We start from the raw sequence: 288,358 nt of genomic DNA on the forward strand, positions 1-288,358 counted from the left end.
TACAGTGTGGGGACTGACAGTTCCATACGTTTATTTATTCCCAGGGAAGTGGGACCCCCGATTCACCGAGGGCCTTCTCCCACCTCCTCCTACTCTTGGATGTTTCTTCAGCTACCTACTTCATTCCTTAGGAGAAATCCCCTTTTTCTTTCCCCTTCCTATCTATCCAACCCATTCTCTGAGGATAGAGCAACCACTTAACCAGAGTCATGCCCCACCCCTCATTCAAATCCTTTTTCTGGCAAAGCGCTCTAAAACGGTGGGCTAGGAATCAATTTTTTTTTTTAAGATTTTATTTTATTTTTAAAGATTTTATTTTTCCTTTTTCTCCCAAAGTCCACCCCCCCCCAACATACTTGTGTATTTTTAGTTGTGGGTCCTCCTAGTTGTGGCATGTGGGACGCCCCTCAGCGTGGCCTGATGAGCAACGCCATGTCCGCGCCCAGGATTCGAATCGGTGAAATACTGGGCAGCCAAAGCGGAGGACACGAAGTTAACCACTCGGCCACCCGGCGGCCCCAGGAATCAATTTTACGTCCAGACCGACTAGAAACCAAACCCTTCCTTATAGGATTGCAGTATTTTATTTAAACAAACTACAACATAAAATAGTTATAACGAATCCCTCGCGTCTAAAGAAAAAGATGCTAAGCTCGTCTGCCCCAGTTCTGGGGAATTCTTCGGCGGGCCGGGCGGGTGGAGCAAAGCGCCAGCCCAGTGACCGGCCGGTAACTCTCAAATCCGAGACCCCGGCGGCGAGCGGCGGCGGCGCGCGCGCGCATTGGTCGCCGGGGCGCGCGGATTGGTCGCCGGGGCGCCCGGATTGGTCGCTGGGGCTCCCGGCCTGTGCGCCTGCGCCTTGCTTCGCCGCACCGCCCATCCCACCGTGCCGTCGCCCCTCCGTGGCCTCAGGAGTGATCGGGCGGCAGCCGCGAGCGGACGGACGGCCGGGCGGGCGGACTGGGGGCCCGGCGTGCTCTCTGAGGAAGAGGGAGGGGGCCGTTTCCCCGGCCTCCAGAAGCCCCCGAAACCCCGCAGCGTGCCCAGCCGGCGAGGGAGAGGCCGCGGAGCCCCTGACGCCCCGCCCGGGGCCGCCGCCATGGCTGCCATGATGAATCGGAAGTGAGCCTCAGGGCAACGGCTGCCGGCGCCGGCGCTCCGAGTCCGGGTTCCGCTGCCGCTCCCGCCGGGGGAACGCGCCACGCGGCGCACCAACTTCTCCTGTCTCGGCCTTCGCAAGCCCAGACCCTCAGCTCGGGCCCGCTGCCTCCAAGGCTGAGCGGCGGGGAGTGGCTCCCGGCCTTCGGCCCCGGTAGCAAGGAAGATGGCGGACCCGGCCGAGTGCAACATCAAAGTGATGTGTCGCTTCAGACCTCTCAACGAGTCTGAGGTGAACCGCGGCGATAAGTACGTCGCCAAGTTTCAGGGAGAAGACACGGTCATGATCGCGGTGAGTGACCCGCGCCGTCCCGCTCCTCGGACCTGGCAGGGCTTGGCGTTCGGGGAAGTGGCAGGCGCGGGAGGAGGGAGCGGAGGGGCCGTAGAGCCCGGGGAGTCGGCCGGCGCCGGTTGCCCCCACCCCGGGCCTCCGCGCCGGCAGCCGCCGGGGACACGCCCCGCCTGGGCGCTGAGGGACTGTGGGGAGCGAGCCGGGCGCGCGCGTTTGCCGGGCGCGGGTGCCGGCGCGCCTGGTGGCGCGGGTGCGGGCGGTGGCTGGCCGCGCCCCGCGTCTGCCGGTCGTGAAGTGGGCAAGGGTCAAGTTCAGCTCGGAGCCTGGAGCTCCGAGACCAGCCAGCCCTCCGGCGCCCTCGACAGTCAGGAGCTCGGTTTATAGAGCCGGCGCTGCGTGCCGAGCTGTGTTGTTCCCCGCGGGAGGGGGAAGAACGGCCAGACCACTGCGAATACCCTGCACCCCCGAGGTGTGCGCACCGCCACTCGAGTGATGAAGGCAGTTTCATGTCACCAGTTAAAAGTGACTAATTGACGACTGTAGAAAGAAATCGTGAGTTTTCTTTTAAAATCTGAGTGATCAGTGTTGTCTGATCTTCCAGCAAATCTAGCCAATTCAGTTTGAGTCAAGTGTGTGCCTAGGGAGGAGTGATAACTTTTTGTGTGTACATCAAAGTGTGGTAAAAGCAAGCTTTTAAAAAAAGATAAAATTTGACCAGTAAACTAGATTTGTTGTTAGTATTAGATTTCTACTTCTACAGTTAAGATCTGTCTTGAAGAAGGTTGATTTTGGTAATCCCAGGCGTGGTGCCATATTGTCCCTTCGTAGTACAGAACGTAACAACCGGAGTTGGCTGGATCGTGGTCAGGAAGACCAGCATGTAAGGTTGATTTTTTTGAAGTCTGAGCTCTGGTATTGAGAGATCTCTGAAAAGAGCATCCCCAGTTCAAGGAGATTGCAATGGACAGTAAGAAACTGCATACAGAACAGGGAACAGTGACTAAAACGTAAGTTCATCTTTCTTGGTAGATGCCATGTGGCAGAACTTTTTTCTACATTGCTTTCATGGTTAAAAAAAATTTAATGTTTTTTTCTCTCATGGCATTCCACGTTTAGCGTATTGTTTGTGGAGAGTTTAATTCGGAAATAGGACAGAGGGGTCACAGGAGATGGGACATTGATGATTAAAAGTATTGATGTCTGAGATAGGTGAAAGTTCTTTAGAGTTTTTATGTGAAAGTTTCCAAAGCTCAGCTTTAGAAAATGAATGTCACAGCGTCAGAGTTGCTCTGTCGGCTTTTGGCAAACGAGTCGTTAGGTTACTAACAACTGTGAGCTCCTCCTGTGAAGACTGTCAGGCTGGTTCTTTGTTAACAAGTCCGCAAAAACTCTGGCTATAAATGACATCGTAGTGAGGCCAAGAAGTTAAGCACAGAGGCAGTCCTTTCTCTTTAGGATGACATGCTTTACGTGAATCAGAGGAAGCTTGCAAGGCCTGCGTTGTTAGTGGGCAAACTAGAGGCTGCCAGTATCTCACCACGTTTCTCTGATTACTCGACCTCAGCAGTGGTTGACACATCAAAGCTATTTTCCTTTTAGATTTGTATCAGGAATATCATATTTCTTCAGACTTGTATGTATGTATTTACACAAATCTATAAGTATCACTAAGATTCATTTGTTGGAATGCTAGAATTTAGAATTCGCAAAATGCATAAAGATTGGGTTAGAAAGCAACCTTCTGATGCAGCCCAAATATGACATATAATATGAGGAAAGAGTCAAATGAAAATGAATAGTTACCACAGGAAGCACACATTTATTCTAGGTTGTTTCCTTTGGATAAAGTTGTTGTAAGTTCGTTACATAAGTTTCTTTAGTAATATAAATAAATTGAAATGATAATATTAGAAATAATGGATAGGTAGTTGAGTTGTGAGTCAGTAATGCACAGTTAGTTGGCCGTTAGGTAAACTGATAAACATTTTAGTCTGGTTTTTTTAAAAAGTATAAAAGCAAAAGTACAGCTGAGTAACATAGCATTAAAAAATGTAAGGCAACATGTTTAGTTCATTATTTGCAGGAACTAATCTTTTGCATATAGTAAGTCTCATTCATTTTTTTAAATGAACTATTTTATTATTATAAAAGGTTTGGGAATTTATAAGGGCAGCTCAGAGGAGTAAAATTAGAAAGTCTCTAGGTAAAATTGTCTGTTGGTTTGTTTTGTTCGTTTTACTGGATCCTGATTGTGATTCAAAATAGTTTAAGAAGGAATTGCTGCAATGCAGCATTTAAAATTAAATTATTTAAAAACCGTGTTCTGGTTAAATCAAAATTTGAAGAATAAGTTTTAGTTTATAATGTTACCAAATTATAAGTATAATCAGTGCTCATGTAGAAAATAACTTAAGCATTCTGGTTTTCATCTAAGTTCAGTTTCCAGTATTTTGTCCAAACTTGTTTCTTGTTATGCATGTAACAGGATTTTAATATAGTGTTTTATTATATAAATAATAATAATAAATAAGTTAATATAGACTCCTCTGTGTTTTGTAGTTAGATTTTTTTTGAAATTATGTTCTTGGTGAAGTGCTATGAATAATCACATATTGCATGAAATAAGTGAATTATTTTCTTAAAACCTTTAGGTGATGCAGGTAGAATCTATTTGCTTTAAATAAGAGAAGTTTTTATCCTCAAGAAAGAGGGGACAAAGGAAACACCTTATGCAGTTCAAGTGAGCCTGCTGAAAACATCGGGGAAAATATCAATAGAAAAAATTACTCCTGTATCTATCTATGCGTCATAAAAGTGGAACATGCACTTTTACATCATTAGGTGTCTTTACTAATGATTGTTCCTCATATGGTGTGCTGTAGAGGCTGCCAGGACCAAAAACAGGCTGTTGGAGTTCATTGAAATTAGAGGAGAATAAATTTAATTAGATCATCTTACCTAGTTCCTTGCCTACAGCACAACATGATGTCCCTTTTCAAGTGAATGATGATTTGGTGTTTGATCCTAATTTCCTTTACAGTGATATTGAAAGAGAAGGAGCCATCATCACAGACCTTTACAATTGTGGAATGTTAGCCCACAATCAGTGTCAAACTAAGGAAAATTTAATATGATATAATCCCATGTGATCTGAAGATCACTATTCAGAATTCCAGAGAAAGGCATATCCCTGCCAGAAGGGTATCCTTCATAACCAAATTTGGTGTTCAGCCTGGTCTGTGCAAACTCCAACAGGAACCACTTCACTTAAGAAATCTAAGATATGGTTGCAGTTCAGATAAACTTATTCTTATTTGGTTTTGTCCTCTTAAAGTCTAAGTTAGATGTGAATGCATCTTGTGACCTGGAGTATCCCTGAATATTCATAGAAATAAAGGCTACATAATGTACATTTCAAGGCCAGGTTTTTAAAGAACCAAGGTCTTAAAATATAGGTATCCAGATATTGTTTTCCTTTGTTTAATTTATTTGACAGATTATTAGTTACGAGATGTGCCTTAATTATAGACCATTAGAAATAGTCTTTATGTTTTAGAAGTCTTGTTTTCATCCCAGAAAGCCAGGGTCGGTTAGTAACTTTATGGCTAGATCTCTAATCTAAACATTTGCCTTATTTAATAAAGTTATAATTTAGTTTCGGGATTAAGACAGTTTTGTCAACTTAATGCTAAGCACTTAATTTTTTATTTAACGGTGATGTAACACCTTTAAAAAATCACTCAATACCTGCTTGATTATTCTTATTTTTGCCTGTTCATATTCTTATTTTAGTAAGGTTGTAGTGGTGGTTTGTGTATCTGCTGTGGAGTGGTGCTAGAGTGAACAGCTGCATAAAGTACTTTTGAGGCAGGCTTGATTATTGCCCATTATTTTTGGCTTATCTCTTTCTGAATGGTTTATGAGCGTTGTTTTTTATTGATGTGAAAATGGAGATATGACTTAAAGCTCAGTAGTCTATGTTCTTTCTACTCTTTAAATGTTTAAGAAAATTTTATTATTTGGCTCATTTTGGAGGGATACAGTTGTACTCATACTTTTACTTATTTTCTATTGATTAACTTGTTTCTTGCAAGCAAAATTAGAATTAATCAGTTTAATTGTTGTTTTCATACTATTTTTTTACACATCTGTTATTAAACATATATTTTGGCTAATTGCAATCTCTTCTTGACTGTTTACCAGGTTGTGAGTTCTTTAACGCTAGAGGCTATCTCCATTTCAGTTGGTTATCGTTACTTGATCACTTATATTAGATCCTAGTATACATCTTTTTAGCTTAGTACTCAAGACTTTCCCAGCTTTATTTTCTATTCTTTGAACTCTACAGTCTCTGTTAGTTAAGTATAATTTCTAAAATTGTACTTTTTTTTTTACTCATTTACAATATCTAATACTTTGTAAGTGCTAAATATATGTTTGCTGGATAAATAAAGAGGGAAAATTAACTTTCTTTTTGCATAGAAAAAATATTAGCATGATTTATGTCTGGGTGGTTATTGTTCTTTTGATTGTATTTGTTTTTAGAATTGTTTATGATGAACACATCTTGTACAATCAGTGAAAGAATGGACTGTCTTTTTTTAGCCACACCTGTAGTGTTAAATATTAATGTGTCAATAGCATCTTAGCAAAAGGACACTTTTATGTATGTTATAGCCAAAGAATAATTAGATATTGAGACACCAAAGTGAGGTCATCTTAGTATATCCTTCAGGAATGTGCTCAGCTGCAGAAGGAAAACAAACAACTAATAGCAATTTAAATAAATAAGAGGTTATTTTTCTCATATAAAAAGTCTGGAGATGAGCCTTTATATTGCTATTACTTACTAACTCGTTATCGTCTGTCATTCTTAGTTAGGACTTTTCATCATCATATTTGTCATGTTTGCAAGATGGGTGCTACAGCTCCAGGCATTCATTCCCCAAAGGAGAAGGGCAGCTTCAGCTGAGATGGTCCTTTTTATCAGGAAAACAAAACCCTTCTCTGAGACCTCCCAGCAGACCATCACTTACTTGCTAGTATCCAGAACTGGGTCATGTGGCCACTAGTTGCAAGGAGACTAGGCTTAGCAGGTGGTTAGCTTTCCGAACTATCTAGTGGTCCGTGGCAAGGGGAAGGGGAATTGGGAATGGCTTTGGATAGCCCTTTGAGAGTGTCGGCTTCATTCTTACTGTCGTTCCAAGCTTTGGGAAGGGGATTATGGCATATAGCTTCTAAAAAGATCTTTTTTAGCTGAAAGCTAGGAAGTGTTTGTATAATGTAAAGGATTTTTTTTTCTGGAGTCATGATTGTTTTGTATTTTAGAGCCCAGCTTCCTTCCTTTCCTTTAGAAGAGACTAGAGAGCAGGGAGACACTTAATTTTAAATACCCAGAACCCCCTTGCCCCTCTCTCTCATCTTTACATGCCCACTTTCTCTCTTAGATTACGAGATTATTCCTGTAAGCATGTAAACTTACTCCGGTCTTGCCCATCTTTAAAAAATACCTCCCTTAGAGTGACAGCCAGATTTCTGCTCTGCTTGGTTACCTCCCATTCTTTTTTCAACGCATTCCAATCTGACGTTTGTCATTGGATATTTTTCAGTTTTGCCTTGACCTTACAGCTATATTTGGCACAGTCACTCCCTCCTCAAAAATTCTTCTTTGATTTGCATGCATGCTATACTCTATAGTGTCTGTAGTGATTTTTTTTTTTTATTTTGCACCTCTGGGCTCCTTCTCAAACTACATCAGCAGTTCCTTAAATGCATCCCCAAGGGTGGAGGCCCAAAATCCTTTCAGGGGGCCCACAAAGTGAAAACTATTTTCAAAATAACACTAAGATGTTATTTGCCTTTTTCACTGTGTTGACATTTGCATTTGATCTTTGCTCCTTATACTTCAAACTTAACTTCCTTCTATTTCTTGAATGCTACAAGCTCCTTTCTGTCTTAGGATCTTTAATCATCCTATTCCCAATGCCTAGACTACTTCCCACACTGACCCTTCCTCATGACTAATACTGAAGAGAACGACAGTGGGCTAGGTGCTACTTATTCTTCAGATCTTAAACATCTCTTCTCCAGAGTATCTCCCTGACATTCTTCTGCCTCTCCCCAGACTCAGGCTCTCCTGTTAAGTGCTCTCATAGCACCCTGTTCTATGAGAATTCGAAGTCAAAATTCGAGTCACTTAATTGTTTGTCTGATGTCTGACCTGCTATTACTTATGTTCCACTAAAGTCGAGAGTAAATTTCTCTTGGTCATTCTATCATGGTGTCTGGCAAAATAGGCATCCCATAAATATTTGCTAATTGAATTAATGATTGAAAAGCTGTTGGAATAAACTGAAAAGCTGAATGGAGTGATGGAAGGAGCCCTCAACTGAAAGGAGATTTGGGTTCTAATTTTAATTTTGTCGTTAACGACTTTTGTACCTTTCAAAGACTGTTAGTTTCCTTATCTGCAAAGTGCTATTAGTATTGAAAATAGTCTCAAGACCTGCCAGAGTAGATGCTCATTAAATAAAAACTCACTGAGCAAAACTTGAGGGCCTAGTATAGTAGTGCTAGTTACTGTGCCAGGCCCTGGAGCTGCATCAGAGACTAAAACAGACATTCTTGGTTTTGTGGAGTTTATTCTAGTGGATTTGTACTTGGTGATCCCTAAGATCTTTTCCACAAAGATTCTATGACATGAAGTGATGCGTAGTAGGTATCCTATTTTGAAGGTTAAATATCTGATGACATCTTTAAAGGAGCTTAAAAATATTCATTCACCTTTAATTTGTGTAGTTGAAACTTCTGTTTCTGTTTTTCAGTCCAAGCCTTATGCATTTGATCGGGTGTTCCAGTCAAATACATCTCAAGAGCAAGTGTATAATGACTGTGCAAAGAAGATTGTTAAAGGTAAATATACGTAGCCTGCTGAGTTGTCCCAGCAATAAGTAAAATTTTGTTTATGCTCTTTCCCATTTACCCAACATCTTATTTTTCATTTTAATGCTCCTTCTTAGTTAATTGCGGAAGAAAGTTTAAATAATAAAAAGGTAAATACCATTAGTGAACATACTATTGCTCAAATTCCATGATCTAGTTTATATACAGTACCTAGTGAAGGGTATTATAAAAATTATAGTGTTACATGCTTCTTGGAAAATGCATTTCTATTAGATATTCCCTGGAGAGTTTCTAAGGTAGCAATTCTAGAAATACAACAGCATGAGAATGAAGACAAAATGGCTAGACAGGTTTTTAAACGGTAGTAGAAAATGGCAGTCTATCATTCTTCCATTCCATTGTTATTCCTTCCCCAAAGACTTATCTTGTAGTCAACAGAGAAACCCTTGAGGAATTTAACAGGGGTTGCCAAGGGTGAGAAAAGTATGTATATCCTAGTTAATGCTATTAACTTATTCTAGGATTTTTTTTTTTTTTTGAGATTTTATTTTTTTCCTTTTTCTCCCCAAAGCCCCCTGGTACATAGTTGTATATTCTTCGTTGTGGGTCCTTCTAGTTGTGGCATGTGGGATGCTGCCTCAGCGTGGTTTGATGAGCAGTGCCATGTCCGCGCCCAGGATTCGAACCAACGAAACACTGGGCCACCTGCAGCGGAGCGCACGAACTTAACCACTGGGCCACGGGGCCAGCCCCATTCTAGGATATTTTTCATTTTATATTTTCTAAAACCATAGACTCCTAGAGCTGCGAGGGGTGATTTTCTGCACTTCCAGTTACTACAGAAATCTCTTTTATCAAAGGGATCTTATAGTTAAATAGCCATTACTTTATGGTGCTTTATTCTGTTTTTTGACAGATCTAATTTTTAAAATGTGCTTCTTAGATTAAGGCCATATCTGTCTTTATGCAGCACCAGAGTATAGGGGTTGGGATTCAGTATAAAAGTGGATAGGTTAAGATTAAGGAGCACAGACAGTTCATCCAGTAACAGGAGAAAAGATAGAGTTTATGGATAGAAGTAGGTCTGTAGGTGTGATGAAGGGAAAATGTAGATGTTCTCTTCATATTAATTCATTTTGTCTGTGATTTGGGGAGCACAGTCATGAGAGTGAAGCTGGAGAGGAGGTTCTAGGAATAGATATGAAGTCATTCAGCAATAGAAGTGAATGGATTAGGGAAATGGGGCAGTATTGCCAGGTGGCATTAAGGGCTCACTTGAGGTTAGCTGCCAGAAGAGTTGAATTTTACCCAGGTGGGGTTTTGCCAGACGAGTACAAAAGAGGGAAAGAAGGGCAAGAGAATTGAGGATGTAGTCAAGAGAGTAAGAGAGTGATGATAATGGTCAGTCATGGAATGGTGGGTGAGGGGAAGGAGGACATGGGGGCTTGGAGGTGGGTTTGAGGGACAGTGAAAAAAGGTGTAAGATTAGTATGATATACTCTGAGTGGACTCAAAAGTTTGTTGGCATTAGGGTACTAGAAGGCGTAATGGGAGGTGGATACTTGAAATTGAGATAGAGAGGCAGTACAGTTAGTAATGAAAAGGTCTAGAGTATGACCATGGAGTTGGCATCTGAAGGAGTAAAGGACAAGTTCATGGAGAAAATTAGGTCAAGGATCTGAGAGGCAGGGTGTTTTAGTGGGATCATCTACATGGACATTGAAACCACCAAGAATTAGAACAGGAATGGTATTGGTGAGAGACAGTGGACTGGATGCTGAAATCTTCATAAAATGAGGGAGAATTAACTTGTGATTCTGTAAATGATTGCAACAAAGAGGAATAGGCAGTGTCATGTTTTTTGTAAGCATCAAATCATTTTCCAAAGGGTCTGTCCATCGTGAAACACAGTTATATTACATTCTTTGATTGTAACGTACTTTTGTTATCAGTACAGCCTAAGATTACGTTAGCATTTTTAATAATATAAAGTTAATTGATTCATGAACTCATGGGCAATTTAAATATACAGATCTTTTTCACATCTGCTGTAGCTAACATTAAACCCCAATCCATACTTGAATATTGAAGTTTTTAAATTTTTAAAGCAGGCCTTTAAAATGCAAATTCCATATTGTTGATTTTAGCTCTAGATCATATTTTGAGTTTTGATTTTATATTTATCTTACTAGGGATCTAAGTTGGCTATCAGCATATTTGATAAGTCTGTTGTGTCAAGAACATTGAAGGTTTTGTTTTAAAGATCTTTATTTAAAGACATCGAAGTTTGAAAAATATTACTCTAAATCATTTATAAAATGCTTAAAGGGCCATGGTCCTTCGCCTGATCTTTTAAAAGCCGAATAAGATTGTTGGTAATTAATGAAATTGCACTGGGCGTTCAACCAACTTCAGATTCTCTTACCTATATAGTTGTATAGTTCTTAGCTTGTCAGCATCATCCATATGATGAAACTTGGATCCTTTTATGAAATCTTGGTGCATGACTGTGGTATTTCCCCAAAGTATCAGTTGAGTGACCCTCTCCGAACAGGAAATGAGGTTAGTTCAACGATAGCTTTTCCTTAGTGAAATTTTGGTATACTTGTCTGTAGTTCCAGGAATCTATCATTTTTCCCTTTTAGAAAATAAATATAACATTTACAAGTTAGTCATCTTCTGTTACCTTTGTTCTCTATGGCTTTTTGTTTCGTGAGGAAGATTGTCCCTGAGCTAACATCCATGCCAATCTTCCTCTACTTTTGTATGTGGGATGCTTCTACAGCATAGCCCAAGATCTGAACCTGCCAACTGTGGGCTGCCAAAGCGGAGTGTACAAACTTAACCACTATGCCACCAGGCCAGCCCCTTTGTGTGGCTTTTACAACTTACCTATGGTAGCTGTGGGATTTTTATCCATGAAATATAATTCTCTTAGAACTAGAAACTTGGGCTTATTTAAAACCATTCTTTGGCTGTCCTACCCACCTCAACCTTAAAGTCTCTCTTGTCAGTGTTTATTCTGTTGTTCCGTTCTAAGGATAATGTTGAAGAAGATGGTAATAAAATAGGAATACCTCTGTCTTACATCATCTGTTAACAGTGTATCATTTTTCTAGGCAATGCAGGTCTACTCATTCATTATTCTTTCTCTGAATATTTTAAAAGCTCTTTTTAAGGCCTTAGTTTTTGTTTTGTTTTTGTAAGACTTAACTTATCCTAAGCTTTTACCTTTCTCATGCTTTTCCACTGATTTTTATCTCTTGTACATCCTTGGTTATATAGTCTTTTAATAATAGATTCATACCTCCCTGTCTCAGACCTCTTTGAAATCTATTGTCCTGAAGTCCAGGTTTCTACTACCTTTTGTTCTGTTTTATTACTGTTTACAGTTCTAAGGTGACGTCATTCTCTTCCTCCAATTTCCCTCCTTTTCTCAAAATTTTGGTCGCTTTTACTTCACCAGCAAATTCCTGCTTTACTGTTGGGAACCAAGTTCTGAATAGCAGTTTCGTTCTTTGCCATATGGTTAAGAGCACAGGCTTTGGAGTCACACAAACCTAGATTGGATTCTAGGCCCTGACACTTTCTAGCTATTTGACTTTAGCAAGTTACCCAACCTCTCTAAGTCTCCGTTTTCGTTTCTGCAAAATAAGGGTACTGTGAGGATTCAAAAATATGATTATGAAGAGAAATACTTCACCCAGGGCGTGGTAGAAAGTAAGCACACAACAGGTATCAAGTGCTATTTGTTTCCTCTATTTTCTTAGAGAATTATTTTCTTAATGTAATCAGCCATAATTGTACTTTGGATAACTTCTAGCCTAAGATATTTTTACTCTACAAAATTAGACTCCAAGCAGTTGTTACAGTAGAAGCTTTCTCTCACTGTCTCTTTCCTGCTTCTGTGCCAGCTTTGTGGTTTATGTTAGAAAAATATCACCTGACTATGATGTCGTCCTTTTATCTCACCCAGATGCTGTCTACCATTTTGGAGGAGCTTGGATGTAGTAGTTAATGGGTCTGGTCCTGGGCAAGGATGTGAACGTGGGAGAGTTACCAGTAGAGACATAGATTTAAGGAGAGAGATGAGGTGGGAATGGGTGCCTGGTGTGGTGTGAGAACAGGAAACCAATTAAATACATGGCAGATTGGATTTTAGACAGTCATTGGCAAACAGATCTGGGGGAAGACCGTGGTTAGAAAAACTGTTGGGAGGCAACAATCAGCAAAATGATGGGCCAGCTGGTATTTCTTCTGCGATGTGGATTTGATGAGCAAGCTGCCAGGAATGACCTGAAGGCAGCTAGTACTCTCTGGGCCCTTGACAGTCCACTGAGGTTGCATTGCTTTATAAATTTCTATACAACTGCATAACTTTATTATATATAGGGGCTGTTGCCTTTCCCTTTTCATAGATGCATTAGATAGATTTTTTTCTTTTGAACAAGATTTACCCACCTGTATTCTCTTTTGAATTCTGAATCTGAGTAATATATGCAAGTTTGTTTCCCCTGTATTAAGTAATTGTTATATATTCAATACTTCCTTTATGCCAGGCATCAGACCAGGCCTTCATAGATCTCTCAGTTTCCCACCCTGGCTTCCTGACCTGGACTGTCTTCCACGGTATCCACCTCTAACTTTTTCAGATGTAGCCTGCCATATATTTTAGTTCTTGGTTTTCTTGAGAATATAGTATAGTGGTTAAGAGCATGTCTTTGGACCCAAGACTGTCTTAGGTTTGCATCCCAGCTCCATCTTATTATTTTACCCTCTCCCTGCCTCGGTTTCCTCATCTGTAAAAAAGGAACTAAAAAAGTGTCTTGTGTAGGGTTTTGTGAGGATTAAATACTTTAATATATGAAAAGTTATTAGAGCCTGGGACATTGTATGCTCTCAGATGTTAACAATAATAATTTTATATGATGTCTTCTAATTCTCACAGTCTTCCCCTAAGCAGACGTTTTGCCGAAGTTCAGAGAGATTAAGTGACTTTCAGAAGGTGTTGTGCAGTTGTCTCACTTATTAAATATGTTTTTCTTGTTTACAAAGTGTGGCAGAAGTACTATTTATCCATAGTTGTTCACCTCCGTTTCTCACAAGAACAGCAAAAGTATATTTAAAAAGGAGATGCTGTGTGTTAGTGATCGTAGCAAGCATTTGAGTACCTCCTAGGGACCAGGCACTATGCTAGGAGTTAACACAGTCCTGGCCTCAAGGAGTTTACAGACTGTTAAGGAAGGCAGACAAGTAAATTGACTATTGCAATACAAGTGATAAGTATTATGATTAGCTGCAGATGCTATAAGAACACACAGGTGGGACTGTTACTCAGATTCATTTGAAAGTGGGTTGTGGAGTTGGGTTGGAGGAAGAAGAAAAGCCTGAGTTAGTCTCTAAGGATGCACAGAGTAGGAAGGAGAGGGAGGGATGCCTACCAGGCAGAGAAAAGACACATGGGCTAGGGCATGCCCCCCTGAGAGTACTGTTGTGTACATACTTTATGGTATGACTGAAATTGAGCCATATGAAATTGTCAGATTTGATCATTTTTACCAACCTATACAGCAGCGTAAGAAGAAAGGTAGTGGGAGATGGAGCTGAAAAAGCAAACGAGAGCCAGGTTGAAAAGTGCCTAATTTTGTCTGCTTATGGATGTGTGCTCTCTAGGATTTTCAAATAGATGAGTATTATTTGTATTTTTTTATAGGTTTGTACTTAAAGTATATGCATTTCGTTATATATTAATTTTACCTCAGAAATAAAACTGTGAAAGACCGAATTCTAGTTAAGGGTATATGCATGGTGAAGTATTTAGGTGGAAGTCTGCAGTTTACTTCGAAATGCATTAAAAAAACAAGATGAATAGGGGCCAGCCCGGTGGCGCAATGGTTAAGTTCGCACAGTCCTTTTGGCGGCCCGGGGTTCGCCGGTTCAGATCCCAGGTGTGGACATGGCACTCTTTGGCAAAACCCATGCTGTGGTAGGCATCCCACGTATAAAGTAGAGGAAGATGGGCATGGATGGACGTTAGCTCAGGGCCAGTCTTCTCAGCAAAAAGAGGAGGACTGGCAGTAGTTAGCTCAGGGCTAATCTTCCTCAAAAAAAAAGAAAAAAGATAAATAGATAGATAATTAAAGCAAACACTAAAATGATCAAATGTTAATGGTAGAATCTTGGTAGTGGTTATAGGAGTGTTCACTGTAAAATTCATTCAGTTTTTCTGTATGTTTAGATTTTTTAGTAATAAAACGGGGGTTAAATCATTATAGAAGGCAAAGTCAGGAATGGATTTGAAGGTAGGCAAGAAGGGATTATTTTTCTAAATGGTTAAATTTTATTATTTTAGTGATAAACTTGATGTATCTAGAAATCACCTAATCAGTCACTCTTATCTCCCCCGCACCCATAGTGGGTGCTCAGTAAATATTTGAATGTTGGATATTCCATAATCTCTGTAAACATAGGAGATTTTTAAAGTTATGCTTGAAATCCCAAATACGAATGTGTTGCTTACATTTATTAACCTGGGAGCCTTTGTATAATATAGTTTCACATAACACAGATGTACTCTGATATCATATAGATATATGCTGCTAATAGGATCTTGGGAAAGTTGCATGTTCATTCACCTACAAATGTTTTTTAAGTACCTATTGTGCTAGTTGCTGTAGATAAGGGGATCATATCATGAATGGACCTTTTATAGATTTAACAAAAATTTGGAATTTATGCTTAGGTTTTGTGTGATTGATCCAAAGATCTTAAACAGGGTATGATGTAGACATTCTGAGAATGATTATGTATACAGAAGGTGAATTGGAAACCTCTAGAGCTTTTTTCTCTAGATGATTTCTTCAGCATTGCTGACAGAAGTACTGTAATCCCATCTATTTTAAATGTGATTCTTGAAATTATTTTGCTTCCCTTCTTATAAAACTGAAAAGATTTTAAAGGAAAGTTTCAAATGTTCGAGTCTGTTAAAATCTTCCCAGGGAAGTAAGTACTGATGCCTTCTTTTCATGTTAATAAATGTTTCTGTAGGAAATCTATTATCTAGTTAGTTGTGCCCAAAGTTGAGATTGTTCTTGCTTTTCTTTTCTTTTTTAAAGATTGGCACCTGAGCTAACATTTGTTGCCAATCTTTTTTTTCCTTCTTCTCCCCAAAGTCCCCCTAGTACATAGTTGTAGGGCCTTCTGGTTGTGCTGTGTGGGACGCCACCTCAGCATGGCCTGATGAGCATGGCCAGGTCCGCACCCAGGATCCAAACCAGTGAAACTCTGGGCCACTGAAGTGGAGAGCACAGACTTAACCACTCGGCCACAGGGCTGGTCCCCTTTTCTTTTTTTTTTTTAAATCATCAATTAAAAAAACAAAGATTGCTTGCTTGCTAATTTACCTTCCACTGTTACCGTTTGCTCTTGCCAGTAGAGGCTTCTCTTTTTACTGAGGTTTCCTCTAGAATGGAATGTAATTTCATAGTACCTTTCTTGTTAGCAAAAACAAAACAGAACGGAGCCCCTGAAAGATGGCAGTCAAGTCACCTTCTCATTAACTCACATTCCCTTTTTTCCCCTTCAGCCTAGTACAGGAAGATACTTAAATGTTAGTGGTTGTTCTTGTGGTACACAAAGGGCTAAAAAAGATATTTTTTAATTTCACAGGAACTTTCTGATGATTGATTTTATGGTAGGACTGGGCTTGTTACATTGTGTGTAGGGAGGAAGGATGGGTTTGTGAGGTTTAACCATGAGTTAACCGCAAATCAGTAGTCCTGTTTCTAAAAGCTAATTTGTATGTATATGTAAATTAGCAGAGCATTTTTTTCTTTTAGATCACATAAAGCTTTGTAATACAGATGTAATGTTGTTTGAGATGTACATTGACATAAGAGATGATTATAGGCTATGGAATTTAAAATTTGTTTGCTATTAATCACAGAAAATAATCTGGGCTGGAAGGAAAGTAATTGCTTACATGGATCATCACTAAGAAAACTACTATTAAATATAGTCTTATTTATTTCCTTTACTATCTTTATAAATCTTTTATGTACCAAACTTTGGTTTTGATGGAATCTTTCATATTAGTGTAAAGAAAATCTAAATCTTCCTCACCATTCTTCCTGCAAATATTTATGCAAATTTGATTATGCATGGATAAGAAACAGGGTTAATGTGTGTGTGAATTTTTTTAGTGTTTTCTAACATTCTTAAGTAATTTCTTATGAATCTTGCTTGAGGGAAAAAAAATCCCCTGAAATATAAAATCCCTTATTTTCTCAATAGACGTACTTGAGGGATACAATGGAACAATATTTGCATATGGACAGACATCTTCTGGGAAGACACACACAATGGAGGTAACATTTTATAATCTGTACTTGGAGGTGATTTGGAGTACAGACAGTACATTCATTCATTATTTGTGAAATTATTTTACCATGCTTAAGAACATCTTTGTTTATTCTTTGTTTCTCTTATACGACTAATATACAGGTAACGTTGGAATCTTAATTAGTTCTTGAATTTGAATAGTGAAATTATATCTAGCTTTGTTTTATCAGTTAGCATAACCACAAAATTATGAATATTTTAGAATTAAATAGGAATTTTCTGTCACTTTATAATGATAAATTTTGAAATTTTGATTGTTTATATTTTCACTTCTATTCAGAGCAGTTAAAATTTTCTCCTCCTTTCCCTGAAACTCCCCCCACCCCCACCTTACCTGCCACTCTTCTCTGGTAAGACTGTCTGCCCAATTATCGGTGCCACTGTTAATAATAGATGTTGACCTGATCAAGCTTTGCTTCTGGAAAACAGCCTCTGATCGTCTGCCACTGCTACAGAGCATCTGCTTTTACCGTTTATCTGAGCGTACTATCTAAAGTAATGCTATTTTAGTGTAACTCACGTTACTCATGTTCATAAAGTCGTAGAGAAAGGACATTCCTACCATTTCTGTGAATTTGACTTCAAGTAGAAGGAATAATTCAGGTGTATATGGAAGGAAGCCAAAGCATTTTCCTAGAATGTTTCATTTACAAGCGTGAATAATCTAAATCTAATGATTAAATAAAAAGCTAAGATCAGTTCGTAACCCATGTGGTGGACATAGACTATTTATGTGTAACTTAACAAAATATGTAATAGTTGAATTGGGTTTTCTAGATATTTGTAGAGCCATTTTCTCCCCAAAATGGCAGTAATTAGAATTCCCATCTTCTATTGATTGTAAATTGTAGATTAAAAGTTTTGAATTTTAATTCGTACTTTCTAGTTTGTTTAAGAAGTCTAATTTTGTTTTCTCTTTAGGGTAAACTTCATGATCCAGAAGGCATGGGTATTATTCCAAGAATTGTGCAAGATATTTTTAATTATATTTACTCCATGGATGAAAATTTGGAATTTCATATTAAGGTAAAATCTTTGGGGAAAGATTATATTTGTTTTGTTCCAAAAAATAATAAATGTTAAGTTCCTTTTAAAAAATATTTTTAAATATTTTCAAAATTATTTTATGGACAAATATAGTGAAAAGATCATTAGAGTTAGTAAACATGGATTCTTCATCTGCCGTTAGTTGACCTTAAATGTAAAATAAAGGAGTTTGTTTTAGTGTGGAACTCAAAGGTTCTTGCTACTTTAATTAATTCATTTTAGGTGAATATATTTGTAGTGAAAATTGCTTTTTAGTTGTGTAAGCTAATTTAGGACTTCCCATTAGAATATGAGCTATGGCTGTGTTGTTGGTAACTCTGACCCCCTGGCAGTTGGACCCCAATAAATATTTACTGAATAAGTGAATAAATTATTTTATAATTTTAATTGGTTGAGCTTTTTTCCTTTTGTTTCTTTGTCTTTTAGGTTTCGTATTTTGAAATTTATTTGGATAAGATAAGGGACCTCTTAGATGGTAAGTTAAATTCTTGCTCTTTGATTGTTTTAGAATATCACATTACTTTTTTTAGTAGTGGATGTGAGACCATTTCTTGGTAAACTATATGAAATTGACTTGAATTATAGGAAACAGACATTTAAAATTTTTTCTTTTAAAGTTTTAGTTGAATGCCTTTTGACATATAGAATAATTATTATTTAAAGCACATATTTATGAGTCCTCTTAAATAGTAATTTAGAGCATTGGACTGGAATTAGAGAGCTTGACTCCTGAGTTCTAGTCTTCTCTCAGCTGTCAATTAGATATATATTGTCCTTGGGCATTGAACCACTCTGGCTTAATGTTCTTATTTCCAATTGTTGGTGGTAGAAGTTGGACTGGACCTAAAATTCTATATTGCTTCATTGTTTTGTCTTTAAATCTCCTACTGTTTTTACAGGGTCTTACTTTAATAGTGATGTTTTCATATTTTTAAAGTTTGCCTGTTATTAGGCTGCTCAGGAAAGGAAACAATCAATTGAATTAGCTATTTCACAGCCAGTGTTAGAGTTTAGGAAAATAATACTAATTTATTTATTTTTCTTTTTCAGTTTCAAAGACCAACCTTTCAGTTCATGAAGATAAAAATCGAGTTCCCTATGTAAAGGTACTTAAAATGTAGAATGATTGTTTAGAAAAGCCCTCTAGTAAAATTTTTTAATAAAATATCCATACTTAAAAAAATTATTTCACAGGGGTGCACAGAGCGTTTTGTATGTAGTCCAGATGAAGTTATGGATACCATAGATGAAGGAAAATCTAACAGACACGTAGCAGTTACAAGTAAGTAGAATATTTTTTAACGCTAGTTTAAGTTACAAAACTGCCTTAAAATATCTTTATCAAGTTGATTAATTCTAAGACTTTCCTTTGTAAAATAATGCTTTAGAGATTATTAGTAAGGCAAAAAAATCTGGCAACTGTTATTGAATTCTCTACCTTTTCAAGTCCTGTTTAAATCACTTTTTCCTGTTTGTTCACCTAACGTTCCTCAAATTACACCTTCTCCTCTATCTCCCTGAAGCAGGAGCCTTATTTCCAGCTGTAATGATCTTGCCTAAACCATGCAGTAATTTTGAAGTAATCTTCCTGCTTAAAGTCATCCCCCATCACATATATTTAAAATGAACTTTCATGACTTCCCTGTTCTTATGCAGTAAAGGTGAAACCACATACTGTGGCACATGTGGCCCTCACTTATATGTCTCTGCACATGCGGGGTGTTAGCTTTTGCAGCACGTACTTTGTTATCTCGGCACCACCATCTGCTTTTACCTACCCAGTATTCCAGGCATTCTGAATGACTGTTTTTCTGAACATTCCAGTCTTCATTTACTAGTTCATTGTGATCCTCTCTCTGGAAGGACATTAACTAATGACTTCCACCATTATTTCCAACCACTTGTCCATCTTTTAGTCTCAGCACATATATTTTCTGATTATCTTAGACGAATTAACCTCTCAGTGAAAATACAAACATATGTCGTATGCCACCCCAGGAAGATACAAGTATCTGGCTTAGAATACCTAAGAGAGGAAATTCACTGTAATGGTTAAAAGATCAGAAAATAAGCCAGATTTCGAAGTCCACCCTCTCGATTTACCAGTTGTCTGACTTGAGCAAATTATTTAACTTCTCTTTGCCTCAGTTCTCCCCATTTATAAAGTGGACGTAATCATAGCAGGTATTTTTGTTAGAATTTAATGAGTTAATGTATGTTAAAGTGTATAAGTTTTGTTCTTGTTAAAAATAGCCATCGTCCATAATTGAGTTGAAAGTAGGGGCAGTGTCGTGTGTGTGTGTGTTAGCACATAGCAAAGTTCTCTTGTGCATAGTATAACAAATATTTGTTAAATAAATGAAGGAATACTGGAAAGAAAAAGTACTTGGAAAAATCAATTTTTTGTTCTTAAGCACTTTTTCTTTTTACTTTGTGTATGTTAATTCCAAGAAATAAAATTAAATTTTTATGTTGTTTTGGGTGAGTGTAAAACTTAGTTCATATGAGGATGTGAGGAATTCAAAGATGATCTCTATAAAGAAAAGGAATATTGCTGTTTATAAGTTAAGAAAAATTAATTGCTTAAAACTGAAACACTAACTTAAAAGAGTTCTATGATTTTTATTTTTAAACATTCTGCATCACCCAGCTGGGCAGCTGAGAACATTCCCTTGGAATGCATCCCCAGCACTATCAGAGGAGTGCGTAGAGAGCCGTGGTTCAGTGTGTGATGCCTTTTTATGTCCTAAAAGAAAGAAATGCATTTCTCTTTTCAAAAGAAAAAAAAGAAAGAAATCATTAGTAAGAGCCATGTTTGCTTATAGTTGTTTGTGTAATTTCATTGCAGATATGAATGAACATAGCTCTAGGAGTCACAGTATATTTCTTATTAATGTAAAACAAGAGAACACACAAACGGAACAGAAGCTGAGTGGAAAACTTTATCTGGTTGATTTAGCTGGTAGTGAAAAGGTAAAATGTTTATATTCTGATAGATATTTAAGCATTTTTATAAACTCTAGCTTGAGTTTGGACTTACACATTAGTCATTGATACATCCTGAAGACTTTTATGAAATTGGATTTGGTAATATTTTTGAGAATTAACGAGCAGTGTTGTCAGTGCTTTATGATTATTTAAACTGAGTAATCAGTTCCGAATTATTGTTATTTGGGACATAGTTGGGCCAATTCAACTAACAGGGATTACCTTTGATTTAAGATGTATGTTTTTATTGAGAACTTGTTTGGCATGTGTCATTATGAATTTTACTAGGTCTCCTTGTCGTAATTTTTGGTATATGTTTTATCCATATTGGCAATAGGTTCCCTATGAAAACTTTCTAGTTTGGTTGTATTTCTTTCCTTTGGATGATTATTTCATTATTACAGTCCTTTACAATCTGATTCTCTTTATCTCAAAATCAAAATAAGTTCAAATGTTTTAATATTGAACCTCTGTGACTATTTGTGCTGTTCTGCTAATTTTGTTTCTTATTAGAATGACACACCTATTCCCTTCAACTCAAAAGTCTTAGATGCGTCCTTCAAAGCCTCTCTCTAATTTTGTGAATTCTGAGAAGCTCTTTAGCCAACTTTGCTACCATGTTGCTATCCTATCTTTAACGTATGTATTTTACATTTTTTAAAAAGAAGCAAGTTTGCTTAAATATTTAAATTCCATCTTTGTTTTCCAAAAGTTACATCATCAACATTATGCTTTAGCAAATTTTGAAAGGTTCCTTTTTTCTAATGTAGTAAAGAAGACTAACAAATTAGTAAAGTACAAATGTAAACGTGGCAAAGAAAATCATCTTCAACTTGTAATTTTGTTTCATTCTTTTGAAATCGTATGTATAGGTGAGTAAAACTGGAGCTGAAGGTGCTGTGCTGGATGAAGCTAAGAACATCAACAAGTCGCTTTCTGCTCTTGGAAATGTCATTTCTGCTTTGGCTGAGGGTAGTGTGAGTATATATGTCTTGTCCTTTCCTGTTGTTATCTTGTGGGGAATTACTTAAATACAGATGTGTGGATATGTATGCATGGATGTGTGAGAGAGTGAGTGAGGGAGAGAGATTGACTACATTTAAATCAGTATGTGTGAATTAGTTGTCTTTTAGAAAATTTATAGTGTTAGTGTATATGTTGTAGTTCCCATTTTAATATAAGTAGTTAAAGTAACTGAAATCACTTTGTAATTTATTTAAAGTAGTATATATAATATGCTTTATTATTTAGAAATCCATTGGTCTTCTGTGCTTTTCTGTTTGTTTTTGTATGTAGACGTATGTTCCCTATCGAGATAGTAAAATGACAAGAATCCTTCAAGATTCATTAGGTGGGAACTGTAGAACCACTATTGTAATTTGCTGCTCCCCATCATCGTACAATGAATCTGAAACAAAATCTACGCTCCTGTTTGGTCAAAGGTTTGTTTTTAAAAAAATGCGAAGTCTAAAACAGGCCTTTTGTTTATTAAGTTTAGGAAAATATCAGTTAGATATTATTCAAATTAGTGCATATTGTTAGTGCACTAATACAGCTTTTTAATTGAGAGATAAAGCAAGGTCCATTTTTTAGGCTGCTTGGGTTTGAATTATGTTTATTGCACGTTAAAGTCAAATGTTAACTTTAGTCACATTTATATGAGAAGCTTTAATTCAGCATTAAAGAAAAGAAACATTTGAATGAGATAATAAAGTCCTGACAAATAGAATCCTATGTTAAGCCTGGTGACATTTGTGACAGCTTCAAATAGTGAGATAACCATATATGAGATGGTTAGCCTAGGAAAATCAATAACGATAACTTTTAGACCTTCAACAATAATTTTTTTTCTTAGTTTGGCCTTCCAAATGAATTGGAAAAATATAGGCCCCTGTTTTTTACCTCATCAGGTTGTTGATTTTTTTTTAAGCTATTCACAGATGTAGGGGCTGACCCAAACCTATTTGGGTTGTGAATAAGCACTAAGCCAGTTATAACTTAGTATTTAGTCAGATAACTGGACAGGAATAAATTACGTAACCATATAAACATAGATTACATAGGGATATAAATACCAGTTGAAAATCATTTCAGTCACATTCTTTTTTCCTCCAATTACTTACTTCTCTTAGGGCCAAAACAATTAAGAACACAGTTTGTGTCAATGTAGAGTTGACTGCAGAACAGTGGAAAAAGAAGTATGAAAGAGAAAAAGAAAAAAATAAGACCTTGCGGAATACCATTCAGTGGCTTGAAAATGAACTCAACAGATGGCGTAATGGTAATAACTTGAGTTTGTCATTTTCAGATTGTTGAATACAGATTTAGAGCTGTTTTATAAATTTGACATTCTCATGTGAGTATAAATAAGAAAAATAGATCATATTCATTTTCACTTTTTAGGCATTAGGGATTGTCAAATAAAAATGAATGAAATGTTTTACTTGAAGTTTTGATTTTACCTGAAATATTAAATAGGCACAAAGGCCAACTGGGAAGCCATAGCAGTCACAAGATGGCAAGGTGCCTAGATTAGAGTGGAAGCAATAGAAATTACAAGATTGGTGATTGAACTTAGAAGATGGGGTAGAGTCAGAGGTAATTCTAGCTTTTCAAATCTCAGGGACTGAGCTGATGAGTTGGTAAGAGTTGCTGAAATTGAATCAAAGTTAGAGTAGTTTTACAGGTGAGTTTTTATTAACCATTCTATTGTCTTATTTTAGGAGAGACAGTGCCTATTGATGAACAGTTTGACAAAGAGAAAGCCAACTTGGAAGCTTTCACAGTGGATAAGGATATTACTATTACCAATGATAAACCTGCAGCCACGATTGGAGTTACTGGAAACTTTACTGATGCTGAAAGAAGAAAGTGTGAAGAAGAAATTGCTAAATTGTACAAACAACTTGATGACAAGGTTGGTATTGTTCATGTTCTATTTTGTTTTAGAATATTTTTGACATGGGTATTTTTATTTACTAATTTCCATATTATGAGTTCTTGTGACCTATATACAGCTCCCTTGATATCTCTTAACCTATTGAAAATCATTACTTCCTTGATTTCTCTTTACCTTTTGAAAATCATTGTATTAGCAGAACATGTAGAATTAGAATTTTCATCTCTGTAGAAACTATGTAGGAGGCATATCCCTCTGCCCCCCTTTTTTTCCGTCTTAAAGAACTTCCTAAAGGACATTTGGTATTGGGTCTTCAGAAAGCCTTAATGAACTGGCCTCTTAGAATCAGGGATATGAGAACTCTAATAAAAGATAAGGCAAGAGATTAGATCGAGGGAACAGAATAGAGTGGAAATAGTATCTTCTGCTTTGATTATGTCAGTCTGTAGTGTGAAAAATGACAAATTATGAACTAAATAGAGAGGAAGGGAAAAAAGAGCAGGACGGGCCTGGTGGCAAAGTGGTTACGTTTGCGTGCTCCACTTCAGCGCCTTGGGGTTCGCAGGTTCAGATCCTGGGCACAGAGCTAGCACTGCTCATCAGGCCACGCTGTGGCGGCATCTCATAAGATAGAGGAAGATTGGCACACATGTTAGCTCAGCAACAATCTTCCTCAGGAAAAAAAAAAAAGACTGGAAGAAAATAGTTCTGGTTTTGTTTTTGTCCTTTGTTTTTAGGTGGTATTTTTTATGTATTTTAAGCAAAGATGGCAGGTTTGACGTGGCTGCATGGCCATTATTTTCAATAATAGCTTTAAACATTATTTCTTAGCATTTAAAATATTTAATGACTAGCTTTCATGAACATAAACTTTGTTTCTTATTGGATGATAAATGTTACAATTGATAATTGAAAGAAATTCCATCTGTTTTCAACATTTTCTTAAGAAACAAGATCATAATAAGCTATGTTGAACTTGGAGAAACAGTTTTGAAATATTGGGGGTGGGTAGTTATCTTAAAATTTGTGTTAGGAAACAGAACCAGGTTGTGAGCTACTTGGTTAACATGTTACTTTAAAATTCTAGGATGAAGAAATTAATCAACAGAGCCAGTTGGTAGAGAAACTGAAGACACAAATGTTGGATCAGGAAGAGGTAAATTGAATACCTTTCATATTCCTTCCGGAAAAGCTTTATAGTTTGTCATTAGCATTTAAACATAAAAGATGAAGGAATCCACATAGCTCAGAATATACTAGAGTACTTTTTAAAAATTTTTGAATATGTCCATGCTTTACTATGGATGTCTTGTGACACTGATATATGCATTGAAGGAAAGATTGACTTCCTCTTAAGATTTTGGGTTTTTTAAAGTTTGAATTCTGTCTAACTAGAGTGGAGGGGATCACTTTTTAGTATTTATTCCTTAACACACATCTGTTGGACTTTTTAACACTGTCTTCTACTTCCCCTGCTTGAAGTACAGTGCTATTTTATCTCCTTATTCTCCTTAAAACATTTTTTATTGGCCCTTGGGAAAGACTTATACTGAGCTGGAGTAACCTTAGACTCCCCCTCCCTTAATGAGAAGTATTTCCACATGGAAATGAGGGAAAGGACATAAAAAGCACATGTTTTATTCTCCTTCATTTACTTAAACACACTAAAGGGTCTGAAGGGATTATTAAAGAGAAAATATTGGTTTCTGAATTGCATGACTTTATCTTTAATAATTGTATAATTTTGAGTATGGCTAACTGTGGGAATGAGAATGTCAGTGAATAGAATCATTTTTTACTCCTTCACCATTTCTACCCTCTTGTAACCTGTTGTTCATTTCTGCCATCTTTACATTCATCTTAGTTCTTCCAAGTTTCTCCTCTCTAGTTTGTCACCTAGTTTGGTCCTTCATTTTATCTCACCTGGTAGAGCAGGGGGATGATTCAAAAATGGTCTTTCCTTTAAGGTTTGTTTTGGGGATGGGCCAAAGACTGTATAGCTTCAATAAGAAAGAGTTATCCAGGGGCTGGCCTGGTGACGTAGTGGTTAAGCTTGTGCACTCCACTTCAGCCCAGGGTTGTCAGATTCCGATCCCAGGCCCGGACGTAGTACCACTCGTCAAGCCTTGCTGTGGCAACATTCCACATAAAATAGAGGAAGATTGGCACAGATGTTAGCTCAGCAACAATCTTCCTCACAAAGAAAACAAAAAAGAGAGATCTATCATCAGTCAAATTAGTCCTGGTCATATCATCTTTATCCTTATTCCAACTATAACATTGTTTCTCAAAGGGTACTAGTAGCGTTTGCATAATTCTTCATTATATTGTTCTGTCCTGTGCTTGGAGGACATTTAGCATCCCTGGCCCCTACTTCTAAGTGCCATTAATGTTCTGCCCGATTATTAATACTCGCACATCTTTTCAGATGCCCCAACTTAAGAGTTACTGTCCCTGAATGATTGCAGTATCCTCCTAACTAGTCTCTTGGCTTCTCTAGCTAAAATTTTATATGCTGATACCAAGTTTTCCTGAGCATAGCTCAAATGCCATCCCATCCTGACCAAAGAAAATCTTAACGTTTTTGTGTAGGGTGGGGGGGGTGAGGCAGATTCCCCCTGAGCTAACATCTGTTCCAGTCTTCCTCTTTTTGTATGTGAGCCACTGCCACAGCTTGACCACTGATGAGTGGTATAGTTCTGTGCCTGGGAACTGAACCCAGGCTACCAAAGCAGAGCATGCCGAACTTAACCACTAGGCCAAGAAAATCTAAACTTTTAAGCATATCTTCTAAACATGTACTAATTTCTTTTTCTATGCACACTGTTTATGAACCTAGAATGCCTTTTTCTTTCTGTTAACATTAATTTGCAGATGACTAAAATCTATCTATCCTAGCCACCTTCTCCATAAATACCCTACAAAAGTATCCCCCTATACTACCAAACACTTTGTCTATGTCCTGTCCCTCCTTTATGGCTCTTATATTCATTCCATCTTGTAATTTGTTTATGTACCTGTCTGTCTTCTGTTCGATTCCTCAAAGGCAAAGGCGTTACTTGATTTCCTTTGTCTCCCGCAGTGCCTGTACATAGTAGGCATTCAGTGAATCTGTTGAATTAATGTTAACCACACTTACTGGCGTCCGCATTTAATTCCCTTTGTGTTTAGCAAATGGTAAAGCAATTAGACTTTTTGAAACCTGTATACTTTTGGCAAAAATGGGTGTTTTACTCTTTTCGTGTAGCTTCTGGCATCTACTAGAAGGGATCAAGATAATATGCAAGCTGAGCTGAATCGCCTGCAGGCAGAAAATGATGCCTCCAAAGAAGAAGTGAAAGAAGTTTTACAAGCCTTAGAGGAACTTGCTGTCAATTATGATCAGAAGTCTCAGGAAGTTGAAGACAAAACTAAGGAATATGAATTGCTTAGTGATGAACTGAATCAAAAATCAGTAGGATATAGTTTTGTTTTCCTTCTTAAGGCTTTAGTACAAGCATTCATCATTGAAAAATTACTGAAGTATACAGAAAGTAGATAAAACATGCCAACCATCTAGAAAACTGTCAGTTTTATTCTAACATTAATTTGTTCAGATTCAGTTTCCAAAAATAACCCATACTCTGGTAATAAGCAAAAATCACATCTGATTAATTTGGAAGTTACCCATTTCTAGACAGAAAGTATTACCCAATCTCAAAGATTAGGGAAATAATAAAAACTACCCGCTCTTAATAGAGTACGATACGGCTACTTAACATAGTCTGTCAAGTCTAAAATACTTTTTAAAGTTTGAGCTGGGAGCTATCCCAGAACTCAGTAGAAGTTTGAGAAAATGAAAGCAGAAAATAATGGTTTTGCGACTTCTAGATGAAAACTTGAAATACCTGTCAATATTTAATTTGTTCATTTAATAGATTTAACTGTACCTTTTGTTTTTGGTTCTATTAGGCAACTTTAGCAAGTATAGATGCTGAGCTTCAGAAACTTAAGGAAATGACCAACCACCAGAAAAAACGAGCAGCAGAGATGATGGCATCTTTACTAAAAGACCTTGCAGAAATAGGAATTGCTGTAGGAAATAATGATGTAAAGGTAAATATAATACCCCAAATATTATGACGTGTACATAACTCATACTTTTGTTTACTGTTTATTTTTTACAAAGTCCTTTTCATACCCATTATCTCATCATCACAATAATCATGTGTAGTAGATAGTATTAACTTCATTTTAACTAGATGAGAGAAAGAGGAGAATAAGGGGTACTCAATAGACATAGTAAGTAGCATTTATTTGGACCCCATGTTTCGTTCTTTACTGCGTAAAGATTTTACAGTTAGAAACTATGTTAATAAATTTCCATACATAAAAGTATGTAATTGAAACAACAGTGAAGATTAGTTCTGTGGGTAAACTCATAAATGAATTGGCCTGTAGTTGCTTTAAATGTTTAAAAAGACAAAAGATGAGTGCTGCTAATTAATTCTTTTTTAAAATTTTATTATGAAAAAATTCAAATATATGGCATTAGAGGGAATAGTATCATGACACCTCAGAGGAAGCAGTTATCAAAATTTTGCCACCCTTATTTTATCTGTGATTTTTTTCTAATAATCTTTTCCGGGATACTAATACTGGTTATAGGCAGTATTAGGCACTAGTATCAGCCCCTAGGCACATGGTAAAAAATTTTAAGGACCTGGTAGATTTTAAAACTTACACCAACAAAGCAAGCTAACACTCTCAACTGCAAAAACATGCACGTAACATGAAAGATTTGTATGTTGCAGTAGGTATTTGGACCTTACCTTTTTGATTAAAGCCTAATTATAGTAACAAAGAGAACAAACTTATACTTGGGTTTATAGTGAGAGCCTCCTAAGAAGCCCGGTTTATCAGGAACTAGAAATGAAATAAAAATTTTCAATATGGAGTGCACATTCCTTCTGTCAGTTGTTATTCAGAGCTGCTGTTTGTTGATGGAGGCAAGGATTCTTGTAACCATTCTCCAAATATTGTCATTTCTTACTGTTGGCTCTTTGTTGAAACAAAGTAAAGCTATTATTGTTAAGTACTGGGTGACCTCTTAACCATCAGTAGGAACAGTCTGCCCTGTCCCTGTTTATGGTGAAGTCATGTGAGATGTTAGAGCCATATAGGAATTTTCTGGGTGGAAAAGTAGATTTACTTCGTATCACTGAACACTAGAAAAGTGGTGGTCAAAATTTGCTTTGTAGATTTGCAAGTTCTTTTTAGAAAAATCTTTCCGTTTCATGTTCAAATAATCTTAAGTGAAAACGTGGTGAAGATGGAGAAAATAAAGAGTGCAGAAATGGCTTATGTTTAGTGGCAGAGTAGGTTCCCTGACTCCTAGACTGCTTTTTTCAGTACACCATTATAACATTTTGAAAACAAGTCAGCCTTGCAAATAGTTTCTTTTTTTAAAAAAATAAATCTATGGATTCCTCAATATTTTGGTTGTTTTCACATAATTCTTTTCCTGTTAGATCATCAGTAAGCACTGCTTGAGCTCCACTTAAATTGTTTTGTGTTTTTTCATTACAGTTCATTCTTTGTGTTGTACAGTTCTGTGGATTTGACAAATGCGTAATATAGATCCACCAGTACATAGAGTACTTCCACTGCCCTAATGAAGCCTTTGTGCTTTATCTGTTCATCCCTCTCCCCTGAACCCTTAGCAACCACTGATCATTTACTGTTTCTGCAGTTTTGCCTTTTCCAAAATGTTATAAAGTTGAAATAATATAGTATATAGCCTTTTCAGACTGACTTCTTTCACTTAGCAAATATGCATTTAAGGTTCTTTTAAATCACTGAATAATATTCCATTGGATGGATGTACCACTTTGTTTATCCATTCACCTATTGAAGGATGTCTTGGTTCTTTCTGAGTTTTGACAATTACATACATTCATGTGCAGGCTTTTCTGTGAACATAAATTTTCAATTCAATTGGGTAAAAATATGTAGAAGCATCGTTGTTAGATTCTATGTTAAGACTATATTAACTTTATAAGAAACTGTCTTCCAAAGTGGCTGTAGCATTTTGCATTCCCATCAGCACTGAATGAGAGTTCCTGTTACTTCACATCCTCACCAGTATTTGGTGTCATCAGTTTCCTGGATTGAGCCATTCTAATAGATATGTACAGTGTCTCTTGCAGAGCAGAAGTTTTTAATTTTAACCCAAGTCCAATGTATCCATTTTTTCTTTCATGGAGTGTGTTTTTGGTGTATCTAAAAACTCATCTCCAAAACCAAGGTCATCTAGATTGTCTCCGGTTATCTTCTATGAAGTTTTTAGTTTTCATTTATATTTAGGTCTATGATCCATTTGGAGTTAATTTTTCTGAAAGGTATAAAGTCTCAGGATTCATTGTTCTACATGTGGATGGCCAGTTGTTCCAGCACAATTTGTTTAAAAGACTATTCTTTCTCCATTGAATTGCTTTTGCCACTTTGTCAGAGATAAATTGATTGTATCTGTGTGTTTCTATTTCTGGGCACTCTATTCTGTTCCAGTGACCTTTTTGTCTTTTCTTCTGCCAATACTATACCATCTTGATTATTGTAGCTTTATAATAAGTTTTGAAGTTGGGTTGTGTCAGTCTGCCAACTTTGCTCTTCTTCAGTACTGTGTTGGCTCTTCAGGGTCTTTTGCCTTCCTGTATAAACTTTAGAATTGTCTATATTCCCAAAATAACTTGCTGGGATTTTGATTGAGATTATATTAAATCTATAGATCAAGTTGGGAAGAACTGACGCGTTACCAATATTGAGTCTTCCTATCCATGAATATGAAATATCTCCATTTATTTAGTTTTTCATGGATTTCTTTCATCAGTGTTTTAATGTTTCTTTATATAAATCTTATACGTATCTCTTACATTTATATCTAAGTACGTTTTTTTCTTTTTGGCATTAATATAATTGTCACTGTCTTTTTAATTTCAAATTCCACTTGTTCGAGCTGATATATAAGAAAGTGGTTGACTTTTGTGTGTTAACCTGGTATCCTGCAGTGTGACTATAATGGATTATTAGTTCCAGGAGTTTTTTTTAACAATCATGTCATCTGCAAACAGTTTTATTTCCTCCTTCTCAAACTCCGCTTAATTTTGACAGTGATTCTTATACTGGAATTTTATAATGAAACCCAAAAGTTAGGAATGTACAGTGATCACAGTTCTCCTTGATGGGCTTCAAAGTCATTCTTTCCCTGACACCTAAAACATCATTATTTGTTTAGTTTTTTTTTTAATATTTTCTTTTTTTTTTTTTAAAGATTTTATTTTTGTCCTTTTTCTCCCCAAAGCCCCCCGGTACATAGTTGTATATTCTTTGTTGGGGGTCCTTCTAGTTGTGGCATGTGGGACGCCACCTCAGCATGGTTTGATGAGCAGCACCATGTCCGCGCCCAGGATTCGAACCAACAAAACACTGGGCCGCCTGCAGCGGAGCGCGCGAACTTAACCACTCGGCCACGGGGCTGGCCCCATGTTTAGTTTTAAACTAGACTTACACATGATTAACAATGAACTTACTGAAGAAGGCCTATGAAAAGGAGATCCTTTTTTTTAGGTTTACGTTCTTTTGCCTTTCCTTGTAGGTGTGTGTTAACTTCTAGAAAGGAAGGAAGGTAAAAATTAAGGTCTATTTTACTTGCCCTTTATTAAAAACAATGTTTAGTAAAAAATTCCAGACTTCCTATGAATATTGAGTATGTATTTAATTTTGTTATAAGATTTTAGAGTCTTAATTGGGTAAACACACACTGAACATTTTTCTCTTGAATTATTACTATGATTTATTACTTTTTTTTTGGTGAGGAAGATGGTCACCAAGCTAACATCTGTGCCAGTCTTCCTCTGTTTTGTGTATGGGATGCTGCCACTGAATGGCTTGATAAGTGGTAGGTAAGTCTGCGCCTAGGATCCAAACCTGCGAACCCCAGGCCACTGAAGTGGGCTGCACGAACTTAACCACTATGCCACCAGGCCAACCCCAATCTTGAATTTTTTTATTTCACTTTTTTTTACAGCAGCCCGAGGGAACTGGCATGATAGATGAAGAGTTCACTGTTGCAAGGCTCTACATTAGCAAAATGAAGTCAGAAGTAAAAACAATGGTAAAACGCTGCAAACAGTTAGAAAGCACACAGACTGAGAGCAACAAAAAGATGGAAGAAAATGAAAAGGAGTTAGCAGCCTGCCAGCTTCGCATCTCTCAAGTATGTGTTGCAGAACAAGGTTTCTTCACTTTTTTGAACAGCTGCATGTAAATTTTATTGTAGTAAGAGTTTTAAGGCAAATGAACTTCCATAGTTTGAGTTAATGACTAACGAGGTTAATTTGATCAGTTTTTCCTAGTCTAGCTGCAGTATAATAACATTAATGATTTAACAGGATTATATTTGCTAACATGTACTTGTTAAGTATAGAAGTTTACTAGAAATATGTGACTGTTGAAGACTCTGGAAGAATTCTCTGGTGGAGAGAACTGCAGAGCCAGTTTTCTGGCTTTAGCAACTGTGAGTAGATGAGGTCATTAACCAAGACAGGAATTGTAGGAGGGAAGAGGGTAACATCAGATGGAGATAACAGTAAGAATATCTCATTTTAGCCTTCAGTGCCTTATTTTTGGAAGTGTTAAAAACTATACAGCTGACTATTTCATTGATAAAATTCTTTTTCATTGCAAAATCTGGCCCCTGAACGTTTTAGGTTTAAATATCTTCTCCTTTAAATGTATTATGTGTTTAGCTCTATTGATAAAACTTGCTTACTTTCAAATAGTCTTAACAACAAACTGTGTGCGTGAGATTTTTTTCCCCTTCAACTCAGTACGTTTTTCCCAAAAGCATGAAGCCAAAATCAAGTCATTGACTGAATACCTTCAAAATGTGGAGCAAAAGAAGAGACAGCTGGAGGAATCTGTTGATTCCCTCAGTGAAGAACTAGTCCAGCTTCGAGCACAAGGTATTAGCTTCTAATTATTTATGAGTCTCATCTACATTATTTCATTCTTTATGTATAACTGTAGTAAACTGACATTCACACTGGTATAAGATAGTAGGAATATGGATAGCTTGCAATAGTAAACAAATAATATGCCCTTATTGTGGCTTTGAAATATTTTTGAAATTGTTTGAATGTGGAAGTGGCCAATTTGGGAATTTCCCATAAAGTTATGAAGTGGTGTATATACATACATAGACACACAGATCTATATAAATCTTGACATAGGGGACTTTTAGGAAGCAATCTCATTTCCCTACCATTCCCTAATGCCTCTATTCTGAGGTTAGGCTAGGAAAATAAAGGAAACCCTAATATCAACACAAATTAAGTATACTAGTCAACATGTCATTGAGCTTGGAGAACAAGATTTTTACTATGTGGCTTGTGGATAATTTAAAGTCAAGTACTGCTAAGAAACATAGCCCTCATATAAAATGCATTTGCCTCTTGGTTTATATGAAGAATTTTAAGGTTTATTTCATCTCTTCTGTTTTCTTTCCCTACACCAACAGAGAAGGTCCATGAAATGGAAAAGGAGCACTTAAATAAGGTTCAGACTGCAAATGAAGTTAAGGCAAGTTTGATATAACATTGGCTTCTAATGGCTTTAATCCATCCTTACTAATCTTTATTAGTCTGACGTAACATCCTTTTCCCCCTCATACTTTTAGCAAGCCGTTGAACAGCAGATCCAAAGCCACAGAGAAACTCATCAAAAACAAATCAGTAGTTTGAGAGATGAAATTGAGGCGAAAGAAAAACTTATTACTGATCTTCAAGAGTAAGTATACTTTTCTTTTCCTCTAAGATATTAGAAATGAACTCAAAAAGATTGACTCTTTAGACAAGAGGAAATAAGCTATTGATAGATAATATGTCCTATTGGAAACCTGCATTTTTCAGTGAAATTATAATTATTTTTACTTAAAAAATAGAGAACCTTTTCATTTATGAGTATAACATCTAAGTTCCAAGTGGAATTTTTGAAAATTTTTCTTAGGTCTTTGATGTTAACCAATCAGTAAAGGGAAAAAAAATCCCCGTCTTCAACTATTATTGCATGTAGACACCACAGTCTCCTCCAAATCATTTTCTTAAATTCCTTTTTAAAAATATTCTTAACTGAGAAAAACTTTATTGGAAATTGTGAGTTAAAAAAAATTTTTTTTAAGTAGAGATTGTCGTCTTAGTTTATCTAGATGACATTTTCTCCTCTTCCATGTCGTATGCATGTAGCATAAAATTTATAGAAATTGGAAGTCTGCAACTAAATCGTGATTTGATTAGGAAGCAGAGGAGCCTAATAAAAAATGATGACAAAGTTTGTGACACGGGTCTTAAAGTTAATACCCGATGGATTTAGGGACAAGGAATCAGGGAGATGAAAGCTATAGAAGAAGAAAACCATGGTTTCAAACCAAAATATCAAAGTATTGTATGGCTGAAAGTAGCCAGGTCCTCCTCATCGCTCCCTCTGTAGGACAGGATAACAGAGGACGCCTGGGGTATTTGAATGGTGAGATTTAGAATTTAAGAGTTTGAAAAATTTTGACAGACAACTTTCAGAAAGTGATGATGTTGGTATTACATTGTTTTTTTTTTTTCTTTTGTCAGCCAAACTCAGAAAATGATGTTAGAGCAGGAACGTCTGAAAGTAGAACATGAGAAGTTGAAAACTACAGATCAGGAAAAGAGCAGAAAATTACATGAACTTACGTGAGTGAATGTTTTAATTCAAGTTTAAAATTAAAAATTAAATTAGAAGACTGCAGGTATTGCTATCAGATCTATCCAGTGGATACATTTTTCACTTTGTATAGGTTAAAGAGTGTTTTTCTTAAGCCCTCTGAGTTGGTTTGATGTATGCCTAAAATCCTGCATATATTCTCGTACTTCAGTGAAAGCAAGCTCTTCTATTCCAGTGCTCGTCAAGATTCACATTCCTGCTTGTCAACCTACTTCTTGTTTCTCTCTCTGTGCCACCGTATTAGTTCAAGATCCTGCATAAAAATAAACTTAAAACATGACGTTGAGTAATTTAGAAGATTTCAGGATCTGCCACAAAAACTGAATTTTTGTTAAATTTGATCTTGAATAAAAGAACATTATTGTTTTAGCCTTGCCTTTTGAACAGAGGCTTTTACCATTTACTTTTTCCGATTTACTAAGTATAGTGAATACACAGTTTTCTAGACTCTGAGTAGTTAGAAAACTCATGATTTTAATTTTTCACATACCTTGAATTTATGAGAGCTAATTTATAAATGAACTGCTATTGTTAGGATGGACTCACCATCAGGACCAAGTCATAATTGATTTATGAAGATTCTGCTGAATCTCACCCATAATTTTGTTTAGAATAATTTTAATGTAAAATGTGTAAAATGTTTGAGTTTGCAATAATTTATAATCTCTAATTCCCAGTTAACCAGAATTATTTTGGATAAATAGCAGCATGCCATATGTGGCATATTCTAAAATATAAATAAGAACCAATCCATATTCTTTGAATTCTGCCAGATTTTCTCTCTTCCATTTCTATACGAGGAGAAGTTTTTTCCTAATAAACTATAGATTTAGAAGGAGATTATAAGGCACATAAAAATTTCTTTGAAAGACACAACATGGGTACACGTAGTAAAAAATAAATAGCTTTCGTTTATTTGAATTTAAGACTTGATCCTTTCAGATAAAAAATATTTGATTCAATTCTTGTGCTAAATAAAACTAGAATTTTATGGACTCAAAGTTGAAAATGTATGTATATTCTACTCTTTAGGGTTATGCAAGATAGACGAGAACAAGCAAGACAAGACTTGAAGGGTTTGGAGGAGACAGTGGTAAGAAAACTTGAAACTAAATAGGATTGGGGAATATTGAATGGGTTTTTTCCCCTTGGTTATACTAAATTTGAAGTCTGAATTTTAAAAAATACTGCACCTCTTAATTCAAGGCAAAAGAACTTCAGACTTTACACAACCTGCGGAAGCTCTTTGTTCAGGACCTGGCCACCAGAGTTAAAAAGGTAAGAAAGCTATGCTGAGGTGAGTGTTTCTATAAATGGTGCTCTCTCTGTTTAATTAATTGGACATTGTCATAATGTATGTGTAGTTAGGCTTAGGGTTTTTTGGTCATTAAATTTTTCGCAGTATTCATAAACCTTCTTTTCTTAGAGTGCCGAAATTGATTCTGATGACACTGGAGGCAGTGCTGCTCAAAAGCAAAAAATCTCCTTTCTTGAAAATAATCTTGAACAACTCACTAAAGTGCACAAACAGGTAATAAAAAGTATATTTTGTGGTAGCTACAGCATTGTAAGAATGAAAAATTGAGTCCTGGCAAGTATTTGAATCTTTCAGAGTCCTAAGGAATTTTCATACCTTTACCCATTCCATTATTTTATCAAGCGATGATATAAAGAAACCACTAGCAATTTTTAAGGGAGATTATATGTATGTATTTTTTTCCTCTTTTTCTCCCCCAAAACACCCAGTACATAGTTGTATATTGTAGTTGTAGGTCCTTCAAGTTGTGGTATGTGGGGCACCACCTCAGCATAGCTTGATGAGCAGTGCCGTGTCCACGCCCAGGATCCAAACCGGCGAAACCCTGGGCATGCAAACTTAGCCACAGGGCCAGCCCCAGGAAATTATATTTTTAACAACCCTTTTATCCATAGAGGCCAATGAAAACATGTATTCTTTCCTATTTCCTTTCTAGGATTTCAGATCTGTCAGTTTTGTTAATTTATTTATGGTAATTTTAAAATCTCTTGTAGACAAGTCTTGCAGTTAAAATACAATTTTTTAATGTCTTTTTACATTTAATGCCTTGAGGGTGAAATATATCATGAGACAGTTCATATTTTTTTTTTGAAAGAAATGCTTATTATGGATTTTTTGGCTTATTTTTTATAATGGCTTGGTAAATGACTGACTTATTTAAAAAATTCCATGGCGCACTCAGTTGATATCTTTGTTATTGTAAACCTGATACTTGTACTACAGTAAAGTTAAAGAAATTTTAGACTTTATTGCTTTCAACACTTACTAAGGGGCTTGCTAAATTTTTGTTTACTGTGGGTCTTACTGGGTCTAAAACCTAAAAGTATATGCATTTCCACTAGATTAGTGTCTTACTGAAGAGACATAACACTGTGTTATGACTTGTTGTTGCCTAGTAGAGGGAAAGAACAATCTCCTCCCCACCAAAAAAATTTTTTAATGAAACTGTATCTTTGTGAGAAATATATATGTGTGTGACATATATGGATGTATATATTCCTTGCATGTTGCTGCCTAAATTAAATTAGCTAAATGGAAAACATTGATATAAATATAGTTTTACTTTTCTAAAGAAAAATTATAACGTGTTGATACTTTCTCAAATCGTCTTGTTAAAGCCAGAATCCTTATTTTCTTCATGTACCTGTAGTTGGTACGTGATAATGCAGATCTTCGCTGTGAACTTCCTAAGTTGGAAAAGCGACTTAGAGCTACAGCTGAGAGAGTGAAAGCTTTGGAGTCAGCACTAAAAGAAGCCAAAGAAAATGCATCTCGTGATCGCAAACGCTATCAGCAAGAAGTAGATCGTATAAAGGAAGCAGTCAGGTCAAAAAATATGGCCAGAAGAGGACATTCTGCACAAATTGGTTAGTAGAACACATTAAAATCTTTAAACCTTGCTCAATTTGAGTGTTTTCATTTACCTGAAAACATGATCTGATTCATTTTCTGTTGTCGTGGTGGTAGTATTTGTCTGTTTTTATTTTCTAACTTACCAAAGAGCATGTGGCGTTGTTAGGGTAAGAACGAAGTTGAAGAATAACCACAGTAACAGGACAAGAAGATAAATAAGTAAGAATGGTCAGGGGTAGGAGAAACTATATAGAGCAATGTTATTAAAGCAAAGAGAGAATTGCAAGAAAATAAGTCATCAGCAATATTTCATATTTTGGAGTAATCATTGATACACAGTAGGATTTTTAAGAGGTTAAGGATTGTATAGATCCTGGAAAAAAGGATGTAACTGAGAAGAAAAAGATAAAGGAATTTGCTGAGCAACACAAAGGCAAAGAAAAGCAAAACGTTTGGGAATTTGTTGTGAATAAAAGAGAGAGACCTAAAAAGTCATTACAATCATGTGTTAAGATTTATTCTAAAGTCAGTTTTTATTTTTCATATTAGCTAAACCTATTCGTCCTGGGCAACATCCAGCAGCTTCTCCAACTCATCCAAGTGCAATTCGTGGAGGAGGCGCATTTGTCCAGAACAGCCAGCCAGTGACAGTACGAGGTGGAGGAGGCAAACAAGTGTAAGCCTCACACATTGGCCACAGGTTTGTAGTTTATGTCTGACTTTTGATCATAACTATAAATGGAAAGGTTTAGCCATTATTTGCTGAACACTTCTTTGGATTCTCACATCAGTGTTAATGAGTCTCTTTCTTTTTTCCTTTGTTTCTTTTCTTTTCTTTCTTTCTTTTTTTTTTTGGTGAGGAAGATTGGCCCTGAGCTAACACCTATTGCCAGTCCTCATCTTTTTGCTTGAGGAAGATTGGCCCTGGGCTAACATCTATACCAGTCTTCCTCTATTTTGTATGTGTGATGCAGCCACAGCATAGCTTGATGAGCGGTGTGTAGGTCCACACCTGGGATCCAAACCTGTGACCCCTGGGCCACCAAAGCGGAGCACATGAACTTAACCACTATACCACTGGGCAAGCCCCATGATTTTCTTTTTTTTTTTTTTTTTTTTGTAATGCACGTAATTATGAAAGTAACTTGGCACAATTTCTTATCTTTTTTTCATAGTTCAGATCATCCTATATATTCAAATTTGTGTTTATATTGTTTTTAACCTAATATTGGATCATTTTTAAAAGCTCTTCGTTTTCTAATGGGTATACCATGGTTTGTAAGTTAGTTTTTTCCAAAATTGAAATTTCCATATATGAAGTTTGAAGTGCGAAACATCTTTTTATACCCCTTGCTTTTTAGATTATTTCCAGAAAATTCCCAGAAGTGGAATTACAAGAAAATGTGAACATTTTTTAAGGCTCTTGATACATGTTAACATACTGCTCTCCAAAAAAACTATACCAAATTGGATACAGTGCATTTTGTTGCGTCTTTCCCAGCGCCAAGTATTAATAGTGTTTAAGCTTCTAATGGGTGAAAGTAGGCATCTCATTGATTTATTAATGAAGTTGGGTAGTTTTTTCATATATTGGTCCACTTATATTTCCTTTTTTTTTATGAGTTATTTCTGTGTCCTTTTTCATTTGCCTGTCCTGAGTGACTTTTCTAACAGATTTATGAGTTCTTTTATTTATTTTTAATTATACAAGTAATATCTGTTCATTGTAGGGAGATAAAGAATATCACAAAGTAGAAGATAAATATCCTCCAGAGATACCACCCAATATATTGTGTGTATCTTTCTAGAGCACTCTTTACATATTATAACTTCTAAATTAAAAAGTTTAAACTGTTATAAATATTCCAGCAACATACTACCCTATTCTACTCCATGTGCTCCTTTGTAGCCTGCTTTGTTAACTGAGCAATATAGCCTGGACATTTTCTTCTCCAACATGATTGGTTAGTTAATAGCTGCCTATTGTTTCATCATATGGCAGGAACTCATATTTTAATTTTTTTAGGAAGTCTCAGATGTGTTTGTAGGTGCATTGGAAACTAAAAATACTAGATAATTATGGTATGGTTAACTGTTGTTTCTGACAAATACTAAAGCCAGTTGATTTTACTGTTGTTTTTACTTTGATCTGTTTTTACTTTGCATTTTGTATAATGTTGGCTCTCAATTTGAGTAGAGAATTAAGTAGTAGTCTTGAGAATTCACATTTCCAACAATTTAAAATATTTTTTGTCCACACAGTGTGGGATTTAAGAGAGTGATATAGTGCAAAGAGCATGGGCTGTGGAGTTCTAAGAGTCTGGGCTTTTCTGCTTTTATGAACTTGAGCAAGTTACTTTTTTATATTTAATTAATATGTTATATATATATTTAATTATATTTATTTATATATAATAATTAAGTATAATTAATTATATTTAATTAATTATAATTAATTTCTCATTTTGACTGCTTTTAAAATTCTTTAGCGTAAAAGTAAATTATGGATTCATGACCTATTTAATGTATCTCTAACACATAATTTTTTTCTTCATAGCCACAATAATTTCACACCTAATAAAATACTTTTAATATTATCTAATACCAATCCATATTCAGATTTCTCCAATTTTTTTTAAGTCGTTTACAGCTGATTTCTCTCAACCAGGGTACAATCCAGGACCACTGTTTGCATTTGGTTATATCCCTTAAGTCACTTTTGAAAATCTAGAGTAGCCCCCCTTTGTAATGACATTGACTTACTGAAGAGACTAGGCCAGTTGTCTTGAGCATATGGTGCCTTCTGGATGTGTTTTGAGTATTTCTATGTGTAGTTGCCTTGTTGCTCTATTCCCTGTATGTTGAAAGCATTCATGAAACTTAGTGTAAACATTTTTAACAAGACTGACATGGTAGGTAGTATGTGCTTAATATTGTGACAGGTCAGTTGACATACAATAGCTAGTTTTCCTGCCAGTTAAAGATGGCCTCTCTTTTTCCCCCTTTGGAGTAGTAACTTTTTGAGTCCTTTTTATTAGTTAAATGAAAGTCATTCTTGAAAAATACGGAAGTTACAATACAAAAGAAATACACAAGTCGTTAGCTAGTACAGAGTGAGGTTCATTAGATGCAGGTTGCTTTTCCTCTGGACGTGGAAGGTGGAGAAGGAGATTTTCAGAGCATAAATATAGATACAGATAAAAGTTTATCCTTTTTGGATATTGTTCTCTCAGTAAAACTCATATGTAAACTTTGAACACATATCTGGATTACAAAGAGGATAGACCATGGCCTTTGTTAAATATAGCTAGGTTTTAGCTTGAAAGTAAAATGCTGATCCCAGTGTAATGACAGCAGTTTAGCACATGAGGGAGATAGCTAGACTAGGTTTTCAAGACTTGAAGTCATTATAAAAGTGTAGTTGTTTACAGGTTTGCTTTATCACTGATCCAAAGGATAGTTGGTTCTTAATTTTTTAAACTCTTGTATTACTCTTAAACCACGATTGAGGCGTGTATGATCTACTTAAGTGATAAATTGTTGAAAAATTAAATATTTTGTAGAGAAATTTTTAAATTATTTTTTAATTATTAAGAAAAACATTTCAAAACTGATGGTTCGTTTTTTCGAAAAGATGACAGTGTATTAATAATACTGATACCTTTAGTACCCAGTTTTACATGGCTGGTCTTCTGCCTTGCATAATACTTTGAACAGGGTGAGTTTTTCTAAACCCATAGGTAACTAGGCAGTTTAATACAAGCATGCCTCCAGGTAACAACTGCCTAAATTGTTTCACTGTCACTTTGCCTACCGTACGTACCTCTCGTTTATCCCTGTTCCTCCACTCCTCTCCTCCTCTATCCTTCCTGCTACCCCCGAGCTCCCAGGTATGTAACATTGCTAGTTAGTGATCTTTGGTTTAGGAATGTCACTGACACTGTTTGCTGGCTTCCATTTTATTAACCATCTTTTTCTTTTATAAAAAAATATAATTCATACATCAGCTCACTTGTCACTCTTTTGAGGAGTGTAAAAAATGCAGGGCTGACCTCTTTTTAAACATTGTACTGCTCAAAATCAGCTCTGCTTACAAGATGAATAAAAAGAGAAGAAATCAAATCATTTAATGGTGCCATCTTTTTAGTTTGGGGGAAAGTGGTCAAAGCTGTTGGCTAAAATGTTTTTTAAACTATTGGTCTGCTTTATTTACCTTTTTGCTTCTTTTCATGATTGTCTCAAACACGTTTTGTTTTATAAGTAAAAATATTTTCTGTCTATGCTTTCTCTCATTTTCAGGTGTTGAAAGTAACTGAAGTATGAAGAGGACATACTATCTAGCAGGGTCATTCAGTGACTGTAACCTCTACCCCCTGGGAATTGTAGAATTATAACTTTTTTTTAATGTATAAATTCTCCCTGGCCTGTACAGCTCTTTCCTACCCACTCTTCTTGTAAACTCTGCTGCTTCCCAACACAACTAGCGTGCAATTTTGGCGTCTTAGGAGGGGAAAATGACAGTTTACAACTGTGGCCCTATTTATTACACAGTTTGTCTTCATGTCTTAAATTTAGTCTTCACTGTGCCAAGCTAACTGTATCGTATAGGATTGTGCTTTTTGTACTTGTTCTTTGTGTGTATGTTTTTTAAAATCTCAGTTTAAATTACCTAGCTGCTACAGCTTCTTGTTTTTCTTATTAAAATGTCTTCCTTATTTTAGAAAAAATGGAACATTTAGATTAAATGTCTTAAAATTTACCACTTACAACACTACATGCCCACAAAATATATCAGGTTAGTACTGTACTTTAAAATCCCTTGAAATGATTTCAAAGTGAAAATTACTTGCATCATCTCTGAAGTTTGCTTCTGAAAACTACGGTTTGAGCACTGAAACCTTAAAACTGCCTAAGTGGGCATTTCGAGACTGAGCAAGGCTACTTAATTGTTATCTCATGAAATGCCTGTTGCTGTATTTTCTTGAATAGAAATGTTTTACAATTTCAAAAGCAAATCTCAGTTTAAGAAAGAGAGTTTGGAAAAGGAGTTGTGTTTCTCTGCTTCCCAATCCTGTAATCAACATAGCTCGATGGAGTGAAAATACCCTGCTTCGTTCTGGTGAGCCTGCTAGTTAATATGAGAATTGGACAGATACTAATTTGTCATCTTAATATAGTGAGATGAGTTAAGATATTATGGGATTAAACATGATTTTATACTGTTAGTACTATATTAGTTGAATTATAGACTATGGAAATTGAGAAAATGTGGAAGAACAGGACAAATATATAGTGAATTTATCAATATGCAGGTAAATTTTGGTCTGAAATCCCGGAGGTGTTTTTAACCTGCTACACTAAGTCATACACTATAATTTATTTCTCATTTAGTCTAGACATAGTAAATGGTTTGCAAGTCACTAATAATCCTCAAAATTACTTTGTTGGCTGTAGCCCATAATTTTGTAATTAGTACTAAGTGTATCTGTTTTTGCCACTTCTTCCTCAGATGATTAAACTTAGTCAACAGTTTATTTTAGGGAGATATAAAACTAATAGGGAAAGATTTCAATATTTGCTTCATCAATGGGGGGTGACTGCAACTGTCTTAGCAGAAATTTGCGGAGATTGGGGATATAAGGTTGAAACTTAGAAAGTTCTGTCTTAGGATCTGGCTGGCAGAATTAACTTTTTGAAGAAGTTTTATACACAGATATTTGTATTAAATTTGGAGCCATAGTCAGAAGACTCAGATCATAATTGGCTTATTTTTCTATTTCCTTAACTATTGTAATTTCCACTTTTATAATAATTTTCATTTAAAAGATGAATTTATTTATTTATTTTTTTAACAGTCAAAAATCCTTGCTGTTGTAGTCTGCAACCTTTAAAATGATTGTGTTGCTTTTAAGATTGATCAAAAGAAACAGTCCATAAACTGAGGTGAAACTTTGGTGCAGCAAGATTGAAGTAATGCAGTTGACTAAAAAGGAAAGTGCTACAGCCTGTTTATGACACTTTTCTAAGTGGAGAAATATTTGGCTGCATTCACACAGACATTTGTATTTTGTTTTCAAATGAAAACTTGCTTCTTTGGCAATATTCATAAATGAGGCAGAATTTTTTTTCTCTTTTGTCTGAATATGGTAATTCATTCTTGTAAGATGTATCACGGGTATTGGTGCTGTGTAACAATGAATGGTTCAGAATACACAATGTTAGGTTTTTCAAAATATCTCGGTGGTTCTTTTCTATTTATAATTTCAAACTTTCAAAAAGTGTACAAAGAATTTCATAAATTTGTTTTCTGTGAACTGCTCTTTTTGCTATGGTAGGTCATTAAACACAGCATTTACTCTTATAAATGAAAATTTCTGATCATCTAGAACGTTGACACTTACTTCAATTTGCAGTGTCTTTTTTTGGACTGACTATATTAACGTTCCTCTGAATGGTATTGATAAATGGTTCAGAAGAGAAACTCAGTGAAATAAAAGAGTAATATTTATTCATGGTGATCAATTAAGTTATTTTCCTAACTTAAGAAAACTACTGTGCGTAACTCTCAGTTTGACATGAGGTGATAGAAAGAGCCTGAGTCTACCTGTGGAACATGTCGGTGCATTTTCAGTGCTTGAAGATACAGTCAAAGATAATTGGTTTGGGAAGACGCCATATAATTTTAAGTTTTAAGTTAACCTGCATGCTGTAAATGTGTTTTATGTTTAAATAAAAAGGAAAATTTTTTTGAAATGTAATGACTTTCTTAAATCTTATTCAGTGGAGCATTAGGTTGATGTATATGACTAAGTGGCCTTCTGTCTTGACAGAATAGCGACCAATGTGTCATTATATTCGTATTTTTTTCTAATACATTGGCTACTCTTTGGACAGCAGGTGTTAGTTAGATGTGTAGGCTGAAGAATTAAGAGCTGGAAGTCAATTCTCAATGTCCCCATGTCACTTTAGTCTACATAGTTGGGTTCAGTTGAGCCTGATTGTTTTATTAACCAGTATAAGAAATGTTACTTTGGCTTCCCTAATGGTCATTCAGGGCTAGCTGGAAAAAACAAAGGAAAGACTATTCCTAAATTCTGGTGGTGATTGGCTTTTCATCTTTTAAAATTATTTATTAATGGAAATTTTTAATCATATATAAAAGAGTAAATAATGAACCTCCAAGTTCCTATCACTCAGTTTTTACAATTGTCAAGAATTAACAACTCATGGCTAATCTTGTTTCATCCATAACCTCATTCATGCATTATCCCCCCCCCCCCGTATTATTTTGAAGCAATTCCAGACCTATGCTTTTATCCATAAATATTTCATTACGCGTTTTTAAATACACACTCCTTAAAACACACACCAAATACCATTATCACACCAAAAAAATTAATTTCCTAAGCAAAATTTTAATTTTGGTGAACAGTTTTATTTGAATCAAGATCCAATTAAAAGAGGCTGGCCCTGTGGCCGAGTGGTTGAGTTCATGTACTCCGCTTCGGCAGCCCAGGGTTTCACCAGTTCAAATCCTGGGCTCGGGCATGGCACGACGCGTCAAGCCATGCTGAGGTGGCATCCCACATGCCACAACTAGAAGGACCCACAACTGAAAATACACAACTATGTACCAGGGGGCTTTGGGGAGAAAAAGGAAAAATAAGATCTTTGCAAAAAAACAATCCAATTAAAATTCATACATTGCAAGCCAGCCCTGGTGCCTAGTGGCTAAAGTTCGGCACTGGCCGCTCCAGCAGCCTGGGATCACTTCCTGGTTGTGGAACCACACCACCCGTCTCTGGTGATGGTGGCTCAAATAGAAGAACTAGAACAACTTGAAACTAGGGTATACAACTGGGGCTTTGGGGAGGGGGAAAAAGGGAAGATTGGCAACTGGTGTTAGCTCAGGGTGAATCTCCTTACAAAAAAATTTAATATATTGCAATAGAGTCCCCTTTCATCTCTTTCTCATTTTTTTCCCTGCAGTTAGTTTATGAAGAAAACAGGTTATTTGTCCTGTTGAATTTCCCAGATTTTGCTGATTGTGTCCTTTTGATATTATTTAACATATTCTTCTGTCCTTTGTACTTTCTTTAAATTTGTTTGGGATCCACAGACTTAATCAGATTCAGAGTTTTGTTTTGTTGGTGAGAGGCAGTATTACGTCATAGTGGTGATATTCTTCCATCAGGTGGCACATCATGTCTGGTTGTCTCTTTTTGGCTTATTAGCCAGCACTGATAATCAGTGCCTAGATCCATCACTTTATTAGGGGTTACTGAATGCCGATTTTCTAGTTCTGTCATTCCTTCATTTGTTAGCTGCAGTAGAGAAACTTGTCCTCGTCTACTATTTGGTTACCTAGTGGTGTAGTTCTATAGGAAAAATGATAAATGCGTGATTCTTTCCCTTTATTTGCAAGTTTCAAATAATGAGTTGCTTCACTACTGTCTTCTAGTGGTGACCAGTGAGTTGTGTGTTTTACTCCTTTTTTAAATTTTTTATTATTTGGTTATTATCTTTTAAGTGTGCTCTGTGGCCACTTCTTTGACCAGCAAGTGGGCTCCCAAAGTCCTCACTCCCCCTGTGAGCCTGCCCACCAGCTTCACAGAGGGGCGCATTTCCTGCCCACCTGCACTCTGAAGGGCTCTGCCAGCCTTGGCCCACTTGTACCCCAGTGAGGTGTCTCCTTCCCAGTCCCAGCCATGGTTCCCTGCTTGCCAACCTCACCTTGACTGCCACAGAGGGATGCCTCCTGCTTGCCCAGCAACTGTGCCCAGCTCTGGCCCGGGAAACCTAGCAAACTTCTCTGCCATCCAGTGGGCTGCAACCACACATTTGCCAACAAGATCTGAATCCCAGACATCGGGAGGGGACCCCTGCCACATTTCTTCCTTCGTTGTGTACTCTCTTTGTCCTCAAGTATTCTTTAAAGTTCTTTGTACCCATTTGTAGTTAATCCTTTGGACCCTGACTGATGCAGAGGGTAATATCAAAGTCTATAACCAGAATATTTAGAACCTCGGCTCTTGTCCCCTTACTTGGCTACCTGAATGCTGGCAGCCAGGCTTATGCTCTCCAGCCAGGAGATTAGAAGATTCTTCCCTGAAAAACTTGACAGCTGATGGGTGTGCCCATGGAAGCAGTATGGTTACAGAAGTGCCACAGTCAACAAGTCCTACTCAGATCAACCTTCTGCTTCAAGTCGGCTTCTTCGTGTCCCCATCTTGAATATGTGTAGACAGCCAAGGGTCACCAGGCATTTGAGGAAAGCCTTTAAGATAAAAGGATCAAAATAAACAAACAGAAAAAAAGCAAAATGATAATACAGAGGGAAGTGGGACCATGAAGGAAGGAGAAAACGTTTTAAAGAACTACCACAAATATCCTCAGCTTTTGAGATAGTAAAAAACTTTGTCTCCACTGAAAACAAGGGGCCGTAAGAAAGATCAGAAAACAAAAAAAAGTCTTGAAAATAAAAACTCAATAGAAGGGTTAGATGATGAAGAAATTGCCAACAAAGTGGTACCAAAAAAAACCCTGGAAAATAGGAAAGAAAAAGTAATTAGAAGACTGGAGCAAACGGCCTCAGATCTGAATAATAAGCATCCCATAGAAAGCAGAGGAAATCACCAATGAAATAATTCAGGAAAATTTAACAAGGCCGTCAGTTTCCAACGCCCAGCACAATGGATAAAAATAGACCCACACGAAGGTACATCACTGAAATTTCAGTACAAAGAAGACCAGAAACAGATTTTGCACAAAGGATTGAGAATCTGAATGAATCAAACAACACTAGAAAAAAGAAGAAAATGGATCAATACCTTCAAAATTCAGAGGGAAAATTATCTCCAACCTCAATTGGTGTAAAAGTAGGTAAAATAAAAAGGTTTCCAGACATGCAAGTTCTCAAAAACTTTACTTCTTATGCACACGTTATTGGGAAGCTGTTGCTCAACCAAGATCAGGGATTAAACTAAAGAAGTGGGACATACAAAAGAAGGCTCCAACAAAAGAGGGGAGTCACCAAGGGGACCACATAAAGAGCCACCAGTCCAGATGGGAGCCGGGCCATCAGAGGCCACCAGAGAGATGTTTCCAAGACAAAACAGACAGAGGAACTGATGTGTCTGAAGATTTTGAGACGAGGTTTATATAACCAAGGAGTTTGGGGTTGACTAAATGACTAGTACATAGAACACTAAGAAAAAAGTCACTGATTCAAAAAAAAGAATCCTGTAATAAGAAAGGAAAAGTCGCCATAGTCTATTACATAGCTCAGGTGCGATTGGCATATTTCATTGTCATAGTAAACATGGATTATTAATCGTGATGCGACCTTACTGAGAGCAAGAGGGATTGGGGGTGTGTCTGTGTGTCGATGGTGAAAGAGTGCTCAATCCTTCTGTAGTGACAAGGCCACAGATAATGCTTCAACGTGAATAATTGAGAAGTAGCAGAGATTCGAGGATGAAAAATAAAGAACGTGGATGTTCTGGAGAGTAGGAAAGAGGTGAAGTGGGGCAGGAGAACCACTGTTTTTCGACACAAGTTTTCTAGATCATGTTTGACTTTTCAGGGCTCAGCTTTGTTCTGTCGGCGAGCGGCTCGCCTTTGAAGATGGCTTTGGATGTTGGTCCCAGGTTCTTGCTCTAACCCTAGAATTCAGCTTGCTCATTTGTAGATCCAAGAATGGTCATTTGAAAACCTCAAGGTGACTCTTAGGTGCCTTGTTGCTCTGTAATTCTGTGATGCTGAGCAATCTTTTCTAGAGTTATAACATTGGTTCTCACTTGGGCAGCACATATGCTAAAGATCGGGATGACACAGAGAAGATTAACATGACATGTTAATCTGTGCAAGGATGACATGCAAATTTGTGAAGCATTCCATATTTTTAAGTAAAATGTTTCTCTGAGTTCAAAATATATATTATACATATTTGTATATATAGAATATATACAGTAATTATATATAATTATATATAATATTCTCTATATATTTGTATGTATATATATATATATAAAACATCTGAAGCTCTTTTTTGTTAAAGATGGCACCTAAGCTAACACCTGTTGCCAATCTTTTTTTCTTCTTCTCCCCAAAGTCCCCCAGTACATAGTTGTATATTCTAGTTGCAGGTCCTGGTTGTGCTTTGTGGGACACCGCCTCCGCATGGCTTGATGAGCAGGGCCGTGTCCATGCCCAGGATCCAAACCTGCGAAACCCAGGGCCACCAAAGTGGAGCACACGAACTTAACCACTCAGCCGTGGGCTGGCCTCAGAAGTGTTTATTTTAAATTAAGCCTTCATGATTACTGACTTTATGTGAAAACAAACCCACATGGTCTCTCAAACTGAAGTAAACAGCTATTAAAAATACTTCTTTTGCACAACCAGAAGGACCTACAACTATGTACCAGGGGCTTTGGGGAGAAGAAGAAGAAGGAAAAAAAAGAATATTGGCAACAGATGTTAGCTCAGTTGCCAATCTTTCAAAAAAAAAAAGTACTTCTTCATTAAATGAATGCTTCCAAATTTTGAAGATCTAGAAGTGGTTTTTTAAAAATTGTGGCAAAATAAACAAATTAAAATTTACCATCTTAACCTTTTTTTTTTCTTTTGGTGTGGAAGATTGTCACTGAGCTAACATCTGTGCTAATCTTCCTCTATTTTGTGTGTGGGATGCCACCGCAGCATGGCTTAATGATCCAAACCCATGAACCCTGGGCCACCAAAGTAGAGCATACAAACTGCCACCAGGCTGGCCCCAGTCTTAACCGTTTTTGAGCGCACGGTTCAGTAGTGTTGGAAGAGAAGTGATTTTTAAAATAAACACAGAAGTTAGCTCAAGACTGGAAGTATTTGTGTCATGATCTACATCAAAATATTTAATGTTTTTGACTTCATATTAGCTTACCAGAATAATGTTAACATAATAACTTTGAAATGTTTCCACTGTAAGTAAAATCAGAACCTATGCAACTATTTAAAATATTCAAGAAATCAACTCACTTTTCACCCACTTAGCAGTTGAGAGCCATTTGACATGAAAGATACAGTAGTGTAACTAAATCTAAGCAATCCCAAATAAACGCCCATTGTTTCTCAAGAGAGAGACAAGACAGCACCAGTCTGAGCTACAGAAACTCCCACACTCACATCTTGCATATGTTATTTTCTTGCTGAATAAAAAGTTAGGCACACAGCTTTTCTATACAATAACTGGAATTGTGCACAGTCCCCCTCCACGCTGCTCTGAAAATGAACTTGTGTTTTATGCAGATGCAGACAAATTTGAAAGAACAAAAGGCACACATTTTCAGGCTGAGAACATCCAACTGAAAATGTGAAGCGGATTTTTCCTCCGCTAGACAGGAGACTGAGTGGAAGCCTTTTGCAGCACACAGTTAGAGGCGGACCTGAGCTCTTCCTGTTGCTCCCTCTTTGAAGGTGGCTGTCCACTGGCAAAGTCCTTCCTAAACGCTCCTGTCAAGGGTCCCGACATGGCCTATCTCCCGGAGTAAATAGGAAGAAGTCAACACCTCTTTCTGGCCTCCTCTGGTCCAGTATGAGTGATGAGGACCAACTTCTTCCCGCACCCACCATTGTAGTACCTTGCTCATTTTAAGGTCTGAGCCACCTGCTAGAGGGCTGGGCCCACAGAGATCTGATGGGCCAGGGAAACTGCCACAGCCGCTTGAACAGAACTTTTACAGCAGGGGAAGCCTGGAGACCCACTCAGGAGGGCTGATGAAAAGATGCTTGGTTATTAAGGAACGTTGAGGTCCAGATCCCTGAGCCTGAACACAGAGGCAACCAGCAAAGACCCTTCCTACCCCACCCCCAGCACACGCCCCAGAAGGCCAGGCTCCCTGATCCCTGACAACAGCTCCACTGAGAACTCAGACGCCACCAAACTCCGTGCGTCTTCCATGGCTGCCGTCATCGGTTCTGGCCCAGCATGATCACACCTCAACTCTGCTCCATAGTTACCCTCGCCACTTTCCCCGTCATCCATCCCTTCACTCCCTTATTCATCTCTTCAACACTGATGTCCCATTGCTTTTCTGGCAATTCATGCTTTTTCACATGGACCCTCATGCATTAAACTATTATCTATAAACTGATATATCCAAAATCTGCTTTTCCATCCTTATTCTCTCCCATCAATTTCTAACTCATATATCCAACTGCATGTAAGCCATATCCACTTGAAAGGCCTACAGGCACCTGCAATAAAACACGTCCAAAAGGGAACGAAAAAGAATGAACATTTTGTATAAATAAAATCCACAATATCTTACTTGAAACCCTTGAGACAAATGTTTTATGGAATTTTGAGTTCTTTAGGATTTAGAAAAGATGATAGTATATAAATAACACTACCAGTCAGGTCTAGGCCTTATAATCAAACACAGTTTTTTTTCTTCAGCAAAATGTACCACTCTTCATATTAAGTGGAATATACGAAGGCTAAAGGTGCAGACCTACACACTGCTCATCAAGCCATGCAGTGGCGGTGTCCCACATACAAAATAGAGGAAGATTGGCACAGATGTTAGCCCAGGGCCAGTCTTCCTCAAGCAAAAGGAGAAAGATTGGCAACAGATTGGCTGAGGGCCAATCTTCCTCACACACAAAAAAGAATGACAACTCAGAAGGAAAATTGACCACGAACATGAATAGACCATTGAAAGACAATATTTTTTGAAATGTTCAACCTTACTAATTCTCAAAGAAATGCAACTTGAAATAGTAAGATATTTTCTGCTTATCAGACAAGTAGGATAAAATAAGTTGGCAAAGGAATAGAGAAACAGGCACTCACATATACCATTAGTGAATTAATACTTGTGAAAACCTTAGAACAGCTGCTTAGTAAGCACATAGTAGGCTTACATAAGTGCTTGTGAAATAAATATTGGTGGAAGTTTATGCAAACTTTGGGGAGGACAAATTATCAATAAAGAGATGTATTAAAATTGTAAATGTGTATATCCTGTTATTCAGCTCTTCCAATTCTAAGAATTTATTCTACCAGAAGACTCACACAAATGTGCAAAGATATATTGTATAGAAAGATGTTCCATGAATCACTGTAATGATGAAATTTGGAAACAAGACCGCCATCTGCACTGGTGTGTTTCTCCACAGGCTGGTGGGAAGATGGCTGCAGCAACTCCAGGCATGACATTCAGACACAGAGGAAGAAGAGTGTCTTCCTGTGGCTCTTTTCTGTTATTTTTTTGGTGAGGAAGATTGGCCCTGAGCTAACATCTGTTGCCAATCTTCCTCTTTTTGCTTGAGGAAGATTGTCGCTGAGCTAACATCTGTGCCAATCTTCCTCTGTTTTATGTGGGGCACCACTATAGCATGGCTTGACAAGTGGTGCTAGGTCTGCGCCCAAGATCCAAACCTGCAAACCCCAGACCGCCGAAGCAGAGAGTGCCAACTTAATCACTATGCCACAGCGCTGGCCCCCATACTACTGTTTTGAAGAATGAGGTAGACCTATATGTACTTCCATGAAAAGATGACCAAGGCATACTTGTATCAGACACAACAATACAGGTCTTCTCAGTTCCCAGGCACCAGCCACTTCCCAGACCCTCAGCTTCTTGTCCACCTCAGCACATGGTTCTACCATCTGGGCCCAACAAACCCCTGGGCCTGGGTGAGCAAGACTCTCCTTTCACTGCCACTCCTTAGACAGGCCGACCACACGCCCAGAGCTTCTACCTCCTCCTGCTACTTCTGGACTTGGATGAAACCACATGGCAGGGCGTGGGTTCTGACATCCTAAATGTCCACACAAAGTACAGATGATGCAGCTTGGAAGCGTGGGGGATTAACAGCCGCAGGAAATCTTTGCCCTTGTGGAGTACTTCAAAAAGCTTTTCTTGATGCGCTTTACATCTATCCATATTTATCATATGAGAAGTTAAAAGTGAGAACACTTTAAAGTATTTACTAGTTGATTTTAAACATCAATAAAAACATTATATGCAAACATAAATAGCATATTTTACATGAAAACAAATATATTTTCCAAAACAAAAAGAATTAAGCAGGAAGAGTGGTATTGCTTTACACTTTTGCAAGTCTCTTTAATATCTGGTTTAAAAGAAAGCTCAGTTCTCACATCTGCTTCTGCATGCAGCCTGTCGCAGTATCTTGTTCTGGTTTATGCAGATAATCTGGATTCATACAGATGTGGAGTTGAAGAGGGAGCCTAGCTTTTTCAGGTACCCGGATGTTCTTTGATACTACACCAAAACTTGGCAAGTAGTAGTTTCTGAGACGTTAATTGCAACATGGAATCTGAAACCATATCAATGAATTCTTTGTATTCTTTTTTTTTTAAAGATTGGCACCTGAGCTGACAACTGTTGCCAATCTTCTTTTTTTTTTTTTTTTCGCTTTTTCTCCCCAAATCCCCCAGTACATAGTTGTATATTTTAGTTGTGGGTCTTTCTAGTTGTGGTATGTGGGACACTGCCTCAGCATGGCCTGATGAGCGGTGCCATGTCCACACCCAGGATCCAAATTGGTGAAACCCTGGGCCGCCGAAGCAGAGCGTGCAAACGTGACCACTCGGCCATGGGGCCAGACCCCATTTGTATTCTATTATACTAAAATCCATTGTTCATTCGTACTTTGAATGGATGTTTTACTCACACATGATATTGATCTTGCAGACCCCTGAAAAGGTCTTGGGGATCCCCAAAGGTCCATGGATCACACTTTGAGAAGTGATGATTTATTTACTTGTTTATAGTTTGTTCCTCCAAACCCTACCCTCTAGAAAATAAGCTTCAGAGGGGCAGGAATCTTATCCTGTATCCCCTGCACTTAGAACAGTGCGGAGCTCACCGAAGGTACTCAGTGATCACTAGTTCAATGAACGGACCTCAGGGATTCTAGAAGTCAGGCATCTCCTGAAGGTATCCTGTCACGCCACAGGGGTGGTTCACGGTTCTCCATGACCCCGAGACTACATTAACGTATTTCCCCAAGATTTTTTTAAATCAGTGTCATAAAGATAAACTAATTTAAAACTAAATAGCTTTAAAATTCACAAATTTTGCCCTTAAGAAACAGATTTTGACTTCCAATAACAAATATTTATTTCCATAAACATTCAATAAAATACACTATAATACAATGTCCAGTAGCCTTTATGAAATATGTGGCACAAAATTCTATATGTGAGGTATAGATCTATCTAACCAAAGCTTTAGGAAGCAATTCTTTCTTTAAGGGTATTATGGAGAGTAAATGAGATTAGGCTAATAGAATGTGGTAAGAAAAAGAAAGATGAAACAAAAAAAAATAAGAAAAGAAAATTATATGACGTCTTTCAAGAATATCCACAGTATTCATGTATCCACGTACGCGTCTTCTGTCTACTTCTACAACCATCCAAAGTATCTATATAATAAAATTTGGCTTCATTAAGCCATCCACACCCTTGCTGCTCAAAGTGTAGGCTCAGCATCAGCAGCTCTGGTGTCCCCTGGAAGTTAGAAATCAAGAGTATCAGGCCCCACCATACCTTCTGTGCGGATGATATTTTCCAAAGACAGCCACTACAATCTGTTCCACCCCATATGCTGTGAAACTGGCCCTCCTCCCATCGAGTGACGGGGAATGTCCCCTTCCCTTCAGCATGGGAAGACCTTTATAACTGCATCTACTTGAGCATGGCAGAAGTGATGCTGTATGACTCCTGAGGCTAGGTCATAAAAGTGCCAGGCACTTCCACCTTGCTTTGTTAGGACCCTTGGTGAAAGCCAGCTGCCGTGCTGTGAGGAAGCGAAGCGTCCATGTGGAAGGGATGCCTGCGGGTTTCTTGTTGAGCCCCGCCTGGGGTCTCAGCCAACAGCCAGCATCAACCACCAGACTGAGGGAGGAGCCTTCAGATGATTTCAGCTCCCCGCCATTAAGCCACCCTCCTTATCCAACCTTCCCATCTAAGGATGTGTGGGGCCAAGACAGCCCCACCAAGCCCTGCTCAAATTGCAGGTTTGCGAACAAAATAAATGACTAATCATTTAATGGCTGCTTTAAGCCACTAAGTTTGTGATGAGCTGCTGTGCAGCAACAGACAACCAGAACACCCACTGGACTGTATCTGCACGTCAACGGGACCCCTCAATGATTCATATGCACATTAAACTGTGACAAGTATTGATTCAAAGTAAAATTGTGTAACTTAATTTCCCTACTGCCCTTAACAACACTGACTGCAAATTATGAAAAACTGGATAACCAGTGAAAATCATATTTAGAGTAATCGTTCCCAGAAAGCTGGATAATTGTATTCTGTTAAATGTGTTGTGTTCTCTCAATGTCCAAACTTGTCCAAATCTTGGGTCAGACTCACAGTTGAAGTGTATCTTCTCCATGAGAGAGAGAGAAAGCTGGCAAAAGAATTGAGGCAAGCCAAGGGATTTTAGAAGTGAACACTCCTAAAACACTGTAAAAACGAGGACTGAGGATGTGTGACTAATATCTAGTAAACCTACTTGTATCAAGGGCAGTAATTATTTTAATAGCAGATGGCTTACAGAAAACTTTTGAAAACAAATGGTGTCATGCTACCAAAATTAAGTGTAGATGGATATATGTATGTGTTTGCTATTGTTATAGCATAACACCAAAGCTATAATTCAAATCATTCTTCTGCAGTAAGGTTTTAAAAGTGTATTAGCTTAAGGTCTATGGTCTCATAATGCCATATATGGGGTAGCTTTTGTACCTACAGTATACGTGGTTAATTAGCACCATGCTTAAGGTCTTTGTTCATTTTAGTTTAACCTTTCCTTTATAGTGTTCTAAATTCTAAATCAATGCAATCACAAAGATCAAAGAATAACAACCATCAGCTGCACATGATGTCAAACAACTGGACATTTGGAAACATCTAAACTTTATAATGAATTTTTCCAGTTTTCAACCAGATGTCTGGCATCCTGTGGCCACTGCCAGGTCATGTAGCATTTCCTCCTAACCCTCTCAGCCTCACCTGGGCTTCAATATTCCTGCAAAGAATGGCCTGTAGCTGCCATTACATTAAGTGCAGCTCGCTTTATTCATTTTGCAGTTATCAAAAATAACTTATTGGTAAGAGTTTTTGGTTGCAAGCAACAGTAATCGATTTGGGCTAACTTAAGCAGAAAATCATTTCTTGGAAAGCTAATAGGGGCTCATGAACACAATAGGAGGAGGCAGACCAGGCTTGGGAAGAGGCAGAGGTCAGGGAGGTCCCAGCCCCACCCACGTTCCCATCCACAACGCCACCACCACACTAAGACTGTCCTCCACAAGATCCACATTCCTGGGGCACTGCCTCCAAGGTCAAAGCCCTCTTGGCTTCCGTAAGTGAGAGGTGGACGTGAAATGTGGAAGCTAAAAGTTGCCCTCCTGCTGAGACTCCTTGCACAGGTAGGAAGATTACTCCCCATAAGAAGACTGGGATGTTATAAGGAAGTAAAATGATGCTGGACATCCAAAATCATATATGTCTGCTATAAATAATATGTAGGGTTTGGTTAAATTATAAAATAATGCATGCTCATTGTCTAAAATATATAGCATTGTCTTTCTATGCTTTCTTTTGCTAAAATTTGGATTATATTGAATATATCACTTATGACCAACTTTTTTTCACCTAACAATATATTGTGGTCATTTTCCATGTCCATAACTATTCATATGCAACATGATTTTCAGTGATGGTATGGTATTTAGTCTCTGTATTTATTTTAAACCTCTTAGGTAATTTCTATTTTACTTTTTACCACTGTAAATAATGCTGGGCTGAACACACACTTCTTTTTTTTTCTCTTTTATGTGTATTGAAGCCTTCCCATGTAGCAAGCACTATGCTATGTGCTTCGTGTGGATTTTCTCAGTTACTCCTCACAATGTCCCGGGAGGTAAATCCTATTATTATCACCATTTTACAGATGAGGAACATTCGTAGCCTGCATGGTGGCTATAAATAACTTGCCTAAGATCACACAGCCACTGACAGTCACTAATTAACCTTCGGGTCACACAGCTAGCCGATGGTAGAACCAGCCTGTAAACGCAGGCTTGTCCGACTCCACAGCTCTGGCTCTGAGCCTCTTAGCTTCCTTCCGATGTAGAGATTGTTGGGTAATCCAAAAATATGTCTTTAGGATAATAAATCAAGAGAAGTGGAATTGAGGGAGTCAAGGCTTTGGAGACATGGTGTCAACTGACCTCCTGAAAGTTTGTGTTAATTTATACTGCCTACAGAAATAGATAAAGTGCCCACACCCTTGGACCATACCTGCTGGGTACTATCTTTATCAGAGAACCTTTGCCAATCTGGCTGGTGAAAGAAGGTATCTTGGTTTTTAAATTGTGCATGTTTTGTATTATGTTATAATGCTAGCTACCTTTTATGATCGTTTACTATGTGTCCGTAGAATGCAAGCCCCAAGAGGGTAGACATGGCTGTCTGTTTTGTTCACTGCCGTATCCCCAGCACCTAGCAGAGCACCTGGTACACAGTAGTCACTCAATAAAACTTTGCTGAGTAAATGAATCAATGAGTGCATGTGCCGGGCACTGAGTTTAGCACTTTACATGGATGATCTCATTGAGTCCTCACAACACTCTCCGTTTCAGCCAGTGTCAATACCATTAGTGGCCTAGCTGTATGTCTGACCCAATGGGCACTCCCAAGGGCCTAGCTTTGAACCTCAGGTTCAGCTGCTCTAAAGTAGGACTGCTCACCTTCCTTGGTTTTCCTCAGGGTCCTCCCAAAGGGACCTCTTGTACGACACATAGACTATATTTCAAGTCAGACCACTCCAAATATAGCTCCATATTTGGTGAAGATATGCCCATCCATTTTCCCATGATGTAGTAACAGAAGGAACTTAACCTTTTTTAGGAGGCTTTTGATTTTTTTTATTATTTCAAAAATCTCCATTTTTAATCTAGCTTTCTGACTCTGTGCTTGTGCCTTCAACACTTTCACAGTGATTTTCTGCTCTTCCATAAGAAAAAGCATACTTGATCCTGTCACGGACACATTTAGCAACCATGGAAGTATCATAGGCCTGGATGACATGATTTTTGTTTTAGACAGTCTCATAAGAACTTTAGATCTTATGGCACAAACTCCTTGAAGCTGACCTGGGCACGTGTTACATGTGGATTTTGGTGTCACACCCTTCTTAGTATAAAGGTAAACAATTCTAATACCGGGGCTCAGGACAGCCCAGCATTGTTAGAGCCTGTATTGTAAGATAGCCTACAATGGTATGTCCAGTGCGGGACCGTTCTGAACACTATCCTCAGAAAAGGAAAAGAAACAGAAACTTAATTTTATTTATAGAGATTAAAAAGACGTCTCTATGTATTAAAAACATTATCCCTAATCCTTTGTCATATATTTTGCAAATACTTTCCATTATTTTCATTTGCCTTTTAATTTACAGTATTTTTTTCACTTGCAAACATTTTCCCTTTTTTGTAGCAAAATCTATCAGTCTTCCCTTTACTGTTTCTTTCTTTGCTGTTATATATAGAAGTCTTTTCTACTTTGAGTAGGCAAATAATCATACATAATAACCATTTCTCTGTGGAATTATCTGGAGTTGGAATAAAACCTTGGCTTTCCAATGTGACATTAAGGTGGTGGTGCACAGAATCCTCCATTTCCACGTAATGGCACCAGATTAGCTCTGCAGCAGCTCCAGGGGGAGCTCCACCTCTCAGGGGCCTGAGGTGTGAAAGTGCTTGACCCTGGGAGAGAAGATGGGAGCATCAGTTCTGTTTCTTCTCCAGGTCCCATGGACTTTGCTCTCTGCAAACACCATCATCACAAATACGACTTCAGTATCTTGGGGTCAATAACTTTGGGCATTACCTAGCATCATAGGTAATAAGGAGGTATGTTTGCATGAACATGTGTGTATTCATACAATTTTCCTCATTAAACTTCAAAGGACTGAACCACAACAACAAGAATTAAATAGCTTCAAAACAGTCCTCCACAGTAGTAGAAAGTTATAGAAGGAAAGAAAAAAACTCAAGCAAATGTAATATTATATTTTAAAACATGGAATTTTCTATGCGCAAGAGTGAGAATTGGTTAGGATGAAGAAATTTGCACTATAACATGAGTTAACCGGTAATGAGTGATGAATTCTAAGCATTCATTGAATTCCAATGAATTCCAAGTAAAGGGCCCTGCTTCCAGTCCCTTGCAAGAAAACCTGGAGCCTATAAGAAGGTGAGAGGCATATTATAGGCTCACTTTGAGACGCTGGCCTCCCAAAATACACAAGCAAATCAGCTTTGTTTTGGCTCTACATTGAGCGCACTGGCTGTCTGCACACAGTTACATCTTACAGAAATACTAGCAAATGTGGTGTTGCTCCCTGTGCTATATAATCATCAAAAGCACCTTCAGAACTTGTTGGAGTCTCCCTCTGTCATCGCTGAAGAAATAAAGTTACAGCAGCAGCAGGGGGTTGTGTGATGACAGGGTGGAATGGTAATTAGTTGCTAATTAGAATTTTGTGAAATATTAGGGCAATCATCAGAGGAAAAAAACCACTCAATGTTACACGTAAGTTAAAAATGCCCCAGGGTAGCTATTAACTTCTGAAAATAGTAGCAGGTATAAGCACTTCGTTTGAGATTAATCAACATTTCTATCACCTACCCGGTTTTCAAAGGTTATGACTTGATCATTTTTATGGAACTACATTAGCCTGGTGTTTATACACAGGTTTATGGATTTATAAATTTTAAAATACCTTTTATTTTCTTGTAAGCCTGCTGCTAAGGAAAATTGGCTTTAGTAAACATTCTTTTGCTATTGGACTCAGTCCTCTTTCTTTTTCCCCGGAGATTCTTGTAGACTTTTCATCAGGGAGAGGTACTTAGGTAACCTACAAACACAAAGACGTAAACAGATCTCAAAGACAAAGTCACATTGACCTTATATGGACCTTTCCTTTATGGTGATCCATGTCTTTAAACAAGGAGCCAAAGGAAACTTGGCAAAATGATTCTTTTTAACTTCAAATTACAATTGAAAACCTCATTTGAAGCATGGAAAAATTAGAGAAACAGTCCAGAATATAGCCAAATAATGTAGTCTAGACTTTAACTAGCTACAGAATGCTGTAATTGCTGTATCTGGATTTAAGATCTTTACTTAATAAGATACAATATAGCTGCTATATATTCAGTCTGTTTATAGATAAAAATAATACTCAATAGTTTCATCTACGGGGGAAAAGTTCATTTTCTTCATGTTCAACACAGAAAATATTCAAATATATGACACAATCACATGTGCTATTTTAACAGATTTGTTTGTCTGATCCTGTATGTATTTATCTATCTTTGGTCATTTGTACATAAATATTACCTTATTGTACCAACCCCAGTGTAGTAGTTATTTATTGCTATTTAACAAATTGCCCCAAAGCTTCGTGGCTTATAATGATAAAAATGTCTGATCTCAGTTTTGTGGGTCAGGAATCTGGGCACAGCTCAGCTGGGTGCCTCTGGCTCCAGTTCTCTCATGAGGTTGCAGTTGAGCTCTCGGCCAGGTCTGCAGTCTCATCTAAAGACTAGACTGGGGAAGGATCCACTTCCAAGCTCATACACCTAGTTATTATCGGTCTCAGAAAATCCACTTCTGAGCTTATTCTCTCCATAGGACCTACTCACAGCCTGGTAGCTGGCTACCCTAAAGTGAACAATCAAAGAGAGAGCTAGAAAAAGTCACAGCATCCAAGATAGAACCTGCAGTTTTTTATAACCTAATCTCAGAAGTGACGTACCAACACTTCTGCCATATTCTTTTCTTTAAAAGTGAGTCACTAAATCTCCCACATCGACAAGGAGGGGATTATACAAGGGTGTGAACCGGGAGGCAGGAATCAGAGGAGGATTATTTTAGAGGCTCCCAGCACAGCCGTAATCAGTCTATGATGACTCAGAGAGAGGAAGTAGATAGTGGTTCTCTCATATTTCTTGTCTGCCTCCCATATATTTGGGAAATGACTTCCTCCTTATTCTCAGTCTGTGTGGTTCTGGGGGGCTGATCGCTTCCCCTCCCCCTGGCTCTTGCGGTTGGCAGCTGTGGGGTCCTTGGCCTGGCCAGTAACAATCAACTTCAAACTTCTGGCCACAGTGAGTGGTTCAGGAATGGGCCATTCACTGTCCTTTTTCACGAATTCACATGGGTGCTGGGAGAAAAAGGGTCTCCTAAGATCACAGGTGCTGTGGAACACAGAAAACTGGAATTTCTTCCATGCCTATATATAAGCCTCCTTTGCTCCCTGTGAAAAAAGTCTTAGAATGAAACCAACAGAATAACACAGAGCTGAGAGATGGAGAGTGAGTGAGCTACACCAAGGTCTCATGGCATCTGCTGCCTCTCCATACCCAGCTATGCCTGCAGGCAGGCTTACCGTTTTTTTAGTTAGTTTTGAATTGGGTTTTTGTTACTTGCAACAAAAAATGGTCCTAACACACCCAGATGTTATGGATGTAGCCCCAAATATTCTAGCTTCCCTTAACAGAACCATCATATCGGTCCCTTTTAGGAGTATATTTACATTTTGCAATCTTATCAACTTAATTCTTAGAAAACTAAACTCCACGTGTTTCCTATTAAATTTGCTCTTCTTGAGATTCAGGAAATACCTTCTTGTTCCATTTAAGTTCTCCAAGAGCAGGGAGAAATGCCTTCTTAATTATTATTTTCTCCCCAACTTGTTGCACAATATCTGGCCACATTGTAGATCCTCAATAAGTATATAATGAATTAATGAGTAAATGAATCTTTTAAGTATACTTTAGATTATTTTTCCCTAAGTTCAATACTTTATTTTTGCCATATAAAAGACCAGTTCAATATTTTATGCCCATTCACATAGCCTCATACTAACATCAAGTTATTCCCATATACTTGGGCTTTTCATAATCAGAAGAACGTAGTGTCATTGTACCTTCTTTCCTCCAAACAAGTCATAAAAATATTAAACAAGGGTAGTCATAGGGGAATGCCAATGGTCACACTTCTTGCGCCAAGAAGTGCCCTTTTATCCTAAACCATTGTTTCTTGTCTCTAAGCAACTTTCCTGTGTATTACACCGGTCTGCATCACACTTTGATGACTCAAGTTTTAAAATAGCCTTTTGTGCGTAACTTTGTGAAAGGCTTGTTGAAATCTAAATAGACACCATTCATGAGCTTTTGTCTATATGCATATGTGCCTCCTAAAAGAGCTTTAATAATTGATGAGGTCTGCTTTCCTCTTATGGAAACCATAAGTTCCCCTCCAGCTCCTTTCTTGCCTCCCCCAGTCCTACTGGCATACAATTGTCTTTCTGGGGAGAAGGGTTCAGCTCTTCTCTGTTCATCTGCTTTGACTGAGTCTTTAATCCTTGTCAGGTATTGTCAGTAACATAGGGTTAAGATCGCCAAAATCAAACTGTCCTAAAGAGATTGATAACTATGGTTACGTGAGCATGTTGAAGTGAGAAAAGGAAATATGGACTCAGGTGTGGCAAATATGAGCAGCAAAAATGAAGTAAGGTTAGCAATACAGGGAGTCAGTGGTTGCCAGTCGAGGGACAGGAATGTCTTGGGTCCTTTAGGAATCTGACAATGTTATCAATTTCTTTTCTTTAGATTCTCCCTTCCTTTGATTTCCTCAGCATCATGCTCTCATCCTACCTTGATAAACATTCCTTCTCAGAGTCTTTCTCTCGATGCACTTCTGGCCTCTTTGATGTGGTTGTTTTCCAGGTCCCATCTTCGGCCTTACTTTTGTCTCCCTCTGTATGTTCTCCGTTGTCAATTTCATAGACTCTTATGGATTTAGGTAGTCTATTTTTTCTATAGACTGATAGAATAAAAATGTAAATTTAGGGTACATACTTATTCTCTGAGCTTCAGATAAGTGTATTCACCTGCCTAGTGGACATTTCCATGCTGACATCCCACAGACACTCCAATTGTGCGTCCAACATCAAATGCATCACTTCTCTATAATTTAAGGCCTTTTTCATTATATGTGACAAAAAACCATATTTCACGGAATCTAAGGAGAAGCTTTACAGGTCAGGAGTATAACAAAGCTCAGAAACAACTGGAACCAGCACCCAGAAAACTCAATGATTTCTCCCTCCATATTGTATACCTCTGTCTACTTGGTGGGGAACAATGAAAGTTTCTGTGTTCCTGCTTCAGTCTCAAGAGTGAGACTAGCTTGATTCTCTCTGGGTCCTAAGTTCAAAATCTCAAGGAAGAAAGTCACTGTTCCAGCCATGGTCAATGTGTCCACCCATAAATCAATCAGCTTTAGCCTCAGGTACAGGGTTACAGCGCATGCAACTTGAAGATGTCCCACAGCTCACTGCTGCTCTGTTCATTCTACTTTTTTCTCCGTGTGTTTCATTTTGGATAGTTTCTCTTGCTATGCATTCAACTTCATTATTCTTTTCTTCTATTGGGTCTAATCTGCTGTTAATTCCATCTAGTATATTTTTCACCATAGACATATTTTTCATGTCTATTATTTCAGTTTGTTTTTTAACTTCTTCCATTTCTCTATTTAACAGGCTCAATCTTTCCTTTAGATTCTTAAACAAATGGAATATAGTTATGGCAACTTTTTAGTTTCTTTGTCTACTAATTCTACCTTTGTCTAATTTAACGTCTGTGTCATTTCTGGTTATGTTTCCATTGACTGATTTTTCTCCTCATTATTCATTGTATTTTCCTACTTGTTTGTGCACCTGGTCATGTTTCACTTGGATGCCAGACACTGTGAATTTTACCTTCTTAGGTGCTGGATATTTTTCTATTCCTATAAATATTTTCTTGAGCTTTATTCTGGGAAGCAGGAAATTAGTTGGAAGCAGTTTGATATTTTTGAAGCTTCTTTTAAGCTTCCATAGGCGGCACGAGAGCAGCCTTTATTCTAGAGCTAATTTTGCCACACTGCTGAAGCAATGTTCTTTTAAACAGCCTATCTGATGCCCTGTGAATTACCAGGTTTTTCTTTCAAGGGCTATTCCCTCTGATCCCATCTAGTGGTTCCTTCTTGAGCCTTGAGTAGCTTCCCCACACACTGGTGCTGAGCGGTACTCCCCTGAAGACTCTGGGGGCCCCCGCAGGTCTCTAGAGCTCTCGCCCTGGCAGGGCGCCCCTCCCTAGTTCTCTGCCTGAGCTGAAGAAGCCATGGCCTCCGTGGACACTCAGGCTCCACGTGGGGGCCCCCTGTCTAATGCACCCCGGAAATTCTGTTCAGGCAGTCAGTAAGGATAACCACAGGTTCACCTCATTGATTTCCCCTCTCTCAGGGATCAGTGTCTTCACTGCCTGGTGTGCAGTGTCTGACTCTCTCCAGGCAGTCGGCCAGGATAATCATGGGCTCACCTCATCAGTTTCCCCTCTCAGGGATCAGTGTCTTTACTGACCAGTGTGCTGTGTCTGAAAACAATTGTTTTCTATATTTTTGCCTGATTTTAAGTTGTTTCAGATGAAATGGTAAACCCAGTCCCCATCGTTCCATCTTGGCCAGAAGTTGGAGTCTAATTCAATCTTTTGGAACTATCTGTCGTTTTTTAAAACTTTGGTCTCTTGCATGTCTCTCAGCTTTTGCGTCAGTTTGAAACGTCCTTCCTTTCCACTCTGTCTGGCAAGACTGGGTTCCATTCCCAACCTTCCCAGCACAACCTGCGCCCACACCAGCATCCCTCCTCTGGGCTCCATGGCATCAAACACACACCATACAGGTTGGCCCCCCTCATTGACCTCTAAGCCCTGTGTGCACAGATCACAGCTTACTCATCTTTCTGTCTTCAAACTTAGCAAAGCTGAAACATAGCAGGTATTCAACATATGCTTGGTCAGACAAATTGAAACATTGCATGTGATTACACTGAAACAGAAAACAATCTTCACTGTTTATTTCAGAGTATTTTACAAGCTCTTAACCTGCAAAAATTGGCTGTGAATTTCTATATTCTGAAGTTCTGCTATTGTATTTCTTTGAATCAAGTATGCCATTAGCAAAATTCTCAGCCATTAGATGAGATGATTCTCAACCGAAGTGGTTTACTTAGAAGTGTGTCTGTTTGTAGCCTCCCTTGAGGCGGGTGGCAGATTGTTTGGCACGTCTGTACATTTGGTTTGGATGCTTATGTTGAGCATGAGATCTTTTCAATGTATCATAGATTATGAAAAAGGGCTTGTGTATTTACAGCTCATCCTGAGCAGAATGTAACTGTAAACTGCCAAGCAAACAATCTCATCATTTGCTCCTCATGTAGTGACATCTTTTCTTGACTCAAAACAAGGCCACACTGCAATCTGCAGCAGTGCATTACATCCTGTGTAAGTTCAATAGCTGCCCAGTGGAAAGAGGTGCTAAACTTTGACAGGAGATTTGTGAAGACTTAGATCTCTGAGATTCCATCCTGGGTCCTTCATGGAATACACATTCTCTTAGGCTAAAATGTGCCGCCACTCCCTCTCCAGATCTCTAGAACACTTTGTGTAGTTTGAAGTTAAACCTACTTGAGGCCTCAGTGCTTCCTTTTTTGACCTAAATGATTAACTTTCTAAAAAACTGACATAAATAGTACATGTTTACTGGAAAAGAAACAAAATATGTACATCAGAGCAAATAAATAATAAAAATCACCTAGAATCATACCACCCAGAGTGAATTATATATCACATGTTATACACGAAGCGTATAATATACATCTTATATTGTACCTACTATTTTGTAAATTGCAATCTATTTTCCCCCTCATATCTTTCCAGTCAATTAATATCTTTTCTAATTCCCCAAAGTAATAACATTTAAAATAAACTCTTTACCAATATTACTTTTTGTTGTGTTCTCTGTCTCTCTATTTCTCTCTGGAATATCTGCATTTTAATAAAAAAAACTCTTGAAGACATAATGCCTACCCAAAGGAATTACTCTCAAGTTCTTGAATTTCAGGCATAACAGGAATAAATATTTTTAATGCTTTCAAGTTGCTATACTCATTTCATTCATGCATAAGTGTAGCTCTGCCATATTATGGACAACAATAACAGTGTCACTAAATAGGAAGAATAGGACCAGAACAGATCATTTTTAAAACTCCAAATGTCATGTTTCACTATGTCCTAAGAGACAGCTACTTCTAGTAAAAGCAATGATATCTGTGAAACTTTACTCCCTAAAGGAAAGGAGAAAAGAAAAAGCAGTGGCTCGACATCTCCATTATTTTCTAACAACCTTGCAAGCCAACAACGACCAGTTTCATTGATTTCATTTAATTTATTTTCATTTAATTTAATTTTATATTTGTATCTTGAGTTGTGACAGTCAACAGCCATTTCCTTCCCTCTTTTTGGGAAAATATCACACTGTGAAATAGTTTAATTTAGGTTCATAAAAAAGTTAATGTTCAAGTCTCTTTAGGAAGATATACTAAGATTCATGATGGCAGGAATGACGTCTACCCCTAGCGTCTAGCATGGTGCCTGGCAAAGAATATGTGCTTAATACATATTTATAGAACATTAGCAAGTGACATTTGTTTGGAAGCAATCAATTATAATTGAATGATAAAGAATAAAAATTTGCATTTGATAACAAAGTATCATCTAAAAATTAATTTCTTTTTGTATCCCTATGTTTTAGAATGACATTGTTATTCATACATCTTACACACACACATATCAGAGTTTGTCCACCTTGATGCTATTGATATTCTTTGTTGTGGGGACTGTCCTGTTCATGGTAGGATGTTCAGCAGCATCTCTGGCCTCTACCCACTAAATGCCAGTAGCACCTCACTCTCCTCCAAGTTGTAACCATCAAAAATGTCTCCAGACATGCCCAATATTCCCCAGGTGGGGAGACTGCCCCCAATTGAGAACACAGACACACACACAAAGTCAAGACTCTTAAGAAACAATTACAGGGGCCAGCCCAGTGGTGTAGTGGTTAAGTTCGCAGACTCCACTTTGGTGGCTCAGAGTTCGCGGGTTTGGATCTCAGGTGTGGACCTAGCACCGCTCATCAAGCCATGCTGTGGTGGCATCCCACATGAAATAGAGGAAGAATGGCCAATCTTCCTCACAAAGAAAAGAAAAGAAACAATTATGAGGACTCTTAAAAAAGATCATTCAAATGATATATTACTGGTAACATATCAATTCAAAGAGAGAATAAGAAGTAAGAATATTTACCTCAATTTGCAGAAAAATGGCTAGTTATCTTGATGATATTAACTGAGTTCTGAAAAAATTTTTAAAAACATACCATGTAAAAAAACACTCCTTTTGAAATCGTCCTGCATTAATTTTACACATACAGTTATTTATGTACTTGAACTTTAAGAAAAATATCATCTGAAATCAAATTGGCACTAATATCCTAGTGGTTCAAACAGATTGCATTTAAATTCCTTCAAATTAAGATTGTTTGATAGGAGCTCTACCAGGTTCTCACAGCGAATACTGGAGGAAAAATCCTTTCAAGCTTCTGGCCGGGGGAGGGGAAAAGTACTCATTTTGAAATACCCCAGGGCATTCAGTTCTTCATAACAAGTCTGCCCTCAGGAGAAACTATTTTACCAAAGACTAACCTGATGCTGTTTTATCACAGCCCGACCTACAACTATTTCTGGCTAGTTCTAGCCCAACAAGTGGGAGAAGGGAAATACCCAACTCCAGTCTCCTCTAGCTATGCTGTCCCACCTAAGGAGGACGGAAAAGCCCTTAAGAAGCACTAGTAGAGTTCACAGTCCAAGGGCACAGGTGCTCCAAAGGACAGAGACATAATCGTACTGCTATAGAATGCTTCTCCCCCAACACCTTACCACTACATTAATGGCCTATTTACAGTAGTTCCTTTTACCCATGTCCACCTTTCAACAAAAAATTACAAGGCATGCTAAAAGGCAAAAAACACAATTTGAAGAGAATGAACAAGGATCAGAAGCAGAGTCAGATACAGCAGGAATGTTGGAATTATCAAACCTGGAAACAAAAAAAAACCTATGATGAATACGATAAGGGCTTTAATGGAAAAAGTAGATAACCTACAAAAACAGATGGATAATGTAAGCAGAGAGATGGAAATTCTAAAAAATCAAAAAGAAATACTAGAGTTCAAAAACACTACATTCAGAAATGAAGAATGCCTTGGATAAGCTCATTAGCAGATTGGACAAAGCAGAGGAAAGACTGTCTGAACTTGTGGATACAACAACAGAAATTTCTAAAACTGAAAAGCAAAGCAAAAAAGAAATAACGAACAAAACAGAACAGAATACCCAAGAATTGTGGAACAACAAAATGGGTAACATACACATAATCGGAATATCAGAAAGAGAGAAAGGAACAGAAACAATATTTAAAGCAATACTGATAACATTTGAAGCAATAATGACTGAGAAGCTTTCCAAGTTAATGTCAGACGCCAAATCACAGATCCAGAAGCTCAGAGGACACTATTTGGCAAAAAAAAAACTACACCGAGGCATATGATATTAAACTTCAGAAAATCAAAGATAAGACAAATAGATCAATAGAACAGAATAGAGAGCCCAGAGATAGACTCACATAAATATAGTCAACTGATCTTTGACAAAGGAGCAAAGGTACAACAATGGAGAAAAAACAGTCTTCTCAACAAATGGAGATGGAAAAACTGGACAAATAAATGAATCAAGACACAGACTGCAAACTCTTCACAAAAATTAACTCAAAATGGATCATAGACCCAAATGCAAAATTCAAAACTATAAAACTCCTAGAAGACAACATAGAAAATCTAGATGATCTTCGGTATGGTGATGACTTTTTACGTACAACAGCAAAGATGCAACCCACGAAAGAAAGAATTGGTAAGCTGGACTTCACTAAAATTAAAAACTTCTGCTCTGTGAAACACAATGTCAAGAGAATGAGAGAACAAGTGACAGACTGGGAAAAAATATTTGCAAAAGACATATCCGATCAAAGACTGAAATCCAAAACTACACAGAACTCTCAAAACTCAACAATAGGAAAATGAAAAACTCAATTAAAAATATAAGATAAAGACCTGAACAGACACATCATCAAGGAAGATACACAGATGTCAAGTAAGCATGACTTGACATGAAAAGACGTTCAACATCATATGCCATTAAGGAATTGCAAATCAAAACAACAATGACATACGGCTACACCCCTATTAGAATGGCCAAAATCCAAAAAACTGACACCACCATATGCTGATGAGGAGCTCTCATTCCCTGCTGACGGGGAATGCGATGGGCTGCAGCCACCTTGGAAGGCAGTTTGGCATTTCTCGTTAAACTGAACATACTCTTACCACTTGATCTATAAATCATGCTCCTTGGTATTGAAAATTTATGTCCACACAAAAGCTTTACACAGATGTTTATAGCAACTTTATTCATAATTGCCAAACCTTAAAAGCAACCCAAATGTCCTTCAATAGGTGAATGGATGAGTAGACTGTAGTATATCCAGATGATAGAAGATTATTCAGTGCTGAAAGGAGATGAGCTACCAAGCATTGAAAAGACCCAGAGGAAACTTAAAGGCATACTGCTAAGTGAAAGAGGCCAGTTTGCAAAGGCTACGTATGATGAATGTACAACATTCTGAAAAAGGGCAAACTATGGAGTCAGTGAAAAGACGAGTGGTTGTCAGAAGTTATGGGGGAGTGAGGGATGAATAGGCAGAGAAGAGAGGATTTGTAGGGCAGTGAAACTATTCTGTATGATACTACAATGGTGGATATATGTCATTATACATTTGTGAAAACTCAGAATGTACCACACTAATAGTGAACCCTAATGTAAACTATGGACTTTGGGTGATGATGTATCAATGTAGGTTTGTCAATTGTAACAAACGTACCACTGCACGCACGATATTGATAGGGGGGGAAGTTGTGCATGTGAGGGGACAGGAGTATATGAGAATGCTCTGTACTTTCCACTCAATTTTTCTGTGCTTCTAAAACTGCTCTAAAAAAGTAAAGTTTATTTTTTATAAAAGCGTAATGTAAAAGATCATTAACATAAAACCCCAACCCCCTCCCAAGCAAATAACAAAGAAAATGAGAAATGACAAAACATGTCATTACAAAAAAATCAGTAAAACACAAAGGAAGGCAGTAAAAGAGGGATAGCTCCAAGACATACAGAAAATAATTAACAAAATGGCAATAGTAAGTCCTTTCCTATCAGTAATTATTTAAATGTGACTGTATCAAACTCTCCAATCAAATGACATAGATTTGCTGAATGTATTAAAAAAAATTATATGCTATCTACAAGAGACTCACTTTAGATCTAAGAACACACATAGGCTGAACAGGGGGCTTTGGGAGAAAAAGGAAAAATAAAATCTTTTAAAAAAATTGTCACAAGAGACAAAGGACATTCTATAATGATAAAAGTGTCAATTTACCAGGAAGATACAATAATTGTAAACATATACAGGCAAACCGTGTTTTATTGCACTTCACAGATACTGCAATTTTGCAAGATCCTCCACCAGCAAAAGATTATGACTCACTGAAGGCTCAGATGATGGTCAGCATCTTTTAGCAGTAAGGAATTTTTTAATTAAGATATGGACATTGTTTCTTTTAGACATACTGCTATTGCGCACTTAATAGACTACAGTATAGTGTAAACATAACTTTTATAAGCACTGAGAAACCAAAATATTTGTGTGACTCACTTTATTGTGATACTTACTTTATTGCACTGCAATAAAGTAACCAAACCCACAATATCTCCAAGGCATGGCTATATTCACCTAATATCAGCACTCTTAAATATATGAAGCAAACACTGACAGAATTAAAGCGAGAAATAGCAACACGATAATAGTAGGAGTTTTCAATAACCCATTTTCAATAGTGGATATAAAAACCAGACAGAAGGCCAATAAGGAAAGAGAGGACTTGACCAACACTATAGATCAACAGTACATAACACACACATATAGAACACTCCATCCAATAATAACAGAATATACAATCTTCTCAAGTGCACATGGAACATTCTCCAGAAAAGACCATGTGTTAGGCCACAAAACAAATCTTTAAAAATTTAAGAATATTGAAATTATACAAAGTACCTTTCTGAACACAGTGGACTGAAAGTAGAAATCAACAGCAGAGGGGAAACTGGAAAATTCACAAATATGTGGAAATTTAACAATGCATTCTTAAACAACCAATGAATCAAAGAAGAAATCACAAGGGAAATTAGAAAATATCTTGAGACAAAGGAAAACAAAATGACAACATACTGAAACTTATGGAATGCAGCAAAAGCAGTTTAAGAGGGAAGTTTATTGCTGTAAATGCTTACATTAAAAAAGAATGGGGGGGGGCCTGGTGGTGTAGTTGTTAAGTTCACATGCTCTGCTTCAGCAGACTGGGATTCATGGGTTCAGATCCTGGGTGCAGACCTACGCACCGTTCATCAAGCCATGCTGTGGCGGCATCCCACATACAAAGTAGAGGAAGACTGGCACAGATGTTAGTTCAGGGACAATATTCCTCAAGCAAAAAGAGGAAGATTGGCAGTAGATGTTAGCTCAGGGCCAATCTTCCTCACCAAGAAAGAAAGAGGGAGGGAGGGAGGGACGGAGGGAAAGAGGGAGAATGAGGGGGGAGGGAGAAAGAGAGAAAGAAAGAAAGAAACGAAGGAAGGAAGGAAGAAAGAAAGTTAATTTTTAAACACACACATGCAAGGCTACACAACACATTGAAGATACAAAGACACTCACCATGAAGGATATAAACATGAAAGTTCAAATGCCAGATGGAATTAGTAATGGACATATGATCCCATAAATGAAAAATCAAACACTCAAAAACCTATAAACACAAGAAAATCCTACTGCTTCTTCAAGAAGAATGGATAATATTATCAGAATGTATGTAGACCATGACTTATGCCTTTCCCACTCTTTGTACTTCCAATGTCTGAAAAATGTGAAATGCTATTTTTATGAAGTTTTCTAAAAATGAAAAAAAGAAAACGACAAAATTAAACACCTTTTATGATAAAAACACTCAACAAGCTAGGAATAGAAGGAAACTACCAGATCATCATACAGGTCATATATGAAAAGCGCACAGCTAATATCATACTCAATGAGAAAAGAAAGCAAGCTTCTCATCTAAAACCAGGAACAAAAGCAAGGATGCCCACTCTAACCACTTCTATTCAACAGAGTCATAGAAGCTCTAGCAAGAGCAATTAGTCAAGAAAAAGAAATAAAAGGCATATAAATTGGAAAAGAAGAAGTAATATTATCTGTGTTTGCAGATGACTTGATTTTATATTTAGAAAACCCTAAAAAATCCACATACAAAAAAAACCTGTTAGAAGTGGGGCTGGCCCAGTGGCGCAGCAGTTAAGTTTGCACATTCTGCTTCAGCGGCCCAGGGTTTGCTGGTTCAGATCCCGGGTGCAGACATGGCACTGCTTGGCAAGCCATGCTGTGGCAGGCATCCCACATATAAAGCAGAGGAAGATGGGCACGCATGTTACCTCAGGACCAGTCTTCCTCAGCAAAAAGAGGAGGATTGGCAGCAGATGTTAGCTCAGGGCTAATCTTCCTCAAAAAAAAAAAACCTGTTAGAAGTAATAAATTCAGCAAAGTTGCAGGATGAAAAGTCAGCACACAAAAATCAGTTGTGTTTCTATACACTAACAATGAACAATCTGAAAAGGAAATTAAGAAAATAATTCCATTTAAAATCACATCAAAAAGAATAAAAATATTTAGCAATTAATTTAATCAAGGTGGTGAAAGACTTGTACACCGAGAACTGCAAAACATTGCTGAAAGAAATTAAAGATACAAATAAATGGAAAGACATTCCTTGTTCATGAATTGGAAGACAATATTAAGATGTTAATACTACCCAATGTAATCTATGGATTCAATGCAATGGCTATCAAAATACCAATGAAATTTTTTTGCAGAAACAGAAAATTCTATCATAAAATTCATATGAATTCTCAAGGGATCTCGAATAGCCAGAATAATATCAAAAAAGAACAAAATTAGATTCCTCACATATCCTTATTTCAAATATATTACAAATTATAGTAATCAAAATACTGTGGTACTGGCATAAAGACAGACATAAAGACCAGTGAAGCAGAATGGAAAGCCCAGAAGTAAACTCTGAAGTGTATGGTCAAATGATCTTTGCTTAGAGTGCCAAGACTACTCAACGGGAGAAGGAAAATCTCTTCAACAAATGGTGTTGGGAAAACTGGATATTCACATGCAAAAGAATGAAGTTGGACCCTTACTTACACGCTATACAAAAATTAACTCAAAATGGATGAAAGACCTAAACAGAAGACCTAAAACTCTAAAACTCATAGAAGAATACATGGGGGAAACACTTCATGGCATTGGATTTGACAATGATTTTCTTGATATGATACCAAAAGCCGAGGCAAAAAAACCAAAAATTGACAAAAGGGACTACAACAACCTTAAGAACTTCTGTGCATTAAAGGACACAAACAGGGCCAGCCCAGTGGCTGAGTGGTTAAGTTCGTGCACTCCGCTTTGGTGACCCAGGGTTTTGCCTGTTCGGATTCTGGGTGCAGCCATGGCACCACTCATCAAGCCATGATGAGGCAGCATCCCACATGCCACAACTGAAAGGACCCCAACTAAAAATATACAACTATGTATTGGGGGGCTTTGGGGAGAAAAAGGAAAAATAAAATCTTTAAAAAAAAGTACACAGACTAAAAGTCAACCTATGGAATGAGAAAAAATATCTGCAAATCATATCTCTTATAGGGATTAATATCTAGAATATATAAAGAACTCCTACAGTAAAAAATAAATAACTCAATTAAAAAATAGGCAAAGGACATGAATAGACATTTCTTCAAAATATACAAATGGCCAGCAAGTATATGAAAAGATGCTCAACATGACTAATCATTAGAGAGATGAAAAATCAAAACCACCATGAGATGTCACCTTACACCTATCAGGATAGAACCTATCAAAAAACAAACAAACCTCCAAATCCAGAAAAGAACAAGTGTTGACAATGATGTGGAGAAGTTGGAAGCCTTGTGTACTGTTGATAGGAAGGTGAAATGGTGCAGCTTCTAGGGAAAAGAGTATCGTGGCTCCTCAAAAAATTATTAATTTTTATAAATTCTTATAATTTTCTTCTATAATTTCTTCTTCTTATAATTTCTTCTATGATTTTTATAAAGTCTATTTAAATAGAATTATCATATGATCCAGTAACCCCACTTCTGAGTAAATACCCGAAAGAAATGAAAGCAAGATCTCAAAGAGATTTGAATACTCATGTTCACTGCAGTATTCTTCACAATAGCCAAAAGGTGGAAGAAATCTAAAGGCCCATTAAGAGATGCATGTATAAAGAAAATGTGCTATTTTCATATAATGGAATATTTATTCAGCCTTAAAAAAGAAGGAAATCCTGTCACATGCTACAAACTTGGTGAAACTTGAGGACATTATGCTACATTAAGCCAGGGACAGAAAGACAGATACTATATGAGTCCACTGACATGAGGTATCTAAAAGAGTCAAACTTAGAGAAACAGAAAGTAGAATGGTGGTTGTAAGGCAATAGGGAGAGTAGGACATAGAGAATTATTTAATGGGTATATAGTTTCAGTTTTACTGAGAAGTTTTTGTTATCATGAAAAGATATTTAATTTTTGTGAAATGTTTTTCCTGCATCCATTAAGATAATCATATGGTTTTTAATTTTTAGTGTCAACATGGCAAATTATATATATATATATATTTTGTGTGTGTGAGGAAGACTACCACTGAGCTAACATCTGTGCCAGTCTTCCTCTATTTTGTATGTGGGATGCCACCACAGCATGGCTTGATGAGCGGTGTGTAGGTCCATGTCCAGGATCTGAACCTACGAACACCAGGCCACTGAAGTGGTGTGCATGAACTTAACTACTATGCCCCTGGGCCAGCCTCAAGATTTGACTGTTTGATCAATCTTGCATTCCTAGTATTAACACCACTAGATCTTGATATATTGCTTATATATATTCTTGGATTCAATGTGCCAAAATCTGTCTATAAATTTTTGCATTTATGTTCATTAGAGGTATTGGTGTGTTTTAAAACTTTTCTCGTAATGTCTTTGATTTTAGTTTCAGCATATTGCTGGACTTGTAGAATGAGTTGAGAAATAGTCCCTCCTTTTTAATTTTCTGGAAGTGTTTGCACAGAATTGGAAAGTTTCTTTCTTAAGTGTTTGATAGAATTCACCAGTGAAGAGATGTTGGCCTGGGGTTTTCTGTGGGAAGGTTTTAAATTACAGCTTCATTGTCTTTAATAGATGTAGGGCTAATGAGGTTATCTGTTTCTGCTTGAGTAAACTTAGGTAGTTTGTGTATTTCAAATAATTAGTCCATTTCATCTGCATTGTAGAATTTATTGGCATAAAATTTTTCATTATATTATCCTTAAAATCCTTTAATGTCTATAGGCTCTGTAATGATGTCTCCTCTCTCATTCTGATATTCCTAATTTGTGTCTTTTCTTTTTTTTCCTGACTACTCTGGCTAGAGATCTATTAATTTTAGTGATCTTCCCAAAGAAGCAGTAGTTATTTCATTGATTTTCTCTCTCTTTTTTTTTTATATCCCATTGGCTTCTGTCTTTATTATTTCCTTTCTTCTGCTTACCTTGCATATAATTTCCTTTTCTTTTTCTAGTTTTGAAGGTGGAGAGTTAGAGTTTTGCTGTAAGATCTTTCTTTGTAATAGAAATGTTTAATGCTATACATTTACTTCTCAGCACTGCTTTAACTGCATCCCACAAATTTTAATGTCATGTTTTCATTTTCATGAAACCTAATTTCAAAATACTTCCTACTTTCTTTTTGATTTTTTAAATTTAACCTGTAGTTTATTTAGAACTATGTTGTTGATTTTCCAAAGATTTTAAAATTCTCGAGCTATATTTCTGTTATTGATCTCTAATCTAATTCCACTGTGGTCACAGAACATCTTTGCATGATTTGAATTATTTTAAATTCACTGAGATTTGTTTTATGCCCTATGATATAGTCATTTCTTGAGAAATGTTCCATGTGTTCTTTTAACACACGTTTTCTGCTGTTGTTTACTGTACTGTTTTATGAACTAGGTTAAGTTTGTTAAAAGTGTTGTTCCAGTGTACTATATCCTTACTGCTACTCTCTTTCCTTGTTCTATCAATTAGTGAAAGATGAATGTTGGCTATGGATCTCTGACTGTAGTCAAGAATTTGTTTATTTCTTCTTGCAGTCTGTCTGTTTCTTTATATATTTTGAAACTCTGATATTAGGTGCATCACATTTTATGTCCTCGTGATTAATTGACCCCTTCATCATTATGAAATGACCTTCTTTATTCTTGGTAATATTCTTGATTCTGTAATCTACTTTGTCTGACATTAACATAGTCACTTCAGATTTCTTGCGGTCAGTGTTAATATCATTTTTTTCATCCTTTTAATCTATTTGTGTGTTTATATTTAAAGTATATACAAAGACTTTATATTAAAAACTCTGCCTTTTATTTTGCATGGTTAGAACATTTACATTTAATGTAATTTAAAAAATATGTTGGGCTTAAATTACCTTCTTGCTACTTGTTTTTAATTTATCCCATCTCTTCTTACTCCTTTTTCCCCCTTTTGAAATTAACTGAGCATTTTTTATCATTCCATTTTATCTCCTTTATTGGCTTATTAAAATAGCTCTTTCTCTTGTATTTTTACTGTTTTCTATTAGAGTTTACAATGTACATCTTTAACTTATCACAATCTATCTTTATATAGGGTTTCAAAAGAATTTAAGAATCTTACAACAGCGGGCCAGCCCCGTGGCCGAGTGGTTGAGTTTGCACACTCTGCTTTGGTGGCCCAGGGTTTCACTGGTTTGGATCCTGGGTGCAGACCTAGCACCACTCATCAAGCCATGCTGAGGTGGCATCCCACGTGCCACAACTAGAAGGCCCACAACTAAAATATACAACTATGTACTGGGAGGCTTTGGGGAGAAGAGGAAAAATTAAAATCTTTAAAAAAAAAAAAAGAAGAATCTTAGAACAATTTATCTACGTTTGTTTTTTCTCAATCTTTCCACTACTGTGTTATTCATTTTATATGAACATATGTTATAAATTCTTTATCACTTCTTCTTTAAAGAGTAAAAAATATGAACAAAATATTTTAAAATATTTACCCATATATTTACCATTTCCTGTGCTCTTCATTCCTTTGTGTACATCCAGATTTCCTGTGGTTTCATTTTCCTCTGCCTGAAGGGCTTCCTTTCACATTTCTTGAGACATTAGTCAGCTGGTGATGAACTCTCAGCATTTGTGTGTCTCAAAATGTCTTTATTTCCCCTTCAGTTGTGAAAGATATTTTCACTAAGTAAAGAATTCTAGGTTGGCTGGTTTTTTCACTTTCATTAGTTTAATGATATTGCTTTACTTTTTTCTGGCTTGTATTATTTCCAATGAGATGTCTGTGTATTTAATGTGTCCTTTTTCTCTGGCTGCTTTTAAGATTTTTTTCTCTTTATCACAATTTTAAGCAATTTGGTTATAAAGTCTAATAAATTTCATCATGTTTCTTGTTCTTGGGATTCACTGAGCTACATGAATCTTGCAAGTGTATAATTTTCATCACATATGGAAAATTTTTAGTCATTATTCTTTAAACAGTCTTTCTGCTTTCACCTGCCCACCCCACATTGCTCTCCTTCTGGAACTCTAATCACATTTATATTCGGTTGCTTGATGTTGCCCCATAGCTCACTGAACTGTGTTCATTTTTATCTGTAATCTTCTCTGTGTTTCATTTTGGATAGGTTCTATTGCTTTGTCTTCAAACTCACTAATGTCTTCTTCTGTAGTGTCTGATCTGCTGTTAATCCCACTCAGCGTAATTTTCTGTATTTAGAAGTTCAATATGGATTATATCTTCTACATATCTCTTTGTCATACTTCTTCAACAGATGGAGTTTATTTATTTATTTACTTTGATTGTCAAGTGATCCTTTATCGAAGTATTTTCCTTGCTGGATCTTAACTAGCTGGGCATCCCACCGCACCACTCTTGATGTCATCTATGATGTCATGAGGGTGGTGGCCATCAACGTTTCAACCCACAGACTGGGCAGTCCCCAGGATCTCTTCAATGGTTCCAGAGAGTCCTTGGCCAATGACTGGCACCACATCTGTCAGGCAATGTTCACAATCTCATCGAAGGTGATATTTCCACTATGTTTCACGTTTTTCTGCTTCTTCTGGTCTCTTGGTGGTTCCTGGAGGGCTGTGATGATCAGGGCAGAGGCAGAAAATACCGCCTCAATCTGAACCTGTTGATTCTGGATCGTCAGTTTCACCGTGATCCTCAGACCCTTCCAATCACTGGTTGCCTTTGTGATGTCATCAAACACCTTTTTTTGGAGACAGAACCAGGAGGCCAGTCTTGGGGACCAATCTTGGTGGCCAGGGCTGACGAAGCACCAACTTCTCCAGTGATGCACCTCAGGTACATGACTTTGATCTCAATGGGGTCAAACTTAGGTGGCACGGTGGAAGCGGCTGGTGTTAGATGAACCTGGATTCAGGATGACTGAAGACAGGTACATCTTGGCCTTCTCCAAGCCAAGAGATGAAAGCTGGAGTACATTTATAATAACTGTTTTAATGCCCTCATCTACCAATTCTATCGTATGTTTCATATGTAGGTCTGTTTCTATTGGTTGATTTTTCTTCTCACTATGGGTTGTATTTTCCTTTTTCTTTTTATACTGCAATTTTATTTAGATGACAGACTTTGTGAATTTTACATTGTTGGCTGCTGGATTTTTTTTTTTGTATCCTATAAATATCTTTTGAGCTTTGTCCTGGAATGCAGTTAAGTAACTTGGAAACCATTTGATCCTTTCAAGACTTACTTTTACACTTTGTGAGGTAGAAACAAAACAGCCTTTAGTCTACAGATAATTTGGTCCCTCTCCTGAGGCAATACCCTTCTGAGTAGTCTATTTAATGTCTAATAGTTATAAGGTTTTCCCTCTGGGTGGTGGGAAAACAAATGATTCCTAGCCCTGTTGGGTCTCTGAGGATTTTTTTGCCTCTTCCCTTCTGGTGGTACTTTCTCCAGCCTGAGTTTCCTCACAGGTATGTGCTGATCAATACTCAGCTGAGGACCTGGGAGAACCCTCTGCTCTCTGAAGCTCTCTTTCTGTACAGTTCTTTCCTCTCCAGTGCCCTGCCCTGCAAATTCTAACCACTTTCACCTCAAGTCTGTCATTTTCAACTTTGTTTCCTCAACTCAGGGAATCCATTGGGCTCTTTTTAGGTTTCCCGTTCCTTGAGCTGTAGCCTGGAAACTGAAGGTGGTAAGCTGGGACAATGGTGGGGCTCACCTCATTTGTTTCCCTTTTCTTAGGGAACACTGTCCTGAGCCTCCTGTTGTACAGTGTCGGTGAACAAGTGTTTCATATATTTTGTCCAATTTCTTAGTTAGAGAGTAAATCCAATTCCTCTTCCATAATGGCTAGGAGTAGAAACTTCTTGATGTTCTTTGATCCTACTAAATGACCTTACTCATAGTCTGACATCTAGTAATAAGACAAACAGGCCAATAATTAGGGTAATACACTCAGTCAATTATCCACTGGGTACTGTGACATTTTGTATTACGTGCCGACAGAGAAGCATTCCTCTCTTTAACGCTTTTTGAAAGACTATTCTCTTTGGTTTTGGTTTTTTCCTTCCAGTTTTTATTTTGAAAAATGTAAAGCATACAGAAAATTTGAAAAAACTGAACAATAAAAATCCATAAGGCCTTCATTTAGATTCACAAATTGTTAATATTTTGCTACATACACTGTATCACTTTCTATATATTTTTCAACCAATTAAGTTTCACAACAAAATAGTTATCCTGGGGCTGGCCCCGTGGCCGAGTGGTTATGTTCCCGTGCTCCACTGCAGCGGCCCAGGGTTTCGCTCGTTCGGATTCTGGGCTCGGACATGGCACCGCTCATCAGTCCATGTTGAGGTGGCGTCCCACATGCCACAACTAGAAGGACTCACAACTAAAAAAAAGATACAACTACATACTGGGGGGATTTGGGGAGAAAAAGCAGGAAAAAAGAAGATTGGCAACAATTGTTAGTTCAGGTGCCAATCTTTAAAAAAAAATTATCCTGTATCTTTCAAGAAAAGGACATTCTCTTACATAACCACAATAGCATTATCTTACCTAAGAAATTTAATACTGATACAATAATATTAGCTAATACATAGTCCATATTCAAATTTATCTAATTATCCTTTTCTTATTCCAGAATCACAATTCAATCAAGAATCATTCACTGTGTTTGGTGATTCCATCTCATTAATCTCTTTTTACCTGAAACAACCCCCCGGCCATTTTTGTCTTTTATAATGTTGACAGTTTTGAGGAGCTCAGGCCTGCTATCTTGTTTAACTTAGAATTTTAAAAATTGTGATAGTGTTAGTAAATTTTATGACAGTTTGGAAAAGAGAAACTCCTCACTATTTTGAAATCATATTCATTCTGTCACTTTGAAGACTATGCTAAACTCTGAATATGAATAAATCTCATTTTAAGAGCTAATATACCCGAAAATTGCTCAATGACTCAAATGTGCTATTACAGAACTTACAAGTGGAAAATATCTAATACTGCATTTCTCCCTGGTGAAAGGAAAGGCAATTGAGACATTTTAGCTCTGTTCCGTTCTGTCACTTTTGCCCTATAGTCATACAGTTACTTAAAAATGTGGCCCATGGGGCCGGCCCTGTGGCGTAGCAGTTAAGTGCAAATGTTCCGCTTCAGCGGCCCGGGGTTTACCGGTTCGGATCCTGGGTGTGGACATGGCACCACTTGTCAAGCCACACTGTGGCAGGCGTCCCACATATAAAGTAGAGGAAGATGGGCACGCATGTTAGCTCAGGGCCAGCCCTCCTCAGCAAAAAACAGGAGGATTGGCGGCAGATGTTAGCTCAGGGCTAATCTTCCTCAAAAAAAAAAATGTGGCCAATTTTTCATAAGCACTATTCTTGTGTGATCATTAGAGAAAGTTAACTCTTTCATCTATGCAGCAGCTGAACTTGTCGTATAGTCCCCCAAGTGAAATGCAACAGGAAAATGCTTGTCCTTTTAGAACCCCAGAATACGCATGAGAAAAACAAATGCATTTTTCCCCTGATGAAAACTATTTCACTTTACTTCCGGAAATTTCAAAACAACCATCTGGTAGTCAACCCTGTTTTTCCACCAGATGGCAATAATCCATAATGGGTGAGCAGGATGAATGGAATGTACACAAGGGTGTGAGCATTAAAAGGGCTGTGAGCTCTCAATGTGGTAATGTAGGAAAAATGATTCGTCTCAGAAGAAGAGGATAAATACTGGGTTGCTAAATCTGGTAAGCTAGGAGATAATGACAAATATCATAAAAAGGGATTACATCATTCTTCTTTATTAGTGTAAAACAAGTTGCACCATTTGTTACATTTTTTTGGGTTTCCAGAATCACATTAAAGAACAGCTGACAGAGTGAAGTTGTTGATATTCAAGTAGGATTAATCAAATTCAGCACCAAAAAGACACTGTGTGTTCATAACAGAAGTCACAGATTCAGAGAAAGTATTCCAAGAAAAAAGAGGGGGAAGGGAATCTGCAGGACCTGCTGATGCCATTTCTCTTCCCCTCCACCATGACTTGATGAGGATTCCTGTTGACACTTCTTCCTGGTTTTTCAAAATCTGTCTAATTGAGTGCGCCTACTTGGTTTTGATTTTAGGTGGTATCATACAAACCCAACCCAATGCTACACTACCGCATGCAAATACCCCACAGTGTGCTATAGTCCAAATTCTGTTCCTTCCACATGACAGGTTCCATGTGAAAGAACTTCTTCCCCCACTGAATAGCCTTCATTCTCTCCTCCTCTGGCTTCTTTTTTTTCTAAGTACTGGATATTTCTCTGATAAAGAACATGCTGTTCTTTGTGAAGACTAAATAGTACCAACTTTTATCACTGTTTTTACCATTTTCCTTTCTTTCTTTTCAAAAAATAACAATATGGTCACTCAAATATTTTAAAAAGTTCTAGTTTGTGAGATAAAGATTAGAATTTTAAATAGTTTGAAGTAAACTGGAAAGAATCTAAACAAAGTTGTTTATTAGGGCACATTCATACAAAACTTCCAAGGAAACTGTTAGGAACATTTCCTTTTGTTTTAATAAATAGATCAATTATCTATTTAATATAGGTGAGGACCGTATATAAAATAAAAAGACAAAGATGACAGTGATGAGAGATGGGGTCTAGGAAATTCAGTTTTTCCTTTAGACAATATCTTTTAAAGGGGATTTTATGAAAAATGTTAAGGTTTTATTTATTTATTATATTTTTGTTCTTATAAAAGTCCTAAGTGATCAATATAAGAATATTGAAAATACAGAAAGTAAAAAAGAAGAGGTATCAACTACTATTAACATTTTAGTGTATTTTCTAACAGTTTTCTTCTATAAATAATTTTCTTTTCATCTTTTAAAAAAACCTGTTTGTTTTCATGGTTGTTTCATGGTTTTTATGACCTGATTTCTCACATTACATGATAATATATGCAATTTCCTATAGAAACACTTAGTAAAATAATTTTAATTGCTTCACAATATTTTGCTAAGGATGAGCCATACTTTAATTAACCTATTATTGGACATTTATTTAGTCTCTCTTTTGGTATTACAAATAGCACTGTGATGAACACGTCGGTGCATACAAAATATTTTCCGTATTCAGACTTTCTTAGAATGGATTCCCAAGAGTGAAATTACTAGTTCAAAAAGCATAAAATATTTTAATGCTTAATTTTGATCACTGCTAATTTTCTTTTTAACAGAGCTAAATCGGTTTACACTGCTACTAGCAATGTGCAAGAAGGCAGCTTTCACACTGATGGTATTACCACAAAAACAAAAACCAAACACTGCTAAACGGTCTCTCGTTAGTGTTTTAATTTGCATGTCTTTGATTACTAGTGAGATGGACCGTTTTCCCACTGTTGTTAAACAGCTGAATTTCCTCTTTTGTGAATTGTTTACTTATGTCCTTTGTCCATTTCTTGGGGTCTTTGTTATCCCTGTTTACAAAGAGGACTAACAAGTACCGCCCAGAGAAAGGCCTTCTGTGCGAACTGTCATGGAATTCCTCCCCTTTTAAGTCATTCCAGACTCACTGGGCATTCGAACAGCAATTGAAAGGGAAAACAGGAAAAGTAGGAAAGATAAGTCATATATTTCTCTCTGCTGTACAAGTGAAATAAAAGTTCATGTTATCGTGGTAAAATGGCTCCGTTCCTTTACTTAACCCTGTACTCATCTTAATACTGCATTCTGTAAGTTTTGACCACTTTTCAAACAAGGCATTATATAATACTAGAAATCTGTCTCAGCATGAGTCACTGTGAAGCCATGGTGATTCCACAAAATGTTGCTATTGCAGGGTCATCTTTTAAAATGATTTAATTAGATGTGATTTAATTTAATTTAACTTGGAGTGTCAGCCTCTATTCTGTAGCCACTTCCTGAAAGGCTGGCACATCCCTGTATTTTTCTTATGGATACAACTAGAGCAAGTACAAGAAAGGGGCATAAATACAGACTCCTTGGCTTTGAAGTAAACTGGAGGAGCTGACCTGTTCTCACTCTGCACTAGTGACTATCCAGACCCAGGTTCAAACAGCTTGCCTCTTGCTGGCAATAGCAGGGCTCAAGACCAGTAAACAAGACTCAAATGCTGATAACGACTCCCTGCCTTTGTTCCATTTGGTCAATTAAGGAACTCTCCCTATGGGAAAAATGGTGATAATAATAGTTCCTCTCTTATCCAATGAATATTTTAAAGATTACATTATAAGAAAAATTATTTTGAGGTTGAAATGGTGTTAAGTATTATTATATTGTAGTAAATGTTGTTTTAAAATGTAAGTCAAGACCCCAAAATTACTTCCTTTGTCAAATATCTTGAGGTCATAAAGAGAATCAAGGAATATTGGTAATGAATAGGATCTTAAAATCATCCAAGCCAACTCTCTTACTTGACATGCTATGAGAGGTATCATCCAAGATGACACTTGTCCAAGATGATACTGCTAATGAATGAGAGAGCTAGAGCGCCAATTTGGGAACCCTGAATTCCCTCAAGAAACCTTTCTACTGCCTCCCTCCTCCGATCCAGTGGGCAGAAAGTTACTCAGCACCATCAGGTAAAGAATTCAATTTTATTTTCTTATCATTTTTAACAGAAACTGTTTCCAACCCCCCTCACTCTATAAAAGTTAAAATCTGTTCATAGTAAAGATGAATTACGTAAAATAGGCTAAAATACGTATATAAAGTTTTCTGATGACAGAATGTGAATTTATTTAAACATAAAACATTGTACCAAAAAGTTTAAGAAGTAAGCATCAAAGAGCAGTTTTTATCAAACCGAAGCCTCCTTTTAGACTTATACTTGCAATGCGATACCCTTCTCCATCAGGCGGTGTAGGACGGCAAACACACAGGAGAACGAAGGTCACCGAAATGAAGTGGAACCAGTTTGACAGAGAGTATGCAATCTCGTTTCAACAGATTAATATGAGAAGAAATAAATCTGTTAGCCACTAAGAAAGAGGGCTCTGCAATCTTTATGATTTAAGACAATACACTCTTCTTTTCAGGTAATTGTTTAAGGGAAAGCCTGTGAACTCTCTACAGAAATAATGTGGATTGCAATAAGGAAATTGACTATCAATACATCAGAGTCTTCATCAAAGACTGAGAAAACAGATGGCAAGCTGGTTTATTTGTGTGAAGCTATGGGACTCTGTATTACTATATATTTAAATAGTCAAGAGTTCAAACATCTGATTATAAGTGGTGTTAGCAAAGCTACATGCTCAGATGGAGAGCTGAAAGAAACTTTGTCAAATTAAGAGAGTTTTTCCCCCCCAATTTCTTTCACTATTAGAGAACTTTTGCTTTCGTTTACGTATTTTTCTCCAATCTAAGTAGGATTTATTATATATTTAGATACACAAAATTCTCTCCTCTTTCATTCTACACACACACACACACACACGAAATACTAAGAAAAAGTTAACCAAACAGAAAAAAATGGTAAGAGAGTTCAACATAGCAAGAACTTTCCTGGTGCTTTTTCAAAGTAGCCACATTACTTGCCTATTTTTATGCCTTTTATTAAATCTTTTGCACTTAGCACACCATGGACACTAATGTTTCAGATTTATTAGACAGTTCACTCTGATTGCACAGATCTTACAGAATATGCAGAGCATAGGAGCTTTACCATAACTCTGGATTTGAATTCGGTAGTCCTGACAATTTTAGATTCTGTGATGTTATATCAGGAAATGAAAACAAAAACCATCTCGTTTTAGCCATTAATTTCAATCTCTTCTCTTGCATTCAAACAGAACTGGTAAGGCAGCAAAAAAAGTTTTACTTTCTCACTGACTTTTCACTCAAAAAATGAAAGTGAAAAAGGTGGTGTAGGGCTGGCCCGGTGGTGTAGTGGTTAAGTTTGCATGATCTGCTTCAGCAGCCTGGGCTTCAAGGGTTCGGATCCAGGGTGCAGACCAACACACTGCTCATCAAGCCACGCTGTGGCAGTGTCCCACATACAAAACAGAGGAAGATTGGCACAGATGTTAGCTCAGCAACAATCTTCCTCACCAAAAAATAAAAAAGATGTTAAATTGCCTAAAAGAGAAAAAGAAGAGAAATAAAGGCTGCACATTAGCACAAAGTAAAAATTTGTCTCAAAAATCAATGAAAATAGGCTTTACAGGAATATTCGAAGCCAATACCTCACTCTTGTGGAAACTGTCACAGATCACATAGTGGCTGTATTTTATGTCTCATACATCGGTGGCTCTACAACACTGAGTGAGAGCATTGGTATTTCCCTGACTCACGAGGATAGGAGTGTGCCACCTACTGAATCATCCTCCTTACTTCCTGGGGTGTCTGGGTGTTCCAACACACTGATGGAGGATTAAATTATGGTTGCCATGACAGCTACTTAAATGCTGTCATGATAATATCAACAGATGTACAGTGTTCCCTGAAAGCTGAATTTTTTTCCTTCTGAAGTCTCGATAATTTTAATCATTGAAGTTCTTCAATAACTATTCAAAGTTGATCTAAAGAACCGGAAATGTCCTTCTTTCCTTGACTAGATAGATTGCCACATTAAGATACAACTCATCTCTTTATTTAAAATTTATTACTTCTAGTGAATGGTGATTGACATATGATGTTGCTTATTGCCTTTTTAGAAATTAAAATGAATAATATCAAAGTAGAAATAAATCGGAAGAGTTTAATCAATTTTATTAAAGAAGCTCAAATTTGAGAAAACAGATCTGAATGCCTTAAGCATTGGCTGGCATCTCGCGGTAACAGGCTGGTTTTATGCGTGCCAGTGTTTATGCAAACTATCCCATGTAGGAAGCTGCCTCTGCAGGGCTTGTACTTGGTGGGAAGATCTCTGTTCCTCCCTCCCTCCCTTCCAATGATTAGAGACAGCAGGGAGAGCAGAGAAGCAGCAGCAGAGGTTCCTAGCGAACCTGTATTTTTATTTTAAAAACCTCATTTGGGGCAGGTTTACAGTATCTTTTAGGAGGATTACCATGAAGCCTAAGTACTGAAGAGCTCTGAAAAGTCATCAGTGAACATCATAAAAAGTTCAATGACCTCAAGGGTTTACTGAAATACCTTTACTAAATGTTTTCGAAACTGAGCTTGAGCATTTGTTGTTGCTTTTTATATAGTGTTTTTCTGCTTTCATTTCACTTGCCCTCACGATGTTGGTTATTTTTTCCTGAGGTGTTCCTTGGTATCCTTCTAATTTCAGTAGCACAAAAAATTATCAAAGGCCTGTTATCTTTCTAAACTGCTCCTGGTTAGAAAAACAGTTAACCAAATGTATCAGTCAGGTCCTGTAAGGAAAAGTTCTACTTAAATGAATTTAATGGAAGCAAATTTAATGATGGGACTATTCACAGAGGTGTGGGCAGGGTTAAGGGAACCAACCTGGGGGTGGTGAGGCACTTGGACATTAGTACAATTAGGAGCCATTCTCAGCCCTAGGCCTCTAGGTGGGAGAGGAGAGACCAATGTTTCAGCGTCTGGAGAGAGCAGGAACCATGAAAGAGGGCTCCCTAAAGGGAGGTGCATTGTGGAGGTGAGCACCCACCTTCCACCAGAAACTTGGCAGGGCAGGGAGTGCAGAAGAGTAAATACCACAACGTCTCTCCCTCTTCTCATCCTCTATCTTCTGTCCATGCCTCCCAACTAAAAGCCACAGGGCAAGGGAGCCTGGTTGTGATACAACTCCAAGGGATTCGTGGCCAGGGCATAGACCTGGACAGAGAAGCGTGGAGAATGGATCCTGGGAAAGTGGTTGGGCAAATGGAGAAAAAACAGCCCATTGAGCTCATCAGAACTTCAGATCAAGTAGAAGTTTTGTGTACAAACTCTGTTGCATCTGAGCACCAACTTCTGCTTTTCAAAATTTCTTGGTTCTTGGCTATTTGGATAGTCTATACTGCCAGATACCTGATTTGTAGTTGATCTGACTTAGAATATATAGCCATATCATATTTGGATACTTGGAAATAAGGTTATACTATATTTAGCAATAAAGATGGCAATGTGCATTTTAACATTCTAATATTTTTAACATAATTCTGACCACACAAAAACTAAAGTTTCTTCATAAGTATGGGACAGAGGAAAATTCTCCAGGATTGATTCCTCGACCAATATTATACACAATTATATGGGTGAATTGGTAGTACATACACCGCAAGCAATGTCAATGTCACATGCTCAACTGAAAGTGGCATAGGCCCCTGCTACCGTAGAGTTGGAGGAGTCGCATCTTCAGGAAAATATTATTATGATGGTCAGCTCCACCCTGCACATGTATTTTGAAAATCCCACAAAGTCAAGTTTGTATTTGAGCTTAGGCTTGCTCCATTTTATCTGAAAATAGAAGAGAGGTTACTCTCCCTCTGCTCCCAGAATTGCTCCAGTGGGATTAACCTCCAACTGTGCACAGTGGCTTGATTAAGCACTCTTTGTTGATTGCCTTCTTCCCTATCTCACTTCCTTACTGCCATTACTGGTGCTCCCATCACCTGCCAAATAAACTTTTTGCGCTTTAATCCTTGCCTCAAGGTCAGCTTCTGGAGGAACCCAAACCAAGAAAGAGGTACATTTTCATCTTCTACCTGCCTAAGTCTGTAAGGGTCTATCTTCCATTACTTTATAACAAATTACTTCTACTAAGAGTTGAAGAAACTCTACAGAACTTCATCATTTACTGACCTCCTCCAAATGCCAAATTTGGGCTCAGTGCTCTTAACTCCTTTAATCCTCCCACCCACCCTGACATACCAATCGTATGGATTTTAGTGATGTGATTTGTTTGGATGTTTTATCTACTGTGCCAAATTACATAAATTTACATAAAGTTTTATCTACAAATTTACTTATTGCCAGATACTTGCTAGAACCACCAGTACAATGTTGATTAGAAGTAGTGAAAGCAGATATCCTTGCCTTGTTCCCGAAGTTAGGGAAGTATCTTTATTTTTAAATCAAGAAATATCATTTCTATCTTAGCCATATTTCACATCAAAACATTGCACTACTGACTAATTGCGACAAATACTAAAGGTTTTTCATGTAGTGTAATTTTTATTACTTTTAGGGTCATTTCCTTAGTGTCTATATCTAAGTTAAGTATAAAATTGAAATGAATCCATATTTACAGGATATACGCAGAACAAATTATCAGTTAAAATATATCTAAATTATTGATTGGCTGATCACATAGTTAAAATTTTAAAGCCAATTACTAATTTTCTGGTGTTAGGCAGCCCTGGCTATATAATTTTGGAAAAAAGCTCCAGGTGGCAATTTGCTCTTTAATACTAACTACTTATGCCTGCACTTGTCTTTAATAATAGTGTAAAAAAACTGAAGATGTAAATTTATATAGTGAAAATGGTGAGATTTCACAAAAAATATTAATAAAGCTCTTAAAATCCTTAAAGAGATGATGTTATGGAAATCTGAATGTTATTGTAGTCTATGATTATAACTCCCTTTGAGATTTCTGGAAATTAAGCTCACAAATAGATATAATAAAATACCAAAACATATTAGGCAAAATAATTTCCAGGGCATCTGCGTAACCCATGGAAACAGGAGGCAGCTGACATTACAAAGTGGGCGAGTGAACAGAGACACACACAAACACATGCCTTCAGTTTTGTTCTCAAATATATTTTTCTTGACCTTATTAGGAGATGAACAAATAGTCCAAAAAAATTCTAATTTTATGCTTAAAACAGAGGATCCAAGTCGTTAAAACTTGCTCAAGTAAAGCTCTACTTCAAGAAAAACACTTTTGAAAATTTACATATATTTGATATGATGTATACTAAGCCTCCAACTACACGTAGTACCTGGATCTGAAATTATTACAGTAAGGAGTAGACAGTGTTCAACTTGAACTTAATGAAAACAACTCTGAATTTTAAAAAAGTTTACCTTGTATGTGTACTAGCGTACCTGATATTTTAATCAGGTAAATTTTGATAAAATAGATAGAACCTGAATGTTTTAATAACAAAATAAAAATACCAGAAAAATTTTATAGTAAAAATTTTAACTTTTTGAGTAGGGAAATCATTCTCATGGTTTAAATATCAGAAAGTTCAGATACGAATACAGTGAAAGGTCTTTCCTATGTCTTCCATCCACTGATATCTCATACCTCAACAGTCTATCCTAGTTTAATGCATATACAAGCCAATACATTATTCTGCATCATTTTCCTGCTTTCTTCAACAAAAAAATCTCAGAGATCTTAATATTAAAATGTAAAGAACTTTGTCTTTTTTTTAACAGCTAGACAGTGTTCAAACGTATGGATATCATAATTTAACTAGTGTCGTGTTGGTGGATATTTAGGTTATTCCCCATCATTTGCTATTCTCGGCAATACAATAAGAAATATCTTATCCTTTCTCACATGTGGAAATACATCCTGGGATAAATCCCTAGAAATGAAATTGCAGGTTCAGTGTAGGAATGCATTTGTAATTTTGATAGATATTGCCAAATTCCTGTTTCTCTATAGCCTAGCCATAGCAGATACCAGATGTAAATTTATGCCTTTTCACTTAGAAATGCACAATGAAAAGTGGGTTACCTATTAAGGAATTAGGAAAAAAGCAGGACAAGTTTACTCAGCAATTTGCATACACATTATTACTCAAAAATACATTCAGTAGAAATTTATTGTGCACCTACCACATGCCAAGTGCTTTTAAGCACTTGGGATATATATTTATATAAATCAAATTCAAATCTCTGCCTTTGTGGAGCTTACATTTAAATTCTAGATTTTGGAACTCTATGCTACTTCATAAGAACTCAGTTAAATGTCAATATCCTGAAAATGATCTGTTGAGATCCTGAGCACAGGCGCCAGACATATGCTACCAGTGTTATTTAAAAACTAACTACAGTCAATGTTGCATATGATTTCCTAGCTCTCCATCAGGTTTTAAAACAACACACTTGGGCGAGAGCTCTTTTTATCTGATTCCATCTGCTGTTGGAAGAGATCAGCATACTGTGGGCATTGTGGTATCATCTGAGATTAGGTTGTGAATAGGAAGTGGAGTTACAGGCAGATCAGCAAGTACATACAAACTGTTTAGCTCTCTCTTGCTGAAACCAAGGGTGCCCAAATCAGGTTTGGGGAGTAGGGAAGATAGGGTTATCAGCACATTCCATCAGGGCACAGGTTTCCTTTCTGCACTCTGTCCTTGTTTTGGTTCTAGAAAGGGATTCAATGGAAAATAGTTTCACAAGCATGCAGCAGCAATACTCTGCACGCTGAACAAGCAAGCGCATGGAAAATATGTTAGAAACCGAGGGAGACAGAAAAGACCATCGATACCAAAGAAAGGTTGGTAGCAAGTGCAACAATAGATACAGTATGGTCTCAGGTTCATTTTAAGTTTCTTTACTTTCTCCAAGGAGAATATCTTGAAACTTTAGCCCCCTCGTTACATTTAATTTAATTTTATAAGGTGGTAAACTGCAGCTATTAAAGTCTTGTTAATATCCCAGTGGGTTTTCACAGCCTTTACAGAACTGGGAATTCAGCTTGTGATAAGGAAGCCAGACACAATGGCATCTTCCAGTACCAGGTGAAGAACTGAAAACAGTCAATTCCAGAGAGTGGCTCTAGAATCATATCCTGGCTTTCTTTTTTGTCTGGTATTATTCAAATTTCATCCCGGCACCATAAAAGGCACAATCAACAAGTGGTTACTGAATGAGCAGTTTCTGAAGTCCTATCAGTTATTTTTCTCACAGTCATTGAATTCTAGAGGTAGAAGAAGGAGCCTTTGAGTTCAGTCAATAATCTCCGTTGACAGCCGAGGTCGAGAAGGGTGAAGTGACAAAAGCAGAAGCCAGGTCTCCTAGATTCCTAGTCCAGCAAACTCCTTCTGTCACAGGATCGCTATGAAAAACCTTTAACGCTTCCGACTTCCGGATTCCGTACTACCACACTGCAAACGTTGCACACGGGGATGACTCTGGCAACGACACTGGGGCCCCCACGGGGCTTGCACACAGCAGGCCTCGCGGACGGCTGAGCCGCCATGCTGCTGCTCTGGAGCCGCGTGACGGGCGAGCGGCCGCTCCCGGGTCCCCAGGGGCCGCCTCAGCCCCGAGTGTGCACAGCTGGTCCAGCAGTCCGCCCTGGCGGCCCCGGCGAAGGGCAGCTCCACATGGACCCGATCATGGACTCAGGGTCTCCAGAGCTCCCTTTTGTCCCCCTGACGGAGCGCGTGGCACTTTTCCCCGTCTCCCGCGGGACATTCGGCCTGTGAACGACTGACAGACGCCCGGCAGCGGCTCCCAGTTGCCAGTGGGCCGAGGAAGGGGCGGGCCGGACTCCACGCCCCGCTCTCTTTCCCTGGCCTCCATTCCTGCCACCCTCGTGCACCGGCCGTTTCCCGCCCGCCCTTCGCGCGTTTTCCCCACGAGCGCTTCCTCAACGTCCCCCGCTTCGTGTTTACAGACTGCTGACGCCCACTTGGCCGGCAGCTCCACCGCGCGCCGAGTCCCGCGGCCCCGCCCCGACCGCCCCCTCCTTCTCGCTGACCCGCCGCCGCCGACTCACCCCGCGCCCTCCGGGTCGTCACGTGACCCGCCGCCCTGCCCCGCCGTCACGTGAGCAGCGGCCCCGCCCCCGCCGTCACGTGGGCCGCCGCCCGCCCCGCCCCCGCGCCGGCGCGCTCCGACGTGCCCTGGCACTTAGCCTCGCGCGGAGCCAGCCTGCGGGGACGGCCGACCGCGGCCGCCACCGTGTGAGCGCCTTGCGGTCGCTTCGCAGCCGCCTGCTAGGGGAGGAGGGCGCAGCCCCGCGAGGCCGCGGGCCCTCGGTAAGGACGCGGGCGCGGGGCCCGGCGGACGGAGGGCAGGTTGGCGAGGCGCCGCACAAAGGCGCTCCGGGGCCGGGGCTGCCCGCCGAGGCGCCGGGCTGGGGGGGCGTGTGCGGGAGGCGCCGGCGCCGAGGGGGCGCGAGGTGAGGCCGGGGCGCCGGAGGGCGGGGGCGCGGGGGACGCGGGGAAGCGGGGCCGGGCAGCCCCTTGGCCGGCGTGGGCGCGAGGGTTAAATGGCTCGAAGTGGTGGCCCCTCTGCCCCCCGGGTTCCTGACTTCCTGTGTGAGGGCAGCGCCCGCCCGCCCCGCCCCCGGGGAGGAGGGTGTCGGGGTGCGTGTGCAAGTGTGTGTGTGTGCGTGTGTAAAAGGCTGGCCGGTGCCGCCCTCCTCCCTGGTCTGCCGCTGCGTGTGCCCGCTCCGAACTGCTGTAGGGCGTGCAGACCGCCGCCCACCGTGCGAGCCCACCGGGGCCTCCCCTCGGGACTGTTGACCTTAAACTGGGACTTTCGTCTCTGCAGTCGTTCGAGGTACGCCCCCCCCCCCCCCCCCCCCCGCTTCCCCCACTCGCTGCTCTCCAGCTCCTCTGGGAGGAACCTCCTCAAAGTCCTTGAATTTAAAAAAACCTCTTTACTGGCGTGCTGGCCTCCTCCCGTCTCAGGGAAGTTGTTTTCCAGGAATGGCCGTCTTTTGGATGTTGTCTCTGAAGTTACTGCAGACCCTCTGAGCAGCGTGTCCGCTGGGCCGTCGTTGGAGATAAAAACACGGCCTTCAGTTTCAGAGGCCTGTGATGTTTTCCTTCTGACTGCGCAGCAGCTTTAAATGCGTTTGCAAAATGTTTGAAGCATACCTTTATCCAAGTTCTAATGTCATTCCAAGTGCAGCGTTTGTCACGGGTGAAGGCTGTTAACACTCCTAGTGCTTTATGGTCACTTATGATATATGGACGTGGATTTTATTGACCATTCACGCACATATTCCTAAGGGGAAGTAATGTGGAGGAAGGAGCATTGAATGAGGAGTCACTCCGGTTCTGGTTCGGATTCCTCCCCTCACTTCTGAAGTTCAGACCTTGGAAGACTCTGAATGTTACAGTGACAGGTTGTTAAAAAGTATCTAGTCCCTAGCCACGCCTCTTTCATCCTTAAAAGTTGGGAAACAGTGGCCTAGAGATGTATTTGTCCATGTCCAGTGGTCCTTACCTCATCCTATAGGAGGGTGTGTTACAGAATGGCTCGTCTTTCTATACTGGTTCTGGTCTGCTGTGCCAGTATTTCTCCTGTCCTCGTTGTTTTAAAAATGACTTGGAAACGTGTCAGAGCAGGGATTTGGGAGCCCAGAGCAGTGCCTGAGAACAGGCTCTGAAGATTTGACCCCGGCCATGCAAAGCTGCGTACGTGCGTGACCGGTGCCTGCATGTAGGTCTGCTGCTCTGGAGGTGTTTCTCTGTGGGGACAAGTAAATTAAATATGTAAGGCGTAGTGTAACAGATTGTGTGTGTGTGTGTGTGTGTGTCCCCATATTTGTTGATAGAGTTTTGTTTATACTACTTTATCAACCATGGAGGTTGGAGAAGATTGCTAACCCATTGATTCTTAATGTCGTCTGTATAGATTAGTTGCCTGTATATAGTCAATATTTTATGCATCTTTAGGTTTTTTTTTTACTTACCTGTCCAGTTGCTGTGAGACACAAGTGAAACTATGTAAATGCTGTAGAAAAACAATGTATTATTTGTAGGTAATCTTTGGCTTTTTTTCATTAATTAGACAATATCTGTTGAGTGCTTTTTTTAATAGGCCGATAGAAAATGGGCTTTACAAATTTAAGTACTTCAGGTTATGCAGTTGACATTTCTGAGAATAAAAAGGTAATAAGATTTTTAAATTGACTAAAATAAAACAGTGAATGTGGTGTTGTGTAGAATTATTAAATGGTAGTGCTAATATTTTGCCTGTCTGAGAAAATTGGTAGTAGGAAAAAGGAGCTTAAGGTAAATCTACCTAAAACGGGCATTACAATTTTGTAATAAATAGTGGGAAAGAAAAGTGAAATTAAACTTTTATTTTATATTTAACTTTATATTTAACAATTAAACATTTATATTTAACGATTTGTAATGTAAAATGTACTGTTTTGTACAGTGAATCAGATGTGAAAAGGTATGATGGTACCACATAGCATCATTGTACTTCAAATCATGCTTTTCAAATCATCCTCTCTGGAAGAACCCATTGGGCCACTCACTATCTTTGTGGTTTTTCTTTGCTTGAGTTGTTAACTAGTCTGATTGTGCCACATCCTCATTTGTGGATGGCTTCGCTGTGATTCAGCCATTGCCGTATTACTTTTATTGACTTAATACATATCCTGCAGTTTCAGTTTGTAGTTGATTAGCTTTTTATTTGAACTGAACTGCCAAATGCTGCCGGCTCTAAGCACCCCTCCCCTCTTGGTAATCTAGTGCTTCTCAAACTTAAATGTGCCTGGGAATCACCTGAACTTCTCACAGACCCCAGGTGATGCTGACGCTGCTCTTGTGCCCAGAACACTGCTGTCCAATAGAAATACAATGCCAGTCACCTGTGTAATTTTCTTTTTTAGTTTTTTTTTCTGAGGAAGATTGGCCCTGAGCTAGCACCTGTGCCCATATTGCTTTATTTTATATGTGGGATGTCTGCCACGACATGGCTTGTTAAGCAGTGCTAGGTCCGTGCCCAGGGTCTGAACTGGCAAATCCTGGTCTGCTGAAGCAGAGCATGTGAACTTAACTACCACACCACAGGGCTGGCCCCTCACCTGTGTAATTTTAAAGATTTTTTTTTTTTTTAAGTAGTCCCATGATAAGTTAAAAGAACCCAAGTGAAATAAATGTTTTTATCATTTTACCATATAATCAATATGAAATTATTAATGAGATATTTTACATTCTTTTTTGCAGACTAAGTCTTTGAAATCGCGTGTGTGCTTTGCACTTACAGCACATCTGAGTTGAGTTTAGTCACATCTGGCTAGTGGCTCCTGTATTGAAAAGCACAGATCTGGAGTCTAGGCCCTAGATCAGTGCTATTCTAAGTGAATTTTTAGATTGGACCTATCAGCAACCTTTGGAACTTGTTAGAAATGTTAATTTTGGGCCCCACCTCATACCTCCTCTCATTAGAATATCTGAGGTTTCAGTAACTTGTGTTTTAAAAGCTGCAGGATAGAACTACAAAGTTTATATGTGGTATTATGGATGGGATCCTAGAAGAGAAAAATTTGTTAGGAAAAACTCAGGAAATCTGAATACAGTATGGACATTATCACTAGTATTGGCTCATTGAATATGACAAATGTACTATAATAATGTAAGATGTTGATATTAGGGGAAATGGTGTACAAGGTGTGTGGGGAATTCTCTGCACTATCTTTGCAATAATTCTGTAAATCTAAAACTCCTCTAAAGTAAAAAGTCTGTTGTTTTTTCCATGAAGCTGTCCGGGTGAGTCCAGATCCAGATCACTGACCCTGCCTGCACCGCTGCAGCTCGGGGAGTGGGGCGGAGGCTAGGATTAGGTCTGAGAGGGTGATGATAGTTGTATTTTCGTAATTAGGGCTACAATTTATAAAGCACTTACCTAATGTGCCAGGCATTGTACCACATGCTTTACACATATTTACTCATTTAATTCTTCCAATATGTGGTATGTACTGTAAAAATCTCTGTTTCACACATGGAAACAACGGAGGCTCAGAGAGGTTACGTGACTCGTCTTAGGTCCCGTAGGTAGCAAGAGGCAGAGACGGGGACTTCTGAGGAGGGACCGATTTTATAAGCCATCAGTTCATTGGTGAGTGTTTTTCTACTCTAACCTTTGCTTCTCTGAGAAGCAGTGGTTAGTGTGGATAGTCTTTCTCGTGCCTGGTTCTTTTCTCTTTCCATTCTCTCAAGGATCTTTTCAGGTTTGTGTTGTTTCCTTTGTTTTACAAATAAGTTAAGGTGCTCAGGGTCTGAGAGCTGATAAACAGCAAATCTTAGACTTAAATTTGAGGCCTCTGACCCTGAGTTCTGTGCTGTTTTCCTTTACAACAGGAGAAAATAGAATATATTTTGAAGTTAGAGTGATATCTTTAAAAGTTTTTTGGAAATTACCTGTATTTTGGTATATATTATTGGTTTGTTTAAAAAATCAGTTTTATTGAGGTGTAACATACATACACTAAACTGCACTAACACTCAACAATAAAAAAGAATTAAGTCCAGATACGTAAAACAACATGGATGAATCTCGAAAGCTTTACTGTTAGTGAAACAAGCCAGACAGCAGGCTGCATGCTGCGTGGTTTGTGAGTGCTCTTCTGTCACAGCTTCGCGTCCATAGTAAGCAGTGATGAATGTGATGCTCTCTGTCATGCTTTATAGTTTTACTAAGTATTTTTTCACATTTTCCCTTTCTGTTCTCATATGGATCTTTTGAGGTTTGTATTGTTTCCTCTTTTACAGATGGGTGTACCACAGTTTGTTTAGGCATTCACCAGTTGATAGGCCTTTGGGTTGCTTCCAATTTCTAGTTGTTATGAATGAAGCTTTTATGAATGTTCATGTGAGGCCTTTGCATGGACTTATGTTTTCTTTTCTCTTGGGTGAATACCTAGAAGAGGAATTGCTGGATCATATGGTAAATGTGTGTTTACCTTTATAAGAAACTGTCAAAATGTTTTCCAAAGTGGCTGTACCATTCTGCATTCCCACCAGCAATGAATGAGAGTTTCAGCTGCTGGTATCCTTACCATATGAAATATCATACGCCTGTGTATGTATATATTTAAAGCCATCCTAGCAGGAGGTAGTGATATATGGAGCCTTTAATTTGCATTATTTGGGTTTTGTTTAACAGCTTTATTGAGGTATAATTGTTGTATAATAAACTGCACATAAGTTAAATGTGCAATTTGAGGAGTTTTGACATATGTATGTACCTGTGAAACCATCACCATTATCACAGTAATGAACATATTTATTCCCCCCCCATCATTTTCTTGAGTCCCTTTGTGATTCCTGGTGACTATTGATTTGCTTTCTGTCACTATGGATTAGTTTGTATTTTCTAGAATCTTATGCAGATGGAATCATATGGTATGCAGTCTTTCTTGTCTATAGTTTTTCGCTCAGCAAAACTGTTCTGAAATTCCTCCAGTTTCTTGGGTGTGTCAGCAGTTCATTCCTTTTTATTGCTGAGTGGTATCCCATTGTGTGGATATGCCACAGTTCGTTTATCTCCTCACCTGTTCATGGACTTTGGGTTGTTTCCAGTTTGGAGCTGTTAGCAATAAAGCTGCTGCGAACATTCACGTACCGGTCGTTGTGTGGACGTATGATTTCCTTCCTCTGGGGTAAATATCAAGGAGTAGAATCCCTGGGTCACATTCTGTAAGTTGTGTGGTATTATTTATGTTTTTTAATTTGCATTTCCCTAATGAATAAAGATGTTGGGTATCTTTTCATGGGCTTGTCAGTCTCTTTTGGATGTCTGTTTAAATTCTTTGCCCATTTTCATTGGGTTATCTATCTTATTCTTATTGACTTGTACAGTTCTTTGTATATTCTAGATATGAGTTCTTTGTTGGAGATGGTTTGTGTCTGTGTTCATGAAAAATATTGATCTGTGGTTTTTTTTTCTTACAATGTCTTTGGTTTTGGTATGGTGATAATGCTGACCTCATAGAATGAGTTGGGATATTTTCCGTCTTTCAGTTTTCTTTAAGAGGTTTATGTGGAATTTGTATTATCTTCCTCACATTGTTGGTGAAATTCACCAGTGAAGCCATCTGGGCCAGGACTGTTCTTTGTGGGAAGATTTTTAGAGACAGCTTCAATTTATTTATTAGACACAGGGCTATTTAGGTTGTCTGTTTATTCTTAAGCAATCTTTGGGTATTTGTCTTTCAAGTAATTTGTCCAGTTCATCTAAGTTGTTGGATTTATTGGAATAAAGTTGTTCAGAGTATCATCGTGTCTTCTGTTTGCCGTCGTTAGGATCTGAAGTTAGTCCCTTGTCTCATTTCTGATACTGGTAATTTGTGTCTTTTCTCCTAGGTTTCTGATCATTTTGGTTGGAGAGTTATCAGTATTACTGGTCTTCTCGAAGAACCAGTTTCTGGTTTCGTTGATTTCCTCCAACGTTGTTCTGTTTGCTCTTTCATTGATTTCTGCTCTGATCTTTATCACGTCCTTTTTCTGCTTGCTTTGGGTTTAATTTGGTCTTTATTTAATTTCTTAGAGTGGAAGTTTACATCACTGATTTGAGACCTTTTTTCTTTTCTAACATGGCCATAAATTTTCTCTAAGCACCACTTCAGCTGCATCCCACAAGTTTTGAGATGTCACGTTTTCGTTTTCATTCAGTTCACGTTTCTTGTTTTATCTCTTCTTTGATCTCTGAGTTATTTAAAAATGTGTTGTTTAGATTCCAACAACAAATTTGGGGCTTTCAGGATATCTTTTTATTAATTTAAAATTTAGCTTAATAGTCATACTGCATATAGCATACTTTGTATGATTTCAGCCCTTTTAAATTTATTGATATTTGGTTCATGGCGCAGAATATAGTCTACAGAAAATACGTGTTTCTAAGAAACTGCTGAACTGGCTGTGGAATGTAGCATTCCCACTAGCTCTGTATGAGTGCTGCACTTGTTGGTATCCTTGTCAGCACTTTGCATTGTCTTTGTTTTCTTTTTATATAACTTTATCTATTGTAGTTGGCATATAGTGATATCTTGTTTTGGTTTTAATTTGCATTATTAGGTTTTTAATGTTTTGTAAAATAATTTAAATTTGGATAAAAGTTAAGAATCGTGAAGTGTTTTCTTTTTTCCAGTAGAGGACAGAAAGATCTGAGAGATCAGTATTAGTAGTTCATCATTTGTGTGGACCTGCGTGTCACTTTTTGGTTTTCTAAAAGTTTGAATGTTTATTTACCTTTTAACATTTACTTTGAAAGAGGATATGTAGAAGCTATCTAAGGATTTCCGTGACACTTTTGGTATTTGAGTAGACATTTATTAGGTGATTTAGATTGTGTTTTCCAGCGACTCTTTATCGTGGGAATATACACCGTATAATATTTTGTTCCAAGTGTACACCGCATTTTGTCTAGCGATTCGTCCACCTGGGGACCTTTGGGTGGCTTCTACCTTTTGGCTATTGGGAATAATGCCGCTGTCAGCATGGGTGACAGATCTGCTGGGAGTCCCTGCTTTCAGTTCTTTTGGATGTATACTCAGAAGTGGAATTGCTGGATTATATGGTAATTTATGTTTGATGTTTTGAAAAAACACCACACTGTTTTCTCCAGTGGCTGCACCATTTTACATTCTCACCAGCAGTGCACAAGAATTCCGCTTTCTCCACATCCTCACCAACACTTGTTATTTCTGGGTGGTGGTGGTTTTTACAGTAGCCATCCTAGTGGCGTGAAGTGGTATCTCATTGTGGTTTTGATTTGCATTTCCCTGATGATTAATGATGTTGAGCATCTTTTCATATGCCTACTGACCATCTGTATATCTTCTTTGGAAAAATGTCTATTCAAGTCCTTTTCCTACAATGACTCTTCTTATCACAATGTTAATTTGAAGTAGATTGGCATAATTTAAGCATTATGAAGTGTACTTTTTTCTTTTTTTAAATAAGTTACTAATTTCTGACTATAACTTTGCAGTTGCCAGACCTTAATAATCACTACACTTGTGGATGTATTTGCCTTTGTTTTATCTTTTTTTAAAGCATGAGATTTGGTATACATTTGAAAGTGTCTGAATGTAAGTAGTTATTTCAAAGATTTTCTTTAAGAGGCTAATGTGTATAGTTTGGGAGGAATATCTGAATGAGTTGGAGGAGGTGTTAATGCCTGGGCAACCAGTATAGTTGGGAAGTGAATGAAATTTTTCTTCTATAGTAAATTAGAGGATTAGAAATCCTATTAAGCTTTATAAAGACCAAGGTTATGATTTTCTTACTAATACACAGCCTGTATAACAACATAAAGTGAGACCTGGGCATGCTGCTTCCCCAATGGAAAATCAAGGTACTGTTACTAGAAGGGAGTGGGTGAGGTGTCACAGAGGCAAGATCAAAATTATGTGAATCAGAGGCCAGCCTGGTGGCATAGTGGTTAAGTTCGTGTGCTCTGCTTTGGTGGCCTGGGATTCGCAGGTTCAGATCCTGAGTGCGGACCTAGCACTGCTCATCAAGCCATGCTGTGGTGGCATCTCACATAAAGTAGAGGAAGATTGGCACAGATGTTAGCTCAGTGACAGTCTTCCTCAAGCAAAAGAAGGAAGATTGGCAATAGATGTTAGCTCAGGGCCAATCTTCCTCACCAAAAAAAAAAAAAAAAAAAATTTGTGTGAACCATAAAAAAGTTAATTTCTTTCTGTTTTTCTTTTTTTAACTTAATTATTTTAGAAAGTTATTAAGAAATTAAAATATGGGACTGAGGTCTTGAGGGTATAGAAGGAAGAATCCATTGATTGAGTGCATTTAGAAGGGAGTAAAGAGAAAGCTGAAAAAGCATAGGAGCAGAATGAACATCATAAAAGGGTGGTTTTAAAGGTTAATGTGTGGCTGTTATCGATACGGGTAGCTTTTGATGAAATAGTAGAATCTTAGGGAAGAGGAAGTTAACCTATTGGCTCAAGAAAAAACTCTTTTTGCTCTTAAACTTTTTACTAACTGAGTTTTTTTACCTTATAGGCTATCTTGGTATCCTACATCATCACATTAAAACTCTTAGTGTGTGCAAGTGGATCTCAGGGAGTTAAAACTAAGTTTAATGTTTAATGTTTTTGGTCTGAAAAGTCTTGATCAGGACTGTTTACTAAAGTACTGAGTTTTTGAGATTTTTTTGGAATACAATAGGCTTCTCATTTTCTGCTCTGTCATGCATTAACTGGGTCAGTATTTACATCTCCATGTATAAGAGATCCATTTTAGAGAGAACCCCAGTACTTCTTAAATAATTGTAATTTGTGTTTTGATGAGAAAAACAGGCACTGTCATTCTCCATAAATGCAATGTCTAAAAGAACAAAGGAAATGTGAGTTTATTTAAATTGTTTGAATGTGGGACAGCATAATATATATTAATCTGAATATCAAATATGCATGCTGTCACTTTTAATTTGAGTTATTGTTTAAGAAGACAGTTGTCTAATAATAAACATTTAAATCAAGTACCTAAAATCCAGATGGGGGAGGGGCAGGGGTCAATATGGTGCTACAAGGGGCTCATCTTGTGTATTTCCTTCCCCAGTCCTAGAGTCAGCCATTTCTCCAAATAGCCTTGGTTCCTTTGAAGAATGGTATTAGAAACCAAATCTGGGTGCCAGGTGTGCTTGTTGCTGCTAGGGTGTCATTTTTACTGGCAGCAAGGAAATGTGTACATGTGTGCTAAGCAGTATATAGACACATAGCTGTAATATTTCTTTATGTAATCAACTGTATCCATGGTAAGCTAAAAATGAGTTCGTGTTGGTGTCTCCAAGTCTAATCCATTACCATATGGATCATTCCAGCCTACTCCCCTTATCTGTAAATTCCTGCTCCAATATTGAGGAACCTGAGTATATACTATACTATATAGTATCTATATGTACTATCTATACTATACCAGTAGAGATGTATTACCAGAATTTGTAACTCGTACCCCCAAGGGAAACGTTTTTATTAGAGCACAGTTGCTTTGCCTGTATTCTTATAGACCCCACTTATTTCCAGAATTAGTTAGCATCTTCTTCCCCTCCCCCCCGTTCAGTAAGTTTGTTCCCTATATTTGTAATACTGTTAGACTATTTTGTCTCATCTGCTTTCCATCCTGGGATTCCCCCGACCTCCTAAATGATTTTTTAAAATTTGCGTACATTGAAGTTCCCACTTTGTATTTTAAGGATTAATGGGTTTTGACAAGTACATAATGTCATATATCCAACATTGCAGTATCGTACGAAATAGTTTTATTGACCTAAAGGAATCCTCTGAGCTTCACCTATGGACTCTTCCTTGCTTCCTTCCACCCCGGCAATTACTGTCTCTATGGTTTTGACTTTTTAGAATGTCATATAATTGAAATAATTCTATACGTGGCTTTTTCAGACTGCTTTCACTTAGCAAAATCTAGCTAAGATTCATTTGTGTCTCTGTAGCTTGATAGCTCATTTCTTTTTATCACTGAATAATGTTCCATTGTACAGATGTCTCACAGTTTATCTTTTCTCTTATTGAAGGACATCTTGGTTGCTTCCAGTTTTTGGCAGTTATAAATAAAGCTGCAATAAATATTTGCATACAGGACTTTTTGTGGAAGGAAGTTTTCAGCTCATTTGGATAAATACCTAGGAGTGTGATTGCTAGAACATATGGTAAGACCATGTTTAGCTTTGTAAGAAACGGCTAAACTGTCTTCCAAAGCGGCCGTATCATTTTGCATTCCTGCCAGCAGTGAATGAAAGTTCCTGTTGCTCTACATCCTCACCAGCATTTAGTGTTGTCAGCTTTTAGATTTTAGCCATTTTAATAGGTGTGCCGTGGTATCTTGTTTGACTTTGCAATTCCCTAATGACTTGACGTTGATCACTTTTTCGTCTGCTTATTTGCCATCTGTATATTTTTTTTTTTTCTGCTTTGTCTCCATAAATCCCCCCAGTACATTGTTGTGTATTTTAGTTGTGGGTCCTTCTAGTTGTGGCATGTGGGATGCCGCCTCTTCATGGCCTGACTAGCATGCCATGTCCGCACCCAGGACCGGAACTGGCGAAACCCTGGGCAGCGGAAGCGGAGCGCACGAACTTAACCACTTGGCCATGGGGCCAGCCCCTGTATATTTCTTTCTTGATGTGTCTTCTCAGATCCTTTTTCCATTTAAAACATTTGGTTCTTTTTGTTGAGTTTTAAGAGTTCTTTTTGTATTTTGGATACAAGTCCTTCATCAGATGTGTCTTGCAAATATTTTCTCCTTGTCTGGTTTATGTTTTTATTCTCTAGCAGTGTCTTTAGAGCAGAAGTTTTAAATTTCAATAAAGTCTCAATTTTTTTTTATTGAGGTTATGATAGTTTACAACATTGTGAAATTTCATTTGTACGTTATTATTTGTCAGTCACCATATAGGTGTGCCCCTTCACCCTTTGTGCAAGTCCTACTTACTTTTTTCTTTGATGGATGGTGTGTTTAGTGGTGTATCAAAAAAACTCATGGCCACACTCATGGCCATATTTCTTCCTTTTTAAATTGGAATATTTTCTCCATTCTTGTAACAATCCAAGAAAAAGTCGTGTCCACCCCATTTCTGATTAAGAAAGACTTCTTGGCACAAATCTTCCGAAAATACTCTATGCAAAAGTCACGTTTATTGAAATATCCTTGCTTTCAGTAAAGTTTCTTTTCTTCTTTCCTCATTTTTGTTTCAGATTTAAATATTGGTTTTGAATTTCCTTTACCAGTTTTCACTTGACTGTGTTCTCTACAGCTTCCCAGTTACCCATTATTTCCTGTATCCTTTCTGCTGTTCGTATTTTGCTGTTTCTTTTTAGCCAGAATAGTTTATGATATTAATCACTATATTTTCCTTCTCTTATTTAGGCCTAAAAAAAAGTCTTATATTCTGTGCGTTTTTATTCTTAGAAAACAGGGATTGTGCATTAAGAAAAAAGTTTAAGTGCCCTGCAGTGGCCTATGATTTCTTGTTTAAGTGTACAATTTACAAAATTATTTTGTGGAATAATTTCTTTGGCTGGAATTTATGATAGAATTGTTCGTAACGTTTTTGTTTGTGCTCGTTAAGTCTGATTTCTTTAATAGAGGCCTGTTTAGGGATTAATTTTAGACAAATAGTTTTAAAACTGCTAGGAGGACTGCAGATCAAGAATCTGCTTAAGTTGTGTTTTTAAGTCGGTTGCTATTTACTTGTGAGGCTATATTAAAATTTTGTTGTTCATGGTGTTAGAATTGCTAAATAGGTTGTACATATATGTGTATTGGACTTGAATTATAAACTCATTAGTTATGGATGTATTTACTGTACTTCTCGTAAGGTTTTGTTTACTTGTTTACTTTTTTGATATACCTAGTAAGGATATCATGCTGAGAGACACAGTTGATTAAAACAGATGTTCTGGGGGAGGAAAGTAACATTTGCCGAGCCGTGTAATTAGTGGTAGGAAAGAGAATGAGAAATTGGCGGACAGAAAGGAGGAGGCTAAGTTTTAAAATAGCATGATAGCAAGTTCTGGATCTGACTGAGGGAAGAGAAGTAAAAGATGTGTGCAGTTGTGTCTCTACGTGTATGTCTGTCCTTGTTGAAACATGAAGAAGAAGATGGGTTAGAGCCATGAAAAGCCTATGATGGGTATTTTTGAAACTGCAGAGAAAAGTGATTGTCGGTACTGGACCGTGATAGGCAAAAACTTTATATACTGGTTGTTGTGTGCTTAGTAGGTGTGTGTGTGTGATGAATGTGGATGGAGGAGTGTGGTGATAAGAATAGAATATATTTCAATTAGAGGAGTGTTGTGCTTGGAGGGCGTTGCAGTTGAGTGAGTGAGATTCTAACCGAAATACTTGAGAGGGTAAAGTACCAGGATAGACAATGCTCAGCCTAATCTGAAGAGAGGAATCCACAGGTTTGGGGAATACAGGAAGAAACAAACCAACCAAAGTTAAAACTGTTAACATTGGTTTAATATAGCTTATATTTTTAAATAAAAATAGGTGACATAAGTTATTCACACATTTGCAGATAATTTTCACTTAGATCTAAGTTTTTGGAGCTACCTGATGATAATTTTAATTTTCTTTGACTGCTTAGTGTATAGTAAGGCTTTTCTCTTCCATTTTATTTTGTCTAACTTTTCCTAGACCTTGGCTTATAATACGTAATTCCTGCTATGTGACTTTCTAGAAGTTTATAATTTTGTCTCTCTTACGGGCTTCTCAGTTTCATTCCCACTCCCACCCCAGTATTAACTAGAATTTTTTCTCGGCTCCTATTCTCTTATCCCATTGTGCCCACTCTTGCTCATGTCGTCTGCCTCGATATCTAACTACCTCTTCTGTGTCTTTTGACTACTTCTCCACCTGCTTGTGTTCCCAGTCCTCACTGCATTTAACTGAAACTTTAGATTGGATGTCTCCTGTTGAACATAGTGAAACTAACTTCTTTATCTTTCTCCCTGACTCCTCCTTCATACTTATCTTTGTAGTCACTGAGGAAGGTGTAGTCATAAAGCCTGGCAGTGAAAGAGACCGCACATGGACTAGCCTTTAACCCATTGTCGCTCCCCACTCCACAGCCCCTCTCCTACTAGCATGAAATCGTACAGTTTACTTGTTACTCCTCATACTTTCCTTTTCTCCATTCTTGTGGATCAATGTCTGGCAGTTATAGTGTGTCTGAGCTCTATAACCTTCAGCATATTCCCTTACTTGTTTCAACATCTTTGAAGATACTTAAGTTATTTTATACTTCCTGGAAAGAAAAAAGAAAAAAAAAGTCACCTGAGGATAAGTATTTCAATGTAGAATTCTGTAAAGTTGTATTGAAAAACTTTTATGTGGGTAAAAGGATTAAGTAAAGCACATAGCTACTAATGTCTTGGTAATGCATGAAAGTAGAGGCTGAACGTTTGGACGGTTAGAATTTCTATTTAGTGGGGTGGGAAAGACCAGCCGGATTTGGCAGGGTCGGGGGGCGGGGGGCTCGGTGGGTAGAGATAGGGAGTAGATTTTGCATGTGGTCTGGGTTAGGTGCCTACTAGAACATGAAGTGGATTCAGTTGTTCTGTGTCAGTAGTCTCTTTTAATCTAGAAGAATCCTCCCTTTTTCATTTTTCGTGAAATTGATTCTTTTGAAGAGTTCAAGTCTGTTGTCTAATAGAATGTCTCACATTCTGGATTTAATTGTGTCCTGGTTATTAGCTGAAGGTTAAACATTTTTTGACAAGAATACAGCATAGGTGACATTGTATGTCTTATTGCCTCACATTAGGAGGCATATACCATCAGGTTGTCCCACTGTTGGGATTGCTAAGTTTGATCGCTTGCTTGAGCCCATGGCTGCCAGATTCCTCCATTGTAAAGGTCTAGTTCCCTACTCATAATTAGTAAGTAATCTGTGGGGAAATACGTTAGGGCTCCCAATACCTTTTAACATTTGTTCTCATTTTACCCACAGTACCATCAACTTGAAAAACAGTTCTGTCTAATTTTACAAAGTTGTTTCATATAATTAGAAGTTTAAAAAGATACTTCTGTCAGAATAAAATGTAAGGGGCGGAAATGAAGTTGAAACCATGTGGAACTGAAGTAGGAGAGGCAGTGGTAAAAGATCCCTTGTGTTTGTCCCTATTTGAAGGGTGGTACCGAACACAGTCGTGATCTGTAAAATTGTACTCTTCCTTATAGCTGTTATAAAAAAGTTATGCTTCTGAAAGGGTGAGCACTATTATCTTCTTAGCCTTCTTGAAGCAATCCTCTTAAAGTTAATGAACTTTATTTTTGTTGTTGTTGTAGGTTTAAGTGAAATACTGGGTGTTTGTTTCTCCTTCTAAGGTAAGTTTTTTATTTTTTTTTTAAATGACATTACTGTATTAACTTTGTTATTCAAGTAGTTTGTCTAGAAAGTAAATTTTAGATACTGAAGTTGTATCACTAATTTACCTATCCCCTGGGCTTATGGGCTTTATCTGTTACAGAGAAGAATATTGTCCTCAGGGAATGATTGTTATTGCACATACATTGTACAGTAATATTATGCCCGGCACTTGGGTGCTGAGAAAAATTGGTAGGTTGTCACAGGACCGTGGGTAAACATTTCTGGTACGTGTCAGTCTTCAGAATTACTTAGGTTTTCCTTAGGATCCTTGAACATTGGGTTGAGTGTATTAGTTTCTTAGGGCTATTCTAACAAAGTGGGTGGCTTAAAACAACAAAAACTTATTCTCCCACTGTTCTGGAGGCTAGATGTCCAAAATAAAGCCATCAGCAGGGCTGTGTTCCATTTGAAGGCTCTAGGAGAGAATCCTTCCTTGCCTCATCCTCGGTTTGCTGGCAGTCCTTGGTGTTACTTGGCTTGTAGCCGCCTCCCTCCCGTTTCTGCCTCTGTCTTTGTGTGGTTTTGTTCCCTCTGTGTGGCTCCTCTCCTTGTCTCCAAATCTCCCTCTCCTCATAAAGACGCCAGTCATTGGATTTCAGGGTCTACTCTAATTAAGAATGACCTTAACTTAAATTCATTACATCTGCAAAGATCCTATTTCCAAATAAGATCACATTCACAGGTCCTGAAGTTAGGACTTCAACATCTTTTTGGGGAACATGATTCATCCCATGATGGCTTGACTTGAGTTGTAGCAATATCGAGATGCTATAATCATTTTAAAGATTGAATGCTGTGTTCTTTGAGGGTGCTAAAATATTTTGGAATTGACGTAGAAATAAAAGTGAATCTTAGATTTCTCAAGGCAATTTAGGGCCATTTCTAATAGACTTTGAATGGGGAGAGGGTGTATGGGTTTTTAACATTTACAGGTAAAAAGACTGGTTATTTGTTGGCATTTGTAGGCTTCAACCTAACAAGGTTGTAGCCCTCCTGAGGCCGACATAAGAGGGAAACAAAATAAGCCAGCAGTTTCTCTTCTTTATCTGTGTGTGTATTTTGCCTAATGATAACAGTGCTGTCCTTTTTATCCATTTGTATTAGGAAAGGAAGCTTCTGTAATTGGATAACTTTTTTTTTTAAGCCCATTCATGCTCTTGATCGTTTTAGAAAATAGACTACAGGGTCATTGAAATTTAGGGTGGTTGAAATTCAGCTCCAGTGTTAAGCAGGGTCTTAGGTAAGGCATGCAGTGAACCTAGCTCAGTGCCTGGCCCTTCATAAGTACCTAAGACGTATTAGCTGTTATTAGTGAGCCTTTGTAAGCAAGTGAAGGAGATTGAGGTAGTCCTGAAAAGAAGGAAAGTCCTTTTCACTTCTTATTTTTGATAGTCTTGTGTCTGGCTGGTTAGTGTATTTACTGTTCCAGTCATTGGTTTGGTTTTGGTCATACATGACTGAAAAATGTTGGTTTAGTTAAAATGAGAGTTTTTAATGTAGGGTAATACATATAATGTTAGACGTGTTTACTTTCTGGGGTTCGCGATTTGAAGGTAGTGTTCTGTAAATGACTTGTATTATATGATGCTTGTGAGCAAATATTAAAAATCCAGACTACATTAACATTTTTCTTCATTCTTTTCCTCCTTTTAAATAAAAATAGCTATATTAATCCAAAAGCCATAAAACCATAATGTGGCATACCATCCTTTCTGAGAGGTGAATGTTACTGACTAAAAATGGCTGACAGAAGTGGGAAGATTGTTCCAGGACAAGTGTATATTGAAGTGGAATATGATTATGAATATGAAGCAAAGGACAGAAAGATTGTGATAAAACAAGGGGAACGATACATCTTGGTGAAGAAGACCAATGATGACTGGTGGCAAGTAAAACCAGATGAGAATTCCAAAGCATTTTATGTGCCAGCCCAGTATGTGAAGGAGGTCACCCGCAAAGCTCTAATGCCACCTGTTAAACAGGCAGTGGGACTGCCAAATAATTCCATGAAAATGATACAGAGTCTGCATCTTCAGAGATCAACAGAAAATGTGAACAAATTGCCTGAGCTTTCAAGTTTTGGAAAGCCATCCTCGTCTGTTCACGGAACAGGTCTCATTCGTGATGCCAATCAGAATTTTGGGCCCAATTATAATCCAGGTCAGACTCTCAACCTAAGCCTGGACCTGACCCATAATAATGGAAAGTTTAACAGTGACTCACATTCTCCTAAGGCTTCCGGCCAGAATAGGACACGCTTATTTGGTCACTTTCCTGGTCCGGAGTTCTTGGACGTAGAGAAAAGTAGCTTCTCCCAGGAACAGTCTTGTGATTCAGCAGGAGAAGGCTCAGAAAGGATACTTCAAGATTCTGAATCAGGTGATGAACTGAGCAGCAGCTCCACTGAGCAGATAAGGGTAAGATTAAAAGTAGAATGATGAAATACTTGTACACATCAATAACAACATTATAGATTTTATTTTAATTAAAATCTTTGAGAGAGTTCACAATTGTTTGTTTTGCTTTGTATTTTCATAGTACATGGGTTCTATCCTGATTTAAAAGATAGAGAAGCTGTGAAATAACGTGTGACGTTGGTAAAGGTTCACTTTGTGGTTTCCATAATTATTCTTGTGCTTATAGGACTGCTTTAAGTGTGGAAAAGTTTTTTCTTTTCTCTCTGTTGATTATGGATAAGAGAGAGAGGATTTACTTAATTTACCCAGTAATGATACTTCTTTTACTAGAAAAAGTTTGTTTTCTAGCTGTACTCTTTTTGACTTGTTTCTGGTAAGTCCCCTTCAGGTAATAAAGGATGTATGAGGAAAGATGTCACTGGAATGTCAACTGCTAACTCTTGTTCTTTTGAACATGTTTATTAACTTTGAATATAAAAAAAATATTGAGCTCATAAACTTTTACCTCCATTCATGCACTTTTGTGTTGTAAGTGTCTGAGTATCCACACTTGGTGGAAACTTTTATATGTCTGTGGTTCAAGTTTTCTTTTTCCCTTACCTAACTTTATTTTGAGGTTAGTGTATGCCTTTTATTTGTCAAGTAAGGTGAAGTAATTTTAAAAGCACATGCATGAAATTGAAACTTGAATGTATTACAAAAAATCTAATTTTAAGTGAATTTAAAAATTGATAAATTTTTGGCCTAAGGCTGCATTTTAAGATTTATTCATCACGTTAAGTCAGTGAATAATTGTGAGGCTGCTCTTAGGGGTGATCTGATTGTAATGGAGCTAGTATGTTTTTTCGATAGCTTTTAATTTTTCTTATGACATTTTGAATGGAAATAGGAAAAAGGGAAGATTCTCCAGGAAAACCTTTTTTTTTTGTCTTCTTTATTTTTTCATTGGGGTAACATTGGTTTATAACATTATATAAATTTCAGGTGTACATCGTAATATTTCAGTTTCTGTTTAGATTACATGGTGTTCAGCACCCAAAGACTAATTACAACCCATCACCACACACACACACCTAATCACCCCTTTCTTCCTCGCTTCTCCTCTGGTAACCACCAATCCAATCTCTGTCTCTATGTGTTTGTTTATTGTTGTTTTTATCTTCTACCTATGAGTAAGATCATATGGTATTTAACTTTCTCCCTCTGACTTATTTTGCTTAGCATAATACCCTCAAGGTCCATTCATGTTGTCACAAATGACCATATTTCATCCTTTTTGGTGGCTGAGTGGTATTCCATTGTGTGTATATACCACATCTTCTTTATCCCTTGGTCCCTTGATGGGCACCTAGGTTGCTTCTAAGTCTTGGCTATTGTGAATAATGCTGCAGTGAACATAGGGGTGCATGTGTCTTTATGCATTTGTGTTTTCAAGTTCTTTGGATAAATACCCAGCAGTGGAATAGTTGGATTATATGGTAGATCTATTTTTAATTTTTTGAGAAATCTCCATACAGTTTTCAGTAGTGGCTGCACCAGTTTGCACTCCCACCAGCAGTATACAAGGGTTCCCTTCTCTTCACATCCTCTCCAACACTTATTGTTTCCTGTCTTGTTAATTATAGCCCTTTCTGACCGGAGTGAAGTGATATCTCATTGTAGTTTTGATTTGCGTTTCCTTGATAGTTAATGACGTTGAGCATCTTTTCATGTGCCTGTTGACCATCTGTATGTCTTCTTTGGAGAAATGTCTGTTCACATCTTTGGCCCATTTTTTAATTGGGTTGTTAGTTTTTTTGTTGTTGAGATGTATGAGTTCTTTGTATGTTTTGGATATTAACCCCTTATCAGATAAATGGTTTGCAAATATCTTCTTCCAGTTGTTAGACTGTCTTTTCATTTTGTTGATGGTTTCCTTTGCTTTGCAGAAGCTTTTTAGTTTGTTTGATGTAGTCCCATTTGTTTATTTTTTCTATTGCCCAGTCATACATGATATTTGAAAATATGCTGCCTAGACTGATGTTGAAGAGTGTACTGCTTATATTTTCTTCTAGAAGTTTCATGTCTTCCATTCAAGTCTTTAATCCATTTTGAGTTCAGTTTTGCCTGTGGTGTAAGATAATGGTCTACTTTCATTCTTTTGCATGTTGCCGTCCACTTTTCACAACACCACTTTCCTTTCTCCATTGTATGTTCTTGGCTGCCTTGTCAAAAATCATATCATAAATGTATGGGTTTATTTCTGGGCTCTCAAATCTTTCCATTGCTTGGGTGTCTGTTTTTTTGCCAGTACCATGCTGTTTTGATTACTATAGCTTTGAAATATATTTTGAAATCAGGGAGTGTGATACCTCCAGCTTTGTTCTTTTTTCTCAGGGTTCCTTTGGCTATTCAGGGTCTCTTGTTGTTCCATATAAATTTTAGGATTCGTTTTTCTATTTCTGTGAAAAACGTTGTTGGAACTTTGATAGGGATTGCATTGAATCTGTAGATTGCTTTAGAAAGTATGAACATTTTAACGATGTTAATTCTTCCAATCCAAGAGCATGGAATATCTTTTCTAGGAAAACATCTGATGTTTGAGGTCACGGCAGTTACATGAAGTAGCACTGGCAGTTTCTTATCACGTCTTAGTAGACTTACTTTCTTCAGTCTTTATGCGATACTTTCACATAGAATATATAGTGTTTCCTGGAATTTTTCTATACATGGCTCCTTGTTGAACTAGTGGGACTTGGGAAAGGCATGTGTTTTCCATTCCATCCAGCCATCACTGCTATTTCATACTTCAAATCATACTTTATATTTAGGTATGCTAGCAATCCTGGTTCTCTTCATTATGGTCGTCTTAAATTCACTGCATGGAAGTTCATGGCCTGTAACATCTCCTGGGCCCTTAACACTGTTTGGAAATCCTATTAGATTTCTCTGCCAGTCCTCTTCCTAACTCTTCATGGCACCTGTTTCAAACCTTTTCCAATTTCTTCAGTTCTTTGATTCATTAGCTTTTCCCTGCTTTCTTATCAGATCAAGTTGCCTTCTATTTCACAGCAAAAATAAAAGTTGTGGGATAGAAACCACTTTGGCTTTGGGGAGGATGTACTGCACAGCAGGTAGTAGCACCAGCTTTAGATTTGAATCTGGTTCCTTGTCACTTAACAGCTGTGTGATAATTGGGGAAAATTACTTAACTTCTGTGTGCTTCAGTATCCTCGTCTGAAAATGGGATCACAGGGATGTCGAAGATTGAGTGAGTTACTATATCTAATATGCTTAGAACTATGCTTGGCACATAAGTGCATTAGGTATCTGTTGGCTGCTTAATAAATTACTCCCAAATCTAATGGCTTAAAACAGTAAATATTTATTATCTCAGTTTCTGTGGGTCAGTAATTCAGAAGCAGCTTAACTGGGTAGTTCTAAAGGCTTAGGGTCTCTTGTGAGGTTGCAGTCTTATGAAGGCTTGGCTGGGCCTGGAAGAGCTGCTTCTAAGATAGTTCGGTCACATGGTGCTAGTTCGGCCTCTTCACAGCTGCTTGAATGACTAGCTTTCCCCCAGAAGGAGTAATCCAAGAGAGAACAAGGTAGAAGCTGCGTGGTCTTTTATGTCTGAATCTTGGACGTTGCACACCGTCATATCCTGTTGATGACACAGTTCAGCCCTATTCTGTGGGAGGAGAAAACACAGGTTGTGAATATCAGGATACGAAGACATTGAGGGCCTCCTTGGAGGCCAGCTGTGATAGTAAGTATTCAATAAAATATAGCTATCGTTGTGTTACTTCTCTTATTTTTTCCACCATCAAATCTCTAAGTACACCCGTATGAGCAATCACCTTTCTCCCCAGTACAATGCAAACCTTGCTTCTCCTCGCAAAGGGCAGTCTCTTTATATTTGCTTTTCCCTCTTTTTCACAAACCTCTTGCAAAGATTCTGTACCATTGTGCTCATATGGCTTTAGATTCATTATTTACCAAGTTTTTTCCATGAGCATTTAGTAAAACTCTTCAACAATATCATCCTCTCTGAGTATCTCGTTATCACCCTGTCCCTTTACTGGCAACTTCTGGAGAGAGCTGTATATATTTGGCTTTTCTGCATTTGCTCATTTCCCACACACTCCTCAGCGTCTCCCAGTATGGCTTCTGGCTCCACCACTCCACCTAAACAGCTTCTGCTAAAAGGTTCTCATGGCTTCATTGTTGATAAATTACAGACAATTAAAAAATGTTTACACATAATCAATACCATTCTCACAGAGAACAAAATTAATAAATGACAATTTAAAATAGTTTTTCATTGAGGCATAGCATATAATCAAGTGTGTAAGTTGCACTCATCTTAAATGTACAGCTTGATGCATTTGTCTGTATGTATACACCTCTATAACCAACCCTAAGCCCCGTCCCAGTCAGTATCCACCCCCCACTCCCTTATGTCTCTGCAAAATTTTCATTTTTCTGACTTATATTACCATTGAACATTTTGAGATAATTGTAGATTCACAAGCAGTTATAAGAAATAATACGGCAAGGTCCCCTGTGCCCTCTGTTCAATTAACCTCCAATGGTAACATCTTGCAGAACTTTACTATAATATTACACTCAGGGTATTGACATTGGTACAGTCAAGATACTAAGCATTTCCATCACCACAAGGATCCCTATGTTGCCCTTTTATAGCCACACCCACTTCCCTCCCACCCCAACCCCTCAGTGTAAACCCTGGCCACCACTAATCTGTTCTCCATTTCTATAATTTTGTCATTTCAAGAATGTTATATAAATGGAAGCATATGCTGTATATCCTTTTGGGATTGGCCTTTCCATTCAGCATAATTCTCTGGAGATTGATCCAGGTCATTGTGTGTACCAGTGCTTGTTCTTTTTTTGCTGATTGGTGTTCTATGGTATGGCTGTCCCATCCTTTGCTTCACCATTCACCCACTGAATGGGTTTCTAATTTTTAGCTATTATGAACAAAGCTGCTATATATAAATATTTCACATGTTTTTTTGTGAAGATAACTTTTCATTTCTCCGGCATAAATGCCTATGAGTATAATTGCTGATGGTATGGTAGTTGCGCGATTAATTTTTTAAGAAACTGCCAGCCTATTTTCCAGAGTGGCTGTACCATTTTACGTTCCTGTCAGCAGTGTATGTAATCCAGTTTCTCTGCATGCTCACTAGCATTTGGTGTTGTCACTGTTTTTATTTTATTTTATTTTAGCCATTCTGATAGGTGTATAATAATATCTCTTGATTTTGACTTGCATTTCCCTAATGGCTAATGATTGTTGAACATCTTTTCGTGTGCTTATTTGCCATCAATAGATACTTTTCCTTGAAATGGCTCTTGTGTGTCTTTTGCCCATTTTCTAATTGGACTGTTTGGTTTTGTGCTGTTGAGCTTGGAGAGTTTTTTATATATTCTAGACACTGGCCATTTGTCAGATATATGGTTTGCAGACATCTTCTTCCAGTGTGTAACTTGTCTTTTCGTCCTCTTAACAGGGTCTTTTGCAGAGCAAGTGTTTTTAATTTTGATGAAGTCCAGTTTATTAATTTTCCCTTTTATGGGTCATGCTTTTGTTTTAAATCTAAGAACTTGTTGCATAGCTGTGTTAGGGTTCTCCAAGGAAACAGAGCCAATAGAGAAAGAGAGAGAGAGTGTGTGTGTGTGCGCGCCTATATATGTATATGTATGGATAGAGAGATTTATCTCAAGGGGTTGGCTCACGAGATTATGGAGGTTGGCAAGTCCAAAATCTGCAGGGTGGGATTGTAGGCCGGAGACCCAGAGAAGAGCCGGTGTTGAAGTTCAAATCCAAAGGTTGTCTGCTGGCAGAATTTATTCTTGCTTGGGGGAGGTCAGTCTTTTGTTTTATTCAGACCTTCAACTGATTGGATGAGGCCCACCCACATTATGGGGGGGGGGGCGCGGCAATCTGATTTACTCAGAGTTCACTAATTTAAATGTTAATCACATCCCAAAACACCCTCACAAGACATCCGGAATAATGTTCCACCAAATATATGGCCCTGCTGAGCTGACACAAAATTAATCATCACAGTAGGCCTAGATCCTAAATATTTTCCCCATATTTTTCTAAAAGTTTGTAGTTGTACATCTTAGGTTTTAATCTATAATCCATTTTAAGTTTAATTTTTGTATAAGGTGTGAGATTAAATCAAGTTTCTTTTTTTTTTTGCCTATGGAAATCTAATTATTATAGTATCATTTATTGAAAAGGCTATCATTCCTCCAACAAATTGCTTTTACATCTTTGTCAAAAGTCAGTTGGCCATATTTGTGTGGGTCTATTTCTGGACCCTCTGTTCTGTTTCATTCATATATATATATCCTCCTAATATCACACAGCCTTGATTACTGTAGCTATATAATAAGTCTTGAAATTGAGTAGACTGATTCCTCCCACTTTGTTCTTCTTTTTCACACTTGTTTTAGCTATTGTAGTAGGCTGGATAATATCCACCAAAGATACCAGGTCCCAATCCCTGGAACATGTAAATGTTACCTCTTTTGGGAAGAAGTCTTTGCAGATATGATTAAGTTAAGGATGTTGAGATGAGGACATTATCCTGGACCCTACATGCACTCACAAATGTCCTTAGGCAGAGGGGGCACCACACACAGAGAAGGCTATGTGAAGATGAAGCAGAGAGGGCCTGGCCCTGTAGCTGAGTGGCTAAAGTTCTGTGTGCTCCACTTTGGCACCCTGGGTTTGCAGGTTCAGATCCCTGGTGCAGACCTACTCCAGTCACCAGCCATGCTGCAGCAGTGTCCCACATACAGGAAAATAGAGGAAGATTGGCATAGATGTTAGCTCAGAGCTAGTCTTCCTCAAAAGAAAAAAAAAAACCAGGAGGATTGGCAATGGATGTTAGCTTAGGGCAAATCTTCCTCAGCAAAGAAAAAAAAAAGATGGTGCAGAGAGAGATTTGAAGATGCTCTCTGTGAAGATAGTAGTGACGTGGCCACAAGCCAAGGAATGCCAGCAGCCACCAGAAGCTGCAAGAAGCAAAAAAAGAATCCTCTTCTAGAGCCTCTGGAGGGAATGCAGCCCTGCCAACACCTTGATTTCAGCCCAGTGATAACTGATTTTGGACTTCTGGCTTCCAGAGCTGTTTTAAGAGAATAAATTTTGTTTTGTTTTGTTTCAGGCCACTGTGTGTAAGTCGTTACAGCAGCCACAGGAATCCTTATTCCAGTTCCTTTGCTTTTCCTCGTAAATTTTAGCATAATTTCTATCTATGAAACTTCATGCTGGGATTTTGATAGGAATTGCATTAACTTGTATGTCACTTTGGAGAAAATGGACGTCTTTACTATGTTGAGTCTTTCCATCCATATATATTGTATGTCTCTTCATTTATTTAGATCATCTTCGATTTCTTTCATCAGCATTTTGTAGTTTTCAGCATAAGGCCTGTACAATTTTGGTAGATTTACACATAGGTGTTAAATTTTTTGGAGTCATTGTAAATGGTATTGTGTTTTAATTTTGACATTCATGTATTTATTGCTGGTGTATAGAAATACAGTTGATTTGTTTTCTTATTTTTAATGAACTCTCTTTTTCAGAACACTTTTAGACTTACAGAAATATTGTGAAGAAAGTACAGAGTTCCTGTATAGCCAACCCCTGGTTGTCCCTGTTATTAACATCTTATATTAGTATGATTCGTTTGTCACAATTAATGAACCAATATTGACACATTGTTATTAACTAGAGTCCATATTCAGATTTCCTTAGTTTTTACCTAATGTCCTTTTTCTTTTTCAAGGATCTCTTCCAGAACACCACATTACATTTAATAGTTTTGTCTCCTTGGGCTCCTCTTGGCTTTGGTAGCTTCTCAGACTTTTCTTGTCTTTAATGACCTTGACAGTTTGGAAGAGTATTGGTCAGGTGTTGTAGAATGACCCTACATTGGAATTTGCCTCATATTTCTCTCATGATTGGACTGTGGTTATAGACTTTTGGGAGGAAGACCACAGAGGCGGAGAGTCATTTTCATTGCATCATATTAAGGGTAATACAACCTGATTTATCACTTTTGACATTGACCTTGATCACCTGATGAGGTGGTGTTTGTCACATTTTCCATTGTAAAGTTGGTTTTTATTTCTCCCTTTCCACACCATGGTCTTTGGAAGGAAGTCACTATATGTGGCCCATACTTAAGTGGGGAGTTGTAACCCACCTCAGTGAAGGCATAGATTCTACATAAATTATTTAGAATTATTTTTTATGGCAGATTTATATCTTTTTGACCATTTATTTATATCTGTATTGACTCATAGGTATTTTTTTATACCTTGGATTGTAATCCAATACTACTATATTCTGCTGTTGAATTATTTCACTTTTGGCTATTGGAAACTCTTTCAGGTGTGTGTGTGTTTTAGTGCTTCTTTACTTTCTGGCAGTACAAAATGCTCCATGCTCATGTTTTGTATGCTTTGCCCCAGTCCTAGAATCAGCCATTTCTCCAAGGAGTCGTGGTTCCCTTAATTGGAGAATGGTGCTGGAAACCGAGATCTGGGTGCCAAGTGTGCTTGTTGCTACTGGGAGGTCATTGCTTCTAGGCCCTCTCAGCTGACAGAGCAAAGAAATACACATTGGTATGCTAACCTGTGTGTATACACATACCTATAAATATTTCCATATGTAACCATCTGCATCTATGTTAAGGTAAACATGAGTTCATATGGATTCTTCAACTCGAATCTTTTAGCACATAGGTCATTGCTTATATGTGAACTCCCCCTCCGACCTTGAGAAATGTGGCCCCCACCATCCACCATCCATTTGCATAATTGTCCAGTTCCAGTATACATGTAGAGCAGTATCAGAAATGCTAACTCGAACCTCTGTGGTATACAACTTCCTCAGCTAGAATATAGTACTTCATGTGCGGTTCTTTTTGTTTTTGGTTTTACGGATACCATTCACTTTTAAAGTTTCTTTGATTAGCTCCCTTTCCATCTACCTGGTTTAGAGAGATTGTTTCATACATTTGTAATAAAGTTAGGTTTTTTGGTCATTTTCTGCATTCTATTCTGGGATTCCCTGCCCAGCCTTAAATTCCTACATTTAAAAAAAATTGCATATATCCAGGTTTGTTCTTTGTGCTGTGACGGTTAGTGGCTTTTGACAAATGCATAGTGTTGTGTATCCACAATCACAGTATCATACAGAATAGTTTCACTCCCTGCTCCCCAGTGCTTCTCCTATTCACCCTCCCTGCCTCCTCCTCTCCAACCCTTGGCAACCACTCATCCTTTTCCAGAATCTCTTTTAATTGGAATCATACATTAGGCTTCTTTCACTTAGTAGTATGTATTTAAGATTCATCCATGCCTTTTCATGGCTTGATAGCTCATTTATTTCATTGCTTAATAACCTGTTGTAGGGATGTGCTGTAATTTGTTTATCTGTTCATCTGTTGAAGGACATCTTGGTTGCTTCCAGTTTTGGCAATCATGAATAAAATGGCAGTATATATTTGCATGCAGGCTTTTGTGTAGACATACATTTCAGATCATTTGGATCAATGCCTAAGATCAGTTGGATAATACCTTGGGTAAATACCTAAGATTGCTGACAGTATGGTAAGACTGTGTTTACCTTTGTAAGAAACTGCCAAACTGTCTTTCAAAGTGGCTGTACCATTTTGCATTCCCATCAGCAGTGAGTAAGTTTCTGTTGTTCAGCATCTTCACCAGGATTTGGTATTGTCAGTTTTTTGGATTTTAGCCGTTCTAAGAGATGTGTAGTATCTCATTGTTGCTTTAATTTGCATCCCTAGTGACAAATAATATTGAGCATCTTTTCATGTGCTAATTTTGCATCTTTGTATCTTCTTTGGTGACGTGTCCATATCTTTTGCTCATTATTAAATTGGGCTTATTTTCTTATTGTTGAGTCTTAAGAGTTCCTTGTATGTTTTCAATACAAATTCTTTATCAGATATATATGTTACAAATACTTTCTCCCAGTCTGTGGCTTGTCTTTTCATTCTCTCAACAGTGACTTTCACAGAGCAGAAGTTTTTAATTTTAATGAAGTCCACACGTTAATTATTTCTCTCATGGATGATGTTTTTACTATTGTATCTAAAAAGTCATTGCCAAAACCCAAGATCACCTAGATTTTCTCTTTGTTTTAGTTCTAGAATTTTTATGATTTTACATTTTGCATTTAGATCTATGATCTATTTTGAGTTTTTGTGAAAGGTGTAAGGTCTTTGTCTAGCTTCATTTTTTTTTTGCATATATGTGTCCAATTGTTCCTCACCGTTTGTTGAAAAGACTTTCCTCTTCCTATTGAATTGCCTTTGTTCCTTTGTCAACAATCAGTTGGTTGTTTGTGTGGATATATTTCTGGGCTCTCTATTCTGTTCATTGGTCTGTGTGTCATTCTTTTGTAAATATCATGCTGTGTGGATTAATGTAGTTTTATAGTAAGTGTTGGACTAGATAGTAAGCATACTTCACCTTTGCTGCTCTTCAGTATTGTGTTGGCTGTTCTAGGTCTTTGCCTTTCCATATAAAGTTCAGATTCAGTTTGTTGATATCTACAAAACAGTTTGTTAAGATTTTGATTGGAATTGTGTTGAATCTATAGATCAAATTGGGAAGAATTGACATCTTTCTACTATTGAGTCTTTCAGTCCATGGCCAGGGAATATGTCTTCATTTGTTTAGACTTGCTTTTAATTTCTTTCATCAGAGTTCTCTAGTTTTCTCTACCCTTTAAGCAGTCACCCCACTATTCCTCTGTCCTCCCCAGCTCCAAGCAACCATTAGTCTGCTTTCTGTTTCTACAGATTTTCCTATCCTGGACATTTCATTTTAGTGGAATCATATAATATGTGGCCTCTTGTGACTGGCTTCTTTCACTTAGACTAATGTTTTCAAGATTCATCCATGTTGTGGCATGTATCAGTACTTCTCTCCTTTTTATGGTGGAAGAAGAATCTATTATTTTTCCGTCCATCATTTATTGGGCATTTTAGTTGTTGCCACCTTTTTGCTAGTGTGAATAGTACTGCTATAACCACTTGTGTATAAGTTTTTATGTGGATATATGTTTTTGTTGGTCTTGGGTAGATATCCAGGAGTGTAATTGCTGGGTCATAGGGTAATTCTGTGAAGAACTGCCCGATTATTTTCCAAAGTGTCTACACCATTTTACATTCCCGCTAGCAATATTTGAGGGGTTGTAGTTTCTCCACATCCTCGTCAGTACTGACTATTTGGTTGTAGCTATTTATGTGGGTGTGAAGTGGTATCTCACTATAGCTTTGATTTGCGTTTCTCCTATTACTAATGATGTTGAGTATCTTTTCTTATATTCATTGACTATTTGTATATCTTCCTGGGAGAAATGTCTATTCAGATCCTTTGCCCATTTTAACTTGGGCTATTTGTCTTTTTATTGAGTTGTAAGAATTCTTTATATAGTCAAGATAAAGATCCCTTATGAAATATAACGTCTGCAAATATTTTCTCCCATTCTGTGGATTGTCTTCTCATTTTCTTGATAATGTCCTGTTAAGCATGAATTTTTCATTTCGATGAAGTCCAGTTTATCTAAATTTTGTTGCTCATGCTTTTAGTATCATTTCTAAGACTCCATTGCCAAATCTGAGGTCATGAAAATTTAGTCCTGTATTTCTCCTAACAGTTGTATAGTTTTAGCTTGTTTAATTTTGATCCTTTTGAGTTAATTTTTATGTATAGTGTGAAGTAAGGGTCCAACTTCACTTTTTTTTTTTTTGAGGGAGCTAACATCTGTTGCCAATCCTCCTCTTTTTGCTGAGGAAGACTGGCCCTGAGCTAACATCTGTGCCCATCTTCCTCTACTTTATATGTGGGACCCCTGCCACAGCATGGCTTGTCAAGCGGTGCCCTGTCCACACCCAGGATCCGAACCAGTGAAGCCCGGGCCGCCAAAGCAGAATGTGCACACTTAACTGCTGCGCCACAGGGCCAGCCCCAAACTTCTTTATTTTGTGTGAAGCTATCAAGTTGTCCTAGGACCATTTGTTGAAAAGACCATTTTTTCTCCTCATTGAATGGTCTTGGTTGGTACCTATATTGAAAATCAATTGACTGTAGACACATGGGTTCATTTCTGGACTCTTAGTCTATTCCATTGATCCTTATGCCTGTATGTCTAATCCTTATGCCTGTACTAGACTGTCTTGATTACTGTTGCTTTGTAGTGAGTTTTGAAATTGAAAAGTGTTATTCCTCCTAGTTTATTGTTCTTTTTCAGGAGAGTTTTGTCTGTTATGGCTCCTTTGCAATTCCATGTGCATTTTAGAATCAACTTGTCAGTTTTGTACAAAGGAACTGGCCAAGATTCTGATAGGGATTTCAAAAGTCTCTAGATAATTTGGGGAGTAAAGCTATCTTAACAGTATTAATGTTTGTTTCAGGGCGGATTTGGAAGTGCTGAATTTTCTGTACAAGAAAGTATTTCTGCTCCATTTTGATGTGTACTTTCTCTGGATATAGACTGCTTATTGGTGATTGTTTTTCTTTCCACACTTTAAGTATTTTTCCCACTTTTTGTTTGCATGCTTTCTGATGGGAAGTATGCTGTATTTCTTATTCTTGTTCTTTAGTAGTTAAGGTGGTTTTCTCCCTCTGGCTTCTTTCAAGATTTTCTCTTCGTGTTTGGTTTTCTGCAGTTCACATATAATAGGCCTTTTTGTGGGTTTTTTTGGTATTTATCCTGCTTTCAGTTAGGGAAATTTCTGTTGACACAGCTTCAGGGTCATTGATTCTTTTTCCAGCCACGTCCAATCTATTGATCACTGCATCAAAGGCATTTTCTATTTCTGTTAATATTGTTTTAATTTGTAGCATATCTTTTTGATTCTGTCTTAAATTTTCCATTTCTCTTCTTCCATTACTCATTTGTTCTTATATGTTGTCTACTTTTTCCTTTATAGCCCTTAAGATATTAATAATAGTTATTTTAAATTTCCTGTGATAATTCCAACATCTCTGTCATATCTGAATTTGATTCTGATGTTTGCTTTATCTTTTCAGATGTTTTTTTCTTGCCTTTTGCTATGCCTTGTAATTTTTTTGTTGAAAGCCAGACGCTTTATATGGGACAGTAGGAACAGAAGTCAATAGGCCTTTTGTGTGAGGTGTTAGGTTAATCTGGCTAGAAAATTGGACTGTGTTTAATATTTGCTGTAGTTGTAGGTATGAGAGGGTTTAAATTACTCAAATGTCTGTGTTTTGGGGCTTCTCTAAGAGTTCCTCATTAGTGTTTGGCTCCCCACTAAATCTCCCTGTTACCTCCCGGGTTGGGAGGGGTTGAAGTACGTCATTACTTGGCCCATGTGACCTCCACTAACACCATTGTTTAGAGAATGGCCTCCTTGTCACTGGGCAGTGTGAAGTTCTGACTCTCCACTAGGCCTCCTCTGTGTGTGTGTTGGGGGGAAGGTTGGGGGGCTTGTTGTTGTCAGTAATGACTACCCTGGTTCTTTCCTCTGCCTTCTCTGACTAGCATTGTGTAACAACTACCCTGATGAGGGTTTTGCGATGCCTTGTTAGCCTGGCAAGTGCAGAAATCTAGTTTCCCTGCTTACCATTGCTGGTGGTATGTGGGTGGAACTGGTGGTATGTGGGTGGAACTGTTGGTTTGTTCTGTGGCATTGGCTGGAGTAGAGTGGTTACATCTAAAAGTTTTCAGTCTTGTTAGTCTTCCCCTTTTCTGGTCCCTTTGCTAACTACAGCAGGGATTTGTTGGTCTGTGGGTTGCTGATTTCTCTCTTCAAATCTGGGATATATGAAGCCAAAAGTAAACCCAGGGAACTCACCATCATGTTGTTCGTTGGCTCCTGAGGTCACTAGTTGGTCTACCTTTTCTTTACCTTTCATAGTCTTCTTGTGTTTGTTTTATATATTTTGTCCAGCATTTTTATTTGTGCTTAGTATGAGGAATAGGGAAAAGTACGTTTACTCTTTTTTCCCAGAATTGCAAGTGATTGATAGGTTTTTAATGGTAGTTTTTACATATTAATTTTCTTGCCCTGTAAACAGTCTTGTTAGTCTTGGCTTCTATGGGATATCCTCCCATCATGAGCTTCGATTGTTCCCTGCACTTTTCCTGAGTTGTACTCATGGCATTTATGATTGTTTTTCTTTCTTTTTACTAGTCAGTCTATAGTCTCCAGGCTATGCTAGATACCATATCTTGTTTATCTCTGTATATCAGGTGCCTAGTAAAGTACCTGGTACATAGTAGATATGCTAAATGCTTCCGGAATGACCACCAGTGTTTACCCACAAAGACATGGATGTCAAAGGGGAAGGGTAAGCCCTGATTACTGTCCCATCAAGGATGCGTGTTTCTGTTTGATAAACGGTGATCTAGAAGTGCTGTGACCCTTGATGTGGCATAGGCTTTAATGAATGATGTTGTTAGTGGAGTTGGGGGTAAAAAGTTGTAATGCAATACAGAGATTCCAGAATTTGAGTCAACAATCATAAAATTGAATTTGGCTCTCTACTCCCAGTAAAGTGGATATCATATTCAGTGTCCTCCTTAGAGCAACAAGTTTTTAGGTCATTTCAAAGTTCATGCTAATGGTTGAAACTTGAAAATCAGCATTAGTTCAGAGCTCCAAACCTTAAAACAGCCTTAAAAATCATACACTTTGCTCCTGATGCCTTCTTTTTCTCTCATGATCTCATTACTGCTCCTTTAATATATGTGTCTTACCAGTTTGGGGAATGAAGTTTCCCAGTTCTGTGTAGTTAGAAAGTGTGGTCTGAAACTGGAGAGTAGAAGGGTAACCTTCGTCTACGAGGCTGACAAAATGTCAGAAGGAAACATGATAACGCCAGAAAGCTTATAAAGCTTAGAGTCTCATTTTTTTTTAAAATACAAGGTGAATATTTATGATGATGACCATAAATCTAGAAATGTTTCAATTATGTTCCATACTACCTTTTTATGTTAGCAGATAATGTTTATAGAAAGTGTTTCTTCATTGATAGTGATAAGCTAATGCATTTCTGGCATTTGAAGTCTAATCTTAAACTAATCTGGAAAATTTTACATATGCAACAGTTCATCAGCCAACATTTTGAGGTATTATCGTATACTAGGTTCACAAAACCAGTTCTCTAATTTGTTGTAGATTTAAGCTTTGTTGCTAATTGAAAAGCATTTAAATATTTCCTTTTAGTTTTTATTCCCAAATGTGTGGACTGTTAATATAGTTGTTTATTGTATTTAAAAATACAAATTTTAACCATGCGTACATATATTTATGTATTTACTAAGAATCATACTGTATGTTCAATTTCACTATAGGTAATATATTAAAAACGTCTGTTATATAAGTAGAATATTATACAAAAGAGTATGCTTGAAGGATGTAATTTTTCAGGCTAATTGGATTTTCTGATTAATTCAGGATTAGGTTATAAAAGATTTCAGTGTTTGTTAGAGATTTCCTAGATCTATTTCCACATACATGGTGCTCAATCTAAAAACAGACATAAGCTAGCGTTGTGTAACAACAACAAATAATGTTCACTTTCACCGACGTCCGCACTCACTGTTGAGAAATCTTTTTGTTGAGTCCTCCACCTGCCGCACTGCTGGAACCAGTGGAGTCGTTACTTAGCTTTCTTAAAATTTTCTGAAATGCTGCTTTGTCACCTGCTCAGACTCACCACAGACTTCCTACTTAATTCCTTTATTGCTTAGAGCAGTTCTGAAATTAGGAATCTTAGGAGATTCCGTGGCTCAATCTTCCTTTAGTACTGGTGATTTCTGCTATATAATGGCTTGAATAAGTTTTGGTGAATTTGTCTGAAAACCTAATCCTGAGTATTTATAACATAATTTTTTGGGGGTAAAATATAGGTGAAGTTCCAATGTCTTACTTAGAAAGCAGTTGGAATTGTCTTGAGCACTGATGTTATTGTTTGTTTTATTTTTTAAGTTTAGGACAATATGGTGTCTGACTTTGAGTCAGGACAGATGTGGCTTTTGAGATTTGAATTCTGCTGTTGCTTAGTCGTATGACCATGGGCAAGTCACTTAATCTCTGAGCCACAATTTCCTCACCTCTAGAAATGGAACTCAGAATTGTTGTTAGATTTAAATGTAATCTTGCATGGGAAATTACCTGTGTACCTGGCACAAAAGGAGGCACTTGGCGTGCTGTTAGTTCTATTCACTTAGTAATATAGATAGAGCATATAGACTGACCAACCACAAGGATTTCACTGCTCTTTAAGATCTCATAGTTTTTTTTAATTTGGTGTTTTAAGTTTATATATTTACTAAAAATCAGTAAAATTATCCTGAGAACTTTAGTCATAGGAGATGAAATTTTTAAGTGGTTCCTGGATTTTTAAACAATTTTCAAAATTATTTAAAAATGTTTTTAGAAAGTAGAAAGTAGTACCTTTACTTATTTCAGTGTAAAGGTGAGCTTTGGTATTACTCTTGATAATAATTACTACTAATAATAAATCTTTAAGGAAATTTAGGCATAAATGTATAGATAGAAGGAAATTTGGGAGAGGAGCTAGATCAGCCTGACATTATATTTGGGTCAAACATGAAGTTAAAATTCATTGAGGTCTTTTAGGATGACTGGTCTTATTGTCTTTGGCACCCCTTTTATTCTCCAGGAAAAGAACACCTGGTTATAACTACTGGGGGTCGTTTCTCAGAAACTGCTGATGTTAGAAAGCAAATACAGTCAGAAATGGCTTAACAAAGGGAATAGTTGTGAGAACTGTGTCATTAGGTGATTTCGTGTTGTGTGAACGTCATGGAGTGTACTTACACAAACCTGGGTGGTATAGCCTACTACACACCTAGGCTATATGGTACTAGTCTTATGGAACCACTGTTGTGTGTACAGTCTTTTGTTGACTGAAATGTTGTAATGCAGTGCGTGAGTGTACTTTATCATCACTAGCTTCCTTCTGGAAAAAAGAGCCTGCTTTATTTCAGCATACATCTGCTTATCAGGTTCCTTCCTTCTTAATTGTTGTTTGGTTGTGACCTTTTTTGAGCATCTAGTGAAAGCCATGGACCATCTTCCCAGGAAAATGCCTACATGTGTATTCATGCATACAATTTCATTGGGCTCACAGTTCACGTAAAACTCCTCTTACGTCCACCTCCCCTTCACCTCTTCCCCGACCCTTTTCTCACCTTTTCCTTTTCTGAAGACAAGTTGGTCTCTTTTTTACCTTTCTCGTAAACTCTACCTGTCCTACTCCCTCATGATTCCTAGATGCATTTGGCTTTAAGTTTGTTTACCTTTTTCTGCTTTAATTTCTGTGTATTAGTCAGAACTTAGTTGCAAGTGGTAGAAACCTGTGACTGCTTTAGGTGAGAGGGAATTTATGGGCTCATGTGACCAAACTACAGGAGGGCTTATTCATCTAGGCGTTAGGGGTGATTGGAACTAGGGCCCTGTTCACTGTCAGAACTCCCTTTATCTCTTCTCTCTCTCATCTCTCTCATCTCCTATTCTCTCTCCATGATTCTATCATTCTTCAAAACAGACTTCTTCCATATGACTGTAGACAGGTTGCTGACAACTGTTAGGATTGCATCCCTAGGTTATCTACTAGAGTATCTGTTTTTCTTCCCTTAGTTATAGTTTAGAGAATCTAGGAGAAGGAATTTGGCTCGGCTTGGGATATACTTATACTTATGGCCAGGGGCATGATTGGACCTACCCATGCTGCATAGTTTGAATTTGAGGAGAAACACTTCCCCCAAAGAAGTAGATATGCTGTTCCCAGAATAAGGGAGAGGTGCCAGGCAGACAAAATATTAGTTATCTTCCTTATCGTCTTTTTCTGAATTTGAGTCTCTAGTCTTCCCACGTTATATCACTCTGTACCAGGTCAAGCATTGACAGGAAATGCTGTGAAGGCCAGGGAGAGAGCTGGCAAGGACGGAATTTCCAGACTGATTCTAGTTCAGCATAGAAAGTTTTGAAGATCCGAATTTCAAGTAGAGAAGATTTCTACGTGCTGTAAAGTAGGAAGAGCAAAGTAATATTATCTTTGTGCATGTCTTGCTCTCTTCAGATTGTAGTCTTTAAAGCCAAAGATTGTATCCTGTCTGTCTGTGCCAGCAAACTTTTGACAACAAATAATGTAGTCGTAAATAATCTGTATAGTGAAGGCAATACTGATTTTTTTTAAAAAAACCTTAATATGCTATGTCTGCACTTGACAAGAGGTGAACTTGTGATGGTTAATTTTGTGTCTCAACGTGGCTGGACCATGGTGTACAGATATTTGGTCAAACATTATTCTGGTTGTTTCTGTGTAGGTGTTTTTTGGATGAGATTAACATGTAAGTCAGTGGATTTTGAGTGAAGCAGATTACCCTCCATAATGTGGGTGAGCCTCATCCAATGAGTTGAAGGCCTTAATAGAACAGAGAACAGAACCTCCCCTCATTAAGAAGGAATTCTGCCGGTAGACTGCCTTTGGACTCGAACTGCAACTCTTCCCTTGGTCACTAGTCTGCCAGCCTACCCTGCAGGTTTTGGACTTGCCAAGGCTCCACAATTGCATGAGCCAGTTCCTTAAGACAAATCTTTCTCTTGCTTACTTTCTTTCCCTCTCTCCCTCTCCCCCCCCCCTCTCTCTCTCTCTCTCTCTTTCTTCTTCTCCCTCTCTCCCTCCCTCCCTCCTTCCTGTTGGATCTCTTTCTCTGGAGAACCCTAATTCACTGGGTATAGCCGCTGACTGCTCCAGGCTTTTATCATGACAATTAGATCCAAAAGCAAGTCATGAAGTTCATATGTAAAATCCTTTACAGGGACATCTCATCCTAGCTTAATTAAGTCTTGTGCTCATCGCTGGGCCAATAATTCTGGTAGGTAGGTTGAGCAGCCTGGTTTGTCAGAACTGCATGTTGTGCCAGTCCCTTCTCAAAGGAGGTATGAGGTGTGCAGGGTAGTATGATTGGCTGTCCCATCAGAATCACATCATTTAGGGGAGGGCAGATAACCAAAGAAAGAAGTGGTGGTGGTACTAGTACCTGAAAAGGGGGAATGCTAGGCAGTTAAAAATAATAAATGTTCATATAGCACAATTATTTGCTGTACATTGGGATATAATTATCTTTTGGAATATGGAATGAATGTATTCTTTATGTTTCAGAATTCTTAGATACTCTGTAAGGTCAGTTGCATATAAATTTCTCCACATCTGTGGATGGATTCGTTAGGCTTAAATGCATGAATATTTTAGTCTATGATTTTAAAAACTCTTAGACATTATGTTTAAAGATTAAAGTCACAGTATCACTTGACTTGGAGTATTGGAAATTTCTCTCTCTCTCTGGATGTATATATATATATATACACACACACACACACACACACCCCCAGTCATCTATGATTGTAGTAGAATAACAATAGAAAAGATGGTTGAAAAGATGGCATAATCTTAATCGAGTCATTAAAAAAATGTGTACATTAAAAATGTTCTGTGTTTTCACCCTGTTTTCTTCCTAGGAAAGAATTTGCTAATCTAGGTGACATATCAACAAAAACAACAGATGTGGAAACACTTTTTGCGTTTTTGTTGAGAAAAATCTCATCTGTATGCATGGAACATCTTTAGCAATTGCTTCAGTAAATGCCAGACAGATGGTTTAAACTCAGAATGACTACTCAAATAATTATATCACAACAGTTATTTTGTAACACTCAAGCTCAGATTTCTGGAAAATCGTGAATGTAGCTTAACTACATTAAAGAAAGGTGCAGGAATAGGCTTCTAAAGCAGAGAAATTTGTGTCTCAGAGCCTTTCTACAAGATACTTGACTTTTGAAGCTCTCTTTTTGTAACCTATGGTTGAATACTACTTATTTGTCTGTTTTTCTCTCTCATAGCAGAGTGGAGTTCATTAACTTAAATGTGGTTGGAAAGTAGGTGAGTGATAACTTGGTTTTTAATGAGAGAGAGAAACGTTCAAAACTAAAGGGGATTCATTAAAATAATCAATATTGTAGTGAGAGAGAGGAGGTTGAAGAGAACTAACCGTTGTTGAGCATCTTTAACGTGTCCAGCACTGGAATAGATGCTTACGTATGTGTTTGCTTCAGAATTGCTTTGTAGGCTAGGTAGAGATAACTTTTTTTTTGTTTTTACAGTGAAGAAACAATTTCATATTCTCAGTTTGCAAAGTCAGGGGAGGACTTACACCTTTTAAAAATACTTAAAAATAATTATGTGAAAATATTAACATTCTTGGTGATGGCCTGGTGACGTAGTGGTTAAATTCATGTGCTCTGCTTCTGTGGCCCAGGGTTCGCCGGTTCAGATCCTGGGCATGAACCCACGCACCACTTATCAAACCATGCTGTGGCAGCTGCCCCACATATAAGATAGAGGAAGATGGCCACAGATGTTATCTCAGAGCTAATCTTCGTCAAAAAAATAAAAAATTTAACATTCTTGTTTGAGTGAGCTGTGACTTGAACCACTCACTTTTTTCATGAAACACCAATTTTACTTGAAAGGCTGACTGACAAACTAGTTATTCTTACTAGGGCATTTGTTAGACATTTTCTCGAAAATGAACAAAGTAAGCCCATCACTTTAAGGAAAACAATTGATTTTATTGCAAATGGTAAAATTGAAGCTTTCAAGTGAAAATTAGGATTTCGAAAACTTGTGTCTGCTACCATGAGCTTATCACTTCTCAGTCTCAAGACTTTTCTGGTAAGAACAGTGGTGATATTAAAGTTTTGCTTCGTTTTTTGATACAGTCCTGTCACTTAACGGTGGAGATATGTTCTGAGAAATGTGTCACGAAGCAATTTCATTATTATGTAAACATCATAGAGTGTACTTACACAAACTTGGGTGGTATAGTCTACTACACTCTTAAGCTGTTTGGTACTAATCTTATGGGACCATCGTGTACATGGTCTGTCGTTGACCGAAACATCATTATACAGTGCATGACTGTATTGTATAATGAAATGTTTCAACATTTGGAAGCTAAGATAAGCATAACTCAGTGAATTAATATTTTTCAAATAACTAATGCGTGATGGGTGCAGGAGTCATGCAAAGGCAAGATAGACCAACGGATTTTAATGTAACAGAGTACAAATAGTTACTGATGTGATTTTAGATTTCACATTGCAACTAATCTTTAAGAAACTCACTCATTGAGTTTTGGCAGAGTGTCAGAGAAGAATGTTCAAAATTATCTGAAAAGCCTATTAAAATACTTCTCCTTTTTCTGTCTACATCTGTGTGTACTTTTTTTCTTTATGTACTTCACCCACAACAATATATTGCAACAGATTTAATGTAGAAGCAGATATGAGAATCCATACAAGAAAGAGAGTAGTAAATGTAAAACAGTGCCATTTTTCTCACTAATGTTTTTTGGGGGAGACTGTCAGTATTTTTCATAAATATATATTTATGTTAACGTGGGAGGTTTATTATTTTTAAATGAATTTAACAAGTAATTTTAAAATTTATTAGTTTTAATTTTTAATACTAAATAGCAATAGATATAACCTACCTGAACAAAAGCTCTTTGGTGTCCCAGATAATTTTTATGAGGGTACAGGGGCTTTGGGACGAGGTTGTTTGAGAATTGCTGCTCTGATAAAAGGGTCTATATTTGGCTAAGTGAAAGTGGCATTTGATTGAGGCCTTGCAAGATGATGATTCTTCGAATCCCTTTATGTTTATGTTAGTGGTTTAGTGGTTGATGATGATAAAATTTTTTGATAAAATGTTTTAAAATTTGGCTAAAAGTTTTTGGCTAAACTTTCAGTTAAGAGAGGTAACTGGTAGATGAATTCTTTGTTAAAATCTGTATCATTCATTTGGAAAGCATATAGTCAGTGCTCTTAACAATACATAGAATTTAATTTTTTTGTTGTAAACGTATATGCAGTAATTACGAACTACCATTAAAATGTTGGAAATTTCTTGCCTTAGAAAGAGTTTATACTTAGATCCTCAGTGACTGAGCTGTAATCACTCAATGTAAAATTATTTTGCATTGTAAAATATTTATATTTTATGTAACTTTTTGTAAAATTACTAAACATAAAGTCACATTCCCACAAGGAAGGCACAATGTGAAAATAGTTTTCAGATCTGAAAACTTGAATATGCAAAAATAGAAATGACAAGAAGTGAAAGACTTACGTTTCTAGTAAGAATGGAAAAGAGGAAGGAAAGATTTCCTGTAGTCAGACTGTTGCAAGTGTTTTTTGTGCTGATGTTAGAAAATGGAAAGTTTACCCCCAAAAAAAGGTCTGCCTACTCTATTGGTTGTTCCCTAAGGATAAGAAGCAATGTGAGAGGTACCTTAATTAGTGATAGTACTGTTTTTCAATCCCATGATATAAGATGAATTAACACCGTTTCTCTCGCTTTATCTGTTTTAGCCTGTTGAACTAAAATTTGAAGCAGGTTTGGGCAAGGGGATAATTAATGTAAGACTTGGGGAATAAATATTTCTTAATGCAATGAAACGTCAGTCAGTTTTCCTGGGGGACAGAAATTTTTGCCTAATTGAAATTCCCTCAGTAAGACAGGGATATCCAGTATCTGTTTTCATCCACCACTTGTTAAAGGCTTTCTGCGTGCTAGATAAGATGCAAAGTCTAATTTCTGCCTGTAAGGAGCTCAGAGTTTAGTGTATTTTAGTCTACTCTCCAGCCTTAGTAGAAGTAGCATTTGAAAGATTATTGAACCTTTTTTTTTTTAAAGAATCATAGTTGTATAATCATCGTTACTATTATTATTAGCTGTCTTTTTAGTAGTTTATTTGTTAGTTTGTAGTGTGTCCAGGACATATTCAGTGTTATCCTTGGAGAAAAAAAAATTATCCTATCATTTACCTAATTCCCCTAAAATGAAAATGTTGAAAAATTGCAAGTAACACTTTTGGTTAGGTAGGCTCTGACTACTATAATTTTTTTAATGTAGATGTTCACCTTTCTATCTGATAAAAAAAAAAATTTGTCTAAACAAAAAACTTGTTTGCCCTATGCTCTAAGTTTGAAACATTTGTTTCTCCTACTCTGTGAACTCTTAGAGATTTTATTATTTCTGACATTCCTTTAAAATCTTACAGATGTAGAATCAGTCGTTATTTTGGCAACTCTGCCCTCTGAATTTTACTTAATCATTCTTGGCCTCTTAGAGCCCGGAGCATATATCTGGCCTTTCTTTTCTTTCTGTCTGGTTGCTACTCTACACATGAAGGCCATAGGTAATGTTAGCTAAAATCTCCTAAGTATCTAAGCGCATGATCTAGCTGGCTGGTTCACAACGAGGGAATTGTTTTGCCTCCCCCTCTCTCTGAGTGGGAGGGTGTCCAGTCCCTCACTGTGGGAGAGCAGACACGGGTGCAGTGCTGTAGTCAGAAATGGATGTGAAGCTCATTTTTAAAAAGAAATTGGTGGGTGTGTCTTGGCAGTTATTTTATAATTTCCAAGTGATTTTTTTTTTATTGCTTCAGAGTACTGAAGAACCATGAAAATTAATCTTGAGACTTTTCTTTTCCTGCTTAAAGTTACCTAGTGCCCCATACCTACAGGCCCTCAATGAGGTGGATGACTGTGTATTGAATCAAGTAATCTGTTTCCTAGTGGAACACTCTTTTGCACTGTTAATCATCCTCCTTTTCTTTTACATAGCAAATTAGTTGGAAAGTTAGAAACAATTTGAGCTTGGATTTTTGGTAGTGTCATGGATGTGGCAAATATATTTTCCAAACCAAAAATCAAAACATTTGTTCTGACTAGTATGAGAAGTGAGATGTACTTCTGGGGACAGTGGGAGCCGGCATTTGAAATCTGAACTGTATGGTTGCCATGCTCATAGAGAGGAGAGCATTATTTAATTATTTAAAATATTTAGTGATTACTGATGCTGTGCCAGGCATGTTTTAGAAAGTATCAAATAATATTCTCAAGTCTTTTACCGAAAGATAGGCACACTGAAATGAAAGTGGAATAATTTAGCACTTAATATTTCTTGTTAGTGTTTTTCTGTTTGTAGCTTTAGGAAGAGAGAATGTGCCAGTTCTTAAATTTGAAAATATTTTACACTGTGGTAACAAAAGTATTTACTAAACACAGCTCTAAGGAAAGACTACTATTATTTCTACTTGGGTGGGACAAAATAGGCAGTGAGTAATAGCCTGGACTTTGAAATCAAATAGACCTAGTATAAAATCTTGGTTCGGCAGCTTCCTCGTGAGGAGATGTAATTAAACTCCTGAGTGTTGAGAATATTAATGAAATAAGTGAGTGAAGTGCCTCGGACAGAGTATGTGCTTAATAAATGTTAATTGCTATGTATTGTTTTTATTATTGCTAATGGAAAATTTTCTTAAAAAAAGTTCGAAACTTTGTGGATTTCTATTTGAGACCCTTTAAAAAAGCTTTTCTAACTTCTAAGGAGGCAAGCAGAAATTCTTAAGATAAATGTATAGTTGGCATATTGGTTTAGAATCGGTTTCTTTGGGTGTGTGCTTTATGTAGTTTGGATACTGTATTGAGCCTCCTGTAGTGCATCTGCGGGCCTAGGACATTTGTTCCTGTTTTTTAGCCTATGGGGTAATGTTACTGCTTTAGGCAAGCTTTTTTAACATGACATTGCTCACTAAATTTATATTATATTTGATATCCTTTGTCAATTTTAATATTGTTATGAAAAACTGATATGATACAATTTGGGGGGAAACTTACGATGTAAAGTCTGGGAAGTAGACTTTATTGCCTTGGTCTTGGTTCCCATAGCTGAGTTGCAGAGCTTCTCGAGGACAGGGATTTGTCTGTTAGTTTTTTCTATCCCTTCACTCAAGGATGTATTGAACATTTCTTGAATGAATACATGAATGATGGAGATCGTAAAAGGCTACTAGCGAAATCCCAAAAGACTGGACATTAAAGACTATGACTTCTCAGTTCTACTTCTTAATTAATATGTACATTGTCAAAAAGAGTATTATTTTATACACTGGCACAAGGCCTTTTCTTGTTCTTCCACTTTAGTCTGTACTGTACTTCCAGAGAAAACTTGAATTTTGGTATGGTTGACTTTCTATTGCTTATAGCTGTTAACCCTTTCTAAAAATTCAGTATTATAACTTTTTACCCATTAATAAAGAGGCAAAGAGCATGAATTCTGGAACCAGGTAGCCTATGTTCAAAGTCTAGATTGATCACTTTCTAGTTGTCTGACCCTGGATGAGTACCTGAACTTGCATAGAACTATTTGCCCATCTGTAAAATGGGAATGATAGTAGTACCTATGTCATAGGGGTTTTATGAAGATTAAATGAATTATTCTAAGTACTAAGGGTAGTGCCTGGTCCACAATATATACAAGTGGTTTCTCTTACCATGTGTAGATGTAGATGTACCCTTGTTATTTGATCGCAGAGATGCAGATAGAACTATATATTTTTGACATTATAATTAAAAATAGAAGAAAGGAAAAACAGCTGGAGCCTATTTTAATATTTACTTAGGAAATAAAATTTACTTAGGAGGGTGAATGTCTGAATATAAAAGTCATGGAAATACAATTGTCTATCTGATTGAAGTATCAGAGGTGGAACTTAGTTAATTACTGGGGATAATTCGATGTAGATGCATATATGTATCTATAATTGGTTATTTTACTTGAAGTGATATGAGGCTGTATTTTCTAGATAAGCATTTTTCTGAGACTATAACAAGGCAAAATATTTGAAAATAGAATCTACAGTGTCTTTCCTGTACTGTGGAGAAGCTTGAACCCATCAGATTAAACAATAATTTTTTAATATCCATTGTGAAGTAGGGGCTTTGGGAGAACTATTACATTTTTTAAATACATACTTGTTAAATATTTTAATCATTTTTTATTTGGAAAAGAAGGGTAAACACTGATGGAGAAGAATAAAATTGAAAATCATGACTTTAGACTTACTGGAATAATTAATTCATTTATGCACTCACTAACTAAATATTTATTGAGCACCAGCCATGTACCTTGTAATGTGCAAAATTCTGGGGATATGATGATGAGCAAAACCAGCATATCTTGTAATAGAACCATACTTTATGAATGAATACTAGATACCTATGTAGAATAGTAGATTATTTCTGTCGCTTCCCTGTTATCTCCCATAAGAAAAAATTTTAACTGGATATTCCCTGACCTCTGGGAGTTATTACAGTACCTGCATAGAGTGGCCAGAAACCTTGTGGAAGCGTGTAGGAGACGATACTGTGACCATCAAGGAATTATAAAGGATATTCTAATGTGATTCTGGTTAGCATAGGTGGTGATGATTTCAGTTATGGGAGTTATTTGATATAAGAACTGCCAGCCTAGTGTTGGTCTGTTAGTCTGTATTAACTTTTTTTTTCAACTAGAGCCAAGTGTGAGCACATTAGGTGATTTTGTTGGGAGGCAGGTGATTAGTAGGATAAGGCAATGAAGGATAATATAAGATCAGAGGAAAACTATGTGGAGATGAATAAGTTAAACAGTTATCAAAGATAGAAATTCTGCATTTAATTTTTATGTCTATTTGTCTTGGGCTGGGTGTTAATAAAGTTATATTTTTAAAATAAATTTTTCTTTTTTGAAATTATTTTCAGTTTAACTTTTTATTATTGGGGAAGCTGGTTTCCATACATTTTCACTTGGAGGGAAACACAGTATTTCCCTTTTTTTCCTAATTTCTTTTTACCGAGGGATAATTTTTTTTTAATATTTCTTCTTTTTCTTTGTTTTTAAAGATTCACACTGGAGCTAACATCTGTCGTCAATCTTTTTTTTCTTCTTCTTCTCCCAAAAGCCCTCCCAGTACGTAGTTGTATATTCTAGTTGTAGGTCTTTCTGGTTGTGCTGTGTGGGTCACTGCGTCAGCATGGCTTGTTGAGCTGTGCTGGGTCCATGGCTAGGATCCGAACCAGCAAAGCCCTGGGCCACAGAAGTGGAGCTCTCAAACAACCACTCGGCCATGGGGCTGACCCTATTGAGGGATAATTAACATTCAACATTATATTAGTTTCAAGTGTACAACATAATGATTTGATACAGTAGTTTCTTATCCATGGTTTCAGTTACCTGTGATCAACTGCTATCCAAAAATATTAAATGGAACATTCCAGAAATAAACAATTTATAAGTTTTAAATTGCATGCCGTTCTGAGTAGTGTGATGAGATCTCACTCCATCTTGTCCAGGACATGAATCATCCCTTTGTCCTGTGTATGCATGCTGTGTATGCATGCTGTGTATGTTACCCGTCATTAGTCACTTAGTAGTCATCTCAGTTATCAGATCAAGTGTTGTGGTATTGCAGAGCTTGTGTTCAGTTAATCCTTATTTTACTTAATAATGGTCCTAAAGTGAAAGAGTAACAATGCTGGTGATTTGGATATGCCAAAGAGAAGCTGTAAAGTGCTTTCATTAAGTGAAAAGGTGAAAGTTCTTGACTTAATAATGAAAGAAAAAAATAATTGTATTCCGAGGTTGCTGAGATCTACGGTAAGAATGAATCTTCTATCTGTGAAATTGTGAAAAAGGAAAAAGAAATTCATGCTAGTTTTATTGTTGCACCTCAAATGTATATGTGTAGGAAAAAACATAGTATATATAGGGTTCAGTACTATTTGTGGTTTCAGGCGTCCTCTAGGGGTATTGGAACGTCTATCCCCTGTGGATAAAGGAGGACTATTGTATTTGTATATACTGTGAAATGATCACTACAAAAAATCTAGTTAATGTCTGTCACCATACATAGTTAGAGAATTTCTTTTTCTTGTGATGAGAACTTTTCAGATTTACTCTCTTAGCAAATTTGAAATATGCAGTGCAGTATTACTAACTGTAGTTGCCGTGCTGTACGTTATATCCCCATGGCTTACTTATTTTATAGCTGGAAAATTGTCCTTTTTTAAGGATATCACTAAAGTTCTTTGTGATAGCTATCTGTTCCATAGTTAAGCAGGAGAAATATTCTTATCTTGTAAATAAAAATTAAAACATGTAAATCAAGAAAATCAGTTAAAATTCACTGTTAACATAAAAGTGACACTTTTACATAGTTGAAGATGCCTTTATTCATCCTTTCTGAGGTTTATAGAAGGAGAATGTCAATGTCAAAGGGGATCTAAATTTTGTGATTATTTAATTACTTTGGAAAAATGCAGTATAATACGTATTCATCTAATTCTTGTGTACTTTGTTTTAGTAAAACCCAGCTTAAAATGGGGAGGGCATTTTCCTAGGAATTGGCAAACTTTTTCTGTAAAGAACCAGATACATATTTTGGGTTTTGTGGTCTCTGTCACAGGTATTCAACTCTGCCATTGTAGCATAAAAGCAACCATAGACAATATGGAAACAAAGGAATTTGACTGTGTTTCAATAAAACTTTATTTACAAAAACAGACTGCAGGCTAGATTTGGACCATAGTTTGCCTATCCCTCTACTATAAGGAAATATAGAGAAATGCTGCACTATTATTTTTTCTATTTTCATTTTATTCCTTTTCTTTCTTTTCTTTTCTTTTTTTTTGAGGAAAATTAGCCCCGAGCTAACATCTGCTGCCAATCCTCCTCTTTTTGCTGAGGAAGGCTGGCCCTGAGCTAACATCCGTGCCTATCTTCTACTTTATATGTGGGACACCTGCCACAGCATGGCTTGACAAGCAGTGCATAGGTCCACACCTGGGATCCAAACTGGTGACCCCAGGTGCCAAAGCAGAACGTGCAAACTTAGCTGCTGCACCACTGGGCTTGCCCCTTGTTCCTCATTTTAGTAAATGTAAAAAATAATAAAATGCTTAAATACAAAATTGCAGTAGCATTGCTGCACAGATAATATTTGAGGTTTCTGAAAGAGAATTATTGCTATTATTTGCTCAAAGAGTTCATCAGCTGGTATAAGACAATTCAGATTTCTGTATTACAGAAAGCTTAGGAGTTTCATTGTGAAATTATGGAAGTGCAAGATGTTTGAAAGTTAAAAATTTTAAGTAAAGTGTCACAGCATGCACCTCTTATGATTACAATGTCATTTAAGACATCAACAGAGGTTATACTTGAGTAGTAGGTTTCTGGAGGTTTTGTTTCTTTTTAGTCCTATTCTCTGCTTTCCTATTCTTATTATTTTTTTAAAAAGAAGATAGGTTTCTGTTTTTCCTTTTGTATCTATATTTCATGATTTAAAAGAAGAGTATATCTAACTATTTGTGCAACTTTCTAGCCAGCTAAGGGTGGTTTTAAAATTTTACTAATTATCTGCTAAATATCTCCCTTAAGTCAGTCAGATTTTCCTTCATTTGGTTTATCATGCTTATTATTCAAAAGCATTGTTAAGCACCCATATCATGTGGATGATATTGCTAAACATTTAAGAAGTGTAACATATACATAGGGATTTGAAAATTTTATGGAAAAATTTTTAAATAGAAAAACCATCTATTCCATATTTCACTTAAAGGAATTCCTTCTTCGTTGACAGTTTTGTTGATATAATTCAAATGAATTATGGAGAAAAAAATCTGTTTATTCATCAGTTACAATAACTTAATTGTCAGCTGTTCTTTAGACATAATCAAGTGGGGAGAAATGTGATCTTTTTAACTTTTCAACTATAGATTTAAGGATTTAAATGGGAATTAATAAATCTCAGTGTTTCTCTAGTAACTAAATATAATTAGAAAAATTGTGGATAGTCTTACAATAGTTACTTACCCTGATATGTTGTTATTGATATATACACAGTTTTTATGTTAGTGCATTCACTAAAACAGAATATGAAGACTAAAACTGGGATAACCAGACATGTTCCTTCCTATGGCTCGCATTTCTTCTCTTAAAAGGAACCAGGCAGCTTTATGCCACTTTCAATATGTCTCATTCTGAAGAGCAACGTATCCCCAAAAGGACACACTGGGCAAGAAGTTAATAAAGCTTAACTGAATTGAGATCTCTGCCCCAGATTTCCTCATTTGTCTGTTTTTATATGTAGAGACTTCTGAAGCTTGAATGAAAACCTTTTTATTTCTCCTTTGGATGTTCAGATACCTGATGAAAAGGAACGAGCATATAAATAACTGATTTGGAACCAGAGGGAGCCAGCATGTCTCAAGTGAGCCTTCTAACAGGGGAGAGCAATTCTGAGTCCTTGATGAGGGTCAGGAGTTAATTTGACTTCTGGGAAACATATCTTTTGTGTCCAAGAACCTTTTCTAAAAACTCTGAACTGAGAGCTAGTTTTGAGGAGGAAGAGCAGTTGGAAAGGCCCTGAAAGGAGACTAAGGATCTTGGAAAACAAACCGCAGTTTTTAAAGCTTTTATTCTTCCTTTTTCTCCCCAAAGCCCCCTGGTAAATAGTTGTATATTTTTAGTTGTGGATCCTTCTAGTTGTTGCATGTGGGATGCCGCCTCAGCATTGTTTGATGAGCAGTGCCATGTCCACGCCCAGGATCCGAACTGGTGAAACCCTGGGCCGCCGCAGCAGAGCGCGCAAACTTAACCACTTGGCCACGGGACCGGCCCCCCAGACTGCAGTTTTGACTAGCATTAATTCTGTAGGACTGGAGTGTATTTCTTAGATGGACTTTGTTTCCTGCATGTTGAAATTTAAGTAGAATGTTTGATATTTTTCTCTCTGCAAATTTGGGTATAAGAGGAAGTCAAGAGGAAGAAAATTAAATTGCGCTTAAACTTAGTGCTGATTGACTTTTTTCCACTCTTTTGGATTAATGGTCTTCAGTGCGTGTGTAAGGTGTTGGGAAGTGGAAAACGTAAAGCATCAGTGTTTAATGATGACCTTTCGAGCTAATGGTAAGTTTTGTTTGAGGAGTTTCAAAGGAAAATGACTCTGTATAAATCTGTACATATTAGTCAGGGTTCTCCAGAGAAGCAGAACCAGTAGGCTATATACATCTATGTATATGAGGAGATTTATTACAGGAGTTGGCTCATGCATTTATGGAGGCTGAGAGGTCCCATGATCTGCCGTCTGCAGGCTGTAGGAACCAGGAAAGCCAGTGGTGTGATTCATTTCAAGTCCAAAGGCCTGAGAACTAAGGAGATCTTATGGTGTAAGTCCCTGTCTGAGGCCTAAGGCCTGAGAACCGGGAGAGCCAATGTCCTAGGAAAGGAGATGATGGGAGTCTCAGCTCAAGCTGAGAGAGTGAATTCGCCTTTGCTCTGCTTTTTGGTTCTAATCAGGCTGTTTAGGAATTGGAGGATGCCCACTCCCATTGGTGAGAAGACCATCTTCTTTACTGAGTCTGCTGATTCAAATGCTACTAATCTCTTCCAGAGACATCCTTACAGACATACCCAGAAATAATATTTTACCAGCTATCTGGCCATCCCCTTAGCTCAGTCAAGTTGACATAAAAAGTGATCATCACAGGGGGCCGGCCCGGTGGCTCAGCGGTTAAGTGCGCATATTCTGCTTCGGTGGCCCAGGGTTCGCCAGTTCGGATCCCAGGTGCAGACATGGCACTGCTTGGCAAGCCATGCTGTGGTGGGCGTCCCACATATAAAGTTGAGGAAGATGGGCACGCATGTTAGCTCAGGGCCAGTCTTCCTCAGCAAAATGAGGAGGATTGGCAGCAGATGTTAGCTCAGGGCTAATCTTCCTCAAAAAAAAAATCATCATCACAGTACCCCAAAGAATTGAAAGCAGGGCCTCAAACAGATGTTTGTGTGTCCGTGTTTATTAGCAGCCTTATTCATAATAGCCAAAAGGTGGAGGCATCCCAGATGTCTGTCAACAAATGGACAAGTAAACAAAATGTGGTATGTACATACAGTGAAGGAAGGAAATTCTGACACGTGCTACAACATGGCTGAATCTTTCCAAGTGAAATAAGCCTGTCACACAAGGACAAATATTGTATGATTCCACTTACATCAGGCATCTAGAGTAGTCAGATTCTTAGAGACTGAAAGTAGAATGTTAGTGCCAGGAGCTGGGGAGATAGGGGGATGGAGAGTTATTGTGTAATGTGTACAGACTTTCAGTTTTGCAAGATGAAAAAAGTTCTAGAGATGAATGGTGGTGATGGTTGCGAAGAGAGAAGGGCTGGGAATGATTAGTGTCTAGACAGGCCTTGGTTTATGAAACTTAAGGATGAATTACTCAGTCAAAGAGGGTGCTAGACTTTCACCACTGTCAGAACAATCCCATTCTACCTCACCCATCTTACCTTTCCCTGTTTTATCCATTAGCTACTTGGAGAACTTGCTAATGGGAACCATATTTTCATTGTGGCTTATTGAGAGGATTATAATTCTAAATACAGTGACTACAGTTCTGACTTAGAATGAACCCAGAGTAGATATGACTGTGAACTAGCCCTTTCTCCTTGCCTACTCTCGATTTTCTGGGTAAGCTTGAAGTTTTGAGTATTGACCTCCATAAGCATTCTTGCCATTATAACTTATGCTGTAGAACTTCCTAAAGATCGTTCCAGAATTGTTATGTGGATTTAAAACTAATGGCCTGTTCTTTTCCACAGATTTTTTCTTTTTAATCTCACTTCAAGATAATGTACTCGTTGAAGAATAATTAGAAAATACAGATAAATAAAAACCCCAAACCAGCCATAATTTTATGAAAAAAATTACAAAAGCTTACATATAGTCTTTTGATTTTTTCATGCATTTATGTATGTGTGTGAATGTATGCATATGTTTTTATATTTATAGATTTGTACTATATGTGTCTAAATACCTATTTTGAATATCTTTTATGGAATCCAGGGCTTAAGTATTTCTTGCTTTAGTGTAAAATGACCGTTAAAATGGTGGAAAATCATCTTTTTATTTACTTTGTATTAGGTGTAAGGTTTTCAGTACAGCTTTAAGGAAATAATGCTTTAAATCTTCTAACTGTGCTCTCAATTTGGAATTAACATAATAGTAGATTATCCTAGCAGCTGTATTATGGTGTTCTCATGTGGACTTGTTAATGAATTGATAAATGTGGTAAGTTAGAAACCCAGTCATTTTGTTGTTTTCATTTGAAGTGACAATTTATAAATTCTTTCCTCAGATAGTTTTTCAGAATCTTATTTTTGAAAAAACAAACCAAAAACAATAGTCATTTACCAGAAAATGAGAGGACACATGGTATGGCAACCATTTAAATGTATACCATGTCACTACGTATTAATTTTGTGTCCTTTTGAAATTTATTATCTTTTGCTGTTGCCAGAAACCTCAACTTGTAAGCTTAGACTTGTGCATGTAGTATATGCTTTCAACAAGTAAACATCACTCCATTTTTTCACTTGTAATTGTACCATAAACTTTTTACTCTCTAGAAATTTCAGCAACAGGGTATTGTCTTGTCATCCTCTGAGTGCTGATCATAGAGTTACTATTCAAGTCCCTAGGGAGGGAGATTTGTAATAATGAAAGGCAGGATACTAGGCTATTGCATTTGGCTTCATCAGCATAAAATAGTAACTAAGTCTTCCTATCTCAGCATGTCTTATTGAAGAATTTTGTTTGCTTAACTGACCAAGGACAAACATATTTGGTTGAACACTTTCAACACAAATTAGTAATGAGGTTTCATCAATAAATGTTAGTTTCTAGCAGCTGTCTCTGTTACCTTTCTATTTCTTAAAATGTTTTATGGATTGGGAAAGCAGTTCCTGGGGAAAAAAACAATCATCAGAGTCTGAGCCAGGGCTTGAAAAGGGATCATCAGTTTATTCATTTGTTTATAGACTTTGAAAATAGGCAGCAAGATACGGGCTTGCTCTGAACTCTTAAGGGGCTTACAGTTTGGTTGGAGAGACTGAAGAATAACAACTAAATGTAACGTAGCGTGATGGGGACAGTAGTGTAGGTGAATGCAAAATGCTGTAGATTGGTGCTGTTCAACACAGTTGCCACTTGCCATGTTTGGTTATTGAGCACTTGAATGTGGCTAGTGGGACTGAGGAACTGAATTTATTTTATTCTGATTATTATAAGTTAAAATTTAAAAACTGATAACAGACTAATTTGAGTATAGAATATTTTTCATCTGTAAATTTTATGAACCCTAAGTACAGATCAAGTACTTTTGATGAAAATTTAGGATAAAAATTGAGATGTGCTGGGGCCAGCCTGGTGGCAGAGTGGTTAAGTGTGCACGTTCTGTTTCGGCGGCCTGGGGTTCGCCGGTTCGGATACCAGATGCAGACATGGCACTGCTTGGCAAGCCATCCTGTCGTAGGTGTCCCACATATAAAGTAGAGGAAGATGGGCACGGATGTGAGCTCAGGGCCAGTCTTCCTCAGCAAAAAGAGGAGGATTAGCAGCAGATGTTAGCTCAGGGCTGATCTTCCTTAAAAAAAAAAAAAATTGAGATGTGCTATAAAAATATACACTGGATTTTAAAGACTTAGCCCAAACAAATACAGTATCAATAATTTTTATATTGATTATGTGGTAAAATGCTAATACTTTGGGTGTATTGGGTTAAATGACTATATTATTAGAATTCATCTCTTTCTTTTTACCTTTTTAATGTGGCTACTAGAAAGTTTTAAATTACCTACGCAGCTCCCATTATATTTGTGTTAATGCTGCTCTGGATGCACAGGAAACTTATGAATTCTGCTTTTGAGGAATAGAGGAGCATCTCAAAGAGAAAATGACCTTTGAACAGCACTTTATGGTTTTTATAGGTGTTTACTGGTTGGTGGTTGGGGACAGGATATCTCAGATAGACAGATACAGAAAAGATTTGAAAGTGATGGGAAGGGGGCAATAGCATGACATTAATAGAATTGTGCGTAACATGAGGGTTTTGGAGCAAAGAATGTAAAGAGAATGGCAATAAATGAGGCCGAAAAGATTGTTTGGGACTGGAGTGTTCAGATCCTTAAATTCTCTGCTGTGAAATTTGAATTTCTATAGTCAATGAAATATTCATTAATGTTTTTAAGCAGATCAGATTTGTGTCTTTAGGGAGTAACTGTTGGTACTGTGAAGGATCACTTGGACAAGGTGAAGAAATGGAGGCAGTTGACCCCCGTGGATGCTTGTAATCATTCAGCAAAAAAAGATGAAGAAGACCTCGACTTAGCTAGTTGTCTTGGGATAAGAGAGGAAGGAAGTCAAGATATTAGGAGGACGATTAGTCGAACTTTGTTGGGGTAAAGAGACACAAGATGACTGAGATTTCTGACTGAGTAGTTTATGATGCTATTAGTATTTGAACTGGTGAATATGCTAGGGTAGTGTGTTATGGGAAAAAGCTGAGACAGAGGATATAATGAGTTTGACCTATCTGTGGAGAACTCATGCTAGTAGGTCTTTCAAAATACATGTCTGTTATTTGGGGGTTGGTAGATGGGGGAGTGAGTTTGGTTTTATTGAAGGAGTAGATTAGGTAAGATTTCCCAAGGAGACTAAAACAGGAGTAGGGAAGTAATTTTAGTGTATGGATTTCATGATAGCTTCTTTAGTTATATAAAAGTAATTTTCATTCGGGAACATATTGAGTGCTTACTATGTATTGGTGCTATACTAGACACTCAAGACGAAGAGAGAAATCAGGCAAACATTGCTGCCTTAAAGATAATAAAGTTCTAGAGAGAAAGGCAGACAAGTAAATCTGGGATACATTGTAATAGGTACTATGACAAGCTACAGAATGGTAAGACTGTGGCAGAAGATGCATGTGAGGGCATAACAGAAAATGACACTGGAGAGTTGTGGGCTTCATCTTGAAGGGGAAATCTGTCTTTTGTTCCTTTTTGGCAAATCTTTCACCTATGATAAACTTGCTAATTGTACACACTCTCATGGCTGTGTATGTGTTAGTCCCTGGTACCCAGGGCTTTTCACTGTGATGTCTGCCAGCTCTTAGCTATCCACCCTCTAGGTACAGAGAGTCTTTACCCACCTGGGATTTTGGTTTATAGTATGGCACAGTTGCACTGTGGTCATTTGGGGTTGGTACTGCAGGTTGGTGTACAATGACTTCATCAGTATGTGTTTGAGTCTGGCTTCCTAGAAAAAAGCATTTGTCAGCCCTCACAGCTTTCCTACCTGGGATCTGCCTTATTATTGTCTGTGTTGGGAGAGAAGGCAGAAATGGTGACAGACCTATGAAGGTAAGGAAGGAGTTGTTCACGTTGTTGGCTAAGGTGATCAAAGGAGGGGAAGAGGACAGAGACAAGATGAAAGATGAGGGGCTAAGAAAGTTTGAGTGTCTGATTGTAAGGTATCCAAGCCTGTTGGAGTTGAGCAGCCTTGAGCTGCAGTAACTAGAAAACCACCTGGAGAAAAAACAGGAAAAGAATTTATTTACCATGAAAATAATCTCTCTCAAAGCTTTTCATAATACTCACTTCACTTAACTACCAATTGTGTTTCATTATTAAAAGGCTGCTTTTCGTTTCTTGGTGTTTCGTCAGCTAAGAATAGGAGGATTTTGAGTGTACTTGGAGTGCCCTTCACCACTTCTCTGGCTGACGTGGCCTCCTCCTGCTTTCCTGTACAGAGCCAGTTAAACCTGTGCTGTGACCCTTTCTGGAGCTCTGGGTCATACCCTCTTCTCCCTGTTCAGTGCTGCTTTGTGCTCCCACAGCATCCCATGCACACTTCTCTCTCCAGCATTAGTCATGTCATTGGAGTCGTCCTTCTGTTTACCTCTCTCTTCCTCTTTATTAGGCTGCTGGCCCTTAAGAACAGAGGCTATCTTATTTTCATCTCCTGCCCAGCTCATAATTAGTTCTTAGATGTTAGTCAAATAAGTAAGTAATAGAAAATGTCAGTTCACGCTGTAGACCTTGAAATCTTAATGCACCCATGCTTTTAGGTATGGACATTGGAATTTGTGAGTTTTGATATTTTAAAATTATTAAACAAAGGGTATTATGTTTTTTTCCTAAAAATTGGCTTTAAGCAGAAAGACTGTCTTTTGGAAAGTTAAATTGTTCAGTTAAAATTGATATGCAATTTTCAGTTGTGAAACTAAAACAAAATTTAGTCCTATTTTAACTGGATATTGGCTTGTTGACAGTTTTTTCTTTTTTGTCCTCTGTTATGCTGTTAACTGGCCCAAGGCTATAATAATTAGCAATTATGATAAAGCAGAGTTTAAGCAGGTAAATTACCAAAGGCACATAAATGGTTTTTTCCCCCACATGAATTAAAATAGAAATTAAAAAATAATTTAAATTCTGTTTTGGAGACTGATACTTTGGTAAATGTTTTTTGTTTTTTTCCCAATAAATCTAAATCACAGGTATGACTATAAGCTGCAGGGACTTATTTCGATTATTCAGTAATATAAATGTAATTCTGCATTTATAGTAAGGTATATATACCTTAAGTATTAATACTGAATAGCATATGCTAGTTAGGAAACAAGAGGTGCAAACATGCTCCTTAGTTAGTGTGTTTTCTGCCATTCTCCGAAGTTTGTTTTAGAAGCAGTTCTTAAACTAATGTCAAAGGTAAAAAGAGGACAAATCTCAATATTTTGGGTGAGGATTCAAGTACAATCCAAGTTTAAAGTTACCTTCTTATATATGGTTCCCCAATGTTTCCTTTTTGTGGATGGTGGAGGACTATTTTAGTCTACGTATAGGTAAAGTAGAACAGGCCAAGTCTTTTTTTAAATATGAAATTGGGTCATGTGCCGAGGTACTAATCCCAATTCAGTTATTAATTAATGACAGATAGGGCCCATAAAATTAACTTTCTTTACTCTCTTATTTTTTGTATGAAAAATCCACTTATTTTTGTTGGTGACAGTTCGTGAACAAGGTTGTTTGTTCAGTTTAAGTGCATAATACTTATCTTATAAACATTAGAAAACTAATTTTTATTTGATTCATATATTAGAAGTACAGCTTATTGCTTATTCTTTTAACTCCTTTTTCTTTGACTTATCTGCAGAAGAAGAAGCAACTGGTGGTATGAACTTCAGAATTGTCTTTAAGTATTTATGTTTTTTGTAATACAAATTTATGGGATCGGGGAACGAGTTTGCCCTAAGTCCATTCAGGAAGATTGAGTTTTATTAGTGTCTTCTGACCCTTAAAAATAGATTCTTGACTACCACCCCCACCATTCTCCACCCTCAGTAACTCTGGGATATGACCCAAGAATTTTAATAAGCACCTCCAGATAAGATATAGATGATCCATTGACCACCCCCAAAGAAACACTAGTTGATAATAGTGTTAATACTATTGCTGTCACTTTCATAAGTCCAGTGGACTAGGCGAGTGCCCCAGATTCTTATCCTGATCGAACTCTAAAGATACTAATTCTCATTGTAATAAAACTGGGAAATAAAGCACACAGAAAAAAAAATCATACATAATTCCATTATCCAGAGAAAATTGATAAGATTTTAGTTTGTTTTTCTCCATACTTTTGAATTTTTAGTTGGAAGTTCAGTTGGAAGTAGTTTTATGTTCTGCTTTTCTCATTAACCTTATAGCAGTTTTTTATCATGTTATTAGAAAATCATTCACAACGTTTTCAGTGCTTGTGTAGTATTGCCTCATATACTGGGTCATTATTTACTCAACCATTCCTCTGTTGTCGGATGTTTAGATTGTTTCCAATTTATTTCTGATAAATAACACTGGAATGAACATCTTTGTGGGAAAAATTTTTTTCTATATCTAGGATTTTTTTTCCCCTTTTATTCAGGGTCCTAAAAGTATTTTTTAAAAGCTTTTGAAACACCACCAAGCTGTTTTCCAAAAAGGTTCATCTAAAGTTACCAGCAGTGAAGTTGTTAGATTCCCCAGCATTGAGTGTGTGCTTTTAAAATATATATATATTTTTTTGGTTCAGTAGACAAAATGGTGTATAATTACTTAATCATCCCTTGTTGTAATTAGTGTATGTTCTATGTATATGTAAAGATTAGTTTGATGTTTTATACTATTTTTCTACCAAGAATTTATATTTTCAAGAGTTCTTAAGGAAAATTGTTATTAATCTTTTGCAGAGGTTTGAGCAGTTGATAATAAACACGGACGGTTTCTTTTTGCAGAGATCAGAGTATTAACAAAAATACTGAGTTCTCTTCTGTTCTCTTTCCATGCACTTTGGAAGTTGAAGTTTATTTTAAGTATGAAGTTAATTCATTAAGAAAACAAAGTTCTTGCTTCTACTAGAATCGATTTCTAACAGCAGATGAACAACATTTCAAATGAACATCTGTCAAAAAATTTAACTAGTGGTCAGTAAGAATGTGAAATACTGGGGCTGGCCCCGTGGCCGAGTGGTTAAGTTCACATGCTCCGCTGCGGCGACCCAGGGTTCGGATCCTGGGTCATGGCACTGCTTGTCGGGTCACGTTGAGGCGGCGTCCCACATGCCACAACTAGAAGGACCCACAACTAAGATATACAACTCTCTACCGGGGGGGTTGGGGAGATAAAGCAGGAAAAAAAAAAAAGATTGACAACAGTTGTCAGCTCAGGTGCCAATCTTTAAAAAAAAAAAAAAAGAGAATGTGAAATATTAAAATTTTTACCATTCATTCCTTGTCAGTAAACCTCTTCTAGTGCGCTCTCGCTCTCGCTCTCGCTCTCCTCTCTCTCTCTCTCTCTCTCTCTCTCTCTCTCTCTCTCTCTCTATATTTTTTTAAGATTGGCACCTGAGCTAACAACTGTTGCCAGTCTTTTTTTTTTTTTTCCCTGCTTTATCTCCCCAACCCCCCCCCCAACCCCGGTAGAGAGTTGTATATCTTAGTTGCAGGTACTTCTAGTTGTGGGATGTGGGATGCCGCCCCAACGTGGCGTGATGAAAGGTGCCATGTCCGCGCCTAGGATCCGAACCCTGGGCCACTGCAGCGGAGCACGCGAACTTAACCACTCGGCCACGGAGCCGGCCCCTGTAGCTATATATTATTCTACTTAGAATTACTGTTAATCTCTTGATTTCAGACATCCCTCTCACTTCTGTTGCTTGGTTAATCGGTTTTGAAGAATACTAACAAAGTTTGAAGATTCTCGGTTTAAACAAATTAGGGACCATTCCCTTCTCCTTTTCTTCTCTTCACAATGTTTGCTACTTATGTAATTATTTTCCTTTCGTGTCTTATTCCCTTCGTTACTTTAAATAATAAATGTAAACTTTATCTCTGTCCTGTTGACTTATGGTGATTGCTAGGCTCTGTTTGGGTTTCCCCTCCCTGTGCTGATTTCTGGAAACCACCTCTAGGCAGAAAGCCTGGAAGTGATAGAGCCACCGCATTTGTTTCTTTCTTCTCACAGGGATCATAGTCCTGGCTGCTTGTTATGCAATGCCTGAAAATATGTGTTTCCTGAATTTTATGCACTTTTCTAGTTGTTTATGGCGGGAAGGTAATTTCAGATCCTCTTGGCTGGAAGCTGAGGTAAAATGGCCTCTTAATCGCTGAATCTAGTGATTGCTTCAGAGCCCTCATACTGAAGTATAGATTGATACTATCAGGTTCGCATTCTCTTGAAGTTTTCTTTTGAAAACTTTTAAATACCACCCTTTCTTGTAGATCTTCTACCTCTGACTTTCCTTTGTGACTCCTTTACTGACTCCTGTTATTTTGTCTGGTCTCTTAATTATATTAATTGCAATAATAATTATAATAACAATGAGAGTCACCATGCCAGACCCTGTGCTAACCTTATACCTGTATTCTCATTTTAATTGATAAAGCAACTGCTTCCAGGGTTCTCTTTTCTTCTGCCTCTCATTCTGTGGTCTCTCTTAAGTTATTGGCCCCACCTATATGCCAACAACTTTTACATTTCTATTTTTAGCCCTGATTTCTGCACTGAGTTCCCAGTCTGTGTATCTAACTGTCTATGAGCATTTCCACCTGGATTTTCAAAGGGCTTGTTTGTCAACCCCATACAGTCTAAATGGAACTCTTCTTTTCCTCCTATTCTTGACATTATTTGATCTGTGGTTAAAAACACACACAAACACGAGAAAAACTATGCTTCACATAAACAAACATAGAATCTGCATGTTAATTGAACCTTCTAATTTTTTTGAATCTGGCTCTGGTTCTGCAGCCCTGCTATCCTTGTCCTATTGCAACTCTCTTCTTCTGTCTCTTGTATTGTACCAACCTCTGAACTGATCTCTGCCTCTAGTTGTGTTCCTCTAAAATCAGTAATATTTTTAAATTTTAAATCGGAATGTACTTCCTGACTTAAAGTCTTCAGTAGTTCCCTAAGTGCTACTGGATAACATCTGTGCTTTTTAACATGACATAAAAGCTCTCCCTCTGCTGTCGTTTGTTTCTGCTTTGATCTTTCTCTGGCTGCTCCTTTTATCTGCTCTGAGTCAGCATCATTCCCTGACTCTACCATGCCTTTTTTTGTCAAACTTATGTTCTTGCTGTATCCCCAACTTTTACCTGGCTAACTCTCATTTATTTACTTCTAAGGCTTAGTCATTTGTTTCCAGGCCCTCTTCCTTTTTGCTCCCATAGTATCCATGTGTAGCTCTAGCATTGTGTCTGTTATGCATTTAAAAGATTTTTGTTTCTCTTTCTTTTACTATATTATGAGGTCCTAGAAGATGTTTTTTAATTCATATTGTAACCTTACCACCTAATTGGATACTTGACATTCATTTTCTTTTTAGATAGTTTCTGTCTTAAATGGTCACACAACTATCCATCCTTTTCCCCCAACTAGAAATATGGATATTTTCGTAGTTTCCTCTCTCTCTCTCTCTCTCTCTCTCTCTCTCGTGTAACCAGTTCCAAGTTCTTGAATTTTTGCTTTTAACTTTTGCGTATATGTTTGCATTCTTTTGTTCACATTTGTTTGTTCATTCAGCAAATTTCATTACATGCTACTGTGTGCTAGGGGGTGTACTAACTATACTGTGTGCTGACCACTGCATTGAATTTGTAGAATTTATGAACTAACTTTTGGAAAAGTAACATAGTTACAAAGTTCAGTTTTTCCATTTAGGAACAAAGGTTTATCTCTTCAAATATAATTTTAGGTACCTGAGGAAAATTTCATAAATATTCGTCATTTGCTTTTGTACATTTTTTAAAAAGCATATTTGTAAATGTTGAACAGTTCTTTTCCTATTGTGAATGAGAATTTTTTATTCTGTTACATTTTCCAATTTGTCATTGCTCTTGTATGGGAAACTGTTTAGATGATCCTGTATCTGGCCAACTTATCAAACTTCTTAGTAGTTTTCATGGACTTGGGTTTTTGGGTATTGGTTATGTCAATGACAGATATCAGCGTTTATTTTTCCTTCTAGATATTTATGAGTTTAATTCATTTTTCATATCTTAGTACATTGCTTAGGCCCTCCAGTACAATACTGGAAAACAGCAATTCTTGGCATCTTAGTATTATTCTTGACTTGAATGAAAATGCTTCTTATCAATGTCTTGCTAATATGTTTATTTTAAATAATAATTTTTAAAAGTCAGATTAAGGAGATGTCACTTATTTCTCACTCACTAAGAGTTTGATCCTGAATCCAGGTGGGATTTTATTAAATGCTTTGTTGGTGTCTGTGGAGATGATCGTGTTAATCTGGTGAGTGTAAAGAATACAGTAAGAGATTTCCTAAAGACAGATGGACTTAACATTTCTCCTTTTCCCTGAGTTATTTAATACAGTGCTGGATTTGATTGCTAAGGTTTTATTTAGTATATTTTCATTTATATTCATAAGTGAGATTGGTTTATAGTTTTTTTTTCATTGAATTCTTCTCTGCTTTTATTTCAGAATTATGCTCACCTTATAAACTGTGTTGAAGCATTCCAGTTCTTTTGAATTGGAAAAACTGTTTAAATTTGACCTGTTTAAACCATAGGAATTAGTTGTTTCTTAACGATTACTAGAATTTGTCCATAAACATCATTTAGAAAATGGCTGTTTCTTGGCATCTTTATTTCTCTACGTCTAGTAAAGTATCAGGAGCAAAGTAGGAAGTTCTTTATCACTTGTTGAATAAATATTCTCTAGATGAGCTTCTGGGAAGTGATGTACTATATAGTATTGTTTTTTGTATTAACAGAGTTCATCTTAGTAGAGAAGCATTGTTATCCTGGCTAATTCACCAGAATGTGGAGTTGTTCTGAAAGAGACACACATGGAAATTTGTCTTAATGGATAGATTTTCTTCATAGAAAGATGCTGTTTGGGTAGTCTAAATTCAAAGCTACATTTTTAGGAAGACAGTCTAATTTGTGTCATTGAGTACAGTATTTTCCTAATTACCGAGTGTAAAGAGACCAAAAGTAACAATTTTACAAATGTATTCATGTTTTGGGTTATTTTTACTGTAAGAGAAGGCTTATTCTATGATTTAGATTCATGATAATTATTTTATAAGCAAACAATATTTTAGAAGTTAAAGTACTTTAATTTCAATAAAACTGACTCAGTGTATCCATCCATGTTTCCCTTTTTTCATTCAATTTTTAAAGCACTCATAAAACTCGAGGTACAGTATAGAAGTAATTGAATGTCTGACTATAACTGTAGGATTTATGTGGTAAAGCAGTAGTTCTCAGCTAGGGGCGGTTTTGTCCCTAGGGGACATTGGCAATGTCTGGAGACTTTCTAGTTGTCACAATGGGGGGATGCCACTATCATCTAGTGGGTAGAGACCAGAAATGCTAGTAAACATTCTACAGTATACAGGATAGCCCCCAAACAAGAAAGAATGGTCTGTCCTCAAATGTTAGTGGTGCTGAGGTTGAGAAACCCTATCATAAAAGGAAAGATATACACACAAATATGAACACGCAATACCAAAAGGTGTTCTCAGACATGGGCTTTTTCCCTTCAGCAACTAGAATTCTAACTTCATACGGTTTACACTCTCCTTATGCAAGGGGTGTGAAGAGTATTCTTTTTTTTTTTAAAGATTTTAGTTTTCCTTTTTCTCCCCAAAGCCCCGTGGTACGTAGATGTATATTTTTTTTAGTTGTGGGTCCTTCTAGTTGTGTCATGTGGGATGCCACCTCAGCATGGCCTGATGAGTGGTGCCATGTCCATGCCCAGGATCCGAACCGGCGAAACCCTGGGCTGTTGAAGCGGAGCACGTGAACTTAACCACTTGGCCACAGGGCCGGACAGAGTATTCTGTTCTTGACTGACATCTAGTGAGACATTTAAAAATAAAACGTAAAGCTTAGGTTGAGATTAAGCATGTAAATCAGAGAGTTACTGCTTATTCTTATTTTTCCACTGTTAGGAAATTCACAAATAGGAAACTAGGAAGAGACTAAAGGATTTGTTTATGGTTACTGAGAAATTATAACTGAAAAAGAATAGAATGTAGTAAATTTTAAGCTGAAGTATATCTCCTCTATCTTTCACTTACATTCCTGATTTAATATTAGAGCTTAGAATATAAAATCTTTCATTTGATAGTTTATAAATGCAGAGTTACCCATGTGTAAGAGTTTTTATATTTTAAAAAATTGCCTAAAATCATAAAGTTTTAGAGCCAAAGGAGATGTAGGTGGTTTAATCCAATTCTCTCCTTTACAGAGATTAAAAAATTAATTTCAGAGAGAGAAAGTGATCTAATCCAATGTCATACAACTTGTTAATGCGAGATCTTAAACTAGAACCCATAGCTTCTGACTTCTAGTTGAGTATTCTTTCAGGGTGAGGGAAAGTTATTAAGCAAAGTTATTAAGCACTTTGGATTTATTTGAAACTTTTATATTTTTTTCAAACTATGAATATTAAAACTGTTAAATTATTTCTTTAGAAAGACCATATACACCTGTTTGTCTGTTTTTAGATGAATTAGTAGAGATTAGCCCTGTGGCCAAGTGGTTAAGTTCATGTGCTCTGCAGGGTTTGCCAGTTTGGATCTTGGGCACGGACCTAGCACTGCTCATCAAGCCATGCTGAGGCGGTGTCCCATATAGCAGAACTAGAAGGACCTACAACTAGAATATACATCTATGTACGTGGGGGGCTTTGGGGACAAGAAGAAGAAAAAAAATGAATTAGTGTGTATGTTTATAAATCTCATGTTTCATTTAATTTTAATGTGTTAATGTTATGCCAATTTAAACATGAATATTGCACATTTTTCACAGGCAACGACACCTCCAAATCAAGGACGGCCAGATTCTCCTGTCTACGCTAATCTGCAAGAGCTGAAAATATCCCAGTCTGCTCTCCCCCCGCTTCCTGGGAGCCCAGCAATTCAGATTAATGGAGAATGGGAAACTCATAAAGATAGTTCTGGGCGTTGTTATTACTATAACAGAGGAACACAGGAAAGAACTTGGAAACCACCTCGTTGGACTCGGGATACAAACATAAGCAAAGGAGATTCCCAGAGTCCAGGAGATCAAGAGGTATGAGTTGTGAAGGAGGCACCAGGGAGTGACCAAACTCGCTTCCCGTTGTTCAGAGGCGAAAGAAGTGAATAGGCTTGTTTCTTGGTATGGAAATGGTAGAACACTTGAAATCTCTAAGATACTAAATGTTCTTTCCAAGTTTTATTATATTAATGCTAGTTACTTCCTAATCTCTAATTAGTAGACAGTAGCTAACCTTATAGCACGCTTACTAGTTCCAGTATTAACTGGATTAAAGTTGCCTAGTGCCAGTGGTTTCCCTCGTGTGCTAGAAGGTACTAATTCAATCATTGTTATTGTCCAAGCAGTGACAATTTTTAGAAAAAGAAGGAAAGAAAATATTTGACATGACTTAGCCAAATAAATAAAAAATAAAAAACAAAGTTATTTAACTGATTAAAACAGACACTTTTCTCTGTTGGTTTGGTATGGCCAGCAAGATACTTCACGGTTTTTCTCAGTCAGAGGTACAAGATCACTTTGATTTATATCTAAGGGAAATAAGTATAAAATAATTCCTTTGCTGCAAATAGATCGTCCTTTCAGTCTGACAGTCCACTCTGAAATCATTATTTTCTCTAACAAGTGTTCGAATTCTCCCTTACCCCCCACCTCGGTTTCACTTCCCTCACACCTCTTAGAGGGCGGTGCAGCGATTTGGCCCACCATATTTTGAGAAACACTCATCTCACGTCTGAAGAGATTCCTGGGGACTGTTTAGATACGTAGGAGAAGCTTGAGTAGGATGGATAGAACAGAGTTAAATCCTGTGTTTTGATAGACAGGCCCCTGCATCTGCATAGGACACCCTGCTTTTATAGAAAGCAGCCGGCTGTACAATAAAAACAGAAATCCAGGGGCCGGCTCCATGGCCGAGTGGTTAAGTATGCGTGCTCTGCTGCGGCAGCCCAGGGTTCGGATCCTGGGCGCGGACATGGCACCGCTCATCAGGCCACGCTGGGGAGGTGTCCCACATCCCACAACTAGAAGGACCTGCAACTAAGATATACAACTATGTATCAGGGGGGTTTGGGAAATAAAGCAGACAAAAAAAACCCACCAGAAATCCAGTTAGGTAGGAGCTGGAAAAACCAGGTAACACAGCCTGCATTTAGCAGAATCTGAAAAAGCTTTTTGTGGTTAATAACCCCTCTTCTTGTCCTATTTTTCAGTTATTTATAGCTTTGGTTTGGAGATAACTTGTACCTTAGTGTTCAAGAATGAGCTAGAGAATAGTGAGAGAAATTGTTCTTGTGTTACTATAGTAAGGAAAGTGTTAGGAACACTGAGTGGTAGATCTAGAAAGATTTGAAAATAAGTTGTCCTGTGTAGCAATAGCAAAGTCAAATCTAATAATTTGGGAGAATTAGGGAAAGGGCTGTATTATAGAATGATTTAAAGGAATTCAGAGTGCCCATGGGAACTTTTAACGTTTCTTAGCTTTCCATTTCAATAAATAGATGAGAGTTATTTGTATATCAGAGTCTCAGCTTATACTAGTAGTCTTTGCACAGGTTTTATAAAAACAAATAGTTATTTCCAAAGTGGCTGAAGGATAACTTCCAGTAACTTCTTGAGAAAGGTCGCACATGGGAGGTTAAATTGAGATTTTTGTATGTGAAAATGTCTGTATTCTGCTCTCATATTTCATTGATAGTTTGCCTGAGTATAAAATTCTAGGTTAGAAATAATTTTTTCTCACAGTTGTAAGATATTTTGAACTTTGCTTTATGGCAACCTGGGTCACCTGGTTTGTGGGGAGTCTCCAATGTTAGAACCATTAGGCCTTCCTTTTAGACTATTCAGTCTCCACAGCAGTCTTAAAATCTTCTGCCTAGAGAGTCAGGGCTGCCAGGGTCTTGGTAGTTGGCATTCAGTTTGTGTATCGTTCTTTGGTCTGCCCTCTTTCTGTGTGATACCCATGTCCCAACTGTGCCTCTTATCTCCCAACTCAGAATCTTCCTGTCTTCCCTCTTGAGAGGGAGTAAATCCCTGTACTTCTGCTGGGTAAGGGAGGGGCACACACCTAGCAGCCACACATGAAGAAGGAGATCCTGGTGATTTTAGTACCCTTGCCTTCACCTGGGGGCTCCAGGAGTACCTAACAGTTAGTTCCTGAGCCGTTTGAAAATTGTGCTCTGTAAATTTGTTGGATTTCATCTTTTCAACTCCACATCTACCCCACCAGTTAAGATTCTGCTTTCTTTGTGGATAATTTCACTTTTTGTTCATCTGCTTCTTAGCTCCACAGTTTTATGAGTATTGTTTCTTCTTGTGTTCTCCCTTTTCTTGAGGGGTTAGGTCTTTTTAAGATATTTCAGTGCTTTTATTTTAGTGGGGTTTGAGAGGGAGCAAGTGTTCACTCTTCCATCTTAACTCAGAAGCTTATTATTTTGGCAGTTACCCTAGAACAGTGGTTCTCAGCCAGTAACAGTTTTGCCTCCTGGTGGGCACTAGACAATGTCTGGAGAGATTTTTGGTTGTTACAACTGGGGGAGCACTACTGGTGTCTAGTGGGTAGAGGCCAGAGAGGCTGTCAAACATCCTGTGATACACAAGACAGCTCCCACATTGAAGAATTATCTGGCCTTAGGTGTCCATAGTGCTGCTGTTGAGAAACTCGGCCTTAGAAATTTTGACATGCATACTTAGAAAGTCTAAAGTTAATTGGTATCTTCTTGCTCCTTAAAGCGGTACAAGAACTATACACGCTGTTGTGCTATTGTTGTCTTATATTTTGTTTCTATTTTTAGCCCTCTTATTGTTGTACAAGGTGACTCTAAAAGTTAATCCTCATATTTACCACTTTGTTTTCTCACATTTCTTTATGCAGATTAGATTATCTTGGATAAATTTTCTCTTGTCTAAAGTACATAGTTTTAAATTTCCTTAGTGTGGATCTGTTAGTGATAGAATCAGATTTTTTGTTTGTCTGGAAATGCATTTATTTTGTCCTTATTTTTGAAGAGTATCTTTACTGGGTGTACAGTTCCAAGTTGATTGTTCACCTGTTTGTTTTTTCCTAGTTCATTGAAGATTTCATTCTCTGTTTTCAGGCTTCCATTGTTGATGTTGGAAATTCACTTGTCATTCCTTTAAGAGCAGCCTGTCTCTTCTTGCTGGCAGCTTTAAAGATCTTGTATCTCTGCTTTCACTATGAGGTAACTAGGTGAAGGTATCTTTTTTTTGTTTCCTGCCAGGGCTTTGTTGGGACTCCTGAATTTAGGGAGTCCTGTCTGATCAGGTCTGGAAAATTCTTAGTCATTGTCTATATATAGCTTCTGTCCCATTTTCTCTTTCCTCTCATTCTGGAACTTTGATTAGATGACTGCTTAATCCCCTTACTCTGTTTGTCATGGCTCTTGATTTCCCGTATACTTTTAAATTTTCTCTCTGTGTCTCTTCCTGCTTCATTCTCAGTCATTTTCAGATCTAGCTCCTGTTCACTATTTTTCTCTTCAGGTACATCTTTATGTGATATTAAACCAGTCCTTGAATTTAAAAAATGTTATTTTTTTATTTGTTTGGAGGAGCTTCCTCATCTTATTCCTTTGAAAAGTTTTAGACCTGCAAAAAAAAATGGAAAGAATAGTAGAGTGAGCATCCATATACCAGATGTCCTTCATCTAGATTCATCAGTTGTTAACATTTTGCCACATTTACTTTATTTCTCTATCCCTCCTTCCACCTCTTTACCCTCCAATAATTTTTTCTGAACCGTTTGGAGGAGACAGCATAAGATTTTATTCTCTGAATGTAAGGCCATTTTTCAGCAAAACCAATTTTTTTGGTGAAAAACAGATTTATCATAGCCAACAAATTTAATATTGGTATATTATTTAATACATAGTTAATATTCAGTGTTTCTCACTTGTCAAGTAATATCCTTTATAGTTTTTCCTGCAGTGGAGCATCCAGCGAGGGATCATGTATTGCATTTATTTGTCATGTTTTTCTTTAGCTTTATTTTATATTTTATTTTTGATAATTCCAGTATATAAAGTCTTTGAGAGTCTCATTATGTTGTCTGTTTTTCTTGTCTCTCACTCATGGTGTTTTGTTGCACATCTTTTGTGTGTCTCAGTATGTGTTTTAATGTGAGATGATAGTTCTTGAAAATTCGTATATAGGAAGTCTTTAATGCTGGGGTTGAAAGTTTATTCCTTCAGAGAGGATGTGCTTTGTTTCTGCCAGGTGCCTAGGGAAACTGGTATCCTATGAATATCTGTAACTAAATTTTCAGTTTTTATAGGCCACCTAAGTAGTAGTAAGTTGGATTGCATAAAGACTTGCTTGTAGTTGGGGATTCCTCCAGTTTCCCCCAATTTTTTGTGAAGATTCCTGTGATTTCCCTAGTGTGGAATAAAGGGACGAGATTTGTTTCTGGTTCACCCATAAGCTGTGGGTATAATTCTTTGGCCTCCCAGTTCTTTATTGTGGGGTATCCTTTTACACTCCCTGCCTTTGATGGTCCTGAGTCCCGTTCCCCAGTGCTTCTGCATGGCCTCGAAAACTAATGTTCTAGTTCGGGGTTTGGCAACTATCTTCAAAGAGAAGGCTGGTCTTTTTATTCTACTTATCTTTCTGGATTCTTATTTCTACTTAGTTTTTGACCTCTCAGTATTTCTTAACTAACTTCTTGCTGCTTGATGATTTTTAAAAAAATTTTATGTAATATTTTAAACTGCTTTCATCTGGGCGATCAGTTGGGTACCTACCTGTCATTCTTCTATAAATGGAACATCTAGGTGGCCTCCTCATCTTTCTACTAGGCTATGTTTGCTACAGAATATTTACCCCGAAGTCGCTGGGCCAAGTGTCCTGCTGAATGGAGTTATTTAGTATAGAACAGTTAACATTTGGAGAATGCTTACCAAAATAATCTTAATTTTTGTTTGTCCTTAGACATCTCTTTTCTAGCAGTAAATATTAAGATCTTAAAGCTGCTCTTGGTTCTATAGTGTAAGAAAACATGTTGAGGTACTGGAGGGTTACTTTTCATGGTAGAAGTGAACATTTTACTGCACAAAAATTAGGAAATTATGGTGAGCATTTTGTCAACTAGAAAGTTGAGTTTATGAAAAACATGATTTAGTGACTTTCTTAAATTAATTTTGCTAATTAGATTGCATTCTTTTACTGTGCTTCTAACAGACTTTATTGCACTTCTCCTTCATGAGCTTACACTTTAAGTGGTCTCAATTAAGTAAAAATTAATCCTAATTTTTGATTTAGGTTGTCCATTTTCTAAAAACATTACCGTTCTGAAACATATACAGCTCAGTTTATGCAAGGCTTCTGCAAAGTTGTCTATGTCAGTTTTTGTGAACATATTAATATTAGGATATTTATGTCAAGTTACTTCTACAACATTGAGAATCTAAGTATCTTAGTGTTTTAGACCAAATTACAATGGTAGAAAATATATCTGATTAAGATTTAATTGCAGAAACTATTTTACCTGTAAGTGATCCTGGAAGGGTCATTTGCACATGAGAGTTAACCTAGGGATATTGGTTGAATGAATGAAGTTTAAGTGCAGTAAGCAAATTGCTACTTAGTCACATGGTGCCTCTTGTTTGAAAAAACAGAAATGGTTAAATTTTCTCCATCTTCTAATTTGCTTCTCTTAAATGTCTGGAGTTTATCGTTTTTGTTTTTTTTTTTTTAAAGGAAAGGATACCTTAATTATTTCCACAATGAATTTCTTAATCTCTCTGTATTGTGTTTGAATTTTCTCAATAATATTTTTTCTTGTTTTGAAGTTTAGTTTCCGACAGTCTTTAATAAGCACTTGGTTGGGTGAGTTAGGAAAATTTGCCAATAAATTAGGACATAAAATATAGTGTTACAAAGCTAGTGTCTTTTTCTCTCCTTGCCATCCCACGCACTTTCACAAAAGAGTTCAAGATATATTTATTGAGCATTCTTGTTTGCCAGAAATTTGGTTAGGAACTTGTGAGATAGAGATGAGTGAGAATTTTCAAGATTCTCAGTCTGATGAAGTACCCCATCCGCTACTTTGGTTACACATAGGCATGTGTACGCATACACACTCCTGTCATTTTCTAACCTGATTTCAGTTTAAAAGCAGCTAGAAAAAGCAGCATTAAATAGAAAGTAACATTTTATCTGTCTGAAACATTGTTTTCAATTTTATTATGATGAATTTCTCTAGGGTTGCATTAATGTGATAAAATAACTATTATTAATTTCACCTCACCACTTACAGTGTACCATTTAAAAGACTAAACAATGTTTTGAAGATTAAATACTCAAATATATTCCAGATATCTGGTACTAATACCCAAATAAAGTCTATCGCTTAGATTTTCAGCTACTGTGTATATATATGCAAAGAAGAAAAATCCTTATGTTTCTGACTGTTTATAGCTTCTTTCATCAGAAGAAAACTACCACAGCATTTGTTACAGCCAGTCAGATAGTCAGTGTGGTTCTCCTCCAAAGGGTTGGTCAGAAGAGTTGGATGAACGTGGGCATACCTTATATACCAGTGACTATACTAATGAAAAGGTACCTTTTTTTTCTCATCTAGTGTTCTTGGCAGAATCCTCTCATAAAACAGTTGTGTACTGAAGTTTTAGTAGTAAAAAACTCATGAAGATATTCTTTATTGTAATTCTATAATCATGACAATTGACAAATGAAAACTCAGTATAGCTACTGATTCATGGGTTTAAACTGCTTACAGTGATACTGATTCTTGTAGTGTTGAAACCCATTTAAGATAGACCTTTTAAAGAGTAGACCTACTGAGTATCATTCTGTTTAGACTTCTTCAATAAATGTATTTCTTTATATTTTTCTTGGTGAATAGTTTTCTGAACATGCCATTATGATATACCACTTCACTTCCTGTATTCCTTTTTCTTTTATAACCAAGTTATGTAAAACAAAAACCATGAATCTAGTATGTTGTGATTAATTAATTAGTTTGGGAATACACATTGAAATTTTATGTGTATTATATCTGGTATCATCAGAGAAGGTAACTGCTTGGTTGTGCTAGTTTAGAGAATAGATCCTTGGAAATAAATGGAGGTAGGTTTTTACCCCTCATTCCTGCTTTAATTATTAGACATTAGAACATTAGGAAACAGTAGTTTTCATTTATTTCACAATCAAGATCACATGTTTATATTACCAATACTTATTCTTTTTCTCCTCATATTCCCTATGTTATCTTATGTGAAGTTTTGTTGTTATTTAAATCATATTGAGTAAGATGTGTCGGCTATAGGAGGTAACTCCTAAGGGTTTGCATAAAGTTTGGCTTAAATTGTTCAGTAGTTTTATACTTAAAGATTGAAAAAAGTTTTCCTTTTGTTAGAGTGTGGCCCTGTGTCCGCTGCGTGTATGTGCGTCTGTGTATCTTTGTTCTCTGTTTCTTGTTATGTTGTTAGAGTGTGGCCCTGTGTCCGCTGCGTGTATGTGCGTCTGTGTATCTTTGTTCTGTGTTTCCTGTTATGTTGTTAGCGTGTGGCCCTGTGTCCGCTGCGTGTATGTGCGTCTGTGTATCTTTGTTCTGTGTTTCCTGTTATGTTGTTAGAGTGTGGCCCTGTGTCCGCTTGTGTATGTGCATCTATGTATCTTTGTTCTGTGTTTCCTATTATGTTGTTAAGTGGTGCTTGAATCACTAGCTTGACATTGGAAGAAAGAGAAAATGAGTTCACATTTAATATTTTTACTTATTCTCACCAAACTTAAAATGCAAGTCTGTTACTATAAATTTGTTGAATTTCTTTTGCAGTATTCTTGAGCAAGTAGAATAAGGTTTATAAGAACAATATCTAATATCTCTGGTTGTATAAGCCTTAAAGTCACTTTTATTTAAATTTAAAATATTACACCTGTTTTGTTTTTATAGTGGCTCAAGCATGTTGATGATCAAGGTAGACAGTATTACTACAGTGCAGATGGATCTCGGTCGGAATGGGAATTGCCAAAGGTAACAAACCTTAACACTGAATTTCTATTTAAAAATAGTAGATGGAAGGGCTGGCCAGGTGGTGCAGCGGGTAAGTATGGACGTTCCACTTTGGCAGCCCGGGGTTTGCCAGTTCTGATCCCGGGTGCGGCCATGGCACCGCTTGGCAAGCCATGCTGTGGTAGGCGTCCCACATATAAAGTAGAGGAAGATGGCCATGAATGCTAGCTCAGGGCCAGTCTTCCTCAACAAAAAGAGGAGGATTGGCGGCAGATGTTAGCTCAGGGCTAATCTTCCTCAAAAAAACATAAGAAAAAAGAAATTTATCTTCTTCCTGAAGTAAGTTAATTTAAAGAAAAATATTAGTATAAAGAGATGGATATCATGTATCTAGAAAAAAATCACTAGGTATTACTAAATTGACTGAAGATTGGGAGACACTAATCTAGTAAACTGGTGCTAAAAGTGGAAGGAACCACTTTCATCTGACTTTTAATTATTTTATGAAATTGTAAGGCTTGATACTAGTAGAGTAAGATGTACAGCCTTTATGTGACTTCTAAGAACACACTTGCAAATCTGTATTGAGGCAGTAGCAGAAGAGCTCCGTTATAACTCTGACAGCTTTTAAAATGTTAAGATCTCAAGGAAGAATGTAGGTTGCTATAATGGAAATTTGGCGGGAGTGGCGTCTGGGCATAAAGGAATACTGGTTCTTTTGGTTAATTTGGCTATCGAGTACAGCCTCAGAATTTTCTGGTAGTTAAAAAAGCCTTGTCAAATCTTCAAATAAGCATTTTTGATTCTTTATCACACAGTTTATGTAGGTACTTTCTCTTTTGCCCAGCTCAGCAGAAAACACTATTTCATATTTTTAGCCACTTTGTTTTTTAAATTAATACTTCCTAAATGAGAAGTCGTATTAAAATTTACATTTGGATAATATGATTGTTTTTTTAAAATACGACTTGCAACTTAAACATGTTAGTATTAATGAAGATAATTTTTATATTTCAATTACAAAAACTTCCATATGCGAAGTGTTATGAAAATATTATCACATAGTGGGTTTTTTTTAATGACTTTACTTTTGAGAGTAATTGAGAGGAAGGTACAGAGAGATCTCCCTGCCCCCACACATGCATACCCTCCCCCATTATCAACATCACTCACCAGCGTGGTAATTTTTTTTTTTTAACCGAGCGTGACCTGCACTGACGCATCGTAATCACCCAGAGTCCATGGTCTACCTTAGGCTTCACTATTGGTGTTGTACATTTTGTGGGTTTGGACAAAAGTATAATGACATATATCTGTCATTATAGTATCGTACAGAGTATTTTCACTACCCTCAAAATCCTGTCCTCTCCCTGTTCACCCCTTCCCCTCTTCCCTGGCAACCACTCATCTTTTGATTGTCTCCAAAGTTTTTCTCATGTTGTTTTACTTAATCATGAAATAATATCAGGAATGAAGAAAGATCCAAATAAAAATATATCTAAAAGTGCCATAAATTCCTCCTCACGTATTTCAGTGTTGGAAGTTTTATATCATTTAAAATTATGAAGTGCAATTCAGTAAAGCATTTGTGGGTCTTTTTCATTTTTCATCATTATTAGTTTGTACTTTTGGAATCTGATTCTGAAGGTAAAACCACATTTACCTTTTAAACTTCAAAGTTATGCCAACCACTCAGAACTCTATAATAGTCTTATTTTGTGAACTATAGCATAGCAATTGAGTGATTTCTCTAGCGACAGTTTGGGTTCTTTATGTTTGTGTGTGTTTCACAAAAAACTGAACATGAGGGGCTGGCCCGGTGGCACAGCGGTTAAGTGCGGACGTTCCACTTTGGTGGCCTGGGGTTCGCTGGTTCGGGTTCTGGGTTGCAGACATGACACTGCTTGGCAGGCCATGCTGTGGTAGGCATCCCACATATAAAGTGGAGGATGATGGGCATGGATGTTACCTCAGGGCCAGTCTTCCTCAGAAAAAAGAGGAGGATTGGCAGCAGTTAGCTCAGGGCTAATCTTCTTCAAAAAAAAAACCACAAAAAACTGAACATGAAATGGCCTAACTTTATTTTCCTAATTTAATTGTCTCTCAATAAAACTCAAAAATGGAAAAATAATATTCTAAGCTTAATATAGCTGTTATTAGGATAGTATAATACAACTCTTACCACCTTTTGGGAGAAAAGGGTATACATAATAAGATTAACAGTATTTCTGTTTTGTAAATGTACTAGAAAGAAGTTATAGAATATATCAAGTATTATTTTTCAAAACTAGATACCATTTATAAAAACAATCATATTTAGTGATTAAATTGGAAAGAAAAATCTATGGATAGTGATGGGCCAAAATATATAATACTGTATGACCTGGGTTAGGAATATATTTTGGGGACATAACTATCCAATGATCAATATAACAGTGATTGGTTCTCTTAGGCTTATAAAATATGAGATCTGATTTTTGACTTAAACTAGAAGATAAATCTGCTGAAAGTTTAGTTCACTGAAAATGATTTAGATTATAGAAGACTAATATTTCATTATTATAATATTAATTACATAATTTAAACATAATATTAAATTTTTGTTCCGTTTGTCACATTTGGATTTTAGCTCCTATCAGTACCTCAAATATCATTTGAGTTATAGAAGAATCTTTTGTTGTATCGTATCTTTCTTGACAGTGGTTTCCTTACCCGGAGTAACGAGATCAAACACAAGCCTTCTTATAGTGATTTGTCCCAGGTCAGTTTCCATTGAAAAAGGAGGCTTCCAGGATGACGTTTCATAAGGAGCAGTTTAGAACCTTTACTTAACTGGTAGCTAAAATTCCTATTCAGTTTCTTGTTAACTTCTATTGTTTCCTTGGTTGAAAGACATATATTCAATGTTAAGAAGCCTGCTTATTTCTGGAGATGTCCTGGGTGAAAGGAGAGAGGCAAGGGATTGACTTATGTCAAAGCCTTAAAGATTAGTTCTACAACAATGGAAATGGGTGCTGATTGTGATCAGTGTTGAGTCATTAGTTTTGTGATATTATCTATTTTCTGCTGCCATTTGCCACCTACGATAAAGTCAGAAGGTCTTGGCAGTTTCTTGAACTTCCAGTTGAATTGGATGTGGGGAAGAGGTTTGAGTTGGGTACACTAGGAATGAGGAAATAAGGAAAGATGTTCCAAAACCACTATTTAAGGGATTGTTACTTTATGATAAAGAAAATTGCAGGTTAAATTCTGTACCTTAAGCAGTTTTACACTTAGTAAGTCTAAAATAAGTTCTGCCAGATAGTTTTGCAACCCTCAATGCAGATGTGAGAAATTTAATTTAACTGCTGTTTTCTGAATACATACTTGGTGCTCAGTACTGTGTAGGTGTTATAGTGAATACAGGTGTAGGGCATTGTCTTTACCTTCAAGAAGAAAGAAGGACTATGTTTGTATGACAACTAAGTGAGATACAATATGTATCCACATGTGTTTATACATAGCTGGTTCTAGATTGGGTTTAGGGAAGGAACCACAAAACCACTAGATGGGCAGAAGGATTGGGAGGGAAAAGTAAAGAAGGATGAGTGAAGAGAGAAAACAAAACAAACGTCTCCTCCTCAAAATGAAACTGCTGTTTTAAATTCCAAGTAAAACACATGAAGAACTCTAATGCTGTTATAGACATGAGAAAATCAAGAATCAGAACGTTGTACTCCAGATGAAATTAATTTTCTTAATAACTTAATAGAGACTTTATGTTGCAGATGTTTAGAGTTAAGTGAAGGCTTTCATTTAAAAACAAGAAATTATGAAAAAATAAAACCAAATGATACATGAATAGGTGATAGGATAAAGAATTAGGAATCTTTGAGATAAAAAAGATAGTCGTTGAAATAAAAAGTTCAGTCGATAGTATAAACTACAGACAGATAGGAAGCTAACAAACATTAAAGCATAGTTAAGAGAAATAGAAGATGGGTGGAGAGTTTCCTAAGTTCATATACTAACTAGGAAGTCCATATACTAACTAGGAAGAAGAGAAAGGTGGAGAAATAATGTTTGAAAATATAATAAAACTGAAGGAAGGCATTAGTCTTTAATTGGAAAATGTGCCTTGAATAGTGACTGGGATGGATAAAAATAAATCTTCCTGTTGACACAGTTTACTGGATTTGCAGAACTTCACTATAGGAGACGATCTTAAAAGCCATCAAAGGGTAAAAAACCAGATTGCCTATTCTGGTAGACTGCATCATTGGATCCATTCTTTACCCAGTCCTGTATCAATAATCTTTGCTCCATACCTTTGTGGTGGCCTCCCACTGTGAAGGGGCGTGTATTGTCCTGCCGCTAAGTTCAGCCATGTGACTTGCTGTCACTGATGGGATGTGAGCAAATGTCTCCCAAGCATAGTTTTGAAATGGGCTTGTGCACCAGGGCTTGGTCTTCCGCCTCTGCCTTGCTGTGAGAAGAGCATGCCAGGCAACCCTCCTGGTCCCTGGAGGAGTAATCAGATTTTTAAAAATGAACAGAGCCTCTGAGATCTGTGGAAAACACACAAGATCTAACATTTGTTTTATTGGAGTTCCAGAAGGAGAGGAGAAAGAGTTTGAGGCTGAAAAATATTTGAAGAAATAATGTTTGGTAATGTCCCAAATTTGGCAAATGACAAATGAACAGATTCAAGAAGCTGAGTGAACACTAAACAGAATAGACTCAGAGAAACCAACATCTAGACACATTGTAATCAAATTGCTGAAAACTAAGACTGCCCCCCACCCCTAAAGAAGAACATCTTGGAAGCAGCACAGTGAAACAACAGATTACTTATAGGGTAATGATTTGAAAGGCAGTGGATGTCTTACTAGAAACCATGAAGCCAGAAGGAAGTGATATAACATTTTTCAAATGCTGAAAGGAAAGAACTGTTGTTAAGCCATAATATACATTCAGCAAAACTATCCTTCAAGAATGAAAGTAAAATAAGACATTTTCAGATGAAAATAAATTGAGATTTATCACCAGCAGTCTTTTTCTCAGAGAATTGCTATAGGAAGTCCTTCAAACAGAAGGGAAGATGATACCTGAAGAGGACTTGGAACGTCAGGAATGAAGAAACAGTGGGAAGGGTGAATATCTGGGGAGACCTTTGTCCTGAGTTTTAAAAATTATGTTTGACATTCAAAACAAAAATTATAACATTTCTGAAGTAGTATTCATGGTACGCGGAGGTATTTAAGACAACTCTATCATAAAGGGGGGAGAGTAAGGGGTGTAATTGTTCGTAAAGTTTCTACATTGCACGTGATGTAGTAAAATGTTACTAGTAGACTGTGATAAATTAAGTATGTAAATTGTAATCCCTAGTGCAAGCACTGAAAAACTGTAAAATGAGAGAGACTCAAGAAACTATTGATAAATTAAAATATGGTAGTAAAAACTGCTCGAGTAGCCAATAGGAAGGCAGGAAAAGAGAAACAGGAATGATAAACAGAACAGAAAACATAATAAAATGGCAGACTTAATCCTAACATTAATAGTTACGTTAAATGTAGATGATCGAAACACACCTGTGAAGAGATTTTCAGAATGGATAAAAAACCATGACCCACCTGTCTACTTCTACAAGAAAACCAATTCAAACATGATATATTACAAGGAAATAAAAGTTATTTATCGGATAATGGGTGTAAATTAATACTGGCACCTTGGACACGTCCACTTATAGCAAAATGGTTAAATTGTGGTATCTACAGATATTATATAGAAGTGAAAATAAGTGAATGAGTTAGAACTGCATATTCACCAACATGGATACATTGTTTAAAATAAAAACACATTGAGTGAAAAAAGCAAGTTGAAGAATTATGCATGTGATTCCATTTATATAAAATTTAAAACGCACAAGTAATATGTATTTATAAATACATAAGTATGTATCACAGTATAAAATGCATGAGAATGTTGAGCCCTGAGTTAGGCTGGGTACTGCTGTGGAGGGAGGGAGAGGATGGAGTCTGGAAGATGTGTTCAGAGGGCCTCTAATATGTCTATAATATTGTATGTCTTAACAACAACAATAACAAACACCTGAAGCAAACATCTTATGTTAGATATGCTAAAGCTCAGTGGTGGGTTTTCATTAGTCACTGTTCTTTAGTTTACCTTTGAAATAATTCAAATAAAAATTCAGTTAAAATTCTTAAAACCAAAAGCTCTTTTTAGAGGGATTATAAAAATATTAAGTTTTAGCTATCTTAACTAGACACATACATGTGTGTGTTTGTATATTTTAACTGAGTCATCTTATTTTTCTTTTCTATAAGTATGTGACACTTTATTTTTGTTTTCTGTCTACACTAGATTTTATATCTATCTCATTTATGCTTTCTTTGCTTTTATGAACCTATTGTTGCCTAGTAGAATCATCAGCACATTTAAAATTGTGATTATTACCCAGTTTAATTTTACGTTATTTTTGTTCCCACATTGAAAGCATTTCTAAACATCTGTAGTAATTATAGCACTCAAAAGCTAGGGTAGGTATCATACACAAGCTTACACACAACTATACATTTTAATTGGTGCTAACGATGATTGTATTGAAGGGAAAATATAGCCCTGTTTAATATTTGAGTTTCTTTTCACTTGGGGATTTCTGGCACAGAATTTTTTTTCGCTAGCCTTAAAGCTTCATCTTTGTTTATTCTATAAATTATCCCTTTGTGAATTTCTATGATAAATGTTAAGATTGCTGTTTGTTAAGCAACAGTGAATTAAAAACAAACACTCATATGTTATTGCCTGGCTTTGGGTAACAAAGTAACAGCTTTGGGAGACAGTTTGAGGAGCCTGTAAGGACTCTTTTTGGAGAGAAAAGAAATGGCATATTGTGGAGAAAGATGTTGGAAGGTTTTTTAATATTAAAAACATCCCCAAAATGTACTTTCATTGAAATTATAGTCAGTCATTAAAATTTAAGATTTACTGGGCTTTTTATGGGTGAGGGGAGTAAATAGATATTAGGTATCCTTTGGTTTCAGAAGAAGAATGTATCCCTTACAAAGCAGATTAATATTTTTTATTTTATTATAATTCGTTATTCATAATTTACTAAAATTGCCTGTATAAAACAGCCTAACTCTTAAACATCACATTTCTCAAATGTTTCTGCTTGGTGATCTTCTTGACGTGTCAAACACTTACATGATTTAATGCCTACTGATAATGTGTTCTTAATTTTATATGCAGTTTTCTTGTCAGTTATTGCCTATCCTTTGTGCACAACTGATACATTCAGGATTGGGCTTTAGAACTAGTACCATCTCTACCTTTCACCTGGTTATGTTTTACCACTTCAGAGAAACAAATAACAGTATGTTTGGCCTATAAGTAAAAGCAAAAGTAAAAACAACCCTTTAAATGTGAAAATACTGTTACAGTGTTTGTAAGCACTATTTTTAAAACCTAAACCAAAAATTGGATTTATGTGGATTTTAGAAGTAGAAGAAACCTTAAAATATTAATTTGTTCAATGACCTCATTTTATAAATTATGATAACTAATATTTATTGAGACCCTACTATCAGGGCAATATTTGGTACTTTTTATGCTTTGTTTAATCCTTATAACAACTCTGTGAATGAGATATTTGTTAGATCTTTTTACAGTTGATGAAACAGACTTGGGGAGATTAAATATTTTGCCAAATATAACATTAACTTGGTCTCTCCAAAAGCAAACTCTGTGATCCTCTCAATTGTGCCACAGTGCTGGTCACAGATCAGAAAACTGAGCCCAGAAAATTCATATTAATGTCATACAAGGAAGTTTGCCTAATGTCATGTGTCATTGGGAGCTAGCATGTTTAGATTCCACTTTTTGTTTCTCTTATTTATGAAGTATATTTTGTTTCCTTTAGTATAATGCTTCATCCCAGCAGCAAAGAGAAATAATTAAAAGTAGGAGCCTGGACAGGCGGCTGCAAGAACCCATAGTATTAACAAAGTGGAGACATAGCACCATTGTGTTGGACGCTAATGACAAGGTAGGACTTTTTGAGAAGGTCTGTTGAGAATTTTGCCAAATTCTGTATTATTTTATTTTCTCCTTAACTGAATCTCATACCTTGGTGACTGCTATTTTAATGTATGCAGCATTAGTCGGTCCTGGAGTGAGTTGTGATTTTTGCCCAAAGGACTGACTTATCTGTGGCTGAATGATGTATACCTTGATACGTTTGAGCCTAGTAGGTGACAGATTTTTTGATAATCCTATTGTAAAGTCACATATCTGTTATATTGTTTATTTTCAATCTCTAGGAGGTTTTATAGCAGAGACATTTAATTAATTTAATTAATTCCTCCATTCCAGGAAAAACTGGAATCTCACTCCCATGTTCCCTGTTTCCCTGTACAAGGTGCTTCCTTTGTCAGTCTGAGAAGTAATGTTCTCTGTTTCAAATAGAGGATGGATTTTGATGCAAACGTCAGAATGGAAAAGTCATAAAGTTTTTAACTTCCTTATGAGTTACATCTTTACACTGTGGCTTCATTTTGGGGATAGAGTAGGAAATTAGTACACATTTGCAGAACATCAGGCATACTAATGTTATCATGTGAAGGTGGCAGTAACACCCCAAAACTAAGTAAATTATTTTAAAAGAGTATTTGTCGTTGGGGGACTCTTATTTTTACCACGAGGCTTCTCTTTTGACATAGTTCACAGGTTTCCTGCATTTTCAGGTGTGTTAGTGAAAACAGGATGAACTCTCCTAAAGCATATTTTTCTGTTTGGATACTTTCTGTCTTAAATTCCTTTATAAATTATCTCAATGAATCAGTCAAAATGAATATTTCTTTAGTATTACAGTGACTGTAGAGTTGATCTTTGTTAAATTAGAAAGTGGACTTTTGTGGAGCTGTAGAAAAAGTCTGCACACATCATGTTTATAAGATGGACTAATAGAACCAGGAAAGTAGCAGACCAGTTTCTAATTTCTATTTGTAAAGATGTTATGTGGTTGAACGTAGGCGGCATATTAAAGGAATGAAATTTTGGCTTCTGTGCTATTGAAGAATGATTCAAAATATACTAGCATTGAGATTAACTTGAGTAGGTAAGATTCCTAGAGGTTTTAATTTAAAAATTGATTTGAGGGGCTGGCTCCATGGCCCAGTGGTTAAGTTCGCGTGCTCTGCTGCGGCGGCCCAGGGTTCGGATCCTGGGCGCGGACATGGCACCGCTCGTCAGGCCACGTTGAGGCGGTGTCCCACATCCCACAACTAAAAGGACCTGCAACTAGGATATACAACTGTGTACGGGGGGGTTTGGGGAGATAAAGCAGGAAAAAAAAAAAAAGATTGGCAACAGTTGTTAGCCCAGGTGCCAATCTTTTAAAAAAGAAAAAAAAATTGATTTGACTCCAAGAACCAGATTACAATTGAGTGTATACAGAATTCTCCTGAAGACCATGTATAATGCTCTAACGCCAAAGCCATCGTTGAACCAGCTCCACTGCCTCTTCATACTAGAACAAAATGGATGATTATTTTGGTGATGTTAGACTTAAAATTTTTTACTCCTTTTTAATGTTTCTTCAGATTCATTTTTAGTCTATTATTAGAATAAGTTGCATGAAGTTCTTATTACATTTCCTTTTTCATCTAATTACTTCACAATTGTCAGAACATGATTTTCTTGAGGTCAGAGATTTACATATTTTTGGTAGAATTGTCTCCCTCCCCCCCACCTTACCCTTTATAAATGGATCACAGATAATTATGAACTTTTCTATTATCATCACCTAGTGTATATCTTTTTAAGATTTGAGGTTGTGAAAGAGGAACTATTTCAGAACAGACACTGACTCACGTATGCTAAAGGGGTAAAGTATGTATAACTTGAACTGTAACCAAAGAAACCTAATGCTCTGTATCAAATATTGTTATGATGACATAATCCTAATTCAGTTGCCAGACAACCTTGGAGGAGGTAGCTGTGTGATGTCTGTGTGTAGATGTGTGGGTGCATCTGTTTGTTTCTGCCTCTGTATGGTTTTTACTAAAACCTGCTATTTGTAGACATTTAAGATATATTTATTTATGCATATACATTTATAAATATACATGAATGTATAAATGTAAAATAGTTTCTTTATAATAATTATAATTGTTATACATACATTTTACTCATTTTGATGTGGTTTTTATTTCTGTAGGACCGATAATGCTCTGAAAAATCATATTACTATTCATTTTATTCAGTTATTTTTTAGTTTGTGGGTCATCAAGTCTTTCCTTCCTCTTTTTCTCAGACTGTTTTAATATTAGACACTTTTTAGAAGTCAAGAGATTGAAAAGTGAAACATCTCAAGCTGTCAGAAAAAAAAATACTTGAATGATGCTAAACTGAGATTTGGACATTGTGTAATTTCTTTTTGTAAGGATATATTTGATGTGATTTTAATATTTTCTCCATAACAGTGTCTTGGATGTTTGATTTGAAAGGTTGTCCCTTCAATGGTTTTCCGTGTAAACATTCACTGCTGCCTGGTTTCTGTGTTTACAAATTGTTTAGGATATAAACCTGAAGACTTTTTTCCAAGTGAGTGGATATAGAGTTAACAGTTTTTTGCATTGTGATTTAACACAAATTCCCAAGTTTTTCTACAGTATCTTATCCAGTTTCATAAGCATAGAAAAGTAGACTGATACAGGTATGAGGATGAATGTTTAAAGAAATTATTTGGTTTTATAGGAAAATTAATAATAGGTATTGGCATATTATTTTTCGAATTCTCTTTTCCTGAAATTATTCAAAGCATGTCAGGGAATGGAGAAAATTTAAATGGAGCTTGGCTGTTGGTACCAAAAAAATGTTTCTTTGGTCTTATCCTCCATGAAAAATCACATACTGTGTTTTAATATTGACAAAGCAGAATTGCTTTAAAAATGCACGTTATTGGTTTGCTCCTTTTATTTTCTTGTAGACTTATACATTTAAAACATTTCTTTTTTTTCTGGGGAATTATTAATCTTTAAATCTGAGATTTCTTTGCATTTTTAAAAATCTTACTTATTTCTAATAGTTGGAAAGTTAGCTATAATACTAAAATCACTTTAAATATTAATAGTAATTTAATTTCTTACATAGCTGTTGACTAAAATAAATTCTTATTCTGGCAGTTGCCAAGTAATTCCTGTGACTATTTCATGCCTAATCCTGGATATTCATATCTGCTACACCAAGAGCAAGTTAGTATGCTGACTATTACATTTTTATCCATAAGCATTTAGATTTTACCTATTGTAGATATGGTTACTTCAGGCTGCTGCAACATCATGATTTAAAGGCAACGTGCATCATTTCTTTTGAATAATTCTTTATGCAGTATTTAAATTTAACTGTTTTTGGTATAAAATATGCCGTGTTTCATAAACTTCATGACAGCTGTAGTTTTCAAATCAGTACCATGTTAGTTTCGGAGCTGAATATAGAAAGAAAATAACTAGGGAAAAAATTTTCTTAGCCTTCCTTGTTAAACTTTCCCACTGTGAGTAGAGGGAGAAATATAATTATATAAAGTAGAGTAACATTTTTTCATTACTTATTTCTTGTAGGAATCTCCAACTGCCTCAAAACCCTGCTTTCCTGAATATGAGTCTTCTCCCTCTTCACCAAAGCACCAAGATACAGTTAGTATGATAGCAGCATATAGTATAACATAGTCTAGTTATTTCAATCAATTTCAGTAAATCAGTTTTCTCTAAGTGTAATGTTTAAATATTTCTTGGGCTTTTATTAAATTTCATTGGTTTAAAAAAAAAAAATTACGAGCGGCCAGCCCAGTGGCGCAGCAGTTAAGTTTGCACATTCTGCTTTGGTGGCCTGGGGTTCGCCGGTTCGGATCCCGGGTGTGGACCTATGCACCACTTGTCAAGCCATGCTGTGGTAGGAGTACCACATATAAAGTAGAGGAAGATGGGCACTGATGTTAGCTCAGGGCCAGTCTTCTCAGCAAAAAGAGCAGGATTGGTGGCAGATGTTAGCTCAGGGCTAATCACCCTCAAAAAGAAAAAAAAAAAAACAATTAAATAGGTTCAAATTAAAAATCAGATTTTATTGATTTAAAAGCCCCTTTTTGTGCAAAATATGGTATCTTCATGATTATAGGCCATATTTGTAAATGATGAATTTATGTTTGGTTTTTAAAAATAAATATAAAAATCCCCAGAGAATACTATCAAATTATACTTTACCCTTTTTTCCTCAGGCCAGCAGTCCAAAGGTAAGAAGCATTTCCTCCTTAATGAGCACAGGCACCATTTTTTTCCTGTGCTGTAAAATACGTTGCCCATCTGTGCTAGATGAGTATCAGAGATGCATAACTCGACTGAAGTTTCCTCTAACCCGAAGAACCTTCAAGTGACTTCTCCTCACACAGTCACGTGACTTCGGCAAAATTGTACTTGATTTCTATACTTGTAGTCCCTCCCGGTCTTTCCTGTGATTTCCTGATTCTGCCATTCCCCTTCAATGGCTTCCCTTTTCTTTTAGAGTGAAAACTAAAGTTCTTAGTGAGGACAACAAGACTGCATGCTCTGGCTCTTGATTGCTTCTCCAGCCTCGTCTCTTAACTTCTTGTGTCCTCGTCTTCCCTCTGGCTTGTTTTCCTCCAGCTGCACTGCCATTTTTGTTCCTCAAAGTTTTGCCCGGGTCGGTCCTCTGCCCACTGAAACATTTCTGCCCCACATCTTGCCTCGTTAACTTCTGTTCATTCCTTGGAGCTCAGTTCCTAGTTTGCTTCCTCAGGCAATTTTATTCCAATCCTTTAGATTTCTTCAGGTTTCCTTGTAATACTCTTCATAGCATTTAATTCTGTTATTTGATTACATATGTAATCATATATGATTTGATATGTTATTTGATAAAATAGTTATTTGATATGTTATTTCATAATAGTTCTTTTATTTCTTGTTTCTTCTAGGAACCCCTAACTCTGTTAATGTCTTTTCTCTGTTAGACAAAGAAAAGCTTCATCAGAGCAGGAATGGGGTTACCCCAATGCCCACTGCAGTGCCAGTCTAGTAGCTGTTCAGTAAATACTGATTGAATTAATGAAACTTTTAAAGCTCTTAAAAGATGAACTCTTATTACTTCCTTACTTTATGAAACGATAATAGACTGTTTTTTATTAGGATACTTCTGATTTCTTAGTGAGGCAAAGATTTCCATAGATGTCTTTTCACTTTCTAGCTCTCTCTCCGTTCCCTAACCTCATTAGGTCTTTTATGGGTCATATCACATGTATAGATTTCCTTCTGACATTGCACAGGCGGTTTCCCCTGCCTACAGAGATCCTTGGCTTTTCTACTCTCAGAGTTAAATCCTGTACTGACTCTTCAGGAGGCCTTGCCAGACTAACCCCAGCATAACGATCTCGTCTTTTTTTCCCCTAAACTCTCAAGTCATTTCCTGCATTGAATGGTGTGAAAATTACCTCATGTATCCCACCTCTCCCTACTAAGGTTTTAAACTCCCAAGGGATAGGTAGGGACTAGTTTCTGCTTTTTATCTTTTGCATTATTTAACAGAGGCCTGGGTACATAAACATTAAATAAAGATAAAAGTGAACATGATTTTAGTGGTTTTGTTAGGAATTACTGCATGAATCTAAGGTACTGTTACTATAAGTCATCAGTCCATCTAGAAAAATCAGAAACCATTTTTAACTTGTTTTAAATATAGGTAATATATAATTCCTTAGAAGACTTTTTATAAATTGTTTATATTTTGGTAAAAGGGAATTGCTGGGTAATTTTAGAAACATGAATTTGTAAATGTTCCACATCGAGTTACAAAGGACTGTTTGCACATTATTTCTCCATGTATTACCCATTTTTTTGAAGAGTTTGAAAACACGTAGACCATCCTGGACTCATGACACCCTCTGTTGGCCACCACAGGGAACTGCTTCACCAGTATTTATGTTTCGTTCTTTATCTATCTTCAGGTGAGAAAAAAAGTAGCTCTGTTAATTCCACCTGAGGCCATTCTCTTTCCACATAAACATACAGCGGTTCTTTCGCTCTGGAATGAGGAATGTACCTCTTCGTGCTGCCTCGCCCTTCCCCACTGAGGCTCTGGCCCTCCTTGACTTCTCCTTCCTCGGCTCTCGACTCCTCTTCTCCACTTATCTTTGTTTCCGCCAAGTCATGCCTGTCTTTCCCACTCTTAACCAGTTAATACAAGGAGATGCATTTTCCCTCTTTCTTTGTAAGATAAAATCTCGTTGGTATAAAGCCATAGTGGTAAGAAAAAGGAAGCTACAAATTAGAAATGACAATGATACCGCAGTCAGTGTTAGCTGCTTGATGTCTTCTTAAAATCTCTGGAGATTGTCCACTTAACTCTTTAAACTCTTCCCTTTTTTTTTTTTGTTTTGTTTTTATAAAAGCTTTGTTGAAATATAAGTCACGTACCATATAATTAATCCGTTCAAAGTGTACAATTCAGTAGTTTTTAGATATTCAGATATGTGCAACCATCATCATAGTCAATTTTAGAATCTTTTCATCACCTCGAAAAGAAACCCTGTGTTCATTTGCTATCGCCCATCTACCTCTACATCCCACGAAGCCCTAAGCAACCAGTAATTACTTTCTGTTTCACTAGATTTGCCTGTCCTGGACATTTCATATGAATAGAATCATGTAATATGTTTTTTTTGACAGGCCTTGTTCATTTAGCATGATGTTTTCATTCATTGTCTTCTAATGAAAGTAGATTTAAAATTCTTCTCTGAATATAAATTTTAAACATGTTCATTTTTTCTTAATTCATTTTCTGTATTCAAGTGCATTACTATTACTCTTCATAATCCCTTCAAATCATTTTCGGAAATAGCCAGTGTATATATTTTTTTAAAAAAATCAATAATGTATTTTTCCTACAATATAGATTAAATATCTGACAAATTTAAAGTCCACATAAAAAACAGATTTTGCATTGTTAAACTTAATTGACCAAGAGCCAGAAGAAGCATGGCCTGAAATCAGACATATTATTCAGGAAGAATGGGGAAAGACAATGCCTGAAGTCAAAAGAAAAGAAAAATCGAGATGGATGACAGAAGTGCTAAAACTTGTTACAGACAGGTGAGAAGCAAAAGTAAAAGGTGACAAAAGTAAGATTAGAATCCTGAACGCAGTTTTGCAGACTGTCATGTAGAGATAAAGAGAACCGCTCTATAGAACAACAAAAAAGGAAGAACAAGAAATCTCTCTCGGAAGGTTCAGGAAATCAAAGGGGAAATTTAAACCTAGATCAGGAATGCTGAGTGACCAACAGGGAAGCACACTATCTGATCAGGAGAAGATAAAGCAAAGGTGGAGACAGTACACTGAAGACCTATACAGAAGAGACAAAAGGATGACAGATTCCTTTCAAGAAGATTCCTATGAGGAGGAATTCAGAATTCTAGAAAGTGAAGCGAAAGCTGTCTTGAAAGTACTGGGAAGCAGTAAGTCACCAGGGGTTGGTGGGGATATTATTAGAATTATTTCAAGCCACAGAGATGGAATCTGTCAAAATCCTAACAAGAATATGTCAACAAATATGGAAAACATAACAGGGGCCTACATATTGGAAATGTTCAATGTATATCCCAATCCCCAAGAAAGGAGATGCTAAGGAGTGCGGTAACTATAGGACCATTGCTGTCATTTCTCATGCAAGTATAGTGATGCTCGAGGTGCTGCAACAAAGGCTTTGACCTTATGTGGAGCAAGAAATGCCTGCTGTCCAAGCTGGATTTTGAAAATAGAGCGGTACACGAGATCTAATTGTGATTATTTGTTGGCAACTGGAGTGCTCCCAAGAATTTCATAAGAAGTTAGTCTGTTTTATAGACTACCGTGAAGCCTTTGCATGGGTCTTGAAAAGCTCTGGGCTGTTCTGAAAGATGAGTGTGCTTCAGCACTTGATTGTCCTGATGTGCACCTGTATGTGGACAAGAGCCCTCTGTCAAGACAGAGTATGGAAAGACAGAATGATTTCCTGTAGGCAGAAAGTGTCATACAGAGTACATTTTCTTTCCCTATCTGTTTAATCTGTGCACAGAACATATATGAAACAATGGACTAGATTCAGATGAAAGAGGAGTGAAAATTGGTGGAAGAAATATCGACAATCTGAGATACGCAGATGACAGCATCTTACTGGCAGAAAGCAATGATTCAAAACAACTTCTGATGAAAGTAAAAGAAGAAAGTGCCCAAGCAAGAGTGCATTTGAACATCAAGAAGACAAAAATCATTACTACGCAACTACACAACTTTAAGGTAGACAGTGAAGACATTGAAATTGTTAGAGATTTTGTTTACCTTGGTTCAGTCATCAGTTTAAATGGAGACTATAGCCAAGAAATCAAGAGAAGACGGGGACTTGGAAGGGCAGCAATGAAAGAATTAGGCAATATCATCAAATTTAAGGAAGTGTCGTTAGAGACTAAGGCCAAGATTATCCACACCCTTGTATTCCCAATTACTGTGTATGGATGTGAAACCTGAACAGTGAAGAAGGCTGACATGAAAAAAATTCATTAATTTGAAATATGGTGATGGAGGAGAGCTCTATGGATACCCTGGACTGTCAGAAAGATGAACAAGTGGGTCCAGAGCAAATTAAACTTGAACCATCACTGGAGGTAAAAATGATAAAACGGAGGCTGTCCTACTTGGGGCACATCATGAGAAGACAGGAGTCTTTGGAAATGACAGTGATGCTGGGAAAAGCAGATGCAGCAGGAAAAGAGGAAGAGCAAATATGAGATGGATGAGCCCGTAAAGGAAGCCATAGACCTGAGTCTACAGAAGCTGAGCAGGGCTCTTGAGGACAGGACATTGTGGACATCCCTCATTCATAGGGTGGCCAGGAGTCGGAGCCAACCTGACAGCATGTTAACAACAATGAGTTAAACAGGATTTTGTAGGCTGGTCTAAGAACCTGATCTCTTTTTGTCCCAATGTGCCTATGAGAATATGCATTTTAAAGTTCCAAATTACTAAATCCTGAATAAAATTTTAGAATATATAATGTGAATACTTCAGTTTTTCAATCTGTATTTCCAATTGCGGTATTAAAATGCATTACCCATTTTGGAGAAAAGAACATTTCAACACTTTCTTTAAAAGAAGTTTTAGTGGACAAATTTGCTAGTTTTTTAAATTGGGTATTACTATTCTAAAACCTGTTTTAAAAACATAATTTGAATACCTAGTTTTTTTGTAACACTGGTTCTTTAAAAATTTTTTTTGAGGTAAAATTTGGATAATGTAAAATTAACTATTAACCATTTTAAAGTACACAGTTCAGTGGCATTTAATATATTTACAATGTGTGCAGCTATCATTTCTACCTAGTTTCAGGACTTTTTCATCACCTCAAAGGGAAACCCATACACCTATTAAGCAATCACTCTACATATCCCTGTCTCCCCCTGGCAACCACTAGTTTGCCTTCTGTCTATGGATTGCCTGTTCTGGAAGTTTCTGGTTCTTTTTCAGCATTCTATCATTGTTCAAATTTTCTTATTCTGTATAAAGAGAATCTTATTTTACGTAATTAGAAGATGATTAACTGAAGATAAGAATTGTCATAGTCTCTCTTGATTTTGGTATATAATGCTTGTTAGCTGAAATTGGGAAATGCCTATTTTCCCAAACGAGTGCAACCTTGGTTGGAAATTCTGGAGCCTGCAAAGTAATTATGAACCTTTGAAATTTTTCCCAGATTACTTAATAGAACTGACATTTTATTGTTTTCTTGCCTTATTAGGATAGGATAATCTTGTTACAATCTTTTTGGTTAAAATTTGACCATATTTTGGTAATCCTTAGTAAAACATTTCTGTCTGTTTTTCATATAAGTTTCCTTTGCAGCATCAACTATATTTAGACTAAGAAATATTCATGTGCGAATATGGGCATTTTTTACAGAACTTAAGGTATTTTTATGACGTTGTTTTAGTAAGCAACACATAAACATTGGTTGATTCTGAATCATACTAAGTAGAGGAAGTATACCAAATAGTATGAAATAAAAATCTGTTTAAATTTTTTCCCCAAATCTCTCACCTGTATAAGCAAACCTGTATTATTCATCTGCCTACCTGGCACTTTTATGTTATTCCAGAAACTTCAGTGTTTAAAATTGAAGCTTTATTTTTTCTATCACTGACCTTTTCGTATATTTCTTTCTTGTGATAGCACTGCTAACCTGTTGGTTAATTATTTCAGCAAATATATCTTGAACACCAACTACATGCTCAGTGCTGTACTAGGCACTGGTCATACGTTGATGAACACAACAGATGTGGTCCCAGCATTACAGCCTAATGGAGTAGACAGTAAATAAATAATACACATGTAATTATACTTTGCATTACGTGCAACGAAGGAAACAAGCTGAGGACAGTAGTAAATAATGGGAGGGGTGGAAGAGCTCCTACTTAGGAGTGGTCAGGGAAAGCTTCTCTAAAAAAGTGTCTTTGAGGCTGAGATGCCACCATCTACCCCGTCGCTCAAGCTTGGGAGTTTTCCTCACATCTTCCCTGTTACCGTCACATCCAGTACTTGTCAGTTCTGTCTCCTGACTCTCTCTCAAATTTAGGTCCTCTTCACTCTCTCACTGTCACTGCCCTAGTTCAGGCCTTCAGCTTCTCTTATGGTGATTATTAGAATACAGTCATGCACTGCATAACGTTTCTGTCAACGGAAGACCGCATATACGATGGTGGTGCCGTCAGATTAGCACCATATAGCCTAGATGCATAGTAGAGTGTACCATCTAGGTTTGTGTAAGTATACTCTATGATGTTTGCACAACGACAGAATCACCCAATGACACATTTCTTGAACATATTCTCATCCTTAAGCAATGCATGACTGTAGTGTTCTAATTGGTTCCCGGTCTTGCCACCCTTTCTTAGTTCATTCTTTCCAGTGCCTCATTACTTGCTATTTCTCCACCTCACCCAGTCCTTTGAGGAAACTTAAAGGTCCTCAACTATGATGTGCTCTCTTTAGCTTCTGTGCCTGTGTACTATCTGTTATTTTCATCTACTGTTTCCACTTAGCTAACTCGTGTTCCTTAGCTCGAGTGTCAGGGTCTCCAGGAAGCCTTATTGCCTTCTTTCTCTCCCAGGTTGCGTTAGATATACCTTTCTCATAGCACTTACCATGTTGTATGATAATTGTTTTGTATTTATACATTTGGAATGTGGTAAATTTTATTCTCATTTTAAGCTCAAGTTAGTGCTTAATACTTAGAGCATTAGTACTTGGGTCTTAATCTCTGTGAGAATTTTGTGAACGTTCTGGACCCTTTCCTTGAACAATGTATGTACACGCCCAATTTTGTACCAGTTTCAGTCCATTCATTATTCAGGTAAGAATCCCTGATTTCGAATGTCTCTCTTGTCCTTAGGATTAGGCTGTCTGTCACTGCTGCTCTCCCTGTTGTTTTTCTTTGTGTTTTGACACCTTTATTTCCTTCCTTCCTCTGCTTTTTTGCCCCACACGGTTCCAGCTTTGGCATTTTTTATAGGCTTGATTCCTGCCTTTCTGCTCTTCTAGTTCCTATGTTTACATAACCAGTGCCCATCCTCTCAGATCACTGTTGTTTCTTAGTTCCTGTATCATTGAAAGTCTTCTTTCCTCCCTTCTTCTCATAGTAAATTGGGGTAGGTAGAGTGGGAATGTTCTCACTTCATCTCCTGTGCATACTCACAACTGTAATTGATGTTTTGTTGAGAGGCAACAGAGAGCTCTTCTGAAGAGTGTCAGACTTGTGCATCTAAGGAGGTCTAACCTGTGCTTTATGAAAGACTATAACAAAGCTTCATGTGAGTGTTTCCCAAGTTCCCAGGACACCAGAAATGTGAATCAACACAACAGTTTGTCAGCTTTGTCTATAGATGTGAATTTTTATCAGACCAGGCAAAACTTTCAAACATTATCTTTTAGACACTATTGAGAAAGTACTCAGTATTATTTTTCTCTCCTATACAAGAAAACAAGGTGTGTTTTTTTCTAGTTAAAGTACATGGGAAAAATAGCTGAGGTATGAGTTAAATAGTCAGAATTAAATTCTGAATTGGGAATATTTTTTTCTGTGTGTATGTTTTGTGTGTGTGTGTTTCAGTTTAAGTAAAATTGACTGCTCTGTCATGTGCATACAATGCTTACTAATGTTAGCTACCATCGGCACCAACTCATTTTGATAAAACTCGTTTGAATATAGGCTGCTAAAACAACGCAAAAATCCTTCTTTAGTTCCACTTAGAAGAATTTTAACATAACATTTAACCTGGGCACAGTGGCTTTTGCCTTCATAGGGTTTGATGATACAGCTGTATCACTATTTTTGGCTTCAGCTGAGTAATATGTCTGGTTTGTCCAGAGACAAATTCACCATCTGATAATGTGTTTAATGAAGCACATGTTGAAATGTTTATGCCACCTTAAGGCCAGTTCTATGCATAGTACCAGCTACTTCTGAGTAATTTATTAAATACAGTCACTCATTTGTTCTACCTAGTTATTTTTATGTTCTGACAAAATGAGTTAGTGTCTTAAATAATTTTCAGGCTATGTTGTTGTAAAATAACAGCAAAGTAAATAATTCCTTTTTTGTCGTATTTATCATGATAGTATTATATCACTCTTTGAATAGGAAGTCATACATCATTTTTCCAGTGCTGACTTGTAACCTTCATATGGAAATCTAATTTGATAGCAAGATACCTTATGGCTTCTGTAACTTGAGAGGAGAAGTTGTTTAATTGTAAAATTACTGAAAATAACTTCATAGAAGTAGTGGGAAATTATATGATTAATGTACTCTGTAACTAAGCATATTACATACTGACTAATCTTTTGAACTAATTTTTAGAGTACAGATCATTCTGATTCAGTCATATGTAAGAATTTGGACCTCATTTTCTATGTGAATAATATGTAAACAGTATTACTCTGTTCCACAGGGTCAAGAGAAATATGGATTATTAAATGTAACAAAAATTACTGAAAATGGGAAAAAGGTTCGGTAAGTACACAAATCATTACTGTCTGAATGTCTCATATGATTGAAATAAAAAGTACAAATATAACTATATTCCAGTAGAAAGGATTCAAAGGTTCATAAGAATTTCAAATAATGTATTTTCTAATATAATGTATATAGGATTGTCATAAAATGTATGAAAATTTTCCTTTGTCTTCATGTATTTCTTATGGTGATATTAAATTCAAAGGTGATAAGGCAGAGGATCTGAGCAAGGATTAGCTTTATTTAAAAATTTCTTTTCAATAAGTAATAAATGTACCTGGCAAAAAAAAAGATACACAAAATATTTAGTCAAAAGTCAGTCACCCTGCCATCATTTCCCCTCCCTAGAGGCAACCAGTTAAGTCTAATGAGATGTAGTGTTTTCCTCTAGAGAGAGAATACATGTATATTTGCATGTGCGTAGATTAATTTTTTAGACACAATCTTTTGAAAGTTTATCTTGGAGAATTTCATTGCATGTAGAGCTGCCACATTGTTTTTAACTGCTACGTGGTTGTATAGTGTATCACTGTATCATAGTTTATTTAACCATTGTTTATTTGCGAGTATGTAAATATGCCTATTGGTAGACATTTAGGATATTTACATTTTTTTGCTATTATAAGCAATATTACATTTAGTAACTTGCATAGTTCATTCTGCAAGTATGTAAATATGCCTGTAGAATAAATTTTACAAAAGTGGAATTGCTAGACCTTGTGCAGTGGTCATTTTGATAGAATGTTCCAAATGTGCTGTAAGGCATTGAATCAGATCATACCTCCGGTAGCAGTGGATTTGTTCACAATTTTGCCAATTCCATATGGTGTCAAATTCTTTGATCTTTGCTAATAGAGATTAGATAGAAAATGGTATTTTTATTTGCTTTTCTTTTCAGTGTGTGTAGAGTATCATAAGCTATTTGTATTTCGTTCTTGTTGTTGAATTGTTAGTTCATACCCTTTGTCTGTTTTTCTGTTGGGTTGTTGGCTTTTTTGGTTTGTGTAGGAATGAATTATGGAAATTAACTTTGTAATTGATAGGTTGCATTTCCCCCGGTTTTAAAAAACTGCTGAAATGCTGTGATTTTTATAGTCAAATGAGATTAGTATGTTGCTCAAGAAAGAGTTTAAAATTTACATGTAGTTGAGTTTTTTAGATTTACTCCAGTTGAACTGTCTTTGTCATCTTTTAGTACTGGAAGTTTCTCTTTTAAGCACTCTGAAACAGCTTGACAAAGACTGCGATTATCTGTGCCTTAAGCTGTTCCTTGGTAGAAGACACTTGTGAATTGGATCTTTATTTTTCTCTTTCTCTCTTTTGGGCATATTTGGTGTGGATATTTCTTTGGCTACTTTCTCTGTTTTCATTTTATCATTGTTTTTCCTGTGATAATTAGTCTTTTAGGTTTTCTTTTTTTGGAATACTTTTGGTGATTTATGTTTTTCTAAGAATGTCATCCATTTCGTCATCTTCATATTTATTTACGTGGAGTTGGGCAAAATAGTCTTTTAATTTCCTGTATATTAGTGGTTCTCAAGTATTTTGGTCTGAGGACACCTTTAAATGCTTAAAAATTATTGACTGCTGCAAAGAACTTTTGTCTATATAGTTTATATCTATAGATATTTACTGTGAGAAATTAAAACTGAGGAATTTTAAGAATATTTATTAACTGTTTTAAAACTAATAACCTGTTATGTGTTAACACGAATGACATTTTTATGAGGAAAAACTCCCATGTTTTCTAATACAAAGCAATTTCATTGAGAATCGTGGCATTGTTTTGCATTGTCACAAGTCTTCAGTATGTGTCTAGCTTAATGGAAGACGGCTGGGATCTCTGCTGCAGGCAGTCTCTTGTGGCATACTGTTTTAGTTGAAGTTTATGAAGAAGATCCTCTCTTACGTAGGTACATGTGGACAAGGGAGAAATATTTTAATAGCCTTCTCACATAATTGTGTATATCTTTCTGCTATACCAAAATGCCACAAATGTTAGTTGCAATGAAGACTTTGAAAAACTATCAATAAACTTTACATACTCAGTCACATTAAAAGCCATGGGTCTATGTTAACGATCAGTGAACTTTTCATACTCAGTCACATTAAAATCCGTGGGTCTGTGTTGCACTTTGAATGAATCTTTACCCGTGCATAATTTTGTAGCATCTTGTAGGTCATTTGGAAAATATTGACTTAATAATTATTTACTGATTTTTCAAATGTTGACACATTTTGTAATATCAAAGAATCACAAATCAGTAATATCATCAGAAAAGTCATTAAGTATTGGAAAATTGTCAACCTCTCAGTGGTAGATATGCCAGGTTTTCCAAAATCCTACTTTCTGTTTGAAAGCTGTAAGTTTTTATTGTCAACAGATACTGTCATTTATTTTCTTTGAAATGACAGGCTCACTTCATTTATTTTTGAGATAATGTCTACCTGCCAGATACTCAAGTTTAAATAACCATAGTCTGTCCGTCACTCATTTGTTCAGGAAAAAAATTGGGGTTCCATGGGAAAAAATGACTAATTCTACTTGCAGCTCATTCACACAAGTACTTCAGTCCTTGAGGCAACTATTGTTAATTTGATATTCAAATAGTCAGTGTTGTTTTCAGATCTATATTTATTCTATAGTTTTTCTGATTTTGAAAATTAAATTCAAAAAGCTTATTTAAAGTGAAAATATATTTTAGCATTTATTAGAGTAGGAAGTCAGTAGATGTTATCTAAACAAATAAAAGATTAAGTATAAAATAAGTTTATGAATAAAAATTAAGTCCTTCTAAATATCCTCAGAGATCCACATAAAACAAAATAATAAAATAAAATGCATATATAACAAAATAATGACAGAACAAGCACCAAACATATCTATCATATCAGTAAATGTAAATAGACTACACTCATCTGTGGAAAGAAGATGCTCAGATTGAAGCACAAGGCAAAACTAACTAAATATTATATACAAAGGAGACGTCTAAAAAATGGTGCAGAAAGCTTAAAAAAAATCCAACAAAAAGATGTCAAAAAGTAAAGCAGGAATAGGGATCTTAATAGCAGACAGTTCAATTCAGGGAAGAAAGCTTTAAGCGACACAAAGATGGTACTTTAAAATGATGAAGCACTGTGGATGAATCCACAAGGAAGATCTGCTCATTAAGCATACCCACTCACCAAGTAAGCAGTGTTAACAGCAGAAAATAAAAGGAAAATAGATAGAAACTCAGTAGTAGTAGTAAACTTTATTCCACTTTTCTTAATTCATGAAGTTCAGGTAGACATAAAAAGTAACAAAATAAAAAAGTAGGTCTAAGTGATAGATACTGAATGCTACATCCTGAACATAGAGAATACATCCCTTTTTGAGTGCCTAGAGTTTTCACAAAACTGGCCATATGTTTGGATGTAAGGTAAGCCTTAATAAATTACTGTAGTAGACATACTTGACATTCATTTTAACTTGCCAGCAATTGAATTCCCTTACAGGGTAAACATTGGTTACCTCGGGAGTGTGGATTGAAGGAGAATAAATGGAGGCCTTTTCCTTTATACATTTCTGTATTTAGAGTTTTGATATATATATATGTGTATTGATTTTGTAATTTAGGTAAATTTTTTTAAAAACCTCATCTTAGTAATAGTAACCTCAGCGGTCAGTCAATATGTAGTTTATTGTATACTTATAATGTACCTAGTATCAACTGCTTACCTAGTGTAGCCTTATTAGGGGAAGGAAGATAACCAAGAAATATAAAACAATCTGTATCTGTAAAGAATTGGGTAAGGTAAGCATGTTTGTCTAATTTTTAATTGTGAATAAGAATTCTTGCAAAATACAGTGTTCAGTTCATGTGACTTTAAAATAAATTCGTACCCTGGATCACAAATGTGCTGGATTAATCCCATGTGAACATAATTAGATATAGTTACTCCAATAACTTGTATCTTTAATGAACCTCATTTGTTTTGGGGCCTTTTATGGTCAGATTCGGACCATAAACTGATTGTAATTTCTATTAGCATTTTATCCCTAATAAAAACAGTTAGAATGTCAGTAATGAGTATAAATTGTAGACAATATTGGGACAGCTGGTAGGTTTTAATTTTTAAAATTTGGTTGGAAAAACTGGATACTGGGGCTTTAATTGGTCATCTTTATAATTCCAGGAAAAATTGGTTGTCTTCTTGGGCCGTGCTGCAGGGTTCATCTTTACTCTTTACCAAAACTCAAGGAAGTAGCACAAGTTGGGTAAGTGTTTCTTCTCTTTGGAGGCTGTATTTATACATTTAAATTGTGTGGATGGTATTGTGTCTGAATTTCACGAAGTATTAGAGAGTCCTTCCAGCTACATCTGACGTGCAAATAAAAGTAAATGAAGTTTTCTTAAAGATGTATTTAGACTCAGAAGACAAAAAAGAGGGCTACTTAGCATAGTCTGATTAGTTGTATTATTAAAATCAACAAATTTTATCCATTGAGCTGAAGAGTTGGGCTTACTACTTGGGTGTCATAGAACAAATAAATTTCTTGGTCCGTCTTCAGTGTGTTAGAGCTTTCCTGTGCCTTTGACTTGGCTGTTGCAGATATTCAGTGAGAAAATGAGCAGTAATGTGTCAAGCCCCACCTTGAAATGTGGTCTGACTCTTGGAGACCAGTCAGTGATTCAGGTGTCCGTATTCGCATACAATGTCAGCCAGCTTTTAGAACGAAAAGAAATGTCACCGTTACTTGTGGAATTTTGAAGCTTTTTGTATAGTTGAGTGTTTACTATCATTACTCCTCGGTTATTTGTAATACAAATACTAAAAATTTTGATTTGTGATATATCATAACAGCTAACACTTTCTGAATATTTGATATGTATTAGGTACTGTTGTAAGTACAGAGGATTATGTATATATTGTCCTCTTAACTCTGGGATAGCTACTGTTTATCATCCCCTCTCCCCCTGTTGGAGATGAGAAGATGACGTATAAAACAGTTAAGTAACCTGCTCAGGGTCTTATAGCTGCTAAGTGGCAGACCTGGGTAGCACTTGGCTCCAGAGTCCATCATGTGGATTCCAGAAATGTTTAGTAATTGAGTTGGAAGTATCAATGCTTAAATAAAATTTAAAATAAAATTAATGTCTTTAGTCTGCTTTGTATCCTATTTTAACCAGTATTTTCTTACAATTACTAAGTTGCTTTAAAATTAACAGGACCTGTGGACCTTGTGTTTGATGAAAGAGAAGTCCATTTATAAAATTCAAGCAAATTTTAGTTATCTACACCTATAATGCAGCCTTGTAACGTTGTTCTGAAGCAGGAACACCACAGGGCATGTTAGTCCTCAAATACTCTGCTATGGCAACGTGAAACTCTGCTGGATTAAGCATGGTTTCGAACATTGTAGAACATTCCTTCTGTTTTGCTTCACTGACCTCTGATTTGCAATCTGTGCAGCCAGTACAGTGAAACTGATCTGTGATATGCTTTCCATAGTAAAAGATTGAAAGTTTGGTTTGACTTATCTTAAAGTAAATTGATAATTATGTCTTTCTCCTTCTTCCTCTGAGGTAAAGCGTATGGTACTTTTTTGTGTTAATGCATTTCTAGAAGACTGTGCAATTATTTCTTCTTCCTACTTGTGTCTCAGCTTTTATTTGAAATTGATTGAAGGAAATGAAAGAAAAGGAATGGAGACACAATTAGAGATTAATAAGTAATAAATAGTACCTGAGAAAAGCTGGATAATGTTCATTTATTTGCTAATTACTGATAGTTAAAGTTGAAGGTTGTGGTGTGTCCAGATAAAGCAAGCAGGTAGAGCATTGTGGTAAGCGAGGCATAATTTAGACAGGCAGATCTGTATGTGATTTAAGGAAAATGAAAACTTTCTTTTAAAATGTAAAGATGTTAAATTAATACCTCAGCATCAAATCATTAGTACAGGCTGATTGCATTTTATTTAAGGTTTATCCTCTTGAAGACCATACATAATTTAGAACTCACAATTAAAACTCATCCTGACAAAGAGTGTGAGGTATTTCTATTTGTCAGCTAAAGTTGTATTACTGTATTACATGTGGCAATAGCAGAAACAGTTTAAAATTCACTGAGCTAGCCAATTTTGGAATTGTAGAAGTCTTAATGAATTTTGAACTTTAGGGATTTCCTGTTCAAATTTTTGCCTTTAAATGAAATTTTATTTCATTTAATACAATATATTAAATGATTCATAAGATATGATAAAATGCTTGGTTATGTAGTCAATTCTTAGTTTTTATTTTATGTAAAATTAAAAAAATCTCAGACTGTCTTGCTTTTTCTTCCCATATATAACACATATTAAGGGAATGGAAACTAATTTAAATGGCCTAAGTAAAAGCAAGTGTATGCGGATGATGTATTTTGGCATATTCATACAACATTCATGAATATTAAAAATTGGTGAATATGCAAGATGCTTCTTAATTAACTCTGTAATTAGGGTTGTTCAAAAGGGAGTTGAAAGAATCTTAGCTTTATTTCTCTGCTGGGTCACCAACTAGATCTATTGAAGGTAAAATGTGTCCTATTTATATGTTGAAATCACATCTTCCTGAGGACGAGATTCTAAGGCTAGCATACAAGCTGAAAACGAAAAATCACCTATAGTGAAAATTGCCCTTGAGTACCTCTTTGCAAGATGCTGTTAGAAGTTGGTCTCTAGCAGAGCCAGATTTTTCCTTTGATGTTGGAACAGATTGCTTTTCCTTCAGTTGAGTTTGGATGGTTTATGTTAAGGGGCCATGTTATAGAACTGATTCTTTAAAAATTAGATTCACACTTAATGCAAAAACCTACCAAGATCCACTTGAGGCAATACTCTGTTCAAATCTTATACTCACTCAAGGGTGTATGCTCATTGATGGAGTGCTGAGCAAGATCACCCATACTGTCTGAAGTTCTGTTTTTTTAAAATCATTTATGCTTTGTATTTGTTTTTGGTTCCATGAACAGTTAAAATTGAGTAAATAAATTGTACATATGCAGCTCCGTATAAGATAAATTTTGCATAGATGCTGTTTAATCCAAAAATCCAGTGAGTCTTTCCTTCTTCTTAAGGATAGATACATTCCAGTTGTTTTCTGGAAAATGTTAATTATCCACTGAATTGTTATATCAATAGTGTAAATTATACTTGTTTTTTTCTTACCTCATTTCATCTCATTTGTTCAACAAGAAAAATATAAAAAGCCTGCTGTGTTCTGGGCATTGTGTCAGGCTTGGGAGTTTAGAAATAAATAACATGGTCCCTGTCTTCATAGCTTACATTGTAATGAGGAGGATCAACAAGTGCGCAGTTACAATACTATGTGACATACATCATGTTCCTCTCAGATATCATTCATCATATTCCTTGAGTATTTTAAAAATTACCCCACACATATCGGTAGTGATTAAAATTTGTTTATACATGATTTCAAGTTTCTAAAAATAGTTACTTTTCTGGATCAGATAATTGTTTGTTGTGGGAGCTGTCCTATGCATTATGTGGGGTGTTAGCAGATGACAGTAGCACCATCCAGTTGTGAGGACTAGAAATGTATCCAGATGTTGCCAGATGTCCCCTATGGGACAAAATGGCCTCTAGTTGAGAACCACTATCCTAGAGGAAAGGAGAGACAAGCTGGATGTTAGGGCTACTCGCAAGAGAAGACTTAGAAAGGGGTATCAGAGGATATTGCCCAACAGGTCACGAGGAGGAAGCTCAGGAATTTCTGAAAGGGGGCTGAACAAGATGGCAGAGGGCCAGAAGTGACTTACCTCTGTTATCCATCGAGTCATCTGTTGTGAATATAGGCTAAGACAGGTGTGTTTGATGTATAATGTTCTACACAGCATTCATCTTTAAAACGAAAATTTACGTAACAACAAAGTCACAGAATAGTCTGAAATAAATTTAGGGCCTTTGCAAAAATATTTGGAAGTTTAGCTTTGCTGTGTTGTGTCACCTTGTAGAATTGTATTTTTGTCCTATCTGATTCCATTATGTTTTTCTTTCGTGTGTCATTTTGCCCTTGTGCATTGTTATGACATCGTCATGTTCTTCCCTTTTTCCATCAAGTCATTCTGCCGACAGGGCTCAGTCTCTGAGCTCTTGCTTTTGCTGCTTTCTTCTTGGAACAATTCTGTCAGTCGTCAGCCTGCTGTTGCGTCTGTAAAATGTGATCCGGTTTCAGCTGTCACTGTGTTCTTCTTGCACGCCCCGCGCTGCAAGATTCTGTTTTCTTGTCATGAATACATTGGAGGGATGATTACAGTAGAGAAAGTGGGGCTAGATTTTGAAAAAGAGTGAATAACACACACACAATTTTGCCAACCATATTGAATGCCTTTCTCTAGCATGCCGTGTCATGTCATTGTATTTATATTTAGTTGCTCTATCTTATTCGGTTAGTTACTAGTATCTTAGCTTATGGTTAACCATCTACAGAGCTTGTAACGACAACAAGTTAAATTGATTTTTATCATGTTATTAAATGGGTACATTTAAATTTTATAACTTTTGAGAGAGAGCAGTTTTGCTCAGAAAGTTATCTGTGCCCATTGTAGCTTTATGGTTTTAATTAAACGTCTTTTGACTGACAAAAGATACTTGAGAAGGCCAAGACTTTGTAGAATAGTTAAAATTTTATTGTGATTTTTATTATGATTCCACTAGTAAATTCCATATAATGTCCTAAATTTTATTTTGTTAAAGTAAGTACATTGTTTAAGTCCACATTGCTAGCTCCAAAGATAAAGTAAAAGGGAACAGATGAAGTTGAACCATTTATTAAATGTGAAGCTACTAAGTAATCATTGACATTATGAATAGTGAATAAATTACCACAAGGTTGGTGTGTAAGATCCTCTTCCAATGACAAACATAATTTGGCTTGAAACTAATTTAGCAAATGAAATTTCCCGTAACAAATCTTTATGACCTTAAGATTACAATTAATCAACCCTTAAAGATTTTAAAACCTCTAAACCTTTCAATAACATAGGAATGCGATTTTCTATTCTTAGTTAACATGCCAAACAAAAATTTGTTAATGATGGCAAGATACAGAGTAAGTCTATATTTAACGTAAATTTTCTGCTATTTGCCTATCTTTTCCTTATCTGGTTAACAAAATATAGCTAGCTAAGTGCTAATTTTCTTTTCAAACCACCCATGTTAACTGGCTTCCTATTCTTTCCACAGTTCCAATTGCTGAGGCTTTATAGCATCTGGCTCTGGTTATAATTTCTAACAAAGGCTAAATAAAAGATCATGGGGCTTACAGTTTTCTGTTTTTACAAATTGTTAGTTGTTGACAACATAGATAGTTGATAAAGAAATAACTTTTGAAAGCCCAAAATCAAGTTTAGAGAATGTTTATTAGGTGGAGAGCATTTGATATCTGCCAGATATATTTTTTATACGTATATAAGAATATTGCCTTACCTTTCTGAACACATCATTTCATATAGTCATATATAGTCTAGGATAAATTCCAAGAAATGAAATTGCTAAGGCAAAGGATAGATGTGTTTGTAAATTTGCAAATATGGTATTACCAGTTTTTCCACTTTAGGAGTTGTTCCAACTTATACCCCACTTGCGTATGAGAACCTGTGACTTTAGCCTCACTAACATAGTTTTTCATCAAACTTTGGATTTTTTATTCTACACTGATGGATGAAAAAAGATTTTAGTGTGGCTTTGTTTTTGTTTTTTTTTTATTATGATGGAAGTTGAGCCATTTTATTTCCTATTTGTGTTCTATAGACATTTTTCAATTTTAAAGTAGGAATTATTTTATGATATAGAAAGAGAAGAAGAATTTGAGATAATTACCTTTTGATTTATTGTTAATAATATAAAATTGGTCTTAATTCTTTTTGAATACACACATGTACATGAATATCACATAAAGATGTTTTCTTTTTTCTCAAATGAAGTTTGGGAGTAATCAGTCTAAACCCGAGTTCACCGTGGACCTGAAGGGGGCGACGATTGAGATGGCTGCAAAGGATAAATCCAGCAAAAAGAATGTATTTGAGGTAATAAATTTTTTTCTAAGGATAATTCACATCCTCAACTGTAGTAATTAGATGTTCTTTTGTTTTGGAGGAAGATTAGCCCTGAGCTAACATCTGCCACCAATCCTCATTTTTTGCTGAGGAAGACTGGCTCTGAGCTGACATCTGTGCCCATCTTCCTCTACTTTATATGTAGGATGCCTGCCACAGCATAGCTTGACGAACAGTGTGCAGGTCTACACACAGGATCTGAACCGTGTGAACCCCAGGCTGCCGAAGCTGAACATGCGAACTTAACTGCTGCACCACTGGGCTGGCCCTTGGATGTTCTTTTGAGTTATTTTGGGCCATAATCTTTCAATGTGACTAGTTAAGGCAAAGTTGGTCATCAAATCAGTTTGTATCATAATTTAAGGGAAAAAAAAGTGGTGTAGGGGCCAGCCCAGCTGCATACTGGTTGAGTTCATGCGCTTGGCTTTGGCAGCCTGGGGTTCACAGATTCGGATCCCAGGCACATACCCACACATTGCTCATCAAGCCATGCTGTAGTGGTGTCCCACATATAAAATAGAGGAAGATTGGCACAGATGTTAGCTCAGGGCCAGTCTTCCTCAGCAAAAACATAAAAGCTGGTGCAGAGATTTGGGCTTCATTTGCATAAATTATTGGCTCTCAGAGAATATATTACAAGCCTTTGTTGTACAAATCTTGCCTTTCCCCAGCAACTCTAAAAGGGGTATGGTTTCCTTTACCTCCAATCAGATATTAAAAAATAAATTAAAATCTTTCCCTTTTGTCATTAAAAACTCTCCACAGTAATAGATGATTTTCTATCAGTTATTTATTGCTGCGTTTGAGGCCACCCCAAAATTTAGTATCTTAAGAAAAGAACCATTTTGTTTGCTCAATTTGGCCTGTGCTGAGCCCAGTGGCTCTTCTGATCTTCCCAGGGACCATTCGTGAGGCTTCAATCATCTCATGGCTTGACTGGGGCTGGATAGTCTAGTTCACGTGTCTGGTGTTGGTGCCAGCTGTTTACTAGGCTTTTTTCTCCACAGGAGCTTTCAATCTCAAGAAGGCTGCCCCAGGCTTTTTCACATGGTGGAGTCAGGGTTCTAAAAGGGCAGAAGTGGAAGCTGCAAGGCTTTTTGAGGTCTTGGTTTAGAAGTCTCACATCAGTGCATTCTGTTGGTTAAAGCAAGTCAGAGGCTGGCCAAGTATTCAGGGTTGTGGGGAACTAGAGTCCACCTGTTGATGGAGGAACAGCAAAGTCACATGGCAGAAGGGTGTGTATACAGAGATCAGAGGAATTTTGAGCCTGTCTTTGTGAACAGTCTTCCAAATCTCAGCCTTCCTTGTAGCCTCATAGGCTCACGTCTCAGTCTTCCCCTGTCTTACCTCTGCAGGTTGGATTGGTTGCTATTTTCCAGGCGGAACCCAGGTTCTCCCGCCTCTGTGATTTTTACTCTTTATTATTCTGCCTTGAGTACCAACTCATGCCAGTCTCTGCTTGTTGGATGCTACGTATCTCCCAAGACCCGTGAGAAATGTTACCACGGCGTTGATGCTTCTTTGTTTATGCTTTTAAAAATAGCACTTATTTTAGTGTACCTTGGGTTATCTTCATCTGTAAATTATTCTCCCCCACTAGATGATTAAAAATCTTTTTTGTTTTTTTTTTAAGCAGAGAGACTGTATTTCTCCTTAAGTAAGAACCTCTAACAGAGTATCTTATGTGCAGTGAATATTCAATGTTGGTTGATTGGCGTGACCCACTCTCTAGATAGAAATGCAAGAAGGGAATTACTGTTTTCCTGAATTAGCCTTGCAGTTTCAATAAGAGATTCCAAAATGAAAAGGATTCCATGATCAAATAAATTTGGGAAATGGTGTATATTTTGTTCCTTTCTTAGGAAAATCTCAGTGTGCCCTGGAATATCAAAGCCCTGAGAAGTCTTGAAGGAGAGAATCTCGTTTAACTTTCTTCAACCCAGTATTTCCCAAATTAATACCACATAACTGGTTTTTTTACTTATTTTTTGAGGAATACCTTTTTAAACATTACTTTGGGAACTGTTTTTGAGGCATATGTCTCAGAATGTTGTTTGGGAAACATTGCCATATGTTCCTCTAGGGAAAAAATAAATCAGTTACCAACCAGAAAATAGGAGGAATGCTTTCTCCTGCTACCTCAAAAGTCATCCTCAATCAAGTGTAAGAAACTTTGAACCAAAGAGATTATGCACAAGTTGGTTATTGCCTTCGTATATAGTCACATGCCACATAACGACATTTCAGTCAGTGACAGACCGCGTATATGATGGTGGTCCCATAAGATTAGTACCAGATAGGCTAGGTGTGTCGTGGGCCGTACCGTCGAGGTTTGTGTATGTCACTCTATGATGTTTGCACAACGATGGGATCACCTAAGGACGCATGTCTCAGAATGTATCCTCATTGTTAAGTGACACATGAGTTTCTAATACCTGGTATCTTTACTTAAGTTAGTTCGTGATCTGACACTTAATTTAGTAATGTTTCTGCCCAGAAGGAGTGTGACATTTATTGTCTGTGCTCTCTCTTTGTACTAAGCCATTATATTTGCCTATTAAGTGGGAAATAATGAAAGTTCTAACTCTTCGTATATTCATTTTCTACATTTATCTTTTAACAAGAGAGAAAAAAATTTGTCAGATTTATGTAAAATATCATAGATTTTATTTCCTTACAAATGAATCATGTTTCAGTTCTAACTTAAAATGCACAGCTTTGATACTTGAACTTATTTTATTTATTTTTTTTTTGGTGAGGAGGATAGGCCCTGAGCTAGGCTCTGTTGTCAGTCTTCCTCTTTTTCACTTGAGGAAGATTGTCTCTGAGCTAATGTCTGTGCAGTCTTCCTCTGTTTTCTATGTGGGATGCCATCACAGCATGGCCACTGAGAGATGAGTGGTGTAGGTCTGCACCTGGGAACCAAACCCAGGCTGCTGAAGTGCAGCATGCCAAACTTAACCACTAGGCCACCAGGGCTTGCCCAGGAACCCTCAATTATTAGATTTTTATTGAGAATTTGTGAGAAAAACTTCATGTTTTGTAAAAATAATTTAGCTGGTATTATTTTATACTAAAATAAAAGATATTCCCTCAGTATGTAGTACTTTCACCTTTCGTCACTTAATATAACATCTAGTCTTCTGCTGGTGGTTTTGTAGACTTTGAATTAGATGTATTCATTTATTTGGTTGAAAGCTCTAACCATGCTCTTTTGTTTTTTTCCCTCCTTTTCTCTAAAGCTGAAAACCCGTCAAGGAACAGAACTGCTAATTCAGTCTGATAATGACACTGTTATTAATGATTGGTTTAAAGTTCTTAGTAGTACTATCAATAATCAGGTATGTGTTTGGCTTAAATAAATTTTTTTCACTTAGAGCTGTTTTTCTTTTTGGCTTTCCAAATGGTTGTTGTCTATCTAATTTCTAATTTATGTGTTAATAACTTCTTTAGTGTATGTCTTGACAGAGATGGTCAGCTTAGCAATTCGCAGGGGCTGGTGAATGACTTAACATGCTCGTGTATATAATGTTTGCTATCAGTGGATTTAAAATAATTTTCACATGAGGCATTGTCCAACAAGAAATAGTTCAAGAAGGGACAAACTGTGGCTAGTACACAGTATTTCTTCAGTGACTGAATGAGTTAGAAATAGTAGAATTTGTTGGAAACAGGTTCTAGAACCTCAAATGTGTACTCTGAAGCTGTGTTAGTGAGAGCAGTAATAAACAACAATGGGCTGTACTTTTTAGACGATATTCTTACCCCCTCACCATATGGGGACACGGCTCCTGGTTAGGGATCATATGTTAGCAACAAAAATAAAAATGAATACTTATGGGAGTGTGTTATGGTCTTAAACTAACAGAGACCAAAAAGTTGGGAATTACTGGCTTTAGTAGACGTCGAGATGTCCTTCAGAGACTTTATAGGTGAATCCTAATTATTAATAAGGTTTTTGATCTTATTGAGATATTCTACCTCAATTGGCCTTAGTTTTTTCACCTATAAAATAGAGAGATAGGATTTGATTGTCTCCAACTATCCTTTCAAGCTCCAAAATTTTATGATTCTCTCAGTTTCAGAACACCCAGATTTGGAATATGAGTATTCTCTGACTCTTGCTTCCCCGATTTTTATCTCTTCTAGCAAATTATTCACTAATGGATACATGTATTCTTCCTTTGCAGTTTGTAATATTGGATGATATTTCTGAATGTTGTCCCTTCCTTTCCGTTTATCCCTGAAAGCATAGATGGGCCTTTATATGTTTATACTAAGAGTAACCTCTTAAACAGTCTTCCTTATTTCACTCATCCCCCACCAATCCATTCTTAATGCCATTGCTATATGAAACTTCCTAATGTCAATTTTATGATCCTCTCCTGCTCAGAAACCTCCTGTGACTCCCATTAAAATTCAACAACCTGAGCTCAATCTATCTTTTCAAATGTCCCTTCAGCTCTACCCAGTATGGGCTTTCAGCTCTGGTCACAGTAATCTGTTTGCTATTCCTTGAAAGCAAGTATGGCTTCGTTGATTTGACACATGTGTGAGTGCCCCGTGCACTGGGGATGTGCAGCATGCTACCAGATGCTGCACCTTCCTACACGGAGCTCACCGCCAAAGACAGGATGACTGCAGACAGACAGCTGCACAATTAATATGATGAAACGTGACGAGTTTTATGATGGCAAAGGATGTACGACTTACCATACGAACACTGGTTAAGTAGGGCTACCTGTTGTAGGGGTCAAGGAAGACTTTGCAGAGAAAGTGAGAAAGTGGTTTTTTTTAGATTGAAGCCTGTAGGATCAGGGAATAAGCAATATGAAGAGAGAGGAACATCTTATTGACTATGAAATTTCAAAATATGCTCTGTTTACAAAGTGACAAAAGATACTGAGGAATAAATGTAGCAAGAGATATGCAAAACTTCTGCAGGGCAAATTGTGAAACTTTATTGGGAGACGTTGAAGAAAACCTAATTAAATGATAAGTATATCATGTTTATGGATTAAAAGATTCAATAATGAAATAATGTTCTTCTAAAAGATTTATAAATTTATATATTTGAGATTTTTGACTCATTCAAAATCCTAGTGGATTTTCTGGTGGAACTTGACAAGCTTTTTCTAAAATTTCATATAGAAATGCAAAGGGCTAAGAATATTCAACACACTCCTGAAGAAGAAAGTGGAAGGACTTGCCCTACCCTATGTCAAGACTTCATAAAGCTGTATTAATTACTACAATGTGGTGTCCATACCAGGATAGACAGACAGGCCTGTGGAACAGAATAAAGAACCTAGAAACAGAGCCACGTACCTTTGATCACTTTGTGTCAGATACAGCACTGTAGAAAAGTGAGGAGGAATAACCTTGTCAGTAAATGGTGAGGGTCAACTGGATATTCAAGAAGAAATTGGAACCTTTCCTTACACTGTACGTAAAAGTAGATTCTTGGTGGAGTAAAGACCTCAGTGTGAAAAGCGAAGCGATGGTTTTAGCTTTGAGAACTTAGTCTGGTTTTTTAACCTATAGAGGTGACCTTGGTTAGGCTGCAGATAAGCTCTAGGGTTTCTTTCAATTCCTAACACCCATGAGTCTCTGAGTAGTGATTAACTATTGACACACAGCATAATTTAAAAAGATAGTTGGTATGAAGAATTAAGGTGCCAGTGACTAGTGGCTTTATCTTGGATTGTTATCTTAGAATGTAGCTTCATCCTGTCCTGTCACCACAGAGTGTAGCCTGACCTTTTAACTGTTATTACTATCACTCATATGTAGTTGATCAAAATGAGACAAGGTAGCCTCGCCATCAGTGTAAACCCATCATCCTGTGAATTACCAGTAATTATTTCTTTTTGAAAATTCAGAATTAATGCCATCTAGGAGGAAAAAAGAATTACAGATTCATCAAATATCTAAATCATGCTACATATTAATTGGTTCTCTAAAATCATTTGGAAGGGTCAATTACTGATCATTCTGAGAATTATGCTGTTACATCTAAAGTAATATCAAAAGTAATATGTGTTTGGGAATCTCCAACCAACAGACAGTAGAAACTGATGAAACAATTGAAGAGGAGACACCAGATTCACCAGGAATAGAAAAGCATGATAAAGAAAAGGACCAGAAGGATCCCAAGAAACTTCGTTGTAAGTTATTCTCTCCCTGTTTTGTTAGTGGTTTGAGTGAGCTTATTCTCTTGGCTTTTTGGAGATTTTAAATCTGTAAAAGTTGAGCAGAATCTGCAGTGTTGGGAGAAAGTTAGGAGATTAAGTAGGCGCAGTCTCGGTGTTTCATTTCTCTCTGCTTGTCAGCTCACTGTCATGCTTAACCTCGTCGCATGCATCCCTAAAGTCGTGTTGATTTTAAGATACTGTGCTACTTCAAGAGAAAAAGTATATTAGAATGCACTTCTGTTGAGGATTCCAGCAAGCTGAACTTTACTGATTTAAAAATATACAATTACTATTTGAGATTATAGATAGAATCTTATACTATAAGAAGTCAGAAGTCACAGGCTGTGTACCTCAGTTCCACACTGGACACTAGGCGGCTGTCTCTGGAGTAGGATGTGCCTGTGCAAGTCCACGCATCATCCCTCCAGATCTACACAAAGGACCAGAGCTGAGGCCAGCAATTTTAAGAATAGCTTTTTCTTTTTCTTTTTCTTTTTTTTTTTTGAGGACGATTAGCCCTGAGCTAACATCTGCCACCAATCCTCCTCTTTTTGCTAAGGAAGACTGGCCCTGAGCGAACATGCATGCCCATCTTCCTCCACTTTATATGCGGGATGCCTGCCACAGCATGGCTTGATAAGCAGTGTGTTAGCTCCAAGTCTGGGATCCGAACCAGCGAACCCTGGGCCACCAAACCAGAGTGCGTGAACTCAACCACTACGCCACTGGGCTAGCCCCAAGAATAGCATTTTGTAATGAAGGTCCATTGTTTAACTAGGCCCTAAGCTATGACTTTGAACTTTGTTAAATCTATTTTAATGAATCTGCATTTAACTGAGAGTTTTTTGGCCTTCAAATTAACTGAATGATCAAAAAATCAGTTTTACTTTTGTTCTCCCACATTGTAAGGAAGTTTAGGCCTATTACTGACATCATCATTATATAACAATATAAACACATGAAAATTTTATTATTTTAATTCTTTACTAATATATTGTTTGTGCTGTCGACTTTCCTCAAATATAGTAGTTATTTTCAAGAAATTTACTTTTTGAACTTTTGTTATTATAACTGAAAAAGAAATCAGGACTAAAGGCAATGGAGAACATTTTCCAGGTGGTCCCTTTCTTAGCTCAGAGTACAGATAATTATGATGAGACTCAGTTAGCATACAGTACAAATAATTGTGATGGATATATATATGTAGATCTATAGAGAGACAGAGAGATATCTGTATCTATATCTATATCTGTATCTATTTAACCAGACTTCTAGGTCAGTAAGGATGGGAAGAATAGGGATTTTTTTGTTTATAGTTTATGCAGTTTTTTTTTTTGCTCGTCATTTTACCTTGTAAAACTGATGGAGAGTCAGAGAAGATAAGTAGTATCATTTATGAAATAATGAATATAAATTAGAATAACTTAGGAATGTCTTGGCACATACACCAAAGAAGATAGAGCTTGTGGTCAGTGTTTATTGGTAAAAATGAAGTGTTTCGTTTGGTCTATCACTTTGAAATTGGGTCTATGTTAGTTTGATTCTTCACATGTTACTCTTAAACCATATTAAAGATAGAATAATTGAATTTATAACTGGAATTTTTACATATGAGATTAATATGTTTTGAGTGCTAGGTGGAAAAACTTCTATCCAGAAAGTTTTTATTTTATGAAGTGATTAATATCTGTCTGTCTTAAGCCATGAAAGTGTCTAGCATAGATTCTTCAGAACAGAAAAAAACCAAGAAAAACTTAAAGAAGTTTCTTATACGACGCCCCACTTTGCAAGCTGTTCGTGAAAAAGGCTATATTAAAGGTAGGTAGAAGTGATGTTTATAATAATGAACTTTGGCCAAAATCAGAAATAAGACATTTTAAGTTAAAAACTGAAAAATTTCCAAATGGTAAAAAATGTTCTGATTATTTATTCACAAAGCTATCAGGTTCAGTGATTAAAATACATTTGAGTAATTAAAATAGGTTTTCTAATGCACTTGAAGAGTTTCACTAAAGCACTGAACAGACGTAAATACCAAAGTAAGATTCTAGAGACCCTGCACCAAGGAAACTGCACGGATGTGATGGGATGGGCGGCAGTTGTCAGAAGACGTGATAAGAAAGACTTTCAGTTTTGAGATGCACAAATCATAAGAAATTTTGAGTAAATGATCACTAACAGAGTAGAAAGAAGAAAAATATTGAGCAAACAATTATTCTTGATTATTTGCCTTCAGTTCTCAGGGAAGGTAATTTTAAGATTAGTACAGTCATGCATCACTTGATGGGAATATGTTCCGAGTAACACATTGTTAGGCAATTTCGTCATTGTTTGAACGTCATAGACTGGATTTACGTAAACGTAGATGGGATAGCCTACTACACACCTAGGCCATATGGTGCTAATCTTATGAGACCACTGTCGTGTGTATGGTCTGTCATTGACCAAAACATCTTTATGTGGCGCTTGACTGTGTAAGGTATTTTTTCCTGATTTTTATACGTTTTTTATTTCATTTATAAGCACCATAATGCACTAGCAGGATCTTTTCTTAATACAGTATTCTTTATTTTTTGAGGAAGATTAGCCCTGAGCTAACACCTGCCACCAATCTTCCTCTTTTTTCTGAGGAAGACTGGCCCTGAGCTAACATCCATGCCCATCTTCTTCTACTTTGTATGTGGGACGCCTCCCACAGCATGGCTTGACAAGCAGTGTGTATGTCCGCACCTGGGATCCAAACCGGTAAACCCCAGGCTGCCGAATCAGAACATGCGAACCTAATTGCTGTGCCATGGGGCTGGCCCCTAAAGTATTCCTTAAAAATCGCATATACGTTTATGTACAGTTAGTTCTTAGAAGCGTGTTTAATTCCAGAGGTAAAATTTTCTAATATATGATTCAAAACAGTGATGTTTATTTGTAAACAGATATAGGTAAAGGTAATATATAACATCTGTTATATCTGTCTCTGATTATGAAGTTTCTGACAAAGACCATCACTGGAACATCTGTTGGCAAAGCATCTAAGTTAAAATACACAAGTAGATTTCATTAAAAAGATATTTAAAACTTGCAGGAAGAGTTCAGCTAAGTAAGTGATTCAAATTAGCAACATCAGGAGTTGTAAACAGGCACTCCCAGATAATGCATAGGAATTTAGCATATTGAGTTTAGAACCTTTTAAAAAACAAAAAAACCTGATGACAAATAACTGAATAGAAACTGCTGCTAATTTGTTCGCCAGGCCTTTTCACTGAGAAATGTAAAGTGTTACCACTTTATGGTGTTATTCGTCACTTCAAATATTGCTTGTTTGTTTTCCTGAATACCGCTAATGTGGCATTTCAAAACTGTTGAGTTGAAAGATTAACAGAACAACCTTTGAAATATATTTTGTGAAGTCAAGTGTTAGCACATGATGGGCAATGCACATGCTTGTTTTGATACTTTAAAAAATATTCGAGTATTTACTAAGTGCTAAGCATGAGCCTAGGTGCTATAAATACCTGTTGGTGTTCAAGAATTACAAGATCCCTGCCCTCATGAACTTAACATAAAAATGAGAGATGGACGAGATAATTTAAAACACTGATGACTACTATGAAGAATTTAATATAGTAATGAAATAGAGTGGCTGGAATTGGGCTCCCTTAGATAGGAGGATCAGAGAGGGTTTCTTAAGGAGATAACAGCAGAGACCAGTAGTGATGAGGAGGAGCTAATTTGGGAGGAATATTGATCTCTGCAAAAAGAGTAGAAAGTAAAAAGGCTCTCAGGCAAGAAGGAGTTGCTGTGTGCATGGAATTTAGTAAAGAAGGAAAATTGTTTGAAATGAAGTTGGAAGGGGTGGGCAGAGTGCACATCATCCAAGGCGTTTTTTAGGGTCGTCAAGTTGATTCTGACTCTAGGCCACCCTGTGTACAGCAGGGTGAACCCTGTGTCAGCAGGGTGGACCCTGTGTACAGCAGGGTGGAACCCTGTGTGCTCTGTTTGCACCATCCTCTCCCCTTCCGGCCCGACATCAGGTAATGCTCCACTGCTGTTCATAGGGTCTCCGTGGCCAGTTTTTTTTGGAAGTGGGTGGCCAGGTCCTTCCCAGTCTGTTTTAGTCTGAAACCTGCTGAAAACTCCGCTGAAACCTCTCCACCATGGGTGGCCCTACTGGTATTTGAAGTTTGAAATGCATGGGTGGCATAGCTTTCTGCATCACAGCAACACTCAGCTGCCACAGTATGACAACTAGCAGACGAGTGGTGTGCTTCCCTGACTGGGAAATGAGCCCGGCCCTTGGCGGTGAGAATCTTAACCACTAGACCCCCAGGGCTGACTGTATATAAGACATAAGTCATGGCAAACAATGACTGGATGCACCGAATGGCTTCTGTTGCACTGTGAATGGCTTAGCCATTTTGTGAAGTAAATTTTAGCCAGATGATTTATTTTTTAAAATGAATCTCTTTCAGATCAGGTATTTGGATCTAATCTTGCTAATCTGTGTCAGAGAGAGAATGGCACAGTGCCAAAATTTGTGAAGTTATGCATTGAACATGTTGAAGAATATGGTAAGAAAATGATTTTTTTAAATGTTAAGCGCACCAACCCATTGTTTTGCTATCAAAATCCCTAGGGTTTTTATGATTTTGAGTGATGACCAAAAGTTCTTCATAGTCATATTAATAAGAGCATCTCATTTGCAAAAAACTTAACATGTTTGTACCTGTTTCAGATTAAGACTTTTGTGGGCTTCTAATGAATGTTTGGTACTTATGATCGATTAAGCATATGGTATTCTTGGAAGCCATTTGGGGTTGGCCATTTGCTAAAAAGAAGAAGGTAGTGATTGTGAAACTGAGCTTATTAAGAAATGATTTGACAGTGTTGAAGATATGAGATTGTGTTTACTTACTAAGAGAAAGTTCTGCTCTAATAAAAATGAGATGACATTTTAAAACTGTTCAGTCAACTATAAAGTGTCTAAGTAGACAGATCCTTTTTTTATGTCATTCCCTGTAAAATAAGACTTAATTTCTATTTTGGTTAATTTTAACATGTTTATAATATTTATACTAGTTTTATATAAATTAACAATATCTTGACTGTAATCACCTTAACTTATGTCTCTCTGTCATCAAAAGATCTTGTACAATTAAAATATTTGCATAACTTGTCATTTCTGCCAGTTACAGATCTCATCTTTTTAGAGATTCTCATGTTGTCAACATGACAGTGGAGACACCACACTACTTGCCTTTATTTGAAGTTAAATGAAGAGCACATTAGATAATGTACTTTGTTAAATGTGTACAGCATTATCACTTAATGAATATTTGAATTTTTTAGGCTTAGTTGTATAAATTTTAAATTATTCTGTTCCACATATGAAGTAAATTAATAAACTATCAAATTATCAGTTGTTTTTGTAGAACCATTATTTTAGGTACTTGCTTTTATTAAGTTTACTTATTACAACCTCTTAGTATGACAAACCTTTTTTTTTTTGAGGAAGATTAGCCCTGAGCTAACGACTGCCAATCTTCCTCTTTTTGCTGAGGAAGACTGGCCCTGAGCTCACATCCATGTCCATCTTCCTCTGTTTTGTACGTGGGACGCCTACCACAGCATGGCTTTTGCTAAGCAGTGCCATGTCTGCACCCGGGATCCGAACCAACGAACCCCGGGCTGCCGAGAAGCGGAACGTGCGAACTTAACCGCTTCGCCACTGGGTTGGCCCCAACAAACAATTTTAAGAGAGTGCTTTAATATATGCATTTACATTATAAAATAGCATGCAAAAAAATCGGTGGGCTGATTTTATCTACTTTACTTTTTGAACTATCTATCCCCAGGTGTTTGCAGAAGCTTATCTTAAATTGTTAGTATTCCAGGTTTAATGAGATGACTTCCTTTAAATGATTCACAGTCTACATGATAAACAAGGTAGAATTGTTACTGTTTATTAAACAGAATTCAGAGTGTATCTCCACCCCCCCTCTCTCTGCCAAGCATCTATAAAAAGCCATTTAGAGGAAAAGAGTGTTTACCCATTTGATTGAGGCTAATGTTAATGAATAAGAATTCTGAAACATGCAAGTAGCTTTAGAAGAGACAAACAAGTACTTTAAACATAAAACTATTATCATTTGTGTCTTAGGTTTGGATGTTGATGGCATATACAGAGTAAGTGGCAACCTTGCAGTGATCCAGAAACTGAGATTTGCAGTCAATCATGGTAACATCACATTTCCTATTGTTAGATCCAGAATAATCACTCATAACCGTTAGAATTGGTTTAAAGTAATTTTTAAAAATTTCCTATTTCTCCTATTTTTCAGATGAGAAATTGGACTTGAATGATAGTAAATGGGAAGATATTCATGTCATCACTGGAGCGCTCAAAATGTTTTTTCGAGAATTACCTGAACCTCTTTTTACATTTAATCATTTTAATGATTTTGTGAATGCAATTAGTAAGTATGTATTCTACTCAGTTATTTTTCTAGATGTTGAAAATCCTCTGTACAGATTAAGTCGCTATATTCTATTTGATTTCTTAAGTTTTTTCCAAGGATTGTTTTACTCCAGAAATTTTAAATTTGACCACCAGATGTCACTGTGTATTACCAAATATCAGGTTCCAAACTGTCACTGATTTCAGGTTTTTGTTTTTGTTTTTTTTTTAAAGATTGGCGCCTGAGCTAACAACTGTTGCCAATCTTTGTGGGTTTTTTTTTTATTTTATTGCTTTTTCTCCTCAAATCCCCCCAGTGCACAGCTGTATATTTTAGTTGTGGGTCTTTCTCGTTGTGGCATGTGGGACGCTGCCTCAGTGTGGCCTGATGAGCGGTGCCATGTCCATGCCCAGGATCCAAACTGGTGAAACCCTGGGCCACCGAAACGGAGTGCGCGAACTTAACCACTTGGCCACGGGGTCGGCCTCCTGCTTTCAGTTTTATGCAACATCTCTAGTTATCTTTTTTCAGAACAAGAACCAAGACAGCGAGTCACTGCTGTTAAGGACCTAATTAAACAGTTGCCAAAGCCAAATCAAGATACAATGCAGATTCTCTTTAGACATCTCAAAAGGTAAGAGTCTCCCCACAAAAAAGAAAAAAGGTAAGAGAACTGCCCAGTTAGGAGATGTGGTGTAGCACCCGTGGGGCCAGGGTCACTCAAGCCCAGGTTCAGAGCCCAGTTATACTGCTTACTGTCTTTGTAACTTGAAAAGATTACTCAGTTCCTTTGCTCCTCAGTTCCTCATAGTTTGGTTTGGTATGAAGAATACATTACAGTAGATATTATATGTGAAGCAATTATATAATACCTAGCACATAGTAGGTGTTCAAAAATTGTTGCTAAAGTTAGTTAATATGAAGATGAGATTGGCTGTTAAGTGAAGACTATTAAATTACTTTAAAATAAAGCCATCATTGCTCTGAGTTACTATATAGCCACTTCAATACTGATTTTTTCCTTCTGATAGAGTACTAAAATAAATGATCTTAGAGAGATTTAAAAAAAATAAAATTGAAAGTTTAATCTCTGTGCCCAATGAAATTTTTTTCCCATATCAACCTAGTAATCATTTTTACCTGAATTGTAACTCATATTTAAGTCTGTGTCTTATTTTAAACACTAAGCTAAGACATCACATATTGAAAGTTTGTTGGAGTATGTATAATTATACCTTTCAGCTGTGTTTATCCAACAGAAAGCTTCACATGGCATTTGGACTGAATTCTGCTTGGTTAAATAGTTTATATGTACCTTAGGAAAATGAGCATTATTTCTCATTTCTAAATGCAAACTGTTTATGTTAATACACTTTGAAGAATTTTCCCTCTCTGTTTTTTATTTTCACTTTTAACAATTTATTTTTTTCCTCCTTAGGGTTGTAGAAAATGGAGAAAAAAACCGCATGACGTATCAGAGTATAGCAATTGTTTTTGGTCCCACTCTGTTAAAGCCAGAGAAAGAGACTGGTAATATAGCAGTTCATACTGTCTACCAAAATCAGATTGTAGAATTAATTCTTCTGGAAATAAGTTCTATCTTCGGACGTTGATTCTTATTGAAGACAACCCTTGGAATAGAAGCTGGATTCCATCAGATTTCAAATCCTTACACATGATGTATTTTATTTTTGGACCAAGCAGTGACTCTTTGATTTTGCACTTTTTTGAGGGATCAGAAGGGAATGGGAGAGTCAAGACATATGTAGGGCCCTCATATTTGCTGCTTTGTTGCAAGTTGATATAACTGTGTGTAATTTTGAATTAATTTTATTCCGAATGTTTGCATTTCATCCTCTGAATTTCAGTAAAAATCAAAACTTGCAATTCTGACCAGTCATATACACTGGATAATTTGATAGGAAAACTACGTTTTTTTTTCCTCAAACTGGATAATGTAGAATTTCTTCTCATGATTTGTTAGGTTCATCACTTGATAGAACAGCACTATCAGTTATTTTGAAAACGCTCTTGGGCATTTTAAACGAAATGAAGTATATCTGTTTTGAAACCTGTGTATTTGTTTTTCAGGGTTTCTGCATGCAGTGGCAGTCTAAGTGCTCAAATTCTTAATAACTAGATGTAATCCCTTGATGAAGGCTAGCTGCCTCTCACTGTGTTGCACAGCATCCTTATTGGATATTTAGTTGCTTGTTTGGGCAACACACTAATACTACTTAAAACACTGTGATATACTGGAGTTTAATTTAGCATAAGTCAGTGCAGGGTATTTTTGGGCTGTCTGTGCTACACTGATTTGTAGCTAACAATCCTAATTATATCTAGTGCCATACTGAGTTCTTGATATGACCCTGTGGAAACAGATGTTATTTGATGTAAATATAGGCTAAAGACTTAATGCCCTTTAGCTTATGTATATAATTGTGTTGTATAGTCTCAGAGGATGTTCTGACCCTACATTTCTAATCATGGTATTGGTAATCTTTTCCGTGAATATTAGGTTTCCTCCAGAAATAGGCCGTTATTTGAGAAAGTTAACTGTGTGCACTTTTAGATTTTAATTACATTTACAGGCAAATCACTGTAATGCAAATGGTACTGGAAAAATACTGAATAGACTTGCTAACTGGTAAATGCACTACAAGAGGAACCTTTTAGATTATTTAATATGTACAGAATACATTAGAAAAAATTTATTACAGAATTCTAACTGCAGTATGACTAGTTGAAACTCACATGTAAATTAGGTAGATGTCAGATGGAAAATGACATTACTAAATTCGAGAATTTCATTTTTACATTACTAATGTAGATTGATTTGTATAATAAAACAGGGTTTGGAAAGTTTTGTTACAGAGAGCATGGTCTGTTGAAGATTTTTTAAAATGTATTTTTCTAGGTTAACTGCTGTATATGAAATGTCTAATCTGAATAAAGAAAACTATAAGAGGTTTAGAGATTTTTCCATTGGAAATATACATTTTGGTTTTTAATTTCTTTGTGCTTTTGCATTTACTGGCATACTCTTATACCTCATTTAAAAAAATCAATCCAATATTTCCTGTGGCAAATACATTTTCCTCATTTCACACCAATACACCTCCACCCCCACCCTACCCATTCTTCATCAATATTTGAAAGTAAATGATTTGTAAGCAAGACTTTTTCTTAGAATTGCATTTATAATTTACAGATTGCCTTCCTTGGGAACAAATATTTTTTGTGTGAGCTGTCTAAAAACCTCTCAGTTGAGTTTTGTGGTAAAAATATTGTTTGTCGTTGTGATCTTGTTAAGTTGATAGCAAACCAGGCTACTTGATAGCAGTGGCAAAGCAGATTGTTTTGGACAGGGGATAAAAGCCCCGAAACGAGAGGTGATATTTGCCTAAAGATGTCCTTAACAATGCAATATGCTTTAGGACTGGCCTATATGGTGATTGTATGCCAGGAAAACAATTAGACTCAAATCAATGATCTCTCTTGTGGTAGTTATGGACATATCAAAGATTAAAATTGTCCTGTGTTTCTTGTTTGAAAGAACATATGTGTGTATGTGAAATCTTAAATGTTTTATTAGTCTACAGCTAATCAGTTTATTGTAATATTGTATGTATAGTGAGATCAATGTCTTGTTTTCATCCTTTGTGAATTAAAAATTTTCACTTGTTTTTTGTAATAACAAAACCAGTAATATTTTCCTGTCTTGACAGCTTGATTTTTAGTAGAAAATATAATAAGACTGAAATAAATTGTCAGTGGAATTTCCTTTGCTAAGAGGCCTTCCTTCAGAATGTCATTAAAAAAGTAGTTGGAGGGGCTGGCCCAGTGGTGTAGTGGTTAAGTTTGCATGCTCTGCTTCGGCAGCCCAGGGCTCATGGGTTTGGATCCCAGGCACAGACCTACACACCGCTCATCAAACCGTGCTGTGGCAGCATCCTACATACAAAATAGAGGAAGATTGGCTCAGATGTTAGCTCAGGGCCAATCTCCCTCAAGCAAAACGAGGAAGACTGGCAACAAATGTTAGCTCAGGGCCAGTCTTCCTCACTATAAAAAAGTTGGAAATTGAAACAAAAAGTATATTCAATTATATTATTACATTCCAAGTGGAATAAAAAGTACTTATGTGAATTTTACAGCAGCAAGAAATTTTACCTTTTACTGTGGAAAATATTAGTTATGAAATATCTTTGAAATAAAATATTACCTTTTAGATAGAGGCAGATCTGTATTTTTTTCTTAAGTGAAAGGCATAAATAGAATAGTTCAACCAAACTTTGGGCTTAGTCAGGTAACATAGGTATTAAAATTAATACCTGTGTGTGTGTGTGTGTGTGTGCGCGCGCGTGTGTGTGTGTATGTATGTATGTATGCCGTCACTTACATACAATTGAAAACATCAATAATAATAATGGCAGATACCTAGAGACCTTTATACTCTCTTAGTTTTATCCTGTGCTGCTTTGTAAGCCTGTAATACTAGATATTAAGGTAGCAGGGACAGAAAAAAAAGTTATTCCATAATTGTGCCAAGAGATTTTTTTCTCAGCTTGTGGGAGAGGCTTCTAATTAAATAAAGTAAACATCTAGTTTCCCATGACACTAATTTCGCCAACATCTTTAAGCATTTAGAAAAATACACAGAGAACCCTACATGTTGTTTTAGTAAAGAAGAAAATTAAAATAGTTGGGAAAATAAAAATTGTCAAATGGTCATAAGGCTCTCACTGGTCTAAAAAAGTCAAATATTGCATCTATGTAGAGAGTTGAAAATAGGTAGAAAAGAAGATTTTACGGAGTTTACTAGTCTCTCTGAACTCCAGCCCTCAGCTCCTCTTTTATAGAAAGCATTTCTCTATTGCAAGACTGGAGAAGGTTTTTAATAAGGGCGTTAGCCTGTATGTTACAATCCTGGAGGTGGGCAAAGTTGTTTTTTTAAACAGTATTCCAATATAACTAGTACAGTCCTGTTAAATGCAACTTTAGTTTGAAACCAAAAAAAAAAAAAAAAAAAAGGCAAAAGGGGCTGCACAACAGACTCTTAGAATAATGATGTATTAGAATCTCCTGGAAATTCACAAGCCGTGAACCCAGGCCAAGCAGAGTCAGACTTCGTATTCTAGAGAAAGGGCAGGTCCAGAATGCCTAATGAGACATTCTGTAACTACTAAAGACAGGGGAGCCCTCCTGAAGAATCTCAATTAGTCTTCTCAACTGAAGTTTTGTGGACCAGTGGTGGCTGTAAATATATTCAGCTGGATTGAGCTTTTACAAATTAGCCTTATGTGAATATGGCACTTAAATGAACTCTTTCATTTCCTTCATTGCTTCCCTTCTCCCACAGGAAAAAAAGGAAAGAAAAAAAGCACTTTCTTGGTGCTCTCATCAACAGAGCACTTGCAGAACAAGGTAACTGTTTAACAAGCCACTACAATACGTATTTAGAAAAGTCTGGTTTCTTTCTTTTTCTCATCAACCCTCCCCTCTATTTTACTTCCTCTCTTTTTTTCGGAAAAGCAGTCTTTGGTAAAGATTTAATTATTACTGGTAGCCAAATCTCGCAGGTAGTTGTGATAGTTGTGGCTCACACTGCAAGTAGCACTGAAACTTGTAATGTTGTTGTGAACCTTGTAATGTCGATGAAATCCATAGTGACATCTGAACGACAGATGATGCTGTAGAAGCTCTTATCAGCAGGGCCTTTGCAGAGGTAGAGATCAAAACCACTCTACAGTCATGATAGAGGGGCTGGTGAAGACTCAGCATAGCACTTCCTTCTCTTCCTGGGCATGTTGAGAGACTTTATATTTAGGCAAGAGAAATGGGAATCTTAGACACTCAAGGAAAACTGAGTGTCATCAATTGATAAAGCAGGACAGGACCCTATATGAGTCTTATTTGATGGAGGCCCCGAATGATTGTGAATGCCTAAAGCCATATGGGAGTTAGTGGCATAGAATGAGAAGCTGAAGGAAAGAAGTATCTTGATTAGTTATGTTATTTCTGTTTAAAGTTTGTGATCAATTTAAACCTTATTCTGGCAGTTCAAATGATATCATTTGAGGAAGAAACAAGTAACTTGTCTACCTATTGTGGGCATCTGTTTTCAAGCTAAGTTAATTTTTGTTTATGTGGCTTATTGAAACTTCTGTTTTATATATTATGTACGCCTCTTACGTGCATAGAGGCGGCAGCGGGTAGGTGTTGCTTTCTGCTGGTTTCTCCGGGTTCTAGTTGTATAGCCAGTAAACTAGCATCCTGCTCCCCCACACAGGCAAATAATCAGACTTTAGTGGTTCTGTTTTTACCCACTGACATTCCTGGACAGGCCATTGTTTACATTAATTTCTGTTGAATATGGATATCTGCCTTCACTTATGTCTAGAACTGTGCTATTCAATACTGTAGCCACCAGCCACATGTGGCAATTTAAATTTCATTAAAATTAAATAAAAAAAATTCACTTAGTCACAGTAGCCACATTTCAAATGTTCAATGGTGACATGGAATTATTATTATTTTTTTTAAAGATTTTTATTTTTTTCCTTTTTCTCCCCAAAGCCCCCCGTACATAGTTGTATATTCTTCGTTGTGGGTCCTTCTAGTTGTGGCATGTGGGACGCTACCTCAGCGTGGCTTGATGAGCAGTGCCGTGTCCGCGCCCAGGATTCGAACCAACGAAACATTGGGCTGCCTGCAGCGGAGTGTGCGAACTTAACCACTCGGCCACGGGGCCAGCCCCGACATGGAATTATTTGCCACCATATTGGACAGTGCAGATATAGAACATTTCCATCCTCACAGAAAATTCTACTGGACAGCGCTGTTCTAGAAGCTTGGCTGTGAGGAATAAGCAATTGGAAAATGCAAAATTCTTTCAAAAAATGCATGACCTTAAAGTGTTATACAGTATTCCATAATTCTCCCTTACGCTCATCTTTTAAGTATGTGACAGTAGAGGAGTTTAAAATCAAGGAGAGAAATAATGTTTTTATAACAGATCTGCCAAACTTGGAATATTTGTCCCACTATATGCTCTCATATCAGAGGCTTGGAAGGGTGGCAAATGTGATTTGACTTCTAATACTAGTCCATCAAAATGCTTGCAGTTTGGTGAAAATCAGTTTGAAACTGTGGCTTAAAAGAAGCCTCAGTTGATTAACTTTATTCCTAGGCATTTTATTCTTTTTGTTGCAATTGTAAATGGGATTGTATTCCATCCAAGAAGACACAAAGAAATGGAAAGACACCGTGCTCTTGGATTGGAAGAATTAACGTAATTAAAATGTCCATAATTCCTAAAGCAACCTATAGATTCAACACAATCCCTATCAAAGTTCCAATGACATTTTTTACAGAAATAGAACAAAGAATCCTAAAATTTATATGGAACAACAAAAGACCCCAAATAGCCAAAGGATTCCTGAGAAAAAAGAACAAAGCTGGAGGTATCACACTCCCTGATTTCAAATTATACTACAAAGCCGTAGTAACCAAAACAGCATGGTACTGGCACAAAAACAGGCACACAGATCAATGGAACAAAATTGAGAGCCCAGAAGTAAACCCACACGTTTATGGACAGCTAATATTCAACAAGGGAGCCAAGAGCATACGATGGAGAAAGGAGAGTCTCTTCAATAAATGGTGTTGGGAAAACTGGACAGCCACATGCAAAAGAATGAAAGTAGACCATTCCCTTACACCATGTGCAAAAATCAGCTCAAAATGGATTAAAGACTTGAATGTAAGACCCGAAACCATGAGACTTGTAGAAGAAAACATAGGCAGTACGCTCTATGACATCGGTCTGAGCAGCATATTTTCAAGTCCCATGTCTGACTGGGCAAGGGAAACAAAAGAAAAAATGAACAAATGGGACTACATCAAACTAAAAACTTCTGCACAGCAAAGGAAATCAGCAACAAAACGAAAAGACAACCTAACAATTGGGAGAAGATATTTGCAAACCACATATCAGATAAGGGGTTAACATCCAAAATATACAAAGAACTCATACAGCTCAACAACAAAAAAACCAACGATCCAATAGAAAATGGGCAAAAGATCTGAACAGAGATTTCTCCAAAGATATACAGATGGCCAACAGGCATATGAAAAGATGCTCAACATCATTAGCTATCAGGGAAATGCAAATCAAAACTGCAATGAGTTATCACCTCACTCCCGTCAGAATGGCTATAATTGACAAGACAGGAAACAACAAATGTTGGAGAGGGTGTGGAGAGAAGGGAACCCTTGTTCACTGCTGGTGGCAGTGCAAACTGGTGCAGCCACTATGGACAGCAGTTTGGAGTATCCTCAGAAAATTAAGGATAGATCTACCATATGATCCAGCTATTCCACTGCTGGGTATTTATCCAAAGAACTTGAAAACACAAAGGCATAAAGATACTTGCACCCCTATGTTCATTGTGGCATTATACACAATAGCCAAGACTTGGAAGCAACCTAGGTGCCCATCAAGGGACAAATGGATAAAGAAGATGTGGTATTTATACACGAGGGACTACTGCTCAGCCATAAGAAATGATGACATCTGGCCATTTGTGACAACATGGATGGACCTTGAGGGTATTATGCTGAGTGAAATAAGTCAGAGGGAGAAAGTCAAATACCGTATGATCTGACTCATAAGTAGAAGATAAAAATGACACAAAAAAACACATAGCAACGGAGATTGGATTGGTGGTTACCATTGGGGAAGGGGGGAGGCGGGAGGGTAAAAGGGGTGATTAGGGTCACATGTGAGGGGATGCACTATAGTTAGTGTTCGGGTGGTGAACATGATGTAATCTATACAGAATTCGAAATATGTACATCTGAAAAAAATAAAAAAAAAAATAAATAAATAAAATTAGGGTGGGAAATCTCACCCATGGCTGGCAAAGGCCTTAACACAGTTAAACATCTGTGTTAGCTAGACTTTAATTAAACAATTTTTATCAGGAAAAAAAAAAGCCTCAGTTGACATTGTTCTCTGGGAAATTTAGGAATGCTGTACTATGACATAATTAACATTTCTAAGGTTTATGTCACAGCATTCTTACATTTAGATTTTAGGCATTTTTGCTTGGTGGAAAGATTTTTCTGAAATCTTATTTTAGAAGCTATGTCTAAACAACTAATGAAAGAAATGGTTCTCATTAGAGCTTTCCCTTGGGATCTGAGCTCCTTTACCTTGTATTTACTTCTGATTTTTAACGACACCCTATATGAAGTAGTGGAGATCTTGAAGAGCCCACAATTTCCCTTTAAGTGGGAGCTGAAATATAGCCACAAATACAGGAAAATTGTTGGTAGTTGCAAAGCAGTTCACTTGGTCTGCACGTGATTTTCACCAGATGCTCACTCAGGTATGGACAGTGACATGGTATATAGATCCCATAGACTAGATGATAATTGCGTTTTTCATTTTTATTTTTATCAAAATAATTAAGATTTTATTTTTTTCCTTTTTCTCCCCAAAGCACCTCCCCCCCCACCCCACCCCGTACATAGTTGTATATTCTTCATTGTGGGTCCTTCTAGTTGTGGCATGTGGGACGCTGCCTCAGCGTGGTTCGATGAGAAGTGCCATGTCCGCACCCAGGATTCGAACCGTCAAAACCCTGGGCCGCCTGCAGTGGCGTGCGTGAACTTAACCACTCGGCCATGGGGCCAGCCCCAAAATAATTATTTATTTTTAAGAGTCCCAGGCCAAATTCTTTTAGAGCTGGTACTTCTATGCATGGTTGACACACATAATGCTCTGGTTTAAGAAGACGTTACTGATATATTTTCAAACCTACTGTCAATGCTTTCTATTAGTATCTTACAATTTCTAGGTAGGCAATATAATAGGTTGTTAGTTACTCTAACCCAACCCCTTTGACAAAATGCTTCAGTTCAGATTTAAGCAAATCATAGGGTAAAGAAGCTTTGCCATCCAGTAAAATTAACACAAAACTCTCCTCCCATCTTCTCATTAAGTACAGTGAAACACGAAATGCTTCTTTGTGTGTCTTTTTGTCTTCTGCCTTCCCTTTGTGTCCCCTCCCTTCCCCTGTCTCAGCAGTTGCTGTTTGCCTCAGACGGTCAGATAAGTGGATGCTCACAAGGCTGTAGTGGGATTCTTTGAGGCCCTTGTGTCCAGAGTGTCCAGGCTTCCTGGAGAGGATGGAGTTAAACAGGAATCAAGACCTCTAGGGAAGCCAACCCAGCTGTGTCGAGAAAGAAACTAAACCTTTTATAAGGGGGGGAACCCCAGTATCTTTGGATGACGCAGTTCTGACTATAAGGTTTCCTGATTTCAACCACTTGTGTTAGGGAACCAGATCTGATGTACCATTTCTGACATCTGGCTACATCTTGTGACTGTCCTCCTTGGTCATTTTCCTATCTCCTGACCTGTTAAATTAGCCAGATTCATTGCCTGAACTGCCAGTAACAATGACTAAAACTTCTTATCATATTACTCTCGTAAATGCGTGTAGCACGTTCACTTGGCGTTAAGGGTTCTGCAAAGCCAGCATCAGACAATATGAAATTGCTAGTTTATATAATGGGTAGTACTGAAACATCTCCCACTGAATAAAAGGTTGGGAAGGGAGTTCAATGTAAATAATCTGCTAAGATCCCATCTATTCATTCAACAAATTGATTGAATTTGTTTTAGGTGTTAAGGCATAGTGTTAACCTCTGGGGATACAATGGTAAGCAAAACAGAATCCCGGCTCACGTTTACAGCTCATATAACATATTAGTAATATGACAACTGGTATATATTTAATTCTGACATATACCGATGTTGAGTAGGTGAACTCAGAATGGTCAGCTCAGTAGTTTTATTACTGTGCCTTCAAAGTCAGCTACTAGTATTGTGGTCGTGACAGTCTACTGGGGTTGAGCAAGATTTATTGCTACATTATCTGGTAGTATGTGTTCAGAATGACCTAATTCTTGAGTACTTGTTAAATTGAAGTAAGGCAAGTTTGTAAATCAATGCAAGAGATATTGAACGCTTTGATGAAGCCGAGTTTCAGTGAATGAGGCCTGGTTTTAAACAGCAGATGGATCATTCTGGCTTGAAACAATAAAATGTAAAGTGGAACATTCTCAACTAAAGTGTCAGGAAAAGCATGGGTTTAACAACATTAGTAGGAGTCACACAGGTAATCCACATCATACTTCGTGTATTAAAATTAAATATATGGAGAGGATTCTGGGAAGATAGTGGTGGTGACAGCATGGTTTTTCAAATCCCACATTAAAACAACAATTTAAGGACATTGACAGCAAAACTAGGTAACAGTAGCCTCACAACCCCCAAAATATGAGCAGGTGGGGACAAAGCACCTGCAGCTCCTAGATCTGCACTGATAATGGTCTCTGTGAGAGAGGAACATGAAAAAGCAATAGGGTAGCATCTGACAGACCTGAGAACAGGAGAATCGCAATGTAACCATCAGGACCAAAGGGGCTGAAACACACCAGCCCCTAGGAATTCTCAAAACCAACTTGCCAGAGCTCCCTTCCAGGACAAGGCCTAACACTGAAGAAAAGTTGCTGAGTGTGGAATCAAAATTAGACAGGATAGGGACAGTAGACAAGAGAGATGGTCTAGATCAAAGTGGGGAAGGGAAGTGGAGCCAAGAAGTCCCAGGAATCAAGCTGTCATATTGTTTGTTACAATGCAAAAACAACACAGGAATGAATTTGTGAGTTTAATGAAGCTTTCCTGAATCCTCATTCCAAAAGTTCAGGAAAATTAATTTTACACAAAAATGAGCAAAATAATATCAAGGTCAAATCTCATGTAAAATTATAAGAAAAAAAAGAGTAAGGAACAGAATAACATCCCCGTGGAAAATGGAAGCATGCCAGAAACACATACCCACAGAAGAGACTGTAACCTGTTACTACACAATGAGCTCAAAGTCTGAGATGATATAAGACATGAAAGAACAGTATAGATCAGAATTTTAAGAAATAAGATGACAGAACTCAGGAAAGAGAAATACCGTATTTCAGAATTGTAAACAGATAAATAAAACAGATAAGACCTTAAAAGAACTAGAAAGTGTAAAAAGAAAATTTTAGTCAAAAATGAAAGATTTAGAGATTTTTTAAAAGATTAAAAAGTGACATTGAAGACAGGCAAAAAGGATTGAACAGGATTAATAGTTCATACAGAAGAAAACCAAGGCAAGCAAAAGAAATATTAAAAATATTTCAAGAATACCTTCCTGAATTTTAGAAAAATGCAAATTATGTCTTGAAAGAGGACACCAAATAACTAAAATTGACCTAAAATAGCCAATACCAAGACATATTCTAGTGAAATTACTGGACTGTTAAAAATATCTTTTGGGCATCTGTTTAAAAAAGACGTGATTTGTAAGGGAAAGTATTAGATTATTAGCATTTTCAACAGCAGCGCTTTATACCAGATGAAATTGGAGCAATATATTTAAAATTCTCAAGGAAAGAAAGTCAAAGATTTCCTATCCAACAAAATTGATTTTCAAGAATAAGAAGACACAAGTTGCTATTGGAATTCAAGAAATACTCTTCCCATGATCCCATTTGAAATCTATTATATACAGAACAAGTTTCAGACTAACAAAGTGTCTTCGCATAAGGACTAGTGGTTGAGCATTAAATATTTAATTGTTTATTGAAGTAAGACTAAATGAAGGCCACCAGGGAGAATATATAGTTCTTAGTGACTATATGTACCCTTGCAAATGAAGATTTGGTACAAGGGAAGATTTTTACAAGGGAAGAATGGGGATAACATATGCAAAAAAATTTTAATGTTTTCAGCAATCATATTTGTGGTATTATTCTGATTGCTGTGCATGTAATAGATTAAACAAATGAGTACTTCTGGGATATCCTGTCATCTCGTGTCCTTGAGAATCAGAATTCTCAGGATGGAAGAAAGGAGTCACAGCTCTAATAAGTAAAAACTCTGTAGTCTTCCATTTGAATTGAGAGTAGTACCAATAAGAAGTCATGAGATAGTTTATCTATATGTATGTATGTGTAATCCACTAAGTCTGTCCAGTTAAAAAGGCCTAGAAAAATGACCAACCTGGGGAACATCTCTAGCACTTAAATTTTGATCTTGAAATGTACTTTCTCATTAAAAGATACAAAGCTTTTAGAGATATGAAGCCATATCTCTAAAAAGGTAGATCCTACCTCCAGCCAGGTTTGGGACAGTAAATGTACAAGATGACTCTGGAAGATCTTGTTCTGGTAGATAGCAAGGAAGCTTTCAAATATTACTAGGGTCTTGTCAAGAGGCTCTGGAGGCAACTTGAAGAGTATCCCACCATTCAAAGATAGCATAGCGTGAGTTTCAATAATGAGAGTAATGGCAGTGAATTGAGACCCATTAATATGCTTTAACCCATGAATTAGTGATATTTAAAAAGATAATCACAGGGCTGGACCTGTGGTCTAGTAGTTAAGTTTGGTGTGCTCCACTTTGGTGGTCTGGGTTCAGTTCCCAAGTGCTGACCTACACCACTTGTTGGTGGCCATGCTATGGTGACAACCCACCTACAAAATAGAGGAAGATTGGCACAGATGTTAGCTCAGGAAGAATCTTCCACAGGGGAAAAAAAATCACCTTAAGAAGATGATAGGGAACCAATTATTATCTTCTCAAAAACTGATAAATAAAGGGAAAGAAGCATTTATCCTGTCTTTCCTGTATGCACTTGACCACTGGGTAACCAAATGGCAGATGAGGAAAAGTATCTCTATATAAAAATATTCCAACAAATAAATGGAAAAGAAATTATATAATATCACCAATTTTACACTCCCCCATTGAGTTAATAAATATAGGTATTAAACATCAATGACTACAAGCATCATAAAAAGAAAAATAACGAAACATAACATACCTCCTGATGAAAGAACACAGGATCTCTTACAGTCTTGTCAAAGGAATTCAGCCTTGAATCTGAACCAGGCTCTGAATCCAGCTTCCAATTTACAGGAAATACAAAGGACACAGAACTACATCATGCGTATGAAATGAAGAAAATCCAGACTGTGAGAAATTCTACAGATCAAAGGGCCTGGATTCTTCAACAAATAACATGGTAAGGAAAAGAAAGAGATGGAGATGGACTCTATAGAATTGAATATCATTTTTTTTTTCGATTGAGATGTGGCATTGTTTAAAACCAAAGACATAGTCAACACATCATTTCTTTATGATTTTGTTATATTTTAGTATTTTCCATGTTCTTAAGGTCCTATTTTGTCTGTGTGGTGGAAATACTACATAATAGTGTACTTTACACGTCTTTTCTCAATTCCACATTTGGTGACATCATTTGGCCAGTCATAGCCAGTAATTTGAAGCTGGCCATGATGGTGATATTTAGACCAAAACAAGGATTGATTTTTTGTTCTGTTGATTTGTCTAGATTTAAGAAAGTGATGGGAAAAATGTTAATACAGATTAAACTTAAAATGTATCTGTAGCCTTTACATTGTGGATAACACAAAAAATTGAGGAAATAGTTCTCCAGTTTTAAACTGTTATCCAATTCAGCAAAGAAGTCAGATACATCATTGACAGATGAGTGAAATTCTTACATATGTATCAGTTAACTTTTGTCTTTCTCATTAATGTAAATAAAAATGTCAACCAAAATTCATACCAGATTATACTCACTCATTGATTGCAATCATAGGATGGCTATGGGACTTTGGCAAAAATAAATTAAAACATTCTTTGAGAATAAATTGGTTATGTGAAATTTGCAATAGAGAGTATTATATATTTCATGATATTATTTATATCAGTAAAATTTATAATAAACTTAAGTATATGTATATGTGTGTGTCTATTTTGTGCCAACTCTTACACATTTACCACCATATCACTGAAGTATGGTAAGTGCATAATAAATGTTCATTGTTTTTATTGTTAGTATGAAGTAGTGCAATAACAGAATGATGGCTTCCTGGGAGGGGATGATGTTCACAGAGACCAGAAAGATGTTTGGCAGGAAACTAAACTCATCAGGATGGCTTTAATTAAATTCTCAAGGGAATGACAAGAGAGCCCATATATAACCACCGAATTGAAAGTAGGAGGGAGAGATCTCGTCAAGATGGCGGCATAAGCACACTCTGAACTCAGCTCCTCCCATGAACACAACCAGGTTACAACTATTTTTGGAAAAATTACCCTGGATGGAAAACTGAAAACTGGATAAAAAGAACTCCCACAATAAGGGACAGTCCTGACGAAGGCAGAAGAGGCAGAAATTCCTGCTGGAGAGGGAAAAAGCCACCTTCGGGAGCAGCGGAGCTTCTCAGCTGGCCAGGCAGGAGCCACCCTAAGGTATGAGCCCTCCCTGGAGGAGTGAGGGCTGGATCAGGGGTCCATACTGCTATAAGCATCCTTCAGACTCAGCACACTGAGATGAAGGTCTTACTATCTGGCTTCGCTGGCTATTAACTGCAGCGGGGATACCCCCAGAAAAGCTCTCGATTGAAAGCCAAAAAGACCCAGGTCTTAAAGGGCCCATGCACAAACTCACCCATCTCAGCAACCTAAAATCATCAGAGAGAAGGCTGACAGTGCTTTGGTGAAAACAGACTCACCTGGTGGGCTCAGGGGGCATCTTGGTGAGAGGAGGGACCTCTCAGGAGACTGAGACATTGGTGGGGGCCATTGTTCTGACCTGGTCCAAGTGCACTGACACAGACCCTGGTGGACGCCACTGAAGCTCTTCCCATGGCCTGTTAGCCCAGGGGTCTGCGGCACCCACTAGATTTAATCCAGTTCAGCCAGGGCATGCAGCCCACCTTAGGGACCAGCCCCGCCCAACAGCAAGCCCTCAGGTTACTTGTTGGCCTGCATTGATTGGGTGCCTTGATCCTCGACAGGCAGGCGAGTGTGTCCACCTCTGTGGGGCAGGTCCTGTGTAAGGACCAGGTGAACTGTTGGGGGCATTGGTGGAGAGGTGGGGGCCTCTGCAGTGGGGCATCAGGGTATGCTCCAGGGGTTTGGGAAGTGTGCACGGACCAGGACTGTGTTGACAGTGTGTGTGGTCCTGTGGGGTGTGAGGCTTATCAGTGGCAGAAGACCTGTGCTTCACAAATAAAAAAGATCATAAAAAGGATAAGCCCCAACTTCCAAATCCTCAAAAACTTGAGTGCTCCTGTGCCTAGGGCAAGCCCCACTCAGCCGCACTCCTAAGAGAATTGACAACAGCCTTGTAGGCCTGAGGCCTATAGCAACTGTAAGCCCCTGAGCCTAGCAACCAGCTACACTGGCTACCTACTCAATTAACAGGAAAACTGCAACAGGAGTGTGCTGTTAGACGTTGTAGCCAACAGTGCTGAGGCTCCCCAAACTGGATTTACAAACTGCTGGCCAGTGAAGGAAAGACTAGAGACTCCCTGTGTACCTGCATTAAGAGCAACCCTGTCACAGCAGAAGGACACAAGTAGCCCACAAAGGGGTCACTCTTGGGTCATTTGGACTGGTGATGAGAGGGAAGCACACTGCTGGGTGTCATAAGGTATCTCTTACATAAGGCCACTTCTCCAAGATCAGGAAACATAGCTGACTCACCTAATACATAGAAATAAGCACAGAGAAAGAGGCATAATGAGGAGACAAAGGAATACATTCCAAGCAAAGGAACAGGACAAAACCCCAGAAAAAGGACTAAATGAAACAGAAATAAGCAACCTACACAAAAAAGAGTTCAAAAAAATCTCAAGGATGCTCACAGATATTGAGAGAAGACTGGATGTACACAGTGAGCTCATCAACAAAGAAGTGGAAACTATAAAAAAGAACCAATTAGAAATGAAGAATGCAATACTGGAAATGAAAAATACATTAGAGGGACTCAATAGCAGAGTAGAGGATGCAGAAGAATGGATCAGTGAGCTAGACAAAAGACTAGAGGAAATCACCCAAGCAGAACAGTAAAAAGAAAAAAGAATTAGACAGAATGAGAACAGTCTAAGGGAACTCTGGGACAATATCAACTGTGCTAACATTTGTATTATAGGTGTCCCAGAAGGAGGAGAGAGAGACAAAGGGGCAGAAAATTTATTTGAAAAAATAATAGATGAAAATTTTCCTAACCTAAGGAAGGAAAATGACATCCAAGTATAGGATGCACAGAGAGCTCCAAACAAGGTAAGTCCAAAGAGGCCCACACCAAGACACATTATAATTAAAATGTCCAAAATTAAAGATAAAGAGAGAATCCTAAAAGCAGCAAGAGGAAGGCCACAAGTGAGACACAAAGGAAAGCCCATCAGGCTATCATCGGACTTCTCAGCTGAGACCCTACAGGTGAGAAGAGATTGGCATGATGTATTTAAAGTGCTAAAAGGAAAAAACCTACAGCCAAGAATACTCTATCCATCAAGGTTGTCATTCAGATTGGAAGGAAAGATAAAGAGCTACCCAGACAAGCAAAAATTAAAAGAATTTATCACCAAGAAACCAGTTCTACAAGAAATGCCGAGGGGAGTTAAGTGGGAAAGTGATGACCACAAAGAGGGATAAAAAATTATCAAACCCCGCCCCCCCCCACAAAAATCCAGGCAATAAAATCACTGGTAAAGGTAAAAATATAGTAAAAGTAGGAGATCAATTACCTGTGAAGATAATATGAAAGTTAAAAGACAAAAGTACTAAAATTACCTATTTCAATGATAAGAGGGTAACGGATAGATACACACTAAACAAGAGACTATATATGATTTCAAAAACATAAAATGTGGGAGGAGGGGAGTGAAAAAGTAGAGCTTTTAGAAAGAGGTCAGGCTAAAGAGTCTATCAACTCGATATAGACTGTCATATACATAGACTATTATATAGGATCCTCACGGTAATCACAAACCAGAAACCTATAATAAGTAAGCAAATAAGTGAGACAAAAGAAATCAAACATATTACTAAAGATAGCCATCAAACCACAAGGGAAGAGAGCAAGAGAAAAAGAAAGGAACAGAGAAGAACTACTAAAATACCCAGAAAGAATGGTAAGGAAATGGCAATAAATACATATTTATCAATAGCTACTTGAAACGTCAATGGACTAAATGCTCCAATCAAATGCCATTGGGTGGCCAACTGGATAAAAACAAGACCCATATATATGCTGCACACAAGAGACACACTTCAGACCTAAAGACACTCACAAACTGAAAGTGAAAGGATGGAAAAAGTCCATGCAAATGGCAAAGAAAAGAAAAGCGGGGGTAACAATACTTATATCAGACAAAATAGACTTTAAAACAAAAACTGTAACAAGAGACAAAGATGGGCACTGCATAATGATAAAGGGAACAATCCAAAAGAAAACATAACACTTGTAAATATCTATGCACCCAACATAGGAGCACCTAAATATATAAAGCAATTATTAACAGACATAAAAGGAGAAATAGACAGTAACACAATAATAGCAGGGGACTTTAACACTCCACTTACACCAATGGACCACTTCATCCAAACAAAAGATCAATAAGGAAACACTGGGCTTAAAGGACACATTAGACCAGATGGACTTAGTAGATATATATAGAACATTCCATCCCAAAACCACAGAATACACATTCTTTTCAAATGCACATGGAACATTCTCCAGGAATGATCACATATTAGGACACAAAACAAGTCTCAATAAATTTAAGAAGATCGAAATAATACCATGCATCTTTTCTGACCACAAAGGTATGAAAATAGAAATCAGCCACAGGAAGAAAACCAGAAAAGCCACAAAAATGTGGAGATTAACCAAAATGCTACTGAACAACGATTAGGTCAATGAAGAAACCAAAGGAGAAATAAAAAAATTCCTGGAGACAAATGAAAATGAAAATATGACATGCTGAAATCTGTTCAATACAGCAAAAGTGGTTCTAAGAAGGGAGTTCATAGCCATTCAGGCCTACCTCAACAAAGAAGAAAAACCCGAAATGAACAATCTAAAAGCTCATCTAAAGGTACTGGAAAAAGAAGAACAAACAAAGCCCCAAATCAGCAGAAGGAAGGAAACAATAAAAATCAGAGCAGAAATAAATGAAATAGAGACTAAAAAAACAATAGAGAAAATTAATGAAACCAAGGGCTGGTTCTTTGAAAAGATAAACAAAATTGACAAACCCTTAGCTAGACTCACCAAGAAAAAAAGAGAGAAGGCTCAAATAAATAAAAACAGAAATGAGAGAGGAGAGATTACAACGGACACCTCAGAAATACAAAAGATTGTAAGAGAATATTTTGAAAAGCTATACGCCAACAAATTGGATAATCTAGAATAAATGGATAAATTCTTAGAATCCTACAACCTTCCAAAATTGGACCAAGAAGAAGTAGAGAATTTGAATAGACCAATGACCAGTAAGGAGATCGAAACAGCAATCAAAAACCTCCCCAGGGGCCGGCCCCATGGCTGAGTGGTTAAGTTCACACGTTCCGCTTCGGTGGCCCAGGGTTTCCCCAGTTCAAATCCTGGGCAAAGACATGGCACCGCTCATCAGGCCATGCTGTGTCGGCACCCCACATGCTGCCAATGGAAGGATCCACAGCGAAAGATACACAACTATGTACTGGGGGGCTTTGGGGAGAAAAAGGAAAAATAAAATCTTAAAAAAAAAAACTTCCCCCAAAATAAAAGTCCAGGACCAGATGGCTTCCCTGGTGAATTCTACCAAACATTCAAAGAAGACTTAACACCTATCCTGCTCAAACTCTTCCAAAAAATTGAAGAGGAGGGGAGGCTTCCTAACTCATTCTACGAAGCCAACATTATCCTGATACCAAAACCAGACAAGGACAACACAAAAAAAGAAAATTACAGGCCAATATCACTGGTGAACGTTGATGCAAAAATCCTCAACAAAATACTAGCAAATCGAATACAACAATACATTAAAAAGATCATACATCATGATCAAGTGGGTTTCATTCCAGGGATGCAGGGATGGTTCAACATCCGCAAATCTATCAACGTGATACAGCACATTAATAAAATGAAGAATAAAAACCACATGATCATCTCAACAGATGCAGAGAAAGCATTTGACAAGATACAGCACTCATTTATGATAAAAACTCTAAATAAAATGGGTACAGAAGGAAAATACCTCAACATAATAAAGGCCAGATATGACAAACCCACAGCAAATATCATTCTCAATGGAGAAAAACTGAAAGCTATCCCTCTAAAAACAGGAACCAGACAAGGATGCCCACTGTCAACCACTCTTATTTAGGATAGTATTGGAAGTCCTAGCCAGAGCAATCAGGCAAGAAAAAGAAATAAAAGGGATCCACATTGGAAAAGAAGAAGTGAAACTGTCACTCTTTGCAGATGACATGATTTTATATATAGAAAACCCTAAAGAATCCACTAAAAAACTTTTAGAAATAATAAACGAATACAGTCAAGTCGCAGGATACAAAATCAACATACAAAAATCGGTTGCGTTTCTATACACTAAGAACGAAGTAGCAGAAAGAGAAATTAAGAATACAATCCCATTTACAATTGCAACAAAAAGAATAAAATACCTAGGAATAAACTTAACCAAAGAGGTGAAAGATCTGTATACAGAAAACTACAAAACATTGTTGAAAGAAATCGAAGCAGACACAAAGAAATGGAAAGACACCGTGCTCTTGGATTGGAAGAATTAACATCATTAAAATGTCCATACTTCCTAAAGCAATCTATAGATTCAATGCAATCCCTATCAAAGTTCCAACAACATTTTTCACAGAAATAGAACAAAGAATCCTAAAATTTATATGGAACAACAAAAGACCCCGAACAACCAAAGGAATCCTGAGAAAAAAGAACAAAGCTAGAGGGATCACACTCCTTGATTTCAGAGTATACTACGAAGCCATAGTAACCAAGACAGCATGGTACTGGCACAAAAACAGACACACAGATCAATGGAACAGAATCAAGAGCCCAGAAATAAACCCACACATTTATGGACAGCTAACATTCAACAAGGGAGCCAAGAGCATACGATGGAGAAAGGAGAGAATCTTCAATAAATGGTGTTGAGAAAAATGGACAGACACATGCAAAAGAATGAAAATAAGACCATTACCTTATACCATGCACACAAATCAGCTCAAAATGGATTGAAGACTTGAATGTAAGACCCAAAACCATGGAACTTCTAGAAGAAAACATAGACAGTACATTCTTTAACATCGGTCTTAGCAGCATATTTTCAAGTACCATGTCTGACTGGGCAAGGGAAACAAAAGAAAAAATGAACAAATGGGACCTCATCAAACTAAAAAGCTTCTGCACAGCAAAGGAAACCAGCAACAAAATGAAAAGACAACCTAACAATTCGGAGAAGATGTTTTCAAACCATATGTCAGAAAAGGGGTTAATATCCAAAATATACAACGAACTCATACAGCTCAACAACAAAAAAGCCAACAACCCAATTAAAAAATGGGCAAAAGATCTGAACAGAGATTTCTCCAAAGAAGATATACAGATGGCTAACCAGCATATGAAAAGATGCTCAACACCATTAGCTATCAGGGAAATGCAAATCAAAACTACAATGAGACATCACCTCACTCTGGTCAGAATGGCTATAATTAACAAGACAGGAAACAACAAGTGTAGGAGAGGATGTGGAGAGAAGGGAACCCTCGTACACTGCTGGTGGGAGTGCAAACTGGTGCAGCCACTATGGAAAGGAGTATGGAGTATCTTCAGAAAATTAAGAATAGATCTACCATATGATCCAGCTATCCCACTGCTGGGTATTTATCCAAAGAACTTGAAAACACAAAGGCATAAAGATACATGCACCCCTATGTTCATTGCAGCATTATTCACAATAGCCAAGACTTGGAAGCAACCTAGGTGCCCATCAAGGGACGAATGGATAAAGAAGATATGGTATATATACACAATGGAATACTACTCAGCCATAAGAAATGATGAAATCCAGCCATTTGTGACAACATGGATGGACCTTGAGGGTATTATGCTGAGTGAAATAAGTCAGAGGGAGAAAGTCAAATACCATGTGATCTCACTCATAAGTAGAAGATAAAAACAACGACAAACAAACACATAGCATTGGAGATTGGATTGGTGGTTTCCATGGGGGAAGGCGGTGGGGAGAGCAAAAGGGGTGATTAGGCTCACATGTGAAGTGATGGACTATAGTTAGTTTTTGGGTGGTGAACATGATGTAATCTACACAGAATTCGAAATATATTACAGTGTACATCTGAAAGCTATATAATGTTATAATCCAATGTTACTGCAATAAAAAAATAAAAATAAATAAATAAAAACAAAGAAAAAAGAAAAGAAAAGAAAGAAAGTAGGATGAAGTTAGGTAACAGATAGAAGCTCCATGGTGGCAGCATGCACACCAGTAATCTTTATAATAAGGGCTGTTTGGGCCCAATATTTTGCTTTCAGGAATTTTTGATACACAGAGTATGAAAAAAAATAGGACGAACTTCATGTTCTGTCATAAGCTAAATAGAACCCTGTAGGTATTGCAGAGACTTACAAAAAGAATTTAAAGAATTCATAACCATAAAATGGTGACAGATCCATTAGGCTCAAGTGAAATAGATTGAATAGGAAAGGCAAAGTGTGCGATACCTAAAGAAGACATTTATTTTAAGGAAATACATGAATCTAAGGATAGGACGCATGATGAAGGGCATTTAAGTGAAGCTAAAAGGAAATATGTGGCACTTTAGGATGATTACATGATGCCACTTACCTATTTGGAAGATTTGAGTGATCTCTGCTTAATATATATTATATAACATACACGGAAATGATCCATTGAATTGAGGCCTTCAACCATCCTGACTTCTGCTAAAGGAAAAGGTCTGGAATTGAGTCCCACCCTGCTGACACTGTTAGAAGGGATGCAGCCCTGTGGATAATTTTCATCAACAAGGAAGAGCTGGTTGGTGGTCGGGCAATGACAGGACACTTGGGAGACAGTGATCCCTTTATCCTGAAGTTCCTAATAGGGAAATGGAATACTGAGTTTAGTCAACCACGTATGGAGTGTGACTCCAGGAAACTCGGAGATGAATGTCTTAGAGCTTGAGAGTTTAAAAATGAGTGGTGCCGTGAACTCCCAGGAAAGTACAAAAACGTGAGATTTCAAGTGTACAATTAATAAGAGGCAACGTGGGAGAGAGGAAGACTAAAGAGACTCGTATGCTTGCAGAGGAAGCCCTCCGACGAGCACACGTTCCTAAGGGTGAACTGAAGCTGACCATGTGGAGCATATAATCAAAATGATCGTACAACAGTACAAGTTTATTAACATACTGGAAGGTTTAAATTCCCAATGAACTTTAAGAAAATGCTAGTTAACAAAAAGTGCCTTTTAAGCTATATTCTGATCAAGAAGTACAAGAAAGGGGCCGGCCCCGTGGCCGAGTGGTTAAATTTGCGCACTCCGCTGCGGCAGCCCAGGGTTTCGTCGGTTCAGATCCTGGGCTCGGACATGGCACTGCTCGTCAGGCCACGTTGAGGCGGCGTCACACATGCCACAACTAGAGGGACCTGCAACTAAGATATACAACTGTGTACCGCGGGGGTTTGGGGGGATAAAGCAGAAAAAGAAAAAAAAGAAAAGATTGGCAACAGTTGTTAGCTCAGGTGCCAATCTTTAAAAAAATAAAATAAAAAAAAAGAAGTACAAGAAAGGCCTTCATCCCCAGCAAGCAGAATAATCTTCAAACAGGGAAGGATAAAATAAACAATGGAGAGATACGATTACAGAACCAAGAAAAGCCATGAAAAGTTTTAAATTACTCTATCTCCAAGACCAGACCAACTACACCCCAGGATACTTCTGATTCTTGAAGAACGTATAGTTGGGACCCAAGAACATATGTCAGTGACGTTTGATAACAACAGACAAATATTCAGAAGTCTCAAAATGCACAATTTTTTTCAAAGGAAAAAAAAAAGGTTTGTTGATGAAAGGAATGTTGCAAATTCAACCTTGAATTGAGCGAAGACTTTCACGAAATTGCACGCAATGTCCTGTGGATAAAGAGAGAAAAGTAAATTAGCTTCTGGTACGTTTAGAGAATAGTGAGCGTTAATAAAGTAGCCTAGAGGCATACTACAAGAATATCTTTGAGTGACCTAAGACTTTGTCTTAATACTCTGTTGTAAGAAAATTCTTAATGATTTAAAGCATAAAAACTTGCAAATAATACAGAACTGGGAATATTAAGCAATCTGGCTGACATAATCACTTTGCACAGTTCTATAATAGGCTTATGCTTCTGGCTTCAGCAGATTAACTTGTATCAGGTGAACACTCTAGCTGAGAATGACTATAAAGGCTGGGTAACATTTTAAAATCAATATTATTGAGGTACAATTTAAACAATAAAATACACCCATTTTAAGTGTACAGTTTGATTAGTTTTGACAAATGTATACACCTGTGTAAACCACTACCACAATCAAGACAAGAAACATTTCATCACCCCCAGAAGTTCCATGTGCCCCCTTTCAGCCAATATCTATCCTCCACCTCGATGCCAAGCAACCACTCACGGGCTTTCTGTAGCTGCAGACTAGATTAGACTTTTCTAGAGTTTCATATAAATGTAGCCATACTGCATATACTTTTTTCTATCTAACTTCTTTGACCCGAGAATAACATTTGTGATTCACCCAGGTGTTTGTGTGTCATAGTCTTTAATCCACTGTGGGTCTATACCACAATTTACTTATAGATTCACCTCTTGAAAGTTATTTTGTGGGGGAGGGAATTTATTGGGAAGGAGGCATGAAGAGTGGTAAAATTTTGCTGAGGCACAGGCTATGTATTCGTCAAAGTTCAACAAACTATTTATGTAAGATCTCTACATTTCCATGCGTGTAAATTATGCTACAATAAAAAAAGGGGGGAGATGTGTTTAAAATTTTGAAAGTCTTACCCTGTCTTCAGAAGTATAGCACCATCCAGAACATCTAACTCACAATTTTTCATAGACGGTTCAGCATTCAATAAAAAAAAAAAAAAAGCAACAAAAAAATACTAAGCAGAAAATAAAACAATAATTGAGCAAAATCAATAGAAAAAACAGATGATAGAAATAGTTACATGTGAGCTCCAAATATTGGAATTGTCCTATTTTACAAAAGCTGTGATTAGTATGTTCAAGACATTAAATGAAAAGAGTGAGAATTTCAACAGAGAACTAGAAATTATAAGATTCAAATGGAAATTTTCAGACTGACAAATATAGCAACTGAAATGAAGAGCTCAATAGATGAGTTTACAGATTAGACACAATTAAAGAGGAGATTGTATCAGAAGATAGGTCAAAAGAAAATATCCAGACTCAACGTGGAGAGACAGAAGGATAAAAAATAAATAATGGAATGTAATGGTTATATGTGACATGGTGGAAAAAATGTAACATACAAGTGGTGGAGTTCCAGGCAAGGTGAGAGAGAATGTGGCAGAAGCACTATTTGAAGACATAATGGCTGGAATTTCCAAAATAAATCGAATATCAGCAAGCCATAGATCAAGGAAGCTTTACAACCACAACCAGGATAAATACAAAGAAAACCACATCTTAGGGCATCATAGGGAAACTGCCAAAAAATAAAGACAAAACAAAAAGGACATACTACCTTCAAATGGGCAATAATAAAATTAGCTGCTGACTTCTCAACAAAAACAGTACAGTGCTGAAAGTAAGCTGCCAACCTAGAATTCTATACTTCGATGTTGTGATTTATGGTCTTAGTTCACAGTTCCTGGTTCACAGAACCACAAACCCTTGGAACTTCCTGAGTGATAAAAGCCACGAGAGCGTCTTTTGTCATAATATTTGGCCTCTTGTCCTCAGTTTCTGAAATCACTTCAGAGCCATTAAGGTGAAATAGGTGTCTTACTCATAACAAGCCCCTTTCCACCACAACTGGGTTTATGTTATAAGGTCACTTTTGGAAAGCACCGAAGAATGGGAGCTGGTTGCCAGGGGAACCAACCATGTGATTAGAGGGTTGGAACTTTCAGTCCCGCCCCCTGATTTCCAGGGAGAGGGGCTGGAGGTTGATCACCAATGGCCAACGATTTAATCAATCATGCCTCTGTAATAAAGCCTCCATAAAAACCCAAAAGCATAGCTTCTGAGTTGGTGAACACGTGGAGATGTTGGGAGAGTGGCGTGCCTGGAGAGGGCATGGAAGCTCTGCACCCCTTCCCACATACCTTGCCCTGTGCATCTTTTCCATCTAGCTGTTCCTGAGTTCTATCCTTTCATAATAAACCGGTGATCTAGTATCTAAAATGCTTCTCTGAGTTCTGTGAGCTGCTCTAGCAAATTAATTGAACCCAAGGAGGGGGCCATCGGAACCTCTGATCTATAGCCTGTTGGTCAGAAGCACCAGCGATAACCTGGGCTTGCCATTGGCATCTGAAGTGGATGGTGGGCAATCTGAAGTAGGGCCGAACCATTAACCTGTGGGATCTGCTGCTATGTCTGGGCAGATACTGTCAGAAGAGAGTTGAATTGTAGGACACCCAGCTGGTATCCAAGAATTGTTTGTTGGTGCTCTGGGGAACGCCTCTCCCCAACATGTTGGAATTGTGTCCAAAACCCCTTAATACTCAATAGTAACATCTTTCACAAAGTAGAAAAAATAGACAATTTTCTGAATAAAAATGGAGAGAATTTGTCACTAGTATTTTCTTGCTAAATGAAATAATATAGTTCCTTAGGCAGAAGAAAAAAATGATTCAAGATGAAAGCATGGAGATTAAGGAAGAAATGAAGCCTAGAAAGGTAAGTATGCAGGTATGATCTATGGAGCTGTGTGTGTGTGTGTGTGTGTGTGTGTGTATGCCCACATGGCTACAATACATTAGAATAATAATGCAGATGATGAGAGCCAAGGAAATAGGGTCAAATGTTCTGAGGTATTGGTATTGTTTAGGAAGTGGTGAAAGTGCTAATTTATATCAGACAGTAAGTCAAGAGACATCTTGTAATCTCTACGGTAATAAAAAAATAGTAAAAGAATGTATAGCTAGTAAGCTACAGTACGGGAAGCGAAATACAGAAAATCACTAGATTCAAAACAAGGGGAAAAAACAAAAAATAAAAGAAGGGAGGAGAAACAGTAATGTAGGATAGGTGGGAAAAATAGAAAACAAAACAAGTAGTAAGATAAGAAATCCAAATATAAAAATAATACATGAAATGTAAACAGACTAAAAGCTTTACTTAAAAGTTTATTGTGGGGCTGGACAGGGGGCACAGCAGTGACGTTCGCATGTTCCGCTTTGGTGGCCCAGGGTTCGCTCGTTCGGATCCTGGGTGTGGACCTACGCACCACTTGTCAAGCCATGCTGTGGCAGGTGTCCCACATATAAAGTAGAGGAAGATAGGCACAGATGTTAGCTCAGGGCCAGTCTTCCTCAGCAAAAAAACAAAAAAAAAAAAGGAGGATTGGCAGTAGTTAGCTCAGGGCTAATCTTCTTCTTCAAAAAACTTTATCTTACTGGATTAAAAAACTCAAAATGTACAAACGGACTGCTTGTATGAGTGATACCCTAAATCTAAAAATACAGAAAAGTTTACAGCAAAAGAATGGAAAAGATACACCATGTAAACATTAACAAAAGGAAGTTGATGGAATTACAAATTAGAGTTAAAGCAAAAAAGCATTGCTAGAGATGAAGAGGGATGTTTCATATCCATCAAACAGCCAGTGTACCAGGAAGATGCAAAAATTCTAAATTGCACACACCTATTCACTTACCCTAAAAATACGGAAAACTAAAACTGACAGAACTAAAGGGAGAAACAGACATAACTACAATCATTGTGGGAAATTTTAACACACCTCAATAACTGATAGAAATGTTGACAGAAGATCAGCAAGGATATAGACAATTTAAACAACATTAATGAATTTGTCCTGGTCGACGTGTGTACAGCACTGCACCCAGCATATCAGAATGCACGTTCGTTTAATGTGCACATGAGAAGGTTCCCAAAGTGGACCACGTGCCAGGCAATAAGGTCTCAGCAGTTTTCAGCAGATTCAAATTATACGGAGTGTGCTCTCTGACTGGAGCGGAGTTAAGCAAGAAATCAGCATCAAAAGGTAACTACAAAGTCCCATATGCTTGGAAATTAAGCATCACATTTTTAAGTAACCCATGGGTCCAAGAGGAAATCACAATGGAAATTTTAAAATATTTTAACTGAATGATATTAAAAATATGATAGTTCACCTCATGTAAATAAGCAAAGAATAGCCAATTAGATGCAAAGAAGTGAAAGGAAAGAAACAATAAAGTTAAAAGAAAAAATTAAATAGAAAGTAAATGTATAATAGAAGGGACTGGTAAGCCAAAAGTTGATTCTTTGTAAAAAGCTAATAAAGCTGATAAATGTGTGACTACTTGCACACAGAATGAGAGAGAGAGAAGAAATAACCCATATCAAGAATGAAAAAACAGGTGGACATCATCACAAATTCTAGAGATATCTAAAAGGTAATAAGAGGATATTATGGAAATGTGCCAGTAAACTTGAAAATTTAGATAAAATAGACAAATTCCAGGGGGGAAAATCTTATCAAGATTGACACAAAAGAAATAGAAAGGAGAGGAGCTGGCCGCGTGGCCGAGTGGTTAAGTTCGCGCGCTCTGCTTTGGTGGCCCAGGGTTTCACTGGTTTGGATCCTGGGCACAGACATGGCACTGCTCATCAGGCCACGTTGAGGTGGCGTCCCACATGCCATAACTAGGAGGACCCACAACTAAAATATACAACTATATACTGGGGGGATTCGGGGAGAAAAAGCAGAAAAAAAAAAGACTGGCAACAGTTGTTAGCTCACATGCCAATCGTAAAAAAAAAAAAAAATGAAACCAGAAATAGAAAGGAGAGACTCTGTCACAGACAAAGGGCTAATCTCCCAAATATATAAAGAACTCTCAGAAAGTAAGAAGTAGAAAACCAACAATCCAGTAGAGAAATGAACAAAGGAAGGGAGAGGATAACAAGCACGATTCAGGCAAGAATCTTCGACAGGTGCCAGGCGGCGAGTGGAAGTTGAGTAGAGAACGGATAAGCTCCCGGCTCTTCTTGAATCATTCCCACTCGTGTTTATTTCTGTAGACTGTGCCCTGCTACAGCTTTACTGTTATTATTATTGTTACTGTTACTGCTGTTCTTATATCTGCCCTCAATCTCTTCTTCTCTGTGGTAGAAGATTGACTTCATTCAGCCCTGGACACTGCATTTCACCTCCTTCGGCATTGCTGTTCTTGTAATTGCTATCTTTCCACTTCCAAGAAGACGCTGTCTTGAAACTGAAGCTCTTCTTGGATTCCCGGCTGCTTTGGTAGCTGATTAAAAGGGGACACAATGGTAAAACCAGGAACATTCATATTACGTTTGAAGTCTAAGGAATCGAAATTGTTTTCAAAGTTGTATTCCACTATTTTTCAAAACAGATCATTGGAAACAAAAATTGACATATGACATAAATACTTGTACCTGAGGCTAATCTCACACAACTCACCTGTTTTCGAAAACTCAAATTTCTGAAACGTCTGGTAGGCAGTGAGTTGGGATAACCAACACAGAACTGTCAATTCATTTAAAAAATGACTATATTTTTGCATGACATTCCAAGGGAAGGAGAAAAACATCTTTCACTTAGTGAATGTAGAAGCTGTTTGTCCGGAGGATGCCCTGTTTCCCTTCATTTCACCTAATCGGAGAGATACATCTGCATGATTTTCTAGCTGTCACACCAGTCATCAATAAAAGGTACATGGTCTCTTTCTTCAAGGAGCTGAGTCTGCCCGAAGCTTCAATAGCACTATTTTATTAGCTGAACTGCTTAAAGTTTTTCTCTTGGAGAACGGTTATATTTTACTGAGAATAATTGAGCTGCCAGGTAATGGAAAATAAACATTAAACACTGATACTATCATCTTCTTGACTTGTCTAATTTTCCTAGCTCATAATGCATTGTGGCTAGACTGATGAAATCAAACCGTTAATGGTAAATTGCCTGACAGATTGATTTGTCTGCTCTGTTCATTATCTTTGGTGAAAATATGCCTGAGATGGTTGTGTGTGTGTGTGTGTGTGTGTGTGTGTGGTGTTTTAATTTCTTTGAGCTCAGAGTAGGCGTTAGAAATGCCTGTTTGCAGAAAGTAAACTTGGTATGTGTATTTTTTAAATAAAATAGCTACCCACTCATAACCTAGTTAGACGTTCAAAATATAATCATCAAGCTCTTACTGTTTTGACTTTTTCTTGTTTATAATCATTAATCTTAGGGTCTTAGAAAACAGTAATGGAAACTCTTCCTATTGTCACCCTTCATCCTTACTGCCCAGAGGGACTTTAAGGACTTCCCTGTACACATTACCAGGAGAGGCACTAGACACAGGGGCTTTCCTGCTCCTTGGTGATTGAAATTGAAAACAACTTTGCCATGAATTCATGAAGGCCTTCCAAAGAACAAAATGGAAAGTGTAAACCGATTCCAAAGGAGACTGAAGTGTAGTTTTATTCAAAAACTTAGGAAACGGGGCCGACCCCGGGGCCAAGTGGTTAAGTTCCCAAGCTCCATTGCGGCGGCCCAGGGTTTCGCCGGTTCAGATCCTGGGCGCAGACATGGCACTGCTCATCAGGCCACGTTGAGGCGGTGTCCCACATGCCACAACTAGAGGGACCTGCAACTAAGATATACAACTGTGTACTGGGGGGACTTGGGGAGACAGAGCAGGAAAAAAAAAAAGATTGGCAACAGTTGTTAGCTCAGGTGCCAATCTAAAAAACAAAAAGGCATGGTGCTGGCTATTGGTCTGAGATTATTTAAAAAAAAAAAACAACAACTTAGGAAACAGTACTTTTGGATCTGGAGACAGTGGCAAAAATCTAAAGCTGGTTCTTGTCTTAAGGTTGAAAGCTCTTTTTTTTTTTTTTAGCCTTTCGTTAATTGAAAAAGAACTTCCTTTAGTATCAACCTCCTCTCACGGGATCTTTTAGACACTCAAGGACTGCTCCAACGGCGTGCTTGTGAGTGGAGGGCAAGAGTCAAGTCCTCAGGGGCTGAAGGGGATCACGGGCAAGACGGGACAGGACGCACCATCCCCGACGTCGTGTCGGCTGGCGTAGGATGCTCTGCAAAGTTGGTGTGCCCGGCAGAGCCAGGTGCTTGCCGAGCTGTCTTCATACCTGGGAATCTGTGCTCTGGTAACTCGGAATTTATCCTCGAGAATTTGGGAAGGTCACGGATAGGAGACCTCTGGTGTTCCCTCCTTGATTCTGTTAACAGACAGTCAGTTCCAAGGTGGATGTTGCTGCCTGAGCAGCGCTGGACGAAGCGGAGCGCTGGGTGGTCCCAAGGCTGGGGGTGAGAGCGTGCAGGGCCGGGATTGCAGAGACCTGAGCTCAGATCCCGAATTTCTCAACTGGAGTCAAAGCAAATTTCTTGAACCTTTGGGAACTTCAGTTTCTTCATATGTAGAACTCAGACAATACCTTCTTCACAGTTTTTTAAATAAAGATTAAACAAGCTTAATGTATTTGAAGTACCTTGCCTGGTGCCTGGTTTACAGTAAGTACCCAATAAGTGTTAGTCATATAGCAAAATTTGATATTACTCCAGCTACAATTCTATAATAAAATTCCCTGCATTTTTCATAAACTAGATTTTACTTGGTTCTTATAAGAACCCTGGGAAGGAAGCGGGTAAGTCTTTTTAAGAGAAGAAACTAAATTTCAGAAAGATCAGTCCCTGGCAAAGGGCCCAAGATAAGTGCAAAGTTGGGACAAACCCCGAGTCTTCTGAGCTCCTGCAATTCAGCCATTCACAAAGAAGTTTGAGTATTTCCTATTCGTTAAACACTGGAACTTATGATGGACATTACCAGATATAATTCCTGCTATCAGAGTGTTTACAGGCTAGTGAGGGACAGAGAAATTAATTTTAAAAACTCACTAATAAATGTATAACTCAAAACTGATCTAAATCCTCTGAAAACGAGGAATGATGGTTTATAAAGGTGTATTTACAAAGGGACTGGTTTAGAGTTGGGTTCAGAGCAAACTTCCTTGAGGAAATGCCCCTGGGCTGAGGTCAAAAGACCAGTAGGAGTCAGCTGGTGGCAGAGAGAATGTGGAGCCCCAGGAGAGAGGCCCAGGGGCAGGACAGCATGGGGCCTCCAAGAAATGGGAGGAAGCCCGTGTCGCTGAAGGACAGAAAAGGCAGAGAGGAGGCAGAGTGGGCGGGTGGAGGTGGTGATGGGGAGGTGGTACTGGTGGTGGTGGTGGTTGCTGACATTGACTGACCCTGTGCATGCCAAGCAGGCTGGGCCCATCTGGGACCACCTTACACTAAATTCTGAGCTTGAGTTTCCCTGTGAGTCTAGGTGACAAATACATTCTAGGGCCAGTGGCCCCAGGTGTGTTGTTCCCTTTCCTTTTTTCCCTTGCTGTGCTTTGCCAGCTGCCCAGGCAACCTCCCCTGTGACGTCCCGGCTATGTGTGCCCGTGGAGGGGGGAAGGAGTTAGCCTTGAGTGTAGGCCTCCGTGCAAGGAGGATGTCCTGTTAGGTTCCTCCCTTGGTGGGGCCCAGGCCTTGGCTCCTGTTTCCTTACTCCAAGAGGCTGTTAAAACCCATTTAGTTTGCTCATTTTAGTAACAGCCCTCAGTAACTGGTTCTGCTACCGCTCTGGGTTCCATCTCCCCTTAGATTCCAGCCTGGTATTTTCTATCTGGTCAGATTATTGACGTTTTTAAGGAGTTTGTGTCTATTTTATCCAGTACTTTATTTTTCAGTGGGCAGCTTGATCTGAAACCTGGTGTGCCATTACAGGAATCAAAAGTCCACCTAACTGTGTTGCTTGCTGCTTCCTGCTCAGCCTGTGGAAGCCTTATGTAATCTGCGAGTGACACGGGTTTTTTCCTCCCCTGAGCAGTTAAGTAACTGAGGAATTTTTCTTATTGTGGAAAAATATGTAAAACATAAAATTTACCATTTTAACCATCTTAGGCATGCAATTCAGCGGCATTAAGTGCGTTCATAATGTTGTGCAACCATCACCACAACTTTTTCATCATCTCAAATAGAAATTCTGTAGCCATTAAACAAAAAGGCCCCATTTCTCCCCCCAGCCTTAGTAACCTCCAATCTGCTTTGTGTCTCTGTGAATTTGACTGCTCCAGGTGCCTCCTCTACGGGAAATCATACAGGGTTTGTCCTTTGGGGTCTGGCTTATTTCACTTAGCATAGGTTTTCAAACTTCATCCATATTGTAGCATAGGTCAGAACTTCATTCCATTTTATGACTGAATAATAGTAATTCCATCATATATGTGCGTGTATACCACATTTTGTTTATCTATTCATCCCTTTGTCACTTGGGCTGTTTCCACCTTCAGGCTCTTATGAATAATGTGGTATGAATGTCAGTGTACAGGTAGGTATCTGTTTGAGCCCCTGTTTTCAATTATCCGGGGGTATAGACCAAGGAGTGGAATGGCTAGGTGATATGGTAACTGTGTTTAACTTTTGGAGGAACCCATCAAGTACTTTTTGAAGCCACTTTTTATGACATGAGCACATAAACTTTATGCCTTGCGTCCCTCCCAGCACAGGTCCTCCAATGACCCTCTCTGAGACAGTGTCCCGCCTGCATGCCCCTGTAACTGTCACCAGGGAAGTCCCTAAAACATCTCCCACGGGTGACGCTTTGTTTTTAAGCTTTGCTTGCTTACAGGAACCAAGGCAGAACATCGCCAGGTGACCAAACTGAAGAACCAGTCCAAAACAGAAAGGCCCAAGATGGCGATGGGGTGCCTTGGCAAAAGGAAACGTGTGCAAAAGGTGCCGTGTGCAAGAAGGGAAGGTCTGCACATGCCCCAAATGCCCCCGCCCCACCCCCAAAGATGCAGAGACCCCCGCCGCCTTCACATCCCAGAAGAACCCTGCTCACCGTGCCTTTGGGAGAAGGTGTTTTAGACCATGAGCTCTCCTCCTCCCTTCCTTGATCAACAAATAAAGTTTATGCTCTGCTATTCCAAACCCGGTCTCCTTCTGTTTGTGCGAGTGGCCCCGGGCAAAAGGACCCACTTGCACATCACTGGTCCCTTAGGGCTCAGGAACATAACCCCTACATGGGCCCTGTGACCACGCAGACAGTACTACGTGCATCTTCTGGGTCCCAGTAGGGCAAAGCCTGTGTCTGTGTCTAGCCCGGTGTCTGGCATGCTGAATGAACTCCCTTTGATGGGGGTTTTTATACCCTGCCCTTACAGGCTCGTGGCCTCTGAGAATCGGCTCCTGCTTCATCTAGACTTCGTGCAGGAGCCACCTGGACTGAGCTCACCTGACTCTGACCCTGTGGACACAGGAGCCTCGGATCTGCCCCGGATTCTAAGGGTGAGGGCAGAGGATGGAGCAGGATGCCCCAAACCAAGGTGTGCCCATGCTGGGTGCTACCACTGGCCAGGGCCTGGAGTCAGGCTGGGCTGACCCACCAGGCTGAGGGCTCTTCCATGCTCCTGTGAGCACCATGGGGCTTGTACCATCTTTCCCATGTTTCCAATTGTGGAAACAATTCAACACTTTTCTCTTTATTCCCATCAGGTTTTTCATTTCTTTTTTTAAATTGTGGTAAAATATACTTAACATAAAATTTGCCATTTTAACCACTTTGAAGTGTACGGTTCAGTGGTGTAGGGAGGAAGACTTTTCTTCTACCTAAAGTGGGTTCGTCAGGCCGGAGAATGAATTAAATTCACATGAGACAAAAGCAGGAGAAAATTAAACAAAGCTTTATGAGGACCATGGCCCGGGGCCTTTCTTCCCAAAGGAACAAAGGGCACCGAAGAACTGGGGTGCACAGAGTGATTATATACCCCCAAACAGGGTGTTTCACATATGATTGAAATGTCCCTCCCACAATAGTCACAAGATTGCCCTGTCGGCACAGTGCTTGATGGACACAGCAGGAGGCAAGTCTATTGTCTTGAGCTGGGTGGTCACAGGTGAGCACAGCAATCAGTTCCTAGCCTAAGGAAAGATGCTTAATCCTAAGAAATGCCAACGTTGGGAGGGGGAGATTACCACACAAGTACAGTAAACAAAATGCAGATTTAAGTCCTTGCCTTTGGCATTGATTAAGAGTTTCTAGAGAGAAGGTCATCCCCTTTCTTCTTCCTGGTACAGAGGGGGATATCTTTACAGATGGAGATATCCTTTACAATGTAAATGTCTCCTAACAAAGGGCAAGCAAGTTCCACTCCTCAGAGCCTCCTTCCCTGTCCCAGTTTATCAAAAGCAATCAGCCTCCACTAATCCTCATGCCAAAGAGACAAATCTTGGGGTGGCCAATTCCAGTCCCCACAGTGGCACTGGCACATTCACATTGTTGTGCAACTTACCCATCGGTTTTGGTAATATCTTTATAGTCAAAAGAGATTTTGCCTTTCTAAATACTAAAAAGAGTTTCACCTTAAGGAAGCAGGCTGTTCCCCAATGTACATGATTTTCAGGAATTTGCACAGCATTCCAAATATAACACACAGGACGACGCAGACCCTGGGCTGTGGAAGAGAGAGTGTGAGCCACAAGGCTGGAGCCCTCTCTTCCTCTCCTCTTCTCTTTCCCTCCTCTCTCCCCACATTCTCCTCCCCTTCTTTTCCACAGTCTTGGAAGTCAATGCCACCTCCTCTCTGAGAGGCAGCATCTCTGCCCTGCCTGCAGGCACGTGCTGCTCTGTGAATACCAATGATTAGTTCCTGCTTCTGTCTCAGCAGGGGCGATGGGGTGGGGGTGGGGAAGCCAAAGCAAAACTAAAGAGCTGGAGCTGGAGGCTTTATTATCTTTTTAAGCAAATAATTCACTACTTTAAGCTATAAACCTGTTAAGTTTTATTTCAGTGTCATTGTTTCCGAGAGTAAGTGCCATTTCAGAAACTTGGCAACCACAGAGCAGAGACCTGACCTGGTCATCTTGTGGCACTGGGCACTGGGCAGGTCACCAGAGGGAACGGGCTCTGCTTTCAGCTTTGTCACTAACCTGGGGCACGCCGTGACTTTTGTGAAACGCAGTCCCCTCATGGGCAGAATGAAGGGGTGGGCTCAGCGCCTGCTGAGGTCTCTCCCGGCTCCTCCCATCCGCCAGGGAGGAATCGCCCCTTGAGGCTCTGCACAGGCGCACAATCAGACCTGGGAGAGCCGGAAGGATCGGGGGAGGGGAACGACTCCAGTGCCCCATTTTGCGGATGGGTTCACTGTGGCTCCCAGCGAGAAGTGCCTTTCAGCTGAAGCAAACTCTCCTGAGGGAACCAGCACAGCCGGCTCCCTCTGGGCTGCAGGACTGACTGTGCCAGGTCGGGCCTTGTCCCCGGGCCCTGGAGCCGGAGATCGGGGCATCCCTGTGGTTCTTGTCCCACCTGTGCCACGCAGAGCCCTGCCCTCAGTGTTGTAGGCTAGCACAGACCCCTTCTTCCTCTTCGCTCCCTCTTTACCCAGGCAGTGGGCCTCTTTGGGCCGCCGGGCGTGCAGGAGCCTTCCCGAAGAAGTAGGCCTGTTGCGGATCTGCGGGAGGGCACGGCTCCTCTGCGCGCGCCTGCATAACTTGACGGGATCTGTTACCTCCAACGACTGCCACCCAGCTGCGCGCAGGAGCCGCTGCCTTCCCTGCCTTTGTTCGGCCGGCTGTCGCTCCTGGGCAGCAGGGGCCCCTCCGCTCCCCGCACGTGATCGCGCCGACTCCCTGCCCGCCGAGGGCTTCGCTGGGCGCACGGATGCGCGGAGCCGCGCGCACAGTTTCCGATAGTGACGGCGAGCAAGGGTCGTTCACAGTCAATCGTGGGTGGTAGCCTTAGCTCTTAAAAATCATCTGCAGCTCTCCTGGTGGCCGCTTAAGTTTGCCTGGGGCTTCTCTTCTCGTCCGGAAAGTCGGCTGCCGGAGACAGAGGCCCCGGAACCGGCAGGAGCGCAGAGCACGCGTTCGGCCTCTGCAGCCTCAGACGAGAGGACAATCCCCAACTCGGGCTGGTCAGAATCCGTGTCCCCTCAAAACATATTCACTCACACGTGCACAGGCACACACACCCGCATACTCACACAGGCGCACACACACGTGAGCGCACACACTCACATGCACACACAGTCCTCTCATGCATCCAAGGTCCCCGGAGGCGCAGTGGCCGCTCCGGGGCCTCGGGAGCTCGTTGCACGGTGGGGCTTCAGAAACGTCTCCGGCCAGGCCTTGGCCCCCTTCCCCTCTGCCGCGGCGCCCTCGGCTTGCAAACCTCAGCGCCGTCCCCTCCGGGCGCCCCGCGTCCGGCCGCCCGGGCTGTGGAGCGGGACCCGCCTGGAGCGGGCAGAGCCGTCTCCGACACCTGCGTGGGCCGCTGCCGCCGGGTGGCCAGGGTCTGCCCCTTCCTCCGGAGGCACAGAGCGGACCCTGGGGCAGGAGGTCGCCACCGGGCCCGAGAACGGCCGGCCGGCTGGTCGGAAGGCGAGCAGCTGCCCAGAGGAAGGAACAGGATTCCCGGCCAGACGCCCGCGGTCCGCCCGCTGAGACCTCGGGCAAATGACGTCCTTAACCTCCCGAGCCGCCGTGTCCTCCCCTCCAGAGGGGAGGCCGAAAGGCCTGCCTCCCGGGGCTGCTGATCGGATGGAAGGGAGGAAGGTGCGCGGAGCCCTCTCGCGCGGGGACTGGCCCGCGGCCGCGGGGGGAAGCTCCGCTCTCCTGCTGTCCCCGCCAGGCCGCGGCCGCCCGAGAGGACGCGTGCCCGAGAGGAGGGCGCCGTCCCTGCCTCTCCTGGGGCTCCTCGGCCCGCCCGTGGGCGCCGCTGCGCCTCGGTGCGCAGGCCAGACTCCCTGTGCTGAGCGCAGGAAAAGGGGACGTGGGCTCTGAACGGCCACGCGAGGCCGGCGGTCGGCCCTGGGTCACCTCCGCCATCCGCCCTGGGCTCCCGTCAGGCCTACAGAACCCGCTCACACAGACGTCAGGAGCGAGGCCTTGCCCGCGGCCCGCTGTGTGGTGACAGCACCGCCCTCGGAGGAGGGAGGCTGGGGACAGAGACCGAGGGCCGGAAGGGAGCGGAAGCAGAGAGAACAGGAGTGTGGGACCCACAGCCTCGGGCGGACGCTCCATGTTACCCGGATGCTCGGTGTCCCCCGGATGCTCGGTGTCCTCCGGGTGCTCGGTGTTCCCCGGATGCTTGGTGTTCCCCGGATGCTCGGTGTTCCCCGGATGCTCGATGCTCCACTTCCGCTCAGCGCCTGAAGAGCGACTCGCTCCCTGACGGGAGGACCCGGGCCGCGGCGCTCCTCTGGCCCGCGAGGGGGACAGGCCGTGCGGTCTCGTGAGCGTCGCTTGGAAGAACCATGTTTTCAGAACACACCTGACAGAAGTCTGCAGGACAGAGCTGGGGGCCGGACACGGGCCTGCCGGCCGGGCCTTGCCACCCGCCGCCCCCGGGCCCCGGGCCCACCTAGGTTCAGGCAGCGCGGCTCGCGGGGCTGCGCCCTCCCGCCGGGTCCCGACCCCAGGCCTCCTCGCCGTGGCCCCCAAGCTCGTCCCTGCCGCCTGCGACGCCGAGGCCGGCGCCTGCTCTCTGCCAGGATGGGGTGCGCCCCGCACCCGCTTCCCCAGCGGGACGGACGGGCCCCGGCCCCGATGGGCGCCAAGTGTTGTTAGACATTTTCAGCTGCTTCCTGACATTTGTATGAATAAATGCCATACATGTGTGTATACACTTTTATATATAAAATAAAATGATTCTATATATCTTGTTTTTGAACCTGACTTTGTCCATTCAGTATATTGCGACTGTTTTCCCATGTCCTTATATGTAGTGTGCTACAACATAATTTTTAATGACTGCAAAGTATTCCCTGGGGTCCCCAAAGGGAGGTGCATGTAGACGAGCCACTGGGGTGAGGGAACAAATATTGCAACTCCTGTCGTATTTATTTTTATCCCAAAAGAAGAAGGAAACGAAGCTTTACTGATATACTAGTACCTGGGGCCCCCTGGTGCTGCGCCCGGTCTGCGGTTCCCTGTGGCACCTGTGGGTCCTGGGAGGGCACAGCGTGGACAGTGACACTCCCACAATTTTGTTTGATTTTAGCAAATTGCAGTTTACTGCAGTTTATGCATTTAGGTTGAAGAGATTTCCAGATTATATTCTTTCGACTAATAACACTCACAAAATGGACATATGGCTTAAAAAGCTTCCTGAAAAGAAAATGCAGAACCTGAGGGGAAGAAGAAAATGGAAGAATGGATTCTTGTTCAGCTTCCAGTATGAGTTCGTCATGATACTTAGACGTGCAAACACCAGCAATGTAAACAGATCAGAAAAGAAGCCAGCCAAAAACGTATTAACATCTTGAGAAGATTAACATTTGAGAGACTACGGGATATATTAGCCAGTTCATTCATAATGGCCTTACTGCAAGTGCGTATTATACCTTGAGAGCTAATGAGAACACCACCACAGGCAAGGCATTAAAAAACTGAATGTTGTGGCCAGCCCCATGGCCAAGTGGTTAAAGTTCTGCGCACTCACCTTGGGCAACCTGGGTTCACAGGTTCAGATCCTGGGCGTGGACCTACTCCACTCATCAGCCATGCTGTAGCGGCATCCCACATACAAAAAATGGAGGAAGATTGGCACAGATGTTAGCTCAGGGCTAATCCTCCTCAAGCAAAAAAAAAAAAAGAGGAAGATTGGTAATGGATGTTAGCTCAGGGCGAATCTACCTCACCGAGAAAATAAAAATTTAAAAACCCCATCAAAATAGAAAGACAAATTTCAACATTTCTCCACCAATGTTTAAAGACATGCAATATTTCTGTACTTAAACATTTTTTCTAAACTACTAGTAATAAGTGTTTAGAAGCTTAAAAGTCCCATACCATGGTAAAACTGGTCAAAATAACACATGGAAAAACTGCAGGGACAAACTTAAATGTAGTTTTGTCAGAAAATCCTATGGGCAGATGCAAAGAAAGCCACTGTGGAATATTGAAGAAACAAGCATTGGTATACTTAGCGCAGGGCGGGGGCTCTGCCACACAGTCGGATGAAAGCACGTACCTTTCCAGCACGATTCAGTTATGGCATTTGCTAAGCGCTGTATCCAAAACAAAACACATGAATTATGTTTTTGTAAGCCACTACAGGAAGGATATTTGAAGGACATATATTCTCAATATTAAATGATGTCTTCACTAATGGTTAAACACAACAACAAAAAATGATGTAGGGACAAGAGCAGAGTACTGGCTTTGACCCCAATAACAAGATTCTTGAGCATCAACAGATAGATACAGATGCACAGACAATGGCCTAGCATGGTGGGGAAAAGAACTGTTCTTGGACCCAGACTGTCACAGTTCAAATTCCAGTGCTGCTCCTTGCTAGCTCTGTGACCTTGGGCAAGTTACCTAACCTCTCCGAGCCCCTGTTTCCTTGTCTGTAAAATGGGGATAATAATTGTACCTAAATGAGAGGTAGTTGTGATGTGGATTAAGGCTGCCCCAGCTAGAGAAGCCCAAGGTGACCTGGCCTACATGCCAAACTATACGACCCAGTGGGCTTTTTTTATGGTATGAATTAGGGCTGCCCCAGGGAGAGAAGCCCAGGGCATCCTCACCTACATGCCGATCTATATGGCCAGATTCGTATCTAAAGTTATATGACCGCACAATAACCAGACCCCATCTGCACTGAAATCATTTAATGACTTTTTACATCATCTTTTCTTTTCTCCAGTAAAAATAAGTCACGTACCCATGCCTTATAAAATTAGCCCTAACCCTCAACTCAGGGCAGCAGCAGGAGCTCTGACTGCCCATGGGTCCTGTCCCCATGCCTACGGCTCTTCACTGCCCATGGGTCTTGTCCCCAAGCAGCAGAAGCTCTGACTGCCCATGGGTCCTGTCCCCATGCTACTCCACACTATTCTCTAAATAAAATAGCACCACTGCCAGACCTCGAGAGTCCAAGAAATCTTTCTTTTGACTCCTTGGCTCACCGACCCCGCATCAGTTGCAAAAGTTAAATGAGTTAATGTATGTGAAGCGCTGAAACCATGCCTGACACATGGTCAGTGCTCAACAAATATCAGCTGACAATTACCACCACGCTCAAAATTTATTCATAAACTACTGTAGCATGGAGTTTGAAGCTGGAAGCGCAAAGTTCTGCACTTAGTATCAGTGATGTGGGTCAGTTAATAAAACGAAGCTTTAAATCCATAGTAGGATTTTTATAATATATTTTTAAGGACATAGGGAATGAGCAAAAACGTCTTTTCTGTTCACAAAGGTTGGATGTGTATCATGTAGGTTACTTAAAAGAGGTAATAACTATAAAGATGAGTTAGGGATTTTTGTGGCTTTCATATTATGTTACTTAACTTTCATAATAAACACAGGGGATCCATCCCTTCAAGTTATGGGGACATTTTAACAACAAATGATAAAATAATGCTTTTTGAAAGAAATAGTGAGAACATCTTGATTTTCAACATTATATGATTTTGTTGCTGAAAAAAGTGCAGTTATATAAAAAAAACCTATCATGTTTGCCCACTTTACAGAATTTTCTAACTTGTTTAAAGATCTTCCAATGAAATTTTTAGTGTTTTGGACACAGTTGTTAAAAATATAAAATGTGTAAGACCTATTCATAGATATCATAGAAGCAGAAAATTTACTTAGCATAATTTCAGTAAAAACCTCTGTATACTTAGTATATGAAAATGAAAAATTAATTTGATTTAGTAAGTGTGCCCAATTATGCCTTTTTCCTATTTGTATCTGTCTTTATAAAAGATTGTTTTCAATTATGGCAAATACTACAACTAAGTATAGAAATATATTACACTTTCAACTTTTGTGCCACAAAGTAATAACTAAGATTTTAAGAAATAATTAAGCATATACAAAATCACATTGCTTTCTCTAAGTGTAAATACTTCTATAGTATTAATGAATAAAATAAAATTTAAAAATTTTTAAATATTTTTTTTCTTTTTTTTGCTGAGGAAGATTCACCCTGAGCTAACATCTGTTGCCAATCTTTCTCTTTTTGTATGTGAGCCACTGACACAGCATGGCCACTGACAGACGAGTGGTGTAGGTCTGTGCCCAGGAACTGAACCTTGGCCACTGAAGCAGAACATACTGAACTTAACCACTAGACCACCGGGGCTGGCCCTAAAAAACTTTAAATATTGCTTAAAATTTCCGTCTCTTATATTTTTTAGCACAAAAACATTTTTAGTTCAATAGTACTCATATATAACTTATAAATACACACATACATATTTATGCATTTATATATTTATTAATTGTATATATTTATAAGTACATAAATACATATTTATTTATCAGAATGTGTACTCAAAACATGTTTCATAGGGGCATGAACTGTTGACTCAAAGTACAAGAGATCATTTAATCTCTTACTGTTGGGCATTTAGGTTGTTTCCTCTTTTTTTTTTTTCTTTTTCCACATTCCTGCTTATTTTTTTGTGGATAGATTCCTAGAAGTGGAAATGTTTAATCAAAGAGTATGTTCATTTTAAGGAAATGTTTTGATATTTAAAATCCGTAATAACTGATGTGTCTACCAGCACTGATGAGAGCGTTTTTTCCCAGCCCTTGAGTTTGTTTTAACCGGATTTCTTCTGCTAGTTGGAGATGAGGGCTGTGGTCTGTCTCCGGGCAGTCATGGAGCCCAGGGGCTCTGGGGAAGATGGTTTTGGGCAGGGAGCCTGGGTGACCACAGACAAGGATGCGCCCCCTGGGGACTTGGGGCAGGGCCTTCAGTCTGCAGGGCGTGGGGTGCGGGAGGTTGTGGGAGCGTGGCCATCTCGCTCAGATGGGGGCTGCGGGTCAGCGAGCGAGGTTGTGTTTCTGGACACCGTCTGTGGGATGACGGCTGTTTACATGCTGCAGTGTCTAGGGGTCAAAGGCGAGGGCAGAGGAGCCGCCTGCCTCAGCCCGCGTGGACAGCCTTTCCCTCCGGCTGGAACCCTGCAGGAGACCCCAAGCGGCCGTCGCGGCAGACCTCCGGGCCCGCGCAAGCTCGGTTCCTGGCCTCCCGGCCTCCTGCTCGCAGGGCACGTGGCGCTTCCCGCCAGAAGCAGAGAAGCCGCATTTCCCAAGCAGAGTGGACTCACAGCGAAACCGTCGCACTCTGTTCCCCATTTCCTGGTCCTGTTGAGGCGGCACGTTGTTCATATCAAGCTTTCTTCTCTGTCTGGAGTCCGGTGCACCGGCGCCTGCCACCTGCCCGGCTGCTCCGACGCAGGGCTCAGACCAGAGCGCTGGCAGCGACTCCTAGCCGGCGCGCGACCCTCACAGATCGCATCGGCACGTTGGTCGGTCTTGGACTCCGCTCTCAAGGCCAGGTTGGGAGGCAGGGCAACGACTTGGTGAGACGAGCATTTGGGGGCTGTGCTCACCACTCTGGCACCCGACAGCCCCCCGTTTGTGCACGGTGGGTCCTTGGGGGCCAGAGGACTAGCCTTACTGGGGGGCGAGGGTTCTGCTTTGCCCTTTGTCTCTGGCCCCACTGGGAACCCTGACCTGGCGTCTCAGCAGCTCCACAGCCCCCTTCTTTCTTGCTGGGTGCTCCTAACCCTACCCAGGGCTGGAGGGGAACTTGGGGAGGTGGAAAGTGTGCAGGCCCAGAGAAGGGTGAATGCAACCGCAGGGACTGGGAGAGGTGACTGGACTTAGGACTTGGGGAGATCGTGACCACTCGCTTCAGGCCATTTACGTAGGTCTCTAGGCAGCCAAAGAGCCTGGAAGCCTGGTGGAGGGGTGTCCCGGAATGAGTAGGGGTGCTTTAGAGGCGCCATCAGCTTCTCCACTGGTGCTCCTGATCCATCATCTCCCTCGCCCTGGGACCTTTCCCAATAGGTCTCCAACTTTCTTAATCTCTCTGTCTATTATGCACACACACTCACACACACACACAGTGGTTCCTTCCGTCCATCCATCCATCCATCCAACCAACCAACCAGCCAACCAGCTAGCCATCTATTTATTTTTTCATTTGATCATTCACTCGTTCAACAAACATGAGAATGGTTTAAAGCAGATGGTTGCAGCCGAGAGGGGTTGAGCGCTCTCACCTGCGGCTCATAGGACCTCACAGGTGGGCAGGACGTGGGACAGGATCCAGTTCACAGCTTTGTAGGTCTGGAAACTCAATTTCATCCCCTTGCCCAGAGGTTCTGAGGGACTGATTCCTTCCAGAGAAGTCAAAAAAGTTTGATTTATACAGCTGAAGGCCACAACCCCATTGTACCCCAGGCTAGACTGGGTGAGATAGCCATACCAACGTCCCCTCCTGGGGCAAGTAAAGTCCAGAAGGGAGACGTCTACTCGAGACAACTGAATGCATTTCTTCTCCCCATGCCAAGAAGATTCCTCTCTAGATAATGCTGTGGCCCATTAGCCACACAGCAGCCAGGGTGGTACTTATGACTGTAAATCAGATCATGCCTCTCCTCTGCTTAAGACTCTGCAATGGTGTCTCATTGTACTTACAGTAAAATTCCAGCTCCTTATGTTAGATTACAAAGCTCTTCAAGATCCGGCCCTGCCTCCCTCTCCAACTTCACCTCCTACCACCCTTACCTCTGAGCACCTTGCTCAGCCACGCCACCCTCCTTTGCGTTCCTGCACCATCCAACCTGAACGCCTCCCACGGTTCCTGCGCTGGGAACCTCTGCCTACAGCTCCCACTACAGCCTGGAGTTTGCAGGCTCCACAGGGCATGGAGCCGGTCTGGCTTGCTCACCAGTGTTCCCCCAGTGCCAGCACAGAACAGGGGCTCCAAGTGTTTGTTAAATGAATGCACAGTAGCAGTTAATGAGGGGGTGGGAAGGCTCTGCTTTGAACATGGTGCCAAAAGAATTTGGACTTTGCTCTGTTGGGTAGAAAGGGATACATTTTAGCTACCTTCTTTTCTCCTCCTCCTTCTCTTCCTCCTCCTCCACCCCTCCTCCCTCCTCCCTCCTCCTCCTCCACCCCTCCTCCCTCCTCCCTCCTCCTCCTCCACCCCTCCTCCCTCCTCCTCCTCCTCCTCCACCCCTCATCCCTCCTCCCCCTCCTCCTTCTTTTTTGGTTAGACATAACCATCAACTTCTGGTTTCTATGCAGATGGTGAATCAGTTCAGGTTGCTGTTGGGCTATCTCAGAACAGCACTGGAGAAACTATGGAGGCAAAAGGAAAAGCTGGATTTCAGGAATTAACCTGAAAACTAGGAGAAACTCTGGGGAGCCTGAGAACTGTTTTGAATTGGTAAATGTGGTGGGGAAGCAGATGGCTGCACCTGGGGCAGAGGGCAGATAGGGCAGCAGGGCAAGAAGGGCCAGAGGAAAGCATTTGAGATTCTCCCCTTGCCTCACCCCATCGCCTGCCTTGCCTGCAGAAATCAGCAGCTACCGTCTGGAATGCCATGCAGGGGTGCGTAGGGTGGTATCAAGGCCGTGCCACCTGCTGGGCTGAGAGCTGAGAAGACCAGCTTCTCTCAACATTCACTCCTCTGCCCTCCCCCACCCCAGGCCTGGGGGATTATAGTTAGGAGTCTCAGAAGTGAAATCTGACCAGAGGAGACATCTCGTGCCCTGTTGGCCAGTGGGAGTGATTGGTCACCTGTAGGACAGTGGAACCTGGGACTCTCTGCTCTGGGGCTCTTCTCCTACCCTCTCTGGAACTTGTCAGAACTGATACAATAGCTGAATACTCCCAGGGGAATAGAGAGAAGAGCTGGTGTGCCCAAGGGAGTGGGAATGCACAAGCCAAAACAGCCAGAGACTTAAGGAGTGCCACTCACGCAACAGAAACCAGCAAATGGACACACAAACCATTTGACATGGATTAGACAGATGGATAAGAATTTAAAATAAGTATGATAAATATTCTCAGATGATAAGAGAAGGAATTTGTAGTGTGAAAGAAGAATAAATGATAAAAAAGAAGCATGAATATTGTCATGGACTTAATTGTGTCCCCCACAAAGTCATGTGTTGAAGCTGTAACCCCCGGTGTGACTATAGTTGGAGACAGGACCTTTAAGGAGGTGATTATGGTTAAATGAGGTCACAAGGGTGGCACCCTAACCCAATAGGAGTGGTGTCCTTATGAGAAGATCAAGAGGCACCAGGGATGCTCATGCACACAGAAAAGGCCATGTGAGGACACAGTGAGAAGGCGGCCACCTGCAAACCAAGGAGAGAGGCCTCATGAGAAACCAACCCTGCCAACACTTTCATCTTGGACTTCCAGCCTCCAAAACTGAGAGAAAATTAATTTCTGTTGTCTAAGGCAGCCAGACTGTAGTGTTTTGTTATGGCAGCCCTAGCAGACTAATACAAGGATAGATTAGGGATGAAAAATATACCAGTTGAAACACACAGTACAATAGATGGGGTAAAAAGCTGCAGATGAACAAGTGAGCTGCAACATCAGGGGGAGGAGCTCTCCTAGAAGGCAGAGGAAGAAAGGTAAAGATACAGCAGCACACAAACAAAAAACACATGGAGTAGATATACAAATGCCAACATCCAGATAATAGGCATCCCAAGTGTAGGGAAAATTCAAACAGAGAGGAGGGACACTTGAAGAAATAATGGAAATATATTTCTTCAAAGAAAGAGAAAATACCTAGGATTAAAAGGCTCACAGGATGCCAAATAGGAGAGGTAAGACAAATCATAACAAAATAAAGAGTATTCTAAAAGTTTGCAGAGAAAGAGCAGATCACCCACAAAGGAACGAAAACCAGGCTGACTGCAGAGCGGATATGCGACACGTTCAATCTCAACTTTTTCCTGAAGGCACAGTTTTGAATTTCTATCTCTGTCTTCACACATTGACTCATTATCATAAATTTTATTTCAGAGTCTCTTTTGCAGGAACCCTACTACAGGGAAGCTGATATGTTCCTTGTTCTCCAATCACGCTCTTCCAGTTCTAACTAGTTGCCTTCCTTTATGCCTGGAATGTTCTGCTTGCTATTTATTAAAGGCCCAACTCAGGTCCATCCTCATTGCTGAAATCTTCTGGGACACTGCCAGCCCCCAGGTGCCACCTTTTTGGAAACTCTGGGGTATCTGCTGTCTGTGTGACCCATTTGGCTTTTCTCATACACTGCTCTGTATGCGTGTGTGTTGGGAGGTGAGGATGGTACCTCTGCACAACTGGGACGCAGAGACTAATTCTGTGAAAGGAGCTGCTGAGCTGATGGCTCCTGAGCTCTATTTGCAGGCCTGGAAGGGCAAAGGCTTCCAGGAGAAGAAACTTCTACATCTGAGTGGTGAGATGTAAGAGAGAAATGGGCCACAGGAGGGAGAATGTAGGGGGAGACCCAGAGGTGAGGACGGGCCTGTCGACGCCACGTGGAAGGCATCATGCCTCCATTGCAGCGGGCTTGCAGAGCAATGCCACAGTTGGACTTTTCAGAGGTTTTGTGGTTCTGGGATTCCCAAGAAACATCCACAGGTAACAGCAGGCCTCTGATGCGGCCCGAGGGGGTCAAAGGGGAAAGGAGGCAGAGCCATCAGTGGCAATAGGGAAGTATTGGCTTTAAATGGCTTTTCAGGCTCTGGACCACAGGCGGTTGCAGAAAAAGAACATAGGAGGACTCCATGAGCATATGTGAGAGAGACCCTGAGGCCCCCCATGGGGCGGAGGCACCTGGGTCTTGCAGTTATGCTGGTGGGGCCACTGAGTTGTCAAAAGCTAAGCATTAATATTGATGTGACCTCATTTGTACCCACAGGCTGGTAGGCATGTTGTGGTTGTCATTGCAGACAGATGCTCTGCTTCGCCAATAGCCTTGTAAGCTCTCCGAGGGCAACTATTCTTTGTGAGCTCGTTAAGCGCCTGCATCTTTTGGTGAGATGTGTAGCAGTTCGGTACATGCTCGATGCTGGGGTAGAAGAGGCTGCCCAGGATGCAGGTACAGAGAATGAGGTGGGATTGGTAAAATGAGGAAATCTATTCTTGGACAGCTGTAAGACTTTACAGTTCCCAAATCCAGGCGATTCTGTGTTGTGGGTTTGGGAAATAAGAGCCATCAGCCATTATACTGCTGACCTAATGCCTGATCACTGCTCTTTAAGGCTTGGAAAGTCCCGCAAAGTCAAAGCCTGCATATTGAAGAATCACTGGAATACTTCAGAGCTTCAGATGTGGCCAAGTTAAAGGCAGCTTCTTCTTTTTTTCAAGGAATCCACCTTGGCTAGGATCAGAAAACTCAGCTCCATCCTTGCCTCTGAGGTTCCCAGGGCAAGGATTTGTATGTTACCAATTATCATTGGACAATGAGAGAGGAAGAGAAAGAAGTAGGGGCAGAGGCACAGCAAACAGGGGTCCCTGAGGAAAGCAAATGGTCAGAGCCGTCCAGCATGGTGTGGCAGAAAGGACATTGATTTCTACCTGGGCTCTGACAGCTGGGTCTTGCGCAAGTCCCTAGCAGCGTCTCTGGGCTTCAGACTCCTCATCACGTAAAGCGAGGGGGTTGGTGGGATTGTTTATGGCCCCCGCGGCTCTGACATCTGACACATCTATCAATCCTCACCCGAGAGACGTCCCACATCTCCTTGGGCTAGACGGGAAATTCATCTCCCTTGCAGATTAAACACCTATTGATTTTTTTTCCCCGGCAAAGGGGAATGAGACAGCTATTTCTTTCTGTGCAGACAGAGGCAAAGAAAGTAGCAAAATCAGAGCAGCCTCCCACTTGGGGCTTTAGGGTCCAAGCCTGCATGCTAAACAGCCTTGGCTCCCAGAGCTGACTCAGACTCTGCCGTTCATAGAAATTTAGAGTTGGAAATTTGGAATGGTCCTGACTGTCCAGGCTTCTCTAAACTGAGGGAACGGAGACCCCCAGATGGGAAGTGACGCGGTGATGGAGCCCGCACTGGAGTCTCGATAGACACCCAGGATGAGTACAGTCTGATCGCTGTCCCCACAGATACCTTTCCAGGGCCGGCTATTAGGGGCTGCTCCCTTGCATATATACGGTCGGATAATCCTGCTCGCGTTTTGCTTCTCTGATTGGAGTTCACGTTAATTTCTATTAAGCCATCGGCCTGGCTTTCGCAAACCGAGCCTGGCTTTCGGCAGGCCGCTCTCTCCACCCTTTGTAAGGAGACGCGGCCGGCGATTGGTGGCCTCGGGGAGCGCTGGGGCCGACGGCCAATGGGGGGGCGGGGGCGGGGCGTCCCGGGGCGGGGCGGGGCCGCGGGGAGGCGGTCGCTGTGGTTACTGAGCCTGCTGCCGCCGATCAGGAGCGGCTAATCAGGCCAGCCACCCGGGCGCGGGGCTGGCCGCTGGAGGCCCCTGGACTCCACCCTGGCACTTGCCATGATTTTCGATTTTACGGCTCCTCTCCTCGAATCTATCCAAGTGCATTCGTGTGGCGTGCGCGGTTTCCCAACGGGGCGGCCTTCGCGGTCCAGAGAAGCTCCCCCAGAAGCCTGGACGAGGCGCCCTGCGGTGCCGCCTGGACCGGATGCCTGCGCTCTGGGGGTCCTTGATGGAGCAGAAACACCGCTGCCGGTGTGCGGGCCCGTCGTCGCCCAGCCGGACAGCCACGGAGACGCACGCGCCTCCTCCTCCAGAAATCGACCCCTGCGCTCCCTACTCGGCCACGGGCGCGGGGCAGGGGCGTTGCCCGGGGGCTTCACGGGGAGTCTTCCCGCCCCGGGACACCCCGACTCCACGCCTGCCCCTACCTGTCCGCCCGCGAGCACAGGAGACAAATGTGCGCACGTGGACGGCCACGCCCACTGCCCTCTAGCCCCGCCCCCCGCGCGGTCTGGCGCGGGTCACGCGCCTCGCCTGGGCGGGCCGACCCAGGGGACTCGAGCCCACCTAGAGGCAAGCACGGAGGCCCAGCTTTCCCCTGCCAGCGCCCGCCACTGCGGCGGGCTTGTTTGATCCCCTACTTTTCTATTTCTTCTGTAATTATGACCCTGTTGACCCCCGGGGAGAGGGCAGCAGAGCTAGCCAATCAGGACGCATCATCTCTTAAGGTCAAGGTAATGCACGTCTCCCAAGACCGTTCACGCTTCTCCATCCTTACTCTCGTCACAAAACCCGGCAGCAAGCACTTAAGGTGATTTCCCCCCCATCTTCCGGCAACCGAGAGAATAAAAAGCTGAAGATAAAAATGAACCCTTTTGTTAGAGTGTAAAGGTTGGTCTTCTCCTTAAGTGAATAAAATTCTTCTCGCGTAGGACCTGTCTTCAGTCTTGAGAGAGCGCTGACATGAAGTGAGTTGGTCTGCGTCCCTTGCATTCCAGGCTTGCTTTCCCTCATAACGTAAATAATTTCATTTTTTCCACTAGCTATCGTGACACACAGAGACTTATGAATTGTACCAAGTAGAAAACAGACCATTTAAAATAGATCCATCTTGTCATCGTCAATGTCGTGGGCGTTAGAGGAGGCCAGGCGTGAGGGGCTGGAAGGACAGGAATGTGCACACCTGGGGACTGTCTCTCTGTCAGGTCAGGTGCATGAGCCTTTGAGCACACTCAACCTCCTCTCATCCCCGCCCTTGAAAAAAATGTGCTTTCAGCATTATTTCTGTGCTCAAAAACCTGAGATGCTCCCTGGTTTTACCCTAAAGTGCTAAAAACACAACTCCTGCCTCCGCAGTGTGAGGCGTGGAGCCACGGCTCCGATGAAACCAGCCAGAGGCGCCATGCCGTTCCCACTCGCATGCTTGTCCCCTCTCGAATGCCTGCCTTCCCTCCCGCTGGCTCCTCTCCACCCTGCCAGCTCCCCATTCTCCATTCACACCTGCTCGGTTCCCTAGTCCAGCCCCTAACTGCTTCTGCCTCATTAAGTTCTAGAATGAAGGGCCTTTGGCGTGGGAGGGTTAGTCCTCTCCTGGGTCGGAGGCCTCCGTGCCCACAGGTCCGGCTCCGGCCTTCACTGGCCCTTGGTTTGCGGAGCAGGTGGAAAGGAGTTCACCGGCAGTCAGCAAACAGCAATGAAGGCGAGGCGGGCGGGCTGAGAGGTGCCGGTCGGGCAGCATCCGGAGCAGCCGGGACCTGTCTGGGATTTGTCCCAGCTCCATCACGACCCTGGACAGGACACCAGCGTAATTTGGACAGCTGTCTTCCCCGTCCACTTACGGCCGGCCACGTCTGGCCGAGGAAAAGGCGGCGGCCAGGAGCGCTCGGCCAGCCGGCGCGCCACGCGGGCGGGGGGCGCGGGGCGGGCAGACCCCGCAGTCCGCGAGGGCGCGGCGATCCCCCGGAGGCCCGCAGACGGGGCGCGCGCGGCGCAGCGGGCCGGAGCCCCGGGCCGGGGCGGGGAGCTGCCCCTCGGGCGGAGCCCGCAGCCCCCAAAGGCGAAGCCGGACCCCCAGTCGCGGCCTCGAGAGCTGCCCTCTCCCTGGTCCCCGGACGCTTTAACTTCGGAAAAGTCGCGGCTCTCGGTGGAAGGCGGCGCCCTCGAGCGGGAGTCGTCGGAGCACACAGACGGATGCTCCGCTTTCTGGCGGTGAAGACAATAGCCTGTTTTTCATTTTCATCCCAATTTTGCCTACAGACTGTGGGTGGAAGGTCCTGCTGGCCCTCATTGTTCTCAGTCTAATGACGCCATCCATCATTTGAGCGCTCACCCGGAGGCAGACTCGGGGCTAAGCCCTCCGAACGGCTCAGTGGGCATTATTCGTGGAAGAGGAACTGGAGGCTCAGAGAGGTCAAGAAACTTACCCAAAGCCACGCAGCTCATGAGTGGTAGCTCCCAGAAGCCCAGCAGCCCTCGGCACATCCACCAGCCTTGAGTGTATGTGGTGGCCAGGGTTGGGGTCGGGAAGGCAACGAAACAAACAACTTCCATTCTTTCATTTGTTCAGGTCCCAGTCAGTCAACTGTTGATGCTGAGACTATCCTCAAAGTATATTTTCAGCCACTTTTTGTCACCTCTGCAGTCGTCAAGCCACCATTAGACCTCCCCAGGACTGTTGCAGCCCCCTGACTGGTCTCGGTGCTCCTGCCCTCACCCGCTTAGTCTATGCTCAACAGGTGGCAGCCACAGACATACAGTGAGAAGTTAGAGCTTGGCATTCCTCTGCCAACCCTCCAGGGTTTCCTCTACACATATTGTCTCCTGACCTCCCTCCCCACCTGCTTGACCTGGTTTTCTACCACTCCTCCTCCCTCCCTCTGCTCCTGCCTCAGGGCCTTTGCACTGCCATTCTCTCAAACTCGAATGCTTTCCCCCAGATATCCACATGGTTGGTTCCTCACTTCTTCACGTCTTTAATCCACGTAACTTCAGTAAGGCTTTCCCTGGCCTCCTGATCTGAAATTTCAACACCCCCCTCACACTTCGTGTCTCCCTTCTCTGTTTTCTTTTCCTCCTTATCACTTGCTTTACACTTTCTTATTTATCTTGTTCACCTTCTGTCTCCCCAGCCTTGGTGCAGGCTCCGTGAGGGCAGGGGTTTTGTCTGTGCTGTTTGGTCTCTTTTGTTCATGGCTGTATTCCCAGGGCCGAGAACAGTGCCTGGCACCCATCATGAACTTAGTAAATATTTGCTGAACAAACCAATGAATGAGTGAGCCCCAGTTCACCCCACGTCACGGGAAGGAGCAGAGTCTTCTGATAGGAAGGGGCAGTGCGGGGCGCGGGAGGGTGTTGAAGGAGAGATGAAGGTGGCCATGTTGAAGGATGAAGAGAGCAAAGACCCAGGAGCTAAAAACGGATGTCCCGGAAAGCAGGGGTTGTGGGGACCCTCTCCAGTTCTCCTGCCCCCTCCCCTCCATTATGTATTGGGGTGCCAGATCATTGTGAGTGGGCCCTAGCACCTGGTGTCAGCTTGGGGAGTCCCACAGGAGGGCCTGCTGTAGGCTCCGGAACAGAACGAGACGTGCTGGAGCCGTCCGTGTGTGTGAAACGTAACCCCCAGCGCTGTCGCTGGTGTGAGCTGGCCCGTCTCAAGGAGCGGGAGGCCGGGAGAAAGCCCAGGCTTCTCTCGGATAGCAGACGCCAAAGGGGCGGAAAGTGTCTTCTGCTCTAGGGGGCTGCCCCACCCCGCCCACCAGGGTGTCATCTCAGAGCTGCCCGGAGGACCTGTGGGCCCATCGGCAGAGCTGGCCCCTCTCTCGCCGGCCCAGCTCGGAAGTCCGCAGAGCTGGAAGGCCGTGGGCTGGGCAGGAAGGACGCCTGACCCAGCTGGGCTGTGGCCACAAAGGGAACGGGGCAAGTTCGCCAGATCGCGGCCCAGCAGAGAGGTCCTGGTTTCTTCTAGCTCTTAGCTGGTAGTTCACAAAGGACAGGTTTCTCCTGTGCAGTTTGGGGGCTCTCTAAGGCTCGGGGTTAGACAGACGGGGCTGAGTCCTGACTCCAATTTTGTCATCTGTGTGTTGTTAGGCAGGTCTCTCTGATACAAAATGTGGAAAATGAGGTCTAACGAGACAGGGTTACTGTGGATTAAATGCAATAGTGCCACCGACAGGCCTGGCAGGCACGTGAATAGCCCTCTCACAGTCACATGCAGCAGCGGGAAGGGCATGAGACAGCGCACTCGAGAAAGCAAGCACCTGACGAGGAATCTGGAAACCTGTTCTCCAACTCCAGCTCCAGCTGGTTCTGTGGTCTGGGCAAGGCTGCCCCACATCTTCACTGCAGTCTCCTTACAGGTCCGTGGCGGGGCTGAACTCCATGACCCTTCACGGTGCCATCCAGCCCCAGCATCCTGTGATTGGTGATTCCGAGTGAGATCATTTTTAACCAGGTTCCACTGAAGAGAGGAAACAGGAGGCAAGGGCCCGTCAGATGTCATAAGGGGTCTCCAGGGGTTTTCTCCCGAGTGGGTGGGCGTTTGTGTGTTAGCACACTGTGGCCTCTGAGGAGCTCTGCTAATATCCTCCCCATCATTCTCGCTCACACGTGAGACCTGGCCTCACGCTGGCCTATGAAATGCAGGGACGTTCCTCACACGATGACCTCAAGTTCACCTAGGAACTTGCTAAAAGTACAGATTCTCAGACCCCACCTCATGTCTATTGGTTGAGAAGCTTTGTGGGCAAGCTCAGGAGTCTGCGTTTTTATCAGCCTCCCCAGGTGACACCGACAGCTGTATAAGGATGTGCATTTGAGACCCACTGGAGCAGCTGGTCACCTGTAGCGTAGGGTGTGAGGTGGACAGGACACACTTTCCTGAACGTCTTTGCAGTGTGTCAGGAATCGCCCCCTGAAGTGGACATCTTTGACTGAAGTGTCGCCCACTGACATGCCCCCAGCCCGACAGATGCGAGAGCACTGCGACCAGCATCCTGCATCCGCTTCTCAGGCACTTTGGGAGGTTGGCTAGGGGAGCGGCTCCTTGTGAGAAACGACACCTGGAAGGGCAAAGAACAAATAGAAAGGAGGGAAGGGCTGAGTCAGTTCACCAGGGCGGCCACAACGGAGTGCTGCAGGCTGGGGGCTGCAACAATGGACGCCGCCTCACTGTCGGGCGGCTGGACGTCTGCGGCCCAGGGTGGGCAGGGTTGGTTTCTCCTGAGGCCTCTCTCCCTGGCTTGTAGACAGTCGCTTTCTTCTGATGTTTTCATGTGCTCCTCCCTTTGTACGTGTCTGTGTCCCAGTCTCCTCTTCTTACAAGGACACCAGCCATATTAGACGAGGGCCCTCTCTAATGACATCATTTGAACTCGATTATCTCTTCAAAGACCCTACCTCCAAATGCAGTCGCATCTGAATTTTGGAGAGACACAATCCAGCCCGTAGCAGGAGCACACGGGGCAGCACAGAGAAGAGGAAGGGACACCGAGGCTCGGGGGGAAGGGGGACAGTGTCACGCTCCCGTCCTCTGTTTCCAGGCTTTCCTGTGCGCCAGGCTCTGAGGGCACCTCAGTGCCATGCTCTGCTTGGAGGGGCGTAGCCTTTCCTAGGCCTCTGCTAGCTCTTATCCCTTTTCTTCTTCACCCCCATCCCGGGAGGCAGGCAGGCAGGGCACATTTATTGTTATTTGGCAGGAAATAGAATTTACATGGTGTCCCCAAGGACACCCTCAGGCAGCCAGACTTTCTAGCATCAAGAATAGTGTCCTTTCACAGCCACACTGGACACCTGCTATGCATCCTCTATCTTTCTCCTTGGCTTCCAGGCACTCAGGGTGTGATGTCTGAGGAGGGCGAGAGCTGGCAAGGGATGGTGCAAAGAGAGATTCCATTCCTTTTTTTCGCTTTGATCACCTCTCACGTTCTACTCTCTAATGGAACTCCTGGGAGAAGAAAGCCATTCACTGTCTATGGCTAAGTGTTTTCCCCTTTTCTCCCTATTAAAAGCATGGGGGTTGCCTAACTCATTAAAAATACATGTTCCATTTGCTTTGGTGTGGATGAGGAGAAGGCTGAAGAGCCAAGGCAACGAGGCTAGCCCCTGTCAGGCCAGACCCCAGGAGCAGGGCCTGTGGGGATGGATGGCTGAGCTGGGAATTACTGAATCGTCTAGAGGATTCAGTTCGCTCCACAAACACTTAAGTGCTCACTGTCATGGCCACAAACAAGACACAGCCTCTGCTGTCACTTCACAGAAATAGACAGGGAGACAGTGCGGTGAATGGATGATGATGTGACAGTGTGGTGAACAGACTAATGGGGTGTGTACATCGAGGTCCTCAGTAATGGCAGGATTGATGGGGCAGGAGGCCAGGAGGGAGGGGATGTTGGGGGCTGAGGAAGGAGGGGGTTGGGGGCTGAGGAAGGAGTCAGACAGGGAGTAATGGTTACCCCAGCTGTGTGTATGTGTGTATGTGTGTGTGTGTGTGAGTAGGCACACGCAAACATGCACTGGCTCTTGTGATGCACAGCACATGTCCTGGTCCACATTCTCTGTGTTCCCTGGAGCCTGAGCCCTGCAGGAAGAAGCTGTGTGCAAGTCAGAGAATTCCCAGGCCACCTGCCTGTCGCCAGGGCTGGGGGTTCTCAGAGGCCAGTCTGCTGTAGGTGGCTGATGACCAATGGAGGGAAATGACAGAGGGCTCCTACCCTGTGGCCACTTGTAAGACAAACTCAACTGGCGAAGCCTTCTCCTGATGCATCTCTGAATCAGGAGGGTGGGGACGAAGGTTAAAACCCAACCTGCAGGGGGCTGGCCCCGTGGCCGAGTGGTTAAGTTCCCGCGCTCCGCTGCAGGCGGCCCAGTGTTTCGTTGGTTCGAATCCTGGGTGCGGGCATGGCACTGCTCATCAAACCATGCTGAGGCAGCGTCCCACATACCACAACTAGAAGAACACACAATGAGAAATATACAACTATGTACTGGGGGGCTTTGGGGAGAAAAAGGAAAAAATAAAATCTTTAAAAAAAAAAAACAAACAAAAAAAACCCAACCTGCAGAAACCAGACACGGGCAGCCCGTGGGCAGACGATGATCACAAACCGGCAAAGGACGACCTGCCCGCCGGCAGTGGGGCAGCTTGCAGCTGGGCCTGCGAATGGAGGGTAACCGTCTTGTCCCTCTGCTGTTGTATCCGGACTTGAAGACTTCCTAAAAGGAGCATCCATGGACTGCGCAGGCCAGCAGGACAGTACTTTCTCGTGGACGCGGGTCCCACGTGTCACCGGGGATACGGTTCCCACAGTGATGTGCCTAGAGGTCATGTCCAGCGCCTCCCCTGGATCACTGCTTCATTTCCTGGGCACAGTCAGTGAGTGCCCACACAAGAGGACACCCCAGGTCCTGCGAGTCTCGGGCAGCACAAATGTCTGGGCTCCTCCCAGCGTTTGAACTGCTCTCGCTGGCCAGGCCCAGGGCAGAGCTCTTGTCTGTTTCCTGTCCTTGCGCTAGTCAAGGTGTGGCGGCAGTCCCTTTCTTACTTCCCAGCAGGCTCACAGAATTGGCTTTGGGTCCTTGAGGTAGCTGCTACCCAAACCCCAATTCCCTGAGCTGGCAGGATGGAGCCCCCCACACCCGACTGAGTCCAGGCACTTGGGCCAAGAGAGAGTAAGGGCCGACAGGGGTGGAGGGCCTGCTTCTCTGAGAGACGCCAGGGAGGCTCCAGACTGGTGGTTTAGTGAGAAGCCCCCTGCTTATTGGTCACTGCCGTTCCGAGGGCTGCCTGGGGTCCTGGGGGCACTTGGCCTTGTGCTCCAGCCCCGAGGTCCTCCCGGCATGGAGCAGGGGCAGCAGACAGGCCGGAGAGTGAGTAGGGTCCTGTACCGACCTGGCTAGGCCCAGAGCCTCCCGGGGGGGTGGGGGTCGCAGAGCATCAGGCGAGGCCAGGGAAAGGTCCAAAGTGCCCAAAGTGAGGGCTGCCAGGTGGGCTGGGACGCCGCCAGCCCCCCCACCCCTCACCCCCGGCTTTGTGCCTCTGCGCACTTTGCTGGTGAGGCAGTTCTGTCCTGAGCCGCCAGCTGAGCGAGGGAGGGGAGGAGGGGCAGGCATGAAAGGGCCCCACTGCGGCCTGAGAGGGGGAGAGAGCCGGGCTTGGCACAGCTCAGGGAGGGGAGGCTGCAGCCCAGCCCCCAGGCCCCTGCATCCGCCCTTAGATCTCTCGGCCAGGGCAGCAGATGTCTTGCTGGAGAGACTCCCCATGCAGCCCACCTCAGCCTCCCCTCCTCCCTGGAGCTCAGCGGGGCAGGTGCCAGGCCCAGAGACGGCCTGCCAGCTGTTGGCTCCCTCGGGTGCTGGCCCTGGCCCTGCTTTGTGTGTGCCAGGCAGCAGGTGCCATGCGGGGGTGCTGCCCCCCCAGCGTGTGGGGGAGGGGCTGGGGTGTGCAGGCTGCCGAGGGGTGTTGGTGAAAGGGGCTGCCCCAGGGGCAGTAGGTTGCTGAGACAAAGGGCAGCTGCCTTTTCAGGATCCCGGTCTGGAGTCCCCCACCAGAGCAGCCACAAAATGGACAGAATACCGGGCGGACAAGGGGATAAAGTCTTGGCCTAAATCTAAGATTCCACATAATCCCATTTTCACATTAAAAAAATGGCCTTCAACCGTGGTCTCTTTTTCCAGGCCTCAGACTTTCCCAAGGGCAACGAGATGCGGAGAGGAGTCTGTTTAGCGCCAGGAGACTCAGGCTGTTCTGGCCAAGCCTGCTCCCTGGGAACAGGAGCCCCAGGAAAGGCATTGGTTGGTCTGAGCAAGTGGTCCACACTTCCCCAGGCTGCAGGCCACTTCTGGGACCGCCCACCGCCCCGACCTGCCTCAGAGACCCTTCAGACACCTTCCCACTGGTGGGGGGAGCAGCTGCCGGCTGTGAGGTCACCATGGTGACTGGCGACAGCTGGCAGCCCCCGCCTCCGTCCTGCCGCCTGGCAGGCCTGCTCCCAGCCCCCAGCCCAGAGCAGCGGCCGCAGGGCCTGGGCCTGCCCACCGGCTGCCTCAGGGGCTTCCTTTCAGCGACAGATTTCCCTCAGGCAGCACCAATTCAAAAGGAGAGTTCTAAATTGAGGCAAATGGGTAAAATGTCCCTGGAGGAGAACTTCGAGGCATTATAAATGTTATAAATAAAATCAAACTCATTACTCAGGAGACAATAAAAATTATGATGTTAGAAAGAACCTAGCCTGGTTGGAATATCCTAATTCTCCTTTTGAGTGTCCCCCCCCCCCGCCCCCCCGCCTTCTGATTCCCTCATTTAGCGAGTGTTTCTGGTGTCCTGCTAAAATCTTTATTTTATTTTAGGATCATCTACTTTCATTTTGTCTGAGGTGAAGAATGACTGATAAACTCCCTTCTCAAAAATCTTCAGCGATTTTAAGACCAATCAAGTCTTCTCTTCCTTAAGCTAAGCAAGGCCAATTATTCGGACTAGTGCTTTTTAATGACTGAGCGTCTTTTCTTCTCTTAGAGTGACATTGACATATCTGCTCAATAAATTAACATCAACTGACTTATTTGGCTCTTACAAGTCCACTTGCCAATGAAGAAGAGCAAAGGATTAGAGGAGAGAGCAGGGAATCATTTTACCATTTGTCAAGATGAGAGGACCAGCACCCAATTTTTTAAAAATGCATTGCTTTTAACCTTTTAGAAGGTCTATTTCCCGTATCTTTAATCATCTCTATTGCTCTTCTCTGAATCCCTTCTAGTTTTCAATGTCTTTTGGAAAGGATGTTAATCAAAATTACCCGTTATTCTGATCAGGGCTCAAGGAGCTACATTGTATCAAAGAAACATTACTTTCCAGTCTCTGTAAGTCATACAAGTATCCTTTTTTATAGCCTGGGTATCAGGCTAGCTTTCTTTCTATGCTTCTAATGACGCGAACTTGTTCTTTCACATTCGGCTTGTGGTCACCTAGGGCCCCTGGATTTTTGTTGTTTTCTGTCTCCTGTACCTGTGCGTAACCACCAAGCATTTTGTGTTAGTATGAGCTCTCTGCCATACCATTTAAAACATTTTCATTGAAGAATAATAAACACACAAGAAAGTGCATATATCATAAGTATATAACTTGATAAATTTTCACAAATAGAAATAGCCCATGTAACCAACATTCAGATCAAGCAACATTACCTTATCAACAACCCAGAGGCCCCTCTTGTGCCCCTTCACTGCCTTTGCCCCACCCACCTGCGTTAACCACTATGCTAACTGCTGATACCGTAGACTAATTTGGGCTGTTTTCATTCCTTACAAAATGCAGTCACGTAGCATGTGCTATTTTGTGTCTGGTTCATTCACGTTGCCATTCATTTCCACTCTCCTTTATTAAACTTACTCTTTTCATTAGTAGGCCTAGAAGGATCTAGGGGCTTGAGAACCAAAGTATTTCAGCCTCAGACCTGTGACATGCCAGTTTTCTGAGTTAGAATTTTACTTGAACCATCTACTGGTATTTTGTCCCTTTCACTGCTCAAAGTCCACCATCTCTTCTCCAGGTCAATTCACACTCTTACCTCAGGGTAATGTCTGAAGATGATGTGTGTGTGTGCACGCGCGCGTGTTACTGCGTTAGCCCCATAGGGAATTATTTCTGCTACTCTGAGGGCAATGATGACGGAGAGCCGTGGCTGTTTTGGGAGGCCTTTAATTCAGGTGCCTGGGCCAGGCTTTAATGCTGGTTGTGGTTTGTGCTAATACGCTGTGGGGGCGCAGGTATCAGAGGGGAAGGAAGCGTGCCCACACCCTAGAGCCCTGCTCCCAGCCTGTTTGCAACATGGCCCCACAGAAAATGGTACTATTTATATGGCAAACTGGGGGAAATGGAGGAGATATTTTCGTAGTAGTGGATGACAAAATGTAAGACAATGTTTCACACTATTCAAATATTTACAACAGTTACATTTGTGATATATTTATATATAAACAGATATATATTTAAATATATTTAGTAAATGTCTTTAATATATGTATATTATTACATATTTATTTTTAAGGACTCTAATATATCTTCCTTTTCTTCCTTTTTTTTCATTTTCCTTCTCCCCAAAGCCCCTCAGTACATAGTTGTATATTCTAGTTGTAGATCCTTCTGGCTGTGCTATGTGGGATGCCGCCTCAACACGGCCTGATGAGCGGTGCCACGTCCGTAGCCAGGATCTGAACGAGCGAAACCCTGGGCCGCCGAAGTGGAGCGGGCAAACTTAACCATTCAGCCATGGGGTGCTCCAGTCTTCCTTTTCTTTGTGTCGTAACTAATGTTGATTTTTGTGTGTGTGTGTGATAATGTGATTAGAATTTAAATCCACATTGATTTATTTCATATCAACTATTTCAGAACAGAGAAGTTCCAGTTTGCAGAATGACACTCATTGTTGGAGCAGTGCTTCATCAGCTAGCTTGAACACGTTAGAGGCCCACCATCCAAAATCGCAGAAGAAGTATCCGGTCTGTGAAGCTGGAGACTGAGCTGTGTCTGCCGGGAGCCCCCGCCCACCCCACGGGCCTTCTCTGGGCTGCCGGACATGCCCCTTGAGCACACGGAACCCAAAGTCCCCCAGCAGCTCCTCGGCTCCTTGCTGGTGAACAGCAGCTGCAGACTTGGTGGCTGGCTGCCGACGATCATGGCTTGGTCGTGGAGGCAGAGCCGCAGGTGTGGGGTGTTGCTCTCAGTGCTGCTGCCTTCAGGACCACAGGGCATGCCATCAGACTCCACTCCCCCTTGCCGCCCTCCAAGGAGCCTTAGGCAAGGCCGCTCCAGCTGCTCACACCCTACTCAGCTGCCCTGAGGGTGAGGGGTTGTCTCACATGGCATTTCTGGAACTCACGTGCCGCACTCCGGTCTGCTTATCATTTGGGACATTCTTGCTAAGATGTTTTAGTGGCAGAGTCCAATGCTCTAGAACCCTTAGTCCATTCAGGCTGCTATAACAAAGCAATGTAGACCAGGTGGCTTATAAACAACAGTAATTTATTTCTCACAGTTTTGGAGGCTGGAAGTCTGAGAGCAGAGTGCCAGCACGGTGGGGCTCTGGTGAGGGTCCTTTCCCAGGGTGCAGACTGCTGACGTCTCATTGCTCCTCACAGGGCAGAAAGAGAGGAGAGAGCTCTCTGGGGTCCTTTTATAAGGGCACTAATCCCATTCATGAGGCTCCACCCTCCCGACCCAGTCACCTCCCAAAGGCCCCACCTCCTAATACTGTCACATCGGGGGCTGGGATTTCAACATATGAATTTTGGGGGGACACAAACATTCAGACCACTGTCACCCTCCAGCTAGTGTTAGAGACTTGGAGAACCTTGTTGGACAACTTCCTGATTATCTATTCAGAAGGCTGGTGAAAAGGTGTCTGAATAGATGTGAGGCGGAAGACCTTTACGCTGGATACAGATGGGTGAATCATGGATTCAAGAACTGTGAATCAGGCCCACGCAGAACAGGTTAGAAGTAACCCTAGTCTGAGAGGAAAGATCCACTCTACACCAGCCTGAGTAAACCGGCTGTACCGGAGGTTTGTGACAGGCGATTCAAATGGAGTATTGAGAAGAGTTTAAGTTACAAAAATACGGGCAGGGTTAAGGGAAATCAGCAACAGTTAGTGAAGCATCTGGGAATAGGGCGCCATGACCACCCCTGTGCCTGAAGAGAAGGAGAAAGGACCAGAACCCGGGCGGTGAAGCGCTGTGTGGCAGAGGCTGTAACCTTTGGTGGAGGAATGCGGCTGCTGACAGCCTGAGACACGGTAGGAAGGAGCTAATGGAAGCATGCTGTGGCCTCATTGTCCTCCAGTCTCCTGCCAGTGCCCCTCATGGCCAAACCCAAGTGGATGCTGAAGACCAAGGGGCCCATTGGTGTGGTCTGCAGAGGCCAGCCTCCAGGCACAAGCACATTGTGGAGAAGGGAATATCCAGCACCTTTCAGCCCTTTTGCCCTTCACCAGCCACTTTCGCAGAGGAAGACTTCATGTCCTCAACAGGAGGACACGCAAAGTCCCATTAGTTACTGAATGATGGTGGGTTGCTGACCTGAAATCTAAAATGTTAGCCAGAATATTCTTCATCTAAGGTTTGGGGGTAAAAGTGAGGAAAGGGAATCAAGTAATTAGCATAAAAGCTACTACAATCCCCATTGCTATACCAGGTCATGGGCCCACGATGATAGTCATGGCTTCCTTCCTTTATCACCTTCTTCTCATTCCCTTACTCTTTGCCAGCACCTCGACTGACCAGGGTTCATTGCCCTCATACCTTCATGATCTGTGTCCTTGGTGGTCCTTAGTGTCTTTACTGTGTTGTCTCAGTTTTCCACTGACCAGTAAACTAGGTAAGACTAGTTAAAACTAGGTAAAACTCAATGGTGGCTGGTGAATTTCTGGCTTCTGCATCTAGTCCTTTCTGCCCTCATTTCATAGCAGCAACCCAATTCCTCCTTGGCCATCAGATCAAAACCTTGGTCAGTAGTGTGGCTTCCTCTTCTGCTTGTTGGATCAGTAGAATGAGAAGCCGAAAATGGTTAAAAGGCAGTCTCAGCTTCCGATTTAACAGAACCTTGGCCACGTTTCCTGGTTCTTCCCTTGCACACAAGGACCTCCAAACCCACCGAGCCCACAGTTGTAGGGATCAGAAGCAAACATCCCTTAAAAGGGTGCAGTAGTGAGAGCTCATTGCCATGTCCACTCTTGATTCCCAGATGTGGGCGTTCTGGTTATGGTGAGATGGCACTATATTTTGGCTCCTGGTTTAAGGAATGTGCTGCATTCTGTAGGACAGCCCCCCAACTTTGCAGAGTGTTGTCTGCCAGCAGGCATAATAACAGAGCCTTCAATGGAACATTCCACTAGAATATGAAGCCATCTACTTCAGCATGAGAGGGCAGGTGGAAAGACCACATGAGTTTAATTTAATTGGAATAAACCCTCTTCTGCACTTTCTTCGCAATTTTAAAAAATGAGTTTCCTGGTTGTAGGCAATGCAATCTATGGTGAGGAATAAGGCATTCCATAGGGAAATGATGGTGCTGGCAGGGAGTTAGGAGCAGGGAAAGCAAAAACATACGCAGACTATGTATCTATTCATATAGGGACAAGTCACTGCCCCTGCCTTGATAGAAGGGATTCAGTGTCATCAACCTGTCATGAGGTGACTAGCTATTCAGCGCAGGGAATAATAACATATTGGGAACTCAGCACTGACCTTTGCTGATGGCAGCAAGGGCACTTCCTCTGCCACTGGGCCTGCTTGTTCATGGAGTCCCAGAGGCAGAGCAGGATGCACCACAACCAGAGATTTCTCGATCTGGCACCCCTCAAAGCTGGCAGCTTGAATGAGTCAGAGCAGCATAGCCAAGAGTGGTATATGCTATCCCCGAAACCCACAGGTCTACCAAACGCTGCATCTCTTTCTTTGTGGTAGGAAGTGCACGATGTAGCAGTTTGTCACTGACTCCTGACATCTTTCAGACCCCTGGGTCCCTAGAAACTTCACAAAATGGAATGCCTCTAAAATTCCATGGGGTTTATTCCCTATCCCCTGAAATGCATGGGTCTCACCAAGGCATCTAAAATATTTGCCACTTCCTGCTCACGTGGTCCACTTAGCACAATGTCACCAATAAAATACAGTGATATTCTTTAAGATGTGAAGATGATCATGTTCTTGTGGACTATGGTACAACAGAGAGCAAGCTAGTTGATACAGCCCTCGCATAAAGCCGCAGGTGAAAGGGTACTGCTGTCCCTGCCATGTTAAGGCAACCAGCTTTGCTGCTTGGAATTAAGAAAAAAGCCTTCTCTAAGATTATAGCTGCATACCAGGTGCCAGAGGTGTGTTTGGTTTGTTCTAGTAAAGATACCCATCTGGAGCTGCAGCTGCAGTTGGCATCACCACGTGACTGAATTCTCTATACTCTAGTGAGTTCAATGTTAACGTGGTAGGAATCACTCCTGCATCTTTTAAGTATTTAATGGTTACAGTAATCTGTGCAATTCCCTCAGAGTTATGATGTTTCTTTGGTTCACTATCTTGACAGTGGGGGATGGGGTAGTTCCACTTAGAAGGGGAGAGTTCCCTTTGGCCCTTCTTCCCATGATGGCTTTCATTCCATGGGTCAGGGAGCTCATGTGAGATTCTGCGAGTTGGTAATATATTTATTACTATTATACATTCAGGGACTGGGAAAATAACCACAGGATAGTGCCTCAGCCCTCTTGGACCCACTGTAAGACAGACTTGGGCCACTATTGCATTTATCACCTGATCGCCTTGTTTATGTCAAGCAGCACCTTAAGAGTCTGTCCATCTACTGCCGTCCTAGGGCCCCATGATTGGTTAGCCAGTGCCACAGATCCCTGCAGGCCCAGGTGTTTCAAATACCACTCTGGTCCTACAGCTCATTATGGTAATTGTGTCCATTGTGTCTTTGAGACACATCCCATTTTTTCCATTAAAAATCAGGGAGCCTAATTCCATTGCAGCCTCTCCCACTTCATTTCCTGCTTACAGAAAACAGCCAAGAAGAGCTTTCCAAGGAGGCCTGTGAACACTTCACAATGGAATTCCTCTGGCCTTCTGAAGGGAGAATCCTCTGGCCCTCCTGGGGAGTGTGGTTAAGGTGTGGCTATGCATGTTGTACAGAATAGATTCCCTTGAACATTCCTAGCTTCCTGAGCCTTCAGTTTCCTTTTCTTCAAAATTCTAGAAAAGTCCTGATTAATTGTCAGCGTCTGTGGAGTCCAGGCTTCATTCTCCAGCATAGCTATGAATGCCATTCCCGGGTGCTTGAGCCAGGACACGAACTCCTGAATCTTGAGTGAGCACACCTGTATCATTAAATTCTCCTCAGTTGTGTGTTTTTTATGTGTTATCCATCCAGCACCCTTTGAGCTCCTTCCCATATATGCTCCACAGATTCCTGCTGGTTTTCCTGCAAGCTTTTTTATGAAGGGGCTCTCCCCTCCTATACCAGCCTTTGTCCTTCTCCAACTGAGCTATACTAGGATATAACTCTCACTAGGGACCTACAGACAATGACGGGTGTGGAACGCGGTCTTGAGGTGACTTGGCAGCCACATCTGTGTCTGGTCCAATGTCCCAACCTATGAATCAGGGTCCCTCTTTTGCAAACAGTGAAAGCATAAGAAATCTGGTGGGGCTGAAAAGTTCATTGACTCTGCATGTCTGTCACCTTTATAATCTGTCCCAGAGGAGATCAGTGATTCCCTCAAAGCTAGTGTTGAGGCTTTCTAGGTTTCCACCCGTGTTCTGAGTTGGGCATTCAGGACTTTAGATCTGCCCCTTCTCTGTGTATGCTCTCTGGGGCTGTCAGAGAAGCCATCCCATAACCACAGACCTGTAATCACCACTGTCTGTATAGCCAAGCCGCTCGATCTGCCAACATCCTGCCTTCCATTTGTGTTCTTCCAATGACACTACCTATGATGACTTGAGCAACTATGATGCCACCATATTTTATAGATTATCTGCATTCTACTTCTTTCTGGTAAGGGGATCATTCCTGTACATCTCAAATATGTGAGCAATCCAATCCTGGAATTTCATTTGAAGATTATTTTCCTCCGGGGCCATCCCTAGCACTGATTACTTGATTAGTCAAGGTCCCAGTGGGAAAGGGATGGCACACTGAAGTGGGGTAATTGAAGAGGGTTTAGCAAGAGGTTTTTACAGAGTTGTGAGCAGAGTTAAGGGAAATCAGCAGGGTATGGTGTAGCACCCTCGGGCTGCAAAGAGCTGGGATCCTTGTCTTATCTAGGTCTGGTGGTTACCAGAACCTGGAAAAGAGCTGTAGATGTAGGAAGAGGTTACAGAGGAGGATCTGTGGACTTTGGAAGAGGAGTGCTGTGACTGTCAATCCTCAGCTCAAAAGGGCAAGAAGCTGAGCAGGGGAGGCTGCAGTGTTGTCAGGCCTGGGCTCCAGGGGAAAACCAGCCTTTTACTCATGTGCGTGTCAGGGTGCAGACAACCTAGGGGCCTCCCATCGGCACATCAGCCTGGAAATCCTCAAGCCCGAGCTAGACCAGTCACATCAAAACTGATAGAGCACACTTCCTGATTTGAGAGAAAAGGCACTATTTAAGACATTTAGGGGAAATTTGAGTATGAACAGATATTAGACGATGGTGAAAAGTAGTTGCTGTGTTATGCATGGTAATTTATTGTGGATGGCAGGAAAATGTCTTTATTTTTCAGATGTAGTTTTAAAAATGTCCTGATGTTGGGGCTGTCCCTGTGGCCGAGCAGTTAAGTTCGCATGCTCCGCTGCAGGCGGCCCAGTGTTTCATTGGTTTGAATCCTGGGCGCAGACATGGCACTGCTCATCAAACCACGCTGAGGCAGCGTCCCACATGCCACAACTAGAAGGACCCACAACGAAGAATATACAACTATGTACTGGGGGGCTTTGGGGAGAAAAAGGAAAAAAAAATAAAATCTTTAAAAATGACCTGGTGTCTGTAATATACTTTAAGACAGTTCAGCCAAAAAGGAAACGGTGCTGTTATATATATACAACAAATATGCCATAATGCTACTGCTTCTTTACTCTGGATGGTGGGTATATGGGTGGCCATCGATTTAATCTTTTTCTGTCTGTTTGAAAAATTTCAAAATAAAAAATTAACAACACGATAGGGCATCTGTGCCTTCCCATTTCCTCAAAGGAGTGGAAGCGGATGGAAACATTCGGTAGCTCGACAGCTGTCTGGTGACACCGGGCGGGGCAGCACTTCTTGCTGTGGGGTCACTAGACCAGCCTGTGTGGAATAACTAGGGAGTTTGACAAAATGCAGATTCCTGGGCACCGCCTGCCTGAATCAGAGCTTCTTGAGGGGTGGGTACATGCGTCTGCACATTTAACAGACGCCCTGGGTGAGAAGCACAAGTGGAGTGATTGATGCACCCAGCTAAGGGTCAAAAGTGAAACATTTTGATTCTGCTTGCCACTAAGTAGCTTTGTGACCTTGAGCAATTCACTTGGCTTCCCTGAGCCTCCATAGGGACATTATGTAACAGCTACCCTCCCTACCTTACTGGTTAGCTTAATTCCATATTGTATGTTTTTTGAATGCTCTATAAAGTGCTATGCAGGTAAAAGGTGACATGCTAAGCAGTGAGAAAGAACAACTATAGCTTGTTGAATGCTCATTATGCATATTAGTAAGCATGGTGTGTACAACATTGGGTTTGATGTTCATAACAAATGAGCAAATGAGCATGATGAATGATACAAATGATGACCCTCTCTATAGATGAGGAAATGCACTTGTCCATGGCTGTTGTGTCAGTCTCTTACTGCTGTGGTAACAAATTACCACACACTTAGCAGCTTAAAACCACACGGAGTTATTCTCTCATGGTTCTGGAGGTCAGAGGTCTAACGTCAAGGTGTCAGCAGGCCTGCAGCCTCCGGGAGGCTCTGAGGAGAACTGTTGCTTTGTCTTTCTCAGCTTCTAGAGACCACAGCCCGCTCGGCTAGGGCCCCTTCCTCCAACTTCAAACCAGCAGGGTAGCATCTTCAACTCTCTCTCCCTGACTTTCACTTCTGTCGTCACATCTCCTCCTCTGACTCTGACCCGCCTGCCTCCCTCTTAGAAGGACCCTTGTGATCACATTGGGCCCTCCTGAATAATCCAAGATAGTTTCCCCAGCTCAAAACCCTTAATTTAATCTCATCTGCAAGGTCCCTTTTGCTATGGAAGGTAACACATTCACAGGTGTGGGGCTTAGGATGTGAACGTCTTTGGGGGACCATTATCCCACCCACCATAGCTGTGTAACTAGTGAGCACCCATCTGATTCCAAAGCCCAACCCCCAGGGTTGCTCCCTCCAGGATAACTTGAACCAGTGAAACGCCAGACACCCTCCAAGCCTTCTCCTGCTCGGTCGGTATAATCGAGGCTGTCTCCTTTGTCAGGAGAGGGGCTGGTCCGAATTTCATCCAAGTGTGGATGAATGTCGAATGAGACACCGTCTTAATACAGAGACCGGAACGAGAGTCATGAGTACTTTTACTCTGAGTGGCGTGGCACTGTTCTGTAAGTCACAGCTGGAGAGCACAACAGCAGTCTGGCCCCCTTACGGCTCTCACATCGAGCTCTTGGACAGACAATGCGGTGGGTACCACAAGCCACGAGGGGTGGTGGGACAGGCCCGGCAACCACGCAGGCGCAGTGGAGGGCTTCGGGTCCGCTCAAAGGCACGCGGGAGGGCTCCGCGCTGGAGGGTCGCACGGTCTGGGACACCGGAACCTGGAGGTGTCCCACGGCCCCCGCAGCACCCCTGGTGCACACATGTGCTTTTCTTTTCCTGATTATGGAAGCAGTATTTACTCATGTTTGGAAACTGAAAGCACACGTGAATGTAAGGAAAGAAAGCACCACAAGATCCCCACCATTCAGGCAGATTTTGATACGCCATGCTTTGCTCCAGCTCTTTTGCTACACATTTTTACATGATTTAGATCGCACTGTATATGTAATTTTGTATCTTGCTTTTTTCCTCAACATTATACTGTGAGTGTTTTTCCGAGTCATTAAAAACTCTTTGTAAACATCATTTTTAATGGCTGCATGATGATTGGTTGCCAGAATGAACCATCATTCACTTAATCAATACATTCTTTTTGGACAATTAGCTTAGATTTTTTTCCAATTTTTTGTGCTATGATGTACACTGCTTCAGTTAATATCTTTGTGCATAAATCTTTGTATAGTGGAGCTCATCTTATACTATGGTTAGGCTTTAAAATCAAAGCATAAAACAAAAATTGAGTATAGGTAAAATTAGTCTTGAGAAAAATCCCTTAAATCAACCCTAATCTATTAAGGCCGCTGGAAGGGAAGAGCTGAGCATTAGCTATTTGTCTGTCTCTTTGCATTTCAGCAGTAACTTCTTTCCCCAAGGCAGTGGGGAAAATATGGTTGAGTAGGAAAGATTGATGGAGTAAATAAAGACACTTTCTTTGCTCTCTTCCTCCCTCCCTCCCTCCCTCCTTCCTTCCCTTTCTCCCTTCCTTCTTTCCTCAGAAATAGTTGAAGACACATCCCACCCTGCATTTGGATAATTTCCCTAGATGGATGCTCTGAAGGGTAATTCCTGAGATGAAGGGTGTGGTAGGGGTGTCAGGGGGGCATCCCGTGCCCCTCTTCAGTCCACTTGGCCCCTTCCTCTTCTTCCCTCCATCACTTTGATCAGCTATGTGCAGGTGTATACTGACAGAGCCTCCCCTGGGCCTCTAGATTCCTGTCCTGGGACTTTTCTGAAGCCTTGGTGTGGACCAGCTCCCAGGTGTGCAATCTGGAAGCATTAATGCCTGTGAGGCCACTTTGAGCCAAGGCGATGGGGGCCAATGGTGACCGCTTCCTCTTCATGCCTGGGATGGGAACTTCTAGGACACATTTCAGGAGCCTCCTCAGAGGTGCCTGCAGGATTGAGCACCAGTCACCCACCACAGGGCGACTGGATAACACCTCATCAGACCGGCTTCTCTTCTTCTCTGTTTCCAACCCCATGTTCCACCCTCCTGATTGCTGGGGTCACCTCCAAGCCAGCCATCTCAGGCTCTGCTTCAGTGACACCAAGGTAAGACACCAGGCGTGCCCTACTAGCAAGATGACAGGGCCCAGTTATCCAGACTTTCAGAACCTGTGTATCACCAGTCATCTACTCTTTGATAATTGTTCCCCAAAACAGGGCATCTTGCTGTTGCTCTAATTTACATTTCTTTCACTACTATTGAGATTGTACATTCTTTTTCTGTGGAAAGGTTTTTTTTCATGTTACATAGTTCCTTCTTTTATGCTTTAATTATTTGTAGTATACTTATAGTTTTGGGGTTCTAATCTTGCTATTGAGAATTGTGTTTTCATATATGTTGTCATTTAGATCAGGTGCCCTGCCCTCTGGCCCGCTGGGGCCCCTTAGAGCAGTTTTGCATTTGTTTCTGTCGGACAACAAAGGGGGATCACCATTCTAGGACCCCCTTTTCATATTAAATTCTTGGCTTGGAGTTCTTAGGTCATTATGAGGTTATTCTTTTCAATAGAAAAAAATCTCTAAGGAGATTTTTTTTTCCACCCAAAGGCTAGGACCAGCTTCCTTGTAGTTCCCTTTTGCCAGTGGACTGATTTTTTTCTGGTTCACCCTTTCCTTTCGAAGTTTCCACCTTTGTGGGGGTTTTAGTTCCAACTCCCTCCCTTCCTCAGGCCTGAGGCTGCAGCGCCTGTTGCTGTGTGGCCATTAACTACTCAAGTCCTTGGGTTTCCACGGCGGGCCAACCTCCATGGATGAGGTAAAGCACGGGTTCCAGCTAGCCAGTATGGCTTTGCTTTCTCTTCATTTTATGCCTTTGGGGATTTCCCTTACTGTCCTTTTTTATAAGTGTTTGTTATATTTTCCCCAGAATTATTTGTGTTTTCCAGTGGGAAAGTGTTCAGGCAATCTGGTCTTATAATGGTGGAGACGGAAGTCCTCAGGCAAAGATTTGGGATTTGTAAGGGAAGGGTGTGGTGATGCCTGAGGAAGGTGAACCTCAGTGGGACGAAGTTTAGTCTCCCAGACCAGGTGATCTCCTCCACAGGCGGATTCTCCTTTGAGAACTCCGCTGTGCTCAAGTCTCGGAGGGTTTGGGGTTTATTCCTGTGTGCCCAGCACAGCACCTGTATACCATTAGTGCTTCGTGAATGTTTGTAGGGATGTTGTACACTCACCCTCTTCTGTTGCAAAACTGCTCAACATTTAGCTGACCTGAGTTCAGCTTCTAACTTTCCTGGGGATATATACGCGCAAGAGTCAAGCTTAGGACAAATGTCTTTGTGGTTTCTCCGCATTCAATCTGTCAACCAAGGCCTTTTGTTTCTACTTCCAAAATACGTCTTGAATATTCCATTTCTCTCCTTCTCCACGCCCACTGCTGAACACAGGGCGCCATTCACTGGCCTGGACAAACAGACCAATTGGTCTCCCCCTCCAGACTCACCCACTTCCAGCCCATCCTCTCCTATCAGAGCAAGAACAGTCAGACTACCTGACTGCTTCAAACCCTTCCAGCACCGCCCACCGCACTTAGGCTCAAGTTAGAACCCCTTGCCAAGGCTGCAAGGCCATTGGTGACCTGGCGCCTGCTGCCCCTCTTAATTCACCTTCTGCCCCGTCCTTTTGGCTGCTGTGCTGGGTTTACTCTCAGTTCCTCAAATCCATAAACCCTTTCCTGCTTTGAGCCCAGAACACTATTCCTCTCAGTCTTGGAATGGGGAGCTCCTTACTGGTCTCTAGGAATGCACTTAAATGTCAACAGCCTTTGCTTCCCTCAGGGAAGTCATCATAATTTGTAGGTATTTTGCCAGTTTGGTTGTTTTATGATTTTTGTGGTTACCTGGCTACCCATTTAGAATGTAAGCTGCATGTAGAGAGGGACATCCTCTCTTTTGTTCATTGCTGTGTCCATAACACCCAGCCTGGCATATGGTATGCACTCAATAAATATATAGTGAATGAAAGAAAGAAAGAATGAATGAATCAACAAATGGTAAGTTCTTTTGAAGGGGTTCAGCAGCCTCAACTGTTCCTTTGGCTCTCCAGCCTCTCTCCATGCCCCACTGCCTCCATCGGCTATCTTGCCCTTCCTCCCTCTCCTCCCACATCACTCTCAGGTATTCTGTATTCTCTGCATGTCTACTGAGCCCGCCAAACCCACCTCTGGGAAAAGATTCAGGAGCAGTTACTGTCTTGGTTAATACAATACTTGTTGCTGAAACATGTAAATCCTGACTTTCCTGTGGCTTATCACAGTAAAAGTTTACTTCTCACATTGTCATCCAATGTGGCCATTTTTGTAGGTGACTGTCGTGAGCTGAAGGGTGGCCTCCAGAAAGGTATGCTGAAGTCCTCTGGTGTCTGTCAATGTGACCTTATTTGGAGAAGAGGTCTTTGCAGATGTTATTGAGTTAGGTAAGGATCTCAAGATGAGATCATCCTGGATTTGCTGAGTGGGCCTTAAATCCAATGATAAGTCCTCATAAGAGACAGGAGTGGAGAAGACACAGAGGAGAGGGCTATATGAAGATGGAGGCAGAGATTGAAACTATGCAGCCACAAGCCAAGGAAGGCCTGGAGCTACTGGAGGCTTGAAATGACAAAGAAGGATTCTCCTCTAGAGCTTTAGGAGAGAATGTCTTTATTTTGGACTTCTGGCCTCCAGACCTGTGAGAGGATAAATTTCTGTAATTGTAAGTCTCCCAGTTAATGGCACTTTGTTATGGCAGTCCTAGGAAACTAATGCAGTGAGCTTTCAAGTGGTCATTAGGGACCCAGGCTCCTTCCGTCTTGTGGCTCTGCCTTTCCCTGACTACTTAGAGTCCTCTAATTCTGCCAGCATATGGGGAAGAAGACCATTGGGCAGGTGCCCTGGTTTCTTAACCACTTTAGCCTGGAGGAAACACGTAGCAGACCTGCTCCTTCCTTTTGTAAGAACTGATGAGTCTAGGTGCAGAGGCGTTTGGGAGACATAATTCCTTACTCGGTAACCACTTCGCAGTAACCGCTTGTCATCATGAAAGGACAGCACAGATCTTTGGTGGTCACTTAGCTGTTTCTACCAGCATCACTTATATTTATTGTATTCAAATCAGTATTTAGCCTTTGACCTTTATATTTAGCTTAATTGGTGTCCCCCATTAAGGGAACTGATGACAGTAGCAGGCAGATGGATAAGGAAGAGTCCGTGAGGACTCCAGTTCCACCCTTCGGGGCATGAATAGGAAGGTAATGAGTTAGAATTGTTGTCGAAGACAGCCTTGAAAGGGGAAAGGAAGCATCTCAGAAGACCACCTGAGCTCGAGAAGTTTGGGAGCGGAAGGAGGGGGCCAGCCCCACTCACTTTGATCCAGGGATCATGCTTTGGCTTAAAATTATCTCCCCTCTCCCCAAAAACAAAAGTCCTAGCACTGCTCAGCTCTGGTACGTGGGGCTTAGGGCAATTGCTGAGACCCTCACAGCCCAGGGATTAATGTGGAGGATGTGAAGGAGACACACCATCATTCCATCACCTCCCCAAGCACAGAGGTTGGTGCCTGCCCGCAGTCGTAATCTTGCTTCCATTGTGACGATGGGCAGGACTCAGGTCTGCTCACAAAAACAGTCTGACGTCGGTCTCCCACTGTCCCTCTAAACTTGCTCACAGCGGGTATCCTCCTTCTGTCCTGAGTGAAAAAATTTCGGTGGGTCCCATGACTTTTCTGAGCACAAATCCTAAGCTGCCTGTAGGATGAAAATGGGACCCACAGCACCCAACAGTTCTCAAAATCCTCCTTAGAAAATTCTCTCTTCATCTTCACTCTCTTGACTTGACGTGAATGAGGGGATTCAAGGTTGTGTAACCAGTTTTTAGATATCAACTTTAAAATTCTGCAAGGGTGGGGGATCTCTGTTATAATGTAGCTTTTGTTATAGCTTGGTGCCTTGGTGGAAACTTCCAATTTAACATTCTGTTACGATAATCATCATATCAAGGTCCTACGCTGGTGTTTTAGATACTTCAATCTTCACAACAGTCCTTCCAGGAAAATGTTCTTACCCCTAATTTACAGATGAAGAAACTGAGGCTTGGAGAAATTGTCACTTGCTCCTGCCTCCTCAAATGAAAGAGCCAGCGCCAGAGTTTGAAACCAATGTCTCCTGCTGCGTGTGTTCCTTCCTATATCATGGTGCACCCCGTCTCCCTGAGAAGGAGTGGGGAGGGGGGCCGTCCCCCCACCCCATCTCTCTGATGAGACATGAAATGCACTTATGACAATTGTACTTAACTGTTTACGTAATCATTTGTTTAATGTCCATTTTCCCTGTCAGAGTGTTAGCTCCATGAGCTGAGAAGCTGGGTTTGTCTTCATTACACCTGGTTGCCCAGCCTGGTCCAGCGCCTGGCGCTAGTAGGGGCTGCAGAAGTGTCTGTTGCATATCAGACAGGCTCTTGGAATGGAGATGGGCAAGGATGGGTGTATGTGGGATATTAGGAATTGAGGAAAACAGGAGAAATAGGAGGAGAGAGGGCACTGTTGTGTGAGGAGGACTGTGGGTTGGGAGAATGGGGAGAGGGAATGAGTTGAGTTTGCTTGGAGTGGAGGATATGTCAACAGGAGAGCCGGGAGGCAAAGGCTGGGAAGAAAGGTTGGGGTGAGAGTGGCAGAGGCCTCCGCGCCAAGGCCTGACTCCTCCAGGAACCAAGGCCTGGAAGGGGCCGCCCCAGGGTTGGAGCGTGGGTTTCCTGAGACCGAACCAGTAAGGAATTTCTCTGGGTTCTAAGAGGATTAAGATGTGAAGCCTAGAGTGAAGTCCACAGAGGACAGCCAGGGCAGCCCAGGATTTGTAGAGGTTGTTATCTCTTGGAGATGCCTGAATGGAATCTGCCCTGACTTTTTTGGACAAAAAGCCCATTCAGGGCCAGCACCAGAATTCTTTTTAGGGAAGGACTTTTCTTTGTTTGGGAAAATATCTTGACTAAGCTCTTTGGGAGATGAGATGCGACTATGAAAGGCATGGTTTTGGCAGAGACCCAAGCAATAAAAGAGCTGTTTAAATCGCACTGCAGGAGAGCACGAGGAGAATTTTATCTCAGCTTGGGAGGAACAGAGAAGGGAGAGAAAGGCTGTGTGTTGTCAAGCTTTTGTTATAAGAAACAGAAGCTCTCTCTAAAAGTGGCTGGAACAGGGGAGGTTAAATTATCTCATACGAGGAGAGATCCCCAGGTCGGTGGTTCTGGATCTGCTCTGCTGTCCTCAGCTTGGGGACTTCCCCGCCTGGTGGTGCGACGTCTGTAACTCTGGACAGCGGGTCCTCACGCAGCTGCGTTCAAAGGCAGGGCAAAAGGAGGAGTGGGAGTGAGGTTTTCCTTTCGTGTCTTTTAATTTTTACCAAGAAGGAAAATATTTTCTGGCTTCTGAGAGACTTCCCCAGACCACTGGCTAGATCTGATGTCTCTGATTGCATGTGCCGACGCTTAGACCCACCTGGCAAAGGGCAGTGGGATTGTCATGGCCACTCAGGCCCATCGTGGTTCATCCTCTGGTTCTGTGGGATGGCTCACCTTTGGAGAGCATGGACTCCATGCGTGAATAAAAATGAGCTTTCTTTAGCAAGGAAAAGGCGGGAGATGGCTGTTAGGTAGACAACTAATGGTATCTGACACGAGTGAAGAGCAAGTGAGGAGGATGCCCTCTTGCGCGTGTGGCCAAAATGACTTTTAGAGTAAGAATGTCTGATAATCTAAAGTCATATGGTGACCTCTCCTCGCGGCCTTCAGCAGTTTGTGAGGCACACTGTCCTTTTGAGGCTGTGCGGACGTGTGCCTGTGTGGACTGTTGGCAGGGCTCCTGTTCGTCAGCTTCACGGTGGTGGGCTCCCCCCTATTGTTAACAGCAGGTGTCTATTGTCACTGCCTGTGCCATGATGGGCAAGTATCTCTAATGTCACCCAAGGCGTGTGCAAATCAAGGATGGTGTGACTTTCAGATCTTGGTTGGCATAATGTGAATCCAAGATATCAGGAGTGGAGGCAGAGATGACCGTGACAACTTAAGCCCCCAAATGAGCATATGAAATCTCTAGGAATGCTCTGGACATCCACGAGTCATGGGAAAGAAATTTAAGCCAACCTTATCTAGATCTGAAGTGGCCAGAAGCTTTAGCTGACAGGTGGGCCACCACTACACTATACTGCCCACTTCTTACCTTTGAGTAGGAAATACAGTTGGGGGAGTTTTCAGGGAAGACTCAGAAGGGTCTCCCAGGTGTATTGTTCAGTTGGCCGGGCTCCTCCTCATTTCTCTTCACTTGCTCTGGACTCTTCTTGCTCTTCCTTCCAGGATTCCATCATGGTTTGGGGGAGGTCGGTGCAGCTGCAGCCCCCAAGTCCTCCTCAGAGGACACAGAGCCACAGAGCTTCTGCCTCGAGGGACCCCCTGAGAGTGTGGAGGCCGGGAGCTTGGGGTCCAAGGCTGGGAGGATGTGCTCCTGAGGAGGTCAGCCAGGGGTTCCTACACCACTATATTTCCCATGAACTGTGCTCCTTATCTAAAAGGAATTTTCAGGCACGTCTGTCCTACATTGACAATTCCCACGTGGGTTCCTGAGGCTTATCTGTATTTGATTCTCTTGCACGTAGAGCCAAAGGAGTTACCTGACAGCAGTCGCAAGGAGCTCGAAGACCTACAAAGACAGTTATTAAACTAGTCTAGGATACAGGCAAGAAGGGGTGATAATTCTACCTGGCTTAACACCATCGTTTCTCCAGCGTCTTTCTACAAGGTGACATGAGGAGGGGCTCTGCTAATACAAAGCAGAACGGCGTCTGGTTATGCCGTGCAGGTGACACCTGGTATCGCTACCTCAGGAGGGTCAGGGTCTCACCCCAGCCTTTGCTGGCAGGAAACTTAACAAAGAGGAACCCAAATACCTCTGGGCTGCTCAGCTCCCCCAGAGGGAAGGGGCAGACTTTCCCCTGAGGAGGCCAATGCTGGGCCTCCACCTGCCAATCTCTTCTCCTCTTTGGATGCCTCAGGTTCACACAGCCTTCGGGGGACCTGTGCTCACCCTAAGCTTAGCTGGCTCCCTGGGCTCCTTATATCTTATCGCTCCACCGTAGTGGGCGCTATTTCTAAAGTTTACCTCATGGTCCAAGATGGCTGCTTCAGCATAGCCCTTATGTCTGCATTCTAGCCAGCAGGAAGGAGTAACGGGGAAGATGCAGGCCTACCTCCTCCTTTAGTGACATCTAGAAATTGCACGCACCATTACTGTTAATATCCAATTGGCCAGAACCCAGTCACATGGCCTCACGCAGCTGTAAAGGAGGCCAGTTTGCCAAATAAGACAAAGAGGCACCTGAGAGTAAACGTTATAAAAAATGACAAGTGAGTCAGGAGCCGTGGGACAGAATAAGCACAGGGCCTGGGGAAGAAGGCAGCAGGAGCTCTGGGCTTAACACGAGCCTGTGCTTGGCCCATCCAGACCTGGCCCTGGGCCTTCTACAGACGTGGGAAGGAGAAGCTGAGGACTGGAGGGTATTCCCTGCCAGAGATGGGTGCCTGACGTCAAGAGTAGGTTGGCAACACCTCCTGCAGATTTCATGATTAGAACTTTTGAAGTAATGGCGTATAATGAGGTTGATCATATGAACGCTGTTTTGTTCTGATAATATTTCCTCCTAAATGATAATGATGTTGGCACCCGTACACCCTTCATGGTATGCCTCACACTCAGAAGGTGGAAACATAAAAAGAGTTGTTTCCGGAAAGGGTTGGAGTTTCTACTCCCATTTCCCCTTGTAAACCTCCCTCTCAGCATTAGCCTGTCATCACAAAGTGTATGTGGGGTGTGGAGTGTTGCTAGAAGGATCTTCATCAAAGCTTTCCCATTTGCTCTTGGTATGATCTCCACGTGATGCTCTAATATAGTTGTATTTATTTTTATTTTTGTAAGTATTTAAAGTGTTTATTATATTTGAAAACTTTTTTTGGCATTTCTTAATTTTTTTTTTAATACGGAAATTCTAAGAAATGGAAGTGACTCCTGTCTGTCTGTGTCCACCCTGCGGGTTTGATCTCGACATTTCCTCTGTCTGCCCAGCACAGCGAGATCAGCAATCTAGATGGTCCGCCTGGCTCTCTCCAACTCTGCATGGCCTGTGCCCAAGATTCTCGTCCCTTCCCTTGCCTTTTGACTTTCATCTCCATTAGATTTTGGCGTCAGGGCTATGCGATTTATTAAATAAATTAAATAACTTTCCTTCCATTTTTCTGTACCTTCTTAAAAAGTTTGCGTAACATAGGAGTTAATCAGTTTAAAGAAATCCACCAGGAAATCCATCATTGCCGAATCTACTTTGAAGGTGATTCCCGCCTAACTTTCTCAGGTCTTGTCGTTTCCAAGCTTTCTACATCTTGTTGCACTGATTTGCATTGCGCAAGCATTGGTTACTTCTATTTACTAGGAAAAGCATTTTTTCGTGGAGATTTCCAAATTTATTACCATAAAATTGTGTACAGTTTTAATCTCCTTTATCCTTTTATCTCTGATGTTTATCACTTTATTTTTAATTTTTTGTTGTTGAAACTTTATTATATTTGCCAAATGTTTATCAATTTTCTTTCTTGTCAAAGAACCAGCTTTTTAGTTTACTTATTCAATTCATTTTTCTAATATCTAATTTATTTTTTCTGCTTTTATGTTCACTTTTTAGTTTATTTCCTTTTTTTTTTTCTTTTTTTTTTTTTCTTTTCTTTTTTCCTTTTTCTCCCCAAAGCCCCCCGGTACATAGTTGTGTATTCTTCGTTGTGGGTTCCTCTAGTTGTGGCATGTGGGACGCTGCCTCAGCGTGGTCTGACGAGCAGTGCCATGCCCGCGCCCAGGATTTGAACCGACGAAACACTGGGCCGCCTGCAGCGGAGCGCGCGAACGTAACCACTCGGCCACGGGGCGAGCCCCATTAGTTTATTTCCTTTTTTAAATTTATTTTTTATTTTTTAAAATAGATAGTAGACTTTATTTTTTAGAGCAATTTTAGGTTCACAGTAAAATTGAGCAGAAGGTACAGAGAGTTCCCATATACCCACTGCCCCAACACACGCAGCGCCTCCCTCATATCAACATCCCCCACCATAATGGTACAATTGAAGAACCTACACTGACACGTCGTCATCACCCAGAGTCCATAGTTTCCCTTAGGGTTCACTCCTGGTGGTGTACGTTCTGTGGGTTGGGACAAATGTGCAATGGCATGTATGCACCATTACAGTATCACACAGAGTATTCTCACTGCCCTAAAAATCCTCTGTGCTCTGGCTGTTCATCCCTCCCCCCCACTTTAACTCCTCTTTGAACCCAATTGTTTTCAATAGTGGTCTCATTTGCTGTTTTTTTCACAATATCCTGCCATTATATTCTCAATTTTCTTCTTAAATCATTGTTACTTTGAAGAGTAGTTTTCAATATCCAAGTGATTAGGATTTTAAAATTCATTGTTTTTGTCTAAAGTACTGATTTTTCATTCTTGTCATTTGAGATCAGAGAAGAGGGACTGACAAATTTCCGACCAAAATTTCATCAGGAAGAGATTTGTTTCTGTTAATTAGCATTTCAACAATTTTATAACTGCTTCATATATACTTGAAAAGAATGTGCATTTTGGGTTTTTGGAGCCATGAAATAATTTAACATAATACCATGTGGTCAGAAAATACACCGTGTTTTATTTCAATCCTTTGATTTTCGTGGAGAATTATTTTGCCACTCGGCCTACAGTCTATTTTGGTAAATGTTTCATGTGCCTTAGCAAGAATATACACCCTGAAGTCGGAAGCTGTGTTCTATAAATGTTAACTAGGTGAAGCTAGTTGATTATGTTGTTCAAATCATTGATATTTTTACTAGTATTTTTCCTATCAATTATTGAAAGAAGGATATTAAAAAAACTTTCACTTGGCTTGATTTCTTCCTTTAGTCCTTTTGATTTTTAAAATATACTTTGAAGATCTGTTATGAGTGGCATACACATGTCTCCTTGACGAATTAATCCTTTTGTTATTAGGAAGTGACTCCCTTCATCTCTAGTAATATTGTTTGACTTAAAATCTACTTTGTTTGATAATCATATTGCCATACCAATTTTCTCATGCTTAAAATTTGCATGGTATGTTTTTTCCATCCTTTTACTTTCAACCTGTCTGTGTCTTTGTACTTAACAGCATGTATTTCATCATGCTTTTGTATCCAGTCAGTCAAGCTCTGACCCTTAATTGGAAAGTCTGGCCCACTTATATTCAATGTAACTTTTATATGATTAGACTCAGTTCTCCCAGTTGAATTGGTTATTATTCTTCTCTTTAGTTCTTTATTCCTTCCTTTAAAAAAACCCCCACTTTATTGAAGTATGATTGGCATACAAAAAGCTGTACGTATTTAATGTACACACTTGATGAGTTTGGAGATAGATATGTATACTTCTGTGAAATGATCATCACAATCAATGCCATAAACCTATCCATCACTTCCAAAAGTTTCTTCCTGCCCCCTTTTGTTTTCTTTTTGTGTGTGTGTGTGATAAGCACAATTAACATAAGATCTACACTCTTAGCAAGTTTTGAAGTACACAATACATCATTATTAACTATAAGCTCTATGCTATGCAGTAGATCTCTAGGACTTACTTAAGTGAAGCTTTGTACCCCTTGACCAATAACCCCTGTCCTCCCCGCCCCTCATTTCCCGCCTTCTTTGTGGGGATGGGTGAACTGCATTTTTTTGGTATTCCATTTTGTTTCCTGTGTTGGCTTTTTAGCTATTCCACTTTGTGATATTTCTTTTATTGGTTGCTCACGGTCTAGCTTCTAATAATATACTACTTCACAAGCTGTATAAGAATTCCATTTACTCCATCCCATATTTTGTGTTATCAATGTCATGCTATAAAACCCACAATACATATTATTATTATTGTTGGTTTAAATAGTCAATAATGTTTTAAAAATTATTTTAAAATATTGCACATATGCATGCACATACACACACGACTACAAAGATGAAGTCGTTTATATTAACTATTTGCACTGATATTTACCCTTCCTGTTGCTGTTCATTCCTTCATGCAGACCTTGGTTCTGTCTGTTCTGTCTGGTGTGTTGTTTCCCTTGAGAAAGACGTAACTCTTTCAGTCTAAAAAATCTTTTAGCATTCCTTGCAATTCAAGTATGCTGGAGATGACGTAAGTTTTTGTGTGTCTGAAAATATCTTCATTTTGCCTTCATTTTGGAGGCAATTTTGTTTTTATTATAGAATTTTAGGTTTACATCTTTTTTCTTTCAGCACTTTAAAAAAAGTTATCCTTCCATTGCCCTTTGATCTCCATTGTTTCTGATGAGAAACAGTATATCGTTTTTCTCTGCATGCTCTAAAGATTTGCCTTCAAATCTGATTTCCAGTAGTTTGATCATGATGTGCATAGGTGTGGTTTTCTGTTAACTCATCCTGCTTGAGATTTGTGAGTTTCTTGGATTTGTGGGGTTGGAAGTCTAGCCATCATCTGCTCAAATATTCTTCTGCCCATTCTTTCTGCCCTCTCCTTCTGGGACTCCAATTACACATACATTAAAAATTTTTGATACTTAGTATTGTCTCACAGATCTCAAATTCTTTGTTTTGTTCTTTATACTCATTTTTTCCTCTTTGTTGCAATTTGGAAAATTTCTATTGCCCTGCCTGTAAATTTACTGATTCTTTCCTTTCCTGAGTCCAGTCTGCCATTAAGGGCCATCAGTTGAGTCCTTCATTTACAATATTGTGCTTTTTATTTCTAGCATTCCCATTTGATTCTATTATAGCTTCCATGTCTCTAGAAATTCCCCATCTCATCTCTTCCTGTGTGTTTCCACCTTTCTTTTAGATCCTTAAGCATCTCTATAACAGTTATTTTAAAATTCCCTGTCTGATAGTTCCAAAAT

General features: G+C 39.4%; 2 protein-coding genes, 1 long non-coding RNA gene and 2 pseudogenes across 24 annotated transcripts; 3 read left to right on the top strand and 2 right to left on the bottom strand.

The window, feature by feature from the left end:
• Positions 1-792: 792 nt before the first annotated feature.
• Positions 793-44,126, top strand: KIF5B (kinesin family member 5B). 2 transcript variants are annotated; one of them, XM_070601731.1, is made up of 26 exons: positions 793-1,450; positions 8,275-8,362; positions 16,646-16,719; positions 17,675-17,779; positions 18,227-18,275; positions 18,851-18,906; positions 18,995-19,082; positions 20,649-20,773; positions 21,661-21,765; positions 22,085-22,230; positions 22,921-23,069; positions 23,512-23,705; positions 24,775-24,843; positions 26,935-27,141; positions 27,639-27,782; positions 31,753-31,941; positions 32,572-32,689; positions 33,244-33,309; positions 33,407-33,512; positions 34,346-34,447; positions 35,511-35,571; positions 35,685-35,756; positions 35,905-36,009; positions 37,166-37,382; positions 37,918-38,068; positions 41,668-44,126. In XM_070601731.1, exons 1-25 carry the CDS (start codon positions 1,325-1,327, stop codon positions 38,046-38,048), a joined length of 2,892 nt encoding a protein of 963 aa, XP_070457832.1. In that variant the 5' UTR covers positions 793-1,324; the 3' UTR covers positions 38,049-38,068; positions 41,668-44,126. The 2 variants fall into 2 exon arrangements, with proteins under 2 accessions (XP_070457832.1, XP_070457833.1); XM_070601732.1 differs by having other exon boundaries at positions 33,244-33,305; positions 33,403-33,512.
• Positions 44,127-48,159: 4,033 nt separating this feature from the next.
• LOC139080572 (U6 spliceosomal RNA) lies at positions 48,160-48,273 on the top strand (annotated as a pseudogene).
• Positions 48,274-77,576: 29,303 nt separating this feature from the next.
• On the bottom strand, positions 77,577-78,186 carry LOC103560163 (large ribosomal subunit protein uL11-like; annotated as a pseudogene).
• Positions 78,187-91,852: 13,666 nt separating this feature from the next.
• ARHGAP12 (Rho GTPase activating protein 12) lies at positions 91,853-210,148 on the top strand. Of its 21 annotated transcripts, none has more exons than XM_070601734.1 (20): positions 91,879-92,090; positions 106,635-106,673; positions 108,380-109,133; positions 154,291-154,554; positions 160,951-161,091; positions 162,446-162,526; positions 170,430-170,555; positions 173,695-173,763; positions 174,130-174,204; positions 183,555-183,616; positions 187,799-187,880; positions 193,589-193,690; positions 196,963-197,061; positions 199,785-199,887; positions 201,616-201,732; positions 204,381-204,479; positions 206,069-206,146; positions 206,250-206,384; positions 206,898-207,000; positions 207,805-210,148. In XM_070601734.1, the coding sequence occupies exons 3-20, from the start codon at positions 108,456-108,458 to the stop codon at positions 207,977-207,979; spliced, it is 2,589 nt and encodes an 862-aa protein (XP_070457835.1). In that variant the 5' UTR covers positions 91,879-92,090; positions 106,635-106,673; positions 108,380-108,455; the 3' UTR covers positions 207,980-210,148. The 21 variants fall into 21 exon arrangements, with proteins under 21 accessions (XP_070457837.1, XP_070457847.1, XP_070457853.1 ...); XM_070601735.1 differs by lacking the exon at positions 91,879-92,090 and adding an exon at positions 92,257-92,616; XM_070601736.1 differs by lacking the exon at positions 173,695-173,763 and having other exon boundaries at positions 91,853-92,090.
• A 38,826-nt stretch (positions 210,149-248,974) lies between these two features.
• LOC139080488 (uncharacterized) lies at positions 248,975-256,241 on the bottom strand. The gene is made up of 4 exons (XR_011535030.1): positions 255,872-256,241; positions 251,636-251,713; positions 251,298-251,426; positions 248,975-250,743 (listed from the first exon to the last, which is right to left on the bottom strand). It is a non-coding gene; the product is annotated as an uncharacterized lncRNA (long non-coding RNA).
• Between the last annotated feature and the right edge of the window lie 32,117 nt (positions 256,242-288,358).

Source organism: Equus przewalskii, chromosome 30, assembly GCF_037783145.1.
Source record: "Equus przewalskii isolate Varuska chromosome 30, EquPr2, whole genome shotgun sequence".
Classification (NCBI taxonomy): Eukaryota; Metazoa; Chordata; class Mammalia; order Perissodactyla; family Equidae; genus Equus; species Equus przewalskii.

Excerpts from the sequence above, each read along its gene's own strand:
- KIF5B (XM_070601731.1), top strand. The coding sequence starts at position 1,325 with ATGGCGGACCCGGCCGAGTGCAACATCAAAGTGATGTGTCGCTTCAGA. Across the intron at positions 18,907-18,994 it reads ATCGAGTTCCCTATGTAAAG|GGGTGCACAGAGCGTTTTGT; the intron begins GTACTTAAAATG and ends ATTATTTCACAG. Across the intron at positions 32,690-33,243 it reads AGTCCAGCTTCGAGCACAAG|AGAAGGTCCATGAAATGGAA; the intron begins GTATTAGCTTCT and ends CTACACCAACAG.
- ARHGAP12 (XM_070601734.1), top strand. The coding sequence starts at position 108,456 with ATGGCTGACAGAAGTGGGAAGATTGTTCCAGGACAAGTGTATATTGAA. Across the intron at positions 201,733-204,380 it reads TGAAAAAGGCTATATTAAAG|ATCAGGTATTTGGATCTAAT; the intron begins GTAGGTAGAAGT and ends AATCTCTTTCAG. Across the intron at positions 206,385-206,897 it reads TGATTTTGTGAATGCAATTA|AACAAGAACCAAGACAGCGA; the intron begins GTAAGTATGTAT and ends ATCTTTTTTCAG.